Below are 279,530 nucleotides of genomic sequence, written 5' to 3'. Positions count from 1 at the left end.
AAAAAGTAGTGGATACAGTCCAGTCTATCACAGGTAAAGCCCTCCCCACCATTGCGCACATTTATGTGGAGCGTTGTCGCAGGAAAGCAGCTTCCAATGTCAATGACCCCCACCATCTAGGCCGTGCTGCCATCAGGAAGAAGGTACGGGAGCCTTACGTCCTACATGGGGGGGGGGGGGGGTTCAGGAACAGTTATTACCCCTCAACCATCTTGAACCAGAGGGGATAACTTCACTCACTCCAACACTGAACTGATCCCACAACCTTCTAAGGACTCGATATTTATCGCTTATTTCATTTATTATTGCAGCTCACAAAATGCTGGAGGGAATAAACAGTTTACGTTTCAGACTGCAACCCTTCTTCACGACTGGAAAGAAAGGGGGGAAGAGGATAGCTGGAAGAGGATGGGTGAAGTCAGGTGGGTAGGAAAGGTAAAGGGCTAGGGGGCGGGGAGGAGAGGAGAGTGGATCATAGGAGAAAAGGAAAGAAGGGATTCACAAGGAGGTGATAGGCAGGTGAGAAGAGGTGAGTGGCCAGTGTGGGGAACAGAAGAAGGGGGAGGGGTGGGGAGGGACATTTTTTACTGGAAGCCTCAGGTTGGAGGCTACCCAAGCCGTGTTGCTCTTCCACCCTTAGCATGGCCTCATCTTAGCACGAGAAAAGGCTATGGTCCAACATGTCAGATGGGAATGGAAATTAAAGTATCTGGCAGGGGTGCTCTATGAAGTGGTCCCCCAAATTATGACAGGTCTCACCAATGACTACCGACCAGTGGCATTGACGTCCCACATCATGAAGACCCTGGAGAGACTTGTTCTGGAGCAGCTCCAGCCTATGGTCAGGCCACACTTAGATCCCCTCCAGTTCGCCTACCAGCCCCGACTAGGAGTTGAGGATGCCATCGTCTACCTGCTGAACTGTGTCTACGCCCACCTGGACAAGCCAGCGAGCACAGTGAGGGTCATGTTTTTTGACTTCTCCAGTGTGTTCAACACCATCCGCCCTGCTCTGCTGGGGGAGAAGCTGACAGCGATGCAGGTGGATGCTTCCCTGGTATCATGGATTCTTGATTACCTGACTGGCAGACCACAGTACGTGTGCTTGCAACACTGTGTGTCCGACAGAGTGATCAGCAGCACTGGGGCTCCACAGGGGACTGTCTTGTCTCCCTTTCTCTTCACCATTTACACCTCGGACTTCAACTACTGCACAGAGTCTTGTCATCTTCAGAAGTTTTTTGATGACTCTGCCATAGTTGGATGCATCAGCAAGGGAGATGAGGTTGAGTACTGGTCTACGGTAGGAAACTTTGTCACATGGTGTGAGCAGAATTATCTGCAGCTTAATGTGAAATAGACTAAGGAGCTGGTGGTAGACCTGAGGAGAGCTAAGGTACCGGTGACCCCTGTTTCCATCCAGGGGGTCAGTGTGGACATAGTGGAGGATTACAAATACCTGGGGATACGAATTGACAATAAACTGGACTGGTCAAAGAACACTGAGGCTGTCTACAAGAAGGGTCAGAGCCGTCCCTATTTCCTGAGGAGACTGAGGTCCTTTAACATCTGCTGGACGATGCTGAGGATGTTCTACGAGTCTATGGTGGCCAGTGCTATCATGTTTGCTGTTGTGTGCTGGGGCAGCAGGCTGAGGGTAGCAGACACCAACAGAATCAGCAAACTCATTCGTAAGGCCAGTGATGTTGTGGGGATGGAACTGGACTCTCTCACGGTGGTGTCTGAAAAGAGGATGCTGTCTAAGTTGCATGCCATCTTGGACAATGTCGCCCATCCACTACATAATGAACTGGGTGGACACAGGAGTACATTCAGCCAGAGACTCATTCCACCGAGATGCAGCACTGAGCGTCATAGGAAGTCATTCCTGCCTGTGGCCATCAAACTTTACAACTCCTCCCTTGGAGGGTCAGACACCCTGAACCAATAGGCTGGTCCTGGACTTATTTCATAATTTACGTATTACTATTTAACTATTTATGGTTCTATTACTATTTATTATTTATGGTGCAACTGTAACGAAAACCAATTTCCCCCGGGATCAATAAAGTATGACTATGACTATGACAATGTGGACGAGGCCACAATGGGCACAATAGGCGGAGCCCCAGCAGATTCACAGTTAAAGTGTTGTCTCACCTGGAAAGACTGTTTGGGGCCCTGATTGGAATTGAGGGAGGAAGTGAATGGGCAGGTATAGCATTTTGGCTGCTTGCAGGATTAAGAGCCAGTGGGGGGGGGGGGGGGGTGGATTAGTGGGGACGAACAAATGGACAAGGGAATCACTGAAAAGCGGAGGAGGGAGGTAAAGATATATTTGGTAGTAGGATCCCTTTGGAGTTGGTGGAAGGTGTGGAGGATGATGAGTTAAGGACGGAGAGGAACTCTATCACTGTTCAGGTGGCTGGAAGATGGGGTGAACCTGGATGTTTGGGAAATGGACGAGATGCAGGGCAAGGCAGCATTTAACACACATAAAAGTTGCTGGTGAACGCAGCAGGCCAGGCAGCATCTCTAGGAAGAGGTAAAGTCGACGTTTCGGGCCGAGACCCTTCATCAGGATTAACTGAAAGAAGAGATAGTAGAGCTCTTACTAGCTCTTCTTTCAGTTAGTCCTGACGAAGGGTCTCGGCCCGAAACGTCGGTTGTACCTCTTCCTAGAGATGCTGCCTGGCCTGCTGCGTTCACCAGCAACTTTTATGTGTGTTGCTTGAAATTCCAGCATCTGCAGATTTCCTCGTGTTTGCAAGCCAGCATTTATTTATTTTTTCTTTTCATTTTATATTTGCACAGTTTGCTGTTTTGCACATTGGTTGTTTATCCATCTCTGTCATGTCATTCATTCCATAGTGTTTCTTTCTGTTTACTATGAATGCCCACAAGAGAATAAATCTCAGGGTAGTATATGGTGACATGTAAGTACTTCGATATTAATTTATTTCAAACTTCTTTCTCAGTGACACCAATGACTTCACATAGTACTAACTCATGGCTTAATTTTCTGCTTAAGTGAATTTTATTTGGAAATCATGAATTTATGCATATGTTTGGAAAAAAAGAATGTCATGGTGACAAGTATAGCCAATTGCACGTAAATGTTCAGTGAAAGAAATAGATATTAAAAGTTAAAGGATGGTGGTGATTATATCAATTGTTACAGAGGTGCTGAGAACTAATTCCCTTTTGTCATTGCTATGAGGGATTTGACAAGTTTTGTTAAAGAGACCATACACTGTAGATGGACGATTCTAAGGAAACGCTCTAGTGGGACTGGGCATGAACTGGCAGACTTGATGTTAAGGCCTTCTTTGGACAAAAGCTATAATGAGGTCTAAAGCAGAGTCGTTCTGACTAACCTTAAACTGAACACTGGTGAAATGATTTTTGATAAGCAAATGCCACTGTTAACAACCTAACATCACTGCTTTACTGAGAAAAGAGTGATTGGGCTGTAATTATATGGACAGTTTGATATTCATGAGGTTACAAGGTAGAAAATTTCCCAGATACAGTATATATAGCTAACTAGCTCAGTAAGGGTCTTCAGCAGCTTAGGCACAATGTTATTTAATGCTGAACCCCTATGACCAATATCTGATGGTTAATTTCTTTGATATAATGTTGAGTGCATCAGATTGTTGAAGGCTGAAGATATTTTTAACCGAAAATGATTACCAATACCTCAGCCTTAACTCTGCTTGTTGCAGATAGTGATGATGAATATGTTGGACCTTATTACCACTGCTAGCTATTTATGTTGGACTTTATTAACAATATGGTCATATGTTGGAGTTTCTTCAGGGAGATCCAGGCTGCTTCCAGAAAGCCTTTGAACCTTCAATGGTTGGTCTTCTGGCTTGATGGTAATAGTAGTGATAAATATAGCAAATCACACTTTACCGATTGCGGGAGAGTTCATTTCTGCTCCTACTGATTAGCCAGGGTGCTTCCAGGGATTACCAGTTTTATACTACTGTTTCTGATTTGGATCTCACCAATTCAGTACGGTATCAATGCAATACAACACAATGGAGACCCTCCTTCATGCAAAGATAGATATTGATCTCCCAGTTGACTTTCGAATTGGTCATTCCTCCCATTCCTGTCGTGGACAAATGTTCTTGCTGTAGATAAATCAAGTCAAGTAGGTTCCTCAGTGCTTCGGTATGGCAGCCATATTTTTGAAGAACCAGTCAGCTCAGTTAGTGTTACCAGGCTAATTTATTTATAACATCTGAAGTCCTATCCAGAGTACATCTTTGCCTTTGATGCTCTCAGTACTTCTTCCGACAGAGAAGGACAAACTCAGCAGCTGAAGGAGGTCCATAGGTGATAATCTGGAGGTGGTTTCCTTCTCCCACTCTTTCTGTCTGCCCCACTGAACTCATGTCCCCGTACCTCAAACTCCATTTTATCATCCTTGGTTCAGTTCTTTCCCACCTCTGTCACATCACATCCTCTCGATCTCCTCAACAACTTTCAATTCTCTTGCCCTGATGGTCTCATTTTCACCATAGATGCTTAGTCCCTAAGCACTTCTCTTCCCCCATCAAGAAGGCCTTAAAGCTCGCCATTTCTTTCTCGGCAACGGACTCAACCAGTTCCTCTCCACCACCAGTCTCCTCCATCTGGTGGAATTGATCCTCACCCTTAATTTCTTTTTCAGTTCCTCCCACTTTTCCAAACTCATGGTGAAGCCATGGGCACGACCATGGGCCTCAGCCAGACCTGCCTTTTCGCTGGCTATGTGGAACAGTGCAGATTCCAAGCTTTCCATGGTAATGTCCCCAAATCTTTCTGCACTTGCTGATAACTGCATTGTTGCTGCTTCATGCACCCATGCTGAGCTCGTCATTTTCATCAACTTTGCTTCCGCCCTGCCCTTAAACTCACTTGGTCCATTTCTGACACCTGCCCTTTCCTTTCTCGATCTCTGTCTCCATCTCTAGAGACAAGCTCTCCACCATTATCTTTTATAAACCTACATACTCCCATGGCTATCTTGACTATACATCTTTCCACCCTGTTTCCTGTAAAAATGACGTTCCCTTTTCTCAGTTCCTTCGTCTCCGCTGCACCCGTACCCAAGATGATGCTTTCCTTTCCAGGACGTCCTCCTTCTTCAAAGAACAGTTTCCCTTCCTCCTCCATTTTCCGGACGTGCCCCCTCACCCATCTTCCCACCGCCATAACAAGGAGGGAGATCCTCTTGTCCTCACCTACCACCCCATGAGTCTCCGCATCCAGCTCATCCTGCAATCATTGTCTGCGATTTTCGCCATCTTCAGTGGGATTGTACCACATCTTTACCTCCACCACACTCTCCACTTTTACAATTCCCTTGTCCATTCATTCCCCCGCCACTAATCTCCCTTCTGGCACTCATCTCCCACCCTGCAAGTGGTAGAAGTACTACACAGCCCATTCATCTTCTCCCTCAGCTCCACTCAGGCCCCAAACGGTCCTTCCAAGTGAGGCAACACTTCACCTGTCAATCTGTTGGGGTCGTCCACTGTATCCATTGCTCTCTATATGGCCTCCTCTATATTGGTGAGATCCAGCGTAGATTCGGGGACTGCAGGATTTCCCGGGGGCCAAACATTTTAGTTCCAATCCTCATGCCCATTCCAACAAGTTGGCCCTTGGCCTCCTCTATTGCCACGATGAGGCCACTCTCAAGTTGCAGGAGCAACACCTCGTATTCTATCCCCAGTCTGATGACCTGAATATCGATTTCTCCAACTTTCAGTAATTTTCCCCCTCCCCTTTCCCTTTTCTTCGATTCCCCACTCTTAACTTTTCTCTTCTCCCCACCTATCACCTCCCCTTGGTGCCTTCCTCTTTCCCTGTCTCCCATGGTCCACTCTCCTCTCAGATTGCTTCTTTTCCAGCCCTTTACCTTTACTGCCTGCCATCTCCAAGCTTCTTACTTCAATCCCTCCCCCACCCACCTGACCTCACCTATCACTTTCTTAGCTTGTACTCCTTCCCTCCCCCCACCTTCCTATTCAGCCTTCTTCCCCCTTTCTTTCCAATCCTGAAGGGTCTCAGCCTGAAACATCGACTATTTATTCCTTTCCACAGATGCTGCCTGACCTGCTGAGTTCCTCCAGCATTTTGTGAGAGTCGCACTGGATTTTCAGCATCTGCAGAATTTCATTTATTCCTTATAGACCATAGAACATAGAAATCTACATTACAGGCCCTTCAGCCCACAATGTTGTACTGACCATGTAACCAACTCTAGAAACTGCCTAGAAATTCCCTACCACATAGCCCTCTATCTTTCTAAGCTCCATGTACCTATCTAAGAGTCTCTTAAAATACCCTATTGTATCTGCCACTCTGTGTGAAAAACCTACCCCCGACATCCCCTCTGTACCTACTTCCAAGCACTTTAAAACTATGCCCTGTCGTGTTAGCCATTTCAGCCCCGGGAAAAAGCCTCCAGCTATCCACACGATCAATGCCTCTCATCATCTTATACACCTCTATCAGGTCACCTCTCATCCTCCATCGGTCTAAGGAGAAATGGTCAAGTTCACTCAACCTATTCTCCTAAGGCATGCTCTCCAATCCAGGCAACATCCTTGTAAATCTCCTCTGCACTCTCTCTATAGTATCCACATCCTTCCTGTAGTGAAGTGACCAGAACTGAACACAGTACTCCAAGTGGGGGTCTAACTAAGGTCTTATATAGCTTTAACATTACCTCACACCTCTGGAACTCGATAACCCCATCTTCCTATTGTTATCATGTGATCTGGAATAAATGTTGAGGATGTTCAAGGCCATTCACTCCCACCTGTACCCCATTACACCAGCAGCTCTAGTGAACCTACCTTGCCTTGGAAAAGACATATGCAGATATAACACTGATGGAATCTGGGACATTAATTTTTTCTTTAAGTATAACAGTGTTGTCCTGTTGGCTGATTAGTCCACAGGATAACTGTTCCAGTTTCGACACCTATCTCCAGGTGTTACGTTTACACGGGGAAACTTCCTAAATCTAAGTGTGCTGAATTCAACTTTGCTATCTGAAATCAGTGTTAAAATAGTACTGCCTGTTTTTGTTTTGCCGCGGTGGTTTTGATGAAACTAAATGCATTGCTAGGCCACTTCAGTGGGATTGAAAGAGGACTGTCCAGTATCACGTGCGAGCCATATCAGATATAGTCAAAACAATTCTTTGCTTGAAATATTAACATCAATGTTACTGAGACTGGCTGGTTATAAACAAATGATTTAATGAAATTTCAAAATACAAATTTGCTGGGCACCATGGTGAGATTTGAACTCGTATTCAGCATTGTTCAACCTTCTGTTCCAGTAACTTGATATCAAGAAAAACTTTTATTTATACAAATGTAGTTCACAGTGCTTTAACAATGGGGTAAAAGTACAAACATGAATAAAAATAAACATGGAAATAAAAGACAAAAAGATGTTAGTTAAAAGCAAGGTTAAATAAATAGGTTTTGAGCTGGCATTTAAAAGTGTCAACTGCGTCAGTATCCCTTACAGTTTTAGCAATTGAATCCCACAGTTTAGGAGCATAGTTCAAAAAAGCTGACCTACCAATAATCTTTTTAGGCAGATTGTTTAAATCTAAGAGGTCAGAGAAGAGGAGCTAAGAACTTGAGCAGCAATATAAAACAAAAATAATTATGTGATGTACTCTAGTCCCAGACTATTGAGAGATTTAAAGGCAAGTAAGAGAGCTTTAAAATCAGTTCTAAAAGATTCAATACAGGAAGCCACTGCAAAGTAGCTAGCACAGGAATGATAAATTCCCCCCTCATCCTGGTTTTGTTTAAAAGCCCAGCAGTGGCGTTCTGAATGAGTTGCTGCTTTGTCAATATATTGCTTTGGAAGGCCAGTAATAAGTAAATTGCAGTAATCTACTCCATTCTATATAAAGGCATGATTTAGCTTTTCAGCAGCATTCCGTGATAGAAATTAACACACCTTTGCAATATTTCTCAAGTGTAGAAATGCTGCTCTGGTCACTTCCTTTATGAGGGATTTAAAATCCAAATCTGAATCAAGAAGAACACCCAGACTAGTTACTTCTGATTTTACAAGGGAATTTTATCAAGTTTATGTCTTTTAGCTTTGGGACCAACCAGAAGTATTTCAGTCTTATCTTCTAATTTTAGGAAAGTATTGCTCATCCATTTGTTTATTGCAGAAATCAGAGAAAATAAGGTGTTATCATCATCAGGCTTAACCGAGTTAGGCAATTGTGAAATCAGCATAACTGTGGAAATCAAGTTTATGCTCTCTAATGACATTCCTAAGGCGAGCATGTATAAGGAGAAGCATAGAGGGCCAAGACAGCCTCCCTGAGCAATCCCAAAAGGTACATTGTACATCGAACATGGACGTTAGTGAGAGGTTCACTGAAAGATAATGGGGGAGCATGGCAGTTGCTGATGTTGGTAAGCAGAGCTGCAGCTTTTGTAAAGGCAAGAAGTAGAAGCTGAGTGGCGAGGAGTTTAGTGGGAAGGGGATCAAGCAAGCATCAATGTTATCATTTTCACCCACGTTTTCAAATACCTCGAGGGCCAGAGGGAAGGTTGGGCCTATTGAAAAAGATGGTCAGCACAGCAGCTGATTATGAGATGAATGAGGTATTGAAGAATTCAACACCTGCAGCGTTACAGTAGCGTTCAGGAAGATGAGAATACTTGTATTTTGGTAGTGCTTTTTCCAGGACTGATAGAGAAGGAAAAGTAGTGGGAGTGGATATAGTTACCAAGAAGCCAAATTTATGATTAGGGACTGGAACCGTGTAACTGTCGTGAGTGTTAATACAGTAAGTGGGGAAAATCTCTTGCAAGGACAAAAGTTATATGTGTGTAACAATAAAAAATTTTCATGATCACTTTTTTTTCCTGCCACTAGCTTACAGACTACTGGACTAAATCAATTTTCAGTGTCATGGTGCAGTTTGAATGTGCATGGTTGGATTGTTGTAAAAGAAGTTTGTCCACTGATAGCAGTTACTTATTTAGAAAATAAGCTGGATCATTTGCAGGAAACTCTCTATAGTGGTCTGCCACACTTGGTCATTCTGGGAATCTCTGCAATGGCGAATCCAGTGGTGGAACAAAATCAAAATAATTCTTAAACCATTTTATTCTACAGTATTGCAATACTGACCAGAAGCCATCTTTACTCATGTTTTCTCACAGATACAATGATAGATAAACATAAAAGCACAGAAATAAAAACAGACCAAAAGAGAATCAAGAGACTAAGTGTTGTTGAACTATGTGTGGGAACAAGAAAATAAGTCTCAGAGGACCTAATTTGGTTAACCGCACTGTTGGAAGAAATTACTTAATTTTTTTTGCAAAAGCTTTTTATGAAGTACACTGGAGTTACTGAAAGTTGTGCTGGCATCTTTGAAACAAGAGAAAGGGAAAGGGTAGGTCCACTCACAGACAAAGGAGCCAATACCTGGAGCCAAAGGAAATGGGCAAAGTCATTAATGAGTGCTTCACATTGATGTTCATCACAGAGAAGGACAAGGAGAATAGGCAGGGAATGTTGATATTCTAGGGCATGTTGATGTTACAAGCTGCTGGGCATCTCGAAAAGCATTAAAGGGGATAATTTACCCAGGGCCTGTTGGGTGGTTCCAAAGGAACTTGGAGAAGTAACGGAGAAGATTCCTGGAGCCTTGACAGATTGATTTGTATCCTCTTTAGTCACTGGCAAAGTAATAATTGATTTTGAATAACCAATGTTATTCCCTTGTATTAGAGGGCCACAGGGACAAGCCAGGAAGTAATAGACTAGCGAGCCTTCCATCTGCGGTGGAGAAATTACCAGAGAAAATTCTTGGGGACAGCATATACTCACATTTGAAAATGCATGATCTTGTTAGGGCACATTGTGCGGGGGAGACCATGTGTCACAAATTTCATGTTCTTTGAGGAAGTGATGAAGATGATTCATTAGGGTGGGAAAGATGTTGTCTCCATAGGCTTTAATAAACCATTTGACAAAATCTCTTATGGCAGGCTGGCCCGGATTAAATCACACAGAATCCACAGAGAGTTCATACATTGGATCCACAGTTAGCCTGGTCATAGAAGACAGAGGGTAGTGGCAGAGGGATATTTTTTCTGCCTGGACATTTGTGACCAGTGCTGATCTGTGATTCGTAAGTTTGTAGATGACAAACATTGGTAGAGTTGTCAATAGGAAACTTCCCAAAGGATACTATAGAACATAAATTAGTTGGGATTTAGAGCAGAGAAATGCCAAATGGAGTTTAATGGTGTGAAGTTTTGCATTTCTGTATGTCAAATGCAAGGGAAACAAATACAGTAAATGGCAGGACCCCCAGGATGTTCAGAGGGCTAAGGTGCAAGTTCATACCTCCCTGAAAGAGGCAACATAATGGTCGTAAAGAAGGTATACACTCTGGTCCCTCGATCCTTCAGGGCATGGAGTACAAAAATCAGGAAGTCATGTTCCAACCTTTAGTCAGACCAAATTTGTGTTCATTTATGGTCACCACATGATAGAAATGATGTGTAGGTTTTGGGAGAGAATGCGGGAGAGATTCACTGGGATTTTGCCTGGATTGGAGTGCATTAACCATAAGGAGAGTTGGGACACCTGAGCATTAGAAGCTGCAGGGTGGCCTCGTAGAAGTTTATAAAATTATTAGAGGCATTACTAGTTACATAGAATCCACCCCAGCTGGAATGTCAAATACAACAGGGTATAGCTTGAAGGTGAGAGGGACAAAGTTTAAAGATCTGTGGGGCGGTATTGTTTTTTTAAACAGAGTGAGTGGTAGGTGCTTGGAATTGTCCAATAGGGGAGGTGTTAGAAGCAGATACTGTAGCAAAAATTTATGAGGCGTTCAGACAGACACATGCACGTGCAGGGAATGGAGGGATATGAATGCAGCCGGGTTACAGTTGCTCCGCAGTTAACCAATTTCCCCCGGGATTAATAAAGTATGACTATGACTATGAACCACATGAGAACAGATGGGATAAATTTAATTTAGCACTATGGTTAGCGCAGCCATGGTGAGCAACGGACCTGTTCCTCTGCTATACATTACAGTATAATGTATGTTTTTTAAATGACATGTATCCTTCATTTTGGCAAAGTCACAATGAAACAGCCAAGAAACAAAGATAAAAACAGCAGATGCTGGAGTAAAAAGTTTAAAGAAAACAGAAAATTCCAGAAACACTGGGAGATCAGACAACACCTATGGAATGAGAAGCAGAACTAATGTTTCATGTTAGTCATGAATCAGAACCAGAAAATGCTCGGGATAGAGCATGCACAACTTGAGGTAAAGTGGACTGTGGGGAGTGAAGGGAAAGGGAGGCCTTTATGGGTGAAAGGCAGGAGTGTTTAAATAACAAAATGGACAATTGTAAACTTGGAATCCAGGTCTAGGAAGCTGAAGATGGCAAAATGCCCTTGAGAATGGGAGCAATTGTTAATATCTTGAGTTAAAATAACTCACTGTTAAGTTGTAAGAGTGTGAAGCTATACTTTGTATAACCAAGATGAAACTATCCATTCCAAGATAACCACTGAAGAACATTCCCAAAATTATTCTTTATTGTGATACAGTAATGCTACTGATTGTGAAACAGTTCATATAGATTTTTTATTTTAAAAACATAAAATTTAATGGATGCAAAAATAAAGATGTTTAGTGCTTATGTTCCATGACATCCCAAGTACAACCACAGTGCTAATATTACATCCTGAATACAGCCAATCACAGTGTTCATCACTGAAATCCTGTTTAAAGATAAAACATCAATTAACCTGCATTTGAACAAAGGAAAACTACAGGATAAATTAGACTTGTCAATAAAATATTAAACTTTGAAACAAGATCACATTACTTGCAGTGACCTCAACAGCCCAAAGATCATTTAAAAAGGATTTCAGACATTTCACAGGTCCTCAGTATGCATCTCATTTCTGCACAATTAATATAGAACATTTAATGTTGTAAAGGAGCAATAGATCCACCTGCAAACTTGTTCAAATCCAGAACCCATTTCTGATACCAAAGTGCCAAGGGCTGAATTTCCAAACGTTGAATTGGCCCAACCTCACCACAAACTGGGGCCAGTGCGCAGAAGTGTGTAGTATGTAGGCAGACTGGATCTACAACTGAGCAGCACACTTCCAGGAAACCAGAGTCATTAGTATTCTAACATCTCTCAATCTCCTGTGCAGCTGTTTCCAGTGTTGTCACCAAATTTGATTAATATATGTTGGTAACAAAGGCCTTCACAAAATACCATGCCTTTTTAATACACTATAATGTTATCTGTTAAGCATCTTATATGCTTGTTTGTTCATTGTTCCCCTACCAACACCGCCAGTGAAAGCTTTATACTCTGTAGTGAGTTTTGTTCTCATTCTACCCTTCAGACCAATGTTATAAAACTTAAATATCCATACTAGAGAGAGCCGAAGTTTGTAAAAATAAAGAGCAGTAAGTGTAATTTAAATGTCTCTGAACACATCATACACCCACTTTACTGGAATTCTCAATCATTCTCTTACCCAGATGGATGCCTTATATTGCACAATATCTTACAGTCTCCCACTCATTTTAACTTTCACACAGGTAAAGCTTTTGATTACCTGCCCATTTTATAAGGAAACTTTCCATTTAAACAAATTCAAAAATGCATTTTTGAGAACTGCTGTAATATTGCTGTGTTAATGAAGAAACCTAATTGACCAGTTTACAACATTTTTACTGAAGCTATACTGCTCGCCTTCTCTTCTCCAAGAGAAACAGTGCAAGCAGCACATGCGTGTTACCATTTCAAAACCTCTCCTCTGCATCCTCTCCAAAGCCCTATGAGGAAAAATTAATTAATGGAATTAATAGCCATCAAAGCTCCTTGATGTAATGTGCCACAGGCAAGGGCTTAAAAAGAGATGGATGCATAGCTGGTGGTTTCAGCGGGGGAAACAATATTGGGTAGTTTTTGGCTCGGCTTGCTAAAGTTGGTGGGATATCAGAGTGTTAAGTGCTTGAGCAGCAGCTACTTACAATTGAAGAAGATCGTAAACTGAGACATTTGTGTATCCACAAAATGGTGTGGGAAAGTAGGTTGTGTGGAGAATGCAAAGAAGCTGCAAGTCAAGGATGGATACGTGAGTATGTGCTATTCAATTGTCACTTACTGAAATAAAACAGAAGTAACTTATTGTACTTTATGTATAGAGTGGTTCTGAATCACTTCATAACATTTGAAAGTACAACTTAACCCCAATTAGTTAGAGCCAACAGTATCACAAAGAATCCAAAATGTTTCAGGCAGCTTAATTGGATGTTTGTAATCCATATTGGATATGTTTAATTCAACTGCCACTAACTAAAATAAAACAGTCCAGATGAAATAGAATGAAGAGAAATAAAAAGTTATTCTCCTGGTTAGGATAAGACAAGGAAAGAAACTTCATATAGAGCATAACTAGGGCAGCACAGAGACAGATCCTCACAGTACCAGAGACCCTGACCCTGGGCATTACACAGGTGGAGTTTGCATGTTTCCCCTGTGATCACATCGGTTTCCTCCACGTTCTGGTTTCTGCTTGGTGTCGGTAAACTGGCAGCTGGAAATTGCTCCGAGTGTGTGGGCGAGTGATAGAATTTGGGGTGGGGGGGTTAATGAGAATGTGGGGGCAACAAAACAGGTATAGTGTAGAATCAGTGCAAGTGGGTGACTGATGGGCAGCACAGTTTTGGTGAGCTGAAGAGATGTTTCCCTGCTGTATCGCTATACATTTAAAACATCCCTGAACTTGCACCTACTTATAGGTGAACAATATACGCTGGCAGAGCAATAGTGAATTCCTATCATATGCTGGTTTTATTTTAAATTTTCATATCTCTCAGTTTTCCCTTGATCTCAGGCCTTTTAGAAAAATTACATGGGATAGCATATTTCTGGTGAAAAAAAATTCACTTGATCGACTGGGAAAACATTGGATTCATTTCCAAGCCACAATATTGTGACATAACAATATATTAGGGGGTTCAGAATGCATTAAGTCAACAGCTCAGAGGTCCACAAGCAAACGTGAAACTTGTGTCTTACAATGCAATAAGTCACAAAAGTACTTGCATGTTTACCGTGCTGCTGGTACTAGAGGGCAAGTTTTACTTGCGCTGACCTGTAAAGATGTTACCAGCACCACTGTCTACCCACCCTTTCTCACATGCTAGAGGGTCTTAAAACTTCCATTATCTTGTTTAAAAGAATACTTGTGTTAATCAAGATCTGCATATTAGTCCATTACATCTAAGACAGAATATCTTTTTGTCACAATATTGAAGCTTCCACAAAATTTCATATTTGACTGTCCAATTTGAATGAAACTTGTTAACCAAAAGGTGCCATTGGATTCCAATTTCACTGCTGGTGAGGAAGGCCACTGGATCCATCTTGGGCCATTCATCCAGAATCACCCTCAAATGTTTAATGCAGCATATACCAGTTTCTTAAACACCTGGACAACTGTCACCTCTGACTGCTATTTCCATTCTGTTTTTCTATATGTCATTCTTTCTGTGATCCAGGCTAGTTCCAAATCTGCCTTTTACCAGCTTTATGCTCTTTCCTTATTCAATGTTCACAAGCTTAGGACTGATCATTTACATACAATGATTATTTTTTGTTCCTCTACAAGACTGTTTCTTCAGCCTTTCTTCGTAGTTTAAATCTCCAAAATCAGTTTTGATTAAAAGTTATCAATCTGTTTTAACACTCTCCAATGCCTGACAACACTTCCAGCATTTCAACACATACTGTCTCTGCAGAATCTCGTGTTTATGATTTCCGGCATTTTCTCTGTTTGACTCATTGCTCAGATGCATTGCTCCTTCCCTCACTATCTCCAGCACCAAAACATCTTGGAGATGAGATCAAAAACAACTCCTGAGCTTAAGGGGCAGAGTAGTGCAATCACCCTGGTTGTATTGTTTGTTCTTCTATATTGATCAGCCACGTTCAATTACAACTAATTTTAAGTACCTTACTATGATGTCTTTCTCCTGAATGAAAATGAGGAAAACAGCCGTATTCAGGTCTTAAGCACAGTTAATAGATATCCAAGCTGACCACTAGCTATACATGTTCACATTAGTTAACTGCAACTCATGCATCTTGTGGTACAATATTAAACTGTAACTACATTGTCGGACAAAGGCACTTATGATCAAAACACGGCAATTTTCCACTGCTCAAATCATTATAAAAGGAATGAATGCACGGTAGGCCTATTGAGAATCAGCAACTACAAATGGTTATTCACTTTGTATATCCAGCCAGGAGAACAGCAATTTGACCTGTTCTCTTGACAAATATCCAGCACAGTCTCATTCCATTTCCCCAGTTTGTGATGCCTACTTTTCCCTCTGCTTACTCCTGTTAGATTTGCTGATGATCCTCAATTTGCAGCCTAAGACTGAGAATTGCTAATGTGCAGAATTTGCCTGGCTTTACCAAGTTTTAGCAACACAGATCTTTGCGGTGGTAAATTTTACACAGTAGTCTGCTACCTTGTAATTTCCTGTGAATGACTTCATGTTGGAAACAACAGACTCTGATATGTTTAAAAACCTTGCAGTGTTTAAGGGCAAATACTCTATGAACTTTGAATCTAAATTCTAAAGAATTGGACAAGAATTCTTTTCTCCTCAAAACATCAAATATTTCACAAAAATTTCAACAAAATATTGCATACCTCTAATCTGTATTGAGGGGCCGTGCTTACTGCTAATCAAACAGAGTACTGCAACTTGTCAAATGCTGAAGAAATGAAATGAGCTACAGCTGAAATTTAACATCAACCACTCCAGAGGTACAAGGTCATTGATGGTTCCTCAGTTAACAATTTTTAATAAGCAACAATATGTTTCTGATAGCCTAACAGTCCAGTTTAAGAATACATTTAAAACATATTAAAATACATACACAATAAAAATGAGGCTAACATGAAATTTCTTGGAAGTTCCAACATTACCGGTACCATAAACTGATTAATAATGACACAGAATGGTGGAGTTACCATAAGTCTGATCTAGTACTCTCAAGTGTTGGAAGAGGGGAACGCCATACCGAAAAACAAATAGATAAATGCTACAGCAAGGATCAACACTGCACAGCCGAGTAGCTTACTTTAAATAAATGTGAAATTATGAAATATAAAGATGCAAAATTACTCAAAGATTGGACCATTGCTGAATTTTCTAAATGCAACTAGCCTGTCACTTGCAACTATGAAATGGACTTCATATGAAATTCTGAAACATTCATGGGTTTGAACAAGTTTTCAGCTCGTTCAGAATCAGTCTTCTGTTTGGTGCCAGGCCCAAGACTTGCTGTCTGAACAAGTACTACAGAACGAGGAAACTGGAGAACCATGTAGGGCTGTCAGGTATTACATGTCCTTACATTACATCAAATACTTCAGTCAACTAGCTTGTGTGGTTAAGATAAAAATCAAGGTGAGAGAGAGAGAGAGCCAGCTTGAAATAGGAATCCTCTCATTCAACTGAATATGAACCACAATCACTTTGCCCAACCAGAATACAGATACAATATTATTGCATCTTTCAGCTTTCTGTTTCATTACTGACAGCACTAATTCAGAATTAAAGCTAATTAGTGTCACTTTAAAAAGTAGAGTTCAAACTATGCCCAGCACAGACCGCATCACTGTTAAAAGGAACATATATGTTCTCCTCTCCTGAGTAGGGTAATGTTCCAATGGAGGAACAGTTTTGAAAGGTAGCAGAAAGCTTCTTTGTGCTAGCATTATCTGGAAACAGCACTTGAGTGTTCAAGCTAGAGCAGCACTGAATATATGAGCTAATACAGCAAGCCTACAACAATTACACATTTGCAAGCCACTGTTGTTAGGGGAAGCCAAGATTCTACTGCACTGATGTTGTTGTGTATGGTTAATGCCAGCCTACAATAATGTTCAGTATTTGAGTAGTGCATGCCGTAATAGTGAAACTTTCAGATGTCACATCCCTGCCACATGGTGATGTCGATTATCTTTCTCAATTTTCATCACTCACGCGTAGTTTCAGATTAGCCGCACCTCACCCTCGGGCTCTGGCTCCAGCTCACACACGCCCATAAAGTTCATCTCTTTGGTGTTTGCAGCTGATGCGGATTTTGGCCTCATCCCAGCATGATTGGTAGCTAGGGACACCTTGTCCGTGGACAGCACCATCCCATTCTGTCGCTCCATCAAGTATATTTCCAACTTTTTCAGCAGTTGCTTTGGATTCTTTTTAGCAAATGTTTCAACCTCTGCAGAGAAAGAGGAAAGGTATTTTGTATTCTTAAAATTGTGCAAGTCGAAATGGAAGTTCAGAGAGATACCAATGCATTTTAATTGAAGTTAGTTCTGACGCACTATTGGGCAAAATATTTAACATATTTCTTTTGTAATTTATTTTTTATTGAATTTCATCATCAAACATTTCCAGAAGATGTATTTCAGATACTGTACATATATATCATATAATCATATTTGTCACAAATCTCTAGATAATATTTATCTGAGGTATACATTTATAGAGAGGAAAGAAAGAACAATTGAAAGAAAACTATGTACAGAGTAGGGAGTGATCTTTATTTTACATATTTTTTAAAGCCTTAGTTCCTCACACCTCTTATGGGCAGTTATTTTACAATCTTATGCTTCTGAAACCATTTTATGCATAAATATGATTCAGAGAGATGTAACAAAAATGTATAAAATTTCTCACCTTTAAGAACAAACCCTGAATCAGTAATGGTTTTGTGCTGTGTTTTCCAAATCTGATAAAGATGCAGGAATGCTGCCACGTAGAAATCATTAAGGACTCCAATCACTTGCTGTCTTCGATTACATTCTCTGCCACAAAAAAACACTGCATACAGCACACCCAAAATTTTACAGGGTTATAATGATCCTCTTTCAGAATACGGTATAGCTGAATCTTCCACATTTTTTGCCTTTTGTCTCCAGTTTTTACCATTGTATCATTCCCAATGTCAAGCACCCAGCCACCCTTACTACTAGGGCAGAAACTACTCTGAAATTTGCCCACCTCATCATCTGGCTTTTGAAAAGAGAAGCCCTCTACAGCCAGAATGCCCAGGGGGTGGGAAATGCAGGATATTTTCCTCACTGGTTAAAGAAAGTTCATAAACAATAGACAAATGAAGAGTAAATGGTTGATTTTGTAGTGGTTAGCATAACACTATTACAGCACCAATTTCACCACAGTCTGTAAGGAACTTATATGTTCTCCCCACGAACATGTGGTTTGCCTCTGGGTGCTCTGGTTTCCTCCTGCATTCCAAAGGTGTACGGTTTGCAGGTTAGTTGGGTGCACTGGTGTAATTGGGCTGCGTGGGCGCAGCGGACCAGAATGGCCCGTTACTGTGCCCCCTCTCCAAGTAAAATAAACAAAAATAATCAATCTTAAGAAATGGCTAACACAATTATCAAATTATAAATCTTAATGATTATGTTCTTGGTGGTTTGGGATAATATGGAGGATGAAAAAAGTTAATCTGCTCCCTGAAGAAATATCTCTCTCCCTTCTTAAGTTTGACTTCTGAACCACCTACCAATGACCGGTTAAATTAGCATGATATTCTAGTCACTTACTTGGATAGACATTCTTCTCTCAGAGCCTGGATAGCAATTCTGGTGATATTAATGGACATTAGACAGAAAGGGAAATTCTGTAATAAAAAATAACACTGTCAGACCAACATGCTTGTACACATTGACTGAGCAAGCAATATGATCAATATAAAGATCAAAATACGTCTGAATGAAATACATTCAAAATGTTAATAATACATTTTTATTTAACTAATAGAAGTATGTCATTTTTTTTAAAAGTCCTAATGTTAAAAAAAAATTCAAGACATTCACCATCTAAAAGAAATCCCAAAATGTTTCAAATGTAGACTCATTGTAGGAGAACTCCCATTGTACTTAACTAGAATTTTGTTTTTTTTACTATAGTTTTCCAGTTCTGAGTGTGTGTACGGTTGTGGAAAGTGAAAATTCATGGTACTGGAGGTAACATATTGGCATGGACAAAATATTAGTTGGCTAATCAGAGACAGAGTAAGCATAAGTGGATTTTTGCACTGGATTTCCAGCATCCATAGAATCACTTGTGTTTATAAATGGGTTTTTATCTGGTTGGCAAATGTAATATGCAATATGCCATAGAATTGGATGCTGGGCCCTCAGCATTTTATAATTCATTTGATTTGGATGCTGGCACCAAAGATAGTGTAACATGCTGTTTCCCCTAGAGGGGCACGAGCTGGGAGAGCCTGAGGGTTACAATATGATTGCTAAGATTGCCAATGACACACAATGAGGCATGATTCAGAAAAGGCTAGTTTGCTGATATGCAAATAATTAGGAAAGCCAACAGAATATTATTGTTTAATACTAGGGAAATTGAATACAAAAGCAGGAAGGTTATGCTTCAGTTATAAAGGGCATCAGTGAGACTACATCTTAAGTACTGTGAGCAGAGGTGATCTCCTTCCTACAGGAAGAATACAGTGCATTAGCAGTTCAAAGGTGGCTTACTAGATTAGTTACCAGAAGTCAGACCATCTTTTCAGGAATGACAGGAATTCAACGGAAACATGGACTACCCGGGGAGGTATAGAACAGGTGTATATAGAGATGTTCCTACTTCAAAGAGAATCTAGAATTAAGTGGCAATTATTTTAAAACAAAGGGTTTCCCACGAGACAAAATCTTTTCCCTTAGAAGGTCATGAGTCTTTACAACTTTTCCACAAAAGGTGGTGCAAGTGGAGTGAATATTTTCAAGGCAGAGGTAGATAGATTATTGATGAGCAAAGGGTTAAAACGTCACTATGGGTAGATGAGATACAAGGTTGAGGATTAAAATCAGGTCAGCCATGATTTTACTGAATATAGTGCAGCCTTGATGAACCAGATGGTATACTCATGCTCCTACACATTACATTTGGAATTGTTTTAATTCTCTAACACTGACCACGTCCACAACAAACGTCACTCCAACTAAATATAAATACTTCAGAAGTATGGAATTCAAAACTTTTGTCACTCTCTCATTTCCTAAAGTTGCTCTATTTGTTCTGTGGCTTCAATTCCGCAGGCATTGAGCACCCTCCAGCACCTCACCATAACAATTTGTCTTTCTTCACGGATACTGAGGGGCTGGGCTCTGCGTAGCAGCCTTATGGATGCACTGCCTCAGGAGGAAACTGCGCATTGCATTGACACATTGTAAATAAATCTATTGAATTGATAGAATGATGAATGTTTATTTACCAAACATAATTTCTGTGCATATATTGTGAATAACATATTATTGAAATGAGAAACATCTCAGCCTAGCTACTAACTGCTTGTAGAACTAACTGCATAGCTCCACTGCAAACCTCAGCCTCCCCCGATGACCACAGTTACATTCCAGCAGAAATCATTCGACGGGAGCAAACATTTTGAGCAAAATGTTCCTACCCTGATCTTGAGCACTGACCATATGCAGCAGCTTTTACAATTACGCTTCTGAGATTAGCCAACTCTCCACAAGCCAGGAATGGAAATATTGGCCTGCTGGAATATCACAGGAGAGCCACACAACTCGGTAAAACTGTTTGCTAAGACTTCCAGTTCTAATACCACATTAACAAAAAAATAATGGAGGTACATTTGGCTAGTAACAGATAATTCACACAGAGTTGAAATTAAAATCAATGGTTCATTTGCTAATGTATTTGTGCATTAAGTTTAGTGTACAGATCTAGTGTACAGATACTTGCAAAACTTTATTTGAAAGTAATATAGAAGTTGTTACTTTTAAATAAAACTGCCACACCTTATCCATGAATGATAAATGGCCAGTACCAGCTAGATTATTCATCAAACTAATTAGAACACCCAGACAAAAGACCACAGATACATATCTCAGCAACCAACATCATAAAGCAAAAGTTGTGGCTGGAGGTGAACAGCCCAGATTTCTCTCAATATGTACAAGCAATAAATCACTGCGCAGCACCATTACAAAGATTAAGAACATCACAGGGCAAGAGCCCAAATCCAAGTCCCAGTTTCAGTTAATACAGTAACAGAATCTAACCCTTCTGTACTCTTCAATTTCTTTTACTTCTGACTTTTTAAACCTTGCAGACAGAGCTCTAACAAATTCCATTTATTCAGCTTGCTTCTGTATGCTGAGGCAAACTACAATTCCTTGCAGGCCTATTCAAAACAGGCCCTGCTGTAAGGTTTGTATCGTGTAGTCCAACAATATTATGTGCTTTGAGATAGAAGATATTAAGATTTTAAGCAATTTGTATTCAATTGGTGCACTTCCAGATTTTCCATTTGAATATTTTTGCATCTGATGAATATATCCACTTGGTCATTACTCAGTTACTTAAAATACCATTCCATGCTTATTTTTATGACTCATACAAAATTATATAGTACATGCAAATTCCTCAAACAGCACGGGCCTTTAAACACAATAGAGGGTCTTAAATGGAGAAGTGGGATTTGCTGAGAGCTGTCCTGGTAAACCAGAGTCCATTGATACTGGACAACAAGCCCCTTCATCCACCAAGACCTGCTCCTCTGCTACCACATTCCTACAACCAAGGTCCTTCCACCATGCTCTCCCCTAGTCTTCACTCCCAATCATCTGATCTTCCCAATGCAGTTTCCCTCCAATCCAGCATCCAAACCACTATCTTCAATCCCTACAATGCTGAGAGGGCAGAGGAAATGTTTCTGTGTGTATTTAAGTAGACAACAGCCTGTTCTGTTTTGTTTGTGTATCTTATACCAATGAGCAACTTGTGCAACTTTGACGTGCATTTCTTATGAGCACTGCAATTCTAGTTCATTGTCCACTGAGTTTTAAGCTGCTAAAATGTGTGAATGTTAACTAACTTGTGTCGGATGGTGTGACAGTTTATAAATGTCCCGAGCCAAAGGTAGAGTCTTCAAGTCCATCACCATATATAATGTGTGCATCAGGCCAAGGAACCCTGTCCCACGTAGGTCTGTCCCTGGATCTCTACCTAGTTACAGAAAAAGAAAAAAAAATCACAGACATCAACTTCTTCACCATTCTACTTTGCATGTGTAAGCATTTTCCACAATTTAGTTAGGCACAGTTTGAAATGAATCAAATTTCTAAAGAAGCAGCATGCCTACTTTCATAAGACAGCCGGTTTTACACAGGCACGCACCCAACTTCGATACAAATTCCAAGCACACTGTACGTCCACACCTAAAGCTGCTGTTTACAATACTCTCATTGTTATACTGCTCAGTTCCAGTATTGCAGTCTCTCCTATCATGTAACTTATCACACATATTACCGCCAAACAAAATGCACAGCTGCACGTCTTTGCTGAGTATAGAACAAAGCAGCAGAATTTAGGCCATTCATCGCATCGAGTCTGCTCCACCATTCGGTCACGGTTGATTTATGTTCCCTCTCAATCCCATTCCCCTGCCTTCTCCTTAGAACATTTGACATCCTTACTAATCAAGAACCTATCAACCTCCGCTTTAAGTATACCCAGTGACAGCCTCCACAGCTGTTCATGGCAATGGATTCCGTAGATTTACCACCATGTGTCTGAAAAAATTTCATCTCATCTCCGTTGTAATGGACATCCTTCTATTCTGACGTGGTGTCCTCTCGTCCTAAGATTCCTGCACTATTAGAAACATCCTCTCCATGTCCACTTGAGGCCTTTCAATATTCAATAGGTTTCCATGAAGCAGACCCCTCATTCTTCTAAACTCCAGTGAGTACAGGCTCAGAGCCATTAAACACTCCTCATACTTTAATCCTTTCTTTCTTGGGATCATTCTCAAATTTCCTAAAGACCCTCTCCAGTGCCAGGACATCCTTTCTTGAATATGGAGCCTAAAACTGCTCACGATAATCCAAATGTGGTCTGACCAACTACTACTGGAGTTTAAACGGCTATATATCCAAACCGTAGGTTAATACATAGTGATGCGATTCCTTATTAAACACCAACCCAAATCTCACGGGAAACAATGTAATTTACACCATTTAAAGCAGTTTGTTTCTTCCTTTTACCTTGAAATCCCAATTGCTCCCAGTGTGAGCCATATCGTGCACAGTCAAATTTTGCCCCTGTCAGTTTTTTGTAAATTGTCTGCAAAACCCGAATGTGAACTTTTTGATTGTTGTCCAGGGAGCCTGCATAGTAAAAATATGTCAGAACCTTGTACAGTTTAACAATGTTAATAGTCATTAAAAATACACAATGTGTATGGAATATTTAGTACTTACCACTTAAAGTTAAGTAAAATTTTCAAATCTCTGGATGGTTACATTGTGAAACAAATGATCCCATGAACAAGTCTGAGCTTCTTAATCATCCAGTTATGCAAGATACATTGAGAGCTTGATACCCACTGACACTTGCTAATCCAGCACTGGTTAGCCACAAGCTAGTTCTTGAAAGAGCCTCATAAGATATTGTATATATTGTGGGCATTCCATGTTGGCGCCAGAATGTGTGGCGACACTTGTGGGCTGCCCCAGCACATCCCAAGGTGTGTTGGTTATTAACGCAAACAACTCATTTCAGTGTATGTTTCGAGGGGTACACGTGATAAATAAATCTGAATGCTTCGTATTAACATGTTCACTGTAACAGAGGGAAAGTCCATCTTGCTTCATATGAAATATACTGCTTGCTGTACTCACACTGGCCAATTGCAAATACCAGATCCCGCTCTTCCTGCAACTCCTTGTGCAAACGTGGTGGGCCAAAGAGAAAATGGGTGATAGCAGAAAACCCTGTCCTGCGTACAGTTGGCTGGATGTTCTTCTGTAAGTTACAAATAAAATAGTCAGGTAGGTCCCCCAAACAACTTACAGATCCTGCCAGTTTGTAATACTCTACCCTTTATCCAAACTCTATGAACCCCATAAACACCTGCCATTCCAGATACCATCTCTGCTGAATCTTACTCTGAACTTGACGATAACTGAAAGTCTGAAACAAACTCCCTCAAGACTAAATGCGTTTAAATGTGTTTCACTTCTTTATTGAGTTATGTCTTGTGTTTGACTATTCTTCCTTGGAGGAGGAGGGAGACCTAAGGGCATCCATATAATAATGAAGATGACCCATGCATTCTGCAACCACCATTTCATCCTCTTTGCCTGATCAGCCTTAGTCGCTTCGTACATTCAGTCCCTTTGCAAACAGATAAAGAAATTGGTGATATTTCCAGAAATGCAAATCAGTATGAAGCTCAGTGCCTGTAATTTCCCAATTTAATACTGATTAAATGGATGTTGTGTTGAGTGAGCTTAGTTAGAGGCAAGCTCTGCTTGAATCTACATGTCCTTAGTCATAATTCTTGTTTTTAAAATCCCCCTTTCCTAACATTCTACATAATGTCTCAGTAATGAACTGCATCTGTCAGTTATCTGGGCAGATCCTGCTACAGCCTCCTGCATTCCTTCTCATAACACTAATGATCTTATTTTCATCATAAGAGTGTTATTCCTCACTTTCATATCATAGACCAATGGCCAATATTCATAAACTAAAAGGGTGGAGAAGAAAGACCCACAGACCCAATGAACTACAGTTGCAAGAAAAAAGATTGTGAACCCTTTGCAATTGCCTGGTTTTCTGCATTAATTACTTATGAAATGTGGTCTGATCTTCATCTAAGTCACAATAATAGACAAACACAACTTCCTAAACTAATAACAAACAAGCAATTGTACCTTACATGTCTATATTGAACACATTGTTTAGTCATTCACAGTCTAGGCTGGAAAAAGTATGTGAACCCTCATATTTAATAACTGGTAGAACCTCATTTGGCTGCAATAACCTCCACCAAATGTTTCCTGTAGCTGCTAGTCAGACTTGCACAATGGCAAGGAGGAATTTTGGACCATTCCTCCATATAAAACTCTTTCAGTTCATCAGTATTTCTGGGATACCTTGCATGAACAGCCCTCTTCAGGTCATGCCACAGCACCTCTGTTAGGTTAAGGTCTGGACTCTGACCTGGCTATTCCAAAACGTTAATTTTCTTCTTTTTAAACCATTCTGTTGTTGATTTACTGTTGTCTTTCGGATCATTGTCTTGTTGTATCATCCAATTTCTATTAAGCTTCAGGTGACAGACCGCTACCCTGACAGTCTCCTGTAAAATGTCTTGATCCAATTTTGAATTCATTGTTTCCTCAATGATTGCAAGCTGCCCAGGCCCCGAGGCAGCAGAGCAACCCCAAACCATGATGCTCCTTCCACCATGCTTCACAGCTGGGATGAGGTTTTGATGTTGATGTGCAGTGCCCTTTTTCCTCCAAACGCAGCGGTGTGCATTTCTGCCAAAAAGTTCAACTTTTGTCTCACCTATTCACAAAACTTTGTCCCAGAAGCATTATGGAACATCCAGATAGTCTTTTGCAAACTCGAGACATGCAGCAATTTTTTTTTGGAGAGCAGTGGATTCCTCCATGGTGTCCTTACACGAATACCATTCTTGTTCAGTGTTTTTCTTATAGTGGACACTTGAACAGAGACTTTAGCAAGTTCCAGAGATTTCTGCAGGTCTTTTGCTGTTACCCTTCAGCATTGTACATTGTGCTCTTGGTGTGATCTTTCCAGGATGCCCACTCCTAGTGAGAGTAACAACACTACTGAATTTCCTCCATTTGTAGACAATTTTTCTTCCTGTGGTCTGATTAACACTCAGGTCTTTAGAAATACTTTTGTAGTTTCTTCCAGCTACATGCATCTCTACAATTCTTGTAACTTCCTCTGAAAGTTGTTTTGCTCAAGGCATGGTGCATATAAACAGATCTTTCTTGAGAAGACCAATTTGTCAGTAACCTGACTTTGTGTGCCTTTTATTTTATAGGGCAGGGCACCTCTACAAACCGCACTCCCAATCTTATCTCATTGTCTGGAACACCTGACTCCAAATAGCTTTTGTAGAAGGCATTACCCCAAAGTTCACATACTTCTTTGAACCTAGACTGTGATTGTTTAAATGGTGTACTCAGTATTGACAAGTAGTACAATTGTTTGTGTGTTATTCATTTAGACACATTGTGTCTGTCTATTATTGTGACTTAGATAAAGATCAGACCACATTTTAAGAGTAATTAATGCAGATAACCAGGGTTCACAAACTTTTGCAAAGGGTTCAAAAACTTTTTCCTGCAATTGTATATGACCTTCTTCCATACTGCAAAGGCCTAACTTTAAAACTCAAACTGAGAAAAGACCAGCAGAATATTTTTGCTGACTTATGCATACCAAACCACTTTTCAAAGGAACATAATATTTATCATCCATAATTTTATGGCACAATTAAAAGATTTTTCAAAGATGTTTAACAAATTATCATTCAAGTCTGTACCTTCTCCTGCCAAGTCTTCTGCATTCATGATCCATATCTGGTGATATTTCTACTTTTAATCTTGAGAAAAGTTTCTTAAATTACATCTACTTTCTGTCTTACAATTAGTTTATCTGCCAGCCTGTTTCTATAATGTCTCTTCAACATGTCAACACAACTTGGCACTTCATTTGAATTCTATCCTAATTTATATATATTAATGTATCTTGAAGCCAACCTGTTTGTCTTGTGAACATTAACAAATAAAGGACAAGATAATCTAGCCGGTGTGCTTCTCTGTCAGAGTACTGTCTTTTTGCTGAGGCATTCAACTGAAGTCCTCTTTACCTCCAGGAAGAAAGATGAAACAGAACAGTACAGGCTACAAATCTGTTTCCAAAAAAAACCTCTAACATCTTCCCTATATGCCTCCAAACACCTTAAAATTTCTTTAGCCAGAGGGTGATGAATCTGTGGAAGGCATTGCCACAGACAGCTCTGTATGCCTAATCATTGGGTATATTTAAGGCAGAGGTTGATAGGTTCTTGATTAATTGGCATCAAATGTTATGGGGAGAAGGCAGGAGAATGCGATTGAGAGGAATAATAAATCAGCCATGACGGAATGGCGGAGTGGCTTGATGGGCTGAATGGCCTAATTCTACCGTTGGGTCTTATGGTTTTAAAATCAAGTCACCTCTCATCCTCCTTCACTCCAAAGAGATAAGCCCTAGTTCGTCGATCAGTAATGGGACAAGTAAAGTTGAATGAACCCATGGACTTCTCTCACCCCAATCTCTGAACTGTTCCCACAACCCATGGACTCATGTTCAAGCACTCTTCATCTCATGTTCTCAATATTTATTGTGTTTTTCAATAGGTACATTTAATCTCAGAGAAATGTATATACAATATACATCCTGAAATTCTTTTGCTTTGCAAACATCCACAAGAACAGAGGACAGCCCCAAAGAATGAATGACCAATGTTAGAACCCCAAAGCCCCCCCAGCTCCCCCTCCCATGTATAAGCAGCAGCAAAGCAATGACACCTCCCTTTCCCCCACCAGTAAAAAAAAACATTGGCACCCTGCACCAAGCATGCAGCAGGGCATCAATAAAGACACAAACTTGCAGTACCCCAAAGACTACTTGTCGCCCAGTAATTCAACATACCACAGGCTCTCTCTCTCCCTAATAAGGGAAAAAGAGGTGTCCTCATTTCACAGCAAGAGGAGAGACATAACAAAACAACTCGCCAAATTTTTCCTCTTCTGTATTTGCACAGTTTCTTGTCTGTTGGTTGTTTGTCCACCTTGTTGGGTGTGGTCTTTTACTGATTCTATTACGGTTCTTGGATTTACTGAGTATGCCCGCAAAAAAAATGAACTGCAGGGTTGTATATAGTGATGTATATGTACGTTGAAAATGCACTTACTTTGAACTTAACTTTGAACATATCCTCATAAGGCATGCTTTCTAATCGAGGCAACTCTCCTTTGCAGCATCTCTAAAGCTTCCACATCCTTCCTATGAGGCCACTGGAACTGAACACACCACTCCCAAGTGCAGGCTAACCAGAGTTTTATAGAGCTGCAATGTTACCTTGCAGCTCTTGTACTCAGTCCCCCAACTAATGAAGGCCAACACACCAGAGAACCACTGGAAAATAAGTAGATACATTCTCAAATCTCCTGGTTATTTATCCTTTCAATGAATATAATGAGCAGGTTGCATCCAGTGATGTCATGCCTCATCCAATATCATCAGCACATTATTTATCATATTGTACTTGCTATGCACTAACTGGACAGCACATTTTCTTTGGTTTTAGCAATAACTGCTGTACTTTCACAATGAATGGCCATGAAGCACATCAGGACAGGTCAATGTCTTAACATGAGTATACAAATACAACGTTGTTTATACATAGCTTGGGTTCAACAACTGGCGTTAAGACTAGAACAACCATTCTCAGTAACATTTATGACCTGCAGCAGCAAAAACCTCACAATAGATGCTTCCACGATTTCATGGATTTCCATATCCTAAAAACAGCCTTGCTCCTGTCAGTACAGAATAGCTGATAAGAGTTATGATGGCCACATCATGTAATCTATCAAAGCTTTATTATAATAAAGAAAACTCAGTATAAAAGTAAAAAGTAATTTTCTTAACTAAATGAAGCATCAAAATCAAGGAGTAAGTATTGTGCACTCAGTTTCCCTTTTCTTCTTTCCGCTTACCCTGTACTCATAGAGATCCGCCGTTTGGAAATGCTGAAGTGCTTCATTAAAGGAGATGAGCAGGGTGGATCCTGTGATATCAGTTGGACCTACAGGGCAAAGAAGAAAGGTTACATTTGCAACAAACCTACTGATGTTTCACACAAAACCAAAATCAAGTTAGCCTTAATACTGAATAAAAACAGCATGAATCTATGCAGGGAAATTCTTACCTTCCCGATCCTCCAATGGTAATTCTGAAATTAAAATAAAAATTACTCAGCCAGTAAAAGTGTACTGTTGCATGCATACTGCAAAGGTTCAATCATTCCCGAGTTGGGTGTATTTTTCCCTGCATTCTACTGATGTGTGCAATACGAACTTTCTATGGTAAGAGTTTTTAAAACAGGGAATTGAAATATTCACTCCACCAACATTTATTTGACTCAGCACCATTGAGCTCATCGAGAAGGAGCAATGCCACAAGAAAGCAGCATCCATCATCAAGGACCCCCACCATCCAGACCATGTTCTTCTTGTTGCTGCCATCGGGAAGCAGATACAGGAGCCTTAGGTCACATAGGTGTAGGAACAATTATTACCCTTCAACCATCAGGCTCATGAACCAGTGTGGATAACGTCATTCACCCCAACACTGAACTGATTCCACAACCTATGGACTCACTTTCAAGGAATCTACAACCCATGTTCTCAGTATTATTTATTCACTTTTTTTTTTTATAATGTATTTGCACAATTTGTCTTCCTTAGCATATTGGTTGTTTGTCAGTCTGTGTGTGTAGTATTTCATTGGTTACACTATATTTCTTTGTCCTACTGTGAAAGGCTGCAAGAAAATAAATTTCAGGGTAATATATGGTTTGATAATAAAATTACTTTGAACTTGGAACTGCATTTGCAAATGCAAAAAATTAGCCCATGAAAATAAGATTGGATAATTCTTAAAGGTGAAATCAGTCCACTGTGATGAAGAAACTTTACTAACCCAGCAACCTTGTGTGAATGTGGTGTCTGTAGAAAAACTAAATCAGGTAAATGGTCATTAATGCAAAAAAACTACATATTTTGTTAATAAGTTAGGTTTCCAATCAACGAAAGATGTGATCTCTGCCAAGAGTTTCCTGTTGACTTTATTTTTTTTTCTACAGCAAACTCCGCTGAGCAAAAAGCTTCCCACTTACAGGACGACTGGAAATGAACAGGATTTATGACTGCATCATTTCTATAATCGTGGAGCTGTGCCGACATGCACAGTGCTGCTGGCAATGCCTCCACCACTCCCAAGTGTTTATAATACTCTCAGGTAATAAACTCTCAGGTTTATAATAGAAACAAGTTTGAGATTTTTTCATTTTACAGGGATTTTGACTGAATTTGAACATTTTTGTTCAATTCAAGTTATGAGGTCAAGGTTCCCTTGCTTATTTTCTCTTTTGCATCGGAGCTGGTAGAAGACATATAACGAACTTCTATCACATCTGTCATTTAGTAAGTTCTGAGCTTGCAAATATGAACTGCTTTAAAAATCGTTTAAAGATTTTTAAATAAATCAATTTATTGTGAGCTGTGGGATTAAAACAGAACTGTTACTTTTCCTTTGAGTACACATTTAAAGAGATTAAGTTCTAACCCTTGTAAACTGCAGTGATGCAGACTAGCTTCCATTGTAATGGAAGGCAGGTGCAACCTGAAGAAAGTGGTATCTCACCTCTTTGTGCTGTTTCCAAAGCTTCCCACTCTGCCTCTGCCTGCAGCACTTCCAACGTCACTTCCGCTAGATAAAAACAGCAAGAATCAAAGTTAGGAAGACACAAGTGACTGCAGATGCTGGAATGTGGAGCAACAATGTGCTGGAAGAACTCAGTTGGTCAAGCAACCTCAGTGGAAGGGACAGAATTTTCAACATTCTAGGTCAGAACACTGCATCAGGGCACAGTGAGTGTAAACACTTCCCTTTCACTGGTTAAAACCATCCCTTTGGAGTACACAAGAGCCATTTCTTCCCACTTCAGGATTCACAGGTAATCAAAGCACTTTTTTAGTCATCTCCCCTACACAACTTCAAACACATTGCCTGAACCAACTTGTATCAGTACACTTACAACTATAATCTCTGCATTATTCAATTCTTTCATGTTTATAAAATATCAATAATACACAAGATTACAGGACAATGATGGACCGTAAAACCCAACCAGCCTGAGTCAAAGAACTTCAATGGCTTGTGCATCACTAGATACTCCCCACCCAGGTAATATTCTAGAGGACCAACAAACCATCTGAAAAATACAGGTGAACTAGAGAAGATCTAGAGAACTTTTCTGACTCCTTCAGCACTACTCCCATGTGTAATACATTAATTTACATTAAACGATATAACTCACCCATCTCTCTCAATTCACTACCTACACGCCAACTAATTTGCTTCCACTCAGCAAGGACAAAATATCTTTCCCTAGCTTATGCTGAAAGAGCATAACTGAGGTTGGCGCCTTAGGGAAGCAAAATTTCTGATGAAAGTTATCTTCACAAAAACCAACTTTCATCGCCCATATTAGACTTTAGACAAAAGACTTGCCTTCACGTTTCTGCTCATCGCCACCTGCTGTAAGAGACTGTAGAAGGCCATTGTGTTTCAATGTAGAAATCTGGAAAGAGACCAACAATAATTATAAAGCAAATATCTCATAAGTCTCCAATCACTAAAATGGATAGTGGACAGCTATCGCATGGATTCAGTTTCAATCTGGCTGTTAAGTCTGGGAAACTCTTTCTACTCACAGGTATAGATTTCAGCACTGTTTTCCCGTTGCAGGCGTCGTCAGTCACCTGTGGACGTAGGCACAAACCCAGCAAACCCTGAAATGCACATAAGAAAAAACGTCATGCACTTGCAGATGGAAAGCATAAAGGAACTAAGGATGTTCTTGAAGTGAAGTGTGAATTACCAAAATACTAACTGCCTTTCTTTTGTAAACGCAAATGAGAAAGGTCTGCACTTTGTCAGGATCAGACCTTACACAAAGTTGGAGCTGCTGGCTAGTGCCTCTTAGTCCTGATGAATTACATCTCAAGATCTAACTAAGTGAAAGAAAAGTGAAAACAGATTTTCATCAAGATCAAACAGCACAACTCTCACCTTCCATCTATAGCTCAATGCTGACTGGTTTCTTGTTGAGCTGATTGACAGCCCAGCTAAGGGATAGTTGACACATTTTCATAATTACGGATTGTGTTTATTGAAACCAGAACTCTTTAAATTTGAGACTATGTAATGGAGGTGGCTGAGTAATACAGATGTGTCATAAGGGATACAAAAGTGGATAAATGCGTCAGTAATTTAGAAGCCATAAGAAAAATGCTGAAAACATTGTCATATCTTTCATAAAATGTACAATTCAGTATTAGGCCATTCAGCCAAAATGATCTGTTACTTTGTAAACACTATATATGAACATCCTTTCCTTTATTTAACCCAATCAGTTTAAAAATCTTCTATTACTTTCTCCCTCAGTTATTTGTGTATGTGCGCTTTTACATTTTCTCAACTGGTTTAAGGGAATCATACCGATTTATTTGTTGCATTTATGATCTCTAATTTGAATACTTTAGTAAATGGAACTAATCTGTCTAAGCGCATCAAACATGCTCACAATTTTAAACACCTCTTTCAGCTCACCCTCCTTACTTCTCTAAACCCAACAGTCAAGATGGCGCTGACTTAGTTGTATTTTTAGGCTCATAGGGAAAGTTTTGGGGGCAGAGAGGGAAATTAAGGGTCAGGTTAGGGTTTAGGGGCAGGGATGTAGGGTAGCAGCCTATGCCTCTGCTCTGCGGTCTATCCAGCGGCGAGGATGGGAAACAAAGGCTATTCATGGTCAGATGTTGGGCTGGCAGATCAGTGAAGACAAGGGCTTTTGCCCCCCGCCCAGGGCAGCAAGTCACCGGCAGGTTCCAGGATTGGAGTCCCATACAAGCAGGAGGCACGAAGGCCGGCGAACCCTCTGGTACACAAGCTGGGGAGAACAGAGTTCAAGGCCTGGAGCTAGGGTTCTAATTTGTCGCCACTGGCATGTCCTGGAGTCGATACCAAGGATTAGCGCCCCAAAGGTCTATCGTAAGTCTGAAAGTCGCACCCCAATGGCTGGAGCCCCGAGCCCACCCACCAGGGAAGTTGAAGTCCCAAAGTCTGCAAGTCTGAATCCACTGGAGACTGAATGTGGCCAGTTCTGGGGGTTAGAGGACTGAGTATATGCCGGGATGAACGGGGCTAGTTTTGTTGTTGTGTTCTGTGCTGTTCTGCCTGGCAATGGTGGGCAGGCTATGTTGACACCAGAATGTGTGGCAACACTTGCAAGCTGTCCCCAGAACATCCTTGGGTGTGTTCATTGTTAATGCAAATGGCACATTTCACTGTACGTTTTGATGTACGTGTAATAAATCTGAATCTGAATCCTACTGAGCTCCTGATATTAATGATGCACATTTCCCCATGCCTGAATATCATTTTTATATTTTAGTCCCACCCTGGTGTTAAGCTTAACACTTAACTTCCAAACCTGAAGATCTTTCGGCTATTGTAAATTGAGTTCCTCCGTTTCTGTGGCAAGTGAATACTAAGCCAATAACCACAAAATCCTATTTACCTTCTGTTGCTTACTCTCTTGATTCCTACTTCCAATCTCAACTGGACCTTGGACAATCCTCTCCCCACTCTCAGTAACATCATTAAGAGTAAAAAAAAAACGTACATTTTTGTAACCATGCTGTTCTTGAAGTGCGCCTGGGGCACAATTCCCAATGCCAGGAAAATTCAACACCTGCAGAGAACAAGTTATACAGTCATTTGCACTTGTATAAGCGGGTGGGTGACTAATACCTCCCCTTGCCAAGCTCATTTAACTAAATTATATTCAGATTGCACAATGCAGCAAAAAACAGCAAATAGGTGGAAAGGCTCATGCTGAAATCATATGATCATGCTACTCAAAAACACCCCTAAAGGGCAGAAACCCGTGAGGCTCAATGCTTAGACTGAAATGGCTCTCATTTGAAATACTGATCTCACTACAGCAGAGTACAAGCAGTGCAAGGTAGTGAAACTATGGATGATATCAGATACTTTGACACTTGAGAGATTACAAGTAACAGCATGTGACAGGGTTTACAGTATGAAACACTGTTAAAAGAACAAGATATAGTTAATGGAATGTAACTTGGCAGGAGAATATCATATTACATAAATAAGGGTCAGAACAACCCAGGGAATCTATGGTGCAATGAAGAAATAATAAACTTTAACTGTGCAGCATACAATGAGAATATAGGAGCAGTACAGAATATTGCAATAAAAACTGAAAATGCAAGAAAAACTCAGGCCAGACAGCATCTATAGCAAGAGAAATAGTTGATGCTTCTGGCCTGACACCCTTCATCAGATCTGAGAAGCAGAGAAAACAAGTTTGTCTAGGTAGCAGAGAAAGTGGAGGAGGGCAAATGGTTGAGAAGACCATAAGAGCTTGAGACATAGGAGTGGAATTAGGCCATTCAGCCCATCAAGTCTGCTCCACCATTCCTTCACAGATTTATTATCCCTCTCAACCTCATTCTTCTGCCTTCCCTGTAACCTTTGACATCCTGACCAATCACGAACCTATCAACCTCCACTTTAAATATACTCAATGGCTTGTCCTCCACAGCAGCCTGTGTCAATGAATTCCACAGATTCACTACCCTATGGCTAAAGAAATTCCTCTTCATTTCTGTTCTAAATGGACGTCCCTCTATTCTGAGACTATGCCCTCTGGTCCTAGAATCCCCCACTCTAGGAAACACCCTATTCAGTCTTTTCAATATTTGATAGGTTTCAAGAAGATCTCTCCCTCATTCTTATAAACACTAGGGAGTACTGGCCCAGAGCCATCAAACGCTCCTCATCTGGTAATCCTTTCATTCCCTGAATCATTCTTCTGAACCTTCTCTGGACCCTCTCCAATGACAGCACATCTTTTCTTTGATAAAGGGCCCAAAATTACTCCAAGTGCAATCTGACCAATGCCTTATAAAGCCTCAGAATTACATCTTTGCTTTTATATTCTAGTCCTCGTGAAATGAATGCTAACATTGCATTTGTCTTCCTCACCACTGACTCAACCTTCAAGGAATCCTGCACGAGGATTCCCAAGTCCTTTTGCACCTCTGATTTTTGAACTCCCCCCCCCCACCCCACTACCACCACCACCGTTTAGATAGTCGACACCTTTATTCCTGCTACCAAAGTGAATGCCCGTACACTTCCCAACACAGCGGTCCATCTGCCACTCCTTTGGGAGAATGGGCAATCTGTCTCAGTCCCTCTGCAGACTCCCAGCTTTCTCAACACTACCTGCTCCTCCACCTAACTTCATATTAGCCATCAATTCCATTATCCATACAACATTAAAAGAAGCGATCTCAACACCAGCTCCTGCGGAACACCACCGGTCACCAGCAGCCAACCCAAAGGGCTTCCTTTATTTGCACTCTTTGCCCCTGCTTTAAGAAAAGGACATTACAATGAGGTAAGATACTGTAACATCACATATACAGAGAAAGCACAGGATTTAGAACCAGTGCGGGAGGTAGTAACAGAAAATGAATTTGTATTTAGAATCAGATTCATGCAGCACAGAGAAACTTTTTGGCCCATCCTGTCTATACTGCTCATCAAGTACACATCCATACTAATCCCAATTTACAAGACTCAGCCCTAGCGTTCCATGCCAATAAGATTTCAAAGATTACAAAACACTTTAGAAAATGAAAGACTTTTGAAATATAATCAATATTGTACTGTAGGAAAATACAGCAGTAAGGGCCCACACAGAAATGAAATAGCTTGGAGCCTACAGATAATGGGTAACGAGATCACAAAGTTCCACATTATCCATTGAAATTGGGATACTTCAGCTTGATTTAAAGAGGAAAGCAAAGTTTTTGTTCTGTGTAGTCATCTGAAAGATGGTGGAGACTTCAATCCATAACTTTCTGACCTTTAGGCAAGTGTGTACTACTGATGCAAGTTGCCATACAAGACCACAAGATACAGGAGCAGAATTAGGCCATTTAGCCTATCGAGTCTGCTCCACCATTTCATCATGGCTGATCCATTTTTCCTCTCAGCCCCAATCACCTGCCTTCGCCTCCTCCCCCACCCCCATCTCCACCATATCCTTTCATGCCCTGACTAATAATCTATCCACCTTTACCTTAAATATACATAAAGATTTGGCCTTCCACAGCTACCTGTGGCAACAAATTCCACAAATTCACTGCTCTCTGACTACAGAAATTCTTTCTCATCTCTGTTCGAAAATGAGTCTCTGTATTCAGAGGCTGTCCCCTCTGATCTTAAGACTCTCCCACCATAGGAAACATCCTCTCCACATCCACTCTATCAAGGCCTTTCACCTTTTGATAGGTTTCAATGAGGTCGCCCTTCATTCTTCTGAATTCTAGCGAATACAGGCCCAGAGCCATCAGATGCTTTTCATATATCAAGCCATTCAATCCTGAAGTCATATCAGCAAGTTGCATCAGGAACCATAACAATGTGAACTATACCAACAATCTGGATACATTAATGTGTGCACCTGATAATGCATGCTTTACCCAATAGTGTGAATATGCTCACACTCAGAAATACATACAGGAGAATACAGGATTTACTGGTGTTCACAGTGCATACACTACCACTGTGAGATCTACAAACAACGGGATACTACACCAGTATCTCACACAGTAGCATTGTAGGCTAACGTAACCTTGTCTCACTTTACTTCTTGATCAGCATTAATTATTAAGAAGATATTTTTACCATGAGTATTCTGTAATTATTCACACAGCTGGATCCAAGTCAGGTACTGTGTCTGTCCAATTCCCTCCCTTTGATTCACATACCTTCTCCTTCGTCTCAGTTCTACAAAGCTGGTCCCCGTCCATTGTTTTTTGCAGGTTCCTATGGCAATGGGTGTTGCTTCTGCTCAGGGATGCCGAAGAGGTTTTCAAACCATATGCTCCCTATGCACAGGCTGAAAATAGGAATCTCTTAACTCTTCTCAACAAAGTGCCTTGGATTCAGGGTAGCAGTTTACCAGCACAGAACAAAACCAGAACTCTTCAACAGCTGATATCTGGATTTGTGTAGAAATTAACCTACACATCTTTATAGCCAAATGATCTCAAGTCTCTCACAAGAAAGAAGTCTGATCCTTTTATATAATGTCTTCTGCATTAATTCCTGTCGCCTTGTTCAGTGGTTGTACAGTTAAGGAAGGTGCAGCTGGAGTTCCTGTTGTATGTGCAGTAACGATAAGCACTAGCCAACTCATATACAGCACAGGAAGCTGACAATGAATTTATTACAAAATGCAGCCATTTAATTTGATGTGTGCTGCACAAAGGGAAATATGTGTTGCTTTTTTAGTGAGGAAACACTATCCTTTGTATGCCACTCTCAAACCACAAAATCTGGTATAAACATTTGTTCAATGATGTTCAGAGCCTTGCAGTCGGGGTCTTAGTTGTTGTTATAGTGGTCCCTTGGGTTTTTGTGCTGAATGATTGAAGAACTCCTTCGATTTTCTAGCAACTTTTCATCCTTTCAAAGATCTAGTTTAAATTTGATTGACGCAGAATCTCTCTGAAGAAAATGACATAAAAACAGTAAAAGTAAACTAAAAGCCAAGCATTTGTATTCATTCCTGCTTAGGATTTACCCACAGACTTACATATATTCCTTATCTATAGTTCCTGCCTATTCCAATGCACCTTGGTGTAGAGAAGCACTATATTTGAAAGTTCAGTTGTAATATACACTGGGGGTGGGGTTGGTCTCGAGTTAGAAAGTGCACTGTATATGAGAAAGATTTGGGCGTCTTGGTAGACTCATCATTATCAGCATCTACCCACATAAGTGATAATAGGAAGGCTAATAGAAAGTCGGGCTATGTAATGCACTTAGTGGAGTTCACGTCTAGAGATATTCTCCTCAAGCTATATAATGCGCTTGTGACACCACACCTTGGATACTGTGTACAATTCTGGTCTCCATATTGTGTGAGGGATATGAAGGCACTGGAGCGAGTTCAGAGAAGGGTGACTAGGCTCGTTCTAGATCTGTAGGGTATGAGCTATGAAGGAAGATTGAAAGAATTAAGTCTTTTAGTCTAAGTAAATGTAGAGTGAAAGGAGAATGATAGAAGTGTTCAAAATCATTACGGATATAAGTAAAGTGGATGCCAGCATCAAGGAGACGGGGCCATAGGTGGAGACTGGTTAAGGGGAGATTTCAGACCAACACCAGGAAGTGTTTCCTTACACAGCGAGTTTTGGACTCATGGAACAAACTACCTAGTCGTGTAGTTGAGAATAGTACCTTAGAGACTTTCAAATTGAACTCGATAGTTATTTCAACACACCATGTGAGTAGGAATTTGGCAAGCTTTGTTGAGCCGAATGGCCTGTTCTTGTCAAAAACTTTCTAATATTCCAAGGTAAATTTGTTATCAAAGTACACTGAGATTCTTTTTCTTGCAGGCATTCACAGTAGAACCAAGAAATACAATAGAATCAATGAAAAACTACACACAAAGACTGACAAGCAACCAAATCAATCAAAAAATGAAGAAAAACTGTGCAAATACAAAAATAATAATAAATAAACGAGTAAATAAATAATACTGAGAACATGAGTTGTATAGTCCTTGAAAGTGATCTGGTAGGTTGTGTTCAGTGATCAATATTTCAGCACTTCATCCAAAAAGAATATTTTACGAGTGACTACAAATAGTAAGTGTTAGCAGGATACAGAGAGAATCACTTGTGGGAGGATAACACTTGTTTTCCTCACACAATACCTGCACAAGCAATCTTCCTAATAAGAGTTACTGGACAGGGATCAGACACAGAAACCACAGCTTAGGAGTCTGGCTACCTCCTGAATGGCAAAGGTCTCAGGAATTGTTTCAGTGACTGCAGTACGGAGTGTAATAATCACATGACCAGAAATGATCACTTTGTAACTTCTGAGTTAGGTCTCAAAGGTAGGACTATGTATATGCCAAGTGAAACGTCACTGGTAAGAATATGATTTGTCATATTTTTAACAGCTTTGGTTGTGAGGAAACTAAATCACGGAAAGAAGGAGCGAATCTTTATTAGTACTACCTGACATTTCTGATATATATTCAAAATTAAAACGTGTTGAAAACATACCACAGGTTTCATCATTACCCGAAAGAGAAAACAAACGAATGTCTATTTCTCAGACTATGAGAAATCCTTCCAATGTTGTCAAATCCATATTTTGTTCTTATTTCAGACTTGAATCAAGCAGCATTCAAAACCCATTTATTCTCTAATAACCAGGTTCTGTCCACAGTCAGATTAGGCCTTATATAGTCACACTCCAACTCATGAAGCAAGCAGACATTGGCTTCACACAATGAATTCCATGAGGATTTCATTAAAATTTCACCTTAACATGACTAATTGTTATGGAGGAAATAAAACCTCTGTTTGTTTCTTCTGAACTAAAGCTCATCAATAAAACAAGATCTACTCTTCACTTGCACTGTCTGATTCACCTACAGAAACCAAGATGTCCAGTCTTTTGAGTGAATTCCATCTTTTTAAAATCTAGACCATAAAAGTGGAGATCTTCAACTACCTGAAACATCACATGTCCCCAAACCAGCCACAGGACAACACTAAAGTCAGATCTCAGTACAATCTCTCAACTGACATACACACTACAACTGATGACAAAATCATAAAAGCACAGAAACAAACTTTCCAGCCCACATTGTCTATGCTGACCATGATGCCCATATATGCCAACCTATTTATCTGCATTAGATCCATGTCCCTCTAGGATTTTTCTATCCAAGTATGCCTCTTAAAGATTGTAATTGAATCTGTCCCCTCCTCCACCTCAGCAGATTGTTCCAGGTATTCACCACAATTACCTCCTTTAAATTTTGTGCCTGTCACCTTAAATCTGTGCCCTCTAGTTCTAGACCGAACCTATATATTATGGAGGCCAATGTCCAGTTATTTGTACAGGGACAGCACAGTGACCTAGCAGGTGGAGCCAATTTCTCACAGCTCTTGCAGTCCAAGTACAACCTTTGTGGAGTTTGTGCACTCTCCTTGTGCTCTCATGGGTTTTCTCCAAGTGTTCTGGTGAGCTAATTGGCTACTGTAAGTTACCCATTGTCCATGTGGGAAGAAGGAAATTGGTGAAGAGGACAGTTGATGGTTAAATGGGAGAGAATATGATACAGGGAGATGTGGACGAGTGGACGGGATTACACTGAGAGCTAGCACAGATTTAACAGGCTAAATGACCTTCTGATTTCAGAAATCAGAAAACTTGGTAGCTCAAGTTGAAATGTAAAGCATAATGTTTGACAACCATTAGATAAAGAAGCAGCAGCTGAAACCATAGATATTTCATTAAAATGATGACATTTTTAGCTAATAATGTCCCAAAGTCATAATATTTAGAATAAAATTATAAAATACAGAATCTGCAGTATTTTACTTTTACATAAAATAATACAAGTTATCAGCTCAATGACCAAGAAATGAAATAATGAATAGTGATAAAATTATTGGTTAATTTTATTTTATTTAGAGATACAGTGCAGAACCTGCCCTTCCAGCCCAACAAGTGGCACTGCCCAGCCACCAACTATTTAACCCTATCCTAATCACAGGACAATTTACAACGACCTTTTAACCTAATAACCGGTACATCTTTGGAATATATCTAATGGTGAAACATTACTCCTTATTTGGAGTCAATGCGCACCCCAACACAGACATGCTTGAAATACAGGTTGGTATTACACTTGCTCCAGATGGAGAGTTTCAGATCTGACCCCAGTAATAGAGTGGCAAGAGGTAAAGACAGGGTGTCAAAGCTAGTGGATCCATGGTTGTAACTGGAGGCTGAGGAAATATTTGCAAATCTCACTTGGAGGACATTGTGAGACTAATTAAAGCAAGGTATCACAAAAGAGGGGGTTCACCTTGCCAAAGCAAAAAAATAAACCATTGTAAGAACTCAGAAGGCCAAGCTGCATCTGTAGACACAAAGGGATGGTTGACATTTCAGGTTGAGACTCTTTGCCTCCACAATATTGTGCCTGACCTGATGAGTTCTTCTTGCAGTTTAATTTTTGGTCCAGATTCCAATATCTGCAGTCTCTTATGTCTTCCTCCTCTCATCTTTCCATAAGAAGCATGAACAATATCAATTGGCCAATTCCAAAAAAAATACTAATTTTATTTCACAATTTTTGTCCTGGATTATTTTGATTCTATGATTTTCACAATTAGGTAAATATTTATCTTGCAGCATGGCATTACATTAACCCTGTCTGCAGTGTCATTGCTTCCATTGCATGGTGCTTCATTTACCGTCAATATTGCTCCTTCAGGATCATTGTTGACTTTGCCATTCTGTTAGCATTAATAATTCTCCATTTGCTATTAGATCCAGTCACGATCATCATAATACTACCATGTTACTCATTCTTTTGCCCTCTATGTCCAGAGGATACACCTATAAATACAGAGCATCTGACAAAAAAAAATCACAGAACTATGCCATGGACGGTCCCAGGTCTGACTGCCTGTAAGCAAATAAATCTCAAGGTTGTATAACTTATACATTGTTTGATGGTAAATGCACTTTGAAACTTCGAAAGGAGGAGGGCTGGACATGGGGCTAGCAACCTCATCACATAAAAAAACACCAATGCTACAGAAATGCCAACAGAAGCTCCAAAGAACTCATACCTGGGAGAGAAGGTGTCTCGAAGATGGGCTACACCTGGGAACAATTTGAAAGACTAGCCCAGGGCAAAGGGCTCTGGTGAACGATGGTCCAGCAGGGGGTGGTGGGCTAAGAAGATGACGACAAATCACAGGGCAAAGACAAGTGGGGAGACAGGCTTGAATGCCTGAATAAGCAATACTTAACAAAATCGAAAGCCCTTGCCTATTGGAATCAAATGCTTTGATTTCTTCATGGTGCTTTCGAAAGGTTTAACCTTTTACATCAACAACAAAAGGTCAGATAAAAGCAGATCTGAGAAAATGGCGAGATACTTTCTTCTATCCCTGGGCCCACAACAGAGGTCAAGAGGCTAACCCAGATACTGTCAAAGGATTTGGGTAGATGAAAAGACAATAAGACCAGGCTAAATTGAAGCATACATTAACATATATCCATATCTTCATTTAAGACAGCACTAACATCTCCAAGGAGATTCAATTCACTTGATCTCACCTACCAAAAACCAAATTAAGACCATTTCTTTTTGAGGTATTTCTAACCTGGTTCATCCCATCGCCAATGGAACCAGTTTAGCAAGCCCCTCATTTTTCTAGAGTACCTATTGGGAAAGACTGAACTCTTTGTTGTGACATGGGTTTCCCGAAAAATGGCCACTCTCCAGTTCTGCGTGCTCCCGTCTTCCCTTAAGGATTGGAAGTGCCTGCAGGAGAGGGGTTCGAGCAGGAAGAGGTGGAAAATGAATTGGTAAAGCTTCGCCTGCAATGTAAGAGTAACACATTGACCCAGATTCAACATGGAGCTATGAAAATGGCAATACCCAAAACGGTGAAATTAAACACAAGCAACTCAGCAGCAATTAACCCCTCGGTGAATTATACATTAAATTATATTTTTATGAATAATCTCAATACAATTCAGATTAACCCTAGCATTTCCAGATTTGATTCGCGTCATGATAATCTTTGTTTTGAGCCCTTGATACTTCACCACACCTTATAAAACGCGGACAGTAACATGTTTAATACTATACGTTTTGCTGTTAAATTATTTTTACAATGTTTTCTTTACCTCCACTCACTCTCCCGCTCCAATCTCAGCCGCTATTTAACAGCCGTCCGCCGAATACGCATGCGCCGTGCGCCTGTTGCCGCCGGGAATTGTAGTCCTTTTCCTGGCATCTGACAGTCAGCTGGTTCGAGAATGAATACATTTCCCAGGATGCAGCACGGAGCAGTAACCGCGTCTCCACGGAGTCTCACCCCGCAACAGCGCTCAGTGACTTCTACAGGAAGCCGCAGGAGACAAGAAGAACGACAACGCGAAACTCAAAAAAACATAGTATATTTAAAGTACAGTATCGTGGTCATTGCTGTAAACAGATATAATTCACTTTATCCTTCAAAATTAGTAGACGTACATTTCCATAATTGATCTCATATACATTGAAATGTAAAGTAAACATGGCGCATTCTATATAACTATTCCATATCACCTAAAAAGGTCCTATAATTTGATTCAGCCAGTTGGTCTGCCTTGCTCTGCACCACCACTTACCAATAACACCTGTCTGAAACATCCAAAACACAAAATAATCTGCAGATGCTGGGGTCAAAGCAACACTCACAACACTCTGGAGGAACCCAGCAGGTCGGGCAGCATCCGTGGAAACGATGAGTCGATGTTTCAGGCCAGTCCTGACGAAGGGTTCCGGCCCGAAACGTCGACTCGTCGTTTCCACTGATGCTGCCCGAACTGCTGAGTTCCCCCAGCGTGTTGTGATATGAAACATCCAGCCGATTAACTAATTTTGCGCTGTGAAGGCAGAGAAGTTGGGATATTACTTTAATAAATGAACCTTTGAATTCAATATCTGCATTCTCAGAGACTCACAGAACCAAAAGAATTCAAAATATGCAACGAAGTTGGACGGGTGAAATGTACACATCCACAGAACCAGATAATACATCTTGGACCTTTTCTAATATCATAGTGGAAAATAAAATCATATAAAATCAAATAAAACCCCAATCCAGTCCTGCAATTTCCTTAATAATTTTCTCAGCAGTTTGAGAAATTGTATAAATTGGTTATGACCAATGCTCTGAACCAGTTTGGGTATTTAGCGTGCAGAGTGTGACAGGAAAGATACTAGAATGGACAGAAGGTTGGCAAACGGGTGGAAGGTAAAGAGTGGGACCTTTTCTGGTTGGCTGATGGTGACTAGTGGTGATCCGCAGGGGTCAGTTTTTCTACTTATCATGTTATATGTCAACTGCCTCAATGACGGAATTGATGGCTTTGTGGCCAAGCTTGCAGATGATTTAAAAGCAAGTGGAGAAGCCAGGTAATGATGAGGAAGCAGGGAGTTTGCAGAAGGACTTAGGCGAATGGGCAAAGCAGTGGCAGATGGAATACAATGTAATGAGGTGTATAGTTATGCGCTTTGGTAGAAGGAATAAAGGCATAGATTATTTTCACAATGGGGAGCAAGTTCAGAAATCAGAGGTGGGACTTCTGGTGTGGGTTTCCTTGAAGATTAATTGGCAGGTTGAGTCCGTGGTAGGGAAGGCAAAATGAAATGATAGCGTTCATTTCAAGAAGACTAGAAAATAGAAGCAAGAATGTAATACTGTAACACTCACAATACGCTGGAGGAACTCAGCAGGTCGAGCAGCATCCGTGGAAATGATGAGTCGACGTTTTGGGCCAGAACCCTTCGTCAGGACTGAAGAGAGAAGGGGCAGAGGCCCTATAAAGAAGGTGGGGGAGGGTTGGAAGTAGAATGCTGGTAGGTTCAGTTGAAAAACCAGTAATCTGAAAGACAAAGGGGTGGGGGAGGGGAAGCAGGGAGGTGATAGGCAGGAAAACAACACCTCATATACCGTCTGGGTAGTCTCCAGCCCCTTGGTATGAACATAGAATTCTCCAACTTCCAGTAATTCCCTCCCCCTCCCTTCCTCTATCCCCATGTCACTCTGCCCCCTCCCCCAATTGCCTATCACCCCCCTCATGGTTCCGCCTCCTTCTACTACCCATTGTTTTCCTGCCTATCACCTCCCTGCTTCCCCTCCCCCACGCCTTTGTCTTTCAAATTACTGGTTTTTCAACTGAACCTACCAGCCTTCTCCTTCCGACCCTCCTCCCACCTTCTTTAAAGGGCCTCTGCCCCTTCCCTCTTCAGTCCTGATGAAGGGTTCCGGCCCGAAATGTTGACTCATCGTTTCCATGGATGCTGCCCGACCTGCTGAGTTCCTCCAGCGTACTGTGAGTGTTGCTTTGATCCCAGCATCTGTAGATTATTTTGTGTTAATGTAATACTGTGGCTTTATAAGGCGTTATAAGCCATAGGTCAGACTATAAATGGAGGAAAGTGAGCAGTTTTGGACACCTTATCTAAGAATGGATGTACTGGTATTGGAGGGGGTCCAGAGGAGGTTTATGAGAATGAACGAGTTAATGTATGAGGAGCAATTATGGCTGTGGGCGTGTATTCACTGGAATTTAGATTGTTAGTCGGGGGGGGGGGGAATATCTCATTTAAACCTGCTGAATGTTTAAAGGACATGAGTCGACTGTACTCTTTCCCTAGATGCTGCCGGGCCTGCTGAGATCCTCCAGCATTTTGTGTGTGCCGCTTGAATGTTTAAAGGCTAAGGTGGAGGGGACGTGCAGAGGATACTTCCAATAGTGGGAGACTCTAGGACCAGAGAGCACAGGCGCAGAATAGAAGGATATCCCTTTAGGACTGTGGCTAAGCACAGCTCCAATGCCAGATTCAAGTTTGCTGATGACCCCACTGTCACAGGCTGAATCAAAGGTGGTGACGAATCACCATATAGGAGGGAGGTTGTAAATCTGGCTGAGTGGTGCCACAACAACAACCTCTCACTCAATGTCAGCAAGACCAAGGAGCTGATCATTGAGTTCAGGAGGAGGAAACCAGAGGTCCATGAGCCAATCCTCATTGGAGGATCAGAGCTGGAGATGGTCAGCAACTTCAAATTTCTCAGTGTTATCATTTCAGGGGCCCTGCCCTGGGCCCAGCAGAGAAAAGCAATTACTTCCTTCAAGACTTGTGACAGTTCTGCCTGACATCTAAAATTTTGACAAACATCTATAGACGTTTAGTGGAGAGTATATTGACTGGTTGTATCATAGTCTGGTAAGGAAACACCAAAGCCCTTGAACAGAAAATCCTACAAAATGTAATGGATTTGGCCCAGTCCATCGTGGGAAAAGCCCTCCCCGTCATTGAGCACATCTACACGGAGCATTGTCACAGGAAAGCAGCCACCATCATCAGGGACCCACCACCACCCAGGACATGCTCCCTTCTCATTGCTGCCATCAGGAAGAAGGTACAGGAGCCTCAGGACTCGCACCACCAGGTTCAGGAGCAGTTATTATCCCTCAACCAGCAGGAACCACACCCAGGACATGATCTTGTCTCACTGCTGCCACCATCAGGCAGGAGGTACAGGAGCCTCAGGACCCTCACCACCAGGTTCAGGAACAGGTATTACCCTAATCCACCAGACTCTTGACCTAAAGAGGACAACTTCACCTCCCCCATCATTGAAATGTTCTCACGTTCATCTCTCTTCATCTCACGTTCACGATATTTATTGCTTGTTTATTTCTTCTTATTATTTCTTTCTTTTTGTATTTGCGAAGTTCTTTGTCTTTTGCACAATGGTTGAATGCCCAAGGTGGTGCAGTCTTTCAATGATTCTATTATGGTTACTATTCTACTACGGATTTACCGAGTATGCCCACAAGAAAATGAATCTCAGGATTGTATATGGTGGCATCTATGTACTTTGATAATAAATTTAGTTTGGACTTTGAACAGAGATGAAGAGGGACTCATTTTGCCAGAGGGTGGTGAATCGCTGGGACTCATTACCACAGGTAGCTGTGCAGGCCAAGTCACTGGATACATTGAAAATGGATGTCGATAGGTACTTAATTAGTCAGGGCATCAGGTGTTATGGGGAGAAGGCAGGAGGATGGGGTTGAGAGGGAAAAGTAAATCAGCCATGATTCAATGGTAGAACAACCTCGAAAGGCCGAATGGCCTAATTCTGCTCCTATGTCTTATGGTCTTATTGGTCACCTGTATTACACCTGACTTCATACTCACTGTTGACGTAATGAATAAAACAGCACGTGCTGGATCTACTCAGCAAGTCATACAGGATCTGCATAAGTGCAAACGGTGTTAATATCTCACACCATTGACCTTCCTTACAAAAATGCTGTGCTTTCACCTGGATAAACTTGCACTGGCTTGTTCAGTTGCCTCTCTCAGGTGCTCTTCTGCCTGATACTCTACCCCACTTTTAACAGGATATTTTTCCCTATCCTTAACTGGGGAAAATGTTCACTAGTACTCTATATCCATGCATTTCAAGAGTCATTCATTTGTAATCTATAATCTGTAGTCTGTTTGGATCACCATTAATAACATTTTTAAGAATCCACCCAAAATCAATGTAAGTTCAATTGGACAAGTACACAATATGAGACAGCACACACAAAATGCTGGGGGAACTCAGCAGGTCAGGCAGCATCCATGGAAATGAACAAACAGTGGATATTTCAGGTCGAGACACTTCTTCAGTACATATGGGAGTTGCTCAATGTAACTTTCGATTATCCCTTTGCACTGTCAGTGGTGCTGCGCAGAGGTGGTGCAGGTGATTGTTTTGGACGTTTTTGTTCTGATCGCAAGACCCCGTTGGGCATTGTTAATGTGGAATACTGCGAGCCTGATTTACCGGTTCATTGGCGAGACCGACAGCAGGGGAGCTGGGTGGCCTCGGTGTGGTGCAGACCAGACCTCATTCATGTCTCAGGGTCACCTGCGGGAGGGGGCGCTGGAGCTGGCTGTGCGCCGCTGGAGTCCGTGCTGGGCTGGGGTCTGGGGGTTGGCTCCTCCCATCGGTGCTGCTCTCCAGTGTTCGCTCAGTGCAAGACAAGCTGGTTTGAGTTTGTTTTCAGCTGCACGGCATGATATGAGGAACTGCTACAGACTGTTCTTGCAGAAACATGGCTCCAGGACAACATCCATGCACCATCAATCTATGGACCAGGACTTGGGCTATATTACTTTTTAAATAGTTTTTGTGCTGTCATAATTATATGTACTATATGTGCATTGTGCTGTGTGGGACTGCTGGGTATGTGTTTTACATCTTGGCCCCAGAGGAACACTGTTTCATTAGGCTATATTCATGTGAATGGTTAAGCATAAACTTGAACTTCACCAGCACCCCAAAGCATTCGTACTCAGTACTGTGCCTGGAATCGCAGTCATTATTTCAAACGGGGGGAAAGATTTTTATCAAGATCTCCAAGTAGTATCATTTATAATGTTAGACAATATTCTTTTTAGTAAGGATCGGGTAGGTAAAGTCTGATGCATTTTTTTGCTGTCAAAGCACAAGTTTAATGCTTGCCTGCTTTCTTAGCAGCCTAAAGTTGGGCAGCTCAGTAGCGTAGTGGTTAGCGTAACACTTTACAGTACCAGTGACCCGGGTTCAATTCTGTAAGGAGCTTGTACGTTTACTCCTTGACTGCAGTCCAAAGACATACTGGTTGGTGGGTTAGTTGGTCATTGTAAATTGTCCCATGATTAGGGTAGGGTTAAATTGGTGAGGTGCTGGGCAGTGCAGCTCGAAGGGCCAGAAGGGCCTGTTTTGTGCTGTATCTCAATAAATAAAAAGTATAGTCGCTCAGACCTCAAATGTTGTTTGGTGAAGGCACTTCAATGCTTTGTCAAAAATAATTTCACAAGTATATAGCAGTGGGGAAAGAACCAAGGAATGACCTCATGTATCTAGAATGTACATGCTAAGTTGGCACAAAGCACAGGGAATATTGTATATCAGATGGAGATGGGGCTAAGTTCAAAATCCTTAAAGCCTTAAGGGTCAAAATGTAATAAGTATATATTCAACAGAGATTGGATAAACTTGTGGTTGTTGTGTGCCATTAAGTCATCGTTGACTCATGCCGACTTTATGATGGATAGTGTAGTTGTCCATAGGGTTTTCGTGACAAGATACAGATTGCCAGGCCTTTCTTCTGCGCAGATTCTGCTGCTGCCCAGGTTGGGACCCGGCCGGATTCGAACTCAGGACCATCCGACTTGAAGTCCAGTGTTGATGCCACTACACCATCAGCCAGTCCAAACCTTGTAAGATAGTTAAAGAATCTTCCTTACATTTATTGCATGGTTCTGTTTAAAGACACATACTGTAGGAGATCTCCAAGTACCAGCAAATAACTCAGGTCAAGAAGTAATGAGAAGCTCAAAGGAATTAGCATTATATAAAAAGAGCATCAGGGAAATTAATGAGACCAAAAGGAAGTACGTTCCCAAGACCCGATGACCTGCATCTTGGGATTTTGAGGGAGGTGGTTTCAGAGGGAGAAGATGCACAGGTTCTTTTCGAATAGTTTCCACAGATCAGAAGGTAACAAGTTTAACATGATGATTTAAGAAGTGAAGAAAAAACAGGGAAGCAAACAGTAATTATCCTGCCATCAGAAGTGGGAATAATGTTGGCTGTTAAAACAAGAGGTAACAGCACACATAGAAAGTAATAAATAGGATTTCACAGAGACAACATGAATTTAGGAAAGAGAGGCAATGAAACAGAAGCCGCTTGAACCAGTATGGCCATTCTCCCCTCACCTCTTACAAAACAAAGCATCTTCACCCACAGACCTGCTGTTCACTGGATGGTTTCTTTTTATTTTTCCCACCATTCTCTGTTAGCTCTAGGGACTGTTGTGCATGAAAATCTCAGGAGACTAGCAGTTTCTGAGATGTTCCAACCACCCCATCTGGCACCAACAATCATTCCACAGTCAAAGTCACTTAGATCATATTTCAGCCCCATTCTGATGTTTGGGTTGAACAACAACTGAACCCCTTGACCATGTCTGCATGCTTTTATGCATTGATGTGCTGCCACACAATTGGCTGATTAGATATTTGCATGAACAAGCTGGTGTGCTGGTGTACTGGTGTACCTAATAAAGTGGCCACTGAGTGTAGTTCAGGGCAAACAAGTTGATATGGTGTATTTGCATTCTAAACAAAACTTCGAGAAATTGATGACAGTAATTTTTTTTGGGAGGGGAAATAGTGGTAGACGTAAACATTAATAGAAGGAATTCTGCAGATGCTGGAAATCCAAAACAACCCACACAAAATGCTGGAGGGACTTAGCAGGTCAGGCAGCGTCTATGGAAATGAATAAACAGTCGACGTTTCAGGCCAAGACCCTTCTTCAACACTGGAAAGGAAGGGGGAAGACGCCAGAATAAAAAGGTGGGAGGGGAAGCAGGACTGCTAGAAGGAGATAGGTGAAGCCAGGTGGGTGGGAAAGGTAAAGAGCTGGAGAAGAAGGGATCTGATAGGAGAGAAGAGTGGACTATAGGAGAAGGAGAAGGAGGAGGGAACATAAGGGAGGTGATAGGCAGGTGAGAAGAGGTAAGAGGTTAGAGTGGGGAGTAGAAGAAGAGGGGAGGAGTGTGAAATAGAAGGGGGGGAGTGGATTTTTTTACCGCAAAGAGGAATCGATATTTATGCCATCAGATTGGAGGGTTCTCAGAAGGAATATAAGGTGTTGCTCCTCCACCCTGAGGGTGGCCTCCTCTTGACACAACATGTCAGAATGGGAATGGGAATCAGAATGAAAATATTCGGCCACTGGGAAACACATCCTTTTCCACAAGTGAACCTGTGACTTGAAAGAAAGGATTTAGATGAGGGGACCGGGTTTCATATATCCAAATGCCAGTCACAGTCAGGTGACAGTGTGGACTGTTAGAAAGATGAATAGAGGCTACACAGGGATAGAGACAAGGACATGACAGATAGAATGTAATTTGAAAAACTCAGATTATCCACTCTGATAGAAAACAACAGAACATTTATATATGCAGACAAAATGCTGGAGGAACTCAGCAGGGCAGGCAGCATCTATGGAAAAAAGTACAGTCGACATTCTGGCCCAAAACATTGACTGTACTTTTTTCCATAGGTCCTGCCTGTGGATTTTCTCTTCTCTTGTTTGAAAATTTATATATATATTTTATATTGGCAGATTGAAATGTGTTGGTGTTAAAACGGGCCTAAGTATTAAAGATTATAATAGATTAAAGATTAGCTTTGTCACGTGTACATTGAAACATAGAAAGTTACGTCAATAATCAGTACGGTCCAAGGATGTGCTGAACGTCTGTGGAACGTAGGAGGATACAGATGCATCAGGAGGAAATGGGAAGAACGTACGAACTCCTCAAAAATACAGCAGGAGTTAAACCCACGTCACTGGCACTGTAAAGCACTGCACTAGCCACTACCTTATTGTGTCGCTAGTTATGTTTATACCTGAATTACAGGGAGTTAACAAGCTGTGGGAAGTTAGGAAATCAAATTGTATTCTGGTCTCTATTGCAAGAAGATTTGAGCATAAGTGCATGTGGTAGCAAGGGTAAGAGTAGGACAGGACTCATGAATGTGTGGCTAAAGATCTGGCACAGTGGGGAAGGCATCAGATACTTGAGTCTCTGAAATCACATCTGGAGCAGATGAAGAGTCTTGGCCTGAAGTACAATTGTTCGTTCCTCTCCATAGATGCTGCCTGACCTGCTGAGTTTCTGCAGCATTCTGCGTGTGTTCCTCTGGACTTCCAGCAGCTGCAGAATCCCGTGTTTATTGTTCGATGCTGCACTGTGAAGTCCCTTCGAGGTACCCCTTACCCTGAAGAAGTTTCGACCTTCTCTTCGGGGGGAGTACCGTGAGACCCTCTCTCAAGCTGCTCCCTGACTCCAGCTTGTCCCCCCACCCTTTCCCCACCTTCTTATTCTGGCTTCTTCCCCCTTCCTTTCCAGTCCTGATGAAGGATCTCGACCTTTCATTCCTCTCCGTTGATGCTGCCTGACCTGCTGAGTTTCTCCAGCATTTTGTGTTTGTCCTCCAGTACAAGGAAGACAGGTTATTTATAACCAATATTCTTAGACTAACATGGCAAGCACGTGTGTGACAGGTGGGGAGGTCAGGTTTGAGGGTCGGCACAACATTGTGGGCCGAAGGGCCTGTACTGTGCTGTACTATTCTATGTTCTGTGTTCTTAAATTAAGCCAAGCAAGTGGGCAGAGTTAGACCATAGACATAGGAGCAGAATTAGGTCATCTGGCCCATCAGGCCTGCTCCACAGGTAAGGAAGAACTGAGGAGGGGACTGGTTGACTCAACTGCATTTAATGCCAAGTTCTTCGTGATCGGTTAGGTGAGCTTAGAGCATGGACCAACACATGAAATGGTGATATTGTGGCAGTCACGAAAATGTGGTTGAGTGGGGGACAGTGCTGACAGTTTAATGTTCCAAGGTACCGAAGTTTCAGGCACGCCAGAGGGTGTGCAGAAGAGCGTGGCCAGCAGACTAGTCAGGGGGAGCATCACGGTACTGTGCAGGAGGACGTACTGGAAGGATCATGTAACAAGGATAGATAATGAAAGGTACTTTTACCACTCCAATCTTTGCACTACTCTGCTGTTTAGCACTCACTGTTGTACTTACTGTTCTATTTAAAATTACCGTGTATTCTGTTCACTCTGGCGTTCACGTGAGTGAGGAATTTCATTGCACCCAAGCGTGCGTAGCAATGAACTAAACTAACTAGGCGGCCACAAGGATTGCTGCCGGGACCTTCGCTGCTGATGATAAATATTCACACACTGGATGTGAATGTGGGAGGTACGGTTAATAAGTTTGTGGGTGACATGACAATCAGCGTGCAGGAAGGAGATGGAGAGCTTAGTTACACGTTGCCATGACTACATCCTTTCCCTCAATGTCAGGAAAACAAAAGAGCTGGTCATTGACTTTGTGGGGGTGGGGTTGGACGTGCACGTGCTCCTTCTATGTCACTGTTCTTACAGTTAAAAGAGATGAGGGATTCAAGTTCCTAGTAGTAAATAACGCTCATCATCTGTCCTGGTCCAACCACGTAGATGCCACAGTCAAGAAAGTTCACCAGCACCTGTACCTCCTCGGGAGGCTAAAGAAGTTCGACATGTCTCTGTCAACATTTACAGGTTGTTATTTTCACACCATACAACGCATCCTATCTGGGCGCACAACGGCTTGGTTTGGTGCCTGCTCTGCACGGTACCGCAAGAAACTGCGGGGACTTGTGGACGCAGCTCAGCACATCATGGAAATCGGCTAAGGTAGCCAGCAGAACTATATGCCCCGTCCACCCCGGACATTTCCTCTTCACCCCTCTCCCATCGGACAGAAGATAGAAAAGCCTGAAAACACGTTCCACCAGGTTTAAGGACAGCTTGTACCCTGCTTTTATAAGGCTATTAAATGGTTTCCTAGAACAATAAGCTGGACTCTTGACCTCATAATCAACTTTGCTATGAACTTTCACCTTACTGTTTACCTGCACTGCCCTTTCTCTGTAGCTGTATCACTTAATTCTGCATTCTGTTATTCTTTTACCTTGTTCGACTGTTCCTCAATGCACTATGTAATCATCTGATCTGCAAGGCAAGCTTTTCACTGTTTCTCAGTACATGTTAGAATGATTAGCTAATTTTAAGAACAATTCTAGGGGTGTTGTTGACTGGGAGGTCGTCTAAGGCTACATAGTCACGAGCCCTGCGGCTTCAGCTTCTAGGGCTTCTGAGCACCTGTATTTACTAATCAATGTCGTAACTCGAGTTGTTAAGCCCTAGTGTTCTCAGTTTAATCTTGTCAAGTTAATTGTGGCTGGCACATGTTTCTCACATTCTATGATTACTTAAGAGTGGTCTTTCATTCAGTGCCTTAGTGGGGTCATTGTGTCGGAGGGAATGAATTGCCTTGAAGTGTTGCTTCGTCACTTCCTCAGAGGCTCTGATTCCGACGTCTAACTTTTTGTTTCTGTCTCTTCCTGGGGATCCTGCTGTTCCTCCACATCTGGGTCCAGCCCTTCGAGAGCGCGCCGTGACATACATAAAGAATAGGAGCAGGAGTCGGCCATCTGTCCTGTTGAGCCTGTGCCACCGTTCAATAAAATCACGGCTGATCTGGCCATGGACACCACCTAGCTGCCTTTTCCCCATAACCCTTAAATCCCCCGCTATGCAAAAATCTATCTAACTGTGTCTTATGTACATTTAACATATATTCAGAGGGAGCAGGCTTGACAGGAACTTCCCCCTCTTCCACCCCCCACCCGCTGAAGTCTGGCCCCTGATGGCCCAGGACAATTCAGATGGGTCCAGTGAAATTCATCAATATGCAATGGATCCAAGGCCTCTCCTCTGGGCTGTACCCTTCCCAGTCGACCACGACAGCGCGAATCCATCGACCAGTGAACCGTGGTACACCTGACCACCTTCTGCCATCCTAGGTTCTGAAGGTGCAGATAGAGGTGGGTTGAGAGATCCATTGCAACGGGCTTGAGGAAGGTGGATGTGATCCTGGGGGACTGGGTTTGGCCTGTGACTGGACTGATGCGATGGGTGACCTTGAAAAGACCAATGAACCAGGTCGAGAGTTTGCGGGAGTGTGTGCAGAAGGGCAGATCTCAGGTGGGCAGCCAGTCACGTTCACCAGGCTAGAGGGCTGGGCCTACTAGAGGGCGTCAGAGCACATGGCCACCGGTACATGTGGTTGTCAGTAGTGTCGGCTGGAGCAGGCTTGCACTGTTGGGCCTGGCGGATTTGGTTCTCAAGGACCCAGACAATCCGGGCGACCAGAGAGGATGGGTGATAGGCTGAGGGTAGGTCTCAGTTTCAGCTGGGTCAAACTGTCGTGACAGAGCAACGGCCTTTGTGTTCTTGGAACCGGGTCAGTAGGAGATGGCGAAGTGGAATTGCTCGAAGAAGAGGCCCCAGCGAGCCTGACGTGGGTTGATTTGGCAGGTCTGATGTATGGATACGAGGTTCTGCTGGTCATTCCAGATCAGGAGGGGCTCGGTATTTCCCATCAGCCAACGTCTCCATTCCTGCAAGGCCCATTTAATGGTGAGTAGCTCCCTATGCCCTCCTTGATAACAGCCCCATGTAGGATTGAACTTGTGCGAGAGGAAGGTACAAGGGTGTGTCTTACTGTCAACTCCTCGCTGGGAAAGGATGGCCCCGGTGTCCCTGTCATCTCTACTATGAAAGTTCTAGAGTGGTTCAGAGAATGAGAGTGGTGGAGAATATTCCCTTGAGCTCCTTGAAAGCGTGGTCCGCAGCAGCAGACCAGGTTATCTGCAAGGTTGGTAACTTGGGGAGGGAAGTGAGCGGAGCGACGATTTGCCTGTAATTTCCGTTGAAATGGCAGCAGAAGCTGGACAAGCTCAAGAAGCACTGTAGCTGTTTGAGGGTGCAGGATTGGGGCCATTCAATGAGGGTGTGTATTTTCTCTGAGTCCATGATTACGTTTGAGGTGAAAAAACGTAACCCAGGAACGAAATGACTAGGGCTGGAGCTGTCATTTTCCTAACTTGCACTTCAGTTGGATTTCGATGAGACACTGAAGGACTAAAAGGAGGTCAGAGGAATTCTTAGAGAAGATGTGGATGTCATTGAGGTAGATGAATGCATACTTGTATTAACATGTCTTGGAGGGTCTCGTTAATAAAAGATTGGAAAATGGATGGACTGTTGGAGGCTGGGAAGTGCCTGCTTGTGCAGACTGGGAGGTGTCAATGAGAGCAGGCCTGACAAGAGGCCCACCTCCTGCCAATGCCCACCTCCCAAGGGCCCAGGATGATCTGGTGGAATTCATCCATGAGCAATGGATCCAAGATGCAACTGGACGGCACCCAAGAAATCAAGTAAGGGTAATGATGATGAGGGTCCTTAGAGTCCAAGCACAAAGTTTCCTGAAATTGGAAATCAGATCAATAAGGTGGCGAAGGAGGCGTATGTCCTGTTTGCTTTCATAGGTTTAGTCATCGAATTTAAGAGTTGGTACATTATGTTGCAATTTTGGTTGGACCACAGTTGGAATATTGAGTGCAGTTCTGGTCACCATACTATAGGAAGGAAGGGAATGCTTCAGAGAGAGTGCAGAGGAGAATCACCATGACATTAGTTAATGGGAGAGATTTGATAGGCTGGGCTTTCCCTGCAGCAAAGGAGAATGAGAGGTGCCCAATTGGAAGTACTGTACATACGATTATGGGTGGCATAAATAGGGTAGATGCTCAGAAACTTTTTCCCATGGCAGATGTATCAAAAACAAGGGGTTTAAAGTGAGAAGAAGGAGTTCAAAGGAGATCTGAGGGGTACAGTGTGGGTTATATCAAGAACGTGCTGTGAGAGAAGAATGTAGAATCAGATAGAATTACTAAATTTGGATAAATACTTAAATAAGCAAGCCATGGAAGGAAACAAACCTGAAGTGAGCAAGTGGTATTTGCAGAGATGGACAAAAATGTTGGCATGGACATGATAGGTCATAGGGCTTGTTTCTGTGCTGTATGATTTTATGAACCTATCAAACACAGGGGTTCCCAACCTTTTTTATGCCATGGACCCCTACCATTAACCGAGGGGCCTGTAGACCCCAGGTTGGGAATCGCTGTAGTCTACAACCTTTTAAAGCTGGAATAGTGTGTATTGGTATCTGTGCCTCAGGAAGGATATACTTGTCATTGAACAAAGTTAACTTCAGAATATTGGGAATGTTGTTAGAGGAATTTAGCAAATTAGCTCATAACCTTATAAACTTAGAAGAAATGTGCAAAATTCTTTGAGATTTGATTCAAAGGGGAAGGCAAAACTTCAGGAAAAACACTTCATCTGAAAGATGGCACCCAGCAAAACAGCAGCACTCCCTCAGTACTATAAAAGCTGTGCCTCCAACGACTCTGCTACCTATACTTACTGCTGGCCTAGGAAAGGAGTCACCATCTTGAAGCACTTTGGTCTTTCTCTCTTCTCCCCACTCCTATCGGGCAAAAGATACAAAAGCTGAGAGCACTCACTCAAGGACACCTTCTAACCCACTGTTATCAGACTCCTGAACTGAGCCTTGTAGGTATGATAAGGTCCTGATCTCTCAGTCGTGGCCTTGCACTTTTTTTTATCTGCCAGCACTGCACTTTCTCTATCATATTAAACAAAATTCTGTATTCTTTTCTTTGCCCTTTACTATGGCCTCAGTGTATTTGTTTATGGAATGACCTACCTGGATGAGATGCGAGCAAAAGCTTTTCACTGCACGTGACAAATAATAAACTTATTACCAACTGCTCAGGCCTCCTTGCTGTGAGGCTGTAACACAGGACTTTTGACTCAGAAGTGAGACTTGCCATTAAAGTTAGACTGGCGGACAGTTTGTCAACTTCCAACATCTCCCTGCATTGTCCGTGACCGCTTCCCTAACACTCCACCTCCCGTCTACCTCTACCAATCCACTGCCTGCTGCTCCTCCACTTCTCCATGATAAAAACAATGCAGACTAAACAGCAGAACAGGTAACTCTGTGGTAGGGGGACCAGCACGCAAGTGCCGTCACAAAGGAGGCATGGCAGCACCCCTAATTTCTTAGAAGTTTGGTGTAGATTCGGAATGTCACCAGAAACTTTGACAAACTTCTAGTGATGCACAGTGGAGAGTATCCTAACTAGTTACATCACAGCCTGGTATGGAAAGACCGATACACAGAAATGGAAAAGACTACAGAAAGTGGTGGAGACAGTCTAATCCATCGCAGGCAAAGCCCTCCGCATCATTGGGCACATTTACAAGGGGCTTTGCAAGAAGAAAGCAGCGTCCGTCATCAAAGAATCCCCACAATCCAGTCCATCCTCCCTTCTTGTTACTACCAGTGGGCAGGAGGTACAGAAGACTCAGATCCCACACCACCAGGATCAGGAACGGTAATTACAGTACAACCATCAGCCCGTCAGTGGTGTAGTGGCAGCCGCACTGGACTTCGAGGCGACTGGTCCTGGGTTCGAGCCCGGCCGGCTCCTTGCACGCTTTCCATCCGTGCTGGGTTGGGCGTCAAGCCAGCAACATCAGCCTCGTAAAAAACAGACAAATGCTAAAGAAATGACAAGAATGCTGCCTGACGTGCCACAAGGCGTGGAGAGGAACAACAACAACCAGCAGCCTCCTGAACATGCATGGATAACTTAACTCACCGCGACTCTGAATTGATTCTACAACCTACACTCACATTTAAGGACTCTTTACAACTCATGTTCTCGGTGCTGTGTTTTATTCGCACATTGGTTGTCTGTCAGTCTTTGTTTCTGTGTAGTTTTTTGTAAATTTTATTCTATTCTATTTCTTTATTTTCCTGTTATTTCCTGCAAGAAAGTTAATCTCAGCACAGTACATGATAACATCATAAATATTACTTTGACTTTAACATTGATGGGTATCAACACAGGATTTTTGTATTTGAGAGTGATTTTCTCCTTGTATCTCAAATTGGTTGCAAATAAATAGATAGTAGGCATCCCTGTTAAAATAAACGCAGCAGTTTTAACCCTGACTGAAAGAAGAAAGACAGCATTCCTAGTCTTAAAACAAGACCTGTGATCGTAGCCTGAAAAGATAGTGTTGCACAGCAGTACCTCAGTGTCTCACTGCAGCTTTTGTTTTTTTAATTCAGTAAATCTCATGAAAAGAACATAACTTCAGTGACCTCCACATGTTTCTGAGATTTGGATTTTGCAACATCTTGCGCCAGAAGAAAGGAAATGATATTTTAAGCAGCATCTGTGACACAATTCGCATGTGTAACCATTTGTAACCCTTAGTAAGTTAATGAAGAAAAGACCTCAGTTTTTCTCACAGATCTTGTTGTATCAGACACAATCTCTATGCTTTGTCAGATAGGTAATAAGCTCTTCCAATATGAGTCATGGTTAGTACTAGGAACTAGTGCATAATATAATCTTAATGACATTTGTGCTGTTGTTTCAGTCTAGAAATAACCTCTCTAAGGTGAAAAGTGGCATGTTGTCCCACGAGGGTCCACTTCTGCATCAAGAGTTTAAAGGTGTTACAAGATGCTCTCAATCGCGATAGCTTCCAGACTCTATGGTTAGCTGGCAAGGCCCTGTTAAGGGCTCAGGACAGTCCCGCAAGTTGTTAATCATGTTTTAGGCACCAAGAATTGAGTATTTCAGGAACACCTGAACTGAGGTTCGCTGCCCAATCGTAAGCCCAACTAGTGATTTTGCCTAGTGTTCGTTTTGTGCTCAGTTCGGCACCGTGTCTCGATTCTTGCATCGGATACCCTAGCATGTGGGCCCAAGCCATCCTCGCCAAGGACTCTCATCACAAAAGGGTGGCTAGGAAGAGAGTAGGTCCCCTCAGAGATCAGCAGAACTGCCAATGTGTTTGGCCACAGGAGATGGGTGGGATTTTTAACAAATATTTTCCCTCTGTATTCACGAAGGAGAGAATCATGGTTGCTCAAGATTGAAGGTAAACAAGTGGAGATGTTTTAGATGGCATTCATATTGCCAGGGAGGAGCCTTAAAGAGCTTTAATGTGGACAAATCCTTAGGCCTGACCAAGTGGATTCTGGGATTTCTGTGGCAAGATAGAGAGGAAATTGCAGAGATAGTTACTTTGTTGTCAGCCACTGGTGAAATTCCCAAAGAGCAGAAGATGGCTGATGATCTTCGGTTGTTTAAGAAGGGTAACAAGGGGAGCAAGGACAGGGACTGTAATGAGCTCTTCTGGCCTGTTCAGGGAGCCGGAGGGCGTTGGGTTCTGAGGTTTTTAGAGCAGAGGTCCCCAACCACTGGGCCGCAAAACATGTGCTACTGGGCCGCAAGGAAAGATATGATTTGGCGATATGAAACAATATGAGTCAGCTGCACCTTTCCTCATTCCCTGTCGCGCACTGTTGAACTTGAACATCACGCCCCACCCCCACCCCCCGTCGGCTGGTCCGCAAGAATATTGTCAATATTAAACCAGTCCGCGGTGCAAAAATGGTTGGGGACCCCTGTTTTAGAGCACCTGAATTGTTGTTTAACAAGAGTTGTTAATCATTTAGAGATCCTTGTGATTTTTTTGAGTTATTCTCTCTTTGTAATGTGGTTTCCTAGTGCTTTCTGTTTAAATGTGTTAAGTTTATTTTGATAGGCCTGGGGATTCTGTGTTATTTGTATTATTTAAGTGGACACCTAGTTACCGCTAATTACGTGGTCCTAGTTTTGAGAGTGTTGTGCCTTGTGGTGTCGCTGGGCTGAGCCATCGATGTTCTGTTGGAAATCTTATGATTAAACCCTGGTCGCCTCTACGTTGGAGTTTGTCTTTCCTCTGCACTTGAGTTCGGATGTTGCCAGCGAATATTGTGACAGGATCTACTATCATTGAGACGGGGTCTGATTAGGAGTCAGCATGGCTTTGTGTGTGAGAAGTTATGTTTGACAAATCTTTTCGTTTTTTGAAGCGGTTACAGGGTGGAGATACATCTCTACCAAAAGAGGTGTAAGGCGCTCTTTCCCTCTGTTGCCTGCAGGCCACTTTTGGGCAAGTTGTTGCACCTGATCAAGGTCATGTGAAGCCATGGGAACAGGTGGTGGATGGTTGTACGAGAAGCTGGTGTATATCACAAGTCCTGGCTATGTGACAACTGATGCCAGACAGACAATCTCTGAAGAGTATTGATAATGGCTGGGGTCACCCATTTTGTAAAGACCCTGCCCAGAAGTAGGCAATGGCAAACAATTTCTGTAGAAAAATTAGCCAAGAACAATCATGGTCAAAACAATGTCATACAACACAGCTTATAATGAACGAATGACCAAGGTGCAAATAGAGGTCTGTCTGTCTCGGTACCACATCCGATGCGGACTTTGGTGACCATGGTTTTCCATATAGATCTATCCTTCGTTTTTTGGATGACTTCCATTTCCTCGATGTGTAGCCATCTAGCTATGCTTTTGGTGTACATAAGCCGAGGACTTCCTCTAGGTTTACTCCCCTCAATCTTTCCAGAGAGTATGAGTTTTTCTAGTTCATCTTTCCGCATGATGGGGTAGGACAATGGATATTTTTGTTTTAGACTTTAGCAAGGCCCTCATCAAGGTAGGCTGGTCTGGAATATTGGGTTCCATGGAATCCAGGGAGAGCTGGTTAAGTAGAGGACATAGGGTGAAGGTTGTTTCTCGGTAACTAGTGGTGTGACACAGGGGCTTGTGTCTGGACCCTTGTTATGCGCTACTTGTATTAGAGTGCAAATGCACAAGGCTTGATCAGTGAGTTTGCGGATGACACTATATTAGTAAGTGTCATTGAGTGTGAAGAAGGTTATTATAGGTTACCGGGGAATTCTTAATCGGTTAAGGAAATGGGCTGAGGAGTTGTAAATGGATTTTTTATACAGGTAAGTGTGTGGTGATGCATTTGGAAATTCTAACCAATGTAAGACTCACACTATGAATAGCAGAGTACTGGGGAGTGTAGTGGAACAGACCTAGGGGTACAAGCGCGTAGTTTATTGAAAGCAGCATCACAAGTAGACAGGAAAATGAAAAAGACATTTGGCAATCTGGCTTTCATCAGTCAGTGTATTCAATGTAGGATCTGGGGTATTATGTTAGTGTTTTAGACATAGATAAGACCGGACTTGGAATACTGTAAACAGCTTGGCCATCCTATTAAAGGTTCAAAGGTTCATTTTATTATCAAAGTATGGATGTAGAATACAACTCTGAGATTCGTCTTCTCCAGATAGCCATGAAATTCAGAAGAACTGTCACGGTGTGCGGACAAAGGACAGGACCGAGGTGGAGGAATGGCAGGATCACCAGGAAGAGATGGAAAAGGGGTTAAACATCAGAATTAGAGCCCCAGACGAGCAACTCCACGAGGTAATTCATCCTCTCAAAGCTCTATGGCAAGCCGCACCTCCTGCCTCAAGGCCAGCACCTGATGGCCCAGGGAGCTCTCGAGGCAGGTCTGAAAAACACAAGGCAGGCCAGGAGCTCAAGGCAGTGCTCTGATGCTCCTGAGGCAGGTCTGAAAAACACAAAGCAGGCCGGGAGCTCAAGACTCTCCAGGCAAATCCGAAAAACACAAGGGAGACCTGGAGCTCAAGGCCAATCTGAAAAACACAAGGGAGACCTAGTGCTCTGATGCTCCCGAGGCAGGATCCACAGGAAGAGATGGAAACAAAAGGTTAAGTATTGGAATAAGAGTAACACCACCAGGTAATTCATCCTGTCTGACACACTGACCCCAACCAGGCGCTGAATGGAAGACCTCTTTAAATAATCATAGAATCTGGAAAACAGGTGCCAGCTACAATTAACTTGACAAGATTAAACTGAAAATACAGGGCTTAACAACTCTAGTTAAGATATTGATTAGTAAATACGGATGCACAAGTCCCCAAGAAGCTCAACGCTCCATGGCAAGATGCAGAGCTCATGTCAAAAACCGTCGAGTCTTTGAAAGGAAAGACATTATCAGGTGTATGAAGATTACTGGATGTGAATGAGGCATGTTTGTCAGCAGTGATCTGACGTTCCTATCTTTTCCAGAACTGGAGTTCATTGGGAGCAGCAGTGGAGGTTGGCTTGTGGCATTGTCTTGGGTCCTTGTATGATTGGCAGGGTACAAAATGGAGCCCGCCAGTCAACGTCAGCTATTTTTATGCCTTATGTATGAGTATGTCAATTCACCATGGGATAATAAAATAAATACTGCTCAGTATTTCTCTACTTAAAAAAAAGAAAGGAAAGACATTAAACTCACCCCCCCACATGAAAAGAAAAAGAAACAAAAAATTGCAACCCCACTCCCCCCAGCACCCCAAACACTTTCCTCACACAAAAACTAACAGATCACTCACCCCAACAATGGTAGCTGGAACAACAAACCCCCAACCCCGTCCTCCCACACAAAATAATTAACAGATGGCCCACATGGAAAAACACCAACAAGAGCATCAGACTGCACCCCCCCATCCCCAACCCCTCCCTCGCACAAAGAACAAATATATCACCCACACGGAGAAACATAGGGAAGTTGTGCTGAAACTGGAGAGAAGATTTATGAGGATGCTGGCAGGACTAGAAGACCCAAGTTACAGGAAGAGTCTGGCCAGGTGAGGTCTCTACCCCTTGGATTGAAAGAGAACGAGATACGACCTTACAAAGTGTTTATAACTATGAGCGCCATAGGTGGGCTGGATGGTAATTGTCTTTCCCCAGGGTAGGTCTGTCCAAAACTAAGGGGCATAGGTTTAGGGTGAGAGGAGAAAGATTTATAAAGGACCTGAGAGGCAACTTTTTCACTCAGAAGGTGGTGAGTATATAGAATGAGCTGCCAGAGGAAGTTGTTAGGACAGGTAGAATATCATTCGATAAACACTTGGATAGGGACATGTAGGGGTGGGGAGTTGGAAGGGTATGGGCTGATCACCAGAAATTGGGACCATATTGGTGGGCACTGTGGTTGGCATGGACTGGTTGAACCCCAGGCCCTGTATCCTTGCTGCATTGCTCTATGACCCAATGACTGTATAACCCCACTACTGACCTCTGTTGTACCCAGATAAATGTGAGATGTTGCACCTCGGTAGGGCAGATGCAATGAGACAGGATTCTGTTATGGGGAAGATCCTTAACAGTGTTGCTGAGCAGAGAGATCTTGGAACCCAAGTTCATAGCTCCTTGAAAGAGGCATCACAGCTCGATAAGATGGTTAAGAAGGCTTGTGGAATGCTTGTTTTTACTAGTCAAGATATTGAGTTCAAAAGTCAGGTGGTTATGTTGCATCTTTGGTTCCTTGAGGTTGTTATATCAGGGGTGGTAATGGTGACAAACTCCTGCTAACTATTAAATGCTCCCAATGGTGTGCACCTCAAATAGCTTCTGACAACCAAGTCCAGCTCCTGACCTTCACATATGGCTTAGCTACTAGGCTGCCAGAACCGTTTCTACTGACCGGAGAAGGGGAAAAGGTGGGCTACTGGCGCCTTAAAACCAGTTCCTTTGGGCAGATGGAGCTCGTCAAATGTGGTCGACAGCTGAAGTAGGAGAAGGAAAACTCTGATCTCAAACCTCCACTGCCTCATGGGGAAGGCTTCAGGAGTAAACCCTAGGGGAGAAATCTGGAACTAGAGTCCCTAAAGCAGTCTGACATTGAGTTCAACGCTGACTGGCAACTCCTGCGACGCTGCTAGTACTAAGCTCTATCGGTCTCTGCCATTCCTTTGGGTTCATCAGATGCATGGAGAAGGGGAGCTTGCTGCATGGGCAACAGCTTGCTCCATATCATACTGCCCTGGCTTGCGTATCTAGACAGCCAGGACCCAATACATATGGTCGACTCTGACCGACGGAGGCCCTCACCTCATTCACCTACGCTGCAACTTTATAAAACCCTGGTTAGGCCACACCTGGAGAATTGCACACAGTTCTGGTCATCCCACTATAGGAAGGATGTTGAGGCTTTGGAGAGGGTGCTGAAGAGTTTCACTGGGATGCTGACTGATTTAGAGGGCATGTGCTATTACGAGAGGTGGGATAAACATGGGTTGTTTTCCCTGGAGCCCTGAAGGCTGAGGCCAGATCTGATAGAGGTTTACAAGATTATGAGAGCCCTAGATAGATTAGACAGGGAGTATCCATTTCCCAGGGTTGGAACATCTAATTCCAGCGGGCAGGCACTGAAGGTGAGAGGGGGTAGTTTTAAGGGGATGTTGGGGGAATAAGCTTTTTACTCAAAGAGTTGTGGATGCCTGGAATGCACTGCCTGGTACGGCGGTACGGACAAATACTTTAGAGGATTTTAAGAGACATTTGGATAGGCACATGCATGTAAGGAAGATGGAGGGATAGGGACATGGCGTAGGTAGGAGGGATTAGTGCTTGGGTGTTTTTGATTTGCTTTTTAGCTGGCCCAGCACAACCTTGTGGGCCGAATGGCCTGTCCCCGTGCTGTATTGTTCTATGTTCTCTGTTCTGTGTGCCAGCATGGTCTTAGTTGGACCAGTGGTGTAGGATGTTGGTAGGGGCACATACTGGGGAGGAGTTGCAGGGGTTAAGAAAACTACATTTGTCGTTTCCTTCCAGTTACTATTGGTTTGTGGACCTCAGCCCCTGGCCCTGCTGCCCCGCTTATTTATTTATTTATTTTATTGTGATACAGTGTGGAACAAGCCCTTCCAGACCTTCCAGATCTTCCGCTAACCACTACGCTACCCTGCCGCCCCTGCTTACCGCTGTGGGTAGATGGGAAGGCAATGGAATCCACAGAATGGAGGATCTCTGGTGTGATCTTCAAGCCCAGCAAGCCCCGATTTAACCCTAGCCTGATCACAGGACAATTTACAATGACCAGTTAACCCTTCCGACAGATACGTCGTTGGACGATGAGAGGAATCCCGCACAGTCACAGAGAGAACGCACAAACGACGGGAGGAATCACGCACGGTTGCGGGAAGAACTCAGAAATTCCTTTTAGACAGTGGCAGGAATTGAACCCAGGTCGCTGGTACTGAAGAGCGTTGTGCTAACCGCTACGCTACTGTGCCGCCCCCCCCCCCCCACTTACTGCTGTGGGTAGATGGGACGGCAATGGAATCCACAGAATGAAGGCTCTCTGATGTGAATTTGCACTTTGTTTTCAGAGCTTTAGGACAAATTATTTTCCCTAAAGCTCAACATGGAATCTTCATCCTGAGAACTTTGGAAGCTGTCTGAAGCAGGCAGAATTTACATAACCTTAATATAATTGTCCCTACAGTATTACTCTAACAATAGTGATAATAATCCATTGGAATTAAATTGTTTATGAAAACTTCCTGCAGAAATTCCCTAGAGTGCCTTCAAACTCTGTCTTCTGTCTGTCTGCTGGTGAAGTGAGTTGCAGATGGCCCTCTAAATCCATCTGTCTTTTGTTATGTTGAAAGTGACAGCCTTCCTTGGCAGCAATTCAGAATCACTAAAAAAAAACAAGTTTACACAACTGACGTTAAATTCTTCAGGATTTGGAAATTACTTCTTTCAAATTAATTTCATATTGAGGCTGTTTAAATGTAATTTTATTTTGAATTTTTCTAATTAGTCTTACAGCTGTGCTAATAACATGAATTATGGATAATTAAGGTAAAGTTTCTCTTCCACTCCACTTCACACTTGGATTTTTGCCATGTAGCTAGTGGCATTTGCAGGAGAGATTACGTGACTTGAATTCAGGCTCCAGTGATACAGATGGAATGAAAATCCTCGCAAAGAAGTGTGACATCGATCGAAAAGTGAAGGCAAGTTCAAGCAAGGCCAATGAGATCCAAAAAGGTGCAGACGCTAGAGATTTCAGAGAAAAGCAGAAAATGCTGGAAACACTCGATGGGTCAGGCAGCGGCCGTAGAGAGAGAAACCAAGTTAATGTTGCAGGTTGAACATCCTTCCATCCAAAACCTCCAAAAGAGAGTAAAAAAAAGTTTAATTTTGAATTCACAAACATAAAAAAAATCTGCAGGTGCTGTTAATCCAATGAACAGGCACAAAATTCTGGAGGATCTCAGCAGGTCAGGCAGCATCTATGGAAACGAGTAAACAGTCAACACCCTTCATCAGGGCTGGAAAAAAAAGATGTGAAGTCAGAGTAAGAAGGTGAAGGAAGAAGTACAATGTGGTAGGTGATAGGTGAAACCGGGAGGGGTGGAGGGAGGGAGTAAAGAGCTGGGAAATCAAATGGTGAAAGAGATAAGGGGTTAGACAAGGGGGAATCAGACAGGAGAGGGTAGAAGACTATGGAAGAAAGGGAAGGGAGAGGAGCACCAGAGGGAGGTGATGGGCAGGTAAGGAGATGAGGTGGGAGAGGGAAGCAGTAAAGAGGAATGGTGGGGTTGGGGGGGTGCATTTACTGGAAGTTTAAGAAATTGGTGTTCGTGCCATCAGGTTGGAGGCTAACCAGATGGAATACAAGGTGTTGCTTCTCCAACGTGACTGTGGCTTCATTGCAGCAGTAGAGGAAGATGTGGGCTGGCGTGTTGTTTTAGTTTTAAATTGCTGGGAGGGTGGGGAAGAGATGCCTCTGATGGGACGGGGCCTGGGTTGCTCTGGTGATAAGCTGTTGATAAGAAGTTATGTGGTTGGTAGTTAATAAGAGAAATTAGAAAGGGAGAAAATATAAACAAGGCAAATGAAAAGGAGTGGTGCAGAGCTGTAGAAATGCTGAGCAGGTTGAGTCAGGCCGGCTACTGGAGCAAGAAGGCTATGGGAAGAGACGAAAACACAACCTACAGGAAAGGAGAACTCCTGATTGTGAAATCAGTTCTTCGAAAAAACTGTATGTAATCTGGCGTTTATGTAATTTGTTTCATATAAACTAACACTGCGCGGTGGTTTTTAAAGGTCTAATAATAAAAAAATGGGTATCAGATGTGCACTAATGCGACAAAAGAACTTAGATTCAAGTCTTGCTCTACTATCAAGTAGAAAATCTAGTCTAACCTTTCAGTGCAGAAATGCTGTTGTGTTAATTTTTTTTCTAATGAAATTCCACTCTTTTAATTAGGCATAAAAGTGTGTCCTCATTCGCCCTCTTGGGAGGCTTGTAGGATTTGCTAGATTGTTTGGATAGCTGGTAATTCTCTTGGTGTCCCATGGGCCTCTATATGTCAACATACATTGTGTGGTCACTCACAGTTACTGTGATCAAATTCCCTGCTGTGCTCTCCTACATGAACTCGAATGTTGATTATGGCTGATTCAGGGAGGAGGCTGAGTGTTTACATCCTGAGGGAAATTTAGCCACACTGATCATCACCGAAGATCAGTGTTCCACCATGCCTACTTAACTACATTCCTCAAAACTTTCCTTTTTGAAGGGGAGGTGGGGTGGTGTTGCTGGTTAAAGAAGAGATTAACGCAATAGAAAGGAAGGACATAAGCCGGGAAGATGTGGAATCGATATGGGTAGAGCTGCGTAACACTAAGGGGCAGAAGACGCTGATGGGAGTTGTGTACAGGCCACCTAACAGTAGTAGTGAGGTCGGAGATGGTATTAAACAGGAAATTAGAAATGTGTGCAATAAAGGAACAGCAGTTATAATGGGTGACTTCAATCTACATGTAGATTGGGTGAACCAAGTTGGTAAAGGTGCTGAGGAAGAGGATTTCTTGGAATGTATGCGGGATGGTTTTTTGAACCAACATGTCGAGGAACCAACTAGAGAGCAGGCTATTCTGGACTGGGTTTTGAGCAATGAGGAAGGGTTAATTAGCGATCTTGTCGTGAGAGGCCCCTTGGGTAAGGGTGACCATAATATGGTGGAATTCTTCATTAAGATGGAGAGTGACATAGTTAATTCAGAAACAAAGGTCCTGAACTTAAAAAGGGGTAACTTTGAAGGTATGAGACGTGAATTAGCTAAGATAGACTGGCAAATGACACTTAAAGGATTGACGGTGGATATGCAATGGCAAGCATTTAAAGGTTGCATGGATGAACTACAACAATTGTTCATCCCAGTTTGGCAAAAGAATAAATCAAGGAAGGTAGTGCACCCGTGGCTGACAAGAGAAATTAGGGATAGTATCAATTCCAAAGAAGAAGCATACAAATTAGCCAGAGAAAGTGGCTCACCTGAGGACTGGGAGAAATTCAAAGTTCAGCAGAGGAGGACAAAGGGCTTAATTAGGAAGGGGAAAAAAGATTATGACAGAAAACTGGCAGGGAACATAAAAACAACTGTAAAAGCTTTTATAGATATGTAAAAAGGAAAAGACTGGTAAAGACAAATGTAGGTCCCCTGCAGACAGAAACAGGTGAATTGATTATGGGGAGCAAGGACATGGCAGACCAATTGAATAATTACTTTGGTTCTGTCTTCACTAGGGAGGACATAAATAATCTTCCAGAAATAGTAGGGGACAGAGGGTCCAGTGAGATGGAGGAACTGAGCGAAATACATGTTAGTAGGGAAGTGGTGTTAGGTAAATTGAAGGGATTGAAGGCAGATAAATCCCCAGGGCCAGATGGTCTGCATCCCAGGGTGCTTAAGGAAGTAGCCCAAGAAATAGTGGATGCATTAGTGATAATTTTTCAAAACTCGTTAGATTCTGGACTAGTTCCTGAGGATTGGAGGGTGGCCAATGTAACTCCACTTTTTAAAAAAGGAGGGAGAGAGAAACCGGGGAATTATAGACCGGTTAGCCTAATGTCGGTGGTGGGGAAACTGCTGGAGTCAGTTATCAAGGATGTGATAACAGCACATTTGGAAAGCGGTGAAATGATCGGACAAAGTCAGCATGGATTTGTGAAAGGAAAATCATGTCTGACGAATCTCATAGAATTTTTTGAGGATGTAACTAGTAGAGTGGATAGGGGAGAACCAGTGGATGTGGTATATTTGGATTTTCAGAAGGCTTTTGACAAGGTCTCACACAGGAGATTAGTGTGCAAACTTAAAGCACACGGTATTGGGGGTAAGGTATTGGTGTGGGTGGAGAGTTGGTTAGCAGACAGGAAGCAAAGAATGGGAATAAACGGGACCTTTTCAGAATGGCAGGCGGTGACTAGTGGGGTACCGCAAGGCTCAGTGCTGGGACCCCAGTTGTTTACAATATATATTAATGACTTGGATGAGGGAATTAAATGCAGCATCTCCAAGTTTGCGGATGACACGAAGCTGGGTGGCAGTGTTAGCTGTGAGGAGGATGCAGGGTGACTTGGATAGGTTGGGTGAGTGGGCAAATTCATGGCAGATGCAATTTAATGTGGATAAATGTGAAGTTATCCACTTTGGTGGCAAAAATAGGAAAACAGATTATTATCTGAATGGTGGCCGATTAGGAAAAGGGGAGGTGCAACGAGACCTGGGTGTCATTATACACCAGTCATTGAAAGTGGGCATGCAGGTACAGCAGGCGGTGAAAAAGGCGAATGGTATGCTGGCATTTATAGCGAGAGGATTCGAGTACAGGAGCAGGGAGGTACTACTGCAGTTGTACAAGGCCTTGGTGAGACCACACCTGGAGTATTGTGTGCAGTTTTGGTCCCCTAATCTGAGGAAAGACATCCTTGCCATAGAGGGAGTACAAAGAAGGTTCACCAGATTGATTCCTGGGATGGCAGGACTTTCATATGATGAAAGACTGGATGAACTGGGCTTGTACTCATTGGAATTTAGAAGATTGAGGGGGGATCTGATTGAAACGTATAAGATCCTGAAGGGATTGGACAGGCTAGATGCAGGAAGATTATTCCCGATGTTGGGGAAGTCCAGAACGAGGGGCCACAGTTTGAGGATAGAGGGGAAGCCTTTTAGGACCGAGATTAGGAAAAACTACTTCACACAGAGAGTGGTGAATCTGTGGAATTCTCTGCCACAGGAAACAGTTGAGGCCAGTTCATTGGCTATATTTAAGAGGGAGTTAGATATGGCCCTTGTGGCTATGGGGGTCAGGGGGTATGGAGGGAAGGCTGGGGCGGGGTTCTGAGTTGGATGATCAGCCATGATCATAATAAATGGCGGTGCAGGCTCAAAGGGCCGAATGGCCTACTCCTGCACCTATTTTCTATGTTTCTATGTTTCTATGAAAGTTCATAGTAGGTCTGTTAGCAAAGTACGTTTACGTCCTCATATGCTACCTTGGTTCTCGTTTTCTTGCAGGCATTTTCAAGAAAATATGGCAATATAGATAGAATTTATGGAAACATATACAATCGTTTGTATATCTACGAAGACCGACAAATAACAGCTGTGCAAAAGAAGACAAATTGTGCAAATACAAACATAAATAATATTGAGAACATGATTTGCAGAGTCCTTGAAAGTGAGTCTATAAATACAAGAGATGCTGGAAATGACACATAAAATGCTGGAGGAACTCAGCAGGTCAGGCAGCAGTTGTGGAAATGAATAAACAGCCGACGCTTGAGACTGATGCCCTTCACCAGGACTGGAAAGGAAGGGGGAAGATGCCAGAATAAAAAAGGGTGGGGAAAGTGGTAGGAGGACAAGCGAAAAGGTGATTGGTGAAGCTGGGTATGTTTGGGAGGGGTATGAAGTAAGAAGCTGGGATGTGATAGGTGGAAAAGGCAAAAGGATGGAAAAGAAGGACCAATAGGAAAGGAGAATGGACCTTGGAGCTACCGGGAAGATGAGGAGAAGAGGTAAGAGGCTACAGTGGGTAATAGAAGAAGAGGGAAGGGGAGGCAACAAAAATTGCCAGAAGGAAAAGTCGAAGCTCATGCCAGCAGGTTGGAAGCTATCTGGACAGGATATGAGGTGTTGTTCCTCCATGCTGAGAGTGGCCTCATCATGGCAGAAGAGGGGCCATGGATCAACATGCCGGACCGGGCATGTGGATAGGAATTAAAATGGTTGGCCACTGCGAAATTCTGCCTTTTGCGGATGGAGCGAAGGTGCTCAACAAAGCGGACGCCCCAACCTGCGTCGGGTCCCATCAATGTAGAGGATGCCACATCGGGATTCAGTAGACGACCCTAGCAGCTTCGCAGGTGAAGTGACGCTTCACCTGGAAGGCCTGTTTGGGGCCCAGAATGGAGGTGAGGGAGGAGGTGAAGCATTTCTGTTGCTAGCAGGGTTTCGTGCTGAGAGAAGATTTGTGAGGAGGTCTGAATGGACAAGAGACTCATGGAGGGAGCAATCCCTGCAGAAAGAGGAGAGTGGGGCGGAAGTAAAAATGTGTTTGGTGGTAGATCCCACAGAAGATGGTGGAAGCTGCAGAGAGTAATATGTTGAATATGGAGGCTCACAGAGTGGTAGGTGAGAACAAGAGGAACTCTCCCCATATTAAGGCGTCTGAGAGTTGCCAACTGGCCTCTATGGGTCTATAGATTGTTCAGCTGGTTCAGGAGTCTGGTGGATGTAGGGTAATAACAATTCCTGAACCTGGTTGGGTGGGACCTAAGTCTTTTGTACCTCCTGCATGATGGTTGTAGTGAGAGGAGAGCAAGGCCTGTGTGGTGGAATTACTTGATGATGGATGCTGCTTTCTTCTGGCAGTGCTCCTTGTAAATGTGCCAGTGATGGGGAGGGCTTTGCTGATGACGGACTGGGCTGTATCTACCACCTTTTGTAGATTTTTCTGTTAAATGGGCACTGGCTTTTCCATACCAGGTCGTGATGCAACCATTGCGCATCTACAGAAACTTATTAAAGTTTTAGATGGCGTGCCAAACCTATGCAAACTTCAAAGAAATACGAGACGCTGTTGTGCCTGCTTTGTGGTGGCTCTGAAGTACTGGTTCCAGGAAAGATGCTCTGATGTGATAACTCCAAGGAATTTAACTGACCCTCTCCACCGCCGGTCCCTTAGTGGGCAATGGCTCCAGTTTCCTCCTCCTGTAGTCAACAATCAGCTCTTTGGATTTGATGATGTTGAGTGAGATGTTGTCGTGGCACCTTTCAACCAGGTTTTCAATCTTCCTCCTCTGCATGTTGAACACACAGGTATTCTGCCACAATTAGATAAAAATTCCAGTAGATTTATGGGAGGGGGGGGGCGCATTCCCAGGTTAATCCAGCCAGTGTATGAGCAAGTTCTGCTGCAAATATTTAACTGCATGAAATAAAGGAGCCACTTACATTAACCAACTACTTGGGATGGAATTCGACTACAACCTGTTCCCACCTTCCCCCCGCCCCCCAGGAGAACACTGGGCTCTAGGCAAAACTCAGTAAAACTCAATGCATGTGGGAGGTGCACATTTACAAGTTTACACTAGATTTTAAATCGGAGGCTATTGGATATCATCTGCACAAGCTGATAGAGTGGTTAAGAAGGTGTACGGTACATTGGCCTTCATTAGTCAGGGGATTGAGTTCGAGAGCCACAAGGTAAGGTTGCAGCTCTATAAAACTCTGGTTAACCACGCTTGGCTTATTGCGTTCAGTTCTAGTCACCTCATTTTAGAAAGGATGTGGAAGCTTTGGAGAGGGTGCAGAGGAGACTTACCAAGATGCTGTTGGATTAGAGAGCATGTCTTATGGGGGAGCTGCTGTGTGAGCCAGAGCTTTCCTCCTGGGAATGAAGGAGAATGAGAAGTGACCTGATAGAGCTGTGCAAGATGATAAGGGGGTGGATGGAATGGACAACCAGAGACTTTTTTCCCCAGTGGATAAAAAGTCTCTATTTGTCCATTCCATGGCAAGGGGGTGATCGGAGGAAAGTATGGGGGAAATGCCAGGGGTAAGTTTTCTGGCACAGAGAGTGATAGGTATGTGAATCGTGCTACCAGAGATGTCAGCAGAGGCAGATACATCAGGGACATTTAAGAGGCTTGGATAAACACATGGATGAAAGGAAAATGGAGGACCACGTGGGAGGGAAGGCTTTGATTGATCCGAGAGTAGGTTAAAAGGTCGGCACATCATGAGCCAGAGGGCCTGTACTGTTCTATGGGGCAGTTTTGTTTCTCAGACTGCCACCTGATACTGATTTGAAGTATTTTGTATGATAGCACAATGCTGCACTGTGTACAGGAGGGAACAGCATTCTCAGAATAACTCTGGAAGCTGCATAGTGGAGGATGATATTGCCAGATGATATCCACTGCAGGTTATACTCACTGGGAGAGGGAAGTATGTCCAGATTAAGAGAGGTTTGTGCAAAGGTTGTCATATTACTAACAGTGTCACTGGATTTATATTCCTGAAGCAACTGGACACTATAATACCCCAGAGAAATGCTTTATACTGGATAGCATTTTAAGGGTTCTCAAGGCACAAGTGGTGAATTATTGATGTGGTGAATTCTCAATGAGTTGTCCTAACCCTTTACTGCTATTGTCATGTGGAAACTTTTGGCTACAATACTTCCATGAATTTTTCGGTTAATCTCGCATTAGAATGAATTCCTTGAAGTCATTAGTTATGATGAGATAACTGTAACCGTCTGGGAGAGGCTAATATAACCACACCAGGGTCAAACCTGAACAAAGACACATTCACACAAACGGGGGCTTGATTGGATGCCTCACAGAGTCTCATTGTCCGTTCATGAAGTGAAAATGGTCCTGTGGTGACACCTCAGGGTGCAGACAAATCGGTGAACCGCTCCGAGCAGCGTTTCAGTTCCAGTGTTCTGACACAAGAGTGGAGAGCCATTTGACTTGGAGGAGCAAACTGTGGAAATCTTTCACCCCCCTGAAACTTGAGCAGCTGCTGAGTTCACCCAGAAATGCGGCACGTTCTTCGAACACTGAGTGGTCCTCCCAGACATTGCTAGCACTGAGTAATTCTCACGGACACTGTGGACACTGACCGATCCACCTGGACATTGTGGACACTGACTGACCCACCCAGACTCTGTGAGTAATGTAGGTTTTTGTAAATAAAATGACGTGAGGCATTTTACGTTCAATGGTGCAATGGTTCTATTTAGTATCAGAGAATGCATAGAGTTAAAAATACACATGGACGAAGATGTTAACTGGCCTGTGCTATCACCAGTGGGATCATCAGTTGATCTGCCACCTGCCTTCAGGAGTTTCAGCCCGCTTATGATCAAGACTCCCTCGAGGTGGTGGGCCAGCAGTGCTAAAGCACCACCTCCCACTGTTTGCAGACATCCACGCAACAGGAGAAAACCCCAAAAGATGAATGTCAGAAAAAATGTTAGAACCCCAAAGCTCCCCCACACACAAACAGCAACAAAGCATCAACCCTCCCCCTTCCCCCACTAGTTCCATCAGAAAGCATCAGCACCCACTATCCAATTGCAAAACCCCCAAGGAGCCCATGATCTGCAGCCCAACAAAAAACTACAGTCCATAACCCAGCACTTTGGCATGTCACAGGTGCTCTCTCTCACTAACTAACAAGGTTCAGAGACGTGTCACCCCTTCCACAGCGAGAGGGAGGCCAACAGATCGTGGTTCTCAACGTTGCATTCTGCAGCGACGCTTACTCGGGCTCACCCAACTTGAGAATCGACAGATTCTCCCCCCACCCCCATTGAGAGTCTGTGGTGAGGAAGGCAAATGCAACGTTAGCATTCACCTCGAAAGGACTAGAATAGGAACGAAAGGATGTATTGTTGAGACTTTATAAAGCACTGGTGAGGCCTCATTAAAAAGGACGTGCTGAAACTTGAGAAGGTTCAAAGAAGATTCACAAAAATGATTCCAGGTTTGAATGGCTTGTCATATGAAGAGCATTTGATGGCTTATTAGAATTCAGAAGAATGAGGAGTGACCTCATTGAAATCTATCGAATGGTGACAGGCCTTGACAGAGTGAATGTGGAGAGGATGTTTCCTATGTTGGGAAAGTCGAAGACCAGAGGACAAAGCCTCAGAATAGAGGGGCATCCTTTTAGAACAGAGATGAGGAGGAATTTCTTTCACCAGAGAGTGGTGAATGGAGGCCAAGTCTTTATGTAGATTTAAGGCTGAGGTTAATGGATTCTTGATTGGTCAGGGCATGAAGGGATACGGGGGGGAAGGCAGGAGATTGCAGCTGAGAGGGAAAATGGATCAGCCATGATGATGGCGGAGCAGACTCAATGTGCTAAATGGCCTAATTCTGCTCCTATCGTCGTCGTTATCATGGCTATCCCTTGAGGTTCAGGATGCTGGTCTTCATTCTGTTGATCTACTTATGGGCTCTCAAGTGGCTTATGAGTCCAATCTTGGTTTTGAAAGTTCTTCTGCATTCAGGACAGGTAGTTCCAGATGGCAGATCAGGCTTTGGTTGTTGCCACCTCTCTTTCCATTTTCTTCTCTTTTCTTCTAATTCCGCACATCTGTTGGCTTCGAAAGTTGCTGTTCCTTCTCGGATGATGGCTTGCCAGAGTTTCCTGTCCTTGGCAATGGTTTCCCAATTGTTGATGTCGATGTTACATTTCTTCATGTTGGCTTTTAAGACGTCTTTGAATCTCTTCTGTTGTCCGCCTCTTTTACGTTTGCCTTCTTTAAGCTGGGAGTAGAAGATCTGTTTCGGCAGACATTCATCTTTCATCCGAACATCATGACCGCTCCATCTTAGTTGGTTCTTGATGACGTAGGCTTCAATGCTTGTTGTTTTTGCTTCATTTAGCACGCTGACGTTGGTTCTTCCATCTTCCCAGCTGATATTTAAGATGTTTCAAAGACAGAATTGATGGAACTTTTCAAGTGCCTTCAGATGTCGTCGGTATGTTGTCCAGGTTTCTGATGCATACAGGAGCGTTGGGATTACCACCGCTTTGTACATTTTGGTGCCTATATCTTACTGTCTAAAGGTTTTATGGCCGGTTGTGAGAAGCATTCAACCACAGCATTATTTTCCCCCTTGATTTGTTGTATATCAGTTGTCAACTTGGATATGTAGGCCAGGTGGCATTGCTGTCTTGCGGACCAAGGGTCTGCTTTTTGGCTGTTGTATGCATGAGGAGATGAACACTGTGAAATGGCGACCATCTAGAAGGAAACAAAAATGGCGGACAGACAGATAGAGGCTGAGAACCTCACGGTCAGATGTGCTGTACCTCCTTTTGGAGGGTTGCAGCTGCCGGCTGAAGAAGGCAAGCGGCTGCCACACGCCTCTGACCAACTGTTCATGCACAGCTCCCACAGCGTAGTCTGAAGTGTCAGGAGTAATGGCTATGGTTGTATTGAGGAGCGGGCACGCCAGTACGGTTGCTTCGGAAAGAGCTTGTTTGGTGTCATCAAATGCCCTGGTCATGTCCGTTGACCCATCAAGCACTTGATTAGGAGTACTGCCTTTAAGCACACTACACAGGGGAAGCATATGTTCAGCAGCTTGCAGAAGAAACGGTGCTAGAAATTCAGCACACCTAAAAGCTCCTGTAGTTTTCAGTCATGCAGGGAGCTGGGAGATCCATAGTAGTAGCTACTTTTGATGGGAGGAGTTTCATACCTTCTGCAGAGGTGCGATAGCTGAGAAAGTCAATGGTTGACAACCCAAATTGGCATTTAGCAGGATTAATAATCAACCTGTGTTTGGATTTGGATGCATCGGCAACAAGTATGTCATCCAGGTAAGCAAAAAGAAAATCTTAGTCTTTTAATACAGAGTCCATCAGTTGTTGGAAAGTCTGTGCTGCATTTTTCAGCCCAAATGGCATGCACAGAAACTCAAAGAGGCCAAATTGGGTTATCACAGCAGTTTTGGGAACGTCCTCTGAGCACATAGGCACCTAATGGTAGTCGCTAACTAAGTCAACTTTGGAAAAAGTTAACTTTCCAGTTAAACATGCTGAAAAGTCTTGGATGTGTGGGACAGGTAATGATCAGGGGTGGTGACCTTGTTAAGGTGCCGGTAATTGCCACATGGGCGGCAACCAACATTGGACTTAGGCACCATGTGGAGGGGTAAAGCCCAGGGGCTATTCAACTGGCGTTCAACGCTAAGTGTTTCCAGGTTTGGCATTTCACCCAGCAGTCAACTAAACTCACCTGTGGTGGAGCATGTGCTTGACAAGTTGTAGGGAACTTACTGGGGGAGCAGGGTAACGACACAAAGTCCTTGACATCCACAAGCTGGCTGTTCTTGAAAGATCGACTAACAGTCCTTGGGGAATCTGTACCAAGCAGAGGTCTAGTCACTTTAGCCAGCACGAAGTCGCGTGTGTAACGTCACCCACTGAACCAGAGTGTCGCCTGTTGTGTCCCATAAGTCTGGATCCTGCTGCTGTTGGCAGCCTCCAGCAAAGCTCTGTTGCTCTTTGCCTTCTCATCAATAGGCGAGACTGGCAGGTCTCTCACTTGAGCACCCATGTCTGTAATGAACAGTAGACGACCCTGGCAGCTGGAACCCATGGTGTTGGGGGCCTTGTTGACCAGGCTTATTGAAGCAGGGGAAGGTGGAGGGATAATGCATCGCTTCCTGGCTGAGTGTAGACCATCAGCCATTTTAACCAGTTCCCTATCACAGGTCCATCACGGGTGCATTAGTGAAGGCTATGTGAACTTGATCAGGCATTTGCTGCATGAAGAGTTCTTTAAAAATAAAACAAAGACGGTGATTTCCCAGGAGAGACAGCATGTGGTCCATTAGCTCCAATGGCTTGGCGTCCCCAAGGTCGGGCAAGGAGAGCAACTGTTTGGCGTGCTCAGACTCCAATTGTCCAAAAGTCAGTAAAAGGTGAGTTTTCAGCGAGTGGTATTTATCGTGTTCGGGCAGGTGTTCGAGTAGACTCACCACTGTCACAGCTGTGGGATTACTGAGCAAAGCTAATACATACAAATATTTGGTGTTGTCAGCAGTGATTTCTCACAGTGTGAATTGGGCCTCGGCTTATACAAACTAAGCTACAGCACTTTGCTCCCAAAACCCTGGCAGGTTCAAAGCAACTGTGTTGGCTGTCATGTTCAATAACTCTGGAATCGTCCTAGAGCATCTGGGTCACCAGTGTAGGCTTTCACGAATAAAACGGGGTGAGGCGTTTTGTGTTTAGGAATAACTGTAACAACCCAGTTACTGTTCTCCAAACACTGAACACAAAAAGTGTGGTCAAAACTTCACGTAATACATCATCATATCAGACCAGCCTGTTAAAATGAACTCCAACTCAGTGTTGGTGGTTGTGAATTGTGAACATTTCTACCAATTTCATTAAGCTACACTGCGAGCCTGAGAGTGAGACCAAGGGACTTTGTTTTCCCAAGGTGGAGACAACAATAAATTTTAAGATCATAAGACCATAAGATATAGGAGCACAAGTAGGCCATTTGTCCCATTAAGTCTGCTTCACCATTCAATCATGAGCTGATCCAATTCTTCCAGTCATCCCCACTCCCCTGCCTTCTCCCCATACCCTTTGATGTCCTGGCTAATGAAGAACCTATCTATCTCCGCCTTAAATGCACCCAATGATTTGGACTCCACAGCCACTCATGGCAATAAATTCCACAAATTTACCACCTTCTGACTAAAGTAATTTCACCGCATCTCTGTTCTAAATGGACGTCCTTCAATCCTGAAGTCATGCCCTCTTGTCCCCTACCATGGGAAATAACTTTGCCATATCTAATCTGTTCAGGCCTTTTACCATTCAGAATGTTTCTCTGAGATCCCCCCTCATTCTTCTGAACTCCGAGGAATACAGGCCAAGAGCTGCCAGATGTTCCTTATATGATAACCCTTTCATTCCTGGAATCATTCTCACAAATCTTCTCTGAACCCTCTCCAATGTCAGTATATCCTTTCTAAAATAAGGAGCCCAAAACTGCACACAATACTCCAAGTGTGGTCTCACGAGTGCCTTATAGAGCCTCAACATCACATCCCTGTTCTTATATTCTATACCTCTAGAAATGAATGCCAACATTGCATTTGCCTTTTTCACAACTGACTCAACCTGGAAGTTAACCTTCAGAGTATCCTGCATAAGGACTTCCAAGTCCCTTTGCATCTCTGCATTTTGAATTCTCTCTCCACCTAAATAATAGTCTGCTCGTTTATTTCTTCCACCAAAGTGCATGCCCATACACTTTCCAACATTGTATTTCATTTGCCACTTCTTTGCCCATTCATCCTAAACTATCTAAGTCTCTCAGCAGGCTCTCTGTTTCCTCAATACTACCCACTCCTCCACCTATCTTTGTATCATTGGCAGATTTAGCCAAAAATCTATTAATTCCATAGTCCAAATCATTGACATACATTATATAAAGCAGCGGTCCCAAAACCAACCCCTGTGGAAATCTACTGGTAACCAGCAGCCAGCCAGAATAGGATCCCTTTATCAAAGTTGCTGGTGAACGCAGCAGGCCAGGCAGCATCTCTAGGAAGAGGTACAGTCGACGTTTCAGGCTGAGACCCTTCAATTAGTCCTGACGAAGGGTCTCGGCCTGAAACGTCGACTGTATCTCTTCCTAGAGATGCTGCCTGGCCTGCTGCGTTCACCAGCAACTTTGATGTGTGTTGCTTGAATTTCCAGCATCTGCAGAATTCCTGTTGTTTAGGATCCCTTTATTCCCACTCTCTGTTTTCTGCTGACCAGCCAAATCTCCACCCACGCTAGTAACTTCCCTGTAATTCCATGGGCTCTTATCTCGCTAAACAGCCTCATGTACGGCACCTTGTCAAAGGCCTTCTGAAAATCCAAGTACACCACATCTACTGCATCTCCTTTGTCTACTCTGCCTGTAATTTCTTCAAAAAATTGCAGTAGGTTTGTCAAGCAGGATCTTCCTTTCAAGAAACCATGCTGGCTTTGGCCTATCTTGATATGTGCCTCCAGGTCCTCCATAATCTCATCACTAACAATCGATTCCAGCAACTTCCCAACCACTGATGTCAGGCTAACAGGTCTATAGTTTCCTTCCTACTGCCTCCCACCCTTCTTAAATAGCGGAGTAACATTTGCAATTTTCCAGTCATCCGGTACAATGCCAGAATCTATCGATTCTTGAAAGATCATTGTTAATGCTTTCGCAATCTCTCCAGCTACTTCCTTCAGAACCCAAGGGTGCATTCCATCAGGTCCAGGAGATTTATCCACGCTCAGACCATTAAGCTTCCTGAGCACCTTCTCAGTTGTAATTTTCACGGCACAAACTTCACTTCCCTGACACTCTTGAATGTCCAGTATACTGCAGACGCCTTCCACTGTGAAGACTGATGCAAAATACGCATTTAGTTCCTCTGCCATCTCTGCATCTCTCATTACAATATCTCCAGCATCATTTTGTATCGGTCCTGTCTCTATTGCCCTTTATATACTTAAAAAAGCTTTTAGTATCTTCTTTGCTATTAGTTACCAGCTTCCTCTCATAATTCATCTTTTCCTTCCAAATGACCTTCTTTGTTTCCTTCTGCAAGTTTTTAAAAGCTCCCCAATCCTCTTTCTTCCCACTAGCTCTGGCTTCCTTGTATGCCCTCTTCTTTGCTTTTACTTTGGCTCTGGCTTCACTTGTCAGCCATGGTGGTGTCCTTCTTCTCTCTGAAAATTTCTTCTTATTTGGAATATAACTGTCTTGCACTTCCCTCATTTTTCACAGAAACTCCAGCCATTGCTGCTCTGTTGTCTTTCCTGCATATGTCCCTTTCCAGTCAACTTTAGCCAGTTCCCCTCTCATGCCATTGTAATTTCCTTTATTTTACTGAAATACCGTCACATCGGATTTTATTTCTTTCCCTCCTCAAATTTCAATGTGCTGAAATCACTGTTCCCTAAGGGTTCCTTAACCTTAAGCTCTCTTATCACCTCCGAATCATTGCACAGCACCCAATCCAGCATTTTATTCCTATTCCTTATTCTTTCTGCTGTGTGCATTCAAACACAACACTCTCAGTGCTTTCTGTTTTAATTGCACCATGCTTCTAGTGCCTTGTAACTCATGCCACAGGCTTTGATTAAGCCTCTTCTCCTGCCTGTTCTTTCTATAATTTCTTTGAACGAGCTTGTTGAGTGAAAGCAATTTGTCACCTACCCTGTCCAAATTTGTCAGCTGTTTCTATAAACATGGATTGTGAAAAGTACATCGATACTTAACTTGTGAATTTTCACAGTGTTCTACTCCTAAGGACAGGGGTGATAAGAGCTGAGAGAAGAATTGAATTGAATTGACTTTATTGCTTACATCCTTCATATACATGAGGAGTAAAAAATCTTTATGTTACATCTCCGTTCAAATGTGCAATGTGCAATTGTAGCAATTTATAATAAATATTATGTACAATAGGATAGTCAATATGACAGAAATACAGTAGCGTCAGCATGAATTAGTGCAGAGACTTCACGAATAACTATGTGTAGTGAATCGATTCATAGAAATATGTTCTCATGTTTCAGGTAACCTGCCACACCACGACACCCTTCCTCCCCTCCATCCTCTGTTCTCTCCTTGGGTCCTTTTGCACACTTTTCTTACCCCCTCTGTCTGGTAGCCCCAAGTTACCCAGTTTCTTTCCCTTCCCCACCTGCCCACCTGGCTATTACCCACTCCCTGTACCCAGTGAGTCCCTTATTCCCTCACCTCCCCTCCCTGCTGCTTTTTCCACCTGCCCACCATTCCTCTCTCACCTGGTTCCACTCATATTCCTTTCTTATTACTTAATAGTCTTCCACAATCTTTGGCTCTCTGTTATCTCCCTTCATCACCTCCCAGCCTCCATGCCCCACATGGCTCCATATGCCCATCAGTCCCTTCTCACCTGGATCCACCTATCGCTTGTCAACTCCCCATCCCCAACACTTTTACCCTGGCTACTGTCCTTTCTACAAACTCAGTCCTCCACCCAAAGCATCAAATTCCCCATGCCTCCACAAATGCTGTCTGACCCAATGAGCCCTCCAACAGCTTGCCCGCTGTTCTGGATTCCAGCACCTGCAGGCTCTGTTGTCTCTAGATCTACAGACACCATGGTTTTGCTCTAGAGTCACAGAACACCACAGCACAGAAACAGGCCCTTCAGCCTGTCTAGTCCATGTCGAACCTGCACCTGGACCATAGCTCTCCGTTCCCCTCTGTCCACGTACCTATCCAAATTTCTCTTAAGTGCTGAAATCGAACCCGCATCTACCACTTCCGCTGGCAGCTCGTTCCACACTTGCCCTCTGAGTGAAAGAAATTTCCCCTTCATTTCCCCATAAATATTTCACCTTTCACCCTTACCCCTTGACCTCTAGTTTTGGGCTCACCCAAGCCAAGCTCAGTGGAAAAAGCCCGCTTGCATTTACCCTATCCCTCATTATTTTGCATACCTCTATCAAATCTCCCCTCTTTCCTCCACTACTAGGTCCCCGCAGTTATTTGGAACTGTGAGATGCCTTGATCATCCTCGGGATCCGTGATGGTGACCTATGTCAGTGGCAGATCCTGTTCTGATTTCAAATGGTATTGAGCTGCCTCTTCCGCCTATCTCCACAAACTCAGGTTTGACCACATCAGCAATGAAGGAAATAATTTGTCGCCACATGCTGAGAGACTTGCAGAAAAACTTACCGTGATTTGCTAGTGTTTTGGGAGGGGTTTGAGCAAACTCTAAAGTAACGTATTTTTCAAGTTCAGGCAGGAGACATTTAACTGTATGGATTTATATTGTGCATCTGACATGAGATGGAGATTACCCTGAGACTCCAAACCCTCAATGACAAATACACCACAGTCTTAGAGATTACGTACGAGAGAAAATCTGCAGATGCTGGAAATCCAAAGCAACACACACACACAAAATGCTGGAGGAACTCAGCAGGCCAGGAAAAGAGTGAACAGTCGATGTTTCAGGCCAAAACCCTTCATCGGGGCAGGTCTCAGTCTGAAACATCGACTGTACCCTTCTCCATAAATGCTGCCTGGCCTGCTGAGTTCCTCCAACATTTTGTCTCTGTTGCTTAGAGATTACCTGATGACTTACAATATATTCTCCTGATACTCCAAACCCTCAATGACAAGTACACTACAGCTTTAAAGATTATCTGATGTCTTACAATATACTAAATATTAAAGGAAATACCTGTAAAATTTGGTTTTATTTTCACTAACTTGGAAACTCAGAGAGCTGTGAAGATCTGAGAACTCTACCACCCATAGTTACAGTTACCTTCACTTAGATTGCCATCTGATTTCTTGACTTTGTGTTAAATCCTTAATGCCCGCAGCAATTTTTCATTTTGCCTGTTATTTTAATGTAGAGGCAATGGCTCTCTTGTACCCCTTCAAGTAAACAAAGTTTCATCCTTTACATTATTTCCATGCAGTGTTAGGACAAAATTCCTGGGTTTTTTTCAGTCTTTGCCAGGGGAACAGGTTCTTCCTTTTCTGATTGCCTTTCAGGTCAAATACCAGGAGCTGGTAGGGCAGTGTCAGAGACAGGTGTGGAGGGCACGATACGAGCCTGTAGAGGTGGGATGTAGAGGCTATGCCGGCTGCTCGCTGTGCAGTACCTACTCTCTCCTTGGGCATTATCAGGCTGCAAAGAATAGAGCCATCGGAGCCATCACAGAGGTTGCTGAGCGAGTCTCCAGAGGACTATGGACCCGTGGTCCAATGGTTCTGGGACACACACCAGGGCCTGATGAACCCTGGCTGGATCACCTGAAAGACCTGAAACACCCGATGACCCCAGGTTACATCACTGATAATGTATCTCAGCATCAGAGTTTAAAAGCCTAAGTGTGGCATTACCTCATTGCTATTACCTGGTTTGTGCGCCTTTTATCTTGGTTTGCCCTACACTATTACCTTTAGCTCTCCAATGTGCTTTCTCAAGGAAAGAAAGACTGCTCCTAGTATCAACTATTTGCATACTGAAACTTGGGTGTGGCCTCGTTTCTGATGTGGAAGCAATATAGGTTGAATAGATTTAAACACAAGAGATTCTGCAGGTGCTGGAAATCCAGAGTACCACACACAAAAAGTACTGAAGGAACTCTGCAGGTCAGACAGCGTCTATGGAAGTAAATGAACAGTTGACGTGTCAGGCCGAGACCCTTCTTCAGGCAGTTCCTCCAGCTTGTTGTGTTTCCCAAAGCAATGGGAAGATCTGGTAAATCAATTACTAAGGTCAGGTCTGCTTGGAATTTAAGGGATTCATCGTTCATCATTAGAAAAAGTCAGGTCATAATAGGAAGAAGTAAGCTCAGCTTCATCTTGGGTCTAACACTTGCTCCTCGAGAGTTCAGTTGATCCAATTCCCGAGAGAACAATTTAGACTGACATTTCATTGCAGAATTAGTCTTGTATATAAAATGTACTAGGTCCCATAGGACTATTTATATGAAGAAGTCCATGGATGGTCTACAGTGATAACCAAATGTTTTCTCTCAGTCAATAACTACAGTGGATCAACAATTCATTTGTCTTTTTGCTGCTTTCAAACAAGCTGCTTCAACTGCCACATATGTGCCCATAATGTCCACACTTAGAAGAAAATAGCTGTCTGTAAGAAAAATGAGGTAATTTTAGTCCACAAAAGGAGTTCTACAAATGTAGACGTGGCATGTAAAACCCAGCAATGACAAAACACCCTGTGATTTCAACGTAGAATCCTTTCTTTGTTGACCAGGGACATAAAAGAGAGTTGTAACTTTTTGCGAAATTGTTTACACTGAAGTTGCGGCAGGTTGGATTTGAAAACAACTATGGCAGCCTTGGGGCCCTGTGCTGAAATTGGCAATGGCAGGACTGCTCCCAAAGTGCCAAACTCATGTCCAAGAATAAAACAAAAGAGCATGCTCACTAATTAAAAACAGCATCTCTATAAGTTGTGTCTATAAATTGCCTTTTACTGAGCTTTGTCGGGGAGGGTGGTATTTGAACACCATCACTAGAAGCTAACAGGGACATTTCTAATGGAGCTCTCATTCTGAAAATGATACTCCTTACCAAAAGATTATTTTGAAGTTTCCAAGAGTTTCCACTGTGGAGAACATGTTTCCTGTAGTAGGAGAGTCTAGGACCAGAGGGAACTGCCTCAGAATACAAGGATGTCCTTTTAGAACAAATGAGGATGAATTTCTTTCGCCGGGGTGGTGCATCTGTGGAATTCATTGCCACAGAAGGTTGGGCAACCCAAGTCATTGGGCATGTCTAAAGTGGAAGTTGATAGATTCTCATTTAGTAAGGGAAACAACGATTATGGGGAAAGGTAGGAGAATGGGGTTGAGAGGGATAATAAATCAGCCTTGATGAAATGTTAAAGCAGACTCAAGGGCTAAATGGCCTAATTCTGTTCCTATGTCTTATGGTGATAATAATAATGATGACAACCTTTCAAGGCTGTCCGAAAATTCAAAAGAAAATCTTACATAGTTGTTCGTGAAGACAAGATGAGCATCATCAAGATAGTTCATATTTATTTGTGGAGTGTGTAAGATTGTCTACTTGGAGCTTAAGGGGTTCATCATTGCAAGGAGGGACCATTAGAAAAGAACACATCTCATCAAGAGAGAATTTTATTTGAGCAAATAAAAGCAAGGGAGGTGTAAGTGGAGTGGCCATTGTTGGAGAGGGTCAGTGTTAGAGTGGAAGGCTTTGGCTCGACAGGCTTGAACAAACACAGGCAGAGGTTCTAAGTAAGTTTCTAGTAAGTTTTATTTCTCATTCTTTGTCTACTAGTACATAGCTAGTGCACTGAGAATGGGTCCAGGTTAGTGCTATGTTCTTTGTCTGAGATGTGAAAACTCTGGGAGTTTCCCTAATAACTACATCTGCATGAAGTGCATCCGGCTGCAGCTCCTTAGAGAACATGTTAAAGAACTAGAGCTGCAGCTTGATGACCTTCAGCTCATACAGGAGAATGAGGAGGTGATAGATAGGAGCTACAGTGAGGTAGTCACCCCTAGATTGCAGGAGGCAGGTACCTGGGTGAATGTCAGTAGAGGAAAAGGGAATAGGCAGCCAGTGCAGAGTATCCCTGAGACCATTCCTCTCAATAATAAGTACACCACTTTGGGTACAACTGAGGGGAAACTCATTTATAGAACTTCAAAAAACTGAACACAAAAGCCCTTAACGTAATTATGTCATCATGCCTCTTGAAGTGAAACTCAACGCAATGTCGTTGGATGTGAATTATGTATGTTTCCACCATGTCTGTTACCCTACACAGGCTACCCCCCCCCCCAAAAGAATTCACTAAAACTGGTATTGTGAGCCTGCCCAGGGCTTGGATGAGTTGCCCGGCTTGGGCCCTGTGTTCCATGGGTGAAGGAATCTCAGAGACCTCTGGCTCGTCCAGAGGTGTGTTGCACGCTCATCATCATGTCTTGACAGGGACATGGCTGCAAAATGCTCCAAATCTTGGTGGGCTGGTTTAAGGTAATCTACCAAAATACATTCAGGTTTACCCCTCTTATCTATGATAAAAGTCTTATCTCTCTGTTCCAAAACACAGAACAGGCCATCATGAGAAGGCCTCGGTGGATGTTGGTGTGTGTCACGGCGGATGAAAACAAACGAGGCGGAGTGTAGGTCCACAGGAACCCAAGGGTGCTGTATGCCTTGATGGGAGGTAGAAATGGGTAAAAAAGAATTGAATTACTGAGGAGGGTGGAATGCTGTTGAGAGGAAGACAAGGTAGTCGTGGCGTCAGGAATGAAATCTCCTGGCACTCATATACCAACTCAGCTGCAGGACCTCCTTTGGAGCCGTTCTGAGCCCCAGCAGAATCTACGGGAGACGATCATGCCAGCACTCGTCCGTCAGGGAAGCCCTCAGAGCAGCCTGTAAGGAGCAGTGAAGCCACTCTCATAGGCCATTGGGCTGCAGTGACACACCATGGTGTGATACATGCCAAGGTTGTGGGCCATCACAGCCCAGAGGTCTGATATGAATTGGAGACTGCGGTCAGAGGAAGTATCAGATGGGGTGCCAAACCGAGCAACCCAGGTGCTGATGAATGCCCGAGCCGTGTCCGTGCCCATCCTCAGTGCTGCAGGGATGACCTCTGGGCACCTGGTGGTTTGATTAACTAAGGTAAGGAGGTACGTGAAACTGGGAGAAGGAGAGGAAAGATGAGGTTAGATTAAATTATGAGGACACGCAGTCCTCTTTTATTGTCATTTAGCAATGCATGCATTAAGAAATGATACAATGTTCCTTCAGTATGATATCACAGAAACAGAAGACAGACCAAGCCTGAAAAACTGACAAAAAACACATAATTATAACATATACTACAAAGCAATACTGTAATTTGATAAAGAACAGACCATGGGTACGGTAAAAAAAAAAGTCTCAAAGTCTCTCGAAAGTCCCATCATCTCACGCAGGCGGTAGAAGGGAGAAACTCTCTTCCTGCCATGAACCTCCAGTGCCGCAAACTTGCCAATGCAGCACCCTGGAAGTACCCAACCACAGCCGACTCTTGAGTCCGTCCGAAATCTTCGAGCTTCCCGCCAGCCCTCCGACACCAAGCACTGAGCACCATCTCTGCCGAGCGCTTCGACCCCGGCCCCGGCAACAGGCAACAGGCAAAGCCGAAGATTTGGGGCCTTCCTCTCCGGAGATTCTCGATCACACAGTAGCAGCGGCAGTGAAACAGGCATTCCAGAAGTTTCTCCAGATGTTCCTCCGTGCTTCTCATGGCTGTCTCCATCAAATCAGGATTGTACACGGTACCTACTTAACAAATACGATATCATTTTGGAGCGGCCGCGCGCGGTGCATCGCATCGACATCTTCTCCTCCTTCGCCTAATAAGGTCCACGTTGGCATAGTCAAAAGGTCAGTCAGGAACCTCAAAAGCTGCCAATGGCGCCAGGACATGATGGTTAATTTTTGCCCACTGGCACTCCACACAGGCTGCAGTCCAATCACAAATATACCCACTAAGGCCGTGCCACACAAACTTTAGTGAAACCAGTTTCTATGAGGCCTTCCAGCCCAGGTGCACGAGGCCATGTATGGAGTTGAAAAAAGTCCACCTTCAGTTGGGCGAGGGTGACTGGTTGAGACATCACACAGGAGAGAAACCCCAGCTTCCCCTTACTTAATGTCAGCCAACTGCAGGCCCATGAATGTTGCTCAGTAAACCTGGACCTCTGAGTCAGTAGGTTGGTCGGCTGCCATGCCGGCATACCCAACCCCTATGTGTACGGCCTCGATGGGTGGCTGTGAGAGACAATCAGCCATGACGTTACTTTTCCCCTTGATTTGTTGTATATCCATTGGGAACTCGGAGATGTAAGCCAGGTGGTGTTGCTGCCGTGCAGGCCAAGGGTCTGATATTTTGGCCATTGCATGCAGAAGGGATTTGTGGTCAATGATCGCTGTGAAATGGCAACCCTCTAGAGGAAAACAAAAATGGTGGACAGCCAGAAAGAGACCGAGAAGCTCACGGTCAAACGTGCTGTATGTCCTTTTAGAAGGACAGAGCCATCAGCTGAAGAAGGTGAGCGGCTACCACACGACTCCAACCAACTGTCCGCGCACAGCACCCATAGCATAGTCTGAAGCATCAGTCGAAATGTCTGTGGGTGCATTGAGGAGTGGGTACGCCATTAGGTTCCTGTTGGAAAGATCTCAACTGGTATCATCAAATGCCCTGGTCATATGCACTGACAAGTCAAGCACATGATTAGAGGTATTGCCTTGAAGTGCATTATACAGAGGAGGCATATGTTCAGCAGTTCATGTAATGAACTGTGATAGAAATAAACCTAATCTGAAAACTCCTGTCGTTTTTTAGCAGTGCAGTGCGGTGAGAAATCCATAGCAGCGGCTACTTTTGATGGGAAGGGTTTCACACTTTCAGTGGAATGCGATGGCCAGGAAAGTCAATAGCTGACCACCTAAATTGGCATTTAGCAGTGTTAATAATCAACCCGCGTTGGTTTAAGCACTCGAAAAGTGTTTGGAGATGAGAAGTATATGTCCAGATTTGGATGCACTGGCAACAACTTTGTCATGCAGGTAAAGAAAAAGAAAATTTAAGTCTTTTAATACAGAGTCCATCTGCTATTGGAATGTCTGTGCTGCATTTTTCAGTCAGAATGACGTGTGCAGAATGTTGCACAGTATCTCAATGAGGCCAAACATGGTTATCATAGCCGTTTTGGGGATGTTCTCCAAGCACACAGGCACCTGATGGTAGCCCCTAACTAAGTCAATTTTGCAAAAAATTAACTTTCCGGCTAAACGTGCCGAGAAGTCTTGAAAGTGTTGGACCGGGTAATGATAGGGCGTGGTAGCATCGGTAATCCCCACATGGTGGCAGCCACCATCGGACTTAGGAGCCATATGGAGGGACGAAGCCCAGAGGCTATTTGACCTGTGTCCAATGCCAAGTCTTTCCATGTTGGCAAACTCAGCCCTTGCGGTTGCCAGCTTTTCTGGGTCCAGTCTACGTGCTTAGGCATGGACTGGCGGGCCAGTTGTGGGAATGTGGTGCTGTAGTGGAGAATGTGGGCTTGGTGAGGTTTGGGAATTCACCCAGCAGTTGATTAAACTCACATGTGGTGGCGCATACACTTGACAGAGTTGTGGGGAACTTACTGGGGGAGAAGGGTAACGACCCAAAGTCCTTAACATCCACAAGCTGGCAGTTCTTCAGATCGACTAATAATCCTTGGGCACACAGGAAATCTGCACTGAGCAGAGATCTGGCCACTTCAGCCTGGACAAGGTCCCATGTGTAACGCTCTCTCCTGAAGCAGAGTGTTGCCCGTCGCGTCCCATAAGTCTGGGTCTTGCTGCCGTTGGCGACCTCCAGGGAGGTTTCATCACTCTCCTCCCTCCCATCAATAGGTGATGCTGGCAGCACAGTCACTCGAGCATCCATGTCACACAGGAAGCATTGCTCTGAAAGGGTGTCCGCAATGAACAGCAGATGACCTTGACAGCTGGAATCCACGGTGTTCACAGACCTCTGATGTCCTGACGCATCGGCGCTGTCAAAGTTGCAAGGCCGTCAGCACTTCCTAGTGTTCATACCAAAGCAAGCATGGTAAAGACACAGGCCCAGCATCATCTGTTTCACAACCACTGACATCCTTATGTCGGGGGCCTTGCTGACTGGGCTTATTGAGGTAGGGAAAGGAGAAGGAACGATGTATCTCTGCCTGGCTGAGTGTAGACTATCAGTCATTTTCACAAGCTCCCTATAGTCCTTCACGGGTGTTTTAGCGAGGGCTATGTGAACTTGATCAGGCATTCACTGCATGAAGAGTTCTCTGAAAAAAAAGGACGGTGATTTCCCAGCAGAGACAGCATGTGGTCGGTTAGCTCTGACGGCTTAGTGTCGCTGAGACTGGGCAAGGACAGCAACTGTTTGGCACGCTCAGACTCCGATAGTCTAGAAGTCTGTAAAAGGTGAGCTTTCAGTGAGTGATATTTATCATGTTTAGGTGGGTATTAGTCATAGTCATAGTCATACTTTATTGATCCCAGGGGAAATTGGCTTTTGTTACTGTTGCACCATAAATAATAAATAGTAATAAAACCATAAATAGTTAAATAGTAATATGTAAATTATGCCAGATGGAAATAAGTCCAGGACCAGCCTATTGGCTCAGGGTGTCTGACCCGCTAAGGGAGGAGTTGTAAAGTTTGATGGCCACAGGCAGGAATGACTTCCTATGACGCTCAGTGCTGCAGCTCGGTGGAATGAGTCTCTGGCTGAATGTACTCCTGTGCCCACCCAGTACATTATGTAGTGGATGGGAGACATTGTCCAAGGTGGCATGCAACTTGGACAGCATCCTCTTTTCAGACACCACCGTCAGGGAGTCCAGTTCCATCCCCACAACATCACTGGCCTTACGAATGAGTTTGTTGATTCTGTTGGTGTCTGCTACCCTCAGCCTGCTGCCCCAGCATACAACAGCAAACATGATCGCACTGGCCACTACAGACTCGTAGAACATCCTCAGCATCGTCCGGCAGATGTTAAAGGACCTCAGTCTCCTCAGGAAATAGAGACGGCTCTGACTCTTCTTGTAGACAGCCTCAGTGTTCTTAGACCAGTCCAGCTTATTGTCAATTCGTATCCCCAGGTATTTGTAATCCTCCACCATGTCCACACTGACCCCCTGAATGGAAATAGGGGTCACCGGTACCTTAGCTCTCCTCAGGTCTACCACCGGCTCCTTAGTCTTTTTCACATTAAGCTGCAGATAATTCTGCTCACACCATGTGACAAAGTTTCCTACCGTAGCCCTATACTCAGCCTCATCTCCCTTGCTGATGCATCCAACTATGGCAGAGTCATCCGAAAACTTCTGAAGATGACAAGACTCTGTGCAGTAGTTGAAGACCGAGGTGTAAATGGTGAAGAGAAAGGGAGACAAGACAGTCCCCTGTGGAGCCCCAGTGCTGCTGATCACTCTGTCGGACACACAGTGTTGCAAGCACACGTACTGTGGTCTGCCAGTCGGGTCATCAAGAATCCATGACACCAGGAAAGCATCCACCTGCTTTCCTATTCTAGTAGACTCACCACTCTCACAGCCATGGAGTTGCTGAGTAACACTACTAAATAGAAATATTTGGTGTTGTTGGTGGTGATTTCTCGCAGTGTAAATTGGCCTCGGCTTGTACAAACCAAGCAATGGCATTTTGCTCCCAAAACCCTGGCGGTTTCATAGTGACCACATTGGCTGTCATGTTCAGTAACTCTGGAATCATCCGACACCATCAGGGTCACCAAATTAGGTTTTTGTAAATGCAATGACGTGAAGCATTTTATGTTTAAGAATAAAAACGTACAACTCATTTAATGAACTCTAAAAAATGTGGATGTGAAGATGGAGGTGCTTGAAAATTGTATGTGATTCAAAGGAAGCATTGTAGATACATTGTAACTATAGCATTGTCCTGCTATTACTTTTGATCTTTAGCATATAAAAATGTCATGTAATATTGGGTCAGCCAGGCCTCTTCTTCCAAGAGTGCCTCGACTATGATGCCTGCTGCTTATTTTACTGAATAGAGGCTTCTTTAGTGGGAAGTTAGAAGATTGGGAAGCTTTTAAAAATCAAAGAAGGCAACTAAAATAAAATAAAGAAAGATGAATTACAAAGGTAAGCTAGCCAATAATATCAAAGGACACCAACAGTTTTTTCAGATATATAAATAGTAAGAGATGAGGGCAGATATTAGATGCTGGAAAATGACACTGGAGAGGTAGTAATGGGAGACAAAGAAATGACGGATGTGCTTAATAAGTACTTTGTGCCAGTCTTCACTGTGGAAGACACTAGCAGTATGCCAGAAATTTGAGAGAATCAGGGGGCACTCCGGAAGTGAGTGTAGTTGCTCTTACTAAGGAGAAGTTCTTGGGAAGCTGAAAGGTCTGAAGTTTCCTAGCGTTCATACCAAAGCAAGCATGGTAAAGACACAGGCCCAGCATCATCTGTTTCACAACGACTGGCATCCTTATGTCGGGGGCCTTGCTGACTGGGCTTATTGAGGTAGGTAAAGGAGGAGGAATGATGTATCTCTGCCTGGCTGAGTGTAGACTATCAATCATTTTCACAAGCTCCCTCAAGTCCTTCACGGGTGTATTAGCGAGGGCTATGTGAACTTGATCAGGCAGACCAAAGGCTGAGCTTCAGAGGCAGATTTCATGGAGCAGTGGAAGAAATGGATTAGGGAAGGAATTCCAGAGCTGGGAACATTGGCAACTACAGATACAAGCAGTGTCCATGGAACAATAACACAGGTATCTCCCAGTGTTGGTGAGCAGAAAAATAGACTCGAGATAGGGAAGCATTTGAAAGCAAGCACAAAAATTTAAAATAGGGTTGCTGCTTTGAAATGTAGGTGAGTGCATGATCTCAAGTCCTCAGGTGAGGGTAAATGGGAGGCCAACTAGTGAAGCATGTTCTGGGATTACAAAACTGCGGAGGAGACCCACCAGGATGTTGCCTGGGATGGAAAGTTTCAGTTATAAGGACAGATTGGAGAGGCTGGAGTGTTCTCCCTGGTGCAGAGGAGGTTAACAGGGGACATTTAAAATGATGAGGTGTATTGATAAGGACATACTGCAGGAAACTTTGCATAGACTATTTTCTAAATGGGGAGAAAATTCAAAAATCAGAGGTGCAAAGGGACTTGGGAGTCCTCATGCAGGATTTCCAAAAGGCTAATTTGCAGGTTGATTCAGTGGCAAGGAAGGCAAATGCAATGTTAGCATTCATTTCGAGAGGGGTAGAATATAAAAGCAAGGATGTAATGCTGAGGCTTTAGAAGGCTGCAGCTTAAGACTAATTGCACTTGGAGTATTGTGAGCAATTTTGGGTCCCTTATCTAAAAAACTTTGTGCTGGCATTGCAGAGGGTCTAGAGAGGTTCACAAGAATGATCCAGGCAATGAAAGGGTTAGTGTATGAAGAGTATTTGATGGCTCTGGGCCTTTATTCACTGGAGTTTGGAAGAATGAAGGAGTATATCATTGAAACCTAATGAAAAGCCAAGATAAGAGTGTATGTGGATAGGAGGTTTCCAACAGTGGGGAGTCTAGGACCAGAGGGTACAGCCTTAGAATAGAAGGACATCCACGTAGGACATAGATAAGGAGGTATTTCTTTAGAATCTGTGGAATTCATTGCCACAGATGGCTGTGAAGATCAAGTCATTGAGAATATTTAAAGCCGAGGTTGATAGGCTCTTGATTAGTAAGGGTGTCAAAGGTTATGGGGAGGAGGCAGGAGAATGGGGTTGAGAGGGAAAATAAATCAGCCATGATGGAATGGAGGAGCAGACTCGATGGGCAAAATGGCCTAATTCTGCTCTCATGGTCTTATGGTTATAACAGAGGTGAACAAAACTAGAGGACATAGATTCGGGTGAAGGGGATGAGGTTCAGAGGGAATCTGAGGAGAACTTTTCTCACGCAGGGGATTGGTGAGTACCTGGAATGCTCTCCTCAGTGCTGGGTATCTAATGGTAGACTAGCCTTGTGAGGATGAATACAACATGTGTTACATGGGAGGATGCTTTGTGACTTCCGCTTGTTCAAACGTAACATTTAGGAAGGAATTTAGTAGTGTGGGATTAGCTGGATGGTCTGTTGTAACTTGGGCTGAGCTATAGCCCTTCTGTTATGTTGAATAAGTTTACTGGTTTAACAAGCACCAGCAACTTTTATTGATGAAAAGTAACTGGATGGTGGGGGGGGGGGGGGTGATGTTAGACAATGATTGATGTACAGGTTACCTTTGTTTTCTCTGTTCTGTTCTTCCTGAGGGTGGTTCACATACGGTTCACAAATTAAATCCCCTGAAGCTTTTCAGCGCACAAGAAACTAGTTTTTCACTGCCTTTTCCTCAGCTTTTACCCTCTTCCATGTAGACTACGATTAAAACTAAAGACTAGCTAATTCTGGATGATGAGAGAATGCTGTCCTTACCTGTTAGGTCTCTACATCAGCTCAGCATTAAGAGGCATACAGCAGGGAAAACAGGCCCTTCAGCCACTGTGTCTATGCCGGTCAGTATTAAACCCATCTTCTAGATCTTGGCGCAGAGCTTTCATTGCCTCAGACTTCAGTTGTTTGTCTTGACACCTCGAAACACTTCCACCACTCTCTCAGACAGTGCATTCCAGGTAGTCTCCACACTCCGGGTGAAAAAGGTCCTCTCGGAATCTCTAAATCTCTTAGTCCTTACCCCTTAGTTTTATTCACCTTTGGTAAGGGTCAATAATTAATAACCCTGATCATAGACTCTTTTTCAAATAGCTTTGTACCGCTGATGTTAGACTTACAGATCTGTAATTACTAGGCTATTTCTTCCTGTCCTTCTTGAGCTATATGGTGCCTCAGTTGTATCCAGCAAAGATTTAGAACTTTTAGCCAGAGCCATAACTGTCTCTTTCGGGCCTCCCGTATCAGCCTGGGATGAACCTCATTCTGCCTGTGAATATATCCACCTTTCAGCCCACTGACTGCCCCCTCATTCTCAGAGCCAGAATTCCAGAATTCCAAGAAGAAAAAACAACAGCAACACGGTCATCAACCCCCAGACCGTTACACCCCACCACACACAAAACGCCACAAGAACTTCGACATCCAAATCCCCGATCCCCGCACAAAAAATATAAGAAAGAATGAGTAAAAACACAGAATATAAAAACTATAAGAATGAAAAAAAGGTTGTTGAATTCTAACATCACTTTTGAAAACAATTTAGGTCCAAGTTCAAGTCTGTATTTAAACAGAAACTTTACCCTCAGAATATAGTCACTGGCTTATAGGAGTGGGGTTCTACTTTGTGTCTCAGATGTAAGTCCTCCCATTATGCATAATGTCGACTACTGCACATTGCGACATGTTTTGATATCACTTTCCTAAGCTTGCTCTGTAATCACCTCAAACATTGATAGAGGTTTTAATCAAGGATTCAGGGTGGCAGGGTAGTGATGTGGTTAATGCATCACTTTCCAGCACCAGCAATCACTGATTGAAGTTCGATTCCCGCTGCTGCCTCTGAGGAGTTTGTATGTTCTCCCCGTGAATGGGAGGGCTCCCTCTAGGTGCTCCCTTTTCCAAAGGCGTGTGATTGGGGTTAATGCTATTTTGGTACCAGAAGTGTGGCCACATTTGCAGGCTGCCCAGCACAATCCTTGATTGATTTGATACATGTATCACATTTCACTGAATGTGTGACGTTTTTTATCTTTAAAAATAAAACCCAAGTGGTACTCTCCCTGATCACCTCTTCCACACTCAGTGAATTTCTGATAATTTAGCATTCAGTTCTTCCGCCCCCTCCAGCCCCAAACCATCGCCCATTCATTTCTACCAATCCCTCTCCACTACAGTCATCTATTCCCAAATGATTTCCCACCCAGTGCTCTTCCTCCATCCAGTTCATCACCTGACAACCAGACCTCAGAAGACTACTTCCTATATTTTACCTTCCTTTTCTTCTCACTTTAGATCTTAAAAGGTTTCTGATCTTTTCTCTTGCTATTATCCAAACCACTTACTCCATAACGGAATGAAAGGTCTTTGTCCTCAATTATGTACTTGACCAGGGTCTTCTAATGTGCACAACATCCTGGGCCTTGTCTGAGGCAGATTATTGCTGCTGGTACAGCCCCCTGTAAACCACATCTCACTTGTGATCTTTTCCAGAAGTTGATGAAAAGAACCAAGAGATCTTCTCAATTTTCTCTAAAGTTATGAGTTGTAGTCTCTGTTCCCTCTAAGCTGTGTGGGTGCACGGCCGCACTGTAACTAAAATGCCCCCATGAACATAGCTTTTGTTGCTGCACAGCTATAAATTTCTTCTATAAAATGTTAACTTAATTTTGAAATTATGTTAATATAATCTAAAAATCTATGTTAATGTAATTGTGAAATACCCTGTCATTAATTATGTGTTAATGGATATAATCCATACATTTTCTAAATAATAAAGGTGTCACAACCTTTACCTTGAAATATCTTAGAGTTTCAACACATCTACAATGTCATTGTTTCAAGTTACAACACTGTTATAAATTGTAACAATAAACACAGAATGGAAGTCGGAAGCTCATTGTTAATTAACCACCGACCCGCTGAACACCTTTGCCATCTAGCCATTCATTGGAACATTTCATGCTTTTGGTGCTGACTGCGAACATGGATTCAGTCATATGTAAATCCAGGAACAGGCTAGAAGTGAAACATTTGGATGATCTAATGAGGATTAAAACGTATTTTTCATCTGGATGCGAAATTAATCTGGGCAGTGTTTCTAGACAGTGGATTTATAATAAAGAGAGTTGAAAGAGAGTTTACAAAATTTGAAAGATTTTCTTTGCTGTACTGTATTTCATTATACCTTTCAATTAATAAATAAAATCAGAAGTATGTGATGTTTTGATTGTCATTTTAAATATTTATAGTATGCATATTACACAGTAAACATTTAAAGTGACGTGCAGTTTTCAGGCTGTGTAAAAAATCTCCTGCTCAGAACAACGTTTGGTCCATGCAGCTGTAAAAAATTCAGAGGGAATGTTGGTTGCAGTGAACAGGAAGTGTTTCTCAGAGTCTGGCAGGCGTAATTAGCTTGAATAATCTTCACAATCTATGGTCGAAGGGAATGGAGAGATTTTTGCATAAAATTCCATATGTTCAAGATCTGAGGTTCAAGATTGCTTAATGTCATTTTCAGAACACGTGTAAAGGAAAAAGAAATCATTGTTACTCCAGATCCAAACAAAAAGTACCCAAAAATCATGATACGATGAAGAGCACAGTAATTTAAAAACACAATAAGTATGAATACATAAGAAGCTTATAAGCATAGATTGATTGTATGTCCATACAGTGACACTGGCACAGGAGTTTTGAACATAAGGTAACTCTGCCAAGAAATGATAAAGTATCATGTTATTGAGTTTAAGGCCATACATTTCAGGAACAATAAGGCAACAACTAGAATCTATACTTATGAAAATAGAACAGTTAAATTGATTATTTTCCTGGTGGCAGGGTTTGATACCACCACCTCCTTTTGATAAGTCAACCACTGCTCGGGGTTTCTCAGTTTTACTGTGGAGTCCATCCTGTGGGTGATTTGGGTATCCTCCTGGAGCCAAGAATCTTTGAGTGCTCAGTCATACTGAAGGTATCCAAACGGCCAGGGGCAGTTAATAAAAGCAATGATCTGGATGCAAGATCATGTTTTGAACAGAGCAAGTAGCTTTCAGCAAAGGAGAGGCTGCTTTCTCTGCAATATTTATGCTGTTTTTTTGAGTTCATTTTATAGCTGGTGTTCATCAGATATGAATTTTAAAATATCATTTCAGCTGCAGCATCTTCAGTCTCTTATGGCTCTGTTCTGAGTTTCTCAGAAACTACCACTGACTGCATCTTCATCCCATCCATGTCCTTTGATGGGCAAATAAAATCTTCAAAGATTTAAGATATCCAAAGTACATTTATTACCAAAGTATGTATACAGAATTTATTCCGTCTGTACTTCAGATGAGCAGCCTTGCCTTGTTCTGCCGATTTAACATTTGTTCTTCAGCTCTGTGCCACAACCACCTCTTTGTCTTCTCCTTCAGATTCAGAAGCACTTCGAATATCACTGGCTTATGTAATGTGAAGGTCTGTTGTTTCACAGCAGTGTTGTTGTGCAATGTAGGGACAAAATAAATAAATAGTCCAAAAACAAAACAGAATAACAAGGTAGGACTCATGGGTTCACGGACTATTCAGAAATCTGATGGCGGAGTGGAAAAAGCTGTTCCTGAAATGTTGAATGTGTGTCTTTATGCCCCTGTACCTTCTCCCCAATGGTAGTAAAACAAAGAGGACATGTCCTGAAAAGTGAGGGTCCTTAGTAACGGATTTTGCCTTCTCCATTACTAAGTGGAGTACAGACATTTCAGTGATGGGGAGGGTTGTGCCCATTCTGGAGATGGCTGACTCTACAACCACTTCTGATCTCGTGTATTTGAGCCTTTGCATCATTACCTCACATTGCAGTTGAGGTAACCACAATGTGATAGAATTCCATCTTCTCCTATCAATAAAAATATTTAATTCTTTTGTGACAAATTATTATGCTCAATCAATGGGAAGGTCTATTCAAAAAGGCAAGTCCTGGCAACATCAATTGTAATTTCCTCTGTACTCTTTCACTCTGGTCGGTATCTTAAAAGCTTCCAAATGAACCCGATTATACCTTCTATTATTCATCGACGAAAACGATGAGGAAGATTGAACCATCAAGACGAACGTGGAAGGAGAACGCTGGCTGCCTTTTGATCGCTGCTAGGGATCGCTCTGCTACAGAGAGGAAAAGCCTACCACTGTGCCTGAGAATGCTGAGGTTTCCTGCGTTTTGGATTTAGACTTGGACTATAGACTTTTTTAGTCTTATAGTTTTTTTATATTCTGTGTTTTGCAATCTTTCTTGGTTTTTCTGTGTGTTTGGAGATCGATGTGTCTGTTCCATGATTGTTTGTTTTTTTATGTGGGGACAAGGGATTTTGGGGTTGGTGATCATGCTGTCATTCTTTTCTTTTCTTTTTTGGTTTTGTGGCTATCTGAAGAAGAAGAATTTCAGAGCATTTCTTGCATGCAATTCTCTAAGTTAGGCCTCACCAACGTCTCGTACAACTTCAACATATCATCCCAACTCCTGTACTTTGATTTATGAAGGAAAATGTCCCAAAAGCTTTATTTACGACCTTATCTACTTGTGACACCACTTTCAAGGAATTATGGATCTGTACTCTCAGATTTCTGTCCTACTATACTCCTTAATGCCCTACAGCTCACTGTGTAAGTCCTCCACTTGTTTGTCCTCTCAAAATACAACACTTCACACATGCCTGCATGAAATTCCATCTGCCAATTGCAGCCCATTTTTCCATCTGCTCCAGATCCCATTGCAGTGGTGCCATCCACAAATCTGCTGATCCAGTTAACTACGTTATCATCCAGATCATTGATATAGATGACAAACAACAAAGGACCAGCACCGATCCCTGTGGAACACCACCAGTCACAGGCCTCCAGTCAGAGAGACAACCATCTACTACCACCCTGTGGCTTCTCCTGCAAAACTAATGTTAATCTAATTTACTACCTCACCTTGGATGCCAAGTGACTGAACCTTCTCGACCAACCACCCCATGCGGGACCCTGTCAAAGCCCATGTAGACACCAGCCACTGCCTTGCCTTCATCAGCTTTCCTGGTAACTTCCTCAAAGAACTGGATAAGATAGGTTAGACATGACTTTCCATGCACAAACCATGTCGACTATCTCTATTCAGTCCCTGTCTATGCAAATAATTATGTACCTGATCCCTTAGAATACCTTCCAATAACTTACCTACTACTCATAGGCTCACCGGCCTGTAGCTTCCTGGCTTATTTTTAGAACCTTTTCCGAAACAATAGAGCATTAGCTGTCTCCCAATCTTCCGGTGTGTGGCTAAGTAGTTAAGGTGTTTGTCTAGTGATTTGAAGGTTGCTAGTTTGAGCCTTGGCTGAGGCAGCGTATGTGTCCTTGAGCAAGGCACTTTACCACACATTGCTCTGCGATGACACTGGTCCTATGGGTCCTAATGTCCTTCCCTTGGGTAACATCGGTGACATGGAGAGGGGAGACTTGCGGCATGGGAAACTGCTGGTCTTCCATACAGCCTTGCCCAGGCCTGCGCCCTAGAAACCTTCCAAGGCGCAAATCCATGGTCTTATGAGACTAACAGATGCCTATATAAAAAATTCTTCAGGCACCTCTCCCATGGCTAAATGTCTCTGTTAGAGTTGTTGTGGTTGGTTGGTGTTGGGACCGCTTCTTTTCACATTATATGTCAATGATTTGGATAATGGAATTGAGCTGTTAGAACTCCTGCAATGTCTGCACTAGCCCCCACAGAGTCTAGGAGGACATGGGGACTTATCCACCCTAACTGACCTCAACACAGCAAACAATTCCTCCTCTGTAATCTAAGTATACTGTCTTGGGCCTCACTGCAGCTTTGACTCACTTTGATAGACTCTGTGTCCATCTCCTAAGTAAATACAGCTACAGAAAATCTGCTTAAGATCTCTCCCATCTCTTTCGACTCCATGAATAGATGACAACTCAGATCTTTCAAAGGACTAATTTTGTCCCTTGCTATTAATGTTGCTGTTAATATATCTGTAGAAGCCTTGTCTATGCACCTCCTGCTATCCAACTTTTTTTTTCTTAATTAGGACTTCAATATCTCTCAAAAACCAAGGTCCCCTCAACCTGTTTTCCTTGTCTTTTATTCTGACAGGAACATACTAACTCTGTATTCTTAAAATTTTCGCTTTTGAAGGCCTCCCACTTAACAAGTACAACGTTGTCAGAAAACAACCTGTCCCAATCCACTTTTGCCAAACCCTTGCTGATAGCTTCAAAATTGGCCTTGCTCCAACTTAGAATCTCAACCCAAGGACCAGACCGGCCCTTCTCCATAATTATCATGAAACTAATGGCATTACGGTTATTAGATGCAAAGTTATGCCCCACACAAACTTCTGTCACCTGTCCTGTCTCATTCTCTAATAGAAGATCTAGCCTCACACTCTCTCTAGTTGGGATCTCTATGTACTGACTATGAAAATTTCCTTTACACATATGACAAACTCTTTCTATCGTATCCAGCCCTTTTATAGTGTGGCAGTGCCCCTCCTGCAACCAAGTCTCACTCATGGCTACAGTGTCATAATCCTACCTACTAATCCATGCCCTAAGATCATCTGCCTTTCCTAGAATACCCCTTGCATTTCAATATACACAACTCAGAACATTAGCCCTACCACACTCAACCATCTGATTCCTGACTTTGCATGTAGGCTTAATAACATCTTTTCCCACTATCCACTCTGGTTCCCATCTCCCTGCGACTCTGATTTAAACCCACCCCCAATGCAGCACTATCAAACCTTTTCACAAGGATATATTAGTTCCCCTCCAGTTCAGGTGCAAACTGGCCCTTCTGTACAGGTCCCACCTTCCTTGGAAGAGAGCTCAATGATCCAGATACATGTGAGGTGCTGCATTTTGGGAGCATTAACGAGGAGAGGATACACACCATGAGTGGTAAGGTCCCAGGGACTATTGAGAATTAGAGGGGCTTTAGCATACACATCCAATGACCCTTGAAGGTAGCAGCTGAGGCAGATAATGTGCAGAATGGCACATGGGGTTCATTAGGTGGTGCTTTGAATACAAGGGCAGGGAGATTATGCTCCAACTTTATGAAACATTGATTAGACCTCAGCTGGAGCAGCGTACAATTCTGGTCGCCGCACGATAGGAAGCAGGAGAAAGTGCGGAGGAGATTCACCAGCATGTTGCCCAGGATGGAGTGCTTCAGTTCCAAGGACAGACTGGAGAGGCTGGACTGTTCTCCCCGAAGCAGAGGAGGCAAAAATTATATGCGGTGTAGACTGTAGGGAAATTGATCAGAAAGAATGAAACCAGAGGACACAGGTTAAGGGAGAGGGGGGAGGAAATAATTTGGGAAATGTGTAGCCCAGGTGGTTGATGGTTGGGCTGGGCTGCTCTCCGATCTTGGCAACCCATTTGCAAACGTTTCATCACCGTGCGAGGAGACATCATCCATCACCTGTTGATAGCGGAAACCCAACTGTGCTGTGGGGAAGAAATCTCGTCACTGATTGGCTGCGTGGAGAACTTCATGCATTGTGGTTTGGAAAGTCATGGTGCAAAAGAGTTCCGAGAAGCGTGGTTTTCCACGAACAACTTTGTAAGCAAACACGTAGACCTCAACCCTATTTATGAGCAGATGCAGGCAAAATTCCAGACCACAATGGACGAAGTTTGCCAAAAAGCCAATCAGCAACAATATTTCCTCCCCACACCACAACTGAGCTTCCAAAATAACATCTAATCAGCTGATTGAAAAGTATATAAAGGCCAAGCATTCAGAGGATACACCACAATCAACAGGGCACTGATGATGAAAAGGTGATGAAATATTTGCAAGATTGGAGAACAAAAAAATAGTATTAATGATAATTCTCTCGGCCATGTGGAGGATCTGAGAGATCTTGGGGTCTGTGTCCATAAATGGCCTGGATGAGGAAGTAGAAGGGTGGGTTAGTAAGTTTGCTGACGACACAGAGGCTGGGGGTGTTGTGGATAGTGTGGAGGGTTGTCAGAGGTTACAGTGGGGCATTGATAGGTAGAAAACTTTGTCACATGGTGTGAGCAGAATTATCTGCAGCTTAATGTGAAAAAGACTAAGGAGCTGGTGGTAGACCTGAGGAGAGCTAAGGTACCGGTGACCCCTGTTTCCATCCAGGGGGTCAGCGTGGACATGGTGGAGGATTACAAATACCTGGGGATACGAATTGACAATAAACTGGACTGGTCAAAGAACACCGAGGCAGTCTACAAGAAGGGTCAGAGCCGTCTCTATTTCCTGAGGAGACTGAGGTGCTTTAACATCTGCCAGACGATGCTGAGGATGTTCTACGAGTCTGTGGTGGCCAGTGTTATCATGTTTGCTGTTGTGTGCTGATGCAGCAGGCTGAGGGTAACAGACACCACAGAATCAACAAACTCATCTGTAAGGTCAGTGATGTTGTGGGGATGGAACTGGACTCTCTCACGGTGGTGTCTGAAAAGAGGATGCTGTCTAAGTTGCATGCCATCTTGGTCAATGTCTCCCATCCACTACATAATGTACTGGGTGGGCACAGGAGTACATTCAGCCAGAGACTCATTCCACTGAGATGCAGCACTGAGCGTCATAGGAAGTCATTCCTGCCTGTGGCCATCAAACTTTACAACTCCTCCCTTGGAGGGTCAGACACCCTGAGCCAATAGGCTGGTCCTGGACATATTTCCTGGCATAATTTACATATTACCATTTAACTATTTATAGTTTTATTACTATTTATTATTTATGGAGCAGCTGTAACAAAAACCAGTTTCCCCCGGGATCAATAAAGTATGACTATGATAGGACGCAAAACTTGGCTGAAAAGTGGCAGATGGCCTTCAAACCAAATATGTGTGAAGTGGCTCATTTTGGTAGGTCAAATTTGAAGACAGAATATAATATTAATGGTAAGACTCTTGGCAGTGTGGAGGATCTGAGAGATCTTGGGGTCCATGTCCATAGGACACTCAAAGCTGATGCGCAGGTTTGCCATGTTGTTAAGAAAGGGTATGGTGTGTTGGCAATCATCAACTGTGGGATTGAGTTAAAGAGCCATGAGGTAATGTTACAGCTATGTAAGACCTTGGTCAGATTCTACTTGGAGCACTGTGCTCAGTTCTGGTCACCTCACTACGGGAAGGATGTGGATACTATAGAGAGAGTGCAGAGGAGATTTACAAGGATGTTGCCTGGATTGGAGGGCATACCGTATGAGAACAGGTTGCGTGTACTTGGCCTTTTCTCCTTGGAGAGACGGAGGATGAGAGGTGACCTGATAGAGGTGTATAAGATGATGAGAGGCATTGATCACATAGATAGCCAGAAGCTTTTCCCCAGGGCTGAAATGGCTAACACGAGGGGGCACAGTTTTAAGGTGCTTGGAAATAGGTACCGAGGGGATGTCAGGGTTAAGTTTTTCACACAGAGTGATGGGTGTATGGAATGCACGGCTGGCGACGGTGGTGGAAGCGGATACAATATGGTCTTTTAAAAGCCTCTTAGATAGGCACACGGAGCTTAGAAAAATAGAGGGCTTTGCGGTAGGGAAATTCTAGGCAGTTTCTTGAGTAGGTTACATGGTTGACACAACATTGTGGGCTGCAGGGCCTGTAATGCGCTGTAGATTTCTATGTTCTAACTCAACCCAACCAGAGGGGGAAGAGAATCAGAGGGATTCTGAGTGGATATCTTTCACCCAGACATTGGCAACTACCTGGAACACACTGCCTGAGGGAGCGGCGTCAGCAGAGTCACTGACAGCATTGAGCACGGGTCTGAATGAGCACCTGAATTACAATACACAATAGGTGCAGGAGTAAGCCATTCGGCCCTTCGAGCCAGCACCATCATTCACTGTGATCATGGCTGATCATCCACAGTCAGTATCCAGTTCCTGCCTTATCCCCATAACCTTTGATTCCGCTATCTTAAGAGCTCTATTCATCTCTTTCTTGAAAGCATCCAGAGACTTGGCCTCCACAGCCTTCTGGGGCAGAGCATTCCATATATCCACCACTCTCTAGGTGAAAAGTATTTCTTCAACTCCGTTCTAAATGGCCTACCCATTATTCTTAAACTGTGCCCTCTGGTTCTGGACTCACCCATCAGCGGGAGCATGCTTCCTGCCTCCAGCACGTCCAATCCCTTAATAACCTTATATGTTTCAATAAGATTCCCTCTCAGCCTTCTAAATTCCAGAGTATACAAGCCCAGTTGCTCCAATCTTTCGACATATGACAGTCCCGCCATCCCGGGAATTAACCTTGTGAGCCTGTGCTGCACTCCCTCAATAGCAAGAATGTCCTTCCTCAAATTTGGAGACCAAAACCGCACACAGTACTCCAGGTGTGGTCTCACCAGGGCCCTGTACAGCTGCAGAAGGACCTCTTTGCTCCTATACTCAATTCCCCTTGTTATGAAGGCCAGCATACCATTAGCTTTCTTCACTGCCTGCTGTACTTGCATGCTTGCTTTCAGTGACTGATGTACAAGAACACCTAGATCTCGTTGTACTTCCCCTTTTCCTAACTTGACTCCATTTAGATAATAATCTGCCTTCCTGTTCTTACCACCAAAGTGGATAACCTCACATTTATCCACATTAAACTGCATCTGCCATGCATCTGCCCACTCACCCAGCCTGTCCAAGTCACCCTGCATTCTCATAACATCCTCCTCACATTTCACACTGCCACCCAGCTTTGTGTCATCGGCAAATTTGCTAATGTTACTTTTAATTCCCTCATCTAAATCATAAATATATATTGTAAACAGCTCCGGTCCCAGCATTGAACCCTGTGGTACCCCACTGGTCACCGCCTGCCATTCTGAAAGGGACTAGTTAATCGCTACTCTTTATTTCTGTCAGCCAGCCGATTTTCAATCCATGTCAGTACTCTGCTCCCAATACCATGCGCCCTAATTTTGCCCACTAATCTCCTATGTAGGACTTTATCAAAGGCTTTCTGAAAGTTCAGGTACACCACATCCACTGGCTCTCCCTTGTCTATTTTCTACGAATCTATTTTCGTAGTTACATCCTCAAAAAATTCCAGAAGATTAGTCAAGCACGATTTCCCCTTCGTAAATCCATGCTGACTCGGACCGATCCTGTTACTGCTATCCAGATGTGTCGTAATTTCATCTTTTATAATTGACTCCAGCATCTTTCCCACCACCGACATCAGGCTAACCGGTCTATAGTTCCCTGTTTTCTCTGTTTTACATGGGCATCAGGCAACAAGCCAGGGGCTTGCCAAGATGGGACGAATATGGATTGGGGCCCACTGGTCAGCATGGATGTGGAGGGCCAAACAGCCTATTTCCATGCAGTACGACTGTGATTGTGTGCTGGGCCATGGGCTCATCGGTTGCCTAGCAACCACAAGATGCAAACGAGCCTCAGCGCCACTGTCAAGCTGCTGACCGCGGAGAGAAACTTGAACGGTCTCATCACTGTTTCTTTCTGGGGACCACTGAAACCCTATCAACAGCAGGCTCCACTCTCAAAACTTCATATACTTTAAAACACACACTGGCAATCCTACTTAGAGTCCAGATAAATTTGCACTGTGGTCAATAAAACTTTTCAAAAGCATGTAGTCCTACTGTGCACTTCCTATTCCCTATCCTCTGCATACAAAGTCCAGCCTTACATTAGCTTATTTTGTCTCCTTCACATGGATCCTGGGTAGCAAGTTCCAAGTTTTAATGACTCATTCCCCGGAGACTGATTACTTTATATTTACAATCATTCATAAAGTGAAATGAACAAAAACACAATCCTTTAAAAAAAAACATTCAGTGGCATTCAGCAACAGCTGAACAATCACATTTCAAACTGATGACCAATAACTTTGAAGTGTCAACCCGAACTTCCCTTCTCCGCAAACATCATCAGACATATCGAGTGCTTCCAGACATTCCTGTTCTCATTTCGAAATTCTGGAATCTGCCATTGTTTTGCCTTTTTACCATAAAACTAATGCTGGCTTTCCGATTTCTTTTTAGAAAGCATGATTTTCTGGATGAAGCCCACGTGCCTGATGCTAAGGTTGGTCAGTGTATTCTGCGAGTTAGGCTGCTTCTGGACAGTCCTAGTCCACAAGCAACGATCACTTTGAAAAAGTTTGAAGACGCACAGTCAGAGTCAAAAAGGCCATACGCCAAGAGAAAATGACAGGGCCTCAGGAGTAGATGGTTTCACTGCTGTTGCTGTGAAACTAAGTCAACATCTCTGAATATTGACTTAGTTTTACATTACCTGGGTGTCAACATTTCTGAAGATCTGTCCAGGGCCCAACATATTGATGCAATTACCAAAAAGGCACAAAAGTGGTTATATTTTATCAGGAGTCTGTGGTGACTTGGTACGTCACCAAAGACTCTCGCAAGTTCCGACCGATGTGACAGGGAGAACGTTCTAACTGGTCGCCTCAGCGCCTGGTACGGAGGGGCCACAGAACAGGGAGAACGTTCTAACTGGTCGCCACGGAACAGGTTCAGAAAAAGCTGCAGAAAGTTGTAATCTCGGCCAACTCCGTCACAGGTACTCTCCCCCCCCGCCCCCCCAGCATCAAGGACACCTTTCAAAAAGTGGTATCTCAAGGCGTTGGCATCTGTCATTAAGGACCTCCATCATCCAGGACATGCCAGCTTCTCATTGCTACCAGGAAGGAGGAAGTACAGGAGCCTGAAGACACACACTCAGTGTTTGAGGAGCAGTTTCTTCCCGTCTGCCATCAGATTTCTGAATGGACAATGAACCGATGCAAACTACCTCACTATGATTTTTCTTTTTTTTTGCTCTCATTTTGTACTACTTATTTAATTGTTTTCTTACGGTAATTTATAGTTTTTATTATTATGTATCGCAAGTTACTGCAGCCACAAAACAACAAATTTCACGAACGTATGCCAGTGATATTAAACTTGATTCTGGTTCTGGTGAGGAACTTCAGTCTCGAACCTGCTTGTGTGGGAAGAGGAGGATGAATAGTGAGCCTCAGACACGTCATCATGACTACCTTCAAGAAAGCAGACAGAACTGACCCAGTAATTACAGAGGGATGTTCCTGCTGCCCATCCCAGGGTGGGTATATGGACCTAGCTGCAGGAGAGGTGGTAGGGGCAGGGACAATTACAATGATGGGATAGACACATGGGTAATTAAGGCCCAATAGAGGTGAATGGGAGTAACTGAGGAAGCCACCTTGGTCAGTATGAACTAGATGGACCAAAGGGCCTGCTTCCATTCTGTATAGATCTATGACTCTAGGATGCTCTTCAAGTGCCCGCTCCCAAGAGCTGCTTCCCAAATTGTGTTGTGGATTCAACCCACCCAGAGCCATTGTGGGCGTACACGACAGCTCCAAGGGAAATGCAGTGAACAGCATCGAGCTGTTGACTCTGGCGGCTGAGAGGGCTTGTGAAGAGCCCTCCTTAAATTCGACTGACAGCAGAAATGTGTCTCCTCCTTCGGTTAGCTTCATAGAGGCATGCAAATTGTGGTCATAACCAATAGACCACCACCTATCCAATCTCAGCCCAGACTGGGGTTACTTACCCAACAAATTTGCCAATTTTCCTCACCAATGTGCTGCACTTAACCTCCATTAAGTTCCTCCTGGAGTGGAACTTATCTGCAGGATTAAACAGGAAACTAATCAGCCTGATAAAGGGTCTCAGCCCAAAACATTAACTGTTTATTCATTTTCATAGATGCTGCCTGACCTGCTGAGTCCTTCCAGCATTTTTTGTGTGTTTCATTGGACTTCCAGAATCTGCAGAGTCTCTTGTGTTTATAACTGTTCAACCTATATTGCTTCCACACCAGAACCAAGGTCACCCCAAGCTTCAGTATGCAGATGATTGATCATCTCTAAATCATCCGCATCTTGCTTACCGAACCATATAAAAGGGTGACCTTACACACAACACCCACCCAACATAGGACCTCTATCTACCTCTCCTCAGTCACAACATCGGTGATAACCGGGGGAGCCATCACATGTCCCAGGAGCCATCACATGTCAAGGACAAACATTGATTATGAAATTCAAGATCACCTACATTTGCTAGCGCAGTATTCAGCCAGATGAGGAAAAGGGCGTAGAAGCCTTCAAGTCCTGCGGAAAACTCCTGGTCTACTGGACTGGAGAGATCTCTGCACTTCTATCTGTTTCTAAGACTATGCTGGAAATATACAGCCAATGCTGACTCTCAACATTCCCCCAAATCCACAGGAATACTATGTAAACCAGTGCTTGGATCTCCACCAGCCCTTCCAACCCACCAACGCCCCCAGCAGACAGCGCCAGTGGGCAGGACACATTGTGCGCAAGCAGACTCACAGAATAGTGATTTTCTTCCAGACTCTGGCACTAGGATGGACTAGCGGATGGAGTGAGGATAAGATTGAGGGATTTTCTCAGAGACTCGCTGTGAAACTGCGACATCGCCGCCTACTTCTGGGAATCCCCCTCCAAGAACTGCTTTAACGGAGAAGAGCGTCTGAGGGCTGCTGAGAATCTTGAGTCGATGAGCCGGAGAGCCCAGGAGTCCAGCTGAAATGGCAGAGGGAGCATAAAAACTTACAGGCTACCCACCTGCCTGTCCTTCCACGTCATGGTAAAGTGTGCAGGTAATAGGGATGGATCAGGTAATTGTAGTAGGGAAATTATTGGAAATAGTTTCCTTGGCTGTGTAAGTCTAGGGAATACGCACTCTGGTCCCGCCAAACCCGTGAGATTGAGATGGCTCTCCCAACCCCAAACCCCAGTATGTGTGGATGCTGTGTAATCTGCTACCCTGTTACAACTCAGTGCTGAGAAACAACAGACAGCACACTGATTAAAGGAATTATATTTATGAATCTTAACTAAAGGGTTAGTAAGGAAAAGAAAGAACAAAAAACAAAAAAGGGCCCATTATAATTAAACAGTCAGAGGTGCACCAGTTGGAGCCCAATTCACCGATCCTCAGTCGATCTCGCCGCCCGGCTCCATCGAATCACGATCTGCCCACCGGGTCGTTTCCTACGACCGGTTCTCTCTTCATCCCCCGCCGAACAAAAGACACAGCTCACATTACAAAGCACTCGTTATCTCTAACCAACCCCAACACTGCTTCCACAGAAAGACCATTCCGTTAGCAGAGAAACCTTTCCCGGGGTGTTACAGAAGTAATTCTAAAGGACAGCAGCTGTGGTCACTTGGAAAGGTGGGAACAGATTCCAAGGAGTCCACATGGTTTTGTGCACCTGATTGAATTTTTTGAAGGAGATAATGGAATTGGTTTATTATTGTCACGTGTACTGAGCTAGAGTGAAAAGCTTGTCTTCCAACATCGCTGCCTCTCTCCCAGATGAGCTCAATCTTTTTTACGCTCAATTCCATGTTGCCAACACTGAGCCCCTCAGAAGAGCCCCCGAAGAGACCCGCAGCTTGATCACCTGTCAGGCTGAAGTACGCAGGTGCTTCCAACGAGTGGACAGTCACAAGGCACCAGTTGGAGCTCAGTTCACTGATCCTCAGTCGATCTCGCCACCCGGCTCCATCAAATCACGGTCCCCCACCGGGTCGTATCCTACAACCGGTTCTCTCTTCATCTCCCAGGTACTCAGGATGTGCACGGCACAACTAGCAGGTGTATTTACAGACATTTTTAATCTCTCCCTCTCCCAGTGTAGAGTGCCCTCCTGCTTCAAAACATCCGCCATTGTTCCTGTACCTAAAAAAACCAAGGTAACATGATGAACGACTGGTGTCCGGTCGCGCTCACCTTAATAATAAGCAAATGCTTTGAGAGGCTGGTCAAGAACTACATCTGCAGCTTGCTACCACCCACACTGGACCCCCTACAATTCACCTACCGACACAACCGATTGACAGATGACGCAATACCCAGGTCTACATGCAGTCCTTACACATCTGGAGAAGGAGGATGCTTATGTGAGAATGCTGTTCTTGGACTACAGTTCAGCATTCAACACCATAATTCCATCCAGGATCGACAAGAAGCTCAGAGACCTCGGCCTTTACCCTGCGTTGTGTAGCTGGATCCTGGACTTCCTGTCAGATCACAGTAAGAGTGGGCTCCCTCACCTCTGTCCCTCTGCTCCTCTGACTCTCAACACAGGTGCCCTTCAGGGCTGTGTCCTAAGCCCGCTTCTTTACTCTCTGCATACCCATGACCGTGTTACCACCCACAACTCCAATCTGCTAATTAAATTTGTTGACGACACTACACTGATTGGCCTAATCTCAAATAATAACAAGGCGGCCTACAGAGAAGAAATCATCACCCTGACACAGTGATGTCAAGAAAACAACCTCTCCCTCAATGTTGCAAAAACAAAGGACTACAGGAGGAATGGAGACAGGCTAACTCCTATTGACATCAATGGATCTGGGGTTGAGAGAGTGAACAGCTTTAAGTTCCTTGGCATAAACATCACCAAGGATCTCACGTGGTCTGTACATACCGGCTATGTAGTAAAAAAGGCACAACAGCACCTCTTTCATCTCAGACAGTTGAGGAAGTTTGGTATGGGCCCCTAAATCCTAAGAACTTTCTACAGGGGCACATTTGAGAGCATCCTGACTGGCTGGATCACTGCCTGGTATGGGAACTGTACTTCCCTCAATTGCAGGACAGCCCAGCGCATCTGTAGATGTGAAATTCCCACTATTCAGACATTTACAAAGACAGGTGTTTAAAGAGGGCCCGAAGGATCACTGGGGACCCATCACCCGCTTCGTCCCCCAGACCATCAGACTGATTAATTCATGCTGACACAACTGGATTTCTATGTTATATTGACTGCCCCGTTTTCTTTTTGTAAATACTATTTATTACAAATTACTATAAATTGCACAGTGCATACTTAGGAAGAGATGTAACATAAAGATTTTTACTCCTCATGTATATGAAGGATGTAAGTGATGAAGTCAATTCAATTCAATTTTTGCATACAGTTCCTACAGATCAGATCATCACACAGTGCATTGAGGTAGAACAAGGTAAAACAATAACAATCAGAAGAAAGTGTAACAGCTACAGAGAAAGTGTAGTGCAGGTGAACAATAAAGTGTAACATCATAATGAGGCATATTATGAGTCAAGAGTCCAACTAGGGAACCATTAATTAGCCTTACAATATTAAGGTAGAAGCTGTCCTTGAGCCTGGTAGTAAGTGCTTCCAGCTTTTAGATCTTCTGCCCAGTGGAAGAGTTAGGAAGGGAAAAGGGAGAGGGTGGGATCTTTGATTATGCTGCCTGGTTTACCGGGGCAGTGAGAAGGATAGGAGTAACTAAGAAAATCGACAAAGGCAGCACAATATATGTGGGTTTTAGTAAGCCTTCTGATAAGGTCTTGTACGTCCAGAGGTTAAGCACGTGGCATCTGAGATGCATTGGTGAACTGGATCCAAAACTGGCTGATTACAGGGAGGTAGAAGGTGGTGATCAGGGGTTGCTTTACTGGCTGCAAGTCTGTAATCAGTGGGGTGCCACAGGGATCATTAAAGGGACTGTGTTGCTTTTCAGATATATAAACAACTTGGATGAGAACGTAGGAGTGATGATTAGTATGTTTGTAGCTGACATGAAAATTGGTGGAGCAGTAGACTGAAGAAGGTAGCCTCAGGACAGAGTGGGGCATTGGACAGATGGAAAGATAGGTGGATCCGAGGCAGATGGAATTCAATCCAGAAAAGAGCTAGGTATTTCATTTTGAAACATCAAATGCTGGCAGGACATACTGTACGTAGAAAGTGGCAGGGACTTGAGGTGCAGAGAGAAATTGGGGTGCAAGATCACAGTTCTCTGAAAACAATGACATAGTTGGATGGGGCAGTGAAGACTGAACTTGCCATGCTTGCATTTGTAAGCCGAGGCATTGAGTATAAGCATCGGAACATCACGTTGCTGCTGTACAGAACATCAGGAGTACTGTGTACATTTCTAAACTCCACATTGCAGGAAGGATGTGCTATCTTTAGAAAGAGTGCAGAAGAGATTCACCGGGATATTACCTGGAATGGAACCTTTTGGGAGAGATCGGATCCATGGATTTATTCTCACTGGGACATCGGAAGCTGAGGGGTGACATACAAGGGGTGGTTGATAAGTCAGTGACCTAAGGTAGAAGGAGTCAATTTTAGAAAACCTAGCTCATTTATTTTTCAACATAGTCCCTTCTTATATTTACACACTTAGTCCGGCGGTCGTGGAGCATACGGATCACTTCTTTGTAGAAGTCGACATCTTGGACCTCCAGAAAGTGGTCCACAGCAGGGGTGATTGATAAGTTCGTGGCCTAAGGTAGAAGGAGTTGAGTTATACAGCTCTCGTTACATGCACGTGCAGTTCAACTCTTTAAGTGATTATGCAGAAAGTTTGAAGTTAATAACTCATCTCCGTCTACCTTAGGCCACGAACTTATCAATCACTCCTGCTGTGGACCACTTTCTGGAGGTCCAAGACGCCAACTTCTACAAAGAAGGGATCTGTATGCTCCACAACCGCTGGACTAAGTGTGTTAATGTAGGAAAAATAAATGTGCTAGGTTTTCTAAAATTGACTCCTTCTACCTTAGGCCACAAACTTATCACTCACCCCTCGTAGAAACAATAGAAACATAGAAAACCTACAGTACAATACAGATGCTTCGGCCCACAAAGCTGTGCTGAACACATTCCTACCTTAGAAATTACCTGGGGTTACACATAGCACTCTATTTTTCTAAGCTCCATGTACCTATCCAGGAGTCTCTTAAAAGACCTTATTGTATCTGCCTCCATCACCATCGCCGGCAGCCCATTCCACGCACTCACCACTCTCTGTGTAAAAAACTTACCCCTGACATCTCCTCTGTACCTACTTCCAAGCACCTTAAAACTGTGCCCAGTCATGCTAGCCATTATAGAGATTTGTTACAGAGTAATTAAAGTAGTCTTTTTCCCCAACATAGGGAAGTCTAGAACTAGAGGACACAGATTTAAGGTGAGGGAGGAGACAATTAAAGTTGAGCCGAGGGGCAAGTCTTCACTTAGTGGTGGTTATATTGAACACGATAGAAGGTGGTAGAGATAAGACAATTAAGACCGTACAAAAACATTTGAACAGGTAATCACAAACCAAGAGATTCTGCAGATGCTAGAAATCCAGAGCAACACACACAAAATGCTGGGGGATCCCAGCAGGTCAGGCAACATCTGTTGAAGAGGAATTTTTGGCCGATGCCCTTCATCAGGACTAGAAAGGAAGAAGCCAGAACAGGGGGGCAGGGAGGGGAAGGAAAGTGACAGGTGAAACCTGGTGAGGGGGAAGGTAGGTGAGAGGAGAAGGGTGGGGGATGAAGTGAGAAGGTGGGTGATAGGTGGGAGAGATAAAGGGCTGAAGAAGAAGCAGAAATCCAACAGGGATGGAGAGTGCACCCTGGGAGAAAAGAAAAGAGGAGGGAAACCAGGTGGTGGGGAAAAAAGAAAGGGCAAGAGGGGAGCCCAAATGGGGAATGAAAAAGGAGAGAAGGAGGGGAAAGAAATGAGTGGAAGTTAGAGAAATTAATGTTCATGCAGTCAGGTTGAGGAACTCTTCAATCACTTTGTTCCCTGGCCCTGATCACCTCTCTTTCACCATGGATGTGCAGTCTCTATACACTTCTATTCCCCATCAGGAAGGCCTTATAGCTCTCCACTTACTTCTAGACCAAGAGACCTAATCAGTTCCCCTCCAGCACCACTCTTCTCCACCTAGTGGAACAGGTCCTCACCCTCAACAATTTCTCTTGTGGCCCCTCACACATTCTCCAAAACCAAGCTGTAGCCATGGGCACCTGCATGGGTCCCCGCCTAAGCCTTCCTTTTCAACAGCTACGCTGAACAGTTTACATTCAAAGGCTACACTGATAATGCTTCCGAGTAGGAACTATAGTTTGGAAATCTGTACCTTCTTTGCCCAATTCAAAATGTGCAGATGTCAGACATGTTTCTCCACTGCTAAAACAAACCAGGAATTCTTTTGGTCAGGTTGGCTCATTTTTACTTTGGCTCTATTTTTCAAATAAACAAAGTCAAACCTTATTATTCTGCTTCCCAAAATATACATTAGCTAGTTCTAATAAATAATAACAGATGAAATACACATCAAAAACACACACTAAATCTGGCTTGGCCTAAAGACATTGTACAGTACATGCCTAGTTAACAATCTGTGTGTCTATTTTTGTAAATGCAGGTATAACAATATTGTTGGCAGTAAGTGGTGAGTGCAAGGGCAATTTCACACATTTATTAACAATCCATCAGAAAGTAATTTCCTACATTCCCATAGGCTAGTCTGCTTGCAAACATGTTAAGCTAACATCATGTTTCAAATTGAAACATTTTCTGTCTTTAATTAACATAACTGTATACAAATGAAAACCACATGAGCCTTTCTGTCATCATTTTGTCTTCCTGTGTATTAGTTTATGTCATATCTGGAAACGTCTTCTGGAACTTCCATCTACTGCATAGCACTTTGGCAGATTTTGGCTGCTATGGATATCAAGATTGTGCATCAATTAATTCCAATCTATTAGTTGTGTTTTCTTTCAACTGAATGAAACAACTGAGTTTGATTCTAATTAAAATCAGAGCTAGGGTAAAAGAATGATTGCAAGAGGAAATTACCCATTTTTACAACTCAAGTAATCCAAATGGAGCAATACATGTCCAGATTTAAATGAGAAACAGGAGATGTCTTTTTCTTTTTGTTATTATTATGATTACAAATTGATTGTATTTATCTGGACAATTCTTCTCCAACTACAGCAGATAGTCCATTGTATCAACCCAAGGTAATAGATTCAGCACCTTAAGTAAATCATATCCACAGTGTGGGATTCCTCTCATGTGATCCAGAATGATCTTGGGTGGTTTTCTGACATTGAGAGCAGGCTGCTCTCTTCTCCATATAAATCAGTGATTCCGAACAGGCGCAGTACCAACCCCCCCAAGAGGGGCAGTTACATGTCCTAAGGGGGTGTTGGGGGAAATGGAAGTCATCGGGGGGGGGGTGTTCAAGATTCTTTTGGGAGGGCAATAAATGACACCCTAACGTGAGGCATGAGACTTGACTGACCTTTAGTAGAACAGGCACTTCCAAAACAAAGGATGAGCACTGGAACACAGGAAGAACCACAGCTCTGCAGGCGGTGAGCACTCGTCGTCACGATGTTTCTGAAACTCGGCAATCTCATCCAACCTTACCGACCAAACAGACATTACTGCGAACGCATAAGTTAGCAACCAGGGTGCCTAACAGTTCCTCTTGACTCGCAGCGTGGAAAAAGTTCATGCAATTTTACAGTTAGTAAGTCAAGTACACCCACTCAGCTTTCTCTACAGATCTATGGAAAACAGGTCACCATACAGCGCTGACTGGAACCAAATGGTGAAATAGAGCCTTGAATTCTAATCCTGCAAAGAAACAGGATTCATCATCATGTTTATCATCAACATCTTGCTGCTAAAAACCTCAGTCAGCAACTTTTTTTCAATCACAACTCTTGTAATATCAGCTATCAACAAACTTAAAGCTCTTCCATTAAATAGCAGAACATTTCGCCAGTTATGCCAAGATAACGATGAAGAGTTTGAACAATTGCAAATTCACACTGAAGTGCTTGGCTGTCAAAAGGTTGCTGCTTAAAGTGTTTCTTTGATCTTTTTGACACTGTGGTTGAATTTTTGCTCAAAATCTATAAGAGTTTGGGAAACAAGATTGAACTTCTATGGGGAAATGTGGCATACCTAGTCAATCTGTATGATGAAATGAACATTCTAAATATAAAACTTCAGGGTGAGAATTTCAATTCAATCCAAGCAAAAAAACAATGTTCATTTTTATTGGAAAATTGGAAATATATAAACAAAACACTGAGAGAAGAACCGTGTCCCTGCATGGACAGTATGGCACTCTCTTTCACAGATAGTGATTTGCAAGAGTACTGCTTACATCTGCAGTCACTGAAGAAGGATTTTCAGAATTAGTTCAAGGATTTGAATGATGTGGAAATTCCAAACTGGATAATTAACCCATTTCTTTGCAAGATGAAAGAACAGGAAGAGAGCATTCAAGAAGAAATGATTGAAATTCGGAATGATGAAGAAGCAAAAATTCTTTTTAAAAATGATGGTATGTGGCTACACAGACATACGAAGTTTCCTGGTCTTTGGAGAAGAGCCAAACTTCTCTTCATTGCATTTCTATCCTCCTACCTTGTTGAAAGAGGCTTCAGTGCAGTGAACCACATACTCACAAAAAACAGAAACCACTTGGACATTGGTGCATGTGGGGACTTAAGGCTTTTGCTGTCACAACTTGAACCAGATATTTCAACTCTTGCTAAAAACCATCAAGCTAAAGAATCTCATTGATATCAAAGCTACTGTACAGCGCACAGGTACTGAGTAAGCTAGGTTTAAAGGCAAATAAAAATTTAAAGCAGAATCATTTTTCTCATGTTAGCAGATGGTAGACATGTTTTTACACTATGGGGTGCTGGAAAGTATATTGTTCCTAAGAGGTCTGTTGGCAAGTATGAAGGTGCTTTAGGGGGGCTTTGAGCTAAAAAAGGTTGGGAAATACTGATCTGAATCTATATCATGCACCTTGGCAGCCATATGACCATGAAGGACATCACAACTGACAATCATTGATGTGCATACCCTTCCACAAGGGTCATTACAGGTAAGGCAGCATGGTAGTATAGTGGTTCAATTATCGCCACTCTCTGTAAGGACTTGTACGTTCTCCACATGACCCCGTGGGATTCTTCTGGGTTCGTGACTGGCTTTAGTCACCTCCTACTTTCCAAAGGTGTACGGGTTAGCAGTTTAATTGGGCGGTGCAGGCTACCATACATTATCTCTAAATTAATAATGTTACGTACCCCATAACTGGGTTGCCAAACCAGCAGAAATGGATCACTCAGTTGGAGTCTGGATTACTGGAACTAAGAAAGTTTTATTAAAGAAATAAACAATACAGTGCTCTAATAGTAAGGATATAAATGCAACAGGTTAGCAATGAATAAACACACATTTACACAGAACTGGGATAATAGGATCAATCAAGCTCTATCGCAGTCTAGGGGTAAAATGATCAATCACAAGTGACAGAGTTAAGTTTAGTTCAGTTCGCAGTAATCGCCGTCGTGCCATTGGGGAGAGAGAGAGCGAATGCTGATATTCAAATCGGATTCAACAGACCTTTGATATTCTTCGCAGTTAGCTTTCGGGCAAGCCCTTTGTAGTGTCTTCTGAGGTCACCGACTGTGACCCCTCCGTTTCAGATACGCTCGTTCCTCTGCGGTGGACCCGGCACCCAGGCAAGGGTGGACACACACACCAGGTTCCCGTGACCGAATCTTTCCACCCTGTGCGTCTATGGCTGGTCCCACGACTAGTCCTCCAAAAACTCCCACTGACTTGGGGGGGCACACCGCTTCCAGGGTCTCGTTACCTCGTGGTGTCGTGTGTGGTGTCTGTTGCCTTAGCGAACCTGTCCCTTTTTATCCCCTTGCTGGGGTATCGCCTGTCCATCGCTTCAAACAGTTCAGGTTCAAAGCAAACCGGCCTGGACAATACGCAGACCGGTGTCTCCTTCCGTTAAACTCTCTCCTCTCTTCATTAACATTTCCAAATGCTGCTCCATTGTCTTACTTATCTCTCTCTCCTGAAGACAGGTGGCAGATCAACTGTTGATCCCACTGGTGCCAGCACCGGACAGTTAACATCTTAGTCTATGTGTACTTTTGTAACCCTCTTTCGTCACAATAACATCAATGAACTTCTCTCTTGTTGAATTCATCCCCAGTAGCTGTCCCAGCTGAGACCAGGATGGACCTGGAACTTAACTCAGGACCTTCTCTTCTATCTAATTCAGGTACACAAGGAGCTTATTCAGCCTGCTTCTGTGAAAATATTCTGGGTCTACAGATGAACACATTGACACCAATTCTGTAAGCTTTCTTAATCAGAAACATAACCAATAATGGTGCCACAGCAACAACCTGGCACTTAACGTCAGTAAGATGAAAGAGCTGATTGTGGACTTCAGGAAAGGTAAGAGAAAGGAACACATACCAATCCTCATAGAGGGATGAGAAGTGGAGAGAGTGAGCAGTTTCAAGTTCCTGGGTGTCAAGATCTCTGAGGATCTAGCCAGGTCCGAACATATCGATGTAGTTATAAAGAAGGCAAGACAGTGGCTGTACTTTATTAGGAGTTTGAAGAGATTTGGCATGTCAACAAATACACTCAAAAACTTCTGTAGTTGTACCATGGAGACCATTCTGACAGGCGGCATCACTGTCTGGTATGGGGGTGCGGTGGTGCGCTACTGCACAGGACCGAAAGAAGCTGCAGAAGATTGTAAATCTAATCAGCTCCATCTTGGGTACTAGCCTACAAAGTTCCCAGGACATCTTCAGGCAGTAATGTCTCAGAAAGGCAGTGTCCATTATTAAGGACCTCCAACACCCAGGGTATACCCTTTTCTCACTGTTACCATTAGGTAGGAGGTACAGATGTCTGAAGGCACACACTTAGCGATTCAGGAACAGATTCTTCCCCTCTGCCACCCGATTCCTAAATGGACATTGAAGCTTTGGACACTACCTCCCTTTTTTTTGATAAACAGTATTTCTGTTTCTGTACTTTTTAAAAATCTATTCAACATATGTAATTGATTTACTTGTTTATTTATTATTATGTTTTATTTTATTTTTTCTCTCTCGTTCTGCTAGATTATGTGTTGCATTGAACTGCTGCTGCTAAGTTAACAAATTTCACGTCACATGTTGGTGATAATAAACCTGATTCTGATGCTGAAAGGTTTAACTTCACATAAATACAGTTGAAAGTAACTGTACATTTTGTTCTGAACCCATGCAGCATGTCAGAATGGGAGTTCAGCTCTAAAGTAAACCATCAGGAGGGCTGGTCGGGTATTGAACTGGACAGAATCAAGGAACTCAGTCTTCAAACACTCATAAAACTCTGTGTAATAGAAGCATAGTTTGCCTTATTCAGTAATTGTAAATCTTTGTGTATGATAAGCAATGATTTGAGGTACCATGAACAATGTTATTGGGCACCAGCCAGGAATGCATTAAAACCATAATTTATTTACAAGGACATCATACTGAGGGCATTACATTTTAAATCAGATACAAAATAGTCACATGGTGTGATAATAAAAACCATAACAATGCCCAAAGATGAAGAGCAGCAGTGGGAAAGCAGTGATTCTTGAAGCAAAACTTTCTGACTGTTCTCAGTGTTACCAGTAGTGGCTGCTGCTGACTTGCTTCAAGAGAGCCTTACGGAGCTGCTCTTGACAATTCCTGACAATGAACTCCAGCCAGCCAGAGAATCTGGGCTCCCAACTATTGAACAGGAGGGAGAGGCAGTGAAATACCCTATTCCTCTTCCTCCTCCCCCTCCTCTCTCTCTCTCTGTATCTCTCTCTGTCTCTTTCTCACTTTCTCTTCCATCCCCCCCCTCCATCTCTTCTCCTCCTCTGGTAGTCTTTATCTCTCTCTTCCTTTGTCTGTCTCTCCCCCTGTCAGTTATGTGATGACTGTCTCTCTCCCACACCTGTCTGTCTCTGGGTTTCTTGCTGGCCAAGGTGATCAAGTAGGTAGGTTTCCCTTTCTCCTCTTGGGAGATCTTGTTATCTAACAGACTGCAAGGTAGCAAGGGTTGGCGATGAGCCCTTTTTGCCTGCTGTCACAAGACACGGGCTTGTAGGGAAGTGATTCTTTCCCCCTGCTCCTGCAGATTAATACAGAATAACAAGGATGCAGGAACAGTCTAGCAACATGGAGAGAGACAGTTCAAAATCTTTCTGGCAATGTTGCATGGGTGATCTAAAGTCTTTGCGAATGTGGACAGCTTAATGTTGGACTGTGGGCCCCAACGGGGACCCAAGAGCTGACGTGACGTCACACTTGGGAGTTGAGGAAGCTCTGCTTCTCACCCTGTATCTCAAAGTGCTCCCCCAGGACACATGCCATCCTGACTTGGGCAGTTGGTGGCATTCTTTCATTGGCATAGGGTCAAAGCCTTTGTGCTTCGCCATTGTTGATGAAACTTCACTGAACTGGAGCAGGAAGCTGCAGACCCTGGAAACCTGAAAGAAAATATTGCCGGAACAAACAGGTGGGATGATGGATCGTGACCTTCACAGGTTGACTTGGATACACTGTTTATGACATTTTTTTGATCCTGATGAATGGGTCTCACCCCGAAACTTCAACTGTTTACTTACCTTCATTAATGCTGCCTGGATGACCACTAGGGTCCTATTGTCCAGAAGTAGAAACAGCAGTATCCCCTCAGTGGTCACTACAACTGGATTTCTCTTTATTCTTCAAGACAGTCATAACAGAGGCACCTCTGAGACTTCTCAGCCTATTCTTGTTTTTGCAAACTTGGTGGGGTGTGGGGTAGTGAGGGCGTGAATTTCTGATGGCAGCAAAACTGAATTGGCCATTTGGCTGTGGGACAGAATAAGGAGTACTCACAGTGAGAGCAGAGTAAGAGTTGAACACAAGAGATTGTGCAGATGCTGGAAATCCAGACTAATACACATACAAAATTCCAGAGGAACTCAGCAAGTCAGGCAGCATCTATGGAGAGGAACAAACAGTTGAAGTTTCAGGCTAAGGCGCCTCATCAGGACTCAGATGCTGCTCAACCTGCTGAGTTCTTCCAGCATTTTGTGAGCATCAGACAAGGGATTCTTCTAAGTGTTCCTTCCAACAGGCAGTGTTTGCCTCCATGTCCTTGATAAGGTCACCTCCATTCTGATCTCCCAGTAGGAAGGGCCTTTGGTGGCCTTGCAAGAAATAGAAAATCTCTGCATGTGATTGTTATTGGTGAGTTGTTGGGTCTTATCTACTCTCTTTCCACCCACCATTCATTCCTTAAGACCTGTTTTTTCTCTTTCTTTTCCTTTGCAGCATAATGGGGATCTCAGTGATGAATACCATATAACCACAAGGCGTAGCAACAGAGTTTGGCCATTCATCCCATCAAGTCTACTCTGCCATTCCATCATGGCCAATTTATTATCCCTCTCAATCCCATTTTCCTGCCTTCTCCCCGTAACCTTTGATTCCCTGATTAATCAAGAACCTACCAACCTCTGCCTTAAATATACCCAATGAACTGGCCTGCACAGCAGTCTGTATCAATTAATTCAACAGATTCACCACCCTCTGGCTAAGAACTTTTTTCCTCATCTCTGTTCTACATGGATGTCCCTCAGTCCTGAGGCTATACCTTTGGTCCCAGACTCCCCCACTATAGGAAGCATCCTCTCCACATCCACTCTACCTAGACCTTTCAATTTTCAATAGGATTCACAGAGATCCCCCTCATTCTTCTAAACTGCAGTGAGTAGAGCAGCCATCAAATGCTCCTCTTCATTCCTAAACATAAATGCTAAACTTTTCATTCCTGGGAACATTCTTGTGATCCTCCTTGGATCCTCTCCAATGTAGCACATCTTTGCTTTGATAAAGGCCCAAAACTGTTCACAGTACTCCAAGTGCAGCCTGACCAATGCCTTATAAAGCCGCAGCATTACATCCTTGGCTTGTATTCTAGTCCTTTTGAAATGAATGCGAGCATTGCATTTGCCTTCCTCACCAGTGACTCAACCTTCAAATTAAACTTTAGGGAATCCTGCACAAGGACTCCTAAGTCCCTTTCCACCACTGATAATTGAATTTTCTCCCCTATTTAGAAACGGTCTACGCCTTTATTCCTTGTGTCAAAGTGCATGACCTACACTATATTCTTTGCCCATTCCCCCAATCTGTCTAGATCTTTCTGCAGACACCCTGCTTTCTCAATACTACTTGCCCCTCCACCCATCTTCGTATCATCTGCAAATCTGGCCATAAAGCCATCGATTCCTTCAATCAAATCATTCACATATACCATGAAAAGAAGAGGTCCCAATGCCGACCCCTGCCACACACCACTAGTCGCTGGCAGCCAACCAGAAAAGGGCCCCTTTATTCCCACTCTTTGCCTCCTGCCAGTCAGCCAATTTCCCACCCATGCTAGTATCTTTCCTGTAATACCATGGGATCTTACCTTGTTATGCAGACCCATGTGTGGCACCTTGTCAAAGGCCTTCTGAAAATCCAAATAAGTAACATCTACTGACTCTCGATTATCTATCCTGCATGTTATTTCCTCAAAGAATTGCAACTGAATACTTTATTTTAGTGGTTTCTAGATTTCCCAGTTATTCTCATCAAACTAGTGTTGGTGTTTTCAGACAGAGCAGCTGGGAGTCTCTGCATAGGAGTACACTTCTCTTCACCACATTACAGCAATGCTGTGGTTTCACAGGGAAGGGTGCAGAGGAGTTACACAAAAAATGTTACTATAACTCTAAAATTTTGCAGATGAGGGAAGATTGGATAAGCTACGGATATTTTCTTTGGAATGGAGGGAGGTGTGGGAGCTCGGAGAAGACTTAGTAAAGTTGTTTAGCATCTTGAGGGGCAAAATTTTGATAAAACAAATGGGATGGATCTATTTCCCATAGGGAGTGGTCACAACTGCATGGTAATCGGATTAGAGGGAGGTGAGAGGAAATCTGTTTAAACCAAGGGGTGGGGCGGGCAGGAGCAGAATTCTGTGCCTGAAACAATAATGGAGGCAGAACTCCACACCACATTAGCATGGTGCCTGGGTGAGTGAAGCTTTAACAGGACTCAAGATGACACTGCCCAGTCTGCCCACCCAGCTAATAAGAGTCACCTGCCACTCATTCCAGACATCACCGGCAGCCTACTTAACCCCAATTCTCATCCACAGTCCTTGTTCACTCATTGAGCCAGCCAGCCTCAAACGGTTGCTCCTGGCTTTCACTCTCCCGCCTAAAGTTTACCTTGTTGAGTTTAGTTTCTGTTCTCTTTTGTTTTGTGGCCCCTTGTGACTTGCTATTAGCTCATCTATTATTAAAATTACCATTCACCACTGGGTCAGCTTCGCTACTCTGCTTTTGGGTCAAGCCTCCTCTACATTTCCAGACACAGTAGCTAACCAGGACATTGTAGCTCAATGGCAACCCATCACCCACTGATACACAGTGTCAGCAGTGCGCACCATCTACAAGATGCCCTGCAGAAACTCACCAAGACTTCTTAGAGCCGAGAGAAAATCTGCAGGTGCCAGAAATCCAAGTGAAACCCCTTTTTACCGGGTGTCTCCTAAGATGCGCCTCGTTAGCTGCTCGCTAACAGCCACCAGACACCAGACTCAGACTCCATACGTCTAGAGTAGATATGACTTGGGTCCCACCAAACCTATGAGGTTGGGAAGTCTCACCCACCCAAACCAAAACCCAGTTTGTCTGAATACTATGTGCTTTACTGCCCCCGGCAATCGCCCGTAGCCAAGAAATAACGGATTGTACACTGCATACAATGATCAAGAAAGTATATTTATAAATGTTAACTTAACCAAAGAGTTATTAAAGAAAAAAAACAAAGGCCCCATTATAGTTAAACAGTCAAATGTGCTCATAAGTTGGAGCTCATCTTGAAGTTGTCTTTAACTTGTGCGCTGGACCCTCGGTCTGCGTGAAAGCACACACCACCTTCCGAATGTCGCTCGAAATCCATCTCAAACAGACAGGCTCCCCCACGGGAGTGTTGGTCCTTGTTCCTTGAAGCCATTCATCTGCACAAAGCACCTTGTGCAACAGGGACGGCGTCCTCAGCCACCTTCCCTCTTGTCTTCTCCCAGCACCTGCCAAAAAGACCTCGACCCACTCGTCAGTGTCCGTCACAAAAACCTCTCCGCCCAGCGTTCTCTAGAACCTTCTCCCAATTCCTCCATCCTGATTGGCTGACACCACATTCCTAAGTTGAACAACAAGGCTCCTTGTCTTAGCTTAAACCCAAACAGGCTGAAAGCAAAACAGAAAATGAAATGCCTACAGCATAGCAGTAAAAAAAAACTTAACCAGGGCATTACACAAGCAACACACACAAAATGTTGGAGGAACTCAGCAGGCAGGCAGCAGCTGTGGAAAAGAGTATAGTTGACATTTCAGGCCAAGACCTTTCATCAGGACTTGTTAGAAAGTACCTTCCATTCCTACGACCTTTGTCAGCTAGAAGGAGGGGGACATCAAAAGCATGGAGAACACCACCATCTGCAAGTTGCCCTCAAAGGCATGCTGTCCTAACTTGAGATACGTAACTCTTCCTTCACTGTGGCTGAGTCAAAATCCTGGAATGCATGTCTGGGTACACTCACACCATAAGGTCTGTGGTGGTTCAAGACAGCAGCTCACCACCTCTTCTCAAGGGCAATGAACTGCTGGCTCAGCCTGCAAAGCCCACATGCCCAGAGTGAATAGAACAAGTTGTGTGGTCCCGGAAGAGCCAGGGACCTAGTATTGAAAGGAGGTTGGCCAAGGGAGTTCCTGTCTGACTGGCACAGATACCAGGGGCAAATGCGAGTTTTCAGTGATTCTGTGCTTGCCTTGACATTGGGTCAGGACAGGTTTCTACCAGTGGGCATTGACAGTAATCTGGTACATCTAACATGGAGTAATACAGTGGAGGCCCATATAGTCCACGCTGACCAAAATGCCCGCATAAAGATTTGCTGCGCTTGGCCCATTTCTGTCTGGACCTTTCTTATCCATGTTAAGTGTCTGTTAAATCCTAACCCGTGGACCTGCTTGCATAAAGACTCCCCGGCTGCCGGGAGGCGGTGGGAGTTCTCCTACAGGGACAGCGGGAAACACTACAAATGTAGTCGTCAACTCATTTCCACAACCCCCCCCCCCACCTCGTCCCTTCATTTTTAAGGCCGAATTCCTACCGAGGAGAACGGAGGCTCCTACATCAAGAAAAGAAAAATGTTCAGGGGAAGGGGGACGGGAAGTTGGGGGGGGGGGTAGTTAGGTGGAAACGTTAGGATCTCCTCTCTCGAGGAGACGTATTGGTAAGTCAGCAAAAACAAGGCGAGGAATGTCTCAAGAGAGGCTCCTTGCAGAGAGGGAGCTACTCCTTGGGGAGGTGGCACGATGCGGGACGTCCATGGCCGAGGGATGCGCGGTGTGTCAAAGCTCACAGCTCTTGAAAGTCTCCAACAATGTAGTCTGGTCCCTGGGATATCAGCAAATTACTCACTTGCTCCCTTCCTAGTTTAATCTCTTCCTTGATTTATGTTGGCTGTGGACCGGATGGACTCGGTGCCAACTTTTTTTTTCCCTCTTCCCCTCTTTCTCCAATTCTGGCTGAGTGTTTGCGCCGGGGGGGGGGGGGAACTTTTAAAAAAAAAATTCCTCCCTCTCTTTTTATTACGGCTGCCAAGCGCAGGCAGCCAGTCAGGGGGAGAGGCGGACAGACGGCTGGGGAACGGGACAAACAGTTTGGGAGGAGACCAGGGCGCTGCCTCCACGGGAAACAACGGCCAGTTGCCCGCCGCCTCTGATCTGCGCCGCTCTATCCGCAGCGGTCAAACGGCGGGTAATTGCGCTCTCCGGAGCCGGAAATTAACCCTTTGGCAGCCGAATGTTTTTGAAAGGGGTCTACAACGTGGCAAGAACTTGATAAAAACTTTTCTCTCTCTCACTCTCTGGTTTAAATGCATCCATTTCTCTCTGTCTGAGATTGAATTGGGTTGAGGGACATTGGCTCCGCTCTGCTTCGGTGTTTTTTCGTCTGTCCCTGCCGCTGGCCGGTGGGATTATCCGCGCTCTGAGTGATTCTCCTGCCTGGAGTTGCGACAAGATGACATGGCGCGCTGCTCTCCCTGTCACCGTACTCGCAGTGCTCCTGGCTCTGAAACCTGCTGCCTGCGACCAGCCCGCCGCTGAAGTTCCCCGGCCTCGGGGCAGACTCGTTCCGGGCAATGAGGAGCAGACGGCAGCCTCCCTGCTCCGACCGCAGGTCAGCTCTGCCCCGGTCATAGAACAGGGGATGGTCTTCTCGAGACCTACACGGGCGGTGAGAGAAACAGATCCTGGTAAGTGGTTCTTTAACTTAGTGACCGTCTGCAGTTCTCCGACCGGTTGAGGATGCTGGTGATATCCCGGAAATGTTATTCCAAACATGAAGAAATAAACTAAGGAAGAAATTTTTTTTAAACCCGCAGAGAATCTGAAATTGGACCGGTAAATAGGATTGGAAGCAGCATCCGTGGAAAGAGGGGAGGGGGTTAATGAATTAATGTTTTGGGTCCAAAACTTTGGGCAGAAATAGTGTTTATGTAAGTCAATGGTTGAACTCCGGACTGCCTTTGACCCTAGTCCAACCCGAACTTCGCTTCGGGCAGTCCCTAGGGATCATGGAGACTTGGTTCCACACCAGTTCTATGGGATTCTGAGGTGGCTGCAGAGGTTAACGTGGAACCTTCACGTTCTGCCACAGGTGGGGCAGGAGGAAGGGTGGAGCTGGTCAGTTTGGGAAGTGGCGTGTCTGGCCTCCCTAATTATTAGCCTGTCAGATGTTTGCAGCAAAGAGGCTTTGGGTGCTCCCTGTCATCCTGGACGATCTTCTCAATAGTAAGCAGTTGTGGGTTGAGGGTCCCCACCGGTCAATGAGGAAGGCGCGTTGTTTTCACAGCCCGAAGGGTTAATCCGGGTCGCCTTGTAGTCTTTTTCCATGTCAGCGATCAGAGCAGAGAGCCCGTTTCGGGAATCTGGTATTGACCCCGTGATCAGTGTGGCTCAACGTGTAGAGTTCGGTCTGGAGAAGGAACCTGGTCATGAACGGAAGAGATGCTGGGACTCCACAGCAACACAGCAGGTCAGGCTGAGCTATGGAGGCCACCTTTCGGGCCAAGACCCTTCATCGGGGCTGGAAAGGGAGGGCAACGGCAAGGCGGGAGGAGGGGAAGGAGGTGACAGGTGAAGCCAGGTGGGTGGGAAAGGTAAGGGGCTGGAGAAGAAGGAATCTGATAGGAGAAGAGAGTGGACCATGGGAGAAAGGGAAGGAGAGGCACAGCGGGAGGTGACAGGCAGGTGAAGAGAAGAGGTAAAAGGCCAGAGTGGGGAATAAAAGAAAAGGGAAGGGGGAAGGGGAAAAAAATCAATGTTCATGCCATCAGGTTGGAGAGGATGGACTACGAAGTGCTCTTCTTCTATGGAAAATGGGCTTCGGAGCCCTCATCATCCAGCTTCTGGTTTAATTTCTGAACAGAAACCTGCTTGGGAAAGAGGGAATGAAATACCTGTAGTTACATAACAAGATATCTACACATAGGTATAAACAAAACGGAGAATAAATCTATTTTAGATAAGTGGGGGCAACAGTTGGGAAGGTCTCTGATCTCTACAGATCTTTTTAAAAGACAGACCAATAGAGCATCAAATATAACTTTTAAACTTTGAGTTCCTTCTCTTTTTCAGTGATGCCTCCTGAACAATAGTGATACAAACTTTCTCCTCTTATTATTTGTGTTCCTCTGGAAAAAGAAATCACTCTGGTTATGCTTTCATCCTCTCTGAGGATGACCTTATTCAGCTCAGCCCATAGGTCCATTAAGTATTCCTCAACTATTGTTTTATTTAGGAAATAAATTAGTTTACTATTGTCACATGTTTTGACCTGCAGTGAAAAAACATTGATTTGCTTGCCATGCCGTTTATTACAACAGTACATTCAGGTAGTGCATGGGAGAAGAAAATCAGAATGCAGAATAAAGGGTTACAGTTACAGAGAAAGTGCAGTGCCGGCAGACTAAAAAGAGTAAGGTAGACGATGAGGTCAAGAGTCCATCTTATCATATTAGGGGATAGTTCAATAACCTTAGAATGGTGGGATAGAAGATATACTTGAGTCTGGCTTTCAAACTTTTCTACCTTCTGCCCGATGGGAGGATTAAAAATGAGAATGTTTGGGGTGTGAGGGGTCTTTGGTTATGCTGGCTGCTTTACTGAGGAAGTGAGAAGTATAGAGATAGTCCACAGAGCAAGGGCTTCCATCTGGAGTCCACGGACCAATGGTAAGGGTCCATGGCACAAGAGAGGTTGGGAAGTTCTGTCGTAGAGGGTCAGTCTCATGATGCGCACGGTCTGCAATATTTTTCCAGTCGCGAGCGTTGCAGTTGCCGTGCCAAACCGTGATGCATCTGGAAAGGATGCTTTCTGTGGTGCCTCGACTATTCGCCGATCTTTCTCCATCCCCTCTTGGTTTACCAACTTGCTTCATCTACGCTATTGACATTAATGATGAGACTTTCTTTCAGCAGCGAGATCTGAGACCGTGATACGAGGAGGGGAGATGCCAGAGGGATCTGTTCCAGAACCAAGAAAGAAACACGAGGAAGGAGATAGTCAGCCCCCAGCAGTTCACGAAGAAGTGCCGAAACTGCCAAGGACACCTAAGAAGGCCAAGAAAGAAAAAAAGCCAAAAACAAAGACACCCAAACCCAAAAAAGAGAAGAAATCCAAAGAGAAGGCTCCAAAACCCAAGAAGGAGAAAAAACCCAAAGAGAAAAATTCTAAACCCAAATCTGACAAAAAAAACAAAGGAAAGTTGCCAAAATCTGAGAAAGGGAAAAAATCCAAGAAGCTAGTGGAAAAACCAGAAAATACCAAGGCCCTTCCACTGGAGGAGAAGCCTCAACCAGAGGAAGAAATCAGAGGTATGTGTACAACAGTCCTTTCATAATGTTAGTAAATGAGCTTGAGTATGTCTGCCATTATGGTTAAATTAGAGTGGGTTCAAACCCGACTGGTACTCCTCTGTTGTAATACAGCCACCTTCATCACCATAAATCCAACTGTTGACCTGGGTCATTGTTCCTCAATTGGGACAATCAGTGGTATATAACTCCTTTTGCGTTCTCTGTTATTTCCTGTCATCAAGGTTCACAAAAATTGAACTCCGTCAAAATTTAATTCTCTGTATTGAAAATAAAGCAACACTTAAAAAAAAAATTATCTGATGGTCCAGCTCTCAAAATTGCTTGATTGGAAATTGTCATTTTACTGAGGAAGAAACTGCAAGAAAGAATGATGGGAATATGAGAGGCTATCAAAGAATAGTTCTTAAACTCTGATTCTTTGTAAGCATTTCTGTGGTCAAATAATGTCAAGTAACTAAAAAGCCTGTTTCCTGACATCACACATAAAAAATGCTGGTGAACGCAGCAGGCCAGGCAACATCTATAGGAAGAGGTACAGTTGATAGATGCTGTCTGGCCTGCTGCGTTCACCAGTACTTTTTATGTGTGTTGCTTGAATTTCCAGCATCTGCAGATCTCCTCGTGTTTGTGTTTCCTGACATCCCTGCTTTTGTTCCGTGAAAAACCCAAACAATCCTGGCAATAGGAAGCCGTGTGAAGTTTGAGGAGACAATTGATTACAGATTGTAGAAGCAATGTGTCTTTAGTCAATCATCTAGAGTTAAGAAAAAAAATGTACAAAGGTAAAATGGAAGAAACACCTTTATACAGCGCCCATCACAATCTGAGTTCATCTCAGATCTCTCTCTGCAGCTGAAGAACCCCCGGTGAAGTGAAGTTACTTTGTAATGTAAAGAATGTGGAAGACAATTTTCACACAGCACACATGAAGAATGTGATAATGCAATATTTAATTAATTAATTTATTTTAATTACTTACAGCCTCACAGCCCCAGCAACCCCCGACAAACCCAGTTAACCCTAACCAAATCATAGGACAATTTACAATACTAATTAACTTACCCGGTATATCTTGGGCTGTGGAAGGAAATCGGAGTGCCCAGGGTAATCCCACACATTCCACAGGGAGGATGTACAGATTCAGGAATTGAACTCCAAGCTCCAGACCACCGCGAGCTTCAACAGCATCGCATTGACCGCTATGCTACAGTGGCACCCACGGTAATGATCTTGCTCCAAGACTGGATATGGGCCAGGTACTGAATCATAAAATCATTTCAGTGTCACCGATAACAAGGAGCCACCATCATCCATCAGTAGTGGTGTCAGTTTAATTATATATGTCTTGGAGAGGCTTTTGAGGCTGTTTGAGTTTTTAAGTAAGCTGTGAAACAGCTGCCGTTTGTGTAACTCGATACATAATTTGTCACAGCTTCAGGTTTTGGGACTTTCTTTATTGAGAAATTTTCACCTTCAATAACTGTACACCACTGGCCCGTAAACAAGCAAGGAGGGGAAAGAACAAATAAGCAAGTTACTTTTGTTTTACTGCTGTTTCCATCTTAAACTCTTTCACTCTTTTTGGATTCATTTTATTGCTTTATTACTGCATGATATCAACAACATCTGGATAATTTAACTGCATATCAACATCTGGATGGATTGTCATATGGCGTGAAGCAGCCCATTCAGTCGCCATGTCCATACTAAATCTCTTCCCCCTTACCTTAAACCTATGTTCTTGTTCTCCCTACTCTCTGAGTGAATCAGGTCCTCCACTAAATCTCTCCCCCCTTACCCCGAACCTATGTTCTTATTCTCCCTACTCTCTGAATGGATCAGGTCCTCCACTAAATCTCTTCCCCATTACCCTAAACCTATGTTCTCTCGTTCTCCCTACTCTCTGAGTGAATCAGGTCCTCCACTAAATCTCTTCCCCCTTACCCCAAACTTATGTTCTCTCGTTCTCCCTACTCTCTGAATGAATCAGATCCTCCACTAAATCTCTTCCCCATTACCCTAAACCTATGTTCTCTGATTCTCTCTATTCTCTGAAATGCTTCCTGCAGTTGATCCTTTCTCTGTCCCTCAGAATTTAATTACGTCAGTCATGTCACCTCTGAACCTCCTCTTCCCCAGGGAAAACAGGCCTAGTCTCTCCTCACAACTAAAAACATTCCACCCCAGGGAACATCCTAGTGAACTCACACCTGGATAATATCACTTCACATTACCTGCAACAGCTGGATGATAAAACTATATGATATCAATAACAGCAGCATCAATCGTATGGCTGGGCACAGCACAAATACCATCTATAAACTTGCCAATGACACAGCTGTTGTTGGTAGAATTTCAGATGGTGATGAGGAGGTGTACAGGAGCAAGATAGATCAGCTGGTTGAGTGGTACCACAACCACCTTGCCCTCAACGTCAGTAAGACCCAGGAATTGATTGTAGACTTCAGGAAGGGGAAGTGGAGGGACCACACACCAGTCCTCACGGGGATCAGCAGTGGAAAGAGTGAGCAGTCTCAGGCTCCTGGCTGTCAATATCTCTAAGGATGCATCCTGGGCTGAACATATTGATGCGATTACAAAGCCGACACAACAGCAGCTATATTTCATTAGGAGTTTGAGGAGGATTGGTATGCCACCAGAGATACTCGCAAATGTCTAAAGATAGAACAGGGAGAGCATTCTAACTGACTGCATCACCATCTGGTATGGTGGGTGGGGGGTAGGAGGGTGACACTGCACAGCATCCAAAGAAGCTGCAGAAAGTTGTAAATTCAGCCACCTCCATCATGGTCCCCAGCACCCAGGACACCTTCAAAAGGCAATGCCTCAAAAAGGTGGCATCCATCATTAAGGATCCCCATCACCCAGGACATGCCCTCTTCTCATTGATGCCATCAGGGAGGAGGCGCAGGAGCCTGAAAACACACACTCAATGTTTCAGGAACAGCTTCTTCCGCTCCGCCATCAGATTTCTGAATGGACCATGAACCCATGAACACTACCTCACTATTTTTTTCCTTCCCTTTTTGTGCTACTTATTTGAATTATTTTATATATATTTAACATAATTTATTGTTTTTTTTAGTGATGACGTATGCCAGTGATATTAAACCTAATTCTGTTTCTGATCAAATCAACAATTCTGAATAATATCGGCATATGGTGGTATAGCACCTAGAGCACCTGCTCTGAGTGTAATGGGTAGCGGGAATCATGAACGGATTTATCTAGAGTTCAAAATTCTACAGGTCTGCTTCAGTTAAAATTTTAAATATTTCAATTAAGAATACAATATGTTTTGTCAACTCAGTAAATAAAGGCATGCCTGTCGTTTCTGTCCTTTTTGACATGGTAGCGTAATGCTTTACGGTGCCGGAGATCGCAATTGGGGTTCAATTCCGCCACTGTCCGTAAGAGTTTGTACACTCTCCCCATGAATGCTTAGTTATCTTCTGGATGCTCCAGTTTCGTCCCAGATTCCAAAGGTGTACGGGTTCGGGTTAGCAAGTTGTGGACATGCTATGTTGACGCCAGAGTTGTGGCAACATTTGTGAGTTGGTGCCGCAACGTGTGTGGTCTCTGTTGGTCATTGGCGCAAACGATGCATTTCAATGTAAGTTTTAATGTTTCGTTGTACATGTGACAAATCTTTATGTTTACCTTCTCTTCGAATAGTAATGCCACCTGCTGATGGTTGTCAAAAGCTCTCATTATTTTCCCTGTTGTTCACAATGCGTCAGGAGGAGTTTCAGAAACGGGGGCATTACGGTCAAGCAATTTGCATTAAATCTTACTCTCATCCTTTTCCACACTCCGGACCCCACCTTTCTTCAGCACCCCTCAGAATTCTACCTCCCCCTTACTGCCTCGCTCAGAAGCATCCCTCAGCAGAGGGCAGTGCCTTGAGAGAAGGACATGAGAGAAGTGGGTCTAGCATTTATTTACCAGGCCAGTTCATTCTTCGCTGGGATATTTTGTACAACTGAATATTGTAATGTGTAAACCTTCAATCAGAGTAAGAAAGAGCAGAGCAATTGGGAGCGAAGCAAAGGGTTTACAAGGAAAGGAGTTGAGTGGAGGGGAGGGAACTGAGAAGTAGGGGAACCAAGGGAAGAGGGAGACTGAGGAAGGTAATTCACAGAAGGAGGTCAGATATAGGGAGGGGAGATTGAAGAAGGGCAGGGATCAGAGTGAGGGATATGAAGAGCGGGATAGAGGAATAGGTTTTGTGCGTTGTGTGTGTGTGTGTGTGTGTGTGTGTGTGTGTCTGTGTGCCTGCATGCGTGTGGGCAATGTGCATTATGTGATTGAATACATTTATGTGCATGTGTGCATATTTGAGTGTCGGTGTGGGGTCATACCTTGGACGAGGTGCTAATTTAGTCAAGACGCACTAGGAGCTGATGTGCAAAGGTCATAGAGCACTACAACACAGAAATAGGTCCTTCTGCCCATCTAGTCTGTGCCAAATTATTAATCTGCTCCTGAACCACAGCCCTCCGTATCCCTCCCATCCATGTACCTATCCAAATTGATCAAATGTTGAAATTGAACCTGCATCGACCACTTCTGCTGGCAGCTCCTTCCACCTTCTCACCACCCTCTGGGTGAAGAAGTGTCTCCTCAGGTTCCACTTAAGTATTTCACCTTTCACCTTTAACCCATGACTTCTAGTCCTCGTCTCAGCGGCATTTACCCTATCTATACCCCTCATAATGCTGTATACCTCTATCAAATCTTCCCCCAGCCCCCATTCTCCTACGCTCCAGGAAATAATGGCATAACCTATACAATCTTTCGCTATAATTCAAGTCTCTACGTTCTGGCAACATCCTTGTAAATTTCTCTGTATGATTTCTATCTTAGTGATACCTTTCCTGTAGTTAGGTGACCAAAACTGCACTAAATTAGGTCCCACTAATATCTCACACAACTTCAACATAACATCACAACTCCTGTACTCAATATTTTTATTTATGAAGGTCAATGTGCCAAAAACTCTCTTTATGAACCAATCTACCGATGGTGCCACTTTCAAGAAATTATGGACCTGTATTCCTAGATCCCACTGTTCTACTGCACTCTTCACTGCCCTACTGTAGGAGTCCTAAACTGTTCACCATGTAAGTCCTCCCCTGGTTTGTCCTCCCAAAGTGCAACAGCTCTCACTTGTCTGCATTAAATTCCATCTGCCACTTTCAGCACATGTTTCCAGCTGCCCCAGGCTTTGATAGCCTTCCTTGCTGCCCAGTACACTCCCAACCTTGGGGTCATACACAAATTTGCTGATCCAGGTTACCATATCATCATCCAGATCAACACAGACGATGAACAACCGACCCAGCTCTGATCCCTGTGGTGCATCAATAATCACAGGTCTCCAGTGGGAGAGGCAACCACCTACTTCCTGCATAGCCAATGTCCAGTCCAATTTACTACCTGATCCTGAATGCTGACTGACTGAACCTCCCTGACCAGCCTCCCATGCAGGGTTTTGTCAAAGGCCTTGCGAGAGTCCATGTAGACAAAGCTACTGCCTTGACTTCATCAACTTTCCAGGTAACCGCCTTGAAAAACTTGATTAGACTTGACCTCCCATACACAAAGCCACATTCATTTGTTAGGGTTTTAGAGAATTTGTCCTCTCCTCAGAACAGATGTGGAAGCCAAGGGGCAGCCCCAGAAGAAGATACCAAAGCCAGTTACTGGGTAAACTCTCTGCACCGGGCTGGTATGGTGGCATTGGTTACAGAACCACCTGTGTACAGAGTAAAGCATTCCAGTGCTTTGAGCTGGAAAAAGGTAAAACAATAATAATGCAGAATAAAGGGTAAAAGCTTCCAAAAAGAGTGTAATGTGGGTGAACAAATAAGTGCAAGATTAAAACGAGGTGGATTGTCAGGTCAAGGATCCTTGTTAACATACAAGAGGTTTGAGAGTTTGAAAACAGTGGAATAGAAGCTATCAGTGAGCCTGGTGGTACAGCCTTTCAGACTTTTGTATTTTCTCCCCCTTGGGGGAGGGTCTTTGTTCATGCTGGCTGCCTTTTGAATAGTGAGAATAGACAGAGCCCATAGAGGGGAGGATACTTCCTGCAATGTGCTGAGTTACGTCCACAACTCTCTGCAGGTCTTTTAGGGTCTCTGTGAAAACTCAGAGCCCTATTTCCCCCTCCCTCCCCACAGGGTACTTTTTGAGTTGGTTTAGTGAAAATGCATTTTGGTTTTGCTATGAAGCAGTTCGTAGCAAATGCTGAGTTTTGACATCAGGCATCAGGTCATATTTCCAACACCCTGTCACACTCCTCGGCAGAAGGGAGATTAAAGTGATCATCGTTCATCTCCTCCCCTCTCCGTTCACTCTCTGTTGTCAGTTATTCGTATTTTCATTCTTCCGTTGTTTCTAACTTAAGAAGCTGTTTCCTTTCAAGTCTTGTTTTGTTGAATTTCGGCTCCCACTGAGTTTAACATTTTCTTGCCTTTGTTTGCTCTTCCCTCTCATGGCCCCCGTGCATGTCTAAGGTCACTCCACTTTCATATCCTGTGTTCTGCTGAATTACAGCATCACACTGACGTCCCACGTGGAACTTCTCTGCTGCTTCTGCTGGTCGGGGTGCAAAGGGCACTGTGGTGCACACATTGTGTCTGTTAGTTTACCATGTCCATCTGCAGAGTACGTCAACCTGGCTACTCACAGAGCCCCTGCATGCTGGCAATTGCAATGAGTCATACAACATAGAAACAAGGTCTTTGGCCCAGCTCGTCCATACTGACCAAAGTACTTTGGTGAGCTGGTCTCACCTGCCGGCATTTGATCACAAAACCATCAGGGATAGGAGCGAAATTAGGCCATTTGGCCTGTTGAGTCTGCTCGACCTGTTGAGAGGCTGATATATTATCCCTCTCAACCCCATTCTCCTGCCTTCTCGTAACCCTTGATGCCGTAACTAATCGAGAACCTGTCAACTTCTTTTTTAAATGTACTCAGTGACTTTGCCTTCGCAAATTCACCACCCTCTGGCTAAAGAAATTCCTCCTCACCTCTATGTTAAAGGGTTATTCCTTTTATCCTTCTCTGGTCCTAGACTCTCTCACCATTGGAAACACTCTCCCCACGTACACTCTATCTACACCTTTCATAGGTTTCAATAAGATATCCCACCCATTCTTCCGATCTGCAGGCCAGAGCCATCAAATATTCCTCATACATGAACCCTTTCATTCCCAGAATCATTGTTATAAATCTTTGGACCCTCTCCAATGCCCTCTAAACCAGAGGTTTCCAACCTTTTTTATGCCATGGACCGGTACCATTAAGAAAGGGGTCCGTGGACCCCAGTTTGGGAACCCCTGCTCCAAACCTTTCTTATCCAAGTGCCTCCTCTGGTGGGTCACTCCATGTACTCATCACCCGCTGTGTGACAAAACACACCAAAGTTCCTTCCAAAGGCACCAAAGGCAGCACCTTCCAGACCCACGACCACTTCCATCGAGAAGGCTGAGAACAGCAGGTGGCTGGGAACAGCACCACTTGGAAATCCCCCTGACTTGGAAACATACCACCATCCCTTCACCGTCGCTAGGTCAAAATCATGGAATTCCCACCCTAACAGCACGGTGGGTGTACCTACACCTCAGGAACTGCAGCAGTTCAAGAAGGCAGATCATCACCACCTTCTCAAGGGCAAATAAACGCTGGCTTAACTGGCGACGCCCACATCCCGTAAATGAATAAAATATGTCCCCTTCAAACTGTTATCCTCTCAGTCTAAACCTATGGCTTCTAGTTCTAGTTCCTTACTCTGAGATTATGACAGTGACCATCCACTTTATTCACGTCCTTCCTGACTTCATAAACTTCCAAAGGGTCACCTCTCATCCTCTTTCACTGCAGGAAAACAGTCGCATCCTATCCGCGCTCTCCTACAACTCAAACCCCAGCACGAATCATCTATTATTTTTGACTGATGACTTGCCACGTCGCGATTCATAGATGCACAGGCCCGCCTGTGAAATTCAGGCTCGGGTTTCTCTTTATGGAAAACGCCTTAGGTTGAAATATTTAAACTGTATAGCAGTTCAGGAAGAAAACTGCTCAGACTCTCAAAGAAACACTCATCTGGGGGTTAAGTTGTGGAGACAGAAACAGTTAACTCTTTCAGGAAATATTGAAAATGTAACTCTGCCTCTCTTTCCTCCAACGCTGCCCTACCTACTGAGTATTTGAAGAAATTGTTTTTATTTTGGTGTAGCGATGTGCTACGCACAGAGCTAGAAATAACGACATGCAGTCTGTAAGTTGCACTTGAGACTAGTTTATTCCAACTTCGTAGCACTGGCTTTTATGCAGTTCTGTTCCTGCCCTCTCCGGGCAGAAATGGCATCAGAGGTGCATTACAGAAGTCTCTCCCCGTGCGCAGGCTTTCTCCCCTTGCTGGTGAAGAAGGCCCAGCGCCATTTTGGGGCTGGTCTCTCTGTTGATGCACGCGCCATTTTATGAGCCAGTTTGCCTGCGTAGGAAGTGGGTCGCCACATTGGATTTCCAAAATCTGTAGTATTTTGCTGTTTGGTCTATATAGTGGCCCTGTGTGGCATTCATTCGGAAGGAGAAATATTTTATGAGGAGACCAACTTGTGCAAAATCCTAGTTATGGCTTACTATAACCAGACCGAGACTTCTTTGCTGTGATATTCCAACACCTTTGTAATAAACACTAACAGAAATGCATGAATGCTTCAGGATTGTCTCCCCTCAGCAGCCTAAATTCTGCACTCCCCTAGACTTGCATTTCCTGGGTGCAGAAGACCTGCCTAGCAACCCTATGGTGACAGGTGACATCATCTCAGTCTCCAGGACTAATGAGTAAATGACCAATCATTGACAAGAGAAAATCTGCAGGCGCTGGAAATCCAAGATGCTGGAGGGACTCAACAGGCCAGGCAGCATCTATGGAAAGGAATAAACTGGTGATGTGTCAGGCCGAGGCCCTTCATCTTCATCAGAGTAAGAAGACGGGAGGACGGGAGGGAAACATACAAAGTGGTAGGTGATAGGTGAAACCGGGTGAGGGGGAGGGTGTGAAGTTAAAAAAGCTGGGAAGTTGATTGGTGAAAGAGATAAAGAGCTAGAGCAACACACACAAAATGCGGTGGAACGTAGCAGGCCAGACAGCATCCATAGGAAGAAGCACAGTCGACGTTTCGGGCCGAGACCCTTCGTCAGGAGCTTGAGGAGGTGGAATCTGATAGGAGAGGGTAGAACACCGGAAGAAAGGGGAGGGGGAGGAGCACCAGAGGGAGGTGATGGGCAGGGATTGAAAAAGATGAGAGAGGGAAACAGGAATGGGGAATGGTGAAGGCGGGGCAATTACCAGAAGTTCAAGCAATCGATGTTCATGCCATCAGGTTGGAGGCTACCCAGACGGTATATAAGGTGTTGCTCCTCCAACCTGAGTGTGGCCTCATCACAACAGCAGAGGAGGCTACTGACATATGGGAATGGGAAGTAGAATTGAAAAGGATGGCCACCGGGAGATCACGCTTTTTCTGGTGGACAGAGCATCGGTGCTCGGTGAAACGGTCTCCCAATCTACGTTGGGTCTCACCGACATACAGGAGGCACACCAGGAGCACCAGATACAGTAGATAATTCCTACAGATTCCCGGGTGAAGTGTTGCCTCATCCGGAAGGACGATTTGGGGCTCTGAAATCATTTTCTAACACCGAGGGAAGGTCTTCATTGAGAGAAGGTGGAAAATGATTCACCAACGTCTCTCCAAAACCACTTGCGGAAAAGAAAGTGTGCTCAAACTGAAAAATCAAAGCGGCAAGTCACAAGTGGGACATCCTTAAGGAAACAGACAGAAGCACCCACCAGAGAGCAAGTTGGAGAGAGCTCGAACAAAGTTGCATTCCAAAAAGAAAAGAACGAATAAATCATGAAAAAGCATAACTTCCAGAAATGGTCCAAAGTGGAGAATTTTTAACCAATTCCAATTCCAAGAAGTGTTGCTATAGCTGTTTGTGATTAATGGCCCAGACATGTCTCCTTCTTCTTGGCACAGAACCGGAAGACAGATAGGGAACTTATCTGTATTCTTACTCAGCGAATCATTTCTCTCCTGCTGGGCTTTTCAGACTGCAGCGGAGAGTTGTTAAGTTACAGCGTTAGCTGCCTGCTGGTGAGATCAGGACTGGAGTGATTGCGAGATTATTTTTTTAAACATCAGTTTACCCTTCTCCTTACCAGCCTGCTAACTTCATGCTTCTCCATATTTTGTTACCACTCTTTCATTTAAGAAATGAACCTTTCATGACCTTTGTCCTCTTTTGCATGCCACGGTCCCAAGGAATCATCGGATTGCAGAGAGGGAGAGGAAGTTTAAAGGAAACGAGCGGGGGTGGTCAACGCATTTTGAGTGCCACTGTCCCGAGGAGTTAGTGGATTGCGTAGCGAGAGAGAGTTTAAAAGAAGCAAGCAAGGGCAGTTGCACAGTTCCTGAGGAGAGATTGAATTCTGCATAATTAGGTGCTTGCAAGGACCATTAAAAAGAAGTTAGGTTTAAGCGGAGTGGCCAAGGTGTGAGTGGACCAGTGTTAGCGTGGGGAGTTGAGGCTTCAGCTCATCAAGGCTTCAGTGAGGGGAGGTGCAAGCCGTAGGGAGATTTTTTTTCAATATTTATTTATTCTTTCTTTCTTATTGCACAGCGGGAATACCAGGCAGGGTAGTGGAATGCTCCTCTTGCTGGATGCAGGAAGCCAGGGAGACCTCCGGTGTCCCTGATGGCTACAGCTGCAAGAAGTGCATCCAGCTGCAGCTTCTAACAGACCACGTTAAGGAACTGGATGAACTCCCGATCATTCGGGAGGCTGAAGGGTTGATAGACAGGATACCATGGGGGGAGGGGGTGTAGATGACCTAGCAGGGAAAAGGCACAGTGGTCAGGTCTCCGGCTCTTGGCTGAGAAAGGAAGGGGGGGGGGTGGGGAGAAGAGGCAAGCTGTAGTGATAGAGGATCCATTAGCAAGGGGAACAGAAAGGAGGTTCTATGGATGAGAATGAGATTCCTGGATGGTTTGTTGCCTCCCGGGTGCCAGGGTCAGGGACTTCTTGAGCAAAGTCAACAGCATTCTTAAGTGGGAGGGTGACCAGCCAGAGGTCGTGGTCCATGTTGGTACCAATTATATGCATACGATCAGAAATTATGTCCCACAATGTGAGTTCAGGGGGTGTGGTTGAGTGCTAAGTTAAATAGAACGTAGAAGCATAGAAAACCTACAGCACAATGCAGGCCCTTCGGCCCACAAAGTTGTGCCGAAATGCCCCTACCTTAGAAATTACTAGGCTTACCTATAGCCCTCTATTTTTCTAAGCTCCATGTACCAATCTAAATGTCTCTTAAAAGACCCTATCATATCGGCCTCCACCACCGTTGCTGGCAGCCCATTCCACGCATTCACCACTCTCTGACTGAAAAACTTACCCCTGACATCTCCTCTGTATCTACTCCCAAGCACCTTAAACCTGTGTCCTCTTGTGGCAACCATTTCAGCCCTGGGAAAAAGCCTTTGACTATCCACACGAACAATGCCTCTCATCATCTTATACACCTCTACCAGGTCACCTCTCATCCTCCGTCGCTCCAAGGAGGAAATTATGCACTCACTTTCAAGGACTTCTCATCTCATGTTTATGATATTTATTGTTTATTTATCTATTATTATTTTATATTTGCACAATTTGTTGTCTTTTGCACAGTGGTTGAATGCTGAAGTTGATGCGGTCTTTCATTGATCTATTATTGTGATTATTCTATTACGGATTTATTGATTATGCCCGCAAGAAAATTATTCTATGCACTTTGATAATAAATTTACTTTGAACTTTAAAACTTTGTGTCAAGTGATCATAATGCCATTAGTTTCAAAGTAATTAAGGAAAAGGATAGGTCTAGTCCTCACGATAAGGTTCTGAATTGAACAAAGGCCAATTTTGATGGTATCAGAAAGGATTTGGCAAGCGTGGATTGGGACAGGCTGTTTTCCGGCAAAGTTGTACTTGGTAAGTGGGAGGCCTTCAAGAGTGACCATTTGAGAGTACAGAGCTTGTATGTTCCTGTCAGAATAAAAGGCAAGGAAAACAGGTTTAGGGAATCTTGGTTCTTTAAGGGATGGTTAAGAAAAAGGAAGTGCATAGAAGATATAGGCAGCAGGAACACATAAGGTACTTGAGGAGTATAAGAAACGGGATGTTTTATCGTCATCCTCTCCTTTAGGTCATCCATCAGTCTTCTTCACTCCAGGGTAAACTGGCCAAGCCTATCCAACAATATAATTAAAGGCCTCCAGTTTTTATTAAATTGTCATCTCTTTCTCTTACCTTTCCCCTCACCATGTTTCACCTATCATCTTCCAACTTGTGCTCCTTTCCCTCTCCCCACCTTTTTATTCTGGCTTCTTCTCCCATCCTTTCCAGACCTGATGAAGGGTCTCGGTCTGAAGCGTCGACTGTTCATCTCCCTCTGTAGAGGCTGCCTGATTTGCTGAGCTCATCCAGCATTTTGTGTGTGTTTCACCAAACCACAATAAAAGTATGTTTCTGAGAATGGACATCAGGCTGTTAGCGCCTGAATGGGAAAGAATGTTTCTGACAAAGGCTCCCATTTTGTCTATCGCTTCCTCATGTCCAGGGGTCACCAGAATACTAGTAAACTGATTTTAATCTCATGTTTGTAGATTTTATTTTCATTTTACGCACTCTATTCCCAACAAAGGGAGAAAAAGTACAGAAGAACATTAGAAATAGGAGTGAGAGTCGGCCAACTGGCCTGTCGAGCCTGCTCCACCATTCAATAAGATCATGGCTGATCTGACCATGGATTCATCTCCATCTACCTGCCTTTTCCCCGTAGCTCTTAATTCCCCTACTATGCAAATTCGATCTAACCTCGTCTTAAATGGAACTTAGATTGGATGTAGGCTAAGGCAGTGAGGACAGGTAATTATACATTGCTTCAGCACCAAACACCTTGCTTATGCAAATGATAGGCATATCATTTTTATATATGAATTTAAGTCTGAGGAAAGAGTACAAGCTATGGATGCACTTCTAATTTTTCATTATTTCGATTACCAGAAATTCCAACTGAACCTGCAAAAAAAATTGAAGAAGATGTCACAGAGGTGGATATATGTGAGTATATTCAGCATGAAGGATGTAATTCTGAGGCTTTGGAAGGCATTGGTCAGACTACTCTTGGAGTATTGTGAGCAGTTTTAGACCCCTTATCCTAAGAAAGGATGCACTGGCATCAGAGGAGATTCATGAGAAGGGTTCAAGAAATGAAAGGGTTAATGTATGAGGAGTGATTGATGGCTCTGGGCTTGTACTCCGTGGAGTTTAGAAGAATGAGGGGAGATTTCTTTGAAGCCTATGGAATATTGAAAGATCTGGATAAGGTGGACATGGAGACGATATTTTCTATAGTAGGGGCGTCTAGGACTAGAGGGCACAGCCCGGAATACAAGAGATGAGGATTTTTAGCCGGAGGGCGGTGAATCTGTGGAATTCTTTGGCCATGAATGGCTGTGAAGGTCAAGTCATTGGACATTTTGAAGCAGAGGTTGATAGGTTCTTGATTAGTGCAGGAATGGCACTGGACCAAGAGGGTCAGGACTCAGGGTGAAGGATCAGTACAGGAATGGCACTGGACCAAGAGGGTCAGAACCCAAGGTGTTGGGTCAGTGCAGGAATGGCACTGGACTAAGAGGGTCAGAACCCAAGGTGTTGGGTCAGTGCAGGAATGGCACTGGACCAAGAGGGTCAGGACCCAGGGTGAAGGATCAGTACAGGAATGTTACGGGAGTAAGAGTCAGCCATGATTCTACTGAGTGATGGAAGAGAGAGACCTACATTCATTCAGACCTACACCTGCTTATGATGGTAAGTCCTCTCCCCACCTTGTTTCGGCGCATGGGGCAGCAACCTTACTGTTTCTTTAATGTTTGTCTGCTTTATGAGGCCAAGTTGCTAGTTCGACACTCAAGCCCACACAGATGGGAGGCATGCAAGGAGATAGCCGGATTTGAACCCGGGACCACTCACACCAGAGTTCAGTGCAGATGCCATTACACTACACCACTGGCCAGCTCACTTCTTATGAAGGAGGATGGAAATTTTCAGTGGGGTTAGAGAAAGGCTGAAAGAGGCCCGTGATGGTCATAGATGTTTGGCAGGACCTATTTGGTTGAATGGCCAGATTTTGTGTTGTAAACAGAAATTTAAGAGATTAAAGTTTTGGTTTAGATCTGGCAACACCCCAAAGACCGCCAGTCCATCTGAAGTATCTAAGAGTAGGCTTCTGTAAGGAAGACCTGCTCCCTTTTCTGAATAAAACACACCTGGAGTTTGTCATATTAATTCCCTTGGTATGATTTGGTTTGGGATAATGAATATTAATTTTAAAAAGCAATAGCATTCCTCTGTTTGGTGTCAGAAAACTATACCAGAGGCTGAGTCGGTAACACTCCGCAGGCAATCTGACTAGGAAGAGAAGTGGCAGAAATGGAGTGAACACAAGTCTAGGCTCTCAAATTAGTGATCATTAATATCTTTTTTAAATTTTTGTTTCTCTGCAATGGTTTGAAGTACAAATTCTCACTTCAGAGCCACCTGACCTAACTTCAGAGTCTCTACTCAGATCAGCAGGACAACAAGTACAGGCAGTTCCCGTGACTGTGGCAGGCAGTTTATGTTGATCGGTTTATATGAGTGGTGGGCAGAGTATCTGCTCAAACAGGAACGGAAAAATCCAAGCAGCAAATGGCAAGTGGGAAATCCTTAAGGAAGCAGGCAGAATGACTCACCAGAGAGCAAGTTGGAAAGGAGAAGCCATCATTGAAGCTGCGTCCAAAAGAAAAGAATGAATAATCATGTTGTTAAAAATCATAACTTCCAGAGACGGTCCAAAGGGGGAAATTATTCACCAATTCCAAATCCAAGAAGTGCTCCTGTAGCTGTTCTTGATTATTGTCCCAGACACGTCTCCTCCTTCTTGGCACAGAATCAGAGGGCGGATAGGGAGCTTATGTGTACCCTTACTCTGAGAGTCGTTTCTCTGCTGTTGGACTTTACACGCTGTGGAGGAGTGCATTTAAAGTTACTGAGATCAGGACATCTGCACTTAACTGCAGGTGAGGTCCCGAGTATTCTGGTATTTACCAGCAATATTCACACCACCATTTTCTTTCTTGTTTACCTGCTAGAATTGGAAATGGACTTTTTCTTTAAATGCCCAAAAACAAAATCACCCAGTGCCTACAAAAGGTGAGTAGATATAGATAAAAGGGAATAATTTCAGCACCATGCAGAATGAGCAAGTATGAGAATTTTTACAATTCGGTTTACCTTTCTCTTTGCCAACGTGCTAACTTCACATTTCTCCACGTTTTTGTTTCACTTAAGCAATGAACCTCACAGAAATGCTATATCCCCCTCACTTCCCACCCCAATCTGTATTCTTGGCCAACTTTGATGCACTATACTGGAAAGTCAATCCATTTGTTCAAAAGCACAATACTGCAGATACTGTAAATCTGAAATAAAGATAGAAAATAATATAAGTATTAAATCAGGTAACAACTGCACAGAGACTAAAACAAGGGGTCTACCTGAAACATCCATAAAATTCTGGAGAGATTCAGCATGTCAGGCTGCATCAGTGGAGAGGAATAAATGGTCAAAGTTTCAGGCCAAGACACCTCATCATAACAACACTTTGTGTGCTTTGGTCAACATTTTCAGCATCTGCAGAATCTCTTGTGTGTACCTGAAGCATCCACTCTTTTTTTCCACAGCTTCTGCCTACTGAGAGTTTCCAATTTTTTTTTGTGCTTTTTATTCCTATGTGACTGTAATGGTCAGTCTGTGTGAGTGTAGTGATCAGATTATGTGACTGTAATGGTCAGTCTGTGTGAGTGTAGTGATCAGGTTATGTGGCAGTCCGTGTGACTGTAGAGAGTGGTCCGTGTGACTGTAGGGGGTGGTCTGGGTGACTGTAGAGGGTGGTTCACATGGCTCTAGTGGGCGGTCCATGTGACTGTAGAGGGCAGTCTGTGTGACTGCAGTAGGGAGGTCTTTGTGACTGTAGAGGGCAGTCCGTGTGGTTGTAGAGGGTGGTCTGTGTGATTGTAGTTGGGCGGTCTGTGGGAATGTAGTTGGGCGGTCTGTGTGGTTGTAGTTGGGCGGTCTGTGTGGTTGTAGTTGGGCGGTCCGTGTGACTGTAGTTGGGCAGTTGGGCGGTCCGTGTGACTGTAGTTGGGCGGTCTGTGTGACTGTAGTTGGGCGGTCTGTGTGACTGTAGAGGGCGGTCTGTGTGACTGTAGAGGGTGGTTCACATGGCTCTAGTGGGCGGTCCATGTGACTGTAGAGGGCAGTCTGTGTGACTGCAGTAGGGAGGTCTTTGTGACTGTAGAGGGCAGTCCGTGTGGTTGTAGAGGGTGGTCTGTGTGACTGTAGTTGGGCGGTCCGTGTGACTGTAGTTGGGCGGTCCGTGTGACTGTAGTTGGGCGGTCTGTGTGACTGTAGTTGGGCGGTCTGTGTGACTGTAGTTGGGCGGTCTGTGTGACTGTAGAGGGCGGTCTGTGTGACTGCAGTTGGGCGGTCTGTGTGACTGCAGTTGGGCGGTCTGTTTGGCTGTGGAGGGCGGTCCGTGTGACTGTAGTTGGGCGGTCTGTTTGGCTGTGGAGGGCGGTCTGTGTGATTGTAGTTGGGCAGTCTGTGTGACTGTAGTTGGGCGGACTGTGTGGCTGTAGAGGGTGGTCTGTGTGATTGTAGCAGGGCAGTATGTGTGACTGTAGTGAACTGTTCCATATGTTCACAGAGGTAAATCTGAAGAATTCTCTTAATGGAGGGAAGAGAGAGAAACAGAGATGTTAGGGAACAGAGCCTTAAGAGCGAACAACTAAATTGTGGAACACTCGGGAGGCAGGATTGGAAAAGTACTGAGATTTCCTAGTACAGTATTCTGATGATGTTATAGCAATAGTGAGAAACAAAATCATACAGAATTTGAACAGAAAAATTAGAATTTCAGAAAGGCAATTCTTAATTGGGAATCAATGCAGTCAACATTGTAGGCTTAAGTTTGGTGTCTGCTGAGGAGAGGAATGTCGAGTTGATGGATACTGACTGTCAAGTTATCTAAAGTCCAGACTCTTCATTATTCTGTGTAAGGTTAATATTTTAATAAGGCTACAGTATCACTATGGGTATGAGAGAAGAATAACTGAGTGAGGCTAGAGCAGCTGGAATTCCACGAAACTACTGGCAGCTAAGGTGTCAGTTTTCTTGGTGTAGGGAAATACTTTATGCTATGGTGTCATTGCGTAGCGATGTGAATTTCCATTATAGCAATCTGGGAGTTTTAAATCTACCCCCATTCACTTAGTTGATGTAGAAATTTCATTGCCAGTATTAGCAGCATTTAAATCATAGGTTAAGACCATAAGATATAGGAGCAGAATTAGGCCATTTGACCCATCGAGCCTGCTCTGCCATTTCATCATGGCTGATCCAATTTTTCTTTCGGCCCCAATCTCCTGCCTTCTCCCCACATCCCTTCATGCCCTGACCAGTCAAGAATCGATCAACCTCTTCCTTACATATACATAAAGACTTGACCTCCTCAGCTGCCTGTGTGGCAAAGAATTCCACGGATTCAGCACTCTCTGGCTAAAAATTCCTCCTCATCTCCATTCTAAAAGGACACCCCCCCTATTCTGAGGCTGTGTCCTCTGGTCTTAGACTCTCCCACCATAGGAAATATCCTCTCCACATCCACCGTATCAACCATTTTTTAGGTTTCAAAAAGGTCACCCCTCATTCTTCTGAATTCCAGTGTATACAGGCCCAGAGCTATCTAAATCTCTTCATATGATAAGCCTTTCAAACCTGGAACCTCCTCTGAACCCTCTCCAGTTTCAGCACATCCTTTATGAGACAAGGTGTCTAAAACTGCTCATAACGCTCCAACTGAGGCCTCACCAGTGCTTTATAAAGCCTCAGCATTCCAGCATTCAGTTGCAAGTCCAGAATTGATTGCCCGTTCATAATTCGTATTGGGAAGATAGGGGAGAGCTGCCTTCTAGAACTGAGTGGAGCAGGTGCTCCCATTGTACGGAGGACTAGGATCTGGAGGATTTCGCTGAGACAGGATTAAGGTGCCTGCTGTAGGCAGTTCCTGGGATTTAGACCTAATGGGAAAATGGAACTGCAACACACATAAACGTTGCTGGTGAACGCAGCAGGCCAGGCAGCATCTCTAGGAAGAGGTACAGTCGACATTTCGGGCTGAGACCGTTCGTCAGAACTAACTGAAAGAAGAGCTAGTAGGAGATTTGAAAGCGGCAGGGGGAGGGGGAGATCCGAAATGATAGGAGAAGACAGGAGGGGGAGGGATGGAGCCAAGAGCTGGACAGGTGATTGGCAAAAGGGATACCAGAGGGTCATGGGACAGGAGGCTTAGGGAGAAAGAAAAGGGGGAGAGAGGAAAACCCAGAGGATGGGCAAGGGGTATAGTGAGAGGGACAGAGGGAGAAAAAGGAGAGAGAGAAAAAGAATGTGTGTATATAAATTAATAACGGATGGGGTACAAGGGGGAGGTGGGGCCTAGCGGAAGTTAGAGAAGTTGATGTTCATGCCATCAGGTTGGAGGCTACCCAGACGGAATATAAGGTGTTGTTCCTCCAACCTGAGTGTGGCTTCATCTTTACAGTAGAGGAGGCCGTGGATAGACATATCAGAATGGGAATGGGACGTGGAACTAAAATGTATGGCCACTGGGAGATCCTGCTTTCTCTGGCGGACAGAATGTCCGCAAGCAGGAAGATGGAACTGTCATGCAGTTGCAGATTTAGAAAGATTCTAGGTGGTAACATTCTTTTGGGCTTGCTGTGTTAGGTATGGAAAGAGCTCTTGACTAAGCCTCAGTTGTGCCCAGAGTGGAGAGACTGAATGTTAAGGAGGCTCCCAACAGCAGAGAATTTAAGTAAAATACAACCAATATCCACATTATATTAGGTTTCTTACAGGCATCTCTCAAACATTGTTACTTTAATTGTCACACATAAACTACCATGGATTTTCAGTCCCACTCCACAGTGAAAGTACTGACTAATCCCATCAATGGAATCATTGAGAAATGAGCAACAATGTGTCAGTTGTAAAGGTGGATTTAAATAAAGGTTGGATTAAATAAGATCTATTTAATCCTTTGGATATTCAGATATTGAAAATTTACAATTTAATGCAGATGTTATATCTAGACAGAGAGCCCACAGATTGACCTGAATAGCACAAAGACAGGAAAATCTGCAGATGCTGGAAATCTAAGCATTGCACACAAAGTGCTGAAGAAGGGTCTTAGCCCAAAACGTCGACTGTTTACTCTTTTCCATAGATGCTGTCAGGTCTGCTGAGTTCCTCCAGCGCTTTGTGTGTGTTGCTGAATCTGAGTTTCCAACAGGCTAGTAGGAAACACTGGAGGCTCAAGGGGAGAAGGAAACGGATCTGCCAATAATTCACAAATAGATGCCATGTCTTATTGGACAAACTACAACAGAAAATATCAAGAAAGTGCAAATCCTGAAACAGGGTCCTGGGGCTCATCTGGGGTGAAGGGTGATTTCTTTAACTAAATTAACTAAATATTACAAAATTCAAAAGTTCAAAGTAAATTCTTTACTTTTCTGTGGCCGCAAAAGAGAAGCCAATGTGGTGTTTCCTTACAAGTGCTAGGATCCAGGATGTCTCAGAGTGGCTGCAGAAGATTCTCAAGAGGGAGGGTGAGCAGCCAAGGGTCATGGTGCCCATTGGCACCAATGACATGAGTGGAAAGGAGGAAGAAGTCCTGCTCAGTGAATTAGGGAAGAGGCTGAAGAGATGAACTTCCAAGGTAGTAATCTCTGGATTACTCCCAGTACCACATGCTAGACAGGGCAGCTATAGGATGACAGTACAAATGAATGAGTGGCTGAGGAATTGGTGCAGGGGGCAGGGCTTCAGATTTCTGGATCACTGGGATCTTCTTCTGGGGAAGGTATTACCTGCACAAAAACCCAAGGGGGACCAACATCCTTATGGGAAAGTGTGTTAGAGCTGTTGGGGAGGGTTTGAACTAAGTTGGCAGGGGCATGAGACCCTGACTGATGGGACAATTATTAAACAAATATTATTTAGTGCTTGGAAGTAGGTACAGAGGAGATGTCAGGGGTAAGTTTTTTTTGCAGAGAGTGGTGAATGCGTGGAATGGGCTGCCGGCGATGGTGGTGGAGGCAGAAACGATAGGGTCTTTTAAGAGACTCCTGGATGGCTACATGGAGCTTAGTAAAATAGAGAGCTATGGGTAAAGCCTAGGTAGTTCTAAGGTAGGGACACGTTCGGCACAGCTTTGTGGGCCAAAGGGCCTGTGTTGTGCTGTAGGTTTTCTATGTCTCTAAGTTGATGCAGTGCGTGGTGAGACTGTGAGGAAGAACAAGCAGATGATAGGGCAAAATGAGTTAAAGTGTCATTTTGGGGCAAAATCAAAAGTGGTGATGAATACAGGACTGAAGGTTCTATATTTGAACGCACGCAGTTTCCTAAATAAAGTGGATGATCTTGTAGCGCGGGTAGTGATTAGTAGCCATGATATTGTGGGCTTCACTGAGGCATGGCTAATGGAAGCTCCTAGCTGGGAGATTAACATCTGAGGATAAACTTGTGTCAAAAGAACAGGCAGGTAGGCAGAGGGGGTAAGGTAACTCTGTAGGCAAAAAACGAAATCAAGTCCTTAGAAAGAGATGACATAGGATCAGAAAATGTAGAATCCTTGTGGGTAGAGTTAAGAAAATGCAAGGGTAAAAAGCCCCTGATGGAACCCATCAGGCCCCCGAAAAGTAGCAACGGTATGCCATATAAATTTCAACAGGAAATAGAAAAGACCTGTAATAAGGGCAATGTCATGATAATCATGAGGGATCTCAATATGCAAGTAGATTGGAAAAATTAGGTTGGTGCTGCATCCCAAGAGAGGGAATTTGTAGAATGCATGCAAGATGGCTTTTTAGAATAGCTTGAGGTTGTGCCCACTCAGGGAAAGGCAATTGTAGATTGGGTTTTGTGTAATGAACCAGATTTGTTTAGGGAGCTTAAGGTAAAGGAACCCCTGGGAGCTATTGATCATAATACGATAGAAATCACTCCACGTTTTGAGAGGGAGAAGATAAAATCATATATATCGATATTACAGTGGAGTAAAGGGAATTACAGAGGCATGACAGAGGAACTGCCAACATTGATTGAAAGGAAACAGTAGCAGGGATGACACCAAAACAGCAATGGTAGAGTTTCTGGGGGCAATTCAGAAGGTGTAAGATAGATATATCCCAAAGATGAAGAAATGTTCTAAAGGGAGGATGAGGCAACTGTGGCTGACAAGACAGCATGAAAGCCAAAAAGAGGGCAAATAACATAGCAAAAATGAGTGGGAAGCTAGAGAATTGGAACGATTTTAAAAATCAATAGAAGGCAACTAAAAAAATTAACAGAAAAGTTGAAAAATGAAGTTTAGCTAGCCAATAGTATCAAAGAGGATGCTAAAAGTTTATTCAGATATATAAAAAGTAAAAGAAAGCGAGAGTAGATATTGGACTGCTGGAAAATGACACTGGAGAGGTAGTAATGTGGGATAAGGAAATGGCAGATGAACTGAATAAGTATTTTGCATCAGTCTTCTCTGCGGAAGACAATAGCAGTACGCCAGAAATTTGAGAGTCTCAGGGGCAAAAGTGAGTGTAGTCGTTCTTACTAAGGAAAAGGTGCTTGGAAAGCTGGAAGTCTGAAGGTAACTAAGTCAGCTGGACCAGACATTCTACTCCTTAGGGTTCTGAAAGTGGTAACTGAAGAAATTGTGGAGGCATTAGTAATGACCTTTCAAGAATCACTAGATTCTGGAATGGTTCCGGAAAAGTGGAAAATTGCAAATGTCACTCCACTCTTTAAGAAAGGAGAGAGGCAGAAGAAAGAAAATTATAAGTCAGTCAGCCTGACTTCAGTGATTGGGAAGGTGTTGGAGTCCATTATTAAGGTTGTCGTTTTGGGGTACTTGGAGGTGCATGATTAAGTAAGCCAAAGTCAGCATAGTTTCCTTCAAGGAAAATCTTGCCTGACAAATCTTCTGGAATTCTTTGAGGAAATAACAGGCAGGATTGACAAAGGAGAGTCAGTGGATGTTGTTTACTTGGATTTTCAGAAGGCATTTGACAAGGTGCTACACATGACGTTGTTTCATAAATTAAGAGCCCATGGTAGTACAGGAAAGATACTAGCACGAATAGAAGATTGGCTGACTAGCAGGAGGCAAAGAGTGGGAATAAAGGTGACCTATTTTGGTTAGCTGCCGGTAACAAGTGGTTTTTCGCAGGGGTTGGTGTGAGGACTGCTTCTTTCCACGTTATATGTCAATGATTTGGATGATGGAATTGATGGCTTTGTGGCCATGTTTGTAGACTATTGTACAAAGATAGATGGTGGATCAGGTAGTGTTGAGGAAGCAGAAGGCCTGCAGAAGGACTTGGACAGATGGTGGAGAATGGGCAAAGTAGTGGCAGATGGAATATAGTGTCGGGAAGTACACAGTCATATACTTTGGTAAAAGGAATAAAGGCATAGACTACTTTCTAAGCAGGGAGAAAATTCAAAAATCAGAGGTGCAAAGGGAGTTGGAAGTTCTTATACATTCCTTGAAGGTTAACTTGCAAGTTGAGTTGGTGGTAGGAAGGAAAATGCAATGCTAGCATTATTTTCGAGAGGACTGGAATATAAGAGCTAGGATTTACAGCTAAGGCTTTATAAGGCTTTGGTCAAACCACACTTGGACTACTTTAATCAGTTTTACTCTAAGAAAAGGTACATTGGAGAGAGTCTAAGGAGGTTCATGAGAATGATTACAGGAGTGAAAGGGGTACTGTATGAGGGGTGTTAGATGGCTCTGGGCATGTACTGAATAGAATTTAGAAGAACGAGAGGGATCTCATTGAAACCTATCAAATATTGAAAGGTCTAGATAGGGAGGATATTTCCTATCATGGGTGAGTGTTGGACCAGAGGGTACAGCCTCAGAATAGAGGGATTCCCATTTAGAACAGAGATGGGAAGGTTTTTTTTTTAGCCGGGGGTGCTAAATCTGTGGAATTCATTGCCAGGGTGGCTGCGGAGGCCAAGTCATTGAGTGTATTTAAAGTGGAGATTAATATATTCTTGGTTAGTCAGGGCATCAAAATTTACAGGAGAAGGCAGAAGAATGAAAATCAGAGGGATAATAAATCAGCTATGGTGGAATGAGGAAGCAGACCTGATGGGCTGAATGGCCTAATTCTGCTCCTATGCCTTCTGTCTTATGGTCTAAATTTATTATCAAAGTATGTACAGTGTATGTCTCCATGTATTACCTTGAGATTCATTTTCTTGCAGTCATTTATGGGGGGGGGGGAGAAGAAATAAAATAGAATTCTGTAAACTATATATAAGCAGATAAAGATTGACAATCAGCCAATGTACAAAGGAAGGTGAATTGTGCAAACAAAAAGTACTGAGAACATGAGTTGTAAAGAGTCGTTGAGAGTGAGTCTGTAGGTTGTAGAATCTGTTTAGAATAGTGGTGGTTGGAGTTATTACACCTGTTCAGGAGTCTGATGGTTGCAGAGTAATAAAGGAAGGAGAAGGAAGCAACAACAAGCTCTCACACAACATCAGCAAAACCAAGGAGTTGATTATCAACTGCAAGGGAAAGAAGCTGGAGGTCTATGAGCCAGTCCTTAATAGGGAAACGGAGCTGGGAGGCTCAATAGAGTTAAATTCATTGGCAATGTCATATCAAAAGGATCTGTCCGGAGGTCAGAACTTAAGTGTCATTACAAATAAGGCACAACAATGCTTTTCAGAAGTTGGCGTATATTCAGCGTGCTAGCAAAAACCTCTGTAGTTGCACTGTGGAGAATATTCCAACTCAACATCAGAAAGACCAAGGAATCGATTGTAGCTTCGGGAAGCTTACATTGACGGAACACATACATGTCCTCATCGAGGGATCAGAAGTGAAAAGAGTGAGTAGTTTCAAGTTCCTGAGTGTCAACATCTCTGAGGATTTATCCTGCGCCAAACATATTAATGCATTTTTTTTTAAAGGCACAGCAGCAGCTATATTTCATTAGGATTTTGAGGAGAATTGGTATGTCACCAAAGACACTCGCAAATTTTTACAGATGTACAATGGAGAGAATTCTGACTGGTTGCATCACTGTGTGGTATGGAGGGTGAGAAGCTATAGAAACTTGTAAACTCAGCCCCGTCCATCATGAATGCTAGCCTCCCTAGCATCCAGGACAACTTCAAATGGCAATGCCTCAGAAATGTAACATCCATCATTGAGGACCACCATCACCCAGGACATGCTCTCTTCTCATTGCTGCCATCAAGGAGAAGGTCCAGGAGCCTGAAGACATCCACACTCAATATTTCAGGAATAGTTTCTTTCCCTCTGCCACAAGATTTCTGAATGGATAATGAATACTTCCTCAGTATTTTGTTCTTCTTTTCCTTTTTGCACCACACACACACACACACACACACACACACACGACCTATAAAGAGTATTCCCTCCTTTTGGAAGTTTTCATGTTTTATTGTTTTACAACATTGAATCACAGTGGATTTAATTTGGCTTTTTTGACACTGATCAACAGAAAAAGACTCTGTTGTGTCAAAGTGAAAACACATCTCTACAAAGTGATCTAAATCAATTACAAATATACAACACAAAATAATTGATTGCAAAAGTATTCACCCCTTTCAAGTCAGTTATTAGTAGATGCACCTTTGGCAACAATTATAGCCCTGAGTCCATGTGGATAGGTCTCTACCAGCTTTGTAGACCTGGATACTGCAATTTTTCCCCATCCTTCTTTACAAATCTGCTCAAGCTCTGTCAGATTGCATAGGGATTGTGAGTGAACAGTCTTTTACAAGTCACGCCACAAATTCTCAATCGGATTGAGGTCTGGACTCTGACTTGGCCACTCCCCAGGACATTAACTTTGTTGTTTTTAAGCCATTCCTGTGTAGCTTTGGCTTTATGCTTGGGGTCATTGTCTTGCTGGCAAACAAATCTTCTCCCAAGTCGCTGTTCTCTTGCAGACCGCATCAGGTTTTCCTCCAGGATTTCCCCGTATTTTGCTGCATTCATTTTACCCTCTACCTTCACAAGCCTTCCAGGGCCTGCTGCAGTGAAATATCCCCACAACATGATGCAGCCACCACCATGATTCATAGGGATGGTGTGTTTTTGATGATGTGCGGTGTTTGGTTTATGCCAAACATAGTGTTTAGTCTGATGGTCAAAAAGCTCAATGTTGGTTTCATCAGACCACAAAACCTTCTTCCAGCTGACTTCAGAGTCACCTACATGCCTTCTGGCAAACTCTAGCTGAGATTTCATGTGAGTTTTTTTCAACAGTGGCTTTCTCTTCGCCACTCTCCCATAAAGCTGCAACTGGTGAAGCACCTGGGCAACAGTTGTTGTATGCACAGTCTCTCCCATCTCAGCCACTGAAGCTTGTAACTCCTCCAGAATTGTCATAGATCTCTTGGTGGGTCACTAGTCCCTTTCTTGCACGGTCACTCAGTTTTTGAGGGCAGCCTACACTTAGGCAAATTTACAGCTGTGTCATATTCTTTCCATTTCTTGATGACTGACTTAGCTGTACTCCAAGGGATATTCAGTGACCTGGAAATTTTCTTGTATCCATCTCCTGACTTGTACTTTTCAATAACCTTTCTGCGGAGTTGCTTGGAGTGTTCTTTTAACTTCATGGTGTAGTTTTTGCCAGGATACTGACTCACCAGCAGTTAGACCTTCCAGATACCGGTGTATTTTTACTACAATCAATTGAAACACCTTGACTGCACACAGGTCTCCAAAACCAGATCTCCATTTAACTAATTATGTGACTTCTAAAACCAATTGGCTGCACCAGTGATGATTTGGTGTGTCATATTAAAGGGGGGGGGGCGGGGTGAATACTTATGCAATCAATTATTTTGTGTTTTATGTTTGCAATTAATTTAGATCTCTTTGTAGAGATCTGTTTCTACTTTGACACGAAAGAGTCTTTTTCTGTTGATCAGTGCCAAAAAAGACAAATTAAATCCATTGTGATTCAATGTAAAACAATAAAACATGAAAACTTCCAAGGGCAGGGGGAAATACTTTTTATAGGCACTGTATATACCTTGTTGTAATTTATAGCTTATATTGCTATTACTGCAATTGCCTTTGGGATCAATAAAGTATCTATCTATGCATTGTATTGTACTGATGAGAAAAAACAGCTAGTTTCACGACACGTGCCGGTGATATTAAATCTGATTCTGATCCTGTTTCTGGTTGCATCATTGCCTGGTACAGAAACACCAATACTCAAGAACTAAAAAGACTGCAGGAAGTGGTAGATACAGGCACCACCCTCCCCACCACTGAATACTTTTACATGGAGCACTACTACTGGAAAGCAGCATGCATTAGTAAGACCCCACTATCCTCTCTTGCTTCTCTTGCAGGAGGTACAGAAGCCTTAGGTCCCGCACCACCAGGTTTGGGAAATATTGCAAGGGTGAAGCTACTTTTGAGACTGAATGCATTGATAAATGTCTTTTCTTTCCAGTTGATTATGACCTGTGGCCGACAGATTCCCCCAGCAAGCCTTTCACTTCACCTCCCTTTAAAGAATACTACACCGTGACAAAGGAGACAATAGAGAAGGAGAGTACAGGTAGGTTTACAACATTCCTGGTGCTCAGGTTACGAAGTCTGGATCAGTAGGAGATGGCTGTCCATGTTTCGCTGCTGAAGTCGACCATCAGCGTTTCACTGTTCCAAGGACCTGGAGATCTTCTATCGCCAAAAAGCTCAGAGCACTGGCTCTTTGGCTTCACTCCACTTTATGGTTAATCTCCCAGGTTGTCCACGTAAAGAGAAAGAAATTAATTCTATCCTACTATGGAGTGTGGCAATGGAAACCTGGGCCACTCTCTGAAACGAGGTTAGATCTGGCGGTTCAGGAAGTGTGTGTGTTTTTTTAAATTTCCTCTTTGTTTCTATACTTACGACTGCAAAAGGAAAAACAGAAATATAGAAAAGTATCTGTATAATGGAAAGAAACTAAGGAAAAGTAAGAAATTATGAAACTTTGCTTTAACTGAATTTGTGTTTAAAAAAAGAACACAAAGGCAAAATTCAGGTCTGGTGGGAGAACAAATCAAGCAACTGCATTTGGTTAATGCAGGGGGTTATTGTATAAACTACATTAACCCCATGTACACTTGACTTCAATGAAAAGAAATTAAAGGAGAGTGCTCTAGACCAAGTAATTTGCTCTCACATATTTGTATCATACCAACATTGAGTTTCATACCCAAAGATCTCCAAAAGGAACGAGGTCTTTATTTATTCATTCAGAGTATACGGCACAAGATCGGAAATACCAACATCAAATAAGTCAACAAATTCAAATATCTTGGCAGCCTAATAACAAATAATGGCAGGTGGGACACAGATATCAAATACAGAATAGCAATGGTGAAAGAAGCTTTCCAAAAAATGAAGACCATATTAGCAGACAGAAAGATGAGCACGTACACTAAAAACAGAATACTGCAGTGCTACATTTATTCTATCCTGACTTATGGAAGTGAATACTGGACCATTTCTCCAGCAATGGAAAAGAGGCTAGAAGCAGCTGAATTATGGTTCTACAGGAGAATGTTAAAAATATCATGGACCACACACACATCAAATGAAGAAGTTCTCAGAAGAGCCCAAGCAGTCCGATCACTCATACCGACAATAAGAGAAAGACAACTCAGATTCCTAGGACACATCATGCAGAAAGATGAACTAGAAAAACTCATACTCTCTGGAAAGATTGAGGGGAGTAAACCTAGAGGAAGTCCTCGGCTTATGTACATCAAAAGCATAGCCAGGTGGCTACACATCGAGGAAATGGAAGTCATCCAAAAAACGAAGGATAGATCTATATGGAAAACCATGGCCACCAAAGACCACATCGGATATGGCACCTAGACAGACAGATACTGCACAGTAATGGGCCCCTCTGGTCCATAAAGTCCACGCCACCCAGTTACACCCATGTGACCAAATAACCTACCAACCCGTACAACTTTGGAACGTGGGAGGAAACCAGAGCACCTGGAAGAGATCCACGTGGCCAGAAGGAGAACGGAAAACTCCTTTCAGTCAGCGGCAGGAACTGACCCGGGTTACTGGGACTGTGTTATTATTACGCTGCAAACAGCTGCCCTAAGACACAGCCTCTGAATCCAGTACTCCTCGATAAAACAGAATGAGGGCTGAACAGGAAAGGTTGACATGAATCAGTCAGCAACCAATGCAGGCTGATGACTAGTACAAGCTCAAAGAAATATTCTTATCATTAATTTGGCACTTGGAGGTCCCTGCCAAGTGTCTACGACCCAGCCTATAATGATTGAAACAGAATGGGAACGTTTACAGGGCCATGGAGAAATAGGGGACTGGTGGGCACATGTGGGACGGTATGGTTGGGAAGTGGATGGTGTTGGTGGAGGTGGGGAGTTGAATGTATGGGAAAGTAAAAGGAACTAATAGAACAGTTCTTAATGAAAACTAGCATGGTCTCCACGGACAAAATAGTATTTTGATCTGTGCAGTTCTATTTCTGAAATTACTTTGATTTATGTGAGAACTCCTTGCTGTGCTCTCTACACAGGGGTTAATTCTATTATTGGACATAAAGTACTGAGATTTTTCTTTCTATTTCTTTCGCAGGCAAACCTATAGAGCCCTCAGAGTTGCCAACGGAGTCATATGGAGGGATTTATGATTATGGAATCGGTGAAGGTGTGACTGAATATGTGTTTACAACTTTGCTTCTCTACAGAGAAAGCGCGGGGCTACTAACTAGATAGCTTTGCTCCTGTTGTATTGCGGTCTCATGACAATGGATCAAATATCTGTTGCCATGTAGACGCAGACATGGAATTAATCATGAATTTGGTCTGGGAAAAACTGACGGGAAGAGATTTTGCAAAACTGGTATAATTGATAGTCTCAACAAAAGCCAATGCAAGTTGAGGAGATTTCCTGTGAGATGAATCATCCTCTGTGTCCCGGAATCATATATTCAGAAAAATAACATAGTTATTTTTCAACAATCTCATTGTTAAATCAAACAAAAGCAGACTTCTGAAGAAATGTCAGATATTCAGCCTAGCAGCTTACTCCAGGTTCAAGGTCGCGCTTCACATACATATTTCCTCTAAGGAGATGGATACATCACGAATATTTTAATCGACATGAACTACTTGAGTTTATTTCAATTAAAACTGTATAAATATTTTTTTAAACAGCCAGAAGAAATGGGACATTTTCTACTTAAAAAAAAGATGTTTCTAAAGCAAGTTTTCCTAATGGTTCTGATGGTCAATTGTGAAAAGTTGTTTCTACTAATTTGAAAAGACTAGGCTCAGAACGATCACTCGAATAGAGCATAAGTTGCTAGTGAGGTAGATCACAACTTAATTTAAAAGAAGTTGGTTAAAAACTTAGAAGAGATGAGTTCTGAAAAGGGGTGAGGAATGGAATTATACAGTTGCTCACAAAACTGTGAGCTAAATAAAAAGAAACAACATCCTTGAGTCATCTAAATTCTGAGGCCCTGTGAAAAAGAAACCACAGTAATTCAATTGAATGCCAAATTACCAGTTGTCTCAAAGCATTTTGTATTTGATTACTCTGACAATTGCTGCAACATTAGAAAATCTAATTTTTCACATGGATACATCCCACTAACAGCAATACAGTCATGAAATAATCTGTGTTTAGGATGTTGATTGCATAATAAGCATTGACCAAGAGCAGGGGGCGGACTTTGAAAGCTTTGAAAGAGGATGAGTAATTTGAAAAGGGAGCTAAAAAGTAATTTTGGCTCGAAAGCTTAATAAACAGAGGCAGAAAGAACAAAATACTTTTATAAATATGTTCAGCCTCAAGCAGCATAGCTGTGTGCCGTTTTGCATTCCACACATGGGGGAGAATGTGCGGGCTCTGGGAGGTTATTGAAACATTAGTTCAGTGGATGGATTGGAATAGCTCTGCTTTTCTCCTTCAACAGAAAAGGCTGAGAAATTTCTTTATGAATGATCTGGACAAATAAAGAGAAATTCTGATATTAATGGAAGGGGTGACACTCAAAAGCAGAGATTTAAGGTGATTGGGAAAATCCACTGCCTGAAAAAGTAGAGGAAGGAGATTCTATTGTTGTTTTCAGACTGGAAAGTAAAGTTCAGACTGTGAAGAAAAGCTGAGGGATGGGACTAACTGAATTCTGTGAGACCAGGGATAACTTCCTTAGTCTCCTTCAGAATAGTACCACAGGGCTTTTTACCTTCACCGGTGAAAATCGATGGTCTGTCAGCTAGTCCTTTGGAAGAATAGACCTCAGACAGGAGAGCAAACCCTTACTACTTCTTCAGAGAGCTTACGTCATTTTGACAAATCTCTAGAGCGGGGCTTGGATACATGATCTGACTCAAGGGGAAAGAAAGCTGTTATCTAAATTCTTGCTAGCACCACAGAAGAGAGCAATAGAATGCCTTGCATTCATATAATGCAGTTCAAAGGCATCATTCCAAAGTGCTTTATCATAGGGAAAGCATCAGGCATAAATTCCCAAAAATACCAAAAAAAATTAAAGTACTGAATTTACTGTTTCATGTCTTGGCTGAGAGATAAGTGTTGGTTCAGACACTGGAAGAATTCCCAAACCCTCCAGTCGAGAGTCAGCCTAGATTTTGGCTGGTTGCTAAACTGGACTATGAACCACAGTGTTCCAGGGGACTAACCGGTTCTTTCAGCTCCTTAAGTTACCAGGCAAAATGAGAAAAGGTAAATGCTTTTCCATTGAGCTACTGGTTGAGTGAATCCCAGAGAGAATAAATGGAAGGAAATGTTCATCCAGGTCACCAGGCCACCACTCAACTCTATACCTTTATTTCACAAGGAAATGTGAAGTTCAACTCTGCTAGAATTCAAAATTCATACATTTAAAATATACCTATTTAATTTTTAGTATATTTGTAACATAAATAATGCTCCTCACTTTGCTGTAACTGTGATCTCTTTTACTTGGGTGAGTACAAATAAGTCTATTTTCCACAAAACTAGCAAGTGAGTAAGTTCAGTGTAGTGAAGTACAAGGGATTACTCTTCCCAAGTTTTCCTCTTCTTTTCAGATGGATGGGGCAAGCCAGAGGCAAAACCAAAGAAGCATTTTGACACTCTTGAAAAGGGACTGGTGTTTGAGTTGGAGATTGAAGAGTTTGAGACAGATGAGCACGGAGAATGTGAGTGTTGTAGCCCTCTAGTTGTCTGTTTGTTCCAATGCAGTGTCACTCTTGATAAACGGCCAAATAAACCTCGTAACTTGGCCTCTGCATGGGTGACTGAAAGCTGCCACAGATATCCCAAGGATGTACGTGGGTGATTAACTTAACATGGTGATCTAGAAAATGAAACAAATTCATAAGGGCTTCCGTTCTGATTTCTTTATTCCCAGTTGCCACTCAGAAATGTAACATCCTTCTGCTTTCATTCGGGTATCATGAGGTGCAGCAACTTGAGGTTCTGCCCTCAAAGAAGCACCTCGGGGCTAATGGGATAAAAATCCCTCATGAACTGAATTTGCACTTACAGCGTAAAATGTCCGTAAGCCCTAAAGAGTGAACAATATAACCACAGTATTGAAGCTATTCAGAATCCTTACTGTGGAGATAATTTTGAAATTGGGTGACGATGTAGAGCAGCTGATGGGGCATTGAACGCCTATTCTACATCTCTCCTGGTTTTTATTTCCACTGAAGTTCATGGCAAGTCCTATTGCAGTTATTCATTCTGGCTTTTGTTAAATATTTAACATGTACCACAGTTTCAAAAGTTCAAAGATACAATTTAATGCCAGAGAAATGTATACAATATACATCCTGAAATGCTTTTTCTTCACAACCATCCACGAAAACAGAGGAGTTCCCCAGAGAATGAATGACAGTTGAATGTTAGAACCCCAAAATTTCCCCCCCTCAGCTCCCCTCCCTCCTGCGTGTAAGCGGCAGCAAGCAACAATCCCCCCCTCCCCTCACTGGCAAAAAAAAGCATTGGCACCCGCCACCAAGCACTCAAGTGTGAGCAAAGCAATAGCAAAGACACAGACTTGCAGTTACCCCAAAGACTTTGCGTTTTACCCTGTATTTGGCATACCGCAGGTTCTCTCTCTCCCTAATAAGGGACAAAGGGGTGTCTCCATTTTCCCAGCAAGTGGGGAGAAATAACAAACAACTCACTGGTTTACAATGTTAAAAGTCCACTATGTTGCTTTTTTTGAACTCTGTGCCCAAAGATCGCAAAGATCCGGGTCTTCGGGCACACAGCAGATATCCCAACTCCCCCAACGACACACAGGTCTCCTTTCGTGACACCGACCCTCGATCCGCCTGTCTCCAGAGTCCTGAGATCCTACGCTTCCGAATTCATGCCGGACTCTTAGGCTGAGCCTTTGGCGTGCCGAACAACGGCCAGTTATGGAACCCTAAGAGCGGGTCCCATCCCTGCAAAAAACCGTAGTCGGTGTGTAACTCCAAGTCAAGGTCTTCAAGAGAACCCTGAAAGGGAAAAATAGAGATATTAGAGATGGAAATAGAGCTGTTCTGAAGATGCAGGCATAGGAGTCACCATTAGGTTCCATTAACCCTCCTAAGCTCCGTTAATCTCCTCCTAAGATTCCGTGACTGCATTGGTTTTCCCAGGGTGTTCCAATTTCTACGAAACAATCAGCTTTCCTGGAGCAGGGACTTGCAAGAGATAGTTGGGATTCAGGCCAGGCTGGGTCACGTGGGCGAGGGTGTCTGATGTTGAAAAGCCCGAAACACCGCATCAAAACCAGTGAAGATAAAGGAGAATGGAACAATTGTTACTCTGGATCTGATGCAGCAGAAAATAAAAACAGAATCAGATAAAGAAGACAATAAATGTCGATACACAAGATAGTTTATATACATAGATTGACTGTATGTCCATAGAGTGAAGTGAGGCACAGGAGTGTTTGTTTATAAGGGAACTCCAACAGGAAATAATAAAGTAGTGGTGGTGGGGTGGGTTGGTGGGTGGAGGTGTTGATCAGCCTTACTGCTTGGGGACAGTAACCGTTGCTGAGTCTGGCAGGGATGCTACGTAGCCTCCTCCCTGATGGGAGTGGGACAAATGGTGGAGAAAGAAACTAATGCTGAAGTTACTGAAAATGCTAAGCTTGGTCAACAATAAAACAAATCAACACAAGTTGGTGGAGGAGCACAGCGAAGGGAGCTGCAGTGACTTGGCTTCAGACTTGACGTCGTCCCGTGTTATCCTTGTGGAATTTGCGCATCGATCCCGTGACTGCATTGGTTTTCCAGGGTGTCCCGACAACCGTCTCACAAATACAAATCAAATTGATAAATGTGCTTGTGGTGATATAAATGTGAGGAAGTGGATATGGTATATATTTATCTTAGTAAGGCGTTCAATGAGATTCCCCATGCTAGGTTTAGTCAAAAATTCAGCAGGCATTAGGTCTAGGGAAATCTGGCTGCTGGGATTCAGAATTGGCTTGAGGGTGGTTGTAGATGTTCTGCCTGGAGGCTGGTGACTGGTGGTGTTCCGCCGGGATCTGCCCTGGGACCCCCTGCTCTTTGTGATTTTTGTAAAGGACTCGGATGAGTAAGTGGAAAGGTGGGTTGGTAAGTTTGCAGGCATCACGAGGGTAAATGGTATTATGGATGGTGTATCAACGGGACATTGATAGGATGCCGAGCTGGGCTGAGAGGTGGCAGACGCAGTTCAATCTGGATTCACCGGAATGTCAAACTGGAAGTCAATGAACAAGGTTAAAGGCAGGATTCTTAACAGTATGGATGAACAGAGGGCTCTTAGGCTCTACATCTATAGATCCCTTAAAATTTCTGTTCAAGTTCATAGGGTAGTGTTAGCCAGAAAGAATTAAACTCTACAAATCGGTGAACAGGGATGAAGCAACAGTGGTTAAGAAGTTGGCTTACATTGTTGGGGAACTTAGTTCAAAAGTCATAAGGTAATTTTGCAGCTCTATAAAACTCTGCTTAGACTACACTTAGAGTATTGTGCTCAGTTCAATAGGTTTCGATAGGTACATTCAACGTCAGAGAAATGTATACAATATACATCCTGAAATTCTTTTTCTTCGCAAACATCCGCGAAAACAACAGAATGCCCCCAAGAATGAATGACAGTTAAACGTTAGAACCCCAAAACCCCTCTAACTTCCCCCTCCCACGCATAAGCAGCAGCAAAGCAATGGCCCCCCTCCCCCACCGTGCACTCAAGCATGCAGCAAAGCATCATTATAAGGAGGATGTGGACACTTGAGGGAGGGTGCAGATGAGATTACAGGGATGTTGCCTGGATTAGAGAGCAAGTCTTATGAAGACAGTTTGAGAGAGCTGGGACTTTTCTCTTTGGAGTAAAGGAGAATAAAAGGTGAATAGATAGAGGTGTATATGATGATAAGGAGAATAGATAGAGTGGACAGCCAGCATCCTTTTCCCGGAGTGGACATGACTAATAAGAGAAAGCATAATTTTAAGGAGATTGGACAAGAGTGGGGGGGATGTTAAAGGTAGGTTTTTTTACACAAAGACTGAGTGGAATGCACTGCTAGGGGAGGTGATACAGGCAGATATATCAAGGAGATTTAAAAGATGGGGTTTCTTCTTCCTAGGGCAGGAAGGAGGATCACCTGTTTCCACTCAAATTTGCTGAGTTCTGGGGTACTCACTGAGGCTGTTGTGTACAATTTAAACTCTCCTATGGTTGGGGCAACAAAATTCTTAATGGGACAGGCTGGTGGGCAGTTGCAAGGTCAAGGTCCACATCTGCCATTTATTGCCCCTTATTCCCGATGAATGGACCCACCAGTTTCAATTCCATCTTAAATGCTAATTCTCCACCGTCCTGAGCTGAGAATGCCCAGCAGTCAATGGGGATTTGTCCAAGGAAGTCTGAGAACATCTTTGAACAGCTTCCATGCCAGGGTAGAGCTAGGATGAAAGAATCTATTCGGAACGTCCGGTGTACAATCTGCCTCAGCATTGGGAATGTTGGGTGCTTAATGATGGACTGTATGTATTTCAGTGCAACCCAAGGAGACCCAACCCGATGAGACGTACGACTACGGAGACATATGGGAGGAAGGAACATGTAGGTATTCTCTCTGACTTTTATGGTCATTGCCTTTTGTGCGAATCAGCATCACTTGACACAAGTTGTAAAATGAGAAATTCCATTTCATTTGCTTCGTGGAATTCAATAATATACAGAGAACATAAAATGTTTTCTTTTCCTGATTGCTCAATTCTCACTGGAGATATAACAGAGCACTTGAGAAAGGAAATAAAATGAAAACTGTTCGAGATACTCAATGTTCAAGAAATACTTGTGGCGACTGCATGTCACAGTTAGTCAGAGATCCATTGACTTGTGCAACACAGAAACAGGCCCTTTAGCTCAAATTGTCCAGGCCAAACAAATACTGATCTGAACTAGTCCCATTTGGCCCAGATCCTTCTCGAGTATTTACCCTCCCTCCTTTTCTATCCATGTACCTGTCTAAATAGCTGTTAAACATTGTAGTTGTACCCGGCGACAGACAGACACACAGACACACACACACACACACACACACACACACACACACACACACACACACACACCTCAACAGGCCAGGTAGCATCCATGGAAATTAACAAACCGTCCATGTTTCGGGCCGAGACTCTTCTTCAGGACCGGAAAGGAAGGGGGAAGATGCCAGAATAAAAAGGTTGGGGCGGGGGTCGTGGAGGTAAAGGAATTTTGTATCTGGTTCTATAGCTTCCTCTGGCAGCTGATTCCACATACCTACCACCCTCTGTGTGGAAAGGTTGCCCCTCAGGTCCCCTTGAAATCATTCCCTTTTCACTTTAAACATTTTCCCTCCAGTTTTAAACTCCCCTACTCTGGGAAAGAGGCAATGATTACACATCTTTTATTTATTCCACTCCTGATTTCATAAACCACTTTAATGTCACCACTCAGCTTGCTTTGAGCCAGGTCAAACAGTAACAACTTATACTTGTACTGTAGCTCAAAGCCTCCAGTCCCAACATCCTTGTGAATCTTTACTGCAGCCTTTCCATCGTAATGACATCCTTCCTATGTACTGGAACAGCACAATATTCCAAGTGCGATCCCACCGACACCTTGTGATACTTCAGGCATTATAACAACAAAGTCGTTCCTTTCTCTTCTGCCTCCCCACACAAGCTGAAACCGTACATTGCCTACTGTGACCAAATCGCCTGGGCTGGTCACCGCAGGCATTCTGAGCAGCTGCAGATGTACAGCGGCTGCAAGAGGAGGTCAGAGACTGGGTGTCCTGCCGTGGGTGACGCACGTCTTCACACCTCCCAAAGCCTTTCCACCACGTATGTGACCAAAGTCAAGAATGCGAGGGAACATCCTCCACATGTCTGGATGGAAGTTCAGCGAGTTCATCACCTTCTAGGACTAAGCAATCCACTTGACTGGTATCTCACCCACCAACTGATGAACTTTCTCTTCCTAATGATGCACGGTGGAAGCTCTGCATTCCGTCTACAGAAGGCTATCTCTCCTTGACTATTCCAGCTCCCAAGCCAACTACTAAGAAGGATAAGGGTAGCAGACACATGGGAACACCAACCCATGCACGTCCCCCTCTCAGTCACATCCCTTTCTCAACTGGAAGTAGATAACCATTTCCTTGTCACCATGGTCTAAATCTCAGTCGCCTTCCGAACGGCTATGGGATCACCACGACCAGAAGTCCATGGATTTTCTCCACCGCCGCTGGGCAATGCAGGACAGGATTTATTCTGATGTTATCTGATACTGTCCAAGAAGAGAAAATTTACAAGGATGTTGCCGGATCTGGAGGACCTGAGCTACATTGTTCAGTAGGTTAGGACTGTATTCTTTAAGACTTAAAAGATTGAGGGGAGCAACACACACACACAAAATGCTGAGGAACCTCAGCAGGCAGAGCAGCATCTAGGAAGGGAGTACAGTCAGCGTTTCAGGTCGAAACCCCTCGGCAGATTGAGGGGAGATTTGATGGAGGTATACCAGATTATGAGGGGTATAGATAGGGTAAATACAAGCAGGCTTTTTCCACTGAGGTTGGGTGGGCCTACAACTAGAGGTCGTGAGCTAAGGGTGAAAGGTGAAAAGTTTAAGGGGAACATGAGGGGAAACCTCTTCACTCGGAGAATCGTGAGAGTATGGAATCAGTTGCCAGCACAAGTGGAGCATGTGAGCTCGATTTCAATGTTTAAGAGAAGTTTGGATAGTAGTGGTATGGAGGGCTGTGGTCTGGGTGCAGTTTGATGGGAGTAGGCAGTTTAAATTGTTTCAGAATGGTCTAGATGGGCCAAAGGGCCTGTTTCTGTTCTGTAATTCTCTATGACTCTGAGAAATTGAACGTTTTAGTTTAAGCACCCAATCACTTCCTGGACTTGTGTTCCTAGATTGGGCTAATACGACACAAACCAGATCTTTATAAAGGTCCCACCTGAACAGAGTTTACATTCACAGCCTGTGAGCTTTCACAAGACCAGAAGAGTGGAGAACATTATCACCAAGTTGAAGCTGTTTAACATTCTCATTGTGTGGTTAATTGTAAAGTTGTGTGAAAGTATAAAGCAGATGAGAGGAAATGAGATGCCTGTTCCACACCTCTCCCAAAATTTTTCCAGAGAAATTCATGGGCTGTCAATACACAATGACTCATTCAGACATTTTAAATACTTACAGTGTGACAGTATGCACAATTTGACCCCACACCCAAACAGCAACCTTTACTAGAGCAAAGACTTGCAATAGATTGATTACTGTCAGTGACTTAAAATCAGTTAAATGTAAAGGCAACGATTAATCGCGGAGAATGAAATAAAAACTAAAAATGGTGGAAGTATGAGAGCTTGGTCAGCGTTAGAAAAAATAACAAGTTAAAGGCTTGGTAGAACTTTCAAGAGAATGTCAAACCAAATGTGTTTTTTATATAGATGCTGAATAGCTTCCAGTGCTTTTCCAATGCTTAGATGATTTTAATTTTAGATTTCATTCCTGCAGTTCGCTCCTGGTTTATTTACTCAATTTTAATTGAAAGTGAAAAACAAGAAAATCTGGAGATGCCGGAAATCCAAAGCAACATGCACAAAGCGCTGGAGAAACTCAGCAGGGTCGGGCAGCATCTACGGAAAAGAGGAAACAGTCAGCATTTCCGGCCGAGACCCTTCGTCAGGACTCAGGTCTGCCTGGCCTGCTGAGTTCCTCCAGCATTCTGTGTGTGTTGCTTTAATTGAAGCTGAGCCATTCAGACCTGAGTGGAGAAGTAATTAATGTAACTAGGAATGGCAAGGCAGCTGAACGGCTAGAGTAACGCTTTACACCACCAGCGATCAGGGTTCAATTCCCGCCACTGTCTGAAAGAAGTTTGCATGTTCTCCCAGAGACCATGTGCCTTTCCTCCCACATCCCAGACTGTGTTCTCTCTGATTTGTAATCACCAGTGGCACAAAAATCTTGTGCTGTGCAATTCTTTTGCCTAGGGACAACAACATGTGCGCACTGAATTTTATATATAGAGGCATTCATTATAACAACTCGCAAAATACTGTCAATAACAACTTTGATGTCCTCTGGATTTGATCATTTTCGCTCTCACTCATCTGCACTTTCACAAAACATACATAGCAGGCCTGCGCAGTTAATTAAGGATTTACTCGCTGGGGTTTTTGCACACCCTCCATATGTGATTTCCTTGCTAAATGGCACTTTAAAAATTCAAGTTTCCAAATATCGCTCCACCATCAGGAGCAGGAGGAGAAGATGGCGGCGCGATGCAGCTCGCAGTGGCCACTCTGGTGGTGATGTCTGTTATTCGTCAAGTAGAGTGCCGTGCACAATCCTGATTTGATGGAGATGGACGTGAGAGTACGGAGGAACATCTGGCGAAACTTCTGAAATGCCTGTTTCGCTGCTGCTGCTACTGCGTGGTCCAGAATCTACGGAGAGGAAGGCCCCGAGTCCTCGGCTTTGCTTGTAGCTCGGCGGCCAGGGCAGGATCAAAGCGCTCGGCAGAGGATGGTGCTCACAGAGGCTGAGTCGGAGGGGCTGGCTGGAGGCTCGAAGTTTTCAGACGGACTCAGAGTCCGCTGCGGTCAGGTGCTTCCAATGGTGCTGCATCAGCAAGTTGGCAGCGCTTGGAGGTTCATGGCAGGGAGAGTTTCTCCCTTCTACCATCTGCATGAGATGATGAGTCTATCGGGACTTTGAGACTTTTTTTTTTAACAGTGCCCATGGTCTGCTCTTTATCAAATTATGGTATTGCTTTGCACTGTTGTAACTGTATGTTATAATTATGTGGTTTTGTCAGTTTTAGTCTTGGTTTGTCCTGTGTTTTTCTTGTGATTCTGGAGGAATGTTGTATCATTTTTTAACGCATGCAATTCTAAATGACAATAAACGAGGACTGAGTGTCCTCATAATCTAATCTAATCTAACCTCTTCCCACTTGTAAATTCTCCAGCAACTTTTGCATCGCGACAGTACATGCAGGTAAAACCATTTTCTGTATTGTACATAAATATTTGTCATAGCTGCACGTTCCTGACCTCATGAGCTTTTGTTGTAGCAGTTTCTACTGTTTCATTAAGCCATTCCACTTTAAATGAACTGGCAGTTCTTTTTGTACTTCATGCCCGGAATTCGACATATTGAATCAATAATTTCTTCAATAAAAACAATATTGATAAGCCAGATCTAAAATCTGCAGAAAAATCATCACATACTCCACATTGTCAACACCGTCCGCATCAGAAACCGGAAAAGGAAACGTGAATTTGTGTGACTGTGAAATATATGTAATGTGCCAATTAGTTAAAGGGTACAACCTTTTGCGCGCAGTCTAAATTCTTTAGGCGCTAGTAGCAAAAGATGCGTGCGCGCAAACACACGAACACCTTAGAGGGAACATTGACCCCAAAGGGTTAGTAAGTTTCGGCATGCTATGTTGGTGCTGGAAGCATGATGACATTTATTGGGCTCCCCAGCACGATCCTTGGACTGTGTTGGTCGTTGGTCCAAACGACACCTTTCAATATATGTTTCAAATAAACCTTATCTTCTCTTATCTTCCAGTAACAGAGCTGTGAACCCCACTAACTGAAACCTGTGCCAGCGAGCTCCACCTGTAAAGATAAAGATTGGCTGTTATTTGTCCCAAGTACATCGAAATATTCAGTGAAATGCGTCACTTGCGTCACCACTTGTGATGTGCTGGGGGCAGTCCACCTCCAGCATGCCGACAACTTACTAACCTGTATGCCTTTGGAATTTGGGAGGAAATCAGAGCATCTGGAGGAAACCCACGTGTGGACAAACTCCTTAGACAGCTGCGGGAATCAAATCCCGATCAGTGATTGCTCTCCCGGTAAAGCAGTTATGCTAACCAACACGCTACTGCCTCTCTATTGTAGTGCAGGTCTTCATTTCTGAGGGTCTTCCCCAGGATGGAGGATAACCAACATCCATTGCAGTTCCCTTGCTTCTGAGGTGGCCAGTGAGGTCGATCTGGAGGCCCCAGACACTCCTCATGGTGGGACAGGAGTTTATTGATGGATAATTGCAGTCATCTGGTGGGATAGTTGGCGAGCTGTTGAGCTCCATTCGTCATTTACATTGGGCTTCTGTTTGTTCCCAAAGAAGGTTCTCAGTAGCAGTGTTAACCCTCATCCCATGGTTTTAATGTGTCTGGAATTCCATGAGGCAATCGGAAGGGAGCTGGACTTTTTCCAATGATGCTTTGAGAAGATAGTTGAATCTTTTCCACTTGTCGTAGTAAAGCTTGGGGTAGCTCCTACTTTGGGACATGGGTGTCCAGTTGATTGAGTGTGATCAGTTGGTGAGGTTGGAGGAGGGATACTTTGTAATGAAAATATCTGTCTTTCAGTACCACCTGGCGAAACTACTCCAACTGAGATGTATGACTATGACTATGGAGATATATGGGAGGAAAAGCCTTGGGATAGAGGAACATGTAAGTATTCTCTGATAATTTGCACTTCTGTTTTCTTTAGAATACATATCCCTTTATCTGAGTTGAAGGTGTCACATGGTACAAGTTGTGACATTAGAAGTTCTATTACATTTCCTTGACATCTCAGAATCTTACAGGACAGTGAGGGTATGAACTGTTTTTCTCAGATTGTATTCTGATTGATGTCCACCACCAAACAGGGTAAGGACGGCAGGTGGAAAGAACACACCGCCACGTGCACGTCCTCCTCCTGTCCGAACTCAATGTTGGTATAACTTCACTGACAGCAGAGTGGGAGTCCCTTCATCTAAAGGTCTGTAGACGTTCAACAACATAAACGCAAAGAGACTCGGCAGATGATGGAAATCCAGAGTAACACACACAAATAGCTGGAGGAACTCAGCAGGTCAGGCAGCATCTGTGGAAATGAATTCACAGTCGATGTTCCAGGCTGAGACCCTTCTTCAGGACTGGAAGGCAGGTCAAGCCTCCAGAGCCATACTGATGCCTAGGTGCCCTCTCTACTGGGCCACTTCCACCCTGAGCATATGTACCAGCCTAGAGCAGACCTTCAATGCTGCTCAACACCACACCTCCAAAGCATTGGAAGGATAGGCAATAATTGCCATTTTTGCCAGCAAGATCCAGGTCCCAGAAGAAAGAATGCCGAGTCAAATCTAACCAATACCTCCAATGGCCTCTGAAGCAAACACACTCAGATATTTAATTCATCAACTTTTGTATGGATACCAAAACGTAAAGCATCCGACAACTGTACCTCTCTAAAATTTTTTAATTAGATGAGCAACTTCTCACTGACTCAATTACACAGACCATTTTCTACATAAATATAGTTACCCATGCAAAGATGGTCAAAGACACTCAGCCCGACAACGGCTTCTGATCTGGACCATAACTTGTACATGCACTGCACTAATCATTCTGAAGGCAGTTGTAATACTATTATCATTAACAAGGAAATATATGCCACAATGACAGACAATCTAAATTTTGATGATGTATACTTATCAAAAAGTAAAGAACACCTGATTGGTTGGAGACAGGATGGGGTGGAATGGTGTTGACTGTCTTTAAGGTGAAAGTGTAACAATTCCATTCTGAAGGTCAGCGAAAGATACTAGAATGCATTTCTCAGGCTGCATCAGCGGGCAGCTGGTAAAGATGAACCCTGTGTGTTTTCGCAGTGCCTCCTACAGAATACGGACCTGACGAAATCTACGACTATGGAGATCCATGGGAGGAAGAGCCTCGGAAAGAATGTAGGTATCTGCTACTACAGGGAGCACTTCCCATTTATTGGCATGGCCTTAGTTTATTACTCTGGAGAGAGGTGCCTGTCAGGACACTGCAGAGGAGCATGAGACTGGACTCGCAGTTAGATCAGACCAAGAAAGAACCGCAGATTACTCCTCTATAGGGCTTGTGAATTCAATGGGTTTTTGAGACAATTTTGCAGTTTTTGCAGTCCTCATTACTAAAGAGCAGTTTTTTTTAAAACTTAGTTTAAATTCCTCAGCTGCAAGGATTAAAGTTGAACTTGGCTATCTGGATGATAAGCAACTGGTTAAGTTCACCACCCCTAACAGACATGTTTGCCTGTAATTATATTACATAATGGTATTCAGTTGTGCGTAAAATGACAAAAATTATTAAATGATTAATGTCCATTTCATTTCATGAGATTTGAAACACTTGAGAATGTACAGTGACTTTCCTCATTTCTTCAGTGTTTACTGAAAAACCAGGAACAACATCGGAGGTAGCAACATGGCTGTCACTTGCCCACTGCTCCTGCACACCAGGCTTTCCAACAACCCGGTTGATACAAGGCAAAGTTACAGAACACAGAACACTGTAGCACAGGAGCACGTCCTCCAACCCACGTTGTTGCACCGAACTAATTAAACTAGTTATTAAACTAGTGCGGGCCATTTGAATAGGGGGAGGGTTCAGGTGTGTCCCATGGGTATCTAAGACTCGAGCCTGCCTTGTGTTCCAACGACTTGCTCCAAAGGTTAACCAAATTAGCATTAACCACAATAACACTGGTAAATCGTTCTAATCCCATTGAGCAAAGAATATGACAAAAACAAGTAAGATGTGTAATATGTGCGACCATTGGTATGTTTTTTATTTCAAAGTTCAAAGTAAATGTGCTCTCAAAGTATGTACGTGGCCTCATGTACAACCCTGAGATTTATTTTCTGGCAGGCATACTCAATAAATCCAATAACCATAATACAATAAACAGAAGACCCCACCAAGAGGGCAGACAACCAGTGCACAAATACAAAAAGAAAAAAAAAGACATAATAATAATAATAATAACAATCAATAAATGAATAAATAAACAAATAAGTAGATTCTTTCTTTTCAAATCTTTTTATTGTATATATAGGAAAAATAACATGAGTACATCGAAGCAACAACACTCACAATGCCTCAAAAAAAAACATTATCTTAAAGATTAAAAACAAAATTTTGTGATAACAAAAAAAACCTACTGAGCAGAAAAGTGAGAAAAAAAAAGAACCCATTAGGTGTACAACCCCGGAGCCATGCATCAAAAATAAACATCAAACCGCCAGCAAGAAAAGAAAATATACCAAAAAATTTACAGTTAGATCGTGGAAAAATTATATCAATTAACTCAAATGATAATAATGAGCAAATGAGCCCCATCTTTTCTCAAAATCAAATAAAGGTTCAAAGGTTCAACTTCTAATTTTCTCCAAACTAAGACATAGCATCACTTGAGAGAACCATTGTGACAAAGTGGGAGCTGATGTATCCTTCCACTTCAACAAAATGGCTCTCCTAGCTATCAATGTAACAAATGCAGTAACATATTGGTCAGACACAGAATAAGTAAATTGGATGAATGATGAATAGATAGATAAATAAATCAGGTGAATGAATAATAAATAAATAAATAAACAAACAGATAGCTAACTAGATAACTAAATAAATTGATAAATGAATGAGCAGGTAAATGAATTAGTAAAACAAGCAAACAAGGAAGGAAGAAAAATTGAGAACATGAGATGAGGAGACCTTGAAAGTGAATCTTAGGCTGTGGGAACCGTTGAGTGATGGGGCGAGTTGAGTGAAGTTGAGGTGTTGTATTGCTACTAAAATAAAGAGCACATTGAGTGATTTTGGTGACTGCCTGTCCCAATTTAAATAGTCTTTTTGACCATCAGTTCATATCCCTGGAATACCTTGTTATTCGATTCCGTTTTTTTTTGCTCTGCTGTTTTTAAAAGCCATCTTCACAGAGATAAAATATTTTCAAAAGCATACTGCAGCGTCTCATTTCCCAATACATCTGGGTGTCAGAGAAACCGCCCATCCCATTCCAACTATCAATTCTCAGACAAGGTTATGCAACCTCTTGCAGATGAAAACTTGGGTCCAAGTCCTTCTATTAAAAAAGTAATCAAAGAATTCAAATTATAATGAGAAAAATTCCTTTGAATAATACAGGTTAAAGGACTCTTTTGCAATTCAGATTATAAGGTGCACAGATATGTAACTGGCTTTGTCTGTTAGTTGCTTCTAGTGTGAAGAAATACAAATGAATGTGAGTTAAAAGGAAAAGGAACTGGCTCCTCTGACTTTAAATCTCGTTGCTGGGCTCCAGCACCTTTGATGGAGGTCTGGCTCTGTGTCTGTGGATGGGGTTTATGACTTGCAGTAATCGTTGGGGAATTAAAAGAGAAATAATTCCTGATCCAAAATAAAGTGAATGAATAACTGCAGTCAGATATCCCAGAACAATAATGTAATTGTGCGCAAGGGAAAGGAAGGGGAAGGAGGAGTCTCCATTCTAAGTTTCATGTTGCACATTGTATGGTTGAATGTAAAGTTTCCCTCTCATAATAGAACACAGAACAGCAACACACTGCATAACCTTTTGGCCCACGATGTCTGTGCTGAACACGGTGCCAAATTAGACTGAATCTCTTCTGCCTGTGCATGATCCATGTCTCTCTGTTCCCTGCATGACCATGTGTTTAACAGCCTCCTGGACACACAGCGATTGTGTAATACCACATGCACCAACCCTTGCTAAGGTGACCTTGTTTCAGTGTTTGAAATGATTTTATTTCAGTGGCATCCCATCGTCTAGTTTGTTTTGGCCTCAGCATTCAGTTCAGAATTTTCAGATCATGGGCATTTCCAGCACTTTCTGTTTTTTGTTACAATCCACACTTCCTTTTCTGCTGTTGTTTTCCATCCTACCAGTGCCCTCTCCTTGCATTTTCACTTAAATCCTATCAGAGGCATTCCTTCCAATTATTTTCACCTCTTCTTACCCCACCCCCCAAAACTTAAGACACATTTATCTCAAAACTTTTTGTTGAACGGCCCAAAGCTCTGTCCCACTGGGAATTTTCTGCTGTTACTTCGCTCCTGTCTCACAACATATATTCTGCCATTAAGGGTGGTTCCACAAACAACAACTACTTGCATTTATACAGCACCTTTAATACACGAAAGCTCTTCTCAGTCACTAGTCTAACCCAAAGCCACATAAAGAGATACTGAGGGAGATGACCTTGGGTTGATCAAAGAAGTGTGAGGTGGTACACATTGGAAGGACAAACTCCAAGGCAGAGTACAAAGTAAATGGCAGGATACTTGGCAGTGTGGAGGAGCAGAGGGATCTGGGGGTACATGTCCACAGATCCCTGAAAGTTGCCTCACAGGTGGATAGGGTAGTTAAGAAAGCTTATGGGGTGTTAGCTTACATAAGTCGAGAGATAGAGTTTAAGAGTCGCGATGTAATGATGCAGCTCTATAAAACTCTGGTTAGGCCACACTTGGAGTACTGTGTCCAGTTCTGGTCCCCTCACTATAGGAAGGATGTGGAAGCATTGGAAAGGGTACAGAGGAGATTTACCAGGATGCTGCCTGGGTTTAGAGAGTATGGATTATGATCAGAGATTAAGGGAGCTAGGGCTTTACTCTTTGGAGAAAAGGAGGATGAGAGGAGACATGGTAGAGGTGTACAAGATAACAAGAGGAATAGGTAGAGTGGATAGCCAGTGCCTCTTCCCCAGGGCACCACTGCTCAATACAAGAGGGCATGGCTTTAAGGTAAGGGGTGGGAAGTTCAAGGGGGATATTAGAGGAAGGTTTTTTACTCAGAGAGTGGTTGGTGCGTGGAATGCACTGCCTGGGTCAGTGGTGGAGGCAGATACACTCGTGAAGTTTAAGAGACTACTAGACAGGTATATGGAGGAATTTAAGCTGGGGGGTTATATGGGAGGCAGGGTTTGAGAGTCGGCACAACATTGTGGGCCGAAGGGTCTGTAATGTGCTGTACTGTTCTATGTTCTATAAAGAATTGGGTTTTGAAGAGCAATTTAAAGAAGGAAAAGAGAGGGGTAGAAATGAAAATAACTGCTGAGCAAAGAGAACATGTGTATGCAAAAGGAACCGTCAAGGAAAGAGGGGAGCTGAGTAGGATAAGTTAGTTCTTAAACAAATTAGAAGATGAAATGTGCCTGTCTGGTGTAGAGTTAGATGTCAACCACATGCTGGTGAATTTCTTAACGCTGTATAGTGAAAAGACTTATCGACAAAAAATATTGCTGGAGGAACTCAGCTGGTCAGGCAGCAATCTATGAAGTTGATGTTTCAGATCAAGATCTTCAATGGGGACTGGAGGAAAGAGGGGAGAGACCCAGTGTAAACAGGTAGCAGAAGAGGTGGGACATGAGCTGGCAGGTGATAGGCAGGGTCCAACTCCCTTTGGGACAGGCAGACCATGAGAGCACTTTCAAACTGTAGTCAAGTCAGACATAATAAGTCGACCAAAAGCATCACAGACTCACGACTTGATCCCAATGGTAAACATCTCATTTGGGCCAGAATTACATTTGAGAGTGCGGGCTAACAGATAGCTGTACTGCACAAGGGGAAAAGGTGAATTCACAAGATGATCAGAAGTGCAGTTAGAAAACAAGCATGGGGTAAGTTGTCAGCTGCCTCTCCAGGAGTACACACATTGAGACACAAGGATAAGAGAAAGCACGAAGGTGAATTCATAATGTTGATGAGACGGCTTTAGATAGGGATAGGGAGTGTGGCTATACATCAGAATGAGTGAATTTACTGACGTTCTGGGGAGAGAAATGGTGACTACTTGTGATGATTGAAAACTTTCAAAGTGGCATAGCAGCAAATTATTGCCAGCGTGAGACTTCTTGAGTGCATTGTGTTCCTGAGAGAAGAACAACAATAAACTATGACCCAGTCAGAATCAGCTCATTATTTCTGCTGCAGTTTCACCTAAAGGTCAGAGCCAACCTGTTCAGGAGGGAATTTGGAAGCTATTTCTTTGCAAGATCATGTCTAACAAGCCTGATAGAGTTCTTTGAGGAGGTGACCAGGCATATAGATGAGGGTAGTGCAGTGGATGTGATCTATATGGATTTTAGTAAGGCATTTGACAAGGTTCCACACGGTAGGCTTATTCAGAAAGTTAGAAGGCATGGGAACTTGGGAAGTTTGGCCAGGTGGATTCAGAATTGGCTCACTTGCAGAAGGCAGACGGTCATGTTGGAGGGGGTACATTCAGACTGGAGGATTGTGACTAGTGGTGTCCCACAAGGATCTGTTCTGGGACCTCTACTTCTCATGATTTTTATTAACGACCTGGATGTGGGGGTAGAAGGGTGGGTTGGCAAGTGTGCAGATGACACAAAGGTTGGTGGTGTTGTAGATAGTGTAGGGGATTGTCGAAGATTGCAGAGAGACATTGATAGGATGCAGAAGTGGGCTGAGAAGTGGCAGATGGAGTTCAACCCGGAGAAGAGTGAGGTGGTACACTTTGGAAGGACAAACTCCAAGGCAGAGTACAAAGTAAATGGCAGGATACTTGGCAGTGTGGAGGAGCAGAGGGATCTGGGGGTACATGTCCACAGATCCCTGAAAGTTGCCTCACAGGTAGATAGGATAGTTAAGAAAGCTTATGGGGTGTTAGCTTTCATAAGTCGAGGGATAGAGTTTAGGAGTCGCGATGTAATGATGCAGCTCTATAAAACTCTGGTTAGGCCACACTTGGAGTACTGTGTCCAGTTCTGGTCGCCTCACTATAGGAAGGATGTGGAAGCATTGGAAAGGATACAGAGGAGATTTACCAGGATGCTGCCTGGTTTAGAGAGTATGCATTATGATCAGAGATTAAGGGAGCTAGGGCTTTACTCTTTGGAGAGAAGGAGGATGAGAGGAGACATGATAGAGGTGTACAAGATAATAAGAGGAATAGATAGAGTGGATAGCCAGTGCCTCTTCCCCAGGGCACCACTGCTCAATACAAGAGGACATGGCTTTAAGGTAAGGGGTGGGAAGTTCAAGGGAGATAATAGAGGAAGGTTTTTTACTCAGAGAGTGGTTGGTGCGTGGAATGCACTGCCTGAGTCAGTGGTGGAGGCAGATACACTAGTGAAGTTTAAGAGACTACTAGACAGGTATATGGAGGAATGTAAGGTGGGGCGTTATATGGGAGGCAGAGTTGGAGGGTCGGCACAACATTATGGGCTGAAGGGCCTGTAATGTGCTGTACTATTCTATGTTCCATGTTAAGAAAGTGTGGCAGTGGGTTGAGAGTGATTGGTATCAGCCAAAGTTTCCATTTCTGATTGTTATTCATGAATTCATTTTGGAAGCCCCATCAGATGAAGATGAATTCTGGCTGGGCTTTGTTCTCCATTCACCCTCAAGGCTTACAATGCTTGCAATGCCACACTGACTGCAGGAAGTTTGTGCCTGCAACAGGGGGTAAAAAAACAAAGGAAATGGGAGCAGGTGTTTTGTATCATGTACTGGGTGCTTGGACTTCATGGTTAGGGTATGGACTGGAGACTTCGGAATGGGTACAAGTGGGTACACAGAGTACTCGGCTCTGAAGATCAGGAGTATCTGAGAGTAACACCTTGTTTTATATTTCACAGCAAAGCCGAGGGAACCAAAGGTTCCAGAAGAAACGGATTCGGATGAATATTTGCCACCGCTTGGTAAAGGTGAGTAGGTTGATAAAACATTGTCTTCTGTTCAGTTTAAAACTACAAATACCATCAATAGCTGTCTCTCGCGGGGCCTCTAACATGGTATGAGATTCACTTAAAGTCCTTGAAAGTAGAACATTTCATGTTCAAGAGGAAAGTAGGAATGAAAAAGTCCCTGATAACTCTGGCCATCTGAGCGTAAGGTCAGTTGTCCATTTGAGCCATTGGACGATGTCCAGTGTATTTCTTCACAGTACTTGTTACCACTCTAGCCTTCTCCCTATCCTTTGCCTCAGATGACCCAAAGGGCATTTTCACACACCATCAGATTTAGGCATTGGTTTAGGGTAAGCTGGGAATGGGTTACTACCAGGGCTAGATTGGTCTCTTATACTAATGTCAGCGCATGTAACAGATGCTGTGGGTTTCTCTGCGATTGTGAGGCAACGTGAATACTTCTGCAGTTACCAAATCTCCCTTGTGGCTTACAGATTCCCATGTAACACACACACACAGACACACACAAAATGCTGGTGGAATTCAGCAAGTCTGGCAGAGTCTATAGAGGGTATAAGTGGTTGTTGTTTCTGTCTGAGACCCTTTATCGGGACCGAAAAGGAAGGGAGAAGAAGTCAGACAGAAAAGGTGGGGGGAGAGCGTTTTGTGTGCTGCCTGACTTGCTGAGTTCCTCCTGCATTTTGTGTACCCCACCACCTTATTCTGACTACTGCCCCCTTGCTTTCCAGCCCCTGGTGAAGGGTCTGGGCCTGAAACGTCGACTGTTCATTCCCCTCCGTAGATGCTGTCTGACCTGCAGAGTCCCTCCAGTGTTTTGTGTCGGATGCTCAAGATTTCTTGCATCTACAAAATCTCCTGTGGTCAAAGACTCTCCTGACTAACCTTGTGGTTATGATGACGTATTTAGTTTATGATCTGCCTTCCCACCATGGACGTAACTCAGCAGTGATGCTGTGCAATGAATGACCGATTGTACTGCAGTTGAGGCATCCTTTGGGTTTACGGGTTGTACCAGAACATTGACGTGGTGAAGCAGTATTACACCACAGGGAGTGGCAAAAACATCACACCACAGAGTTTGCTAGTTCTTTCCACCCTACTTGTACCACTGTGGGGTGGCGCAGTAGCGAAGCGGTCAGCTCACCTCTACAGCAGGCAGCTGTAAGATCAAGGTTCGATTCCTGCCACTTTCTGTAAGGAATTTCTACCTCCTCCCTGTGGCCGGTTCCCCCCAACTTTCCAAAGACGTACGGTCAGGGTTAGTGAGTTGTGGGCATGATATGTTGGCGCTGGAAGTGTGGTACCACTTGTGGGCTGGGCAGCATGATCTTCGCAGATTTGATTTGACACAAATGTGCATTCTTTATGTTTCCAGCACGTATGACAAAGCTATCAGATAAATACTTTTTCCACTTTTTCCACTGAGGCATGGGGAGAAAAAAACCAGAGGACATGGGTTAAGGGTGAGGGGGGAAAAGTTTAAAGGGAACATTGAGGGGATGCTTCTTTGCACAGAGAGAGAGTGGTGGGAGTGTGGAATGAGCTGCCAGACGAGGTGGTAAATGTGGGTCCTTTTTTAACATTTAAGAATAAAGTGGACAGATACTCGGATGGGGGGTGTATGGAGGGATATGGTCCGTGTGCAGGTCAGTAGGACTAGACAGAAAATGGTTCGGCACAGCCAAGAAGGGCCAAAAGGCCTGTTTCGGTGCTGTAGTTTTTCTATGGTTTCTACTTACCCCATAGGAAGGGAATGAATAGCTAAAAGGACATATAAATATTACATAAATATTAATTAACCCAGTAACTGAAGACTGCAATTTATGAAATAACATATCAATGCTCCAGAGCCCAAAACACCACGTTTTGAGCTGCATGGGCTATCTAAATGAAAATATGAAGCTGGTCTGGATCAACAACACCCAGAAACGTGACAGAGGTGTGTTTTTGATTATTGGACCGAGAGAAAAGTTGGCCATGGCAGCGGTGGAAATTTCCACTCTCTTCATCATACTCCGGGAACTTTAACATTCACCCAAATACATCATCATTCTTTCAGCCTGATGCTTCATCTTCATATCAGCACCTGCACTAGCATAGCTCTCCCTTGGTACGAGGCTGTTTTAGACAGAACCCTTGGCTCAAGCCCATAGCCATTTAACTCAGACAATCAAGCTCACAAACTGGAGAGATGATAAGGTGTATAAAACAGAACTCTGGGCTGCAATCTTATTAATCTTGAGTCATTTGGCTTCCTAATGGGCCATAGCTTTTAAACTGAAATCCTACACTATGGTTGAAAATAAATATTATTATTTTGTTGCACGTACAAAGAAAGATGACTGGAATATAAAAAACAAGGGTACAGCATAATGTTGAGACTTTATAAAGCACTTTATAAATTCTTTGCCACAGGCAGCTGTGGAGGCCAAGCCTTCATGTATATTTGAGGCCGAGGTTGATAGATTCTTGATTGGTCAGGGCATGAAGGGATACGGAGACAAGGCAGGAGACTGGGGCTGAGAGGAAAATTGGATTAGCCGTGATGGAATGACGAAGCAGGCTCGATGGGCCAAATGGCCTAATTCAGCTTCTTTGTCTTATGGTCTTAGGATGGACTGTGAAGTGCTCAGGATCTGGTGCTGATTGACTCAGTTATCAACGTTAGTTTAATGTATTGGTCTTGTTACCTGAGAAAATTAGTGCAAGTCATATTACACACTGCAACAACATGGCTTTCCTAAAACAGAGACGGAGCTGAATATTAACTCTTTAATACCCACAGGTTAGTTATAAATAACTCACACCTACCCACCTCAGCTGCAGAACAGCAGAAAGGGGAACAAAACACAAAGGGCAATGTAAATTTATTGTCAAAGTATGTATATGTCACCGTGTAAAGCCTTGAGGTTCATTTTCTTACAGGCATTCACAGTAGAACAAAGAAATACAATAGGATCAATGAAAATCTACACACAAACCAGGACTGACAACTAAGGTGCAAAGGAAAACTGACTGTGCAAGTAAAAATAAGTAAATAGATGAATAAATAATATTGATAAATAAATAATAATACTGAGAACATGAGTTGTAGAGTGAGTCCATGGGTCGTGTAATTCGTTCAGAGTTGAGGTGAATGAAGTTATCAGGAATCCGATGGTTGAAGGGTAATAACTGTTCCTGAGCCTGGTGGTCTGGGACCTGATGCTCCTGTACCTCCTTCCCGATGGCAGCAGCAAGAAGAGAGCATGGCCTGAAGAGAAGATAATATGCAGCTAGATTGGTCATTTCAAAATTATACTGAGACTTGCCCTCATTTTTACATTCATCCTATGGGCTTCTCAGAGGTCCGAAATCTCGGGAACATTATTTTGATTCCTCCCAGTGTGCTTTCTCAGATCGCACCCACAGCATTTTGGAGGGGGAGGCAGAGCGGCCAGATGTCTTGGTACATATCGGTACCAGTGGTATGGGAAGGAAAAGCAATGAGGACCTGAAGAGAGAATTTGGAGAGCCAGGCAGAAAGCTAAGAAGCAGGACCTCCAGGATAGTTGTTTGTGGATTGCTACCTGTGCCACATGCCAGTGAGAGTAGAAACAGGATGATTTGGCAGGGAAGCTGGTGCAAGGGGCAGGGCTTCAGGTTTCTTGGATCATTGGGATCTCTTCTGGGGGGGGGGAATGACTTGTACAAAAGTGACCGGTTGCTCCTGAACCCGAGGGGGACCAATATTCTCGTGGACAGGTTTGTTAGAGCTGTTGGGGAGGGTTTAAACTAATTTGGCAGGAGGGTGGGAACTGGAGTGAAGGGACCCAGGATAGGACGGATGGTAAAAAAAAAGCATGCAATCAGACTGTCAGGAAAGGCAGACAGATGATAGGACAAAATTGCAGCCAGCAGGGTGAGTATCAGTGCATTATGGATGCAGAATCAAAAAGGGTAGCAAAAACAGTACTCAAAGTGTTATATCTCAATGCACCAAGTATAAGAAATAAGGTGTATGATCTTGTTGCACTATTACAGATTGTCAGGTATAATGTTGTGGCTGTCACTGAATCATGGCTGAAGGATGGTTGTAGTTGAATGTCCAAGGTTTCATGTTGTATTGGAGAGATAAGAAAACAAGCAGAGTTGGGGGCGGGAAGGTGGTGGGTAGTGGCTCTGCTGGTAAAGAATAGCATCAAATCAGTAGAAAGCTGTGACATATGATCAGAAGATGTTGTATCCTTGTGGTTTGAGTTAAGAAACTGCAAGGGTAAAAGAACCCTGGTGGCAGATATATACAGGCCTGCCAACAGTAGCTGGGTTGTGGACCACAGATTATAACAGGAAATAGAAAAGACGTGTCAAAAGGGCAACGTTATGATAGTCATGGGGGGGATTTTAACATGCAGATGGATTGGGGAAAATCAGGTTGGTAATGGATCTCAAGAGAGTGAGTTTGCTGAATGCCTACGAGATGGCTTTTTAGAGCAGTTTGTTATTGATCCTACTAGGGGATCAGCTATACTGGATTGGGTGTTATGTAATGAACTGGAGGTGATTAGGAAGCTTAAGGGAAACGAATCCTTAGGAGGCAGTGATCACAATATGATTGAGTTCAATTTGATAGGGAGAAAGTAAAGTCTGATTAGCAGTACTTCAGTGGAGTAGAGGAAATTACAGTGGTATGAGAAAGGCATTGGCCAAAGTAAATTGGAAGGGGATGCTGGCAGGGATGACAACAGAGCAGAAATGGCATGAGTTTCTAGGAAAAATGAAGAAAGTGCAGGATAGATGTATTCCAAGAATAGTCCAACCATAGCTGACAAGGGAAGTCAAAGCTAATGTTAAAAACAAAAGAGAGCACATACAACAAAGCAAAAATTAGCTGGACGATAGAGGATTGGGAAGCTTTTAAAAACCTATGGAGAGCAACTAAAAGAACCATTAGAAGAAAAAAGATGAAATATGAAAGCAAGCTAGCAAATAATATAAAAGTGGATAGTAAAAGGTTTTTCAAGTATGTAAAAAATAAAAGAGAGATGAGAGTGGATATAGGACCACTAGAAAATGAGGCAGGAGAAATAATAACGGGGGACAAAGAGGTGGCAGATGAACTAAATGAGTATTTTACATCAGTCTTCACTAGCGGTGTGCCAAATGTTCAAGGATGTGAGGGAAGAAAAGTGAGTGCAAGGGAGAAGGTGCTCAAAAAACAGAAAGACCCAAGGGTACATAAGTCACACAAACCAGAGGAACTGCACTCTAGGGTTCTGAAAGAGGTAGCGGTAGAGACTGTAGAGGCATTAGTAATGATCTTTCAAAAATCATTAGACTCGTGCATGGAGCCAGAGGGACTGGAAAATTGCAAATGTCACTCCACTCTTTAAGAAAGGAGGAAAGCAGCAGAAAGGAAATTACAGACCAGTTAGTCTGACTGTAGTGGTTGGGAAAATGTTGGAGTCAGTTGTTAAGAATGAGGTTATGGAGTACTTGGTGACACTGGACAAGATAGGAGAAATTCAGCATGGTTTCCTTAAGGGAAAATCTTTCCTGAAGAACCTATTGGAATTCTCTGAGGGGAATACAAGAAATTACAAGTATGGTAGATAAAGGGGATGCAGTGGATTTTGTATATTTGGACTTTCATACAGCATTTGATATGGCATCACGAGAAAGTTACTAACATGGTTAGAGTATTGGCTGATTGGTAGGAGGCAGCACGTGGGAAATAAAAGGATCCTTTTCTGGTTGGCTGCCAGTGACTTATGATGTTGCATAGGTGTTGGGTGTTGGGACAACTTCTTTTTATGCTGTATATCAATGATTTAGATGATGGAATAGATGTCTTTGTTGCCAAGTTTGCCGATGATACGAAGATTGATGGAGCAGCAGGTAGTGTTGAGGAAACAGGAAGGCTGCAGAAGGACTTGGATGGACTAGGAGAATGGGAAAGAAAGTGGCAAATGAAATAAAGGTTAACTTGCAGGTTGAGTCGGTGGTGAAGAAGGCAAATGCAATGTTAGCATTCTTTTCAGGAGGTTTAGAATACAAGAGCAGGGTGTGATACTGAGGCTTTATAAGGCACTGATGAGGCCTCACCTTGAGCATTGTGAACAGTTTTGGGCTCCTCATCTAAGAAAAGATGTGCTGACATTGGAGAGGGTTCAGAAGAGGTTCACAAGGATGATTTTGGGAATGAAAGGGTTACCATACGAGCAACATTTGATAGCTCTGCATCTGTACTCGCTGGAATTTAGAAGGATGGGTGGAGGGGGGGGGATCTCATTGAAACCTTTTGAATGTTGAAAGACAGAGTAGATGTGGAAAGGATGTTTCCCATGGTGGGGGAGTCTAGGACAAGAGGGCACAGCCTCAGGATAGAGGGGTGTCCATTTAAAACAAAGGTGCAGAGAAATTTCTTTAGCCAGAGGCTGCTGAATTTGTGGAATTTATTACCATGGGCAGCTGTGGAGGCTGGGTCAGGTGTGTTTAAGGCAGAGGTTGATAGGTTCTTGATTGAACACGGCATCAAAGGTTACAGGGAGAAGGCCGGGGAGTGGGGCTGAGGAGGGTCAGAAAGGATCAGCCATGATTGAATGGTGGAGAAGACTCAATAGGCTAAATGCCCTAATTCTGTCCCTATGTCTTATGGTAAACTTCTGGGCAAAAAGGAGTTGCTGTGTTTTCTCTGGACTCAGTAATCTCCATCCTACAATGGGATCTCCAAACACTCCCACTCCCCTCTCCACCACTGCTGCAGTGATCACTGTGGAAGATCCATCAAAAGCGAAAGTCTAGTGACCAGGCACTGACCTGATTCGTTAGCTCTGTTTCTCCCTCTCAGATACTGCCCGACTTGCTGAGTATTTTCAGCAGGTCAATTTATTTCAGATTTCCAGGATCTGCAGTATTTCGCTTTTGTAAAGAAGGATAGTTGCTGGGGATAAGGTAACAGGGAAGTGAAGCGGGTAAATGGAGCTGAGTTGTAAGATCAGTCTGATTCAGCTGAGTGTTAGAGCAGGTACTATATCAGAGGCCAAGTAACCTACTCTTTCTTGTCTATATTCTCCCCAGCCTTTGGATTAAATCAAACTTTATCTTATATATACAAGAATTTTACTATTTCCCCTTACAGATTTTGGGAAGGGGACTCAAGAGGAGCTGTTCAGTCTGGCCTGTTATTGATCACAGATGCTTCAATTTAATGGCAACCTCTTGCCTTTGGATTCTCTTGAAGAGGCTTTTTGGGGGAGAAAAGCACAAAATCGAGTATAAGTTAACATCATTGTACCAAAAAAGTAAACTTTTTCCATTTGGATATAAACAAGAAATTACAAGTTTGCAGATGAACCCAGGTGAATTATACTATCTTAAAGGGATTGTAATCTGTCTAAGTTAATTATTTTTAAATTAAATGTCCAACAATAATATTTATCATGTCCAAATTACACTGGCGTCAGAGGAGAGCTGTTAAGAAATAATATATTTTATCTATTTGAGTTTGCTCCACCATCCATGTACAACACTTATGTTAAACCTTTTCAGCAGAAGGAGAAAAAATCTTACCATTACCTGTCACATTGACATTTCTTATTTCTTTGCAATAGCTAGTTGTTTTCTGAGAATTTGGCAGACTTGGCAGAAAATGATCTGCCTGGTGCACTTTATTCGAGATTGCCAGGACGTAGCTTTGATTGTTTGGGGAGCTGGAGCTCAGGTGTATTCAGATGATTTTTGAGATCTTCCTTCCAGACAATGCGCCTCAGCGGCCATGTGCTTGATAACCGTAACCGCCCCCAGAGCAGACAACTCGAAAAGAAGAGCGCCGAGTCTCACTGAGACCCACAACATGCTTCACACAACAGATAAGTGAAGCTTCCAACCCTGTCGGAGAAATCAGAGCAACAAGGAACAACTGTGGCCAATTATCACTGGAAAACTTCAGGGAAGAGTTGAAATCTGTCACTTGATGTGTACGGATTAAAGCTTGGAACGTGATGGTGGGAAGTGGGAATCCTGATAGTATCATCTGTAACAATCTGTTTTCGTGGTTAATTACTCTCTACTGAAAACTACCAAAATACTTTTTCAAAAAGAGGAAGTTCAGCCAACGGTTTCGATGGCTTGGGTTCTGGACGTCATATCTCATTCTCCACTCCCTCAAGGTATTACAAATCTCAGATGTGGTTGTCAAAGTCAAATTCAAGGTGAATTTCTTGTCCTGTTTGTACACCAGTACGCGTATGCAAAGATGCAGTGAAAACTTTGCGGCAGCACACAGCGTTTACAAGAAAACCATTCATTAAACACAAATTTTTACAAGACAACACCATTAGAATATAACCAGTCTGAACCGGCTGGTGGCGCAATGACATTGGCGCCAGACCCGGGAGCAGAGATTCCCGGGTTCGAAACCAGTCGGGTCCGCTCCCGAGTACGCTTTCCATCTGTGCCGGGTTGAGTGCCGAGATCACAACTCGACCTCGTAAAAAATGAAGGGAAAAATACTGCGAAAATGTCTGTGTGAGGAGTGGCCCGCCACACAGTCTCTCTCTCTTGCTCCGCGCCTTGTAAAAAGCCATGAAAGAGACATCGTTACGGACGCACGCAGATGCGCATGGACGCATACGAACAGACTCGCACACACGCAGGCACACGCAAAAAAAAGAATATAACAAGTCCATTTCAGTGCAAAGTGGTGGAAGTAAGCGTGTTTTAGTGCTGCTAAGCAGTCATGATTAGGGTTTTGCCAGTTGGTTCAAGAACCAAACGGTTGAAGGGTAGTAATGGTTCTTGAACCCCATGCAGTATTCACCACGCTGTGCGGACACTTTCCACGCAGACGGCAGCACGGTAGCGTTGTGGTTAGCATAACACCAAGACAGTGCCAGCGCTCCTGATTCAATTCCCACCGCTTTCAGTAAGGAGTTTGTATGCTGTCACTGTGGCCACACTGGCTTCTTCCTGCATCCCAAAGATACATGTGGTTGTGGATTAATAGGTCACCTGGGTGCAATTGGGTGGCAGGGAGTCGTTGGGCTGGAAGGGTCCATTGCCATGCTGCATCTCTAGATTAAAATTATTTCCATATCATTGTGAAATTTGGAGCTTGTGTATGTACGTGCACTAACGTAGAGGTCCTGAAACTTTCACACGGTCAGTTACGTCTGTTGTTCCAACGTTACAGCCAACTGTTTGCCCTTAGCCTGGCGAGGAATTGAGGGAAGGGAAAGAGGTAATTTTTGGACCGTTTACTTACTTGATGCGACTGCCTCTGTCTGTGCCAACCTGCAGCTGAATTGGACTGGAAGTTGCATTGGTGGGTCTGGGGGTCACATACGGGCCTGACTGGCTAACAGAAAGTGAGATTTCCTTCCCTGAAGAACATTAATGAACCAGATGGGCTCCTTTTGGAGATGTTTCTGTATAAGTACCGACCCCACCTTCTTAACTGAATATTTTTTAATTACAAGGGGTGATTGGTAAGTTTGTGGCCTAAGGTAAACTGAGTCAATTTTAGAAAACCTAGCACATTTGTTTTTCCTACATTTACACACTTAGTCCAGCGGTCGTGGAGGGGACTATGTTGAAAAATAAATGTGCTAGGTTTTCTAAAATTGACTCCATCTATTTCAGGCCACAAACTTATCAATCACCCCTCGTACTTGAGCTACCATGGTCGGATTTGAACTCACAGCTCAGCAACAATAGTCCAGAATTCTGGTTGCTACACCCATTCTTCTGAATTCAAAAGAACATGCGTAGAGCATAGAAGAGCTCAGTACAGGCCCTTCAGCCCACATTGTTGTGCTGAACTTCTAAGCTGCTGTAAGAGCAATCTAACCTTTCCCTCCTACATAGCCCTCTATTTTTCCATCATTCATGTGCTTATCTAAAAGATTATTAAATGCCCCTAATGTATCTGCCTCCACCACTACCCCTGGCAGGGCATTCCAGACACTCACCACTCTATGAGTAAAAAACTTACCTCTGACATCCCCCTATACTTCCTTCCAATCATCTTAAAATTATACCCCCTTGTATTAGCCATTTCGGCCCTGGGTAAAAGTCTCTGGCTATCCAGTCGATCTATGCCTCTTATCATCTGTACACCTCTATCAAGTCATCTCTCATCCTCCTTTGCTCCAAAGAGAAAAGCCCAAGCTCTCTCAACCTATCTTCATAAGGCATGCCCTCTAGTCCAGGCTTCTCCCTGTTAAATCTCCTTTACACCTTCTATAAAGCTTCCACATCCTTCCTATAATGAGGCGACCAGAACTGAACACAATACCCCAAGTATGGTCTAACCAGGGTTTATAGAGCTGCACCTTTACTGGGCGGTTACATTTATAGTAAGTAGCTTTCATTCAGTAACTCAGTGGGGTTTTTTTTGTTGATTTCTTGTACTCGTATTTATTTATTTTAGCTTGTCAAAATTGTAAAAACTAGGTTTCAATTTTAATCGTTTCAGTATGTTTCTGAATATTTGCAAAAATTAAAGCCCTCTGCTAGCTTGACAAGCCAAATGCTGCTTCACCAGCTGCCAATGCATTTCTCTATGATTTTGAACGGCAAGACCGTATGCTGAATCTCTCACAGGGCTTATCAAGGACATTTCAGCCACCTGAGCATACAGGCAGTTGTTTGGGTTGTTGCTGTTTCAATATCTCAGCAGAAGAATCTGCCAAGTAAAGGTGAAAACTATAGAATTATAGACAAGAGTAGTTTTGTAGATGCTGGAAATCCGAGCAACACACACAAAGTGCCGGAGGAACTCAGCGGATCAGGCAGCATCGAAACGTCGACTGTACTTTTTTTCCGCAGATGCTGCCTGGCCTGCTGAGTTCCTCCAGCATTTAGTGTGTGTTGCTGCAGTTATAAACCCTTTCCCGTGAAATTGCTGTTGAGTGGTGAGTAGAGCAGCCTGTTTGTACAGTTTATAATACACCATGTTTGCATTCTCTCAAGGCTTTAATGTTTACGATTTCCTCTGCCAGCTTTCGTTCATGGGCACTGCGGTGATATTACCCACTCACAAAGTCAACGTTTATTCAGAGTTTAGAAGCCGTTGTGCTGTTGCTGGCTTTAAAACACCCCCTCTCAGTGATCACCCACCCCCATGCACCCCACCTCCACGTCAATCTCAGGTCAGAACTAAAATAATATAATACTGATGTACCAACAAGAAGTATCTGAATGTATTACTGTGGATTTTAACTCTCATGGTTCCACAGACCAATACTAGGCAGAAAACCATACTTATTACAGCCCAAAGGAGGCCACTTGCCCAATAGATGCTGGCTGCCACTGAGATATCTCAGCTACTCCGATGACCCTCTTTTTGTTCCCCTGTACCCATCCAATCCAGATGAAGGATCTCAACCTGAAATGTTGACAGTCCATTTGCCTCCGTAGATGCCGCCTGATCCGTTGAGTTCCTCCACCCTTTTCGGTCACCGCTCCAAATTTCAGAATCAGAATCAGGTTTAATATCACCAGCATCTGAAATGAAATTTGCTAACTTAGTGGCAGCAGTACAATGCAATACATGAGAAATATAGAAAAAAACTGAATTACAGTAAGTATATATATTTTAGATTAGATTATGAGGACACTCAGTTCTTGTTTATTGTCATTTAGAAATGCATGCATTAAGAAATGAAACAATGTTCCTCCAGAGTGATATCACAAAAAAAAACCGGACAAACCAAAGACTAACACTGACAAGACCACATAATTATAACATATAGTTACAGCAGTGCAAAGCAATACCATAATCGTTCACAGCTGTCGTTACTGCGCGGTCGGGTATCTTCTGGAGAGAAGGCCTCAAAATCCCCAGCTTTGCCTGCTGTTGGCGACCGAGATTGAGGTCAAATCGTTTGGACAGAGATGGCGCTCAGTACTCGGTGTTGGAGGGCTGATACGGAGGCTCGAAGTTTTCGGATAACTCAGAGACGGATTGTGGTCGAGTATGGCAGGGAGAGTTTTTCTTCCTTCTCCCGTCTGCATGAGGTGTGGGATATTTGAGAGACTTTGAACTTTTTACTGTGCTCATGGACTTCTTCATCAAGTTATGATATTGTTGCACTGTTGTAACTATATGTTATAATTATGTGGTTTTGTCAGTTTTTTCAGTGTTGGTCTGTCTTGTGTTTTGTGATATCACACCGGAGGAAATATTGTATCATTTCTTAATGCATGCATTACTAAATGACAATAAAAGAGGACTGCGTGTCTTCATAATCTACTCCAATTTGATAAAGAGCCGACCATGGGCACGGTAAAAAAAAGTCTCGAATTTCCGATCAACTCCTAAAGAGATTGGACAGGCTAGATGCAGGAAGATTGTTTCCGATGTTGGGGAAGTCCAGAATGAGGGGTCACAGTCTGAGGATAAACGAGAAGCCTTTTAGGACCGAGATTAGGAAAAACTTCTTCACACAGAGAGTGGTGAATCTGTGGAATTCTCTGCCACAGGAAACAGTTGAGGCCAGTTCATTGGCTATATTTAAGAGGGAGTTAGATATGGCCCTTGTGGCTAGAGGGATCAGGGGGTATGGAGGAAAGGCTGGTGCAGGGTTCTGAGTTGGATGATCAGCCATGATCATACTGAATGGCGGTGCAGGCTCGAAGGGCCGAATGGCCTACTCCTGCACCTATTTTCTATGTTTCTGTGACTCCTGATAGTCCCAATAGCAGGCGGCAAAAGGAGAAACTCTCCCTGCTATAAACCTCCAGGCACCAACAACTGCTGATGCATTGGAAGCACCCGACCACAGCCGACTCTGAGTCTGTCCGAAAACTTTGAGCCTCCGATCAGCCCTCCGACACCAAGCACTGAGCACCATCTCTGCCGAGCACTTCAACCCCACCCCGGCCGCTGAGCAACAAGCAAAGCCGAGGACTCGGGGCCTTCTCCGGAGATCCTGGATCACACAGTAGCAGGGGCCGTGAAGAAGGCATTTCAGAAGTTTCTCCAGATGTTCCTCCGTGCTCTCACGTCTGTCTCCATTAAATCAGGATTGTGCTCGGCACCCTACTTGACAGATAACAGATATCATTTCACCAGAGTGGCTGCTGCGCGCTGCGTTATGCCACCATCTTCTCCTCTTAACTTAATTATTTAATAGTTAAATTTAAAATAGTGTTCACGGGTTCGAAGTTCATCTAGGGATCGGATGGCAGAGGGGAAGAAGCTGTTCCTGAGTGGCTGAGTGTGCACCTTCAGGCCCCTGTGCCTCCTCCCTGATGGTAGCAATGAGAAGAGGGCATGCCCTGGGCGATGGGGGCCCTTAATAATGGGCACCACCTTTCTGAGGCACTGCTCCTTGAAGATGTCTTAGATACTACAGTGGCTAGTACCCAAGATGGAGTGGACTAATTTTACAATTTTCTGTAGCCTCTTTTGATCCTTGCAGTAACTACCCCCCATACCAGAGAGTGATGCAACCAGTAAGAATGCTCTCCAGCATCAGTAGTCTCTTGCGTATCCATTTTATACTCTCTGATACAAGCACATCAACTCCCCTTTGAGTATTTTGCCATGTACCTACATTAAGAAGTAAATTTTAGTGAACAATCAGTACACCCTTGGGATGGAGGAAACCAGAGCACCAAGTGGAAATCCATGCAGTCACAAGGAGAGCATGTTAATTCTACACAGACGACACGCAAGCTCGGAATCAGACCAGTGCTGCTGGAGATGTCAGGCAACTGCATTAGCTGGCACGCCAATGTACTGGCTATATTGTACCAGACAGCCATTCTGTGCGTCAGGTAGTTCCTGGATATTGACTCAAGGTAGTAGCAATTGAAAGAGGAAAGTTTAACCAAATATTTCACAAGCATTCTGGAGGGACTTCAAAAACATAAATACAATTATATCATTCAATCACGAAGCTGAAAATCTGTTAGAATTAGACGCTGCTGTGAATTACAGCTATGCAGCATTAATCATCTCAAGGCTTTAAATATTTATGTGGTCGTACATTATTCTGCATTTACATAACTTGCTCTGTTTCTCTACAAGCAAGCCGTATTACAAGTATGGCTACATGCGTACTCCTGACCAACTTAAATTATCTTGAAATTTAAAATGAAACAACGACCTTTCTTTGTGCAACCTGTTTACCTAATGAATGTGATCTGAATTTGTCAGTTGTAAAAATACCACACAGTCAACAAATGTACTTTTATGGTTAGTGTAGCTCTATTACATGCCAATGATCTGGGTTCAATTCTTCTGCTGTGTGTAACACTATTACACTGCCAGTTCAGTCCCAGTGCTCTCTGTAATGCTGTTACAGTGTTGGTGGGCTGGGTTCATTTCTACCACTGTCTGTAATGCTATTACAGTGCTGGTGGGCTGGGTTCATTTCTACCACTGTGGGTAATGCTGTTACAGTGCTGGTGGTCTGAGTTCATTTCCACCACTGTCTGTAATGCTGTTACAGTGCTGGTGGTCTGGGTTCATTTCCACCACTGTCTGTAATGCTGTTACAGTGCTGGTGGTCTGGGGTCATTTCTACCACTGTCTGTAATGCTGTTACAGTGCTGGTGGGCTGGGTTCATTTCTACCACAGTCTGTAATGCTGTTACAGTGCTGATGGTCTGGGTTCATTTCCACCACTGTCTGTAATGCTGTTACAGTGCTGGTGGTCTGGGTTCATTTCCACCACTGTCTGTAATGCTGTTACAGTGCTGGTGGTCTGTATTCAGTTCCACTGCTGTCTGTAATGCTGTTACAGTGCTGGTGGTCTGGGTTCATTTCCTCCACTGTCTGTAATACTGTTACAGTGCTGGTGGTCTGGGTTCAATTCCACCCCTGTCTGTAATGCTGTTGCAGTGCTGGTGGTCTGGGTTCATTTCTACCACTGTCTGTAATGCTGTTACAGTGCTGGTGGGCTGGGTTCGATTCATCCACTGTCTGTAATGCTGTTACAGTGCTGGTGGCCTGGGTTCAGTTCCACTGCTGGCTGTAATACTCTTACAGTACTAGTGGTCTGGGTTCAGTTCCACTGCTCTCTGTAACGCTGTCACAGTGCTGGTGGTCTGGGTTCATTTCCACCACTGTCTGTAATGCTGTTACAGTGCTGGTGGTCTGGGTTCATTTCTACCACTGTCTGTAATACTGTTACAGTGCTGGTGGTCTGGATTCAATTCCGCTGCTGGCTGTAATGCTGTTACAGTGCTGGTGGTCTGGGTTTAATTCCACTGCTGGCTGTAATGGTGTTACAGTGCTGGTGGTCTGAGTTCATTTCCGCCACTGTCTGTAATGCTGTTACAGTGCTGGTGGTCTGGGTTCTTTTCCACCACTGTCTGTAATGCTGTTACAGTGCTTGTGGTCTGGGTTCATTTCTACCACTGTCTGTAATACTATTACAGTGCTGGTGGTCTGGGTTCATTTCTACCACTGTCTGTAATACTGTTACAGTGCTGGTGGTCTGGATTCAATTCCGCTGCTGGCTGTAATGCTGTTACAGTGCTGGTGGTCTGGGTTTAATTCCACTGCTGGCTGTAATGCTGTTACAGTTCAGCTGATCTAGGTTCATTTCCACTGCTGGCTGTAATGGTGTTACAGTGCTGGTGGTCTGGGTTCATTTCCACCACTGTCTGTAATGCTGTTACAGTGCTGGTGGTCTGGGTTCTTTTCCACCACTGTCTGTAATGCTGTTACAGTGCTTGTGGTCTGGATTCATTTCTACCACTGTCTGTAATACTGTTACAGTGCTGGTGGTCTGGGTTCATTTCTACCACTGTCTGTAATACTGTTACAGTGCTGGTGGTCTGGATTCAATTCCACTGCTGGCTGTAATGCTGTTAAAGTGCTGGTGGTCTGGGTTCAGTTCCACTGCTGGCTGTGAGGATGTTCTCCCAGGTTCCGCCCACGTTCCAAAAACATACGGGTTAGTAGGTTAATGAGTCACACGGGTATAACTGCGCAGAGTGGACAGGAAGGGCCTGTTACCACACTGTATCTCTAAACAAGAAAAAAACTGTTCTGTCTGATATCAATACTAGAACTCTGAGAATCAGAATTTGCTGTAATTGGTCTCAATAAGGGACATTGTACCAAAAACAGCAAAGACAATGCAATGCAGTAAAATTCTGTCCAAGGATATATGTGACCATTGAGGCTACATTGGATCAGGTTTATGATCACTAACATATGTCACGAAACTTGTTCTTTTGCAGAGACAGTACAGTGCATAACATAAAACCTGGTATAAGTTACAAATATATATATAATATTGAAGAGGAATAGTGTTCCTCAGAAGCTGGTTCTGAATTGTTGAGTCTGGGTCTTCAGGCTCCTGTATTTCTCCCAAGTGGTAGTAATGAGGAGAGAGCATTTCCCGGATGGTGATTGTCCTTAATGATGGATGACACCTTCTTGGAGAGGATGGTTGTACCTGTGATCAAGCAAAAGACAATGGCACCAGAGAAGGGCGATTTTTATGGGTGCAGTTCTGTGGGTATTCCTAAGGAACAGCTCGTCGGTTGTTGCAAATGAGAGAATCAAATACCCTCGATTACAACTACAGCAGGTCAAATCTGCAGCCACAGACATTACCTCCCATCTAGTGAATGACTTCACAGGTCTCTGAATTTGCTGCTAAAGAGTCAACGAAGACCATACTTGGAAAGTCACTAAGCCGTCTAGATAACAATGAGATGCTTTTCACCCACTGTAAAGCTGCTTCAGTTCGCTGTTAACCAAGCTCTAACGTCCTTGAGTGGAGTGATACATCAGTAATAGTACGTCACTATCGTGCATGCTTTTTCCTTGCAGCAATTCAGCATTGTACTGCTAGACATTCTCTTGAATAGCAGCACAGGGCTCTGCTGCTACAGTTTTTGCCCCCGCAAGGCAGAACTGGTTCCCTGTCTGTAGATACTACTTCATGTAGCAGTTCATTGCTCCACTGCCACAGTTTTGGTGCTAAGTTACTCTTGGGCTCAATCACCAAGGTTGTCTCCAGTTTCCTGTGTTACGTACCCTGTAACTGGGTTGCCAAACCAGCAGAAATGGATCACTCAGTTGGAGTCTGGATTACTAGAACTAAGAAAGTTTTATTAAAGAAACAAATAACACAGTACTCTAATCAAAAGGATAATAAATGCAACAGTTCAGCAATGATAAACACACATGTACACAGAATTAAGATAACAGGATCAATCAAGCTCTATCATTGTCGAGGGGTAAATGACCAGTTTCAAAGTGACGCAAAGTTCAGTTCAATTTAGTTCAGTTCAGTTCGCAGACAGTGGGGGGAAGGAGAGAGAGAGCAAAACGAATGAATATTCAAAATGGCTTCCACACACAGACCTTCGCAGTCAGCTTTCGGGCGAGCCCTTTGTGATGTCATCTGAGGTCACCGACCGTGACCCCTCCGTTTCCAGATGCAATCGTTTCTCTGCAGTGAACCCGGCACCTTGGCAAGGGTGGACACACACCAGGTTCCCGCCGATCGTGCCTTTCCACCCTGTGCGTCTATGGCCTGGTCCCGCAACCGGCCTTCCAAAACTTCCCACCGACTTGTGAGAGACGCACCGCTTCCAGGGTCTCGTTACCTCGGGTGTCGTGTGTGTCTTGCCTTAGCAAACCTGTCCCTTTTTATCCCCCTGCTGGGGTATCGCCTGTCCATCACTTCAAACAGTTCAGGGTTCAAAGGGGGAGCCGCTCCAGACAGCTCTCTCTCTCCCGTCCCTTCATTACACATCTCCAAATGCTGCTCCATTGTTTTCCTTATCTCTCTCTCTCCTGAAGACAGGTGGCAGACCAACTGCTAATCTCACTGGTGCCAGCACAGGACAGCTACATCTTAATCTATGTGTATTCTTGTCACACCTGTTTTTAACCTTCCATGATTTTTTCCAGTGGTTGATTGACCAACAAGCTTGCATTTGTAATGACTTTGTTAGTACCACATCTGACTGGCAGATGTGGAGTCCTGGAGGCTGCAATGATTCAGTAAAGAAAGAATTTGTTGATTACTGATGAGCTAGACTCAGCATGAGTAAACAGTGTTTTAAAATTATTCATTCACAGATATTTCTTAACTCAAATGAGCACATTGAGGTATATTAAACCTTTTCCCCATTGACCTTACTCATATTAATTTTTGACCTGAATGAGTTATTCAGGAGTTATTCATCTGCAGGCATTGCAGCAATTAACTGCTATACGCAGTGTCTCTGTGAGTCACTCTCGGATCACTGGAAGTTAATGAATATCTGCAGCATTGTTGGCACGATGTGTTTTTTTCTCTCTGTCTCTTTCTCTGCACAGTGGTAGTCGTTTTTGGTCTTTTTTTTAAATTGGGTTATTCAAGTTTCTTGCTTTGTGGCTGCCTGCAAGCAGACAAATCTCAAGGCGCATAATTTATAAATTCTTTGATAATAAATGTCCCTTGAATCTTGAATTTTAATAGTTATTTTCCTTGTTTATATATTTAGACCAGGGATAGGCAACCTACGGCCCGCAAGCAAATATTGGGATACTATGCTTATCTGGCCCGCGAGCAATTTTTCCTTATTCTGAGTGTTTCACGCGACCACACTGATGGGCATGCGTGGTGTCTTGTTACACTGGCCCCAAGTTCCGTTTTGTTCCAAACCAAACACTGGTATATACGAATGACGGGGAGGCAGACTACTTTATTAATATGTATTAGATACCTTCCGTGCACATGCAGGTTTTCAGGTGGGATCGTTCAAATTTGTAAACAGAAACGGAGTCACTATGTTTTAACAAGAACTCCATGCTAAATATCCAGATATTTACATGTGCTACGATACTTGTTGAATAACTTGCGTTTCGAAATAAAATCGAAGAAAAAAATTCCAATGGCAATGAATGCAAAACGCAGGCACTGAGTGCCGAAATTTCCAACACACTTGGACACTAGATTACTTCTTCATCGAGCAAGCTGGGGACCAGTTTCTCTCATTAGCCTAGAAAACGTTGCCGTGAAGAAGGTGGCAAATATCAGGCAACATTAAGAGACCCACCATAGTGGAAATTTTAACAAGTTTACTGAGCAAGCAAGGAAAGATGAAGTTGAGCGAATGAAGGCTAGTTTTGGAAAACAAACGTTATTTTTTGCCAAGTAAAGCAGTGAAAATCAAGGAAATGCCCCTGCCAGCCATGAAGTCTCAAAACATATTGTCTTAAAAAGTGGACACTGCATCAGAAATTTTTCAAATGGAATTGATTGAGATGCAGTGTGACGACATATTGAGATCGAAATTTCATTCTGAAGATGTGTCAGTGCTTGACTTCTATAGAAAATACATTCATCCAAGTGGGAAGTATCCTAACTTAGTGGACCATGCAAAAAAGATGGCATCATTGTTTGGCAGTACTTATCTGTGTGAGCAATTATTTTCAAAAATGAAGCATGCCAAGAACCATTTGAGAACAAGATTGACTGAATGCCCATCTGGATAATGTCTTGCTCTTGGCATCAACAAGTCTGACACCCAATATTGAGAAGCTTTCAAGCAACAAATAGCGCCAAGTTTGTTTGCTTTAAAATTTTCTTTTTTTATTATACTTAATTTACTTTGTACCACCATTCAATGTATCACGTTCATATGTTTTATGTTTAAAGATTCTTTGTGTCCTGTTAATAGTTTCAAAAGATGCCTTGATTGAAATAAATTGCAACTAAACTGAGTTCTTTGATTACTAATTGGCATCCTTGGTTAAGCACAAATGATTTCTAGTGTGTGTTATTCATTAATTTGAGGCACATTATAACTAGATGTATTTAAATGGATAATTCCCATACTTCAAGTTTTTTATGGCATTTATCTGGCCCACCGTCCACTCATTAAACGCGATCCAGCCCACAGAGGCTAAAAGGTTGCCGACCCTTGATTTAGACATACGGAGGAGAATAGACCCTTCCAGCTAAATGAGCCATGCCACCCAGCAACCCACCTATTTAACCATAGCCTGATCACAGGAGGATTTGCAATGACTAATTCACCTACTAACTGCTATTTCTTTGGACTATGGGGCGAAAGCAGAGCCCTCGAAGGAAAGCCACATTGTCACCCAGAGAACGTGCAAACTCTTTACGGAGGGAACCAGATTTGAACTTTGAACTCCAACACCCCAGGCTGTAATAGTGTCGCACTAACGGTTACTGTGGCTCCCCATCCTGAAGGAGCAGACGTATGCAAGTGATAATCACTACTGAGAGGCCAGATTCAGATTTGCTGGTCCCAAGTGAACATCCAGGCAGCAGCCGGTCCTGACATGTGCAAATACCATTTTGATTAGCCACCATTAGCCTGGTCTCATAGAACAGCTGAATACATCTATGAACATGCAAGTCAGATAAGTGGAGATGCTGACGTGCTCTAACAATGAAAATGAACGCAGATGCTCACAAACAAAGCAGCTACAAGGGGTGATTGATAAGTTTGTGGCCTAAGATAGAAAGAGTCAATTTCAGAAAACCTAGCATATTTATTTTTCAACATAGCCCCCTCCTACATGTAGACACTTAGTGCAGCAGTCGTGGAGCATACGGATCCCTTCTTTGTAGAAGTGGTCCGCAACAGGGGTGATTGATAAGTTTGTGGCCTAAGGTAGAAGGAGATGAGTTATTAACTTCAAGCTTTCTGCATTATCACTCAAAGAGTTGAACTGCACGTGCATATAACGAGAGCGTCTTGGACCTCCAGGTGGTCCACAGCAGGGGTGATTGATAAGTTCGTGGCCTAAGGTAGAAGGAGATGAGTTATACAGCTCTCGTTACATGCACGTGCAGTAATTATGAGAGATACAGATAGGGTAAATGCAAGAACGCTTTTTCCACTGAGGTTGAGTGACTTGAACTAGAGGTTATAGGTGAAGGGTGAAAGGTGAAATGTTTAAGGGAACATGAGGGGAAACTTCTTCACTCAGAGGGTGGTGAGAGTGTGGAAGGAGCTGGCAGAACAAGTGGTAGAAGTGGGTTCAATTTCAACATTTAGGAGAAGTTTGCATAAGTACATGGAGAGGAAGGCTATGGTCCGGGTATAGCTCAACGGGACTAGATAGAATAATAGTTCAGCACAGAATAGATGGGCCTAAGTTCAACTCATATAAGTGTGATCTGATTCATTTTGGTAAGTCAAATATGATGGCAGAATATAGCATTAATGGTAAGACTCTTGGCAGTGTGAAGGATCAGAGGGATCTTGAGGTCCGAGTCCATAGGACACTCAAAGCTATGGACTTTGAGTGGTTGACTCTGTGGTTCAGAAGGCATATGGTGCATTGGCCTTCATCAACCATGGGATTGAGTTTAAGAGCCGAGAGGTAATGTTACAGCTAGATAGGACCCTGGTCAGACCCTATTTGGAGTACTGTGCTCAATTCTGGTCGCCTCACTACAGGAAGGACATGGAAACCATAGAAAGGGTGCAGAGGAGATTTACAAGGATGTTGCCTGGATTGGGGAGCATGCCTTATGAGAATGGGTTGAGTGAACTCAGCCTTTTCTCCTTGGAGCGGCAGAGGGTGAGAGGTGACCTGACAGAGGTGTACAAGAAGATGAGAGACATTGATCGTGTGAATAGTCAGAGGCTTTTTCCCAGGGCTAAAATGGCTAGCATGAGAGGGCATAGTTTTAAGGTGCTTGGAAGTAGGTACAGAGGAGATGTCGGGGTAAGTTTCTTATACAGAGAGTGGTGAGTGCGTGGAATGGGCTGCCAGCAACGGTGGTGGAGGCAGATGCGTTAGGGTCTTCTAAGAGACTCCTGGATAGGTACATGGAGCTTAGAAAAATAGAGGACTATGGGTAAGCCTAGGTAGTTCTAAGGTAAGGACGTGTTCAGCACAGCTTTGTGAGCCAAAGGGCCTGTATGTGCTGTAGGTTTTCTATGTTTCTACATTTCTAAGGGCCTGTTTCTATTCTGTAGAACTCTATGATTCTACAGCAGAAGTTTCTATTCTTACCATAAGAGATTATATTTGAGGATATTTTTCAGTACCTCTAATACCTAGGCAATTCAGGAGGAGATTAATTGAGAGAAATTACAAATTCTATAGACCACACTGAGCAGTGACTTAGTGTACAGTCAGTCAAATTCCAATTCTCCCAGTTCTAGTGCATCTGTTGTTTCCGTTTCTCTTTTTCAGAATGTCCTCCTCTGGGTCTTGAGTCCCACAAAGTAGCTGATGACCAATTATTAGCATCATCTGTCCTTCGACATGGACTTGGTCCTCAACGTGTTCGACTTAATATGCAGGTAAAACCAATTCTGGCTTGTTCCAAGTTGCTACTTCTAGTTCTGGACAGATGGGAGAGTTCAAGCTCTGGAGATCTGGCACAGAAAAGGAGCTGAAGTCTGAGGAGATTAGCCATGTTCATATTGAAAGCAGGGCAGATTTGAGAGGCTGAAAGACCTATTTTCTAGTATTCTTATGACACTACTGGAAATTTGTGCTATTTTGATTCAAGCTGCTTTCTGTTCATAAGAATGTAGCATGAAACAAAAAAATAATCACAAAAACCAAGTCCAGAAAGCAGCTAATGAAAAACATCTTGTTTCCCTGCACCAGAAAACATATTCAGGTGCAACCAGTCATTATAAATCTTTCTGACAAACTGCTCAAGTACTAAACAAGAGTTATTTGCTTCATCCAAGATACATCAGAACACTCTTTATTTGATCACATTTGAATAATTGCCTCAGTGTTTAGACCATAAGATATAGGAGCAAAATTAGGCCATTTGGCCCATCAAGTCTGCCCCACCATTTCATCATGGCCGACCTTTTCCCTCTCAGCCCCAATCTCCTGCCTTCTCCAAGTAACCCTTCATGCCCTGACTAATCAAGAACCTATCAACCACTGCATTAAATATCAGAATCAGAATCAGATTTAATATCACTGGCACATGTCATGAAATTTGTTAACTTTACAGCAGCAGTACCTGTCATGGTCCGGTCCGTGAAGTCTGCATTCCAGTTCATGGTCCAGTCCATGGACTCAGGACTCCGGGTCTTCCAGCTGTCCCTTGTTTTGATTGAGTTAAACATAGGCACCTGATTCCCATATTGGGGCTTGGAATATAAGTAGCCTTTGTCTTGTTAGTCTCCCTTGGAGCAACCTGCTGGTGGAAGGCTAGTGAAACCATTTGTGATCTCTAGACCTGGTTGGAGGACCACTGCTTCATAGAGCCTTGTTGCCACTTGTTGGAGTAGTCATTGTGGTGTGGATTTGGCTGTTTCTGTAGCCAGCCAAGGTTGCTGGCTGCCCTGAGACTCAGAGCCACCCTGGATTGAGCTCCCTTCCTGTCCCTTGCCTCTGTTGGGTAAGCCAGGTAAGAGGCTGTGGTTGGGTCTGTCCCTCCCTGTCCTTGCCTCTGTGGGGTGAAGTTCTGTGTCCTGCCCAGGAGTAGCTCTAAGAACCCAAGCCTCGAGGATCCCCAGCCTGCAGCCTCAAGACCCAAGACCCCAGCCTGTCTCCAAGTTCAAGAGCCAAGACCCCAGCCACGTCCTGTCTGGTAGCCATGCCATGTCCTTGCCTGGTTCTGGGGTCTGAGCCCGAGGCAAGACTCAGGTCTTGGGTCCTTGCAGTCTCTGGCTTGGAGTCCAAGCCCAGGCTCCTAGTTCATAGTTCCTTGTCCGAGTTCCCTGTGTCTAGTCCATGTCCTAGCCCTAGTCTGCGTTCTTGTCCCTGCTCCTTGCCTGTATCCTGTCACGTCCCTACTCTAGTCAAGTTCTGTTCCTTGTACTTCAGTTTCTGTGTCTTGCATTTGGGTCTGTTCCCAGCACTCCATTGTGATAGTATAATGTAATACATGATAAATATAGAGAAAAAACATAGTTGTATTAAGTATATTAAATAGTTAAATTAAAATAAGAAGTGCAAAATAACAAAAATAAAAATGTAGTGAGGTAATGTTCATGGGTTCAAAGTACATTTAGGAATTGGATGGCAGAAGGGAAGAATCTGTTCCTGAATCATTGAGTGTGTGCCTTCAGGCTTCTGTACCTCCTTCCTGATGGTAACAGTGAGAGGAGGGCATGTCCTGGGTCGTGGGGATTCTTAATGATGGATGCTGCCTTCCTAATGCTCTGCTCTTTGAAGATATACCCAATGACTTGGCCTCCACAGCTGCCTGTGGCAATGAATTCCCCAGATCCACCACTCTCTGGCTAAAGAAATTCCTCCTCATCTCTGTTCTAAATTCTGAGGCTGTCCTCTGGTCATAGACTCCAGCACCTTAGGAAGAATCCTCTCCATATCCACTCTATTGAGGCTTTTCCCTTGAGGAAACCATGCTGACTTCAACTTATTTTATCATGTGCCTCCAAGTACCCTGAAACTACAGCCTTAACAATCGACTTCAATATCTTCTCAACCACTGAGGTCAGGCTAACCAGCCTATAATTTCCTTTATTCTGCCTCTTTCCCTTCTTGAAAAGTGGAATTACATTTGCAATCTTCCAGTCCTCCAGAACCATGCCAGGATCTATTTATTCTAGAAAGATCATTACTAATGCCTCCACAATCTCTTTAGCCACTTCTTTCTGAACCCTGGGGTGTGAATCATCTGGTCCAGGTGATTTATCTACCTTCAGACCTTCAAGTTTCCCAAGCACCTTGTCCCTAGTAATGGTAAATTCACTCACTTCTGCCTCCTGAGACTCTAGAATGGCCAGCATACTGTTCGTGTCTTCCACAGTGAAGACCGATGCAAAATACTTATTCAGTTTGTCCACCATTCCCTTGTGCCCCATAACTACCTCTCCAGCATTATTTTCCAGCAGTCTAATATCCACTCTCACCTCTCATTTATACGTTATGTAACTGAAGAAACTTTTGGTATCCTCTTTAATATTATTGGCTACCTTACCTTTGTATTCCATCTTTTCCCTTATTATGACTTTTCTAGTTGCTTTCTGTTGGTTCTTAAAAACTTCCCAATCCTCTAACTTCCTACTAATTTTTGCTCCATAATATACCCTCTCTTTGGATTTTATGTTGGTTTTGTCTTCTTTTGTTAGCCATGGTTGCATTATCCTGCTTTTAGAATACTACATCTATCCTGCACCTGCTGAATTTCTCCCAGAAATTCCAGCCATTGCTGCTCTGCTATCATTCCTGCCAGTGTTCTTTTCCAATCAATTCTGGCCATGTCCTCTCTTGTGCCTCTGTAATTCCCTTTACTCCACTGTAATACTAATACACCTGACTTTAGCTTCTCCCTCTCAAACTGCAGGGTGAATTCTATCATATTATGATCACTGCCTCCTAAGGATTCCTTTACCTTAAACTCTCTTATCAATTCTGGTTCATTGCACAACACCTAAACCAGAATAGCTGATCCCCTAATGGGCTCAAACATGAGCTGCTCTAAAAAGCCAGCACATGTGCATTCTACAAAATCCCCCTCTTGGGATTCAGCACCAATCTGATTTTCCCAATCTACCTGCATATTGAAATCCCCCAACATCATTGTATCATTGCCTTTTTGACATGCCTTTCAATCTCCTGTTGTAATTTGTCAACCACATATTTGCTACTATTCAAAAACCTAAATATAACTCCCATCAGGGTCTTTTTACCCCTGCAGTTTCTTAACTCTACCCGCAAGGATTCTACACTTTCCGATCCTATGTCACCCCTTTCTAAGGATTTGGTTTCATTTTTTACCAGCTGAGCACCCACCCTCTCTGCCTAACTGCCTGTCATTCTGATACAATGTGTATCCTTGGATGTTAAACTGCCAACTGTGATCTTCCCTCAGCCAAAACTCAGTGATGCCCACAACATCATACCTGCCTGTCACTAACTACGCTACAAGTTCATCTGCCTTATTCTGTATACTGTGTGCATTCAAACATACCACCTCCAGTCCAGTATTCATCACCCTTTTCAATTTTGTCCATCTTTTATGTTGCAACTCATCCTGTTGACTGCAATTTTGCCCTAACATCAGCCTCTTTGCTAGCAGTCTCAGTACACACTGCCTCTGGTTGTAAACCAACTACCCCATCCTCAGCCCTATCACTCCAGTTCCCATTCCCCTGCCAAATTAGTTTAAACCCTCCTGAACAGATCAATGAACAAACCTGCTCACAAAGATATTGGTCTCCCTTGGGTTCAGGTGTACACTGTCAGTTTATTTAGTTCGTACCTCCCCCAGGAGAGCTCCCAATGATCCATAAATCCGAATTCCTGCCCCTCAACCAGGCATTCACCTGCCAAATCATCCTCTTCTTACCCTCACTGGCATGTAGCACAGGCAGCAATCTAGAGATTACTACCCTGGTGGCCCTGCTTTTCAGCTTTCTATCTAGCTCCATAAAATTGCTCTTCAGGACCTCCTCCCTTTTCCTACCTTTGTCCTTGGTGCCAATATGTACTGAGACTTCTGGCTGCTCACCTTCCCCCTGTAGAATGCCATGGACCCAATCCAATCCCTCACCCTGACACCTGGGAGGAAACATATCACCTGGGTGTCTCTTCCATGCCGACAGAATCTCATCTCTATTCATCTAACTATGGAAACTCCTATCACTACCCTAGCCCTCTTCACCTCTCTTCTCTGTTGCTGTTTAGAAAGCTCTCACACTGCACAGTAGGCATAATTCACAGGGTTCCCGTGGACAAAGATTTCATCATCCAGGGTGGAGAGTGTCAAAAGTGTTTGGAACCAGGCAAGGTCTGAGGATAATGTCAACTCCCTTCTACTCCAGGAAGGTACAGAAGTCTGAAAAACAGTCAATGTGACTCCCTCATTCAAAAAAGGAGAAAGGCCAAGGGCAGGGAACTACAGGCCGAGGGCAGGGTTAAACAGGCCGAGGGTGGGGAACTACATACTGAGGGCAGAGTTCTACAGGCCAGTCAGTTTAACAGTGATTATTAGACAGATGCTAAGAGGAGACTCTCCACTGGGCAGGGTCGACCATGGATGTTGTGTCCCAGCTGACTATGTTGTTGGAGTGTGCACAAGCCAGGGCAGTACGATATGGAGAGCGAGCTGTTGCCAATGTAACAGGCTCCCCCTCTCCGCACAGCTGATGAACCCAAAGGAACAGCGGAGACCGATACCGTTTGGCACCAGCAGCATCACAGGAGTTGCTCATCAGCTCTGAACTCAACGTAGGATTGCCTTAGGAACTCCAGCTCCAGATTTTTCCCTCGGGCTTCACTCCCAAAGCCTTCCCCATGAGTGGGTATAGCTGTAAGGCAGCGGAGGTTTGAGATCAGAGTTTTCCTTCTAGGTGAACTGTCAGCCACGGCTGATGAGCCCCATCTGGTTTTAAGGCACCAGTACACCTTAGGGACTGCAGTGGTTCAAGAAAGCAGCTCGTCACCACCTTCTCAAGGGCAACAAGGAATGGGCAATAAATGCTGGCTTAGATGACGACACCCACATCCCATAAACGAATAAATAAGAAAAAGAAGTAACCCTCCTTTGCCTCTTCTCCTGTCGGTATAAATGGTTCTTTTGGCTTAGTAGCTAAGCCACACATAAAAGCCAGGAGCTGGACTTAGTTAGCAGAGGCTATTTGAACCTCACGCCATTGGGATCATTTAATAGCTAGTGGGAGCTTAGCCCCACTACAGCAACAGCACCCTCCTCCTGCCCTCCCCCCACCTATGGCACCCTCAAGGAACCAAGCTGCTGAGAGGAAAAAGTTGATTATTTACAAAAGCAAAGTATATTTAAACCTAATCAACTGTTACAAAAGGTAAATCATGTTTGACTAATTTGCTTGACTTCTTTGAGGATGCAACAGGGCGAGGTGATAGAGAGGAACATGCAACTGTAGAGCATTTAGATTTACAGAGTGGCCAAGTAAGAGACTGGTACATAGATTGAAAGCCCATGTTGGAGGAAGTACGCTAAAACAGACTGAAAGCTTTCTGCCTTATAGAAAACAGCAAGTTGGAATAAACGGGTCCTTTTCAGACTCAATCTGGAGTACGCCAGGGATCTGTTGCTCACTATTTCTAGTCATTTCCGTGAGGAATCGACCGTATGTAAGGTTTCCAGATCTGCCGATCACAGAAAAATATACGGATGGGCAAGTTGCGATCAGGATACCATGTGACTCTGCAGAGGAATATGGATAGATAGAGTGAGTGGGCAGAGGATGGGTTTGAGGGATTTAATGCGAGGAAGCATGAAGTCATGCACTTCAGTAAAAGAAATCAAAGGACAGATTATTCTTGAAGTACAGAGGGATCTTGAATCAGATCATTTGGAAGCAAATGACATGTAGGCTTTATTGCAAACGGGTTGGGGGTTAAGAATAGGAAGGTTTGGTTATGGTTGTACAGGGTGTTGGTGAGAACAAACATGGGATACTGGCAACAGTTTTTGCTCCTTTACCTGAAAATGAGATATAGTTACAGAGCAGGCAGTATGAAGGACAGTCACCAGGCTAACACATGGATAGGAGCATCATTGTACCAACAGAGCCTAGTGAGTTTGAGTCTGTATTCTCTGCAATTTAAACAAATAAGGGGTGACATTATTCAAACGTACAAGAACCTAATGAGATTGGCATGTTTTCACTGGTGAGGGCGTTTCGAGTGAGGGGAGGTAGCAACAAGATAAGAAAGCAGTCATTTCAAACTGAAATGTGAGGAAATTGCTTCTCATAGGAGGTCAAGAATATCTGGAATTCACTGCGCTAGAGGATGGTAGAAGCCAGATCATTTAAAGTGAAGGTGGATAAATATTTTATAGATTTAGAAATAGGGGGATCTGGAAAACAGAAAAGGAGTTGAGGCCAGCATTGATCATATTAAATAGTGGGGCAGGTTTGTAAGGCCTCAGAACCTGACATCTAATATTAAATAGTGGGGCAGGTTTGTAAGGCCTCAGGACCTGACTCCTAACATTAAATAGTGGGGCAGGTTTGTCAGGCCTCAGGACCTGACTCCTAACATTAAATAGTGGGGCAGGTTTGTCAGGCCTCAGGACCCGACACCTATTATTAAATAGGGGGGCAGGTTTGTAAGGCCTCAGAACCCGACACTTAATATTAAATAGTGGGGCAGGTTTGTAAGGCCTCAGGACCTGGCATCTAACATTAAATAGTGCGGCAGGTTTGTCAGGCCTCAGGATCTGACTCCTAATATTAAATAGTGGGGCAGGTATGTCAGGCCTCAGGACCTGGCATCTAATATTAAATAGTGGGGCAGGTTTGTCAGGCCTCAGGACCTGACTCCTAATATTAAATAGTGGGGCAGGTTTGTCAGGCCTCAGGACCTGGCATCTAACATTAAATAGTGGGGCAGGTTTGTCAGGCCTCAGGACCTGGCATCTAACATTAAATAGTGGGGCAGGTTTGTCAGGCCTCAGGACCTGGCATCTAACATTAAATAGTGGGGCAGGTTTGTCCGGCCTCAGGACCTGGCATCTAATATTAAATAGTGGGGCAGGTTTGTCAGGCCTCAGGACCCTACAGTATTAAGTCGTGCGGCAGCTTTTAAAGGACTCATGCCCCTATTCCTGCTCCAGTTTTGTTGTGTTTTGTCTTTTAATACATTCAAGGTTTTTTTTTTGCCTCAGCCCAGGGACAGTTCCAACAGTGAAGGCTGGAAATGATAAACTCCAGATAGAAATCTGTTTACAAAGAAAGCCTAGAACGTTTTGTGTTTTGCCTTCTAAGCACAGATGTGTTCATCGTTGTCATACTGCCCATCTCCTGCTGAGTTATTCTAGAAAGCAGTATCTTTGGCTCTGAGAGGCAATTTTAGATGAAAACATACTGTGACTTTGCCAGAAATTGGTTGATGCCAACAAGCAAGAGTAAATAATTTCTGCTTGATATGTCAGAGCTAGAAAACAGGCGACACTCAGCAGAATCTCTTTAGACTGACCACAAGTGGGCTTTCTGCGGTGTGTATGCGTTGCATCTGACACAAAACCTGATCCAATATTTACACTAAATCTGCAAGCTAAATATTATCAAAATGTTCTAGTTGGGTGTGAAAAATGCAGAGTCCAAATCCTGATATACTTTCTTGTATTGTGGTTCACCTGGCTGCACGGTCAAGGCAGTGGCCAAGTCAAGCCAAGGATCAAGTCAAGCAGGGTCAAGCAAGTACCTCCTATTTTGACTAATGAGTCAAAATAGGAGGTACTTTGGTGGGAAAATCTTCCTCCACGGCTGCATATATTGGAGGAACAGAGTAAAACATAAAAACCTGTTTTAAATATTAGATATAATACTAGCATTAGGAAAACAGGCTGCACAGATTCACTGATCCATCACAGCCTCAGCACTGGGGAAACCCTATTTTAAAATTACAGTGGTGTCTGTCAGACAAGAAAGTGCAGATATCTGAATATGAAGGAAAATCTGAAAGGTTCGAAGTACATATATGTCACATATGTACAACTCTGGGATTCGTTTTCTTGCAAAACACAGTAAATTCAAGAAACATAATAGAGCCCGTGCGAGCAACACACCAAATGCCGGAGGAACTCAGCAGGTCAGGCAGCATCTATGGAAAAGAGGACAGTCGACATTCCGGGCTGAGACCCTTCATCAGGTCCTGATGAAGAGACTCAGATCAAAATGTCGACTGTTTTCCTCTTTTCCATAGATGCTGCCTGACCTGCTGAGTTCCTCCGGCATTTTGTGTGTTGCTCGGATTTCCAGCATCTGCAGATTTTCCCTGGTTTAGGATCGGTGAAAGGCTGCACCCAACAGGACGGACAAACACCAACATGCAAAGGATAACAAACTGAGCAAATACTAAAGAAAAAAAGTAATAGGTAAACAAACAAACAATAAATATCGAGAACATGAGATGACGAGTCCTTGAAAGTGAGGCCATGGGTTGTGGGAACCGTTCAGTGATGGGCAGGTGAAGTTGAGTGAAATTATCCCCTCTGGTTGAGGGGTGATAACTGTTCCTGAACCTGGTGGTGTGGGTCGTGAGGCTGATGGCAGCAGTCAGAAGACAACACGTCCTCTGTGATGTCCTCTACGCAAATACCTTAAAAAAAATAAAGAAACTAATTCCAGTCAGGGAGTTATATATATCAATGCTATTTTTGCAGGTTAATAAAACTCCCCCTCAGTTTCGGTAGAAATTCAGTGTTTTCTGATGATTATTTTGAACAAGTATGTGTTTATCAACAATATCAAATTTAGACCATAAGACACAGGAGCAGAATTAGGTCATTCAGCCCAGGTTATCAAACTTGATAACTATTTGAAACAAAGCTGCATAAATACTGTTAATAATTTTAAAATTAACAAATTTATATTGGTTCAAATTCGTATGACATCCCTGAACAACTTCTTAAATCCCAGCCTTAGCTTGATTGTTCAATTAGTTTGATACCCCACAAATGTTTGAAGACAAGTGAACTGTCTTTCGATGGTTTTGGTGACCTGGAGTGTTTACTCTCTATCTCGCAGCACAGATACTGTCTAACCAGCTGAGTTTTTCCAGCAATTTCTGTTTTTTTTAATATTATACTTCAAGTGCTTTACTCCATGACTTCTTATTGCACTATTCAAAGTTATTATTCAGTAACAAAAACACAAGAAAATCTGCAGGTGCTGGAAATCCAAACTGAAGAAAGGTCTTGGCCTGAAACGTCGACTGTTTACTCTTTTCCATAGATGCTGCCTGGCCTGCTGAGTTCCTCCAGCATTTTGTGCATGTTGCTTATGATTCAGTAACATCTCCTTCCTCATGCACCCAACTCTGCAGTTTCACATACATCCTGCTCCCGCCTATCTGATATACACATCAAACCCCCCCCATAACATTCTCTGATGTACTCAGTATGACTTAGTGCAGAACAGTATTGATTCTTCCACAACTATGACAATACGTCTGCGTCAGATTTTTAAAAACTGTAATCTTATGCCATTTTAGCGCTGCCGTGGCAGTGAGGAGGACATCAGAGAGCAACTTTGCGGTTTCTATGTTGCTAACTCTGGATTAGTTAGTTGTGTACTAAAATGTCAAGGGCAACCTGACACTTGGCAGAAAGAAAAGCTATTTAGGGAGTAACCTTCATACTCCTGGAGAAAACATCTACGTCTGAAAGAACATGCATCACAAAAATGCCAGCAAAGTCTCAATTTGGAGTTGTTTTGTACAACTTCCCTGGATGCTGATGTCTAACTGTTAAATAAATCAAACTGTTTGAAATCCAAGTTCCACATTTGTTGGGAAGGGTCTTCTAAAAGCCATTTTGAATATTTTGCTTTCCAATTTTCACATTCTACTCTTGAAGGGAATTATCAGTGTGGAAGTGAAAAGAAGGAGGAATATCCTTAAAATGAAATAACAAAGATAAGCTTTGGGTCAGTTTCTCATCGGGTCTAAAGGTGGGAGAACTTGTCAGGTAAGGCTGCAAGTTCTGAAGGATAAGGTTGAGTTATTATCTTGGCTCCTGAACGATTGGAAACCTACAGATCACTGTTGGTGACTTACATTACTATGTACTGTTGGTCTTTTCAGTCCTACTGATTGTTGATGCTATTCACCTTTTATGAGGGTAAGACAACCCATTATTTTCCCAAATCCCCAAATCTCAACAAATCCTTTTCTTTTGTACACTAATTCAAATATTAACCCCCCTTACCAAACTTTCCTTAAAAACATTAAAGCACATGCACGGTCCCTTATCCACAATCCATAAGATCTGCTCTTGTCACTCTCCAGTTAAACCTATCTATCCTGTAACTCCTCATTCTGAGGATAAAAGTACTTACGTAAATGAGATACAAAGAGCTATGAGCCAACTCGCTATCATAGCGTCAGAGTTATAAAGCTCAGAAAAGGCCCTTCGGCCCATATTTGTGTATGCTGACCCAGATGTACTTTCAAGCTAATCTTATTTTCCAGCAAAGCACATCAAAGTTGCTGGTGAACGCAGCATCTGTAGGAAGAGGTGCAGTCGACGTTTCAGGCCGAGACCCTTCGTCAGGACTAACTGAAGGAAGAGCTAGTAAGAGATTTGAAAGTGGGAGGGGGAGGGGAGATCCAAAATGATAGGAGAAGACAGGAGGGGGAGGGGAGATCCAAAATGATAGGAGAAGACAGGAGGGGGAGGGATGGAGCCAAGAGCTGGACAGGTGATTGGAAAAAGGGATATGAGAGGATCATGGGACAGGAGGCCCAGAGAGAAGGAAAAGGGGGAGGAGGGAACCCAGAGGATGGGCAAGGGGTATAGTCAGAGGGACAGAGGGAGAAAAAGGAGAGAAAGAGAAAGATTGTGTGTATATAAATAAATAACGGATGGGGTACAAGGGGGAGGTGGGGCACTAACGGAAGTTAGAGAAGTCGATGTTCATGCCATCAGGTTGGAGGCTACCCAGACAGAATATAAGGTGTTGTTCCTCCAAGCTGAGTGTGGCTTCATCTTTACAGTAGAGGAGGCCGTGGATAGACATATCAGAATGGGAATGGGATGTGGAATTAAAATGTGTGGCCACTGGGAGATCCTGCTTTCTCTGGCGGACAGAGCGTAGGTGTTCAGCAAAACGATCTCCCAGTCTGCGTCGGGTCTCGCCAATATATAGAAGGCAGCACTTGACTCATATCCTGCTAAACTCTTACCATCCAGATACTTAAATATTTATAATGTACCTGCCTCATTTCCTCTGTTGGTATATTCCATATATCTATCACTCACTGTGTAACAATAAGTTTTCCTCTATTTTCTTATTAAACCTTTCATCCCTAACATTACAACTATATCCTCTAGTTTTTTTTGATTTGCCAGCGCTGGAAAAAAGATCAATCACCCTGTCTATGCCCCTCATGATGTTATGTACTTCTGTGCGATCACCCCACGGTCTCCAACACTCAAATCATTTATACAATGAAAGCCACATCTGACTACCTGTGGCCTTACTGCACCTGATATATGGGGCTGTGCTTACTTGATGATTGCTTGCAAAATTGCTAACAGCTGAAAGGAATTTCTCCTTCTTTGTCTTCCCAGTATTGTCACCTGCCCGAGGTTTATAAAGGAAAGTGGGTTTATAAAGGTCACGATGAAGGGTCTTGGCCATTTATTCCTCTTCATAGATGCTGCCTGACCTGCTGAGATCCTCCAGCCTTTTGTGTGTGTTACTCTGGGTTTCCAGAATCTCTTGTGTTTATAAAGGAAAATAATCTTAAAGGAGGATTTCTCTTTCTTGTAGTGTAGAACATCAAATAAAACCTCCTTATTATGAAGTATAATAAGGAATCCTGTTTCCATAGCAGATGGTCTGCATACTGACTATACTTACTGGGATTAGCACTGGATTCTAAATCCTTACAGAGGAGGCAATAATTATCTCAGCATTACAAGGAGAACTCACAGCTCACTGCATAGCTTGAGCTCACTAGTTACTAATCAGATGCAAGAAAACTGATTAACATCCCAGTTCCAATCCAAACACTATCAACATAGATGGTAAAACCAGCAAGGACTCCACTCGAGGCCCTTCGACTTTACTTTTGCAAAGTACAACTAGTGTTACTAGCCCCGAATGGCTAGCCAAAGAGTGAAAATGAAAATCAGTTTTAGAAAGAAGTGGTGTAATTGAAATTGCTTCTCCCATTTCCCAGGCAGGTACTGAAAATGAGGAGGAAGACGACTTTTACGACGGGGCCTGGTGTGCTCAAGAAGAAGACCAAGCACAATGGATTGAAGTTGATGCCCGAAAGCTGGTTGAATTCAGTGGAGTTATCACACAGGGCCGCGATTCACTGCTCCAGTACGCTGATAAGTAGTTCGCTTTATTGATGGTTGGGTTTGTCGTCTCGTTGCTTTTCAGCTCTAATGAATGTTGCACTTGTGTAAAGACGAAACAAAATGTTTCTGAGTCCTAATACATAGTTTATTGTCTTCTAAACTACGCAAGTGCCACTGTAGTGTAGTGGTTAGTGCGGCGTTATTACAGCTCGCCGTGCTCTGGAGTTCAGAGTTCAATTCCGGCAAGGTTCTGTAAGGAGTCTTTGTACATCCTCCCAGTGGAACGTGAAGGTTTTCTCCGGGTGCTCCAGTTTCCTCCCACAGTCCGAAGATGTATTGGCGATTGTAAGCTGTCCCGTGATTGGGTCAGGGTTAATCCAAGTTGTGGGGATGCTTGTTCAGCATGGCTCAGAGGGCCAGAAGGGCCTAATCTGTGCTGTATCACTGAGTACGTGCAGACAGAATCATACTGAAAGTTTATTGGAGAATATAAGATGGCTTCCGTGACTTTAATCAGTGCTTAAGGCAACAGCTCATAGTTTTAAAGGTAAATGTGCTGAATTTTCTTTAAATATAAGAAAATTTCCAAGGAGAGGGAATATCAGGAACAAAGAGAATATATGGTTTGAAATGATATATTCTTGAGGATATGGTATCCTCAAAAAAGTTTATCTTGAGATTAATATGTGAAACCATAGGAAGAACTAGTCATTGCTTCTCCACTGCCTTTGAAGTTCTGATGTAATCTATAATTACAGATATAGGAATTCTGCTGGTTGTTTGGTTGACTATGATATCTATCCGTTTCAGCAATCTGGAAATGTTTTACTTATATTTGGATATGGTCCCGTTCTAAGCAAATTGCTGTCATATGACTTTCACTAAGTTCTGCTCCTGGCTAACCATTTCTGTAAACTATATAGTGGCCAATCAGTTACTAGTTCTTTTCTCCATCGGTTCCTTCAGCACTCCGTCCTTACTGTCACTCTTATCAAATCACTTTCACATCATCCAGTTCCATCAAATGTTTACATATTCAATTAGTTGGTTCTCTTTCTGTTGTGTGGTCTCGAAACATACTCTACAAACCCCTTGCAATATCTGTATCAAGTTAGTTATTGTCAAGTATCTTTGAAAGGAAAAAAAACTTTTGTTTTAATATATTTGTAATTTTTCATACTGCTCATGTCTAATCATCAGCTATTGCATCTCTTCTGTGGCATGTCCCACTAAGCAAGATCAGAGAAGTATTATTAATACTTAAATTGTTTCTGAGCCATGCAAAATCTTTAAATGTAGACTTATGTGGCTATTTTTATTACCTCTTGGTCAATTTTCCTATTTAGCACAGTTGTGGGGGCCTCATGAGCCTAAATACAGCAATAAAGCATGAAGAAATCCCATCACTGCCTTTTTAAAGTCAAAGTTCAAAAGTTCAAAGTATTTATTATTTAAGTACATATATGTCACCATATAAGACTGTAAGATTCATTTTCTTGTGGGTCCACTCGATAAATCCATAATAGATTAGTAACTGTGGTAGACGGTACCAACTTGGGTGTTCAACTAATGTTCAAAAGACAACAAGCTGTGTAAATACAAAAAGAAGGAAAGATAGATACTACATTGATCCCAAAGGAAATTACAGTGTCACAGTAGCATCGCATGTTCACAGCTATACAAATATTAGAAGAGACGAAAGAAAGAATAAAAAATTAGTTGCCTTAAAAATAAGGTATATAAGATTTACATGTCAAAGATTACAACATTTACGAAATTTCCAAGTTCACACTGATAAGATGGTAGTGAAGAATCCTCGTAATATTACACAGTAATGGGTGCACAGTCACACCTTCTGGATAAGTGATGGTAGTATTACACAGGGTGTCCGCGTTAGCAGGGTGTGGCAAACAGAACTAATGGGAGAGGGTCATCACTTCCCCAGCTATAAGCTGTTCACTATAGAGCCTAATGGCCAAGGGTAAGAATGACCCCATATAACGCTCTTTGAAGTGGTGCAGTTGTCTTAGTCTATTACTAAAAGTGCTCCTCTGTTCAGCCAAGGTGGCATGCAGAGGGTGAGAAACATTGTCCAGAATTGCCAGGATTTTCCGTAGGGTCCTTTGTTCTACCACAGACTCCAGTGTGTCCAGTCTGACTCCTATAACACAGCCAGCGCTTCTAATCAGTTTATTGAGCCTGTTGGCATCACCCATGTTGATGCCATTGCCTCAGCAAACCACCATATAGAAGATTGTATTGGTGACAACAGACTGGTAGAACGTGTGAAGGAGAGGCCTGCATATGCCAAAGGACCTCAGTCTCCTCAGGAAGTAGAGGTGACTCTGGCCCTTCATGTACACAGCCTCTGTATTGATCCTCCACTCAAGTCTGTTGTCCAGATGCATGCCACTTGCAAGTATAATAATAATAAATAAATAAGCAATACATATCAAGAACATTAAGTTAACAATAATTATTCCTGCTTGAGTACTGTTGGGGGGGACAGCCTACCTGGGGGAAGCAACAGTGGTTGTGTCTCTGGCACAGAATCTGGCCCTGTGGCTCAGAAGGGTAGGGAAAGGAGGAGGATGACAGCAGTGATACGGGACTCTATAGTTAGGGGGTCAGACAGGCAATTCTGTGGATGCAGGAAAGAAATGCGGATGGTAGTTTGCCTCCCAGGTGCCAGGGCCCGGGATGTTTCTGATCGTGTCCACGGTATCTTGAAGTGGGAAGGAGAACAGCCAGAGCTTGTGGTACATATTGGTACCAACGACATAGGTAGGAAAAGGGAGGAAGTCCTGAAAACAGACGACAGGGAGTTAGGAAAGAAGTTGAGAAGCAGGACCTCAAAGGTAGTAATCTCGGGATTGCTGCCTGTGCCACGTGACAGTGAGTATAGGAATAGAATGAGGTGGAGGATAAATGCGTGGCTGAGGGATTGGAGCAGGGGGTAGGGATTCAGATTTCTGGATCATTGGGACCTCTTCTGGGGCAGGTGTGACCTGTGCAAAAAGGAAGGGTTGCACTTGAATCCGAGAGGGACCAATATCCTGGTGGGGAGGTTTGCTAAGGCTGTTGGGGAGAGTTTAAACTAGAATTGCTGGGAGGTGGGAACTGAACTGAAGGGAGTTTGACTCACAAATTGAGAAAGCTTGGAGATAGTGCAAAAGGGAGGATAGGCAGGTGATAGAGAAGGGACGTACTCAGACCAATGGTTTGAAATGTGTCTATTTTAATGCGAGGAGTATTATGAATAAAGTGGATGAGCTTAGAGCGTGGATCAGCACTTGGAGATATGATGTTGTGGCCATTACAGAGACTTGGATGGTGCAGGAACAGGAATGGCTGCTTCAAGTGCCAGGCTTTAGATGTTCCAGAAAGGATAGAGAGGGAGGTAAAAGAGGTGGGGGTGTGGCACTGTTGATCAGAGATAGTGTCACGGCTGCAGAAAAGGAGGAAGTCATGAAGGGCTTGTCTACGCCATAGAGTCTATGGAGTCTCTGTGGGTGGGAGTTAGGAATAGGAAGCAGTCAATAGCTCTACTGGGTGTTTTTGATAGACCACCCAATAGTAACAGGGACATCAAGGAGCAGATAGGGAGAAAGATTCTGGAAAGGAGTAATAATAACAGGGTGGTTGTGGTGGGTGATTTTAATTTCCCAAATATTGATTGGCATCTCCCTAGAGTGAAGGGTTTAGATGGGGTAGAGTTTGTTCAGGAAGGTTTCTTGCCACAATATGTAGATAAGCCTACAAGAGGAGAGGCTGTACTTGATCTGGTATTGGCAAATGAACCTGGTCAGGTGTCAGGTCCCTCAGTGGGAGAGCATTTTGGAGATAGTGATCACAATTCTATCTCCTTTACCTTGGAGAGGAATAGGAACAGACAAGTTAGGGAATGTTCAATTGGAGTAAGGAGAAATATGAGGCTATCAGACAGGAACTTGGGAGCATAAATTGGAAACAGGTGTCCTCAGAGGAAAGTACAGAAGAAATGTGGCAAATGTTCAGGGGATATTTGCATGGGGTTCTGAGTAGGTACGTTCCAATGAGACATGAAAAGGATGGTAGGGTACAAGATCCGTGGTATACAAAGGCTGTTGAAAATTTAGTCAAGAAGAATGAAAAGCTTATGAAAGGTTAAAAAAAACTAGGTAATGATAGGAATCTAGAAGATTATAAGGCCAGAAGGAAGGATCTTAAGAATGAAATTAGGAGAGCCAGAAGGGGCCATGAGAAGGCCTTGGTGGACAAGATTAAGGAAAACCCCAAGGCATTCTATAAGTATGTGAAAAGCAAGAGGATAAGACGTGAGAGAATAGGATCAATCAAGTGTGACAGTGGAAAAGTGTGTATGGAACCAGAGGGAATAATGGAGGTACTTAATGAATACTTTGCTTCAGTATTCACTACGGAAAAGGATCTTGGCGATTGTAGGGATGGCTTGCAGTGGACTGAAAAGCTTGAGCATGTAGATATTGAGAACGAGGATGTGCTGGATTTTTTGGAAAGCATCAAGTTGGATAAGTTACTGGGACCAGATGGGATGTACCCCAGGCTACTGTGGGAAGCGAGGGAGGAGATTGCTGAGCCTCTGACAATGATCTTTGCATCATCAATGAGGATGGGAGAGGTTTCAGAGGATTGGAGGGTTGTGGATGTTGTTCCCTTATTCACAAAAGGGAGTAGGGATAGCCCAGGAAATTATAGGTCAGTGAGTCTTACTTCAGTGGTTGGTAAGTTGCTGGAGAAGATCCTGAGAGGCAGGATTTATGAACATTTAGAGAGGCATAATATGGTTAGGAATAGTCAGCATGGCTTTGTCAAAGGCAGGTCGTGCCTTACGAGCCTGACTGAATTTTTTGAGGATGTGACTAAACACATTGATGAAGGTAGAGCCGCAGATGTACTGTATATGGATTTTAGCAAGACATTTGATAAGGTAGCCCATGCAAGGCTTATTGAGAAAGTAAGGAGGCATGGGATCCAAGGGGACATTGTTTTGTGGATCCAGAACCGGCTTGCACAATAGAAGGCAAAGAGCAGTTGTAGACGGGTCATATTCTGCATGGAGGCTGGTGACCAGTGTTGTGCCTCAGGGATCTGTTCTGGGATCCCTACTCTTTGTGATTTTTATAAATGACCTGGATGAGGAAGTGGAGGGATGGGTTAATAAATTTACTGATGTCACAAAGGTTGGGGGTGTTGTGGATAATGTGGAGGGCTGTCAGAGGTTACAGCAGGATATTGATAGGATGCAAAACTGGGCTGAGAAGTGGCAGATGGAGTTCAACCCAGTTAAGTGTGAGGTTGTTCATTTTGGTAGGTCAAATATGATGGCAGAATATAGCATTAATGGTAAGATTCTTGGCAGTGTGGAGGATCAGAGGGATCTTGGGGTCCGAGTCCATAGGACACTCAAAGCTCTACGCAGGTTGACTCTGTGGTTAAGAAGGCATACAGTGCATTGGCCTTCATCAATCGTGGGATTGAGTTTAAGAGCCGAGCGGTAATGTTGCAGGTATATAGGACCCTGGTCAGACCCCACTTGGAGTACTGTGCTCAGTTCAGGAAGGACGTGGAAACCATAGAAAGGGTGCAGAGGAGATTTACAAGGATGTTGCCTGGTTTGGGGAGCATGCCTTATGAAAATAGGTTGAGTGAACTCGTCATTTTCTCCTTGGAGTGATGGAGGATGAGAGGTGACCTGACAGAGGTGTACGAGATAATGAGAAGAAATGATTGTGTGGATAGTCAGAGGCTTTTCCCCAGGGCTGAAGTGGCTAGCATGGGAGGACATAGTTTTAAGGTGCTTGGAAGTAGGTACAGAGGAGATGTCAGGGGTAAGTTTTTTACGCAGAGAGTGGTGAGTGTGTGGAATGGGCTGCTGGCGGTGGAAACGGAAACAATAGGGTCTCTTAAGAGACTCCTGGCTGGCTACATGGAGCTTAGAAAAATAGAGGGCTATGTGTAAAGCCTAGGTAGTTCTAAGGTAGGGACATGTTTGGCACAGCTTTGTGGGCTGAAGGGCCTGTATTGTGCTGTAGGTTTTTCTATGTTTCTGTGTTTCTAACATGAGATGAAGAGTCCTTGAAAGTGAGTCCAGGAGTGATGGGAACATTCCAATGACAGGGCAAGTGAAGTTGAGTGAAGTTATCCCCTTTGGTTCAAGAGTTTGATGGTTGAGGGATAGTAACTGTTCTTGAACCTGGTGGTGCGAGTCCTGAGGCTCCTGTACCTTCTTCCTGATGGCAGCAGTGAGAAGAGAGCATGTCCTGGGTGGTGGGGGTCCCTGATGATGGATGCTGCTTTCCTGCGACAATGTTTAATGTAGATCTGGTTGATACCTTTGATGGACTGGGCTGTATCCACCACTTTCCATTCAAAGGTATGGTGTTTCCATACCAAGCTGTAACAGAGCCAGTTAATATACTCTCCACTAAATATCTATAGAAGTTTGTCAAAGTTTTAGATATCATCGCAAACTCTGAAGAAAGTTGAGGGTATTGGTATTGGCAGCATTGTCCATACTCTGAGAACAAAATTATTATTTGTATACATTTTTATATAATACAAACAAAACATGGAACTATTAATGTCAGTTAATCTGTTTTCATTTCAGATTTCCAGCACCTTCCCTTTTTGTTTATCAGTTACCATTCCTCTTCATTTGACAACATTTGCGTCTCTCTGCCCTTAACCTTTTTCATCCCAATTCATTTTTTAATTTCATTTTTACTCCTGACCCCTCTTTTACATTCAGTAAGAAAGTCAAAGACTTGTGTAACGCATTGTTACAGCAGTCCTGGGCCAAGAGAAAGCTCAGAATTAGAATCAGATGCATCTTATCATGGACATATGACATGAAGTTTGCAGCAGTGGAGTGAAAAGACATTTTTTTAAAAATCTATAAATTACAAAAATAAATAAATAAATAGTACAAAAAAAAAGTAATAATGAGGTCATGTTCATGGACCGTTCAGAAATCTGATGGCAGAGGGGTGATGAAGTTGTGCTACTCAAACAGGCAATCCTTCATTCATGACCAGCTTCCCACACTTTCTTTCCTCAAGCCAGCTTCCACTTTCTCCTTTACTAATACAACGTCCTTTGTTGTTCCCAAAATGTAAGCATAATACCCTGTATATTTCCCCCTTTTCTGCATCGCCCAATGCAAATCTCATCAGAATGTTTCTTCAGCTCTGTTCACCACAGTCGCACAACTATCTCTGCAGCAACCTTCTTACAAATGTCACGTTTAAAACCCAATCATGAAATTATCTAATTTCAACCTCTTGATTAACTCACCTTCTTTTAAACCTTGAAAATTTCTGTGACTTTGGCCTTTACATCCTGATTTTCCTAATTTTAAAAATATGTTTCATCTTGAGTCACCATTTGAGTATTCTTCACAAATGCTTAACAGTCAAATCATATTAGTGCCAGCATTTGCTGGTGAAGGTTTGATAAAACATAGACATCTACAGCACATTACAGGCCCTTCGGCCTGCAATGTTGTGCCGTCCATGTAGCCTACTCTAGAAACTGCCCAGAATTTCCCTAGCGTGTAGCCCTCTATTTTTCTAAGCTCTATGTATCTATTTAGGAGTCTTTTAAAAGACCCGATTGTATCCACCTCTACCAACTTTTCTGGCAGTGCATTCCACACACCCACCACTCTCCGTGTGAAAAACTTACCTCTGACATCTCCCTTGTACCTACTTCCAAGCACCTTGAAACTATGCCCCCTCGTGTTAGCTATTTCAGCCCTGGGAAAAAGCCTCTGGTTATCCACACAATCAATGCCTCTCATCATCTTAAACACCTCTATCAGGCCACCTCTCATCCTCTGTTGCTCCATGGAGAAAAGGTCAAGTTCACTCAACCTATTCTCATAAGTCGTGCTCTCCAATCCAGGTAACATCCTTATAAATCTCCTCTGCGCTCTTTCTATAGTATCCACATCCTTCCTGTAGTGAGGTGACCAGAACTAAACACAGTACTCCAAGTAGGGTCCAACTAAGGTCTTATACAGCTGTAACATTACCTCACAGCTCTTGAACTCAATCCCACAGATGATGAATGCCAACACACCGTACACCTTCTTAACAACACCGTCAACCTGCGCAGCAGCTTTGAGTGTCCTATGGACACGGACCCCAAGACCTCGCTGATCCTCCACACTGCCAAGGGTCTGACCATTAATACTATGTTCTGTCTTTAAATTTGAACTACCAAAGTAAATGACTTCACACTTATAAACTGATAGACTCCTCTAGTCACAGAAAGGTCTTGATATTAACAGCTGGTTCTCTTTCTTGACAGCAATGACTGGGTGAACACATACTACGTGCAGTTCAGCAACGACAGTCGTACATGGACGACATACACAGATGGGTATTACGATTGGGTATGTGTCTCACTTAATGGTGTATATCGTTGAGTTATATGGATATAACTTATTTACTGCTTGTTAGGCCACGAGCATTAGATTAGATTATGAGGACACTCGGTCCTCGTTTATTGTCATTTAGAAGTGCATGCATTAAAAATGATACAATGTTCCTCCAGAATGATATCACAAGAAAAACAGGACAAACCAAGACTAAAACTGACAAAATCACATAATTATAACATATAGTTACAGCAGTGCAAAGCAATACCATAATTTGATAAAGAGCAGACCATGGGCACGGTGAAAAAAAGTCTCAAAGTCCCGATCGACTCATCATCTCACGCAGGCAGCAGAAGGGAGAAACTCTCCCTGCCATGAACCTCCAAGCGCCGACGACTTGCCGATGCATTGGAAGCACCCGACTGCAGCAGACTCTGAGTCCATCTGAAAACTTCGAGCCTCCGACCAGTCCCTCCGATACAGTCTCTCCAAGCACCATCCTCTGCCGAATGCTTCGACTCTTCCCTGGCCGCCAAGCAACAAGCAAAGCCGAGGATTTGGGGCCTTCTCCGGAGATTCTGGATCACACAGTAGCAGCAGCAGTGAAGCAGGCATTTCAGAAGTTTCACCAGATGATCCTCCGTGCTCTCACGTCTATCTCCATCAAATCAGGATTGTGCATGGCACCCTACTTGACAAATAACAGATATCATTCACCGGAGTGGCTGCTGCGAGTTGCGTCGGACCGCCATCTTCTCCTCCCGCCTCTCATGAATATTTATTGCGTTTAGGGCAATAATAAAGGTTCTCCATCTTTGCCTGTCTTTCCAGAAACTAATTTTGGTCTTGGTGGTGTTCAGGGCTTCCTTCATTATGCCAGTAGCTTCCCCTCATTTTCCATGCAAGTCCCGTGTGGAGACTCAGGAATACCATCACACACAGATGTAGAAAGATTCTTCATTGCTGTTTCCAAATCAGCTTTGTTTGACCAGTCAGGGTTGCTAGCCCTGAGCTGAACCCCTGAACCTGGAGGACCGCTGGACCACTCTGAGTCTGGCCTCTACCCTTTGACCTGTTTGGCTTGGGTCACCCTCCTAAGAGCCACAGCACAAGGCCCTGACTCCAGCCAGCACAGCTCTCCGGGTCACTGAGGCACGCAAACCTCCAAACCCAACATGTGGGCCTCTTGGAGGATATAAGTGGGTGGATGCTTAGAATTTCCTTGTTCAGGAACTGTGTGTGTTAAGCATAACATATGGACATCACGCACACTAAATCAGAGCTGAGCACAGTGCATGGGTCTCACACACCAAGATACACTACCGGTCATACATCAGACAAATTGACAGATGTTTGTGTATCTGGAAGTGGAAGGATATTATGGGCTGTTTTATCAGAACAATTGACACATACAAAGTTCAAAGAGTTTAAAGTAAATTTATTATCCAAGTGCTTACATGTCACCATATACAACCCTTAGGTTCACTTTCACGTGGGTGTACTCAATAAATCCACATAAAGTAATAACCATAATAGAATCAGTGAAAGACTGCACCAACTAGGGTGTTCAACCTTTTTGTAAATGACTACAAACTGTGCAAATACAAAGAGAAAGAAAAAATAATACATAAATAAGCAATAAATATCGAGAAATGAGATGGAGTCCCTAAAAGTGAGTCCATAGGTTGTGGGAAATTTCAATGATGGGGCATGAAGTTATCCCCTTTTGTTCAAGACCCTGATGGTCCAGAGATAATAACATTCATGATATACGTGCTTGCTTCATGGTTGTTTCTTGCGTTCAGATAATTATCCTATCCATGCTATGTAACCTCCCTTCAGACTGTTCTTACAATGAGTTTAAAAGGTGAATATGTTTACCTCTGCCTCATGTGGACCAAGACCATAACGGGTCAATCCCTACACCTGACTTAACTAATCTAACCATGACCATAACCAATCAATCCCTACACCTGACTTAACTAATGTAACCAAGACCATAACCGATCAATCCCTACACCTGGCTTAACTAATCTCACCAAGACCATAACCGATCAATCCCTACACCTGGCTTAACTAATCTCACCAAGACCATAACCGGTCAATCCCTACACCTGACCTAACTAATCTCACCAAGACCATAACCGGTCAATCCCTACACCTGACCTAACTAATCTCACCAAGACCATAACCGGTCAATCCCTACACCTGGCTTAACTAATCTCACCAAGACCATAACCGGTCAATCCCTACACCTGGCTTAACTAATCTCACCAAGACCATAACCAGTCAATCCCTACACCTGACCTAACTAATCTCACCAAGACCATAACCGGTCAATCCCTACACCTGGCTTAACTAATCTCACCAAGACCATAACCGGTCAATCCCTACACCTGGCTTAACTAATCTCACCAAGACCATAACCGGTCAATCCCTACACCTGACCTAACTAATCTCACCAAGACCATAACCAGTCAATCCCTACACCTGACCTAACTAATCTCACCAAGGAAAACAAAAGATGAACAAAACATGATCAGCCCCACAAATGAAAAGCAGGCTTTTTTGTTAGTCACGTACAGAAGAGATTCTGTAGATGCTGGACATCCGGAGCAACACACACATGAAATGCTGGAGGAACTCAGCAAGTCAGGCAGCGTTTATGGAAATGGATAAACAGTCAACGTTTTGGGCCGAGACTCTTCATCGGTACTGGAAAGGAAGGGGGAAATACAGCAGAATGCCCCTCCACCACCACCATCCTCCTCCATCTGGCAGAGCTGGTCCTCACGCTCAACAAGTTCTCCTTTGGCTCCTCCCACTTTCTCCAAACTCAGGGTGACCTTGGACACCTGCATCGGCCCCAGCTATGCCTGCCTTTTCGTTGGCCATGAGGTACAGTCCATGCCTTCCCTGGTAATGCTCCCCAGTTCTTCTTTTGCTACATTGAGAAACAAATTGGCACTGCTGAGCTCATCAATTTCATTCACTTTGCATCCAACTTCCACGCTGCCCTTGAATTCACTTGGTCCATTTCTGACACTTCTCTTCCCTTTCTTGACTTCTCTGTCTCCATCTCTGAAGACAAACTTTCTACCAATATCTTTTATAAACCTACTAATTCTCATGGCTATCTTGACTATACCTCTTTCCCACCCTGTCCCCTATAAAAATGCTATTCCCTTTTCTCAGTTCCTTCATCTCTGCTGCATCTGTTCCCAGGAAGAGGCTTTCCTTTCCAGGAAATCAGAGATGTCCTCTTTCTTCAAAGAATGGGGTTTCCCTTTCTCCACCATTGATGCTGCCCTCGTGCACATCTCCTCCATTTCCTGAACATCCACGCTCATCCCTTCTTCTCACTGCCTTAACTGTCCTCTTGTCCTTACCTACCGCCCCATCAGCCTCCATGTTTATTTACTTATCTCGTGATACAGTGCAGTGTAGGCCTTTCTGGCCCTTTGAGTCATGTCACCCCAGCAAACCTCGAACAATCCCATTAACCCTAACTTAACATGGGACAACTCACAATGACCAGTTAACCTACCCGGTACGTCTTTGGACTGTGGGAGGAAACCAGAGGATCTGGAGAAAACCCTGGCATTTCACTGGGTGGATGTATGGAGTCTCCTTACAGAGTGCGCGGGAACTAAACTCTGAACTCTGGAATGTCCCAAGCTGTAACAGCATCTTGCTAACCGCTACACTACCATGGTGTCCAACACATCATTCTCCATAACATCCACCATCTTCTACAGGACCTGACCACCAAACGCAGCTTTACCTACTCCACTACTCTCAACTTTCCACAGGGATTGCTTCCTGTGTGACTCCCTTGTCCATTCGTCCTTCCCCACTGATCTCCCTCCTGGCACTTATCCCTGCTATACCTGCCCATTCAAGGCCCCAAACAGTTCTTCCAGATGAATCAACACTGTAACTGCAAATCTGAAAATTTCCAAGTTCTTCTGATGCGGCCTCCTCTACATTGGTGAGACCTGATGTAGATTGGGGGACCACTTCATTGAGCACAGCCACTCCATCTGCAAAAGGTGGAAATTCCCAGTGGCCAAGCATCCCCGTTCTTGTTCAGACATGTTGGTCCATGGCCTCCTCCTTTGCCATGATGAGGCCCCCCTCAGGTTGGAGGAGCAATACCTCAGATTCAGTTAGGTAGCCTCCAAACTGATGGTATGAACATTGATATCTCCAACTTCTGGTAATTTTTCCCCCTCTATCTTCTGTCTTCTTCAATTCCTCACTCTGGCCTCTTACCTCTTCTCCTCACCTGCCCATCATCTCCCCCACTGGCCTTCTCCTTCCCTTTCTCCCATAGTCCACTCTCCTATCCTATAAGATTCCTCCTTCTCCAGCACTTTGCCTTTTCCTCCTATCACCTCCCAGCATCTTACTTCATTTCTCCCCCCCCCCCACCACGTTACACACCTAGCTACACCTCTCACCTTCTAGCTTGTCTTCCTTTCTCTACATCTTATTCTGGCATCTTTCCAATTCATTTCCAGTCCTGATAAAGAGTCTCAACCCAAAACATTGACTGTTTATTCATTTCCATAAATGCTGCCTCACCTGCCAAGTTCCAGCAGCACTTTGTGTGTTTGTTGTTCTTCACTGGTCTTCTTGAGAAAATATCGTATCTTAGATATTATAGAGTGTCTGAATGGGATGTGACATCCCGAAATGTTTCTCTGAGGCCACGTGCACTTGTGTCCAAGGTCTACTGACCTTCAGTTGATCATTATTAAAAACAAGCCTAGAAATTTGACATACATGAGCAATTCAGTCTTTTTAATACAAAAGAAACAATCTGTATGGATAATAATAGCAGTTCCAAGACAGGGAAGGTGATTAATAGATATTCTCCAATTTCCACAGCTTTTTTCCGGAAACGTGGACACAGATACGCCAGTTCTGAGTGAATTCCCGGAAACTGTTGTTGCCCGTTACATCCGAGTCAATCCGCAGAGCTGGAATGGGAGCCTGTGCATGAGAATGGAGGTGCTTGCCTGTCCGCTGTCAGGTGAGGATTTCCCCTCTTGCGAGAAAAGAAAATCTGTCCATCTGCCACATAACCTGAGCAGTGTAATAACTACAGGAAAGCGACTGCGTATTTCTGGCCACTGAAATATATTCTAATACAATCTAAGAATTTAGAAAATCATTCTGCTTGTATACATTTCTCTCAATCTCATTGGTTTTGTTTGAAAGACAGAAATGCTATTACCTGTCTGACTACCCATTTACAGGCAAGCATGCCAGGGTCTGATAAAACTGCAATGATTTTCTTCCAACTCCATCTATCTTTGTGTAATAATAATCAATTTGTTTATTCAGTATTTCAGGAACAGTTTCTTCCCCTCTGCCATCAGAATTCTGAACGGACAATGAACCCATTAGCACTACCTCACTATTTCCCTTTTTGTGATACTTATTTAATTAAATTTTCTTTTTGTTACACATACTGACTGTAATTGAAAGTTTTTTTATTATGATGTATTGCAAAGTACTGCTGCCACGAAACAACAAACTTTATGACATATGCTACTAATATGCTCACTTTGACCATCAAAACATGGAGGACCCATCATGAACTCCCACAGTCCCCGATGACCCTTTGATTTCAGTCTCTGGGGCGGACGTGAGAACATCCTTCAGGAGGGTGAACAAAGAAAGTATCCAGCCCAGGTGAGATACCTGGCCAAGTACTGAAGTCCTGTACTGATCAATAGGCTGAAGTGTTCACCAATATCTTTAACTTCTCACTTTGGCGGTCTGAGACACCCACCAGTTATACCAGTGCCTAAGAAGAATGTGGTAACCTGCCTCTGTGACTATTGCTAACATCCACAGTGATGAAGCATTTTGAGAGGTTGGTGATGAAACATCTGCCTGAGAAGCGACTTTGATCCGCTCCAATTTGCCTACCAGAGCAACAGATCCACAGGAGATGGCATTTCATTGGCTCTTCACTCAACCCTGGAACATCTGGACAGCAAAGATGCATAAATCAGAATGCTCCTTATTGACTACAGCTCAGCATTCAATACCATCATCCCCTCAAAACTAATCAATAAGCTTCAAACCTTGACCTCAATACCTCCTTGGGCAGTTGGATCCTCAAATTCCTCACTGGCAGACCTCCATCAGTTTGGATTGGCAACAACATCTCCTCCACAATTCCATCAGCACAGATGCACCACAGGTCTGTGTGCTTAGCCCTCTGCTCTACTCACTTTACACTTCTGACTGTGTAATGGCTCGAATGCCGTCTTCAAGTTTGTTGACACTACCATTGCCGTTGGCCAAATCAAAGGTGGTGATGAATCAACATACAGGAGAGAGATTGAAAATCTGGCTGAGTGGTGTCACAACAACCACCTCATACTCAATGTCAGCAAGACCAAGGAGCTGATTATTGACGTCAGGAGGAGGTTCATGAGCCAGTCCTCATCGTGGGATCAGAGCTGGAGAGGGTCAGCAACTTTAAATTCCTCGGGCCCAGCACGCCAGTGCAATTACAACGAAAGCATGGCAGTGCCTCTACTTGCCGAGGAGTTTGCACAGATTTGGCATGACATCTACAACTTTGACTAACTGTGCAGTGGAGAGTATATTGACCGGCTGCATCACAGCCTGGTATGGAAACACCAAAGCTCTTGAACTGAAAATCCTACAAAAAGTAGTGAATATGGCTCAGCCCATCACAGGTAAAGCCCTCTCCACCGCTGAGCACATCTACACCGCTTTGTTGCAGGAAAGCAGCATCCATCATCAGGACCCCCACCACCCAGGTCATGCTCTTTTCTAGCTGCTAGAAGGTACAGGAGCCTCAGGACTCACATCACCAGGTTCAGGAACAGTTACTACCCCTCATCCATCTGGCTCCTGAACCAGAGCGGATGACTTCACTCACTTGCCCCATTGTTGAAATGTTCCCACAAACAATGGACTTACTTTCAAGGACTCTTTAACTCATGTTCTCAATGTCAATCTATCTATCTATCTATTTATTTTCTTTATTTTTGCATGGTTTTTTTGTCTTCTGCACTCTGCTTGTCAACCCTTTTGGGAGCAGTCTTTCATTGATTCTAATATGGTGATTGGATTGATTGAGTATGCCCGCAAGAAAATGAATCTCAGAGTTTTATATGGTGACATATATCTACTTTGATAATAAATTTTTTAAAACTTTGAACTGCTTCTGATTATTATGCAACAATAACAACACTAACCAACAAAATAATCTTTCACCTCTTGGCCTCACAGAACTATTCCCAGTTTTGTAAACACCACAAGGTTGTACTTGATATTTCTAAATCATAAAATGCTCATTATGACATAGAATACCATTCACTCACTTGGTTCATGTCAGCTTCCAGCAGACCGATTCCACCAGCCTATGCACCTCCTAGTTCTCTCTAATCCTTTTGCCACTTCGTTACATAAAAGGTCATTTACAGCAGCCACCAGCGGGTGTTTGGGACATGGGAGGAAACCAGAAAGCCTGGGGATATCCATGTGGTCACAGGAAGATGTCAGTTTCACACCTGGACTGATGGAGCTGTGAAACAACAGTACTAACTTGTACCACCCACTAACTTTAAACCTGTCCACTCCAACTCACAGACCCCAAACATTATGCGTCAAACGAGGTGACAGGAGACGGATTTGACTTCAAGCATCACAATTACAAGGACATGCGTCAGGTAAGGCTAAACTTATGCTGGATAATATATTGTATGTTGGTTGTGTGCTGTCATACTCCTGGCCAGAGGGAGCAGGGGACATTTGCAATGTGATCACTGGCCAACAATAAGATTTTCCGAGCATTACTAATAACAACATTATATGTTTATATAGACTGTCACCTGTTCCTCAGTGCTTATAATCGCCTCTTGCATTCCTCCTCTCGTTTCAGCTACTCCTTAACTTTGTTGCTGTCAGCCAACATGAATGTTACTCCCTCGACCAATCATGTCATTTTTTCCCCGAGTAATCTTGTTTTGGAGAATAATCGGGCTCTGTTGTAGAAAACAATTGTTCATTCCATAGCCCAAACCAAAAAAAAGACAGCTGAATATTCATTCTGGAAATTAAGTTGATATATTTAAGTTGGCGGGGGGGGAGGGCGGGGGACCATGGTACTATAGTAGTTAGCATGATGGTATTATAGCTGGTGGCCCTCAGAGTTTGTTCAATTCTGGCGTCTTCTGTGAGAAAGTTTCTATAGTCTTCCTGTGAGCGCATGGGCTTTCTCCAGCTGCTCCGCTTTCCTCCCACCATCCAAAGATGTATTGGTTAGTAGGATAATTGGTCACTGTAAATTATCCTGTGATTAGGCTAGGATTAAGTTAGTGGGTTGTTGGGCAGTGTGGTTTGGTGGGCCTGAAGGGCCTGTTTCACACAGTATCGCAAAAGATATTAGTTAATTAAATGAATGGATTGAAGTCGTCCATAATGCTAAAATGGGCAAGTCCACCTAACAAGGCACTTTGTGCACTGGCATTAATAGCTTCTACAGAAGGAGTTGATAAAGTAACACTTTTTTCACTGTTTCTATAGCATTAGGGTGCCTCCGTTGAGGCATCGGAGTTCATAGTTCAGTCCTCTATAAGAAGTTTGTATGTTCTCCCCGTAGAATTCATGGGTTGTCTCCGGGTTCCTCCCACTGTCTGGGTAGGTTAATTGGCCTTTGTAGATTGTCCCGTGATTAGGTTAGGGTAAATTGGGATTGTGGAGCGGTGCAGAGGGACCTATTATACGCTGTACCTCCAAATAAATATATCAATTTTATTTAATGAGGAAGGATATACTGGGATTTGGAGGCAGTTCACCAGGCTGATTCCAGAGATGAGGGGGTTAGACTATGAGGAGAGATTGAGTTGCTTGGGACTGCACTCGGTGGAATTCAGAAGAATGAGAGATCTTATAGAAACATATAAAATTATGATGAGATAGAGACAGGAAAGTTGTTTCCACTGGTTGGTGAGACTGGAACTAGGGGACATAGCCTCAAGATTCGGGGGTAACAGATTTAGGATGGAGATGAGAAGGAACTGCTTTTCCCAGAGAATGGTGAATCTGTGGAATTCCCTGCCGAATGAAGCAGTGAATATAGATTTTTGCATAGTAGGGGAATTAAGGGTTATGGGGAAAAGGCGGGTAGTTGGAGATGAGCCTCCACGATCTTACTGAATGGCAGAGCAAGCTCGACAGGCCAGATGGCCTAATCCTACTCCAATTTCTTATGTTCTTAAATTCACACTATCCTGTACTATTATGTGCATGTAATAATTTTATTTTAATAAGATAAATATTTAATATGTCTTATTTTAAATTACCTGCTAGCTGATGAAGGTTGTGAATGAGCAGTGCCCAAACATCACCCGGATTTATAACATTGGAAAAAGTTCCCAAGGATTGAAGCTGTATGCCATGGAGTTGTCTGATAACCCAGGAGAGCACGAACCTGGTAATAGTCTCTCAGATCAAAAGTAAAGTGATAATTATTGATCATTCATGTTGTAGTAATGTTCTATAGACATCAATGTTAATTATTACTGGTATCTATATCAACACTTGGTTACTAGTGGCCAGTCATCTTTAACCTCCAGTTATATCATTTCATTTTCTTCTGAGAAAATGAAACCTGGGGATGGTACGTGAGGACCATCAGACATGTCATAACTATGGTCGTCAGGATCCGACAATGACTTGGGTTGATTCACATGTAACCCTCAGGTTTGGCGGCGGTGTTAGTCTAGGGAAAACGGTCTCTGGCCCTGCCAAACGTGTGAAATCTGAGGTGCTAAACCTCCTGTTTGTGTGAATGCTGCACGAAGTGTTACCCTGTTACAAATCAGTACCACGAAATAACAGGTAGTACACCAGTTGCAAGTTTTAGCGTTATAATTCTTAATTTGACTAAAGGGTTAGTGAAGTAAAACAAAAAGAAAAGGGCCCATTTTAATGAAACATTCTAATGTGCACATTGGAGCTCATGTTTCCCTTCCGCTGGTCCTCCATCGATTTCCCCCGGGCTTCGTTGTTTCCCGATCCCACACTAAGTCCACTCCTCTCTAGTGTCAATGATTTCTGCTTTCTGACATCTTCTCTCTAAATCTTCCACCGAACAAAAGACCCAGAACACCTCAGTCGAAAGCACACATTCCAAAGCCTCCCCATTATCTCTAGCCATAACCCAAACATTGCTGCTACAGAAAAACCATTAGCAGTGCTTCTACAGAAAGACCATTACATTAGCAGTGAAACCCTTCCCAGGGGTTTACACACATAACAGCAGCTATTTGAGATTTATTAAAAAGAGATTCTGCAGATGCTCGAAATCCAGATCAACACACACACATAATGCTGGAAGAAATCAGCAGGTCAGGCAGCATCTATGGAAATGAACAAACAGTCAACGCTTTGGGCGAAAACCCTTCTTCAGGACTGGAAAGGGAGGGAGAAGCTCTCAGAATAAAAAGTTGGGGGAGTGGAAGAAGGATAGCTGGAAGCTGGTGGGTGGGAAAGGTAAAAGGCTGGAGAGGAAGGAATCCAACAGCAGAGGAGAGTGGACCATGGGAGAAAGGGGAGGAGGAGGGGAACCAGGGGGAAGTGATTGGCAATTGAGAAGAGATAACAGGCCAGAGTGGGGAATAGAAGAAGAGGAGAGGAGAAGGGAATTTTTTTTTTACTGGAAGGAGAAATCGATGTTCATAACATCAGGTTGGAAGTTACCCAGACAGAATATAAGGTGTTGCTCCTCGACCCTGAGGGTGGCCTCAGCATGGCACAAGAGGAGGTCATGGACCGACATGTTGGAATGGGGATGGGAATGAGAATTAAGATCTTTGGCCACTGGGAAGTTCCGCTTTAGGCAGATGGAGCGGAGGTGCTCGACGAAGCGGTACCCCCCAATTTACGATAGGTCTCACCAATGTAGAGGAGGCTACATCAGGAGAACTGGACACAAGAGACAACCCCAGCAGATTCACAGGTGAGGTGTTGCCTCACCTGATAGAACTGAATTGAGGTGAGAGAGGAGGTAAATGGACAGGTGTAACACTTTGGCCACTTGCAGGGATAAGTGCTGGGAGGGAGATTATTGGGGAGGGAGAAGAATGGACAAGGGAATCACAGAGGGAGAGATCCCTGCAGAAAGTGGGGGGGGGGGGTAATTATGTATTTGGTGGTAGAATAAGACTGGAAGTAGGATTTGAGATTTACTGTTGCTCTTGGAATTATTGCTCAGGATATATTATCAATATGCTCTTCCCTGACACAGTTTTATTGATTAAGTGTGACTTGTGAGTAAGGTAATAATTCTTTTAGTCATGGTCACCACTGGGTCTCTGAAATGAGTCACCCAAGTGTCCCAGTACCTGCATCTAACTGTGAGCATTTGTTGTTTTCCAGGGGAGCCCGAATTCCATTACACTGCTGGAATGCATGGGAACGAGGTCTTAGGTCGGGAGTTACTGCTGCTTCTAATGCAATTCCTGTGTAAGGAATACAACTACGGAAACCCCCGGATCACACGATTAATCGATAGCACAAGGATACACCTTGTACCCTCTCTCAATCCAGATGGTTACGAACTGGCTTATGAAATAGTGAGCACCCAATTGGAAATATAGTCCAAGAGTCTTTAGTTTGGCCAAGAGGCCCGAGTGTAGAGCAGGGAACTATACTATTCATTAAGTAAGCATGCACTGTTCAACATTAGATTTATTTCCATGGCAGTAAATATTAATCTTATTGTGCGTGATATCAATGTAAATCAGTAAGTCATAAGATCTTGTTGTCAGCACTGTACGTGGTAGCTTTGATACATTATTTGCCTAGCAGTGAGAGAAGGTGAAATGAGATATCTTTTCTCTTTGGATCCAGTAATATTATCACAAGTTTAGTTCTGACATGGAGCTGACTGGAATCGTTGCGGAATTTCCCATCTACAAACTTAGGCTTCAGAAGCAGATAGCATGTCATTTCCATTTCTTTTTAAGTGAGGTAATAAAGCTAATGTCAAGGTGTTGTGCAATTGAATGAGACGGGACCATCAGTATCCGAAACAGTGAGTACACAGATCTGAATCCTGGTGCAAAACCGTTTGTCATAGGCTTAAGGAGGAAAAGATGAAGAGTGTTGTTTTAAATCCACCACAGGGATCAGAACTGAGCAGCTGGGCACTGGGATATTGGACAGAAGAAGGATTTGACATCAGTGACAACTTTCCAGAACTGACTTCAACGTGGCATGCAAGGAACCAAAGAGGTCATCAACAAGTAGCCAATCACCACCTTCCTATACAGGAGGAATACCAATCAGAAGAAGGAGCGGTGAGTGAGCAGCTATTGCATGCACAAAATTTGTTATAAATGTCAGAATCCTTAATTCAACTAACGACTTGTAGAGAGATTTTTAAAAAACCTGCAAAGTATCTGAAATTAGAACCCAAAATGCTGAGAGTACACATACTGTCTAATGTGGATGGCCTTCTATCAGGACCAGAAAAACATTTTCCAGCGTTGTTCTATTAAGATAATAATGTCCACCTCAAACAAGTAGAGGACAACAAAAGAATGAGATGCTGTGGGGGTAAGGTAGGTGGGGAGAGTCCAATTATAATTGTTTCTTAACCACACTAATTGAAGGAAAGAGGATGTGAAATGAAGAGTCACGGGTTTCATACCTGATCTGTGCCCATGAGAATTGATAAAAAAAATAATGGTGTCTAGACCGCAGCTATCCCAGGGGCAGCTTTAGTTTTTGGAAGAGGTGGGCTGAGAGTGGAGCCAGAATGGGGAATGGAAAAGAGAGAAGGGGGAGGGAGAGAAATGACTGGAATTGTTACAATTGTGTAGTCAGTGAGGCCACACTTGACCGTGCATGGTCTTGGTTGTGTTATACAACAAAGGAAGTAGGAACACTGGAGAGACTGCAAAGGAGATTCTATGGAAAATTGTTTTTGTTTATTGAGAGACAATGCAGAATCAGTTCTTTGAGCCCCGCTGCCCCCGATTTCACCCTAGCCTAATCATGGGACAATTTACAATGACCAATTAACCAGTACATCTTTGAACTATGGGAGAAAATCAGAGAGCACGTACAAACTCCTTGCAGATGATGCTGGAATTGAACTCTGAACTCCAAAGCCCTGAGCTGTAATAGCTTTGTGATAACCGCTATTCCAACCCTTGACCCCAGCTCCTCCATGTGTTGCGGATGAACGGGTAGATGCCAAATTGTTTTTGCTCGTGAAATTCCAAGCTAGAACTCTGCTCCATAGATGAAAGTGAGATGTATTTATACGGAAGCAGATAAATTCTTGACGACTGGGGGACTGTGGCCTATGAGGATCTAGAGAAGCTGGAGCTGGAAGTAGATTACCCATACTATTGACAGGCAGCTTAGACAAGGAGGCACTTTCTAATGTTTAAGTGTTAAACAGTGGAAATTGATGTCCATTGGACACACGTCGTCATTTTCTCTTATCACACAGAAGGATGCTATGAAGTCCACTGAGTCTATTCCAGTTCTCATAGCAATCCCAATACCCCACTTATTTCCCATAATCCATTTTCCCTCACATCCATTAACTCTCCAATTCTCCTGCCACTCACCTGCGCTGGGAGGATTTAATGTAGCCAGTTAACCTACCATTCACACAGCTGAAAGCAAAGCTCATGGGGAATTTCATACAGCTGCAGGAACACTGTGCAAAATCCACACAGACAGAACTGGAGATCAATGTGGAACCAAGATGCCCGGAGCTGAGAAACACTGGTATAACTTGCTGCAGACCCCAAAAATCGAGGTGATAGCTTCACTTTATCAGGCCGCTGTCAATAATGGTATGATATTCTGGCCTGCTTATTCACAACTGATTCAGTTTTATCAAATCATTAAATTCAATGTTGAAGTTTTCTGCTATTTCCTGTCTGAGTGGGAATTGTTTGTTACCTTCAGTTTTTGATTCCTGTTTCATTTCTATTGGGTTTGGAGAGATCAGATTCAGCCTATGAAAGCAGCAGCAGCCTGACTGTGTTTAGGAGTGTTTCAGTTTTTAGCTATATATATATATATAACTTTGATAATAAGTTTACTTTGAACTCTGGGATAGTAAACAAGAGCCAGGAACAGCTTGAGGAGTAGTGAACTGCTTTGGACAAGAGTAGAGACAGATAGCCCAGTCAGTGTAATCAGTATGAAAGTGAAGGGATAGAGTCATGGAAAGGTGCAGCACAGAAATAGGCCCTTCCACCCATCTAGTCCATACCAAACCATTTAAACTGCCTAGTCCCATCGACCTGCACCCAGCCTATATAGCCTTCCATATCCCTCCCATTCTTGTACCTATCCAAACATTTCTTAAATGTTCAAATCAAAATTACATCCACCATTTACTCGGGCAGCTTGTTCCACATTCGTACGATTCTCTGAGGGAAGACGTTTCTCCTCATGTTCCCCTTAAACATTTCACCTTCCACTCTTAACCCATGACCTCTAGGTGTAGTCTCACCCAACCTCAGTGGAAAATGCCTGCTTGCATTTACCCTATCTAAAATCCACATAATTTTGTACAACTCTATCAAATCTAGAGAACAAAGTTCTAACCTATTCAATCTTTCCTTATAACTCAGGTTCTCCAATCCTGACATCATCCTTGTAAATTTTCTCTCTACTCTTTCAATCTTATTTACATCTTTCTCGTAGGCAGATGACCAAACTGCACAAAATATTCTAAATTAGGCCTCACCCAGTCTTATACAACTTCAACATAACATTTGTTAAAAGTTTTCTTTACAACCCTATCAACCCGTGACACCACTTTGAATGAATTATAGACCTGTATTCCCAGATCCCATTGTTTTATTGCATGTCTCAGTGCCCAACCACTTACTGGATAAGACCTACCCTGGCTGGTCCTCCCAAAGTGCAACACCTCACCCATGTCTGCATTAAATTCCAACTGCCATTTTTCAGCCTATTTTGCCAATGGTCCAGGTCCTTCTACAAGCTTTTATAGCCTTCGTCTCTGTCCACTGCACTCCCAATCTTGGTGTCATCTGCAAATTCGCTGATCCAGTTAACCACATTATCATCCAGATCGTTGACGTAGATGACAAACAACAACAGACTCAGCACCGATCCCTGCGGCACACCACTAGTCACAGACCTCCAGTCAAAGAGGCAACCATCTACTACCACTCTCTGGCTTCTCCCACAAAGCCAATATCTAGTCCAATTTACTAAATCATCTTGAATGCCAACCCATTAAACTCTTCTTAACCAACCCTCCCCTCCCCCCATGTGGGACCATCTCAGATGCCTTACTGAAATCCATGCAGACAACATCCCCTGCTTTGCCTTCAACTTTCCTGGTAACTTCTTCAAAAACTCCTTTTAAGATTGGTTAGACATGACCTACCATGCACAAAGCTGTGCTGGCTGTCTCTAATCAGTCCCTGTCTATCCAACTAGTTATATGTCTGCTCCCTTAGAATACCTTCCAATAACTTTCCCACAACTGAAATCAGGCTCACTGGCCTTTAATTTCCTGGTTTACTTTTAGAGCCTTTCTTAAACAGTGGAACGACATTAGCTATCCTCTGGTCCCTCACCTATTGCTAATGTTATTTAAATATCTCTACAACGGCCCCAACAATTTCTGCACTTGCCTCCCTCAGAGTCCAATGGAACACCTTGTCAAGCCCTGGAGATTTTGTCCACCCTGATTTGCCTCAGGGCAGCAAACACCTCCTCCTCTGTAACCTGTATAGGATCCATGACCTCACTGCTGTTTTGACTCACTTCTATGACTGTGTCAGTCTCCCGATTCAAAAAAATTCCATTTAAGATCTCCCCATCTCCTTTGGTTTCTCACATGGATTACCATTCTGATCTCCCAAATGACCAATTTTGTCTCTTGCAATCCTCCTGCTCTTAACATATCAGTAGAAGCCTTTAAACTCCTCCTTCACCTTGTCTGCTAGATCAAACTCGTGCCTTTCGGCCCTCCTGATTTCTCTCTTAAGTGTTCTCTTGCATTTCTTATACTCAAGTATCTCATTTCATCCCATCTGCCTATACCTGCTATACACCACCTTTTTTTTTCCTTAACCAGGGTCTCAATATCTCTCAAAAGACCAAGGTTTTATAAACCTGTCATCCTTGCCCTTTATTCTGACAGGCATATGCAAGCTTTGTACTTTCAAAATTTCACTTTAAGGCCTCCAACTTATCAAGTACACTGTTGCCAGAAAACAGCCTGAACCAATCCACACTTGCAGGATCCCTTCTAATACCATCAAAATTGCCCTTTTTCCAATTTAGAATCTCAACCCACAGACCAGACCTATACTTTTTGCATATTTACTTGAAACTAATGGCATTATGCTCACTAGATAGAAAGTGTTTCCCTACACCAACATCTGTCATCTGCCCTGACTTATTTCCTAATAGGAGATCACACTCCCTCATTGGGATTTCTATGTACTGATTAAAGAAACTTTCCTGAACACAGCTGACAAATTTTATCCCATCTAGTCCTTTCACAGTAGCTAAGCCACACGTGAAGCCCAGGAACTGGATTTGGTTGTCAGAGGTCATTTGAGGTGGACGCAATTGGGAGCACTTAGTAGGTAGTGGGAGCTTGTCCCCATTACCACCCCCAGCTATAACAACCTTAAGGACCCAGATGAAGCTGATCAGCTGCAGTAGGCAGCTCTTCTAGAAGGAAAACTCTGATCTCAAACCCCCGCTGCCTTGTGACTATACCTACTCATGGAGAAGGCTTCGGGAGTAAATCCCAAGGGAAAAATCCAGAGCTGAAGTCCCTAAGGTAGTCCTACATTGAGTTTAATGTTGACTCGCAACTCCTGTGATGCTGTGTACCAAACTGTATCAGTCTCTACTGTTCCTTTGGGTTCATCAGATGAGTGGAGAGGGGGAGCTTGCTACATAGGCAACAAATTGCTCTCCGTACTGTATTGCCCAGGCTTGCGTATCCAGACAGCTAGGATGCAATATCCATGGTTAACTTTGACCGGAGTACTTTTCATTTCCATAGTATAAGATAAGCTTTTTTTTTTGCATTTTACTCAGGTTGCTGTGGAAACACGTGCTATTATAGCATGGTTAGAAAAAAACCCTTTCGTACTTGGAGCCAACATCCTCGGAGGCGAGCAGGTGGTGACATTTCCATTCAACATGGCAATACCTGAAGAGGAAAGAGAAGAGATGTTGCGAAGAGAAGAGATGTTGCGAAGATCACAGATGTTAGACTATTATGAGGAAAGTGAAAATCTCAAATACATGGATACACCTGATGACCTAGTATTCCATTGGCTGGCTACCTCTTATGCTTCTGCAAGTCTTGGGATGGTTGAAACATATCAAGGCAAATGCCACACCGATGACTTTACTAAAGGTTTTGGAATCATCAATGGTGGGGCATGGCGTCCATCTGTTGGCAGTAAGTATAATTATACCCTACAGGAAAATCGGGGTACCAGAAAAAAGTTTCAGTTCTGGAAATTAAACACTCTTGCAACAAGTCACTCCAAGGACAGCTAAGACTTTTCCTTAGTAAATGAAGGGAGAAATTTTGTATCTAGTCCAACATAGGTTAAATAATCACTATGAATAAAGACAGGGGAGATTCACTTTTTAGATTTCAATAGGAACATTTAATGTCGGAGAAATGCTTACAATATACATCCTGAAATTCTTTTTCTTCGCAAACATCCACAAAAACAGGAGTGCCCCAAAGAATGAATGACAGTTAAATGTTAGAACCCCAAAGCCTCCTCAGCCCATGCACAAGGTGACTCCTGCCCCCCCACCAGCAAAAACGTATCAGTGCCCTCCACCGAGCACTCAAGGGAGCAGCAAGCATTAATAAAGACACAGACTTGCAGTACCCCAAAAACTACTCATTCACCCAGTAATTTGACATACCAGAGGCTCTCTCTTCCTGTTTCACAGCGGAAAATTTTTCATTTTTAAACTGATAGAGCAAAACACTCATTTACCAAGCTTTTAAAGTATAATTTATTGTTAAAGGCCAAATGCTGCAGCAGCTCACAACTTTCAATGCATTGTGCTGGGTATTTTAACATGCTTGGAGTTAGCAACTTTGGTCAAAAATGCAGAGCATTATAGAATGACAAACACATTAAGAGGAAATATAAGACATATGTGGAAAGGGACATTTCAGGGTGTCTAGTGATCAGGAAACTTCATCAATGCTAGAGTATCCCACATTGATTAGATTGATACAGAAAGATAAATACTTCGAAATTTTCTAGTTAAACTAATATAGAAAATTAAATTTACCCATGTAATCCCAAAATCCTTTTATTAAACCCAATTTCTAAATTATGTTCTAAAAACTGTAGATGTAGGTTGTATAATGATAGTTATTTCTGTCTTTTCATATTGCACCTAACACGTCCATCTTCAGTGTCCAGCTGCTTGTTGATGAATCACCCTATAATTTTACACTTGGAAAGAATCAGAACTGTTTTTGTCCTACCCTTTAACAGATATTAATGACAACCTACAGTCAGTATTTCAGAGCTGCATGTAATCGATATGCAGAAGTCAAGAGGTTGCAACTACCTTCCACAAAGCTCTGACGTAAGAGTTGTTTCAATGCTAGCTTTGAACAATGGAAAGACTTGACAACTGGCTTTCCAAGAACACTAGCCTTATACCTCGAAAACCTGTGTTTCATTTCCTTGAGAAGGAGGGATAATGGTGTGTTCACCCTCTGGTGGTTACAAGAAATAAATCTGGTAGTCTCAAACCTGAGTGGACATAGCCCCACTGTATAAAACTGAATAAAACTCAGTAAAATCTGGAAATTCCAGAGGCCATCTGTCTCTGGGAGAACATTTTGCAAAATTTGTGATAGGCTATTTAGATCATCAATAGTTCTACAGCAAAGTTAATAGTTTAAATGTTAAAATGTATTAATATGCAATTGATAAATTCCGATTCAGCAAAAGCTTTGTTTTGGGTGCTGTTACAATGCTCCTAACAGAACTTTGCGCCATGTGGTGCTATAAATGCCTAAAAATGATTAAGCTCTGCTGTGTGTAATGTCTTTGAACGCATTCTGATGGTGAGAGCTCCAGTCCTGAAAAGTCGTCTTTTCCACAGCTATGAATGATTTCTGCTATCTGCACACCAACTGCTTCCAACTCTCCATTTATGTTGGCTGTGATAAATTCCCTCATGAGTCTGAGCTGTCAAAGGAATGGGAGAACAACCAGGAGGCACTGCTCCACTTTATGGAACAGGTAATGGAAAACTACTAACGTTAAATGCAACATTGAACCATTTCCTGTAAGATAGTTTTCACAAGTCCAAGACATGCTGACTGGCCGAATCAAATTATCATTCAATTTCTTAGCTGAATTCCACTTGTACACCGTGTCTCTTTGTCCTTAATATTGCATTACAGCATTCATTTGCATGATTTGAGCCTTGTTAATCTTCTTATATTGAACCTCCTCTCACATTTCAGGATTATGTTCCATCTGCCCGTGTTCTCTCATCATATCACCTCATCAACATTATTCCATGGCTTAAAACTACTCTCCTTAAAAGTGATTGGGTAGGAAAGCAAATGGTATGCTTGTCCTGACGAAGGGTCTCGGCCCGAAACGTCGACTGTACCTCTTCCTAGAGATGCTGCCTGGCCTGCTGCGTTCACCAGCAAATTTGATGTGTGTTGCTTGCCTTCATTGGAGTCATAGAAAAGTACAGCAGAGAAACAGGCCCTTTGGCCCATCTAGTCTGTGCCAAACCATTTAAATTGCCCGGTCCGATTGACCTGCACCCAGACCACAGCTCTCCATCTCTGCCATCCAAACTCTTAAACATTGAAATCAAGCTCGCATACACCACTTGTATTGGGAGCTCATTCCAAACTCTCATGACCCTCTAAGTGAAGATGTTTACCCTCACATTCCTCCTTAAACTTTTCACCCTTAACCCATAACCGATAGTTGTAGTCCAATATCTCAGTGGAAAAAGCCTGCTTGCATTTACCCTATCTATACCCCTCATAATTTTGTATATCTCTATCAAATCTCCCCTCAATCTTCTACATTCCAAGGAATAAAGTCCTAACCTACTCAATCCTCCCTTATAACTCATGGTCCTCCAGTCCAGCAACAATCCTTTAAATTTTCTCTGTACTCTTTCAACCTTATTTACATCTTTCCTGTACATAGGTGACCAAAACTTCAAATTAGGCCTCACCAATGTCTGATACAAATTCAACATAACATCCCATCTCCTGTACTCTATACTTGATTTATGAAGACCAATGTGCCAAAGGTTTTTTTCACACTGTCTACCTGTAACTCAATTTTCAAAGAATTATGGACCTGCATTACCAAAGCCTTTGCTCCATTGCACTCCTCAGTGCCCTGCACTCACTGTGTAAGACCTATGCTGGTTGGTCCTACTGAAGTGCAACACCTCACACTTGTCTGCATTAAATTCCATCTGCCATTTTTCAGCTGGTCCAGATCCCTCTAAAAGCCATGATAGCCTTCTTCACTGTCCACTACACCATCAGCCTTGGTGTCATCCACAGATTTGCTGATCCAGTTAACCGCATCATCATCCAGATTGTTGCTATAGATGACAAACAACAGTGGACCCAGCACCAGTCCCTGCAGCACTCCTCCAGTTACAGGCCTCCAGTCACAGGCTACCACTCTCTGGCTTCTCCCACAAAGTCAATGTTTAATCCAATTTACTACCTCATCTTGAATGCCAAGTAACTGAACCTTCTTCCTCCCATGCCGGATCGTGTCAAATGCCTTACTAAATTCCATGTGGACAACATCCACTGCCTTGCCTTCATCAACTTTCTCTGTAAGATTGGTTAGACATGACCACCACGCACAAAGCTATGCTGACTACTCCTACTCAATCCCCGTCTATCCAAGTACTCATATATCCAGTCCTTTAGAATACCTTCCAATATTTATTCTGACAGGCAACATACAAGCTTTGTACTCTTTTGAAGGCCTCCTGCTTACAAAGTACACCTTTGCCAGAAAACATAGTGTCCCAATCCACACTTGTCAAATCCTTTCTAATACCATCAAAATTGGGTTTCTTCCAATTTAAATTGCAACATATTTACTTTGCATTGAGTGATCATAACACCATTAGTTTCAAAGTGTTCCTCTACACAATCTTCTGACACCTGCTCAGTGTCATTCCCTAACAGGAGACCAAGTATCACACCCTCTCTCGTTGGGACTTCTATTGATTAAGGAAACTTCCCTGAACACATTTGACAAACCATTCCATCTAGTCCTTTTACAGTATGGGGAGTCCCAGTCAACATGTGGAAAGTTAAAATGACTTACTATAACAACCTATTTCTTGCAGCAGTCTGTGGTCTCTCTACAAATTTGTTCCCCTAAATCCCGCGGACTATTAAGTGGTCTGCAATATAGTCCCATTAATATGGTCATGATTTTCTTATTCCTCAGTTCGACTCATAAAGCTTCACTAGATGAGCCTCCAGTCCAAACACTGCCAAGACATTTTCCCTGGCTAGTAATCTCTCCCACACTATTGCATCTAAAACAACGGAACTCTGAAATATTAAGCTGCCAGTCCTGCCCCTCCTGCAGCTAAGTCTCACTAATAGCTACAATATCATAATTTCATGTGTTGATCCATGCCCTGTGCTCATCTGTCTTTCCTACAATACTTCTTGCATTAGTTGGGGCATTGAGTATAAAAGTTCAGAATTTGTGTGAAGTTGTATAAAAAAAAAACCTTGGCTGGATGGGTCTGGTCATCACACCATAGGAAAGATGTGGAGACCTTGGAGTGAATGCAGAAGAGGTTCACCAGGGTGCTGAGCAAAAAAAACCCATAGAACTCAGTATTATCAGGCAAAATCTGTGGAGGTTAAAACATAATTGATATTTCAGATCCTGATATAGGGTCTTGACCTAAATTCCTTTCCTCCAGATTCCAGCATCTGGAGTTTTGTATCTCTGCCAGGCTTTTGCCTGGATTGGAATGTATTAGCTATAAGGAGAGGTTGGACAACTTATTTTTGCTGAAGCTTTGGAAGCTGAGAAATGACCTAACAGAAGTATATAAAAATTATGAAAGGCATAGATAGGGTAGATAAGTACCCCCCCCCGAGCAAAAAGGTCAAACATTAGAGGGCAAAGGCTCAGATGAAAAGGGAAAGTTTAAAGGAGATGTGTGAGACAAGTTGGTGCAGTTGAAGACAGGAGGTGTCTGTCAAAGAAAACTGCAGAATATAGTCAAGTTACATGTATGGGCAGAGAAATGGCAGGTGAGACTTACTCTGAGCAAGTGTGAGGTATTCTTTAGGAAGTTAAAGTTAAGGGGAAAGAATAGTTAATTGCAGAACCCTTAGCAATATTGATGTAGAGTGTTCTGGGGTCTAAGTCAAAAGCTCACTGAAAGTGACCATGGAAGTAGACAGGGTGGTAAAGATGGTTTGTTTGCCTTCATTCCTTGGAACACTGAGTGCAAGAATAAGGAAGTCATATTGCAGTTATAATTAAAAACCTTTTGACTCCACTTATGAGTATTGCATGCAGTTCTGGTCATCCTATTATAGGATGTGGTGATTAAGGTGAGGGTGTAGGTTTACCAGGATGTTGCCTGGGCTAGAGGAGAAGTCAGATAAAACTAGAGCAGTAAACAGAAATCTGATAGAAGTTAGAACATAGAACACTACAGCAAAGGAACAGTCCTTTCAGCCCACAATGTTGTGCCAAACCAGTTAGAAGCCCAAAACTAATCCCTCCTACCAACACCATGTCCATATCCCTCATCTTCATCACATTCACGTGACTATCTAAACATCTCATAAAAGCCTCTAAATTATTTGCCTCTACCACCATAGCTGGCAGTGCATTCTAGGCATCCACGACTGAGTGAAAAAACTTACTCCTCACATCCCCTTTGAATCTCCACCCTCTCACCTTCAATGCATGCCCTCTGGTATTAGACATTTCTACTCTGGGAAAAAGATACTCCCTCTCAACTCTATATCTATGCCTCTCAAAGTCTTATAAACCTCTACCAGATCTTCCCACAGCCTCGACCACTCTAGAGAAAACTATCCAAGTTTGACCAGCCTCTCATGAAGCACATACCCTCTAAACGAGACAGCACCCTGCAAACCTCTTCTGCACCCCCTCCAAAGTCTAAACATTTTTCCTATAGTGGGGTGACTAAAAGTGTATACAATACTCTAGATATGGACTAACCAGAGTTTTATAGAGTTGCAACATAACGTATTGACTTTATAACTTAATGCAATGACTAATAAAAAGCATTCCCTAAGTCTCCTTAATCACCCCATTGACCTGTGCAGAAACTTTCAAGGAGCTATGAACTTGGAACCCAAGATCTCTCTGCTCAGCAACACTGTTAAGAGTCTTGCTGAGCCTTGCCCCTAACAGTCCCTTTGCATTTGCCCTATCAAGGCGCAACACCTCACAATAGATCATCCAATACTTCCTCCTCCTTGACCTCTAAATGCCCAAACATATTGTGGCACTCAGCACTGATATCCTGGTCCTCATGTAATGTTTGATCCTAACTTCTAAAGCTTTACATACTTTCCATTTTTGACTAAATTCATCACCTCTCTGGAAATCCAAGGTTCTCTATCTTTCCATCCCTGCCCTTCCTTCTAACAGGAACACACCTTTCTTGTACTCTGTGCAATTGATCTTTAAACACCCTACACATGTCTAATGTGGACTTCTCAGAAAAAAAATGGTGTTCCCAATTATCTTTCCTTAGTTCCTGCCTAATGTCCCTCATAATTTGCCCTACTCCAATTTAAGACTCTTCCACAAGGACCATACCTCTCCTCATCTGTATCCATCCTGAAAGTTAAGGAGTTATGGTCACTGTTTCCCCAACTACCCCTGGACACACTTAACAAATTCTGCCCCATCTGAACTTCTCTTCCCCTTTTCGGCCGGTGATTGGTGGCAATATGCACCATGACCTCTGGCTATTCACCCCCCCCCCCTTGAGAATCTTCTGCAGCTTCTCCAAGACATCCTAGACCCTAGAACCCAGGAGGGAACACACCATCCTGGTGTCCTTTTTGTAGCCACAGAATTTCCTGTCTGTCCCCCTAACTATCAAGTCCCCTATCACTACTGCACTGTCTAACTTTACCCTTCTCTGACTTTACCCTGCCCCCACCCCACAGCAGATATACTTGTTGCTGTGGTGAACATAATAACATTATGAGAGATAAAGAATCAGAATCATCTTCCCATGGTATAATGTCAGTACATTAGAGGTATTTAAGATGAGAGACGGAAATTTAAAGATCCAAGTTCTTTGAACTCCATCAAGACTACATCAAATAGACTTTGGTTCCTCTTCAAAAAAGATCTTTCAAATCAGTTATTGTTCCCCAAGAAAGGCATGCCAGTAGTCTTAGATTGATTCCTGCCCTTCCAAATCTAGATGAAGCCTTTTCCTCAGAACTTGTTAAAAAATGAAATCCCTATTTATGATATTAAACTCACAAGCCTGTAATTACCTCTTACCTGTGCTGTCTTGCTGAAAAATAGATTAAGATTTGCTAGCCACCTTTTTGAAAGTAACTTGGTAGCATAATACAGTGCCTCTCTGATTTATGGCACCATGCTTAGCAGAAGAACAGGGACTCCATTTACGTGAATGCAAATTCACAGCTTAAAGATTAAATGGGAAAAATGTTCAATTACTTTCGAAATTTTCAGGACAAATAGGTACAAGAACAGTTTCCTTTCGTATGCCATCAGTCTTATGAACACTTGAATTTTAGCCTATTATAAACCGAGTCCACCTGTACATACACAGGTATACCTCACTGTATATAGTTCACGATTATTTGCACTATTGTTTTGTTTACTTTTTGATTCTGTACAGCGAGAGCTCAGGGAAACCAGCATCAAATTCCCTGTATGTGTCCACATACTTGGTGATAATAAAGGATTCTGATATTAAATTACAAAATATTTTTAGTTAAAAACTTTTAATAATGTCTCATAACTTGAGAAGTCTAAAGTCTTTTTATCAAAAACTGGCAAGATGTTCAGGAAGTCTCTGGTATGTTGCCAAGACCTTTCTTTATCTGCTGGATCCCTTCTGGGTTCTGTAGATAAACATCTTTGACACGTCCCATCTGGACTGGCTATACACAAACATGGGATCAAACTGAGCCTGCATTGGCCAAAAAAAATTGAGTGTGTGTGTGTGTATAAATGTTGCGAATGGCAATGATGGAGCACTGCAGAAGGGGTGTAGAGACACCAGGAAAGGTCATTAGATTGGTTTATTGATCATTACAGAATGTCTCTCTGGTGCTTCCCTCTCCCTGCCTGCTTCCCACTCTCAGCCCACAATAGAGACCCATATCAGAATCAGGTTAGCATCACTCACATCAGGGTTTTTCGCTGCAGCAGTACAGTGCAATACATAAAATTACTAGCCTTAGGCACAAGACTTTTGCACAATACAGTACTGTATGCATTCTTGTGTATATACTTCACAGAGAGCCAAAAGCTAAAATGCAAGAAGAAAAACACATTAAAACCATTGTTCCATTTTAGCCATGTAAAAGAATTACAGTAAAAGCTAACCTGAAGATTCAAAGAGCCAGAATCAATTTCTAATGCAGAGGGTGGGGTAGATTTAGAAGCAGTACATCCATTCTAAAGCCATGACACTTCTGTGGGAAAAAAATTTTCAAATGCAGGAATGTTATTGCAAAGTACATTGGGTACTAAAACCTTGCTTTTACAATATTCTGTTTCAGATACATCGTGGGATAAAAGGCCTGGTACAGGATTTGGATGGAAATGGGATTGCTAATGCCACAATATCAGTAGAAGGAGTAGGTCATGATGTGATGACAGGTAGAATACCATTTAAAATATTTCCAGTGGATACAACTCATGATCTACAGTAAGACTGATAATAAATTAAGGGACAGGATAAAACATGTTACCAATGCCTCCTGAAAACAGCAAAATTAAGCAGAATGCAAAAGTACCTAGGCAAGATCTCAGAAAACTGCATTGTAAATTTCAGTTTCTTGAAATACAAAGAAAGAATGGAGTACAATTCATTTGGTGCTTAAAAATAATCAATACTAAGGAAATAAAAGGGGAGGGAAGAAACCAAGAACATTCTTAACATTGGAGCTAGTCAAGTTAGCAATGAGATCAGGAAGGACTATTCAACAAAGGGTAGCAGAAATCTGAAACTAACCAACCCTAAACAACATGGATGTCAATTTTGGCAAATCAGAAAAAAATATTAAAGTATGAGAAATAAGATTTGTTTCTCCAGAACAGATTTGAGTTTGAATAGCACCTTAATGTTTCTACAAGAAACGAGAGTGAAAGACAGATCCCATGTTAGTCCTAGCAGTATTCAAGTCTTGAACTACAAAGTTGTACAATTTAATCTCTTGATTTCATTTTTACCAAAAGAAATAGTAATTCTGTGAAACAAATTCCATCTGAATTAAAAACTAGATTGAATCTTATTAGGATGCTATTTTTGTTATGTTAACTGTTCCTCCCCATAGTTGCTATCTGACTTTAGTGTTTCGATCTACTAAGATGGTTTTACTACTTTTTCTAGCAACTGATGGGGACTATTGGCGAATACTGAACCCTGGTGATTATCGAGTGACTGTGAAAGCAGTGGGTTATGCAACCAGCACGCGGGTGTGTCATGTGGGATACGAGAACCAGGCAACACAGTGCAACTTCAATTTGCGCAAATCCAACTGGCACAGAATTCAGGAAATCATGGAACAATATGGACGCGAGCCTATCAATGTGATCCTGTCGCGAGGAAGGAGAGTAAAGAAGATACGCAAAATTCGAGTGCGTGCAGGATCTCGGATGGGTCACCGAAACCAGACCCGGACTTCACAGTAGAGGATTTGCTCAATTGTACATTTAGATTTAATTAGGAAATAAAGGGCTTTTTGTTTAGAAGCAGTGATGTCACTGATGGACTATTATAATACATCTGTAAAAATCATTACTGTTAAGTCTTGTCAAAAGTATAAATTCCTATAATTGATCAATGTGTGTGTGGATCAAGTTTCAAACAGATTTAATTTTGCGAGGGGACTAAACTCTTAAAACTGACTTCAATCATTAGCATTATCAATAGTCCTGTAATACTTTAAAAATGTAATTTTGCCTAGCTTCATCAGCAGAAGAACAGTCTCAATCTAATTTAACATGGGCGCATCAAGATGAAGAAGTTAAACATCTCCTAATCCTGTGGAATTATTGTAAACAGAACCAAACATGCATATCCAACTCAGTACAGTAAAACTAACCTACAGTAACTTCTACACAAAGTAAGGCCAACATACATATTCCAAGTTTTAACATTCAGATACCCTGTTCTATCCAAGTGCTCAAAATCCCTTCTTGGCATAAATCTATGACAATTTTAGAAATCTGTACTAAATTTCCTTGAGGAAGGGTCATTCTAAGAGCAAAACCAAATCAATCCAGGGGAAGCTAGAATTTTAAAATTTGTAGTCCAAGAGATTGGTACAGATTTCAGCTCGATAAGTGGTAAGATTAAACATTTAATAATTGTAGTGCCACAACTGATTTCTACCAATTATACGAGATGTGGAAGTAACTGGTCAGATTATATTCTATTCACTATGAAAGCCAAAGAATAGCAAATGCTAGAAATTTAATTTGAAAAACAATCCAAGAAATGCTCTGCAGGTCATGAAGCATTTATGAACATAAAATCAGGGGTAACATATCAGGCCAATGACTTGAAAACATACTTGGTTCTTACTTGTATCTGTAAAATCCATGCCAGGACTCGAGTGATGACCACAGGGCAGATAATTTTTGATGTGCCAGGCAGTGAAATAAACCAAGTTATCATGCGGAATTTTCACATTTTCCACCTTAACTATTGTTGGGCTCGAGGAGGCAAACTCTCATACTTACAACTGATATTTACTAAAGCGTAGCAAGATTGCTGATGCAGTTTTTATTAAATGGAAAACATAAATATCAAAGTTTTAGCCCTTACCATCAAAATAGACTTTGATGAATGATGAATTATAATTATTCCCAATAAAGAGCTTTTAAAGATATATGGGCAGCTATAGTTTTAATCCAAGTTTCAGAAGGAAATACAGTCTATGTTTGAAGATAGGATTTGGAATGTAAATAGCTGCCCATATTTACTGGAATGTAAATATCTTGGAATTACATAACTGATTATAGCTTGGCATTGCAGTTTCAATATTGGTTATTGAAAAGGTACTTAGGAAATGTGTTTGTTCATTTGATGCTGTGAGTGATGTGCACTTCCATTCAGCTCATTGGGAATTTTAGTTAATTGCAAGTTTCTGAAGCAGAGATCTACATTTAATATCAGTTATAATTGTTTTCTCATGCAAATACAGTAGAAAGTTATTTCATATAGATAGGAAATGCAGTATTAAAAGAGTTGCCATAGTTTTCCTATAGCTTATGTTTCAAATTATATCCATTATTTTAACAGAATAAAAAAAAAGCACATAATGAACTATTACTTTTAATTGGTTTAATTTTGAAAGCTTCAGTAATATTTCAAACGTCTAAATCAATATCCCAAAACAAGAAACTAGCAGGACAAAATATGATGCACCATCTATCGTTTGGATCTAAAAAGCTGGATTAAGCTTTCAAATTTACCATAAATTGCACTCATCTATTGCCCTTACATACCGACCTACACAGGTTGCTTTGCCTCCAGATGCTGAGGATCTATACTTCAGAATTCCCTTAATATATTTCATTATTTCATTGCTTTGAGGCAAGCCAGAATGTAAACTCTATCTAGCTTTTAGTCACTCATCCCAATTATCAACTTGTGTAGGTGAAAATGACTTGTCTTTTAGACAATGTCTTTATACCTTTTTCAACTAACACACAAATGTAAATTTTCACCAAAAGCAAGGATTCAAATTCAACTCTAAATAATGGGAAATTAATGATCTCCTCACTGGATGGGCTGGAAGAACAATATATGAAAGTAGCCAATCTCAACCAAATTCCAGATAAATGCAAGTTTTTTTGCACGCACTGGCCAAAATGTGATGCCAGTTATGCAACAGAAATGCAGATAGCTTGCTAATGCCCCACTGAAAGTAAAGATAATTATCTGCCAGTAACCTGAGAAATTTGTTGGCAAGTTCCAACAACTTGTTCCCTTAAAACCTAACTCGTCAGGTGCTTGTTAACTTAAAAGTCCGTCAAAGGACACTTTCATACTGAAATGAACCAGAATAGAATATAACCTGTGGTACCATGGACTGAATGGGGTGACAAAAAGAACAATTTTAAGTTGAACAACAATTTTAATTTGTGCATTAAAATTTTTGCGAAGTTAGGTCCTGTAGCAGTAAGCATGAAATTTATTACTAGATAAAATGACCCCCAAGTAAATACATCAGATAATAAAAAAATCAAATACTTTACAAATTTGAAAATTTTCTTTAAAAAATCCATTTGAGGTACTTAGCACCCACTAGACACTGTACTGAAATTATAGCACCTTGTACTCGCATTTAAGTAACTTCTTACCCATGTTCATATTCATATAGAACAGAACCGTGCTTTAAATCAGAACAGAAAAATTTAAAGCTCAGCTATTCTAATGAGAAATTAGAATAACCATTGAAGAATTCTGGCCATTATTACCAGAATTTAACATTCTTCCACTAATAGCTTAAAATGACTCCTGGAATAGTCTTCAGAAACAGATTGAAAATATCAGCACATTATCTATATGACACTAATATGTCAAAACAGTAAGATCACTTCTTGGTTCCTAAGATCATACCTTGTGCTTCTGAAAACAAAACAATGAGACATGGTTTAGAGGTCCATTTATAATTTAAAGAGTTCAACCTGAAAATATCAGCCATCTTCCATATATTTCAATATACTCCAAGTAACAGACCCAAGACAAAAATGAAGACAAAGCATTTCTTCCAAAATGTCATGTCTTCAGCAGCATCAAATGTGTAGCATAATAGGTTGCTCACTTTGAAGTGCACCATATGCACTCTGTACTGGGTGTGCTTCAACAATCACAGGAACAGAAGCAAATTTCCAAGGAAAAAGATCAAAAGAATTGAAAGCGTCTGTCTATTCAGTGACTGATGTCCATTTCAGCATTGTCTTCCTCAGCGGAGAAAGCAGAGAAGCTGATCGGTTGACATTCAAGTGTCCGCAAGTTCACCAGACAGGCCATTTGTGTTGTAGAAAACTCGGGGATGGCAATCAACAGCAACCGTTGTCCTTCTACACCTGAGTACACAGAGTAATTTTCTTAATTTCTCTAAAAAAGCAATTATGAAAAGCCACCACACGAGGTTCCAGTGATAGCGCAGTTGGGGGGGGGGGGAGGGAGATAACACTAATGGGTTAAAAGAAGCATCTATCCTCAAGTATCTCACTGCTTGTCCAAGTTCATCAAAATTAAATCAAATCAAGCTTAATTATCATTCAAACCATACAAAGATACAGCTGAACCCTACAGCGTTCCTCTGGGAGCTAAGGTGCAAAACATTCAAAATAGCAGGCAAGCATCCAAAAATAGCAAGCAACATAATTCAAATATCGAACAAAGAAGCATATTCACTCAGGAAAAAAAAACATAAATTTGTCAGTACACCCATTACACAGACTTTCTGCTCAAAGCTTTCGTGATCCAGATAATGGGTAGGCATTCAGTAAGGCAAGTGCTCATTTTTAAAAGAAATTTAGAAAACTTTATTCCTTCATAATTTCCTTCATTTGAAAGAATGAATTGAAATGTGCAATTAAAGATGAAATGCTGCAGCACAGTAGCAACACTCCAGCACCCGGTCTGGAGTTCATATATTTTGAAATTACATAAAACTACATACAATCCTGCCAAATCTCTTTTCGAAAACTTCTATCTGGATGTGGTCAACTATTAAAATTAATTTTGCCAAATTCAAATTAACACCTTTGCAGCCTATGAAGCGTGTTTAGCATTTCCTACTCAGTAAAAACTCCAAGAGCATACTTGTCCATCACAGGCAAAGTCACTGCAGATTATTCAAGCAAATATTCTCCAGTACAGGAGTGGAACAGTAGCATAGTGCCATTGCAACACCATGGACCCAGGTTCAATTCTGATGCTAACTATAAGGAGTTTCTATGTCCTCAACATGACCACATGGATTTCCTCCTGGTGATTCTGTCTCCTCCCACATTCTAAACAGCACTAGTAGATCTGCATAAAATTATTTTAGTATCACCAAAACTACATTTGTAATGGTACCCCTCTTCATTCCAGCCCACAAAGAGAAATTATGCTCCCACTACCACCATTAGAACAGTGATACTCACCTTCGATGGTTTTTGATTTGAATGATGGAGCATTGCCACAAAAGTAAACATGAGGACACTCCTTGATAATGAATGGATCTATTTTATAGAATGGGTAACAACCTAAAAATATAAATGCAAGAGATGCTTCAATTTATAATACTGTACCAACACATCAGAATATTAAACTACGACTGGAGTATCTACTAAGAAACAAATGGTACAATGGGAAGTATGTACTAGGCTCTACAGTTGTTCTAAATACCTACCAAGTGTGTCAGGTGCAGTAGGGCTCAAGTGCCCAATCTGTAAAGTCCATTGCAGGATCTCCAGGTGATCTTCCATACTGCTATAACAGAATATGTCATTCACATTCTGTCCTGCTGTCCCCAGAAACCTAAGCACAGGGATTCCAAACTTAGGCTTTGCAATGGAATTCAAGAGATTTTTGAAAATGTATTCATTTTTGGTCATGATCCTCCAATTAAAAATTTTTACTTCACATGTCACGAGTCAAAATCCTTCACATGTAAAAGAGGAATATTGGCCAGAACCACTACATAATCATAATTCTATTGTTATCTACACGTTCTTTCCCCTTTGCCAATACCTGACTCCGTCAATATCTGCTTGGTAAGGGTTGGTGACCAGATGCATTGTGGGATAGGTAACAGCTTGTGGAAACATGCAATGGTGAAGTGGCTGCTGTGGCAAGGTGTAATTCGTTGGATCAAATTCACCGGGCATGCAATCAACAGGGACTGAAGCCTGCAGTGAACAAAATTAAAAGTAATAAATCTGTCAGTCCATAATCAAGACAACTTGAATACACATGTACTTACTGAAAACACAACGATCAACCTAACATAACAATGAGCTTAAATAAAAATCTTCCATCATTTCCTCTGCACTGCTAGATTTCAACACAAGTATTGACAACAGCAAAACAAAAATACTTACACTCAGTTGCACCAGGATTTCATCCAGCATTTTAATGGCTTCTACACTAGCAGCCTGTGTCTTCTTTGTTAGGTATTTTGCCTGAAACAGATTAGAAAGTTATAAAATCACAACATTAAAAATAGATAACCACGTACAAGAACTTGTTCTGTTAGGCACATCTCTTAAAGTTATTCTATTCATCCAATCCAAATCATCCCAAAACATCCGTATCTAACCTCAAACATGGATGCTTGCATTGGGGCTTGATAAGTAACAAACCCATGCCATCCAGCCTAACGTTAGTCTCAACGATCTCCTCCTTGCTTTCAACAAATGCAGCTAGAGCAATTAATGGATCAGCATATTTCCCCCTCCACACCTTTCAGCAGCAATTTCAACTAGACAATGCATTGTGGAGCATTAATCCTTCAAATTCAGATATGCAAACAGGAAACATGAACACTCCAACTTAATCGGTTGCACAGTTCTTAAATCTGGAAAAATAAATAACCTTTGCATCAAATGTTCAATATATTTTGTAATGTTTTGTTAAATGTTAAGGCCTGCATTGTTGATTTTTGAATTGCGGACTGCCAGATTTGCTTTATAATGTACATTAATTTGCCACTGGGAGCATGAAAAACACAACCAATTTTTTTCTGATTACCTTTGTGAAGCTGTCTTTATTCTGGGTGCTCCGACTGAGAAGATTTCCTGCCAAAATAACACGAGAGATTTTCGCAGCACTACTCTGCTCGCCTTCATCTCCCAGTTGTCCTGTTACCATGTCAATGAGAAGCTGCATACCTAGAAGACTGTCCGCATTCTTTCCACCCAAGCCAAGGCCCGAGACTAATAAAACATACCTTCAAAATAGCAAATAAGGCACAATTAATGTGTAGAAGCAATTACATTTCTTTTTTTTAGACTGGAGAGTGATCAGAGAAATGAAGTAATTTGTTTACCTTGATGAGTCTCCAGACTTGGAGTTAAAGAACATTAGGCATTATCTTTTCACTCCAGTTTTTGCTAAAATTAATAGGAAGGGCAATACAGAGACTGTATATAGAGCTTAGATGAAGCACTGACAGAATGAACAATCTGAACCAAGGATATAAAAACATGGGAACCTAAAGTCCCTAGAACAGTATTGGGCCAAGTAGCCACATATGAAGGGGACTGATACAGGAATTTATTTTATTTAGAGATATAGCACTGTGACAGGCCTTTCTGGCCCAAAGCACCCATGCCGCCTATGTCAACAATTAACCTACTAACCCGTACATCTTTGGAATGTGGGAGGAAACCAGAGCACTCAGAGGAAACCCGACCACCCAGAGGAAACCCATGAAGACACGGGGAGAATGTACAAACTCCTTACATACAGCTGTGAAAATTGAACCCAGGTCATTGACGCTATAAAAACTTACCCTGCTACATTACTATGCCACCCCTGAAGTGGCCCCTGCTGAATCTGGAGCAAAAATATATACTGGTGGATGAACTAGCCACATAAGAATCTAAAACAAAATAGTAGGACTCAGCCATCCAGCCCAGAGCCTGGCACACCTTCCAATTAAGTCATTGATCTGCTCATGGTCTTACCTCCAATTTCCTACCTCATCCTCATAACTCTCGGCTCTACAGCTCAAAGCACACCTCAGCACGCTTTAAATTTCTAATACCAATAAAGATTATTGGAGAACAAAATTAAACACAATTGTGTAAAATAACATCAAATTAATCAAGTATCTGGGCCAATCATAACAATTTAGGAAATTCCATCACCTATCAGTACCAGAAGCTGGTACTGGCTGCTGGGGTGGGATATCAGAGGTACAAAGATCTTCCACAAGAAACTTTCCATCATCCTGCTCAGCTCCAAATAACGCAACAACTGCCCCTGGTAAAGAAATACATGGTGAAATTAGACACAAGTCAATGAAGGCACCACAGTACTTTAAGTAACTTTAGGGATGGCTGTTATGAGAGAAATAACTAAAACAAATTATAACAAATGAACTATATGTTTTAAAATTTACTGCTGATTGACAGGAGTACATGATACAATCGTAAGGTTGCTTAAAATGAAATAAAAACTGGGAAAGCATTTGATAAATTGTTAAGAGATAACCAGAACTTCCAAGCCACAAAATGTACACTTTTAGGCACTTACTTAATAGGGCATACATCTAATTATTTTTTGGTGTCAAGTATTTCCCAACAACAAATTGAAAAGATTAACACCAGCTATAACACATTCCTATCACTCTTCCAAATAAATACAATTTGTTAATATACTGAATAATCCGGTGACATTTCCAACTAGCTGAAACTTCCAAAAATAAAATCCTAAAACACCCCTAAAATATCCCTAAAACAAAAATGTAAATTTCCAGAGCTCCAAACTGAATGTAATCACGTTTATCTTTTTATTAACAAAATTCAATCACGCAAAGCAGACATGACAGCAAGGCCATGACTTAATGTTCATCCCAAATGTCCCTGACAAAATTACGAGTTGCCTTCTTTAACTATTGCAGGCTTCATTGCTGCTGACCCACTTATATCATACAAACAATTAAACACACAGATACACACATATGTCAACATGGTGTACAAGTCTCAATGACATTCCGAAATGACAAGCCAAGAACAAGTGGTGATCTCACTGAAACAAAATTCTTCAGAGCTTGGCAGAGTAGATGCAGTGAAGATGAATGGGAGGTCTAGGACAAGGCATCAAAATAAAGGATTGACTCTTTAGTGCTGTGATGCAAAGAAACTTAACTGCTATTTAATTAATTTAATTGCTAACCTGGATAGAATTCTCCACCCAGAAAGATTGGAGGCTCAGTGACCAAGTACATTCAAGGAAGAAATTGACTTAGTGTATATCAAGGGAATCAATGGGCACAGGTATGGTATAGGAAACTGGGCTGAGATAAAGTTACCCTTGATTTTACCAAATGACACTCTACACTTAGACTGTGTGGTTAAGCACAGTCTCAAGCATCATCAATAATTTCCAAGATGTTATTGGTAATATCTCAGGTGGTGATGAGGAGGCTTACAGGAGTGAGATAGATTAGCTGATGAGTGGTGAGGCAACAACCATCTTGCACTCAATGCCTGCAAGACCAAGAAATTAATTGTGGACTCCAAGGAGGGATCAGAGGTGGAAAGGGTGAGCAGCTTTAAGTTTCGAGATGTCAACATCTTGGGGAATCTGTCCCAGAACCAACTCCTGATGCATTCATGAAGAAGGCATGCCGGCCACTTTACTTTGCTAAGAGCTTGAGGAGATTTAGTATGACACCAAAGACTCACAGATTTCCATAGATGTACAGTGGAGAGCATTCTGACTGGTATGGAGATTCCAATGCATAGGATTGCAGACGCTACAGAAAGTTGTAGACTTTGCCAGCTCCATTACAGCCTTAATGTTAGTGCGCGGCCAAGTGGTTAAGGCGTTCGTCTAGTGACCTGAAGGTCGCTAGTTCGAGCCTCAGCTGAGGCAGCGTGTTGTGTCCTTGAGCAAGGCACTTGACCACACATTGCTCTGCAACGACACCGGTGCCAAGCTGTATCAGCCCTAGTGCCCTTCCCTTGGACAACATCGGTGGCGTGGAGAGGGGAGACTTGGCAGCATGGGCAACTGCCGGTCTTCCATACAACCTTGCCCTGGAAACCTTCCAAGGCACAAATCCATGGTCTCATGAGACTAACGGATGCCTATTACAGACATAAGCCTCCCACCCCCACCACCCCTGCATCAAGAACATCTTCAAGAGGCAGTGTGAAAAGGTGGCATCCATCACTAAGGAACCTCACTATCTAAGACAAACCCGCTTCCTGTACCTCCCTGACAGTAGTAACAAGAGCCGGAAGACCCATACTCAGCAATTAAGAAACAGTTTCTTCATCTCAGCCATCAGATTTCTGAAGTCATGAACACTCCCCCATTAATCCTTCTATTTTGCACTGTTTTACAATTTATATTAATTTTATGCCTTTGCACTGTACTGCTGTTGCAAAACAACAACTTTCACATCATATAATACAGTGATAATAAACCTGATTCTGACAGGCAACCCCTGCTTTTTTTTATGTCACATGTATTTTCAAAGCTATGAGTTTCTTGAATGCAGATGGTAGATATTCCAGTAAATGTGCACCATTGATAAGACAGTTGATAATACCACCATTGATAATACCTTCCCAGATAAAAGAGCTACTTGCACTGTACTTTCAGGCAACAAAAAAAAAAGGAACTACCATACTGAAGACTTTTGCTTTGAAGACAGAAGTTAGGACGCATAGAATAGATCCCAGACATCCTATTTTAGACACAGTATTTATGAATACTGCTTAGGTGAATATAGTGGCTGATACAAGAATGAAATTGTCAGTGAATATGAGGTTAGACTTTGTACTGTTGAAGTTGACAAACGAATAGTGCAAACATTACTTGCCATGTCAGGCAAAGGTCTACAGCTTTTACTGGATGCAATATGGACCATACTCTTGAGTTGTAAAAAAGAACTAACTTCAGTAATTAGTGAAGGTGCCCATTCCTGACGACTTAAGGAAAGGGGAGTCTTTTTTCAAGTTGACAATGGTTGGGCTGTAGAAACTGTGCATAGGGTTAATCTGTTGTTACCTTGTAAGGCAGTTAATCAGGTATGAATCTCACCACATTGTGTTGGAATAGTCTGGTGCAAATGAGCAAACTGTAAGCCATTTGACAGACAGCAAGGAATCAATAATATTGTTGTCAATCACATGCAACAGAATATTTAAACCATAAATCAGAAGTTATCATTTCACAGAAACTATATAAACATTGATCTCAGGCATTAATGCAAGTAATATCCAGAATGAGCAAGTCTGCCTGATTGGAAATCCACACAGTGGGCTTCCAATTAGGCAGACTGTGGAACTTAATAAGACACAATTAATAGAGGAACAATTTTCTTAAATGATGTCTTCCAATGCTGTTTGCAGCCATACCTGTAACAAATTTCTGGATATCAATTTTGCCTTCCAATTTGATGCGCTGTAACTCATCCTCCAGAATCAGCTCATCTAATTGGTCCGTGTACTTTGCACGAGCTGGCTGCGGCAACAGATTATGCTAAAATTTAAAAAAAGGTCTACATTTAGAATTCTTGGAGTTACTATGAATCTGCCTACTTGATGCCAGTGAGTATTAATGTGTTTGTTAAACGTGGGGCTCAAGCCCTATTAAATTCACTGCCGGACTCCAGAATAGTCTGTTGTCAGAACCAAGGTTGCACTGCAGCAGGTATAGCACATTCTGAAGGTGGAGGAACATCACAGTTTTGATACTTACCCATTGGTATCAATGACATAGGTAGAAAAAGATGGGGTCCTCCAAAGCAAATACAGATAAATAGGAAGGTTAAAAAGCATGATCTCTCAGGTTGTAATTCCAGAATTACTCTGTGTCACTTATTTGTGAGGGTAAAATATAGAACAGGACAGATGAGTGTGCCTTGACAGCTGGTTTGAGAAGGAAGGTTTAAGCCACAAAGTTCATTAAGATCACTTCTGGGGAAGGTGGGACCTGCACTGATAGGACAAGTTACCAGAAGGGTGCCAATATCCTTGTAGGAAGGTTTTCTCATGCATCTTTGAGGATTTAAACTAATTTGGCTGGGGGGGTCCAAAAGGTAGAGCAGATTAGAGAGCATAGGGCTTTGCTACACACTAGTTTATTTTCTTTAACACAAAGATCCTCTCAAATGAGCTGCATGAATCAGTACCTATAATTACAATATTAGTGCAAGGGTAGAGAAGGCAGCACAATCTTAAAGGATATAGAAGTTTCAGACATGACAGAGAGGGATGCAGAAGATGGGGATCACACTTTTGTTGAGAGTATATCTTGGAGGGATGACCCAAAAAAAGCCAAATCGACGCACGTCAGGAATGCGACAGGGGTGATCACTTTGCTGGGGTTATACTACACGTGTCCCAATAGTCAGCAGGTATTAGAGAAATAGATACGTAAGCAAATTGCAGAAAGTTATAAAGCAACAGGGATATAGTAGAGGGAGATTTGAACTTTCCCAACATTGCCTGGAAGTGCCTTAGTGTCTGGGGCTTACACAGGGCTGAATTTGTTAACTGCATTTAAGGAAGTTCTTTCAGTCAATAACCCTACCAGAAAAGAGGCTGCACTTGACCTTATCTTAGGAAGTAAAACCAGGCAGGCAGTTGCAAACATGAGAAAATTATCAAATACTTAATATCTGCATCCTTACACCTGCCTACCTCTTCGCTGATTTCACGCAAGATGGATGGCTTCAACTCCATCTTTTTGAAGAGAGTCCCAATTACACAACATTTCTCCTTGATCTGCAGTTCACACAACTTCTTCACTGCCACAGCGGCTCCTGGAAAACAGCACAGGATCTATCAGCACCAGCTCTACCAACATTTTTAAATTCAGGTTGTAAAAATTCTTATTACGCTTTACAGAACACAATTTAAAATGTTTTATTCATTTTAAAAAGGATATCAAAAATTCAAAGTAAATTTTATTATCAGAGTGCATGTATGTCACCACATACAACCCTTAGATTCATTTTTCTGTGGGCATACTCAGCAAATCTATAGTGTAGTAACTATAACAGGATCAATGAAAAATCAACCAGAAGACAACAAACTGTGCAAACATAAATAAACACCAATAAATAACAAGATGAAATAACAAGATAGAGTCCTTAAAGTGAGATCACTGGGTGTGGTAACATCTCAATGGATGGGCAAGTGAGTGTAGCTATCCCCTTTTTTTTCAAAAGATGGTTGAAGGGTAGTAGCTGTTTATGAACTTGTGGTGTGAGTCCTGAGGCTCTTGCACCTTCTACCTGATGGCAACAGTGAGAAAAGAACAGGGCCTAGGTGGTGAAGTCATCAGCAACAACTCAATTAAATGTCTGTTTTCAAGAAAACGTATACTGAAAGAACTTGTTTAAATGCATCTGAAGACGATGCATCCGTTAGTGGGAGAGTCTGTATACTGAAATACATGGATATCCTATTACAACTGAGATGCTGAGGAATTTCTTCAGGAATTGTGGAATTCATTGCCCTGGAGCTCTGTGGAGGCCAAGTTATTGGGTGTACTCAAGGCAGAGATTAAAAGGTTCTTGAATGATAAGTGAAGAATCTGGAAAATGCAGTTTAGAAAAAGAAATGATTAATTATTTTCCTGTATAGTATGGTCTTTTGCCCCCACACTGTAATTTTAGAACCAAACAGCATCCATCTAGGCTAGAATAGACTTCCAAATAAATTAGTCCAGCAAAAGAACGATTTCACATTTCGTTATGTAAATGAAACAAAAACAGAATTGGTGGATTCCACACTTTTGTATTAATATTTATAAGATAATTATCGAATTTGTGGGCACGTGGCCAAGTGGTTAAGGCATTGGACTAGCTACCTGAAGGTCGTGAGTTCGAGCCCCAGCCAAGGGAATGTGTTGTGTCCTTGAGCAAGGCACTTAATCACACATTGCTCTACGACGACACTGGTGCCAAGCTGTATGGGTCCTAATGCCCTTCCCTTGGACAACATTGGTGTCCTGGAGAGGGGAGACTTGCAGCATGGGCAACTGCTGGTCTTCCATACAACCTTGTCCAGGCCTGCGCCCTGGAGAGTGAAGACTTTCCAGGCGCAGATCCATGGTCTCGCAAGACTAACAGATGCCTTTACATCAAATTTTATAGTAGTAATTTAGTTTATTTTAATCTGCATAGTTTGCATATGCACCTTGTGACCTCCATGTTTTCTCTCACAACCAAGAGGCATAAAGTGGCAGATTAATTCACTATTGCCAATTACCCTTTGCTAATGAGATAAAGGATCAAAAGGGATCAATGGGCTTGAGTTTATTTAGAATAAATTGAAGGGATACAGGGAAATTAAGAAGAGAGGGGCTAGAGAGCAATGCGATTGCTTCCCATGGACGTCTGTAGACAAAGAAAATACAAGCTGGATAATCGTATGAAAGCACTGACTAGTTCAGATACAACCTCACTGAAATTGTCAAATTCAATATTCACTCCGAGACTGCATCATGCCAAGAACTCAGCAGGCCAGGCAGCATATATGGAAAACAGCACAGTCGACGTTTTGGGCCGAGTCCCTCATCAGGACTGGAGAAAAAAAGATGGAGTAGATTTAAAAGGTGGGGGAGGGAAGAGAGAAACACAAGATGATAGGTGAAACCAGGAGAGGGAGAGGTTAAGAGCTGGGAAGTTGATTGGTGAAAGAGATACAGGGCTGGAGAAGGAGGAAGCTGACAGGACAAGACAGAAGGCCATAGAAGAGGGGAGAAGCACCTAAGGGAGGTGACGGGCAGGCAAGGAGATAAGGTGAGAGAGGGAAAAGGGGATGAGGAATGGTGAAGGAAAGGTGGGTGGGGGACATTACCAGAAGTTTGAGAAATCGATGATCATGCCATCAGGTTGGAGGCTACCCAGACAGAACACAAGGTGTTGTTCCTCATACCTGAATGTAGCCTCATCGCAACAGTAGAGGAGGCCATGGATTGACATATGGGAACAGGAATGGGAAGCGGAAGTAAAATTGGTGGCCACTGTAAGATCCTTCTTCATCTGGCAACGGAGCACAGGTGCTCAGCAAAGCAGTCTCCCAATCTACGTCAGGTCTCACCAATATACAGGGGGCCACATCGGGAGCACTAGACACAGTATGACCCCAACAGATGAAGGAGGTGGTGTAGGGGCAGGTGTAACACTTGTTCCGCTTGCAAGGTTAAGTGCCAGGGGCAGATCAGTGGGAAGGAACAAAGTGGGAAGGGACGAATGGTCAAAGGAGTTGTGTAGGGAGTGATCCCTGTGAAAAGCAGTAGGTGGGGGGGGGTGAGCTGTGCTTGGTGGTGGGTGGGATCCCATTGGAGATGACGGAAGTTTTGGAATTATTTGCTGGATGCGGGGGCTGGAGAGGTGGTAGGTGAGGACAAGAAGAACCCTAGTAGGGTAGCGAGAGGATGCGGCGAGAGCAGATGTGCATAAGGATGGAAGAGATGTGGTTGAGGGTAACATTTTAATAGAGGAAGAAGGGAAGCCCCTTTCCTTTTGAAAAAGGAGGACATCTCCTACATTCCATAATGAAAAGCCTCATCCTGAGTGCAGACACAGAGGAATTGAGAGAAGTGGATGGTGTCTTTACAAGTAACTGGGTAGGAAGAGGTATAGTCGAGGTAGCTGTGGGAGTCCGTGGGTTACAAATCCCAATGCTGGAGGAACCCAGCAGGCAGCATCTCTGTAAAAAGAGGACAGTTGATGTTTCAGGCCGAGACCCTTCCGCAGGACTAGAGAAAAAAAGTAGTTTTAAAAGGGGAGGTGAGAGAGAAATGCAAGGTGAGATTGGGCAAGGGAGGGGTGAAGAAAAGAGCTGGGAAGTTGATTGATGAAAGAGATACAGGGGTGGAGAAGGGAATCCAATAAGAAAGGACAGAAGGCCATGGAAGACAGAAAAAGGGGGAGGGGCACCAGAGGGAGGCGATGGGCAGGCAAGGAGATAAGGTGAGAGAGGGAAAGGGGATGGGGAATGGTGAAGGGGGGAGGTGGGCATTACCAGACGTTAAAGGACTGTTTGGGTCTCTGGATGGTGGCAAGAGATGAGGTAAAACAGCAGGTGGTGATCTTCTGCAGTCACATGGGAAATTACCGTGAGGAGTAGTTAGAGGAAATAGAAGAGCAAACCAGGGAAGAAACAGTTTCTTTGGAATGCCCCAAAGGGAGAGGAGGGAAGGGGTGACTACTGATGCCATCTGCAGAGGTAAGGAGATGTTGGAAGGACAATCTTATATTAAGGAGTTTTTGCAATGGAATATGGAGACCAGGGAAGTCTGTCCTTGCTCGGGTTAGGAAAAGAATGGGTGAGAACAGAGGGTATAGGAAATAGATGAAAAATGGTCAACGGTGCGGTTAACTATGACAGAGAATAAACCAGGGTTAAGGAGGAAAGAAAATATCTCAAGAGGTACAGTATCTTTATGGCAAATCCTATCTGTTTCAAGATTCAAGCTACCCGACACCTTTGTCTCGTACCTCCTCCCTGCAGCTCTCGATAACTACAAAAGTAACTTGCTCAAACAATTTACAATCTACAAATAAAATACCTGCTTGTACAACTTGTACAGCTGCAGCCTACCATCAGCACATCTTGGTCACTAGTAAGTGGACACAAAATCCCACGTCACACTACCTAGCAAATAGCTTAACAAACTGTCCCTTTGACAGACATTTCAACCAATACATGGATATGAAAGGCTTAGAGTGATAATGGGCCAAGCACAAGCAAATAAGACCAGCTCAGTTAATAAACTTAGTTGGCATGGGTGACTTGGGCCACAGGGGCTATGTGTGGTGATACCTACCTGGTTTTTCACCAAGGTCCCATTTACCTGCACTCCGATCATACCTCTCTGATGCATGTACCTATCCAAACTTCTCTTACATGTTACACTGAACCTGCAACTACACTTCAGCTGGAAGCTTGTTCCACACACACATTATCCTGACTGAGGTTTCCCCCTCAGATTCCTCAGGATATTTCACCTTTCACCCTAAATCTATAAACTCTAGCTCTAGTCTCACCCAATATGAGAGGAAAAAAGCCTACATGCATTCACTCAATCTACTCCCCTCGATCTTGTATAGTTCTATAAGATCTCTCCTCATTCTTCTGTGCTCCAGGAAATAAAGTCCTAACATATTCAACTTTTCACTGTAACTCAGGCCAAATCCTGACAATATTCGTACAACTTTTCTCTACAGTCTTTCAAGCTTATTGATCTTTCCTGTAGGTAGGTGACCAGAACGGCACACTACACGCTAAATTTTGCTTCACCAACATTCTATACAACATCAGCATAACAAGCCAATTCCTGTCATCAATGCACTAATTTACAAAGACCAATGAGCCAAAATCTCACTTTACAACCCTATCTACCTGTGATGCCACTTTCAAGGAATTATGGAACTGTATTCCCAGGGCACTGAGGAGTGCAGTGGAACAGAGGGATCTGGGAATACAAATACAAAATTCCCTAAAAGTGGTGTCACAGGTAGATAGGGTCGTAAAGTGAGCTTTTGGCACATTGGCCTTTATTAATCAAAGTATTGAGTATAAGAGCTGGAATGTTATGATGAGGTTGTATAAGGCATTGGTGAGGCCGAATCTGGAGTATTGTGTTCAGTTTTGGTCACCAAATTACAGGAAGGATATAAATAAGGTTGAAAGAGTGCAGAGAAGGTCTACAAGGATGTTGCCGGAACTTGAGAAACTCAGTTACAGAGAAAGGTTGAATAGGTTGGGACTTTATTCCCTGGAGCATAGAAGAATGAGGGGAGATTTGATAGAGGTATATAAAATTATGATGGGTATAGATAGAGTGAATGCAAGCAGGCTTTTTCCACTGAGGCAAGGGGAGAAAAAAACCAGAGGACATGGGTTTAGGGTGAGGGGGGAAAAGTTTAAAGGGAACATTAGGGGGGGCTTCTTCACACAGAGAGTGGTGACAGTATGGAATGAGCTGCCAGACGAGGTGGTAAATGCAGGTTCTTTTTTAACATTTAAGAAAAAATTGGACAGATACATGGATGGGAGGTGTATGGAGGGATATGGTCCGTGTGCAGGTCAGTGGGACTAGGCAGAAAATGGTTCGGCACAGCCAAGAAGGGCCAAAAGGCCTGTTTCTGTGCTGTAGTTTCTATGGTCACTTTGTTCTACCACACATCTCAGTGCCCTACCATTCACTGTGCAAGTCTTACACTGTTTTATCCTCTAAGTGCAACACCTAACACTTGTCTGCATTAAATTCCATCTCCCATTTTTGCAGCCCTTTTTTCCTACTAGTCTAGATCACTTGGCAAGTTTTGTAGCCTTCCTTACTTTCCCCTACATCCCTATCTCGGCAGCATACTCAAACCTGCCAATCAATTTATCCACATTATCATGCAAGTCATTAATATAGATGATAAATAACAATGGACTCAGCACCACCCCTGGAGCATAGTCACAAGCCTTCGAACAGAGAGGCAGCCATCTACTACTATTCTACGGTTTCTCCTAAGCAAACATTGGATCTGACTGACTACTTCATGCTGAACTCTAAGCAACTAAACCGTCAGAACCAGCCTCCCATACAGAATTTTGTCAAAGGAACTGATAAATTCCACATAGACAACGTCTACTCCTCCCCTTCACCAACCTCCTTGGCAACCTTGGTTAGATATGACCTGCCACACAAGGCCATATTGACTATCCCTAATCAGGCCCTAATGCATATCCAAATACTTATATATTGTGCCCCTTATGATACCTTCCAACAATTTACCATAACTGATATCAGGCTTATCAGCCTATAACTTCAAAGTTGCTGGTGAACACAGCAGGCCAAGCAGCATCTCTAGGAAGAGGTACAGTCGACATTTCGGGCCGAGACCCTTCGTCAGGACTAACTGAAAGAAGAGCTAGTAAGATCTCTTACCAGCTCAAATCTCTTACTAGTTCTTCTTTCAGTTAGCCCTGATGAAGGGTCTCGGCCCAAAACGTCGACTGTACCTCTTCCTAGAGATGCTGCCTGGCCTGCTGCGCTCACCAGCAACTTTGATGTGTGTGGCTTGAATTTCCAGCATCTACAGATTTCCTCGTGTTTGCAGCCTATAACTTCCTGGCTCATTCTTATGTAACTAATGTTGCTCTTACTTAACCAAAAGAATAGCATTAGTTATATTCAAGTCTTCTGGCACCTCATCCACAGCTAAGCATGTTTTAAATATCTCTGCCAAGGCCCCTGCAAAACAAGATAACGTGCTTTAATGACTACCGCTCAGTGGCTCTAACATGTACCCTCTGAAGTGCTTCAAGAGGCCGGTCATGGCACACATCAACTCCAGCTTTAAAGACCTCAAACTACTGCAATTTTCCCACCGCTAAAACAGGTCTATGGTGGATGCTGACTCCCTGTCCCGATACTCATCTCAGGAGCATCCAGACAGGAAAGACACACGTCAGACCATGGTTCATTTACGACCGTTCTACCTTCAATACTATTATTCCAAAAAAACTCAGCACTAAACTCTGTACCCTGGTAATTAATCCCTCTTACTGCAACTGAATCCTTGATTTTCTGATCAACAGACTACAATCAGGAAGGATTGGAGCCAACACCTCCACCGTGATTATTCTAAACACTGCTACTCCACACGGTTGCATCCTCAGCCCCATACTCTACCCCCTGTACACTCACGACCCTGTGGCATAGATGTCATGGCCAACGTCTTCACTTCAAGAGGCTGAAGAAATCTGGCATGTCCCCATTGACACTTACCAATTTTTAGCGATGTACCACTGAAAACATTCTACCCAGATGCATCATAGCTTGGTCTGAACAATGATTCAAAGAACATTTAGATTTTTTTTAGATTATGAGAACACTCAGTCCTCTTTTATTGTCATTTAGAAATGCATACGTGCATTAAGAAAAGATACAATGTTTCTCTGGAGTGATATCACAGAAAACAGGACAAACCAAAGACTAACACTGACAGAACCACATAATTATAACATATAGTTACAGCAGTGCAAAGCAATACCATAATTTGATGAACAAACCATGGGCACGGCAAATAAAGTCTCAATGTCCCCGAGTTGATCAACTCCCGAGTCCCCGATAGCAGGCGGCAAAGGGAGAAACTCCCTGCCATAAACCTCCAGGCACCATCAACTTGCCGATGCCTTGGAAGCAGCCGACCACAGCTGACACTGAGTCCATCTGTCCAGAAACTTCGAGCTTCCGACCAGCCTGTCCGATACAGCCTCCCGAGCGCCTTTGCCTCGCCCCGGCTGCTGAAACACGCAAAGCCGAGGATTTCAGGGCCTTCCGCTCCAGAGATTCCGGTTACCACACAGTAGCAGCGGCAGCAAAGCGGGCATTTCAGAAGTTTTCCAGATGTTCCTCTGTACTCTCACGTCCGTCTCCATCAAATCAGAATTGTGCACGGTCCCCTACTTGACAGATAACAGACGTCACCACCGAAGTGGCCACGCGCGCTGCTGTCGCGCCATCTTCTCCTCCTTAAAAGGTATTTATCAAAGTATGTATACAGTATATGATCCTGAGATTCATCTTCCCACAGACAGTCATGAAACAAAGAAAGAAAAACCACTGAACTCATTCAAACATCAAACCCCCAATGTGCAAAAAAAGAACAAATTGCGCAAACAGCAAAACAAGCAAAAAACACAGAATATAAAACACCAAATCACAAATCATCCAACCAATGCAGGCTTATTCAGTTTAGTTCAATCTAGTTCTGTGTTATTCATTAACTTTGGGCTGCAGACTAGTTCATCCCAATCAAAATCGCACACAATAGCTAAAAAAAAAAAAGGCGACTAGTACCCAGAAACAAATCATAACGCAAACTATAGAGTCTAATCCACAAACTGTGTCAATTAGAGCCAGAACTCCAGCAGCATTGAGCGAGAAGGAGAGAGAGATCATCACACGCAGACACCTTTCACCAGCAGCAAGCAAGAGGCTGGTAGAAGGCGCTGAACACCAGCCTGCCTTCTGTTCTTGCTCCAATGATTTCAATCGTCCTTGACGCTTTAATCAGTGAGATTGGCAAGAAATGAAGTCAATCATGGGTTCACGCCCCATCTCCAGGCTTCCTGACCTCCAAGCCATACACTTCACACGAAACCTCACAGGACCCCCTCAGAGACAGCAAAGCACCAGATCAATCAGCCCAAAAACACATCACCAAAATGTAGATCATAGGCTCCAACAGTAGTGGAACCACATTTGAAGAAAAAGTGAAAGTAGTAGCTTTGTGGACTGTCTCTGAAGGATGTTGCCGTTGGTCGCATTGCTCCCCAGATGCATTTGCAAGAAACTGCAGAGTTGTCAACACAGCTCAGTACATCACAAAAACCAGCCTCCCCTCTCTGGAGTTTGTCTATACCTCTCAGTGCATCAATAAAGTATCCAACATATTCAACGATCCCACCCATCCTGGACATTTTCTCTTCTGCCCTCTCTCATCAAGTATAAGGTACAAAAGTCTTAAAGCATATACACCAGGCTCAAGGACAGCTTTTATCCCACTGTTCTGCACTTACATTGACCGTGATGAAGTGCTTTGAGAAGTTGGTGATGAAACACATCAACTCCTGCCTGAGGGGTGACTTGGATCCACTCCAATTTGCCTACCATCATAACAGGTCAACAACAGATGCCATTTCACAGGCTCTTCACTCAGCCCTGGAACATCAGGACAGTGAAGATGCATACATCAGGGTGCTCTTCATTGACTACAGCTCAGCATTCAACACTGTCATCCCCTCAAAACTAATCACTAAGCTCCAAGACTTAAGCCCAAATACCTCCTTGTGGAATAGGATTCTCAATTTCCTCAGTCAGTTTGGATTGGCAACAACATCGCCTCCAATCACCATCAGCACAGGTGCATCACAAGACTGTGCTTCCACCCCTGCTCTACTCGCTTTATACTTGCCACTCTAAAGGCTATTTTATACTTCTGTGTCAAATGTACGCTGTAGGGCGACCTGCACCTCCCCAAAAATGTAACTCACGCGTTGCGGCGACGCAGACCACAACAACTGTGATTGGTCCGCTTGGTAGCATCGCATTTCCTCCTACGCACTTCTGGTTGCTTTCTCCGCCATGTCTGTACACTGATGCGAAATAAATGGTTGGAGACGATGAACCAAATCATCAAATCTACCTGCTGACATCCAAAAATATTTGAAATGCATTTCCTCGTCCATGTCTCTCACGAAGAAACTCAACACAGTGGCATAGAAACCTCACCGCCAACTAGCGTTTTGGCAGTGAACTGCAGGGCGACACAGACACAACTACGCATGCTCGCTACGGCGTAGGGCTACGCAAAAGTATAAATCAGGTCTACAGCGTAGCCCGTATGCACAAGTATAAATCAGCCTTAAGACTAAGTACATATTCAAGTTTGCTGATGACACCACTGTTGTTGACCGAATCAATAATGGTGACGAATCGCCATATAGGAGATTGAAAATCTAAATGAATGGTGGCACAAGAACCTCACATTCAATCTCAACAAAACCAAACAGCTGCCGGGGCGGGTTTGAATCGGAAGTCCACGAGCCAGTCCTCATCAGGGGATTAGACATGGAGAGAATCAGGAATTTTAAATTTCTAGAGTTAATCATTTCAGGGGATCTGTCCTGGAACCAGCACCTGACGGCACAGCAACACATCTACTTTCTCTTCATAGATTCGGCACGTCATCTAATGTTTTGATAAACATCTATAAATGCAGAGGAGAGCATCCTGACTGGTTGCATCATGCCTGGTAGTTAAAACACAAATGCCCATGAACGAAAAAGCATACAAAGTCAGTACAGCCCACTCCATCACAGGAAAAGCTCTCCCTACCATTGAGCACCTCTACAAGGAATGCACCACAAGAAAGCAGCATCCATCATCAAGGACCCCACCATCCAGACCACGCGCTCTTCTCACTGCTGCCATCAGGAAGGAGCTACAAGAGCCCCAAGTCCCACACCACCAAGATCAGGAATAGTCAACCCTCAGGCTCCTAAACCAGTGTGGATAACTTCACTCACCTCAACACTGAACTGATTCCACAACCTATGCCCCCACTTTCAAGGACTCTATAACTCTTGTCCTCAATATTATTTATCATTGCTTTTGAATTTGCACATTTTGTCTTCTTTTGCCCATTGTTGTCCCACTGATTCCATTGTGTTTCTTTGTATCTACTGTGAATGCCCGCAAGAAAACGACGACAGGGACAGATACAACCTTTGATAATAAACTTACTTTAACTCTTGAATGGACGCCTTAGCCTCACGATGTAGCTCGTTGTGATCTTGTAGTTTACCGTTCACCTGCACTGAACTGTTTCAATAGCTTTTACACTTTATGCTACATTATTTTTCGTTTTAAGCTTATTCTGGGTCAATGCACTGAGTAAATGACTTGATCCGTATGAAATACAAGCTCTTCACCGTGTGTGTCAGTACATGTGACAATAATAAACTAAAACGACCAATAACAGCCTTAGCCATGCCCCGCCTTACAAAGCACTGCACGGACTCATCTACATGAAATTCCCCATCCACGACTCTCCCTTGCAACCCCACCGTCCCTTCTCCGACCCTAAACACAGGGTTATGTCTCTTGCATGCCACCCCATCCTCACCCACCGCCGCTCCCGTGCACTTGGCCCACTTGCGCGCCTCTCCCCCTCCCCACAGTATCGCGGCCTCCACACACACACACACACACACACAATCCCTCCCTCACCCCATCGCTTCTTGGCCCTGTCGGCCAGCACGGGTCGCATCTGTTCGAGACGGGTGGCGTAGATGTTGGCGTACTGCCGGTTGAAGCTGCGCTCGCCCAGCGTGAAGCATTCCGAGCGGTTTCTGTAGGAGGAGGTGGGCAGCCGCTCAAACGTGGGGCCATGCTGCGCCGGCAGCGGGGCCGACAGCAGGGTCTGCTCCTTGCGGGCGGCGTGCTCGGAAAACATGGCGAGGCTAGATGCAATCTGTCGGGCACCGGGTCTCCCCCTCGGGAATTGCTCCAGCCAGCCGTAACGCCCAACCACCGCCAGGAGAGCCGGCACAGCCCCGCTCACTCGGCTCTATTGACGAACCTCTCGCGCTCCGCACTGACTTCCGGTTGCGCTCGCCCGCGTGCAGCCGCGGCGCGCGCGCGCGTCCCGCCGGCAGATTCCCGCCAAACGAGGCGCGTGCGTGATCAACGGGCCGACGATTCCACTGGAGGTGAGACGGCCGCCATGTGTTGAGGGGCGAAAGAAATCCGCCATGTTGGTGAGGGGCACATTTAAAAGTTTCGTCGAGAAGCTGTGGGGAAATTATGTCCTGGGAAGGTCACACTGCTGGTTATCTTCTTTGCGTGAAATAGAGCAGTCATATAAACGAACAATGGAGACCATGCCATCTGTTTGGCATGTGATTCAGGGAACACCATTAAGAAGTGCAACAGGTGTCAACTCCTTTTAAAATGTATTTGTTTTTTTACAATAATGCCGTAGGTGGGATCTTCAAAACAAATTTATTTATGTCACCATATACAACCTGGAGATTCATTTTCTTAGGGGCATCACAGTAAATCCAAGGAACAGAATAGAATCGATTAAAGGCTACACCAACAGGACAGACAGGCAACCAATGTGTGCATCAGTTTCAGAGCATATCTAAAAATAGCACTTTGGACATCTACCACACCCTCAGTAGAGTAACGGAGGGACAACATAGATTTTTGTGTTCAAGTGTCTGGAGTGATGTTAGAAGTGGTGAGGGAACTGAACTGCAAATGCTGGCATTTGAAGTGATAAATAATCTGCTGGAGGGGTTGAGAATGTCAGGCAGTATCTGTTGGGGGAAAGACATGGCTGGCATTTCAAGTCAGAACACTGCACTAGGTCCTGATAGGCTGAGTTCCTCCAACACCTTGTTGGCAAAAAAAAATTAGGGCTATCGTCCATTAAGTAGCAATAGACTCAACACATACAAAATGCTGTGGAACACAGCAGGCCAGGCAGCATCTATTGGAAGAGGTACAGTCGACGTTTCGGGCCGAGACCCTTCGAAGATGCTGACCCTTTGAGACCCTTCCAATAGATGCTGCCTGGGCTGTTGCGTTCCACCGGCATTTTGTGTGCGTTGCTTGAATTTCCAGCATCTGCAGCTTTCCTCATGTTTGCATTTTTAAATAGACTCAACAGTTCACTCTTGCCTCAGAGTTTTAGGAATTATTTTTCCTCAAGTGCCATTCCAATTTCCTTTTGAAAACCCTAGCTGACTGTTTCCACAATTCTTACAAGCAGTAATGTCTACATTATCACCAAACTCTACGTTTTATTAGAAGGTTTATCATTGCATCCTCTGTGCCTTTTTGTTGCTCAATGTTTTCTGTCTTTAGATTTCAAAATCTATATTTTTTTATTTTCTATTTTACCATGCTGAAAAGGTCAAGGAAGCTGCACACTAGATTTATTTTCAGAACTGCGATAGTGGTGGCGGGAAAGAGAGAAAGGTGGCATTGTGGACTTTGGCATGGGGAAGTCAGGGTAACACACAGCAGTCCTTATTGAGGGGTCAGCAGTGGAAAGGGTGAGCAGCTTCAAGTTCCAGATCACCAACATCTTGGAGGATCTATCCTGGGCCCAACATTTTGATGAAAACTTCTTCCCCTCCATCAGATTCCTGAACGGTCCATGAACACCACCTCGTTCTTTTATTTGCACTAATGAGAATCAACTTTATTATCACTGGCCTATGTCCTGAAAATTATTGTTTTGCAGCAGCAGTACGGTGCAACACAAGAAAATGAATAGAAGTTACAAGAGTATTTACAAATAAATAAATAATGCAAAAGTCTGCAAAGTAGTGAAGTTGAGTTCATGGGTTTATGAACTGTTCAGAAATCTGATGGTGCTGAGGAAGAAGCTGTTCCTAAGATATGTGTCTTCAGGCTCCTGTACCTCCTCCTCGATGGTAATAATAAGAAGAGGGGATTTAATTTGTGATTTATAGTATTTTTTAATGTTTTTACGCTATACTGTTGCCACAAAACAACAAATTTCACATCGTATAAGACTGAGAATAAACTGATTCTGCTTCGTGCACTTGATACTGAAGTATGATCGTTCTTGTCCCACTAACTACTGTCTGACAATTCAAACATCACACTTTATCTCACTATAACTCCTTGCCTGCTCTTCATCCTCTGGGCTCTCCCCCCACACTTTCTTTCTCCCTAGGCCTCCCGTCCCATGATCCTCTCCCTTCTCCAGCCTTGTATCCCTTTTGCCAATCACCTGTCCATCTCTTGGCTCCATTCCTCCCTCTCCTGTCTTCTCCTATCATTTTGGATCTCCCCCTCCCCGTCCCACTTTCAAATCTCTTACTATCTCTTCTTTCAGTTAGTCCTGACAAAGAGTCTCAGCCCAAAACGTTGACTGTACCTCTTCCAGACATCCCACCCTGCAAAAACTCATTTCAGGGAGATAGCACTACCATTTCATGGAGGTAGCAACTCCACCCCCACCCCGGCAACTCCATATCCCCCCCACCACCAGTCGACCTCCAAGGGTGCGTGTATACAGGACATTTGATTATGAAAGAACACAACAATTTATTTGACACATATCGAAACTATTTATACACACACACACATATATTCCTTGTTGAGTATTTTGTTGGCAATCTCAATGCTAATGCAAATAGCTTTTCTATTTCTTTTGCAAACTTTCCTTGTATTGTGATGTGGCTCTGCTGAAAAGAACTGTGAAATACTTGAGCAGCCTTCCCTGCAATTACCCTAAAAGAAATAAAAGCATAAGGTGTATCCTTATTATATTGTCTTATGTAATACTTTGTTTAGTGATTTTGTCTAATCTGTAAACTGGGTATATGCAGAAAATGTGACTTTAAAATACAGTATGTACTTATATATTATCATGGAGTAGTTTTTTAATTCTATTACAACTTTATGCACGTCTACAGGGAGTTTGGCCTCATCACGTAGGACATCGATAGAGTAGCTCCTTAGCAGCTAGCCAGCTAATTTAAATGACGTTAGCTATGATAATGAACGAATGACACCTGTGAAACTCACCTCAACATGTCTTTTACAGTCCTAACCCACCATGGGCAATAGAAAAGTCACTGTTGCAAACAGTGCAGCGAGCAACACGGTCATTATTTTTGACCCCTATTAGGCAGGGGTACACTTTAGTGTAGTCCGGGGTGAAGTGCGTTTTATATATTTTTTTGAAACACTCTGCCATGGTGGTGCAGGACACTAAACTGAACTGATGGAGAGACAGAGGTTGACTGTAAAGCCCGCCCACAGAGAAAACTGATAGGTCTAATTAGCACAAAGAGAGACCAATCAGGATGCTCTCACTCTCACTCTCATTCTCGCTCCTGTTCTCGCTCTTGCTGTCCCTCTCATTTCTGGGATATTGTCTTTAATTTGTGGGCGTCAGGGAGCTGCTATTAATATGCGGGAGATTCCCGGAACTTCCGGGAGAGGTGGGATGTCTGCTCTTCCTATAGATGCTGTGTTCACCAGCATTTTTTGTGTGTGTTGCCTGAATTTCCAGCATCTGCAGATTTCCTTGAGATCACACTTTATCTGACTGTAGCAGTGAAGCTCAAAGCAAAACTGACTGAAGTCTGACACACACCCTAAAAGTTTCGAAGTACATTTATTATCAAAGTATGTATATATTATACAACCTTGAGATTCGTCTCCTAACAGGCAGCCACAAAACAAAGAAACCCAAAAAAACCCTTTAAAAAAAGATGGTTAAACACCCAATGTACTGAAAAAAAAGAAAATGCGTCATACCCATAAAAAAAGAACCCAAAAATAAAAAGAACCCATATAAAAAAAGACCATTGAACACCCAATGTGTAGAGAACACTGCCACCCCCCCTGCCCCGTAAAGCAAGTAGCATCCTGAACAGAAGTCTGCAAGAGAGTCCAGCGCGGAGCCGAGTAAACTTCGTGGAGCAGCGATCTGAACCAGTCTTTCCCTCGCCTCGAGCCCACCACACCGACCTTTTCGATCTGGCTCAGCACCTAAACTGACATCCAAGTATCAAGTTCATTCTGAAACTTAACAAAAAACCTGAGATGTGACCTGACCAATAAGTGGAGCATCATCTCCCTGAAAAAGTCTAAATCCCCCACCACCCTAGGCATGGTAGTTCTTTTAAACTCAGTGCCAAGCACTTGGAACCAACAGATCCATTCACAGAGAGGACAACTCTAAACCTCAAGGTTGAAGCTGATGCTCTGTCACCCTACAATTTAAACTGGAACTCAAGGATTGGAGGGCACAAGAAGAGGCTGGATAATCCAGGTTTTTTTTCCCTAGAATATAATAGGCTGAGGGGTGGCCATATGAAATCATGAGGGACATAGATAAGGTGAGTGGTCACGTTCTTTTTCTCAGAGTGGAAGACTCTAAAACTAGAGAGCACAGGTTTAAGATGAGAGGGTAAGAATTTAAAGGGGAGCTGAGGGACAAGATTTTCACAGAGGGCACCAGAGGAAGTGATAGAGGTAAGTACTATTGCAAAATGTATAAGACATTCAGACAGGATGGGAAAGGTTTAGTAAGGAAGTCACATAAGTCAGGGCTGGTGCGTCCTGATGAAGGGCCTCAGCCCGAAACATCGACTGTTTGCTCTTTGCCATTGACGTTGCCTCACCTGCTGAGTTCCTCAAGCATTTTGTGTGTGTTGCTAAGCCCTATAAAAACTTGTTCAGCCACATATGGAATATTATATGCACTTACAGCAAGGATGTGAAGGCTTTGGAGAAGTCGCTGAGGAGGTTCACCAGGATGTTGCCTGGATTAGAGAGTCTGAGCTGCAAGGAGAGGTTAGACAAACCCAGATTGTTTTCTCTTGAGCTTCAGAAGCTGAGGGGTAACCTTGTAGTAGTAAGCTAGCATGTAAAATAGTATAGAATGTCAAGGTAAAGAGCATAGATAGGGTGGATCGAATCCTTTCTCAGAGTAGACAGGTAAAATAGCAGAGGACATTGATTTAAGGTGAGCGGGGGACAGTTTAAAGGAGGTTAATGAGGCAAGTTCTGTTACACAGTGGTAGTTGCCTGCAATGTGTTGCCAGGGGAGGTGCTGGAAGTAGATATGATAACAAAATTTAGGGTACATGTGAACAGGCAGGAATGCAGACTGTGTGTAGATAGGTGTGCAGTTTAAATTGGCATCCTGTGTTGTACTGTTCTACATTCTCTGTACTCTGCTGCCATTTATCTCCACCCCCTGCCCTGCTACTGTCTACTGCCCAAACCACCCCCCACCCTACCAAAACAAAACTGGCTTCTGCATCTTCCCTCTCGTCTTCATTATTATAATCATTTTCTCTTCTGCTTGACTATTTGTTTTCATTCCCATTACAATTAATTTCTCCACCACTGCCTACTAAGTCCCATTCTGATTATAGCTGTGAATGTACTGGACTAAGATACTCCCTTCTGAACGCCACTAGATTCATTAGCAAAGGAAAATGAAGCCTTTCTATGCTCAGACGCTAGTTCCTAGTTATGTTAAATAGAAGCCATAACCTTTGCTATTTTGGAAATGGGGATGAGCATAATGAAGATCCCAGTCAGGTAGATTAGCAATCAGTAACACAAGAGATGCTGGAACTCGGGAACAATACACACAAAGTGCTGGAGGAACTCAGCAGGTCACTAGCATTTATGGAGAGGAATAAGCAGTCAATGTTTTGGGCTGAGACCCTTCATCAGGACTGATTAGGTTAGGTGTAGGACTGGGTTAAAAGGTGAGGTGAAAACTCAAGTTCCTAATTGGCAATCAGTGATGAATATCCTAACCAAGTCTGGTACCAGGTTAAGTTTATTTTTGATGAAAACCACATAACATAACCAAAAGCTACTAGCAATTGAAAATAGCAACAAGCGCATGTCTGCATCTATAATCAACCTCTAGGGATATCCAAAATCTGAGCTTCATACAAAACTTATTCTATCAATCTATCATGAATGGTGTAAATTTCTTAATTTCATAGGTACTTGTAAAAGGAAAACACAGCACACAAGTTGTGAAACAACTTGATTAAACAAAAAGTAATGAGACCTATTGTATGTTGAATGGATGTGGAGAGGATCTTTCCTATGGTGGGAGAGTTTAGGAACCGAGGACACAGCCTCAGAATAGAGGGGCGTCCTTTTAGATTGGAGATGAGGAGGAATTTCTTTAGCCAGAGAGTGGTGAATCTGCAGAAATCATTGCCACAGATGGTTGTGGAGGCCAATTTTTTACGTATATTTAAGGCAGAGGTTGATAGGTTCTTGATCGGTCAGGGAATGAAGGGATATGAGGAGAAAGCAGGAAATTGGGGCTGAGAGGAAAATTGGATCAGCCAAGATGAAACGGTGGAACAAACTCAATGGGCCAAATGCCTAATTCTGCTCTTATATCTTATGGTCCTATGTTGAAGCATAGCATTTAAAGAAGATTGATATCTTAAAATTTATCAAGAAAGTTTGTCTAAGTTTACAGCAGGATACTGTATATGTAGTTCAACTAGACTGTTGGGAAAAGGAATTTAATCCTGACTAGTGCAAAGAGATTCATTGTGGGAAGTCAAATAGGCTTGGAACATGTACCACAGATTCTAGAGTGCTAAGCAATGTTGATGAACAGGGAGACTCTGGGTCTAAGTCCATCGTTCACTGAAAGTGGCATCTCGGGTACATTGGTGAAGAAGTCGTGAGACCTGCTTGCCGTGATATGATCGAAGGTAAAAGTCGGGACACGATGTTGCAAATTTACAAAACGCTGGTTAGATTGCTTTTGAAACACTGTGTGCAACTCTAGCTGCCACTATATGGAGGGTCCAGTTGCACTGAAGAGACTGCAGAGGAGACCCACCAGGATATTGCGTGGACTGGCATGAACTTCACTTAACATCAGCAAAACCAAAGAGCTGGTTATTGATCATAGAAGGACAAAATTGAGGGTCCATGAGCCAGTTTTCAATGGGGGATCAGAGGTGGTGAGTGTCAATAACTTTGAATTCCTTGGTGTTAATCATATCAGAGGATCTGTTCTGGGACCAGAACATAAATGCCGTTTCAAAGATGGCACTGCAGCACCTCTGCTTTCTTAGAAGTTTGTGCAGATTTGGCATGTCATCTTAAACATTGATAAACTTCTTTAGATGCACTGTGGAGAGTATCCTGACTGGTTGCATCAAGGCCTGGTATGGAAACACCCATGCCCGAGAATGGGAAAGCTTACAAAAAGTGGTGGATATAGCCCAGTCCATCACTGGAAAAGCCCTCCCCACCCTTGAACGCATCTGCAAGGAGCTCTGTCACAAGAAAGCAACATCCATCACCAAAGAGTCCCACCATCTCTCCTCGCTGCTGCCATTAGGAAAGAGGTACAGGAGCCTCAAATCCCACACCACCATGTTCAGGAACAGTTAGTGCCCTTCAACCGTCAGGCTTCTAAACCAGCATGTATAACTTTACTCAACTCAACACCGAACTGATCATTGAACACAATCTCTGGACTCACTTTCAAGGATTCTACAACTCATGTTCTCAGTATTATTTATTTATTTGTTTGTTTTATTTTGTTTTTGCGCCATTTGTCACCTTTTGCAAATTGGTTCCTTTTCGGTCTTTGTGTATCA

At 43.2% G+C, this 279,530-nt stretch overlaps 3 protein-coding genes across 5 annotated transcripts; 1 reads left to right on the top strand and 2 right to left on the bottom strand.

The window, feature by feature from the left end:
- Window positions 1-11,271: 11,271 nt before the first annotated feature.
- Window positions 11,272-42,739, bottom strand: elmod3 (ELMO/CED-12 domain containing 3). 2 transcript variants are annotated; one of them, XM_072266394.1, is made up of 14 exons: window positions 42,680-42,739; window positions 36,703-37,444; window positions 33,516-33,584; window positions 31,546-31,623; window positions 31,343-31,412; window positions 30,473-30,538; window positions 28,977-29,000; window positions 28,765-28,853; window positions 23,851-23,974; window positions 23,215-23,337; window positions 22,044-22,174; window positions 18,727-18,803; window positions 17,837-17,964; window positions 11,272-17,375 (listed from the first exon to the last, which is right to left on the bottom strand). In XM_072266394.1, the coding sequence occupies exons 2-14, from the start codon at window positions 36,742-36,744 to the stop codon at window positions 17,146-17,148; spliced, it is 1,251 nt and encodes a 416-aa protein (XP_072122495.1). In that variant the 5' UTR covers window positions 36,745-37,444; window positions 42,680-42,739; the 3' UTR covers window positions 11,272-17,145. The 2 variants fall into 2 exon arrangements, with proteins under 2 accessions (XP_072122495.1, XP_072122496.1); XM_072266395.1 differs by lacking the exon at window positions 42,680-42,739 and adding an exon at window positions 42,210-42,230.
- Window positions 42,740-125,985: 83,246 nt separating this feature from the next.
- Window positions 125,986-250,431, top strand: LOC140201763 (inactive carboxypeptidase-like protein X2). 2 transcript variants are annotated; one of them, XM_072266391.1, is made up of 22 exons: window positions 125,987-126,662; window positions 128,886-129,284; window positions 142,443-142,499; window positions 156,065-156,172; window positions 158,227-158,298; window positions 160,692-160,802; window positions 164,656-164,721; window positions 170,549-170,635; window positions 171,841-171,915; window positions 178,621-178,689; window positions 200,822-200,931; window positions 213,248-213,396; window positions 221,706-221,790; window positions 226,669-226,813; window positions 229,420-229,499; window positions 231,142-231,265; window positions 233,212-233,408; window positions 233,961-234,134; window positions 238,903-239,272; window positions 240,964-241,103; window positions 247,658-247,757; window positions 248,491-250,431. In XM_072266391.1, exons 1-22 carry the CDS (start codon window positions 126,428-126,430, stop codon window positions 248,790-248,792), a joined length of 3,255 nt encoding a protein of 1,084 aa, XP_072122492.1. In that variant the 5' UTR covers window positions 125,987-126,427; the 3' UTR covers window positions 248,793-250,431. The 2 variants fall into 2 exon arrangements, with proteins under 2 accessions (XP_072122493.1, XP_072122492.1); XM_072266392.1 differs by lacking the exon at window positions 142,443-142,499 and having other exon boundaries at window positions 125,986-126,662.
- pold2 (polymerase (DNA directed), delta 2, regulatory subunit) lies at window positions 250,049-272,270 on the bottom strand. The gene is given in 15 exon segments (XM_072266393.1): window positions 250,049-252,200; window positions 253,272-253,373; window positions 253,520-253,647; window positions 253,861-254,018; window positions 254,211-254,291; window positions 254,860-255,058; window positions 255,981-256,095; window positions 259,206-259,329; window positions 260,493-260,614; window positions 271,600-271,865; window positions 271,867-272,004; window positions 272,006-272,086; window positions 272,088-272,149; window positions 272,152-272,246; window positions 272,249-272,270. Coding segments are annotated over 15 exon segments (1,851 nt in total). The 3' UTR covers window positions 250,049-252,042.
- Between the last annotated feature and the right edge of the window lie 7,260 nt (window positions 272,271-279,530).

This window comes from Mobula birostris, chromosome 8 (genome assembly GCF_030028105.1).
Source record: "Mobula birostris isolate sMobBir1 chromosome 8, sMobBir1.hap1, whole genome shotgun sequence".
NCBI lineage: Eukaryota > Metazoa > Chordata > Chondrichthyes > Myliobatiformes > Myliobatidae > Mobula > Mobula birostris.
Note: the sequence above shows the minus strand (reverse complement) of the source record. Positions and strands in the feature narration are given on the sequence as shown.

Bases quoted from the DNA above. Each gene is read 5' to 3' on its own strand.
- elmod3 (XM_072266394.1), bottom strand. From the start codon at position 36,744: ATGGACGGGGACCAGCTTTGTAGAACTGAGACGAAGGAGAAG. The intron at 31,413-31,545 runs GTGAGTAGAAAG...GTCTCTTTCCAG, and splicing joins CAGTGCTGAAATCTATACCT to ATTTCTACATTGAAACACAA. The intron at 18,804-22,043 runs GTTAGTTAACAT...TTTTTATTACAG, and splicing joins TGTCACACCATCCGACACAA to AATTTCCCTTTCTGTCTAAT.
- LOC140201763 (XM_072266391.1), top strand. From the start codon at position 126,428: ATGACATGGCGCGCTGCTCTCCCTGTCACCGTACTCGCAGTGCTCCTG. The intron at 233,409-233,960 runs GTGAGCACCCAA...AATCCACCACAG, and splicing joins ACGAACTGGCTTATGAAATA to GGATCAGAACTGAGCAGCTG. The intron at 234,135-238,902 runs GTGAGTGAGCAG...CATTTTACTCAG, and splicing joins ACCAATCAGAAGAAGGAGCG to GTTGCTGTGGAAACACGTGC.